The sequence below is a fragment of the Chlorocebus sabaeus genome, chromosome 14 (assembly GCF_047675955.1).
Source record: "Chlorocebus sabaeus isolate Y175 chromosome 14, mChlSab1.0.hap1, whole genome shotgun sequence".
NCBI classification, from domain to species: domain Eukaryota; kingdom Metazoa; phylum Chordata; class Mammalia; order Primates; family Cercopithecidae; genus Chlorocebus; species Chlorocebus sabaeus.
Genome location: NC_132917.1, coordinates 103,347,617 through 103,604,107, shown reverse-complemented (window position 1 = coordinate 103,604,107; position 256,491 = coordinate 103,347,617). Strand labels below are relative to the sequence as shown.

General features: G+C 40.3%; 3 protein-coding genes across 5 annotated transcripts; 1 reads left to right on the top strand and 2 right to left on the bottom strand.

Annotated features, from left to right (window-relative positions):
- Positions 1-27,484: 27,484 nt before the first annotated feature.
- TMEM182 (transmembrane protein 182) lies at positions 27,485-109,994 on the bottom strand. 3 transcript variants are annotated; one of them, XM_008008265.3, is made up of 5 exons: positions 109,897-109,994; positions 83,851-83,950; positions 82,115-82,213; positions 46,747-46,884; positions 27,485-30,419 (listed from the first exon to the last, which is right to left on the bottom strand). In XM_008008265.3, exons 1-5 carry the CDS (start codon positions 109,897-109,899, stop codon positions 30,199-30,201), a joined length of 561 nt encoding a protein of 186 aa, XP_008006456.1. In that variant the 5' UTR covers positions 109,900-109,994; the 3' UTR covers positions 27,485-30,198. The 3 variants fall into 3 exon arrangements, with proteins under 3 accessions (XP_008006456.1, XP_037860199.1, XP_037860200.1); XM_038004271.2 differs by lacking the exon at positions 109,897-109,994 and adding an exon at positions 87,984-88,083; XM_038004272.2 differs by lacking the exon at positions 46,747-46,884.
- A 29-nt stretch (positions 109,995-110,023) lies between these two features.
- Positions 110,024-130,753, top strand: MFSD9 (major facilitator superfamily domain containing 9). Its single transcript, XM_008008266.3, has 6 exons — positions 110,024-110,266; positions 114,493-114,580; positions 115,808-115,851; positions 119,881-120,010; positions 122,935-123,144; positions 127,689-130,753. Exons 1-6 carry the CDS (start codon positions 110,102-110,104, stop codon positions 128,474-128,476), a joined length of 1,425 nt encoding a protein of 474 aa, XP_008006457.3. The 5' UTR covers positions 110,024-110,101; the 3' UTR covers positions 128,477-130,753.
- A 4,215-nt stretch (positions 130,754-134,968) lies between these two features.
- On the bottom strand, positions 134,969-226,693 carry SLC9A2 (solute carrier family 9 member A2). The gene is made up of 12 exons (XM_008008268.3): positions 225,877-226,693; positions 190,551-191,014; positions 183,011-183,261; positions 165,118-165,335; positions 164,267-164,469; positions 154,164-154,253; positions 153,576-153,646; positions 148,405-148,566; positions 143,608-143,704; positions 141,431-141,562; positions 140,201-140,291; positions 134,969-138,592 (listed from the first exon to the last, which is right to left on the bottom strand). The coding sequence occupies exons 1-12, from the start codon at positions 226,163-226,165 to the stop codon at positions 138,219-138,221; spliced, it is 2,442 nt and encodes an 813-aa protein (XP_008006459.3). The 5' UTR covers positions 226,166-226,693; the 3' UTR covers positions 134,969-138,218.
- Between the last annotated feature and the right edge of the window lie 29,798 nt (positions 226,694-256,491).

Below are 256,491 nucleotides of genomic sequence, written 5' to 3'. Positions count from 1 at the left end.
TTTTCTTCTAACCTCTAATGCAAGCACCTGCTTTTCTGGCATTTCTTTTAGCCTGTAGAACAGGTCTACATGTTAACAGGTGGTCCAAAATGGTTGCTGAGTGATCAACTAGAAGTCTATTACCTAACCTCCTGCTAAGCATATAGTTTACCTGTATATATATATATATATATATATATATATATATATATGTATATGTATATATATCCTGAAATATAGCTGCAATGAGCAGTTGATAAGCAAGAGCATTTACAGGAGTGCTCATTATTCTTATATGAGAATAGGAGTGATGTGGCTTTAGACAAGTTATTTAACTTCTCTGTACCTCAGTTTCTGCCTCTTTACAGTGGGATTAATAGAAGTAGCTGCCTCATGCTGTTGCTGTGAGGGTTAAGTGAGAAAATCCACTAAATATGTGCAACACTGCCCAGGCCTCATTCGGCTCATATGCCCTGGTACACTAATACTTCCGCACTAGTGCTAGTATGCTGGTAGCTCCCGATGACCCGGCCTGTTGCCTGCAAGGGGAGAACAGAAACAATAACGAAGGCAGCCCTCTGGCCTTCCCAGGGGCAGTCTTTGAAGAGCACATTCAAAGCCTCATTTCCTTGCTCCCAGTACATGGACTTTCTTTGCACCTGTGGCTCCAGCCATTGCTGATTTTCTCCTCAAGAAGGAAACGCTGTTTTCTACCAGGTGAGCAGAGCAGTTATAGCCAGGCGTAACCCAGGAGTGTCAGAAAAAGAGAAACAAGGACACTCACAACAGCAGCGTGAAGAATGGAATGGTTAGGGTAGACATCCCTTTAACCTCAGTGACTGGGCAGGGAGCCAGTGCAGAAGGGGTGGGGAACCCCTACTTCCTATTGCCTCCTGACCCTCCAGAAACCTTTGGCCCTGCAAGGCCAGCAAAGAGATCCTCAGCCTGAGATGTCAGCAGAGGGCAAAACAGGCCCAGGCAGAAGACAGCCAGCCGAGAGGAAGAAAACACATTTGGCCCAAGGCACTGGCCCTGCTCCAGCCTGGAGTGACCATCCCACCTCCCAGTCAGGAGGGACTGCCGAGCAAATCAGTCCTCCCGCCTGGATGCAATTAGCTATCAACAGGCTCTGGGAATCTGCGGGCAAATGTGCCCATATTGCAACCTTAGTTCTTTCCCAAAGCCAAAATTTTTTTTAAAACCTTATACAGGGGCAGAAATATCTGAGACAAGGTGGCCTCTACTGACCACCAGGTCACCATGGAGGTTCCTGGTCATAAACTGCTATCCATTAATCACCCTGACAGGGGTAATTACAAAGCGGACATTCTACAAACGGAATGTTGCATTTCCATGCTACATGGGAACTGACACGGGAATGGGTAATTGGAAACATTTTTGGAAAAACAAATACTAGAATCCCAAATTGCCTTTAATTAGAAATATAAGCAGGTATGCATTTCATCCATTCATTCAATCAATATTTATAAGGCATGGGTATAGTAGGAGAGAGACTTTTAAACAGTAAGGATTTAGAAAGAGGAGTAGTACGGAAACATTTAGGCATTAAGCATTTACGAGAAAAACATGAAAAAACAAATGTAAATCTTGGTCTGTGCTTCCAAATGACTTGCAACTAAATGGGAAAATGAGTTATCTACAAGCGTAGAGGTAAAGAGCAATATAAACCCACTGGAATGCAGGTCCAGTGACTGGTCCATCCCAGCCATGGCATAAGAGCTTGAAGGGGTGAGATATCATTGATGGCTGAAGAAGTTTCACGCAGAGGCTGGGACAATAAAGACTTTAAGAAGCTTGGGTAACAGAGAGAAGAAATTCCATCTAGAAAAGAGTGAAATTTATTAGGAGAGTCACCTGGTTTTTGAGAAGAAATTATGACCGAGAATTATGGAGGATAACATGAGTTAGGTAGATTGGAACTGTATCATGAGCAGACGAAATCCCCAACAGTGTGTCAGATTATGCTCTGTCATTTGCTGGTAAGAGGGACTGACTCTAAGTGACTTGGATAAAAAGGGAGAAAAACAGACAACTTACTGGAGGTGTCATGGTATCTCCTGACAGGGTGGACCTGAGCAGCCAAGGCTCAGGACACACAAACCCTGCTACACATCGGGGAGCCGTGGTACCAGGAGACCTTAGCACAGGGCCTGCCATTCATGTTCACGTGACTACCTGTCCATGACACCTGATCTCAGGGTCTCTCCATTTTCTGTAAAGAGTATCTGTTTGTATACATTGTAATGTGACTATGTGTCCATGACACCTGATCTCAGGGTCTCTCCATTTTCTGTAAAGAGTATCTGTTTGTATACATTGTAATGTGACTATGTGTCCATGACATCTGATCTCAGGGTCTCTCCATTTTCTGTAAACAGTATCTGTTTGTATACATTGTATCAAAAGCCTGGCCTCTCTGTCAACAGCTATGGCCAAGGGGCGGTGCCAGGGGACCCTCCATGGATGTCAGGACCATCCTTGGAAGGGGCAATGGCTGTGATCCAGGCAACCGCCTAAAGCGAGCTACTGTCGGGTCTACGATGGACCAGGCACTTGGTTCTATGATGAGCAAGGTGCACACTGTTCCTTCCTTCACGGCACCGAGAATGGAGTGACATCATCTCACTCTGAAGTTAAGTCCATCTTCCAGGAAGTGGGAAATTGCAAAGATGTGCAGCAAGAAAGGAACAAAATTAAAAAGTGGCTTCGAGAGGAGCTTTCTGAGAGTGACATGCCCTCTGGTTTGGAAGGTCAATCTAACTTGAGGTCAGAGAAGTATGTGACAGGGGTTCCCAACAAAATCCCAAGCATATGGTAGTGCCATGCCATCCTGGGCCCCTCTACAATTCTGACCCTGTGGATCTAGGTGGAGCCCTGGAATTGGGATCTGGGGAAAGCTCCCCAGAAGCCAATGAGGTAGGAAACTGAACTAGTAATCCTGACAAGGAGCTATATGGGGACAGCAGACAGACACAGGAGGCAGGGCAACACTGGAAACAGCACTGCGAGTTCAAGGATCTGTTTAGATAGGGAAGACAGTGATGAAGGAGAAATTGAGGGGATCCCAGCAATTCAAGGTTCGGGAAAAGGGGACAGCACCATCAACTGGAATAAATAATGCAGAGAGGGAGGTGGGAGCATACAGATAATAATTCTGCATTTGAGTTCTAGCAGGACATCTGAGCAGACACGGCAAGTGGTCATTGCGGGGAGGGGGAGCGGAAGAAGGGAGTACAAGACTTAGCCCAAAGGAGACAAGTGAATTATCCTCCTAGAGGTTATACTTTATATATGGGTAATACTATAAGAACAGAACTTATTCAAAATGAAATTAAAATATTAGAACGATAATGAAATCTAAACAGCATTTCAGTGATGCATCTGGATTCAGCTGTAACTAACCATACTAGATACTTTCCTGAATACATTTCATTTAACCTTCGCAATTACCCTGTCATGGAACGGAGTCTCAGAGCTCTAAATTATGTAAATGGTCCAAAGTAGCATACACATAGGGATGTCAAAGCAAGAATCTGAATCCGGATTTTTAGATTCAGCATTCTTTCCATGTCATCAAGTCACCTACCACAATTAAAAAACAAACAAAACTACCTGTCCAAACAGTCAGAAAACAGGACAAAAATGGATATAGCTATGGCAATAGCTATCTTTTTAACGTCCATATGGACAATTGTTCTGCTTTAGCTCCCATTTTAAAACTTGGAAGATCTGGTGAACTTAGTTCAAAGATAACAGACACCGCATGCTCACAGCGTTGGACTCAGCGGCGGAGGGAGTTTTTAAAGCTGCTGTGTATCATTGCTGCGGAGCCTGTGTGCAATTTTGGTTCAAGATCCTTTACTGGGTTTCAGCTTGCTAAAGCACAGTTCTTTTCTTCTCGCTGTTTGAATGACTCCACAGTGACACCTGCTGGGAAGAAAGAACTGCTCAAGTCCGGGTCCTCTGCAGGAGACTCACAGGGCCATGCTGAGGGTCTGCAAAACCATAGATCATCGGCTATCCCCTGTGCTTCTGCAGGGGGCGCTTCTGCACGGTTGGTGTATCACATGGAGACTGGAGATCTGCCACGCGATGAATACTCAGACCCTGGTGCCCCTCGGAGCTGGGCCGGAGTCCCAGCCTGGCCCCGGATCAGAAGAGCTCCGTGGGACTGTCACGTGCAGGGCACACAGACATCACCTCAGTTGCCCTGTTTCCACTCCAGCTCCCCATCCGCCCCCGCCTGCAGCTGTTAGTTCCTCCACCCCAGGCCACTCTTGTTGCCACTATTTGTTTCCCCGTGGATCTCTGTGATCCTGCACTTAGTAACAAAGTAACATTGAAAAAACAGGTCCCCTGGCATCACTGAGAAGACGACGACTTCCGCGGAAAGTGCCAAAATGTTTTAGAAATAAACGGCAGACAACAGAGTCGTTGCATATTTCACTAGGCAGGATAGTAATTTATGTAATGTATTTTTAACTGTGAGAAGTGATGGGGGAAACCACTTAAATATAATGTGAATTGAAGATTTGTCAGTTATGTAGTTCATGCAGTGGCAGATCTAGAAAACGTTATAAAAACTGAAGGATTACCAACAGAGAATGCCTAAAATCAGAACTCTTATTCGAGTTCTAACTCCCCCTATCTCAGGGAATTCTCTGCTTTCTGGGAATATTTTGCTTTCTGTGAAAAGAGCTGGAGTTATACATTGTCTGTCAAATGTTCTTTTTTAATCGGCCTTCCTCATTTTTGTTTTACTTCCTTGGCTCTTTATTGCAGCCTCTATATGAGCCTGATGCTAACTCACGCTCCCTCCACCTGCTATGCCTCGGGATCCCTTACCTGACCCACCAACGCGGGTGTTTACATTGGTTCCTGCCCCCTTTTAGGTGGAGGGGCCCTTTGGAGAACAATGGTGCATTCACTAAGTCTAGATTCCTCTGTAGAACAGTTATATGGGAAGACGTAGTCTACTTTTTTCCTGGAACATGTGCTGCAGCTACCCAGGTTACAATAAGGAAAATGCAGCCTCCACAATATATGGCGATTTCGCACTTAAGCACACACCTTTCCCCAGAGTTAAGCACGTCAATAACTCTCTATCTCATGTTCCCTTTTGCCCCTCCACCTCCCACTGCCTCACCCCTCCCCAAGGCCTCCATCCTTTGAGATGTGCTCAAAAGTCTTTTGGAAAGTTCCTGGGTTTTCAATGGAAAGGTTTCTTTATAGACGAAATGCGCCCTCCAGTGGCAGAAGTAAAAGTTGCAGTCTCTATTTTTAGGAGTTGGGGGATGTTGGTTCCTTCTCCCCGTGAGGCACTCAGAGCTGCTTCTCACTAAGAACAGATGCAAATCCCATGCTTTGTTGCTGCTTTTTCTCAAAACAATTCTACACTCTTTCCCAAAGTTTGCAGCATCCCTGTGAATATGTCTTTTGCCAATTATAACCTTATGATTCATTCTCCTGTATTGGCTGCCAGAAAATCAATCAGGGATCCTCCAACCTTCTGTGCTTCCCTTGTAGAATTGCTGGGCTTCTGACCTCAAAAGTCGTACGCTGAGAGTGATAGCACCACCTTGGCAATTCATCAGGTGGTTAACAAACACGCATTTCTGCACTCTTCTCACAGAGGACTAGTTTCACAGTGTGGCTAGGAACTAGAGCTACGTTGCATTTGAGTTTTGTGGTGTTTCAATTTTTACCTAAAAAGTCATATCATCCATTATGTTGGTCACATGTAATACCTACACTCTTGTTTTTATGCTCCAAACAAACAAAAAAGACCAATTTTGAAAATTTAGGATAGGTGCTGGGATCTAAAGTTCAGATGTTTAAAATCTACTCTTTTAGCATCTTGATTTAATAATTTCACTATAAATAGAGGAATTATTTTGTGTATACATATATATAGCAAAACATCACAATGTACCCCATGAATATATATAATTATTATTTGTCAATTAAAAGTAAATGGTTTAGACCTTCACAATAGGTAAGATGTGAAGCCGCCAAAAGCAATAGGAGATCAGTGCTAATCCAGATGTGCAAATTATTCTATCTCCTTCTTTTCCAAGCATTTCAATCAACAGAGGAAATCCAAGTGGCCACTTAGACAGCTTTGATGTCTCTGTCAGAAAAAATGGCATGTATTTAGCACCCACTGTTTATGCCATGTGAAACAAAGATAATTACAAAGGCAAAAAGAAGAATCCTGGTCACCTAGTGCTCCTGCAGGAGGCAATAAGACAAACAGATAAAAATCAATTGAGAACTTCTTTATCAGAAACATAAACACACAAGCACAATTACTACTAGTGATGTGATGCTATAGGGCGTATTACTAATCATGAATGCATGCTATTCACTCAGATGAAATACAGGACTCTGTACAACCTTGGCAAAGATGGCAGTTCTTGAACCGTCCTTGACTTCTCTCTCATTCCTTTATTTTTCACAGCGTCAATGTATCTCAGATTCATTCTCTTGCCACCTTTCCTCTGCCAATGGCTTGGTTGAGGTCTCCTGGTCTCTCTGCCTAAACATCTGTGAAACTTTATGGACTCAAACCTTCTACATTAATTTCACCACAGGTCATTCCACCAATTCCCCACAGAGCCCCAGAACACACGTCTGAACTGATTTCTACTTTTAAAATGGTCATCCAGCCCCTGTTGTCCACTTCAACATTTGCCCCAAGTGTTTTCAGGATTTTGATTCTTCAGGATGTTACTACTGACAAATGAAAGGGGCACCCCATTAGGAAAATAGCCGACGCACACTGTGAATTACCAACAGGCAGAGAGGACAGATGCAGGCAGTGCCTAGGTCCTTCCATCCTGGAGCCCTCTAAAAAGCCTTCCCTGACCACAAACAGCTGAATTTTCAGCCCTTCCCTCTCTTCACACCGGTACCATTTTATGCATGCATTCTATACACACCACATTGCATTACACTCATTTAGTTATGTGCTTCACACATTGTGAGAATAGGAGCCCTCAAGAGGAGGAACAACATGTAGCCATCTCAGTAGTCTACTGCACCAAGCAGTGAAGCTAGGAAAACCAAAATCACAACTTCTAGAATCAACTAAGTTAGACCTTAAGTTAACACTATAGCTATCCCTCTGGAGCTTCACAGTTTCCTGTTTTGAAATTGAAGACTTGCAAAACCTACTTCCGTGCAGCATTAGAGAATTAGGTTTATGAAGTAAAAGGGAATAAGACTTCATGAATTTGTAAGCAGTCATCCACTGATGCCGGGGCAGGGCCAGCTTCTGGGGTAGGGTTGACTTGGGCAGTCACACAGGACCTGACGCTTAGAAGGGCTCTGCACTTTGTTTAGTGCTTTGCTGCCACCATCTTGAAATTCTCAGTAATTTTTCAACAAGGGGCCCTATGTTTACATTTTGCCCTAAGCCCCATGAATGATGTAGCTAGCCCTGAAGGTGAGGAACTCTCAGAAGCCACTTCTGCCTCCCTCAACAGGTAACTTCTCTGGAAGTCTCCTGCCCAGAGCAGAGAGAGAACAAAAACAGCCTGCATGGTTGGTTGGGTCTGGGGAAAGCAAGAGAGTGCAGCTTGACCCAAAGCCACTTGAGGCACTCAGGGCCCATCAGCCCCATTCTGCTCTATGTGGTCAATGTGAAATGAACCAAGTGATCCTGCAGCAGCTCCTTTTGCTCTTCTGCTCTGATATCCACCATTGTTTTATTAACCACATTTCACACAGGAGCCTTGGCACCATCAAGGTGACACCACAACAGCCCCTAAACCCCCTGAGCCCCCCACAGCATCGACACACACTAAGATCCTACAAGGCCCGCACTGGCCTCCTACACCCTCAACTCTGCCATCAGTTTCAAGAGTTCCCATATTTAATTTCTTACAGAATCTCCACCCTATTAACAACAGCAAATCATTCTTCAGGACATCAGTAGAATCTAGTCAATGCTTTGCTGTTCGTGCTTTTCTTCTCTCTAGTTTAAGTTAAAAACAAATAATGTTTTTCTTATTTATCTTAATGAACAACTTTATAATTCTTGACTTTTTAGGGATTATAGCCCCCTAAATTGGAAAAACAAAAAAAGCCCCACAAACTTCACCTTCTTATGTCTAACATTTGCTTTTCAAATAGAATTGGGTTGGAACTAATGTTCTAAGAATTATCTATGACATATGAAAAAATTAGAAACACCACAGGGTATCAGAGAACTGGGAATGGAAACTACCTAAGAAAACAATTAAGGTTGGAGGGAGGTACCGTAATAACACGGAGCTCTCATCTGCAGCTGGTGTTCAGGCACAGAGCGGGCAACATATTTCAACCCGTCGTGAGGCGATGCTAAGTTTTATGTGTTGCACTCAAGAGAGGTCCTGTCTCTCATCAGAGCATTAAATGCATTCAGAAATAAGCAATGGATTGGAGAAACTTGGAAGAGCCATCGGGATTCCTAGTATAAGGCCAAGGACTGAACGTGTTGGCCAACCCTGCTATGACTGACGGCTGAGAAGTTGTCTGTGGGCAGCACAGCCGACAGAGACCAAGTTCTCTTTCTGTGTCGTGCTCTGTGCGGCACTCTGGGTGAGTCCTTTAACAGGTCTAGAATCAAGGCCCTCCTTTGTAAAAGCAGGGAGTGGACAAGCAAACCAGCACTGAGAACGCCTCTGAACACTTGGCTTTGTGCCTGCTGTTCATGGAACCTTGGGCAAGTTATGCAGCCTCTTTAAACCTCCCTTTACTAATCTGGAAACCGGGAAGACAAAAGCATAGCACTCACCTCATAGCATTCTTGTAAGGATTCAATGAGATCACTGTTTGAAGTGCTTAGTCCAGCATCTGGCACTTAAAATGCTTCAGCAAAATGAGATACCATTATCTACCTATTAGAATGGTCAATATCCAAAAAACAAACAGCATTAAATGCTGGTGAGGATGTGGAACAACAGGCGTTCTCATTTATCACTGGTGGGAATGCAAAATTGTGCAGCTACTTTGGAAGACCATTTGGAGGTTTCCTATAAACCTAAACATATTCTTATCATATGATCCAGCAATTATGCTCTTTGTATTTACCCAAAGAAGTTAAAAATGTGTGTCCCCACAAAAATCTGCATATGAATGTCTATTGCAGCTTTACTTATAATTGCCAAAACTTAGAAACAGCCAAGATATCCTTCTCTAGGCAAATAGAACTGTGGTACATCCAAACGATGGAATATTATTCAGTGCTAAAAAGACATGAGCTATCAAGCCATGACAAGGAATGGAGGAACCTTCGATGCATACTGCCAAGTGAAATAACCCAATCTGAATGGACCACATACTGTACGATTCCAACTATAGAAAATTCTGAAAGGCACAAAGCTATGAAAATGGTAAAAGCTCTGTGGTTTTCAGGGGTTGGGTGAGATAAAGAGATGGAACACAGAGGATTTTTAGGGCAGTGAAACAATCCCATTTGTACTATAATGGTGGATACATTTGTCTAAACCCAACACCGCGACTGTGCAGCACCAAGAGTAAACCCTAAGTAAACTATGGACCTTGGGTGGCTGCGATGTGTTATGAAGGCTCATAAATATTAACAAGTGCTCCATTGTGGTGGAGGATGATGGTAACACAGGAGGCTGTGCCTGTGTGTGGACAGGGAGCACATGAGAAATTTCTGTACCTTCTACTCGATATTGCTGTGAACCTAAAACTACTGTAAAAAATGTCAGTTTTAAAAATCGAGTCACGATTATTGTTATCTAAAACCCCTTCTCCCTTTGGATTCCAACGTGACATGCAGCCAATATATACATTTGTTGAATGAAGTTACCATTTGCCAAGCGTTTGTATTAGCCTGGCCTCTGGTGGTGAATTTGAAGAGATGTCATAATTCTTCCTACTGCATTTAGCATTTCTACAGCACTTCTCCCTGATCTTGGTTTTTCTGTGAGCTGTTACAATCACTGAGCCTTTCCCACCCCCGCCCCCCACAATTGCTTTGTGTGCAGCTGATTACTATTATTATCCTTAATTTCCAAAGGAGGAAACAGGCACAATAAGTCCTCATCTAGGAGGTGTTATTTGGGCATAAATAACACCTCAGGTGAAACAGGTGAGGCACAATTTGCATCTTGGCATTAAATTAGAAATAGACCCCAGGAATATTTTATTCCTAAGATAACAACCGGCAAGTGGAAAACCCAGAGTGATTTACGAAGGATCCTTGGCCTCTGTAACAGCTTGGTACTAAATTGAGAGTTCGAGTCACCTGCTTATATGTTGGACTGCTCTGGACCTGCGGGAGCCCTGAGTCTGTTTTGCTGGTGTGAAATGAGTGGTGAGCCTGACCAGTAGTCTCCGTATTCCTACTACCTACTCTGCACTGTCACAGTCATATGACCTTGGTAAGTCCTTGAAAGCTGTTAAGCATCAGTTTTGTTTCATTTTTCTGTTTGTAGAAATAACGCTCTCACTGATCTGTACACCTCACCTACATCTGTTGAAATGAGACGGTGCATCTGAAAGTGGGTTGGTGACCATGGGGCACTAGCAGACATTTTTACACTCCACTTCACTTCCATCCCCCCATCTTCTAGATTACTGTTAACAGCAGAGGATCCCAAGAGAAGCTCAGAAGAAAGAAAAAGGGAAATGTTACATATACAGAAAAAAATAGACAAGTCCTAAGATGGTAAATGGATGAGGGTTTTTTTCTTTACGGAGACTGTTGTGCGTGAAGTTCATCAATGGATAATCCTTCAGCCTTAGAGTTAGGTCCACGTAAAGTAGGGATGGCTATAGGCAGCCGTGGTATTGCCAGAGGTATATTTAGACCTATACACCTTTGTGGTCACACGTCATAGAGCAGGGAAATTAAAAATGCAAGTCCACCTAATGATTGGAAACATTGAATCCTTGCTCAAGATACATATATACAATTTAACTTATATATTTATTAAACTAATAATTAACATAATTATTATCTAGGTTCCATGGCTGACCCAGGTCCCATTTACATGAATGGGATAAGTTATTGACTTAGCAGACCCCATCGTAATCAATAGAATCAATAGTGCCATCACCAGGAATAGGATATGTTAATATTGTATGCATATTACTGTATATTAATATAATACTGATACAATGTGTTGGGAAGGGCACATGGCCTCTAGTGGTATTCTTTCCCAAAATGTATGGCTCCAATCTATCAAAACATCAGACAAATCTAAATGAGACACACTAGACAAGGTCCTTGACCAATACTCTTCAAATGTTTCAAGGTCATGAGAGACAAGGAAAAACTGAGACATTGTCACAGATGAGAGGAGAATAAGGAGCCATTGCAACTAAATGGATGGTGGGATCCCGGACCCAATTCTGGAATAGAGAAAGGATATTGGAGGAAAGACTCGTGGATTCCTAATGAGGTGTGTAGTTTAATTCTTGGTATTGTACCAAGGTTAACTTAGTTTTGAAAGTTGAACCATGGTTTCCTGGGATGTTAACCTTGGGGAAAATAAGTCAGGGTCTGTGTGTGGGAGCACTCCATTCTTTTTGCAACTCTTCTATATGTCTAAATGTTTTCAAAATTAAAAGTTTAAAAAATAAGCACGATGTTTGACCTGATTTTCTAGTCCCCATGCACAATTCCAGGGAGAAATTAGAGCTGCAATTGGATCTGGTGATGGGAGGGGGATGATATCTAAGTTGTCTAAATTGATGCAAAGGCTCAAAATTAACATGGTTGTTTATTCCTGCAAAAAGTCTCTTTATGACTGATTTATACCAGACTGTGAACAAATAACTGAGAATTAGTTCAATAAGCCCCTGCCAGCAACCCTCTTCTCCCTAACCCACCACTCCTCCTCCAACCTCCCACCTGCCTGAGAAAGGGGAGCTCCTCCCTGAAATCATAGCATGTTCCAATTTTTGTGTAAACCACGGCAAAGGCACTGACTCTTTTCTTTTTGCATTGTTCCCATGAAGTGTGCCATTAGGGGCTCAGAATAATAAAGACTGCTGTCATAATTAAGCTCCGGGATGTATTTCAAAGACTCATAGACATTAGAGATGAGACAGACCCGGCAGGTCATCCAAGCCTGTCTCCCTGCCAGTGCAGGATGGCTGTGTGCAATTTGGAAGATCTGTTATCAGGCTATCAAAATTCTAAACTATTCAAAAAATTACCACATTGTATAAATTATAATACAAAGTTTACCTTATTCCTGGGCAATTCTTGAGTGTGTGTGTGTGTGTGTGTGTGTGTGGTGGGGGAGAAAGTAAGTCACTGAATAGCTTTCTAAAAACAATTACTGTCCTATTTAGAATATATTTTCCAAGGTGAAAGTGTGGTTATTTTCTGCTCAATGTGACAGCCTGCGCTTATTGTTATGCAAGAGTTGTCTCCCTGCATCTGATAATTTAAAATTTAGCACTGACCCCAGCCGTCCCTCAAATGATATTATAAATGTGCTTGCAATAGTTCCAACTTCTTCTGGCTTTTATTTAAGTGCTGGACTTGAGCTCAGTTGCATAGGATTCTGCCTCTGGCTCAGACATCCTAGCCCCAGTATCTTCGTTCTTTAAGAATAAAGGCCGGAAGGAAACACTTCAAAGGCCTTCAAAGAATGCTACTCAAGGCACTGCACTTTATTAAGCTGAGTGAGGCCTTTTTCGATGAGAATTGTGAAATGACTGTGATGTATGTGTTGATTTACAATCCCAGTAGAAATGAACAAAACAACTATAGCAATACCAAAAATAGGATGTAATTTCAAGGGGAAGGATTTAGAGGAATATTGAGGAAAATGACTTAAATGAAAGAGTTAATTTATAGTCCAGAAATACATCCCTGGAATATATTTGAATTCTGAACACAATGGCATAGTGGAATAAAGAACGTAGGTGGATAGAATCCAGTGAAATACATGACCACTGTATCCATCAGAATCGATATCTGTCTGTCAATCTGTCATGCCAGGCATGGGGATATGAGAGCATGGCAATATGAAACATGTCAACATTTCCCATTGTCTCCTTAAATTTTCTCTACTTGACATACACAATTCACCTTTACATAATACATATGAAACTGGAAGTCTTGTCCTATGAAAAGATTGTCCTATGAAAAGAAGGAACATTGTCACAAGAAGAATGCCTAGCTCTTCTTTGCAATTGGTTGGTGGTTGGGTGCCTCATGTTTGCAATATGTCATGGTGAAGACTCCCATTAAGAAGCATATCCCAAGACCCAGAAGTTCTGCATTTGACATCCTTCATCACACTTCTTTTTCTTTTTTAATTTTTTGTAGACAGAATCTAGCTCTACTGCCCAAGCTGGAGTACAGTGGTGTGATTTCAGCTCACTGCAACCTCCGCTTCCCAGGTTTGAGCAATTCTCGTGCCTCAGCCTCCTACGTGGCTAGGACTACAGGCATGCACCACCATGCCCAGCTAATTTTTGTATTTTTAGTAGAGACTGGGTTTCACCATGTTGGCCAGCCTTGTCTTGAACTCCTAATCTCAGGACATCTGCCCCCCTCGGCCTCACAAAGTGCTGGGATTACAGGCATGAGCCACCATGCCCGGCCCACCACTCTTCTTCTTTTAAGATGACTGCATGTTAACATATCGGTCGTGTATGCAGGGTGGATCCTGTTTACCTTCGTGTATCAAAATTTCATTTGTTAGTTGGTTAAAATGTATAATACATAACAAATGCTGGCAAGGATTGTGGAGAAAAGGGAACCCTTGTCCACTGTCAGTGGGAATGCAAATTAGTGCAATGACTAGGGAGAACAGTTTGGAGATTCAGCTACCATATGATCCAGCAATCCCACTGCTGGGTATATACCCAAATGAAAGGAAATCAGTGTATTGAAGAGAAATCTGCACTCCTATGTTTGTTGCAGCACTGTTCACAGTAACTAAGATTTAGAAGCAACCTAAGTGTCCATCAACAGATGAACAGATAAAGAAAAGGTGGTACATATACACAATGGAGTACTATTCAGCCATAAAAAAAAAGAATAAGATCCAGTAATTTCCAATGACATGGATGGAACTGGATCATTATGTTACATGAAATAAGCCAGGCACAGAAAGACAAACATCACGTGTTCTCACTTATTTGTGGGATTTAAATACCAAATCAGTTGAACTCATGGACACAGAGAGTAGAAGGATGATTACCAGAGGCTGGGAAGAGTAGCGGAAGGGTAGTGGGAGGGTGGAGGTGGGGATGGTTAATGGGTATGAAAAAAATAGTTATAAAGAATGAATAAGACCTACTATATGATAGCATAATAGGGTGACTATAATCAATAATAACTTAAGTGTATATTTTTCAATAACTTAAACAGTGTAACTGGATTGTTTGTAACTCACGGGATAAAATGCTTGAAGGGATGGATATGCCATTCTCCATGATGTTCTCTTTTCACATTGCACACCAGTATCAGAACATCTCATGTACCCCCTATATCTATATACCTACTATGTACCCACAAAAATTAAAAATAAATAAATAAAATCCAGAGCCAAAAAAAAAAAGCACTTGGAATTCAGTTTTTCAAAGTCCCAGTGTTGTAAATAAAGCTTACTTCCCATGTTATCCCACAAAATTCATGATTAGAGCTAGGATCATGGCCTTGACCATATCTATACACAGAACCCTTAAAACCCAAGTGCTGAAAGCCCCATGAGTTCACACAGCCATCAATGCCTGATGCCAGCAATTCAACCCTTCACTCGAGTGTTAAGTTTCCACTCCATAGAGAAATCACAGTCATTTACATAAAGTGGTTGTCAAAACTTGATTCTTTATTAAGTCTGAGTATTGTAGTTCTGAAAATAATAGGTAAAGATTTAGACACATGAAAACAGCAAAAGCAATAAGACATCTCTGGGACCATAACAAGGAACGGCGGGCCGATGAGAAATCACATAGACTGCAGAAGACAAAAACTCTTTGACAACTAGGTGAACACCAACATCTCAACAACCACAGCTTTCTCCATTCCCTTAATGGTATACAAGCAATATGAACACATTTCCCCTTACCCTTCAACTCTCACTCTTACCAGTAATATGAACAGTAACCTACTGTGGGAAAACTGCTCCTAAATTTTCCTTTTCTGTTTTGGTTTGGATCTTTGGTTTCCAAATATGGGGAAACCTTCAATCCAGTTTAATTGGGGGAGGAGAGTGGTCAAGCAAAATACGTGATGCAAGAAGGGAAAGTTTCACAAAAAGCCAAGAATAGGAATCGTAAAGCCCCAGGCTGCCTGGATCCTGGCACTGGAGGCAGGAAGCTCCAATGGCAAAAAAAACTCTAGACCTCTCAAGGGCCCTCTGCTATCCAACGGACTCCTCTACACTCTCTGTGTGGGCGGCTTTCTGACCTGCTGGCAAAAGCTCCTATACTTTTTCATGGTCTCTGTCTCCTCAGCCTCGTGCCCATACATAGCTCATCACTGTCTCTACTCTTTCCATGATGACTCTTGGTGCATCCTTCAGGCTTCTGTCTACTTCTAACACCTTCTGATATGTCCCCAGTATAAATTTCTGTTAGGGTAGAGATGGGGATGAAAAGAGAAAGAAAGGTGGGAGAGGGAGAAGAACCTGACTGCCCAACCCACCTTTCTTTAGCCATTGGCTATGGGTCATAATTTGTAAGTCGTTGGACAGGTTATGGATTGGCTGCCCTCCAGTCAGGTGTCCCAACCTGATGCAGTTGGCATACGGATCCTGTGGCATAAACCTAGAAACTAGACCAAGAGCCAGGTCTGTGACATTACTGTCCCCTAAGCCTTCTGCCCATGTATAGCCCATCACTGTCAAAATACATGATGCAAAAAGGTGCTGATAAGCACCTTTCCTTATGAAGTGTATTTCAGTGGAGTGCTCTAAGTCCATAAAAAATGCTTAATCCGGTAACGTTCAGTGTAGATAAAGGGACCGGTGCTACCTGATGGGGAATGCCAGCTACTCCATAACCTCAGCCTTCCACTTAAACTTCTCATGCTGAGAACTGAAGGAATAACTTTCTCATCAGTATGCATTAAAAGAGAAAGATGGAACCCAGAATATTTACTAACTTCTGCTCTTTTCCAACCATTTAAATGAACAACTTTTATTTTTCTAAATAACCATAAACGGACGACAGAATATTTGCTCAATATACATATTCACAGGCTGTTCTTCATACCCCTTATTTGCTGGAAATCAATTCTCAGGCAATTTCAGGTTAAATGTTTAGCCTTACAGTCTTTTTAGATGTTACTCCTTCATTTTTCATTCTCCAGTTTCTTCTAAGGCATCAATACAAGTGGCCTTGCCCTGGGCAAAAACTTCACAGCAGCCTGACCCACTCACTCCATGCAGTCATTCATCCAGTCGACATCTACTGAGCTCCTACTGTGGTGCAGCCTAGTGTGGAGACTTGGTCAGAGAAGGTTCAGCTAGAAAAGTGAGGAGGAAAGCCCAGGGCCCCAGAAATCTTGGGCAAACCGTCAGAGACACTTCCCTCACCTTGGCCATCACTTGGAAGTGTTAACTGTCATGGAAACCTTGAGCAACAGGTTATCTCCTACCAGAATCAGAAGAGATATCGACACCATGAACAGTTTTCCTAATGACTTTTTTGCAAAGATATCATGTGGCAACCTGGGACTTGAGCTGGCTACCTTGCTCTTCAAAGTCTCTATTTCACTATTTCAATTACACAGGCAGAAAAAAGTAATTAATAGTTTTCCAAAGATTAAGACACGTATCAGTCCTGGGTAGAGACAGTGTCTCCAGGCCCACTTTCCCTTACGTGCTAGCAATTCTATCAGTTTGCTCCGACAGGGGTTAACTCTGTTACACATGATCTCCTGAGACACAGTTCACATCCTTTGACTACTCATTGGGTGGGGATTTGTTTTCTCTTCCCTGGTTAATAACTACAGAGAGCCATGTCTCCAAACCAAGCCACATTTTGAAACATTTTTATTGGTCTACACTTAAAGCCACAAGTCACTATTTATTTATTATTAATTTATTTATTTATTTATTTATGAGATGGAGTCTCTGTTGCCCAGGCTGGAGCGCAGTGGCATGATCTCGGCTCACTGCAACCTTCACCTCCCAGGTTTAGATGATTCTCCTGCCTTAGCCTCCTGAGCAGCTGGGATTACAGGCGCTTGCAACCACACCTGGCAAATTCTTGTATTTTTAGTAGAGACGGGGTTTCACCATGTTGGCCAGGCAGGCCTTGAACTCCTGACCTCAGGTGATCCCAAAGTGCTGGGATTACAGGCGTGAGCCACCATGCCCGGCCTAAGCCACAAGTCATGTTTATCCAGTGTAGGTATTAGCCAAATCTTTGTGGAAGTTGCCTGTTTGTTTTTCTCAAATATTCTGGGAAATTCCAGTCTGGTGCAGGGTAACGAAGGCGAGGTTAACAGCTGCTTTTCTAACACTCAGCACTCAGCCGCACCTCCAAATCTTGTCACAGGCTGCTTAGGCAGGGGCAAAATGGTTTCTTTTCAAGAAACAGGCTTCCAAGATCAGTGATGCACGAAGTACTTCGATGTGAAAGGAGTGAGAGAAAGGAGAAGACAGCAAAGGAAAAGGAAGCTTCGAGATAGCACAGAAACCCAGACTGGAGGGCCGTGAAGTTGAGAATATTTTTGAAGTTGTTCGCAAATGCTGCATCTACCCTTGACAGGTCATTTCATTCCACTTAGCACTTTTTATTCACTGTGGTTTATAAGCTCTTAAGCAAATGTAGAAGGAAGGAAAAGCTAACATATCTGGTAGGATAGTATATCAGACTGACAATCCAACTGAATTTCCCCTGCATTGTAAGCAAGACACTTCCAAAAAGAAATGATACAGAAAGAAAAGCGAAGGAGGGTTCCAGAGATCATGGCTTCACATTGAATTTCAGAGACGACCTGAGTTGATTTCTGTTTAGCTCAGTGGTACACCAGTTGGAACACGGTGCCTGGCGCTGCAGCACTGTAACATGATCTGTGCTATAAATAGCTGCCAAATAGCCACGTGGCGGCTGGCAGCATGCTACGTGTTGTGATAAGAGCGACCTGTTTCAAAGGGAAGCCACAAAATACAAGGGCAAGTAAAGCTGAGGTGCAGGGGAGCAGTTTTTCATTATCTTGCTGTGTTTTCCTTTTTATATGTATTAAAGTGTATTCCTCATTTTAAAAGGGCACTAATTCAATGAGGAATTTTTTTTTTTTTTTTTTTTTTTTTTTCCTGATTGGCCAACCAACCACATGTGGAAACGCATCCAAGTCATTTGTGGGATGATTTATCTTCTTTGGTGGTCTGTTTTCTCCAAAAGGGACATGATATTACTCTTGCCACCCCCTCCCTCAAGTTTTCCCAGCTCTGATCACACTCCTGGGCAATCTTCGACATGTAGGAGCAGTGAGATGTAAGAAGTCCCTAAGATGAGTGTGGGAATGAGGAAAAAATAATTAGTACTGAAGAAACGCTATCCAGTGACTTCTGAATAGTAAGGTCAGAAATCTTGGATCAGAAACCCTAAAAACATGGTACCGTAATTCAAAACTAGAATAATAACAATAGTTGATAACATTTATTGAGCACTTACTTTGTGTCAGATACTTTTGCAAACACGTTGCATGAACATTTTCACTGTCCCTGCTTCACGGATGAGGAGACTGAGGCACAGGAAGTTTGCACAATTGCTCAACGCCACACTGCCAATTGCTCAACGCCACACTGCCAATGGTGGAAGTCAGATCCCAGCCCTGGCTCTCTCTCTCTCTCTCCAGGGACCTCTCTCTAAACCATAATAGCCCCCACTGCAGCTCTAATGAACACCAATTAGGAACTTTGCTAAAAATAATAATAACAATAGTAATAATAAACCAGCTGCACACACTGCACCCTGCACTGGGGCTTTGCCCACTTATTTTGCTTGGAGGAAAATGAAGAGGCTCAGTGACTTGCCTGAGGCCATCTGGGTAGGCTTCAGATGCAGAAGTTTTCTCCCTACCACACACCTGGATGCCCTCATGAATGTTGTGAGTCGTTGCACCATGACATACTCCATGGTCCCATTTAATGTTTCAAACCCAAGCACTAAATCACAGTGAGTGGCCAGTGAAGTTAAAAGTGGCTGATTTTATGCAATTCAGTTGTTCATTCACGCAACTAACCCAACATGTAGCCCCAAGCAATTGTTTCGTTTTCATTCAAAAGTGTTCAAAACATCTTCTCTCTGCTATTAGGAAGAAACCAGTTGGTATCATGGAGAGAGAACATGGAGACTCAAACACCTGGAAATCCACCTCCAGTGCTTTTTGGCTGTGTGACCTTGGGCGAGTTACCTATTCTTTTAGTTTCGGTTCTCTCAACTCTCCAATGGGACGGACACCACCAGACAAGGTAAGCAAAGCTACTGGCATGTAGAAGTGCCCGAACATCACAATTACTGCCACCGTGAACCTTCTCTTGACTTTCAGTCAGTGGCGGTTTAGAGAGCACGTTTTATTTTTCTTACAGGATTTCAATTGTCCACAGTTATTTAACTCACAGTAACTTCAGATGGGTAATCAGTATTATTCCTCTGTGTTTAAATATGGTCACCTGGAAAACAGCAAAGTGACTCCAAAACTCAATGGGCTTCCTAAGGCCAAAGACTCAAACCGTGTCAGTGTGTGTCTGAGTTATGTGAGCTTGGCTGTGATTCAAAGAGTCTCGATAATACTGGAAATATTTAAAGGCACAAAAAATGTTAAAACGATACCATTAAGTAAAAAACTAAGTTTAGGAAACTTTGCTCTGTATTACCCGCTTCTTGTTACCTATTAGAACTATTAACACCACTTGAGTCTGAGGGCAGAATTATAGGTAAAAGCTGTTTCTTCCTTTCTGTTCCTTTGTCCTTTTTGAATTGTCTAATGAATATGTATTACTTTTAGAAAGAAAAACAGCTTGGAAAATTAAAATATTTCTTTAACATCTTCTTTTTCTGTCCTGTCGTGTCTTCCAATAGGCCATAACAGACCTTAGATACCATGTGTTTTTCTAAAAGTTTGATAGGTACTGAAATTTTTGCCTTTGAGGCTCATCATTTCATGATTAAAACAACATAAAATAATACGTTATAAAGCAACAATGTTATGAAAGCAATTCGGAATATGTTTGTATTAGTCCCTCATCACACTCCTATAAGGAAATACCTAAGACTGGGACATTGATAAAGAACAGAGGATTCGCTGGCTCACGGTTCCTCACGCCACACAGGAAGCATGGCTAAGGAAGCCTCAGGAAACTTTCAACCATGGCAGAAGGCAAAGGGGAAGTAGATACAACTTTTTTTGTGTGTTTTTTTTTTTTTTGAGACAGAGTCTCGCTCTGTCGCCAGGCTGGAGTGCAGTGGTGTGATCTCAGCTCACTGCAACCTCCACCTCCCAGGTTCAAGTGATTCTCCTGCCTCAGCCTCCTGAATAGCTGGGACTACAAATGCACGCTACCACCATGCCCCGCTAATATCTTTAATTTTTTTTTTTTTAATTTTAGTAGAGACAGGGTTTAACTATGTTGGCCAGGATGGTCTCGCTCTCCTGACCTCGTGATCCATCCACCTCGGCCTCCCAAAGTGCTGGGATTACTGGCGTGAGCCACCACGACTGGCCAGCAGGTACATCTTACATGGTCAGAGAAGAAGAGAGAGAAGGGGAAGGTGCTTCACAGTTTTAAACAACCAGATCTTGGGAGAACTCACTATCATGAGAACAGCAAAGAGGAAGTCCACTCCCATGGTCCAAACACCTCCCACCAGACTTCTCCTCCAATGCTGGGGATTAGGAATCGACATGAGATTTGGGCAGGGACACAAATCCAAACCATGTCAAAATGTTGCTCTCCACAAACAACCACTGAGGACAGGTAAAAGTATTAAATATTATCAACTAGTGAAGATGCTGAAGATCAGTCAAAAACCACAGTATCTGTCAGCATAAGACACAGTCACTTACTGTGATGTAGTCAACTGAGCCAGGTGTAGAGAGTGGTAAAAACAACTCTTAAGAATCAAATCTCCTGCTTTTATTAAGAAAAAATTCAGTACAAGAATTGTTCAGAAACCAAATGGAGTCCATTTGTAAAACCTTCTTTCTGAATCTTTTATTTCATCACCCCTCTTTCATAAGCTGCACTTTCCTTTTATCTGAAAGTATTTTTCTTGCTCAAGAATGGACAACTTCAATGATGTGGAACAAGTCCGATGTTCTAGTGCAATAATCTGATACACCTTTTGATTGGCCTTAGACAGAAAGCTGAGTATTCCCATGAAACCGGTGGATGGCTTTTGGCCAGTCGCTGGGATTTTTCTAGGTAGGAACAAATCTAAACTAATGTTGAGAATGTGCTACTGAGTGACATTTCTTCACTTTCTGAGGCCTCATTTGAATGGGTTTACATATCTCGTTTAAAAGTTAACCTAAGCATATCTCCTTGAGTGCTATTTTCTCTCAGTGAATGGAACTGTTTAAGAAGGAGAAAACTGGCTGGGTGCAGTGGCTCACGCCTGTAATCCCAGCACTTTGGGAGGCCAAGGTGAGCAGATCACGAGGTCAGGAGTTTGAGACCAGCCTGGCCAACACAGTGAAACCCCGTCTCTACTAAAAACACAAAAAATTAGTTGGGCTTGGTGGCAGGCACCTGTAATCCCAGCTACTTGGGAGGCTGAGGCAGCAGAATCGCTTGAACCCAGAAGGCAGAGGTTGCAGTCAGCCGAGATAACGCCATAGCACTCCAGCCTGGTCGACAGAGCAAGACTCTGTCTCAAAAAAAAAAAAAAAAAAAAAAAGGAAGAACTCTGTAATCTAGTGTTGAAAACATGCTATTGAAATACACTTCACATTTTTTCTAAGATACTAAAAACCACATGCCATCAGAAATCAGTAAGAAATTAAATTTCCTTCTCAAATACTTATCTAGAGAATTAAGTCAGGGGAACATTCAACTTCACTAGCAAGATGGAACCTTCCAGATATACACTAACATCCTGACAGACTGAGATGCTGTCATTTTCTATTACTGCTCATGGTGCTAAAAGACCTAACTTTCAACTGTGTTGACTCTCGGGGATCTTATTATTGCGCTTTGAGGATGAGCAGTGAATACTATTACACTTGGCTTGTAAAAGGCGAAAAGGCGACCCTAACACCTGATGCTGGAACTAGTACATAATAAATGAACAACAGGGATTTTGTTTGGTTGGTTGGTTTTGCTCCTCCTTCTTCTTCTTTTTTTTTTTCTTCATCAAATTGAACGTACTGAGTGCTTTCTACATTCTGGGTGTTTACTTTGAGGAGAGGCAGACATCACCATCCCTCCACACATACGCTGGCAGGCTCCACACTCCACTTTTTTCATGGTCCTCTTCACACCATCAACTTCTTTGTACAAAATAATTTTCAAAGTACACACACTTGCCCTTGTTTTCCCGGATCTTCAGAATGCTTTCTTTTGATCCCACATTCTCTTCCACCCATTTCCATGGCTCTGCTCCACTTCAAGGACAGTCAGCTTTTAGAAGTTGCACAACAGCCTTTTCCACTCTCTTACCTCCTGTTAACTCTTTAAATCAATCACATTTGGCTTTCATTCCCACCCCATACCAAAACTTCTGCAGTCACCATCACCAACCACCTCCACGCTTCCATCTCCAAAGGTCACCTTTTTCCCTTGTCCTACTCATCCCCTCAGCACCACTGGGAAAGATAAAAACTCAGTCACTTCTCGAAACATCCTCCTTCTGGGTTTCCTCAATATCACATTTCCCATTAATTCTTCATTGTCTATTTCTGGCCTCTCCGCAGGCTCCATCTTCCACTTATCCTCCCCTGTTTGGTTCTCCAGTGCACAGAGGATCAACCTCTCTAGCTCTCCTCCTCAGGGGTCTCATCTTTGCCATGGCTTTACATGTTGTGACTCCCCAGTGTGCACCTCCAGGCCCACATTGCTCCTCTGAGCTAACTGCCTAACCTGTTTTTAAAAATTTATTGACATATAATAGTTACACATATTTTTGGTGTATACGTGATGTTTTGATGCCTGTATACAATGTGCAATTATCATATCAGGGCAATAGGGACATCCATCTCCTCAAACATTTATCTTAAGTGTTTTTTGTTTTATTTTGTTTTTTTGTTTTTTTTGTTTTGAGACGGAGTCTGCTTCTGTTACCCAGGCTGGAGTGCAGTGGAGCAATCTCGGTTCACTGCAAGCTCTGCCTCCTGGGTTCAGGCCATTCTCTTGCCTCAGCCTCCTGAGTAGCTAGGCCTACAGGCACCCGTCACCACCCCCAGCTAATTTTTGGTATTTTGAGTAGAGACGGGGTTTCACTGTGTTAGCCAGGATGGTCTCGATCTCCTGACCTTGTGATCCGCCTGCCTCGGCCTCTATTTTTAAATAGGATGGTCAGGGGATGTTTTCCTGAGAAGGTAACTTTTGAACAAAGACCTAAAGGAGATGAGAGACTGAGTAGGGACCACTATATTAAGCTACTCTTGCCCTGCTATAAAGAAATACCTGATACTGTGTAATTTATAAAGAAAAGAGATTTAATTAGCCCACGGTTCTGTAAGCTGCAAAGGAAGCATGGCACTGGCATCTGCTCAGCTTCTAGGGAAGACTCAGGGGAACTTTTACTAATGGCAGAAGGCAAAGAGGGAGCAGGCATGTTACATGACTGAGCGGGAGCAAGAGAAAGTGGGGGAGGAAGTGTCATACACTTAATCAATTACAACTCGTGAGAACTCAGTATGGCAAGGATAGCACCAAGCTATCCACCCTCACGACCCAAACACCTCCCACAAAGCCCCACCTCCAACATTGGGGATTATAATTCAACATGAGATGTGGGGACAAATACTCAAACTGTATCAATCACTGTGTGCAATTAGGCAGGTCATAGTTGCCTAATGTTAAAGATTTCGATCATGACAACATAATGCGGACTACACATTATGTTCAAGGACGATGAGTCAGGAGTGCACCTTGGCATATCTGAGGCACAGAGTGAGTGTGGGGAAAACTAGTAAATGAGGTTGGAGAAGTAAGCAAAGGGGTCAGCTTCTACAGCGTCCTGTGGCCACTGCAGGACTTTGAGAAATCCAACTCTTTACCAGGGTTGAAACGTGGACATGTCACAGGCATCTCAAACAGGACACCATGAATATGAACCATGGATTCCTCTCTCCCTCAAGCCTGTTCTCCTCCTGCCTTCTCCATCCAACCATTTGCTTAAGCTAGAAATCTGAAGTCATTCTTGGTTCTTCCCTGTCCTCAACCGCTACCTAATTCACAGCAAGTCCTTTCAACTTTACCCTCAAAATATACTATAACAACGCAAGGGCTTGGAATGATCGGGCCCTTCCTGCTTCTCCAACTTCACCACAAAGCTCCCTGCTTCAATGGCCAGCCACACAAGCTGCCCTGCCATTTCTAGAACATGTCAAGTTCTTTTCAATTTTCAGGCCTTTTCTTCCACTTGCTCCCCTCTCCCCGAAATCTTTTTGTTTCCACTTTTTACCCAGTTAGCCCCTCTATGTATTTTGTGTGTTGGAATAGTCAAAATTCTTGCCTTAGAAAGAATTTCTCTTACTATCCAACAAGCACGGTTCCATCTCTCATTAGTCTGTTATGCATTTTTCCCTAGAGGATTTATCACAATTGATAAAGTCAAAGTTATTTTTCTCACCTGTCTCTTCTCTGTATCCCTTGCTTGAATCTTAGTTCGAAGAATAAAAAGACATTGTCTGTTTTGTTCAGTAATATGTATCTAACATCGAGTGCCATTTGTGACAAGTAGCATGTATGCAATTACTGTTTGTTGAATAAACTAGTGAGCATCTCAGATGAAGAAACTGAGTCAAAGTGAAGTAGAATGATTTGGCAAATGGCAAGTTTAAAATCAAGGATTTGAAATCAGCTCTCCAAACACAGGCTCATCACCTTCCACACCACACCCCAGGAGCCTCCCTTCAGGGGACTCAAATAAGGAGTTGACAGGGAACCAATCAGTATAATCTTCTGCAAGGGGATTAAAAGAATAAGCCAACCAAGACATGTGGCTTTAGAAAGAAATCATTTTGCCCAAAAAGGTTTATAACTATTAAATAAATACTTATTGACAGCTATCGATTGCCAGGTGCTGTGCAGAACATGTTCAAAGACACAATCATGGCCACTGGCATTTACAAGGAAAACATGACTAGCTCATTGCATATGCACCACCACATATGCTCTGGATCCAAGCAAGAGAAGGCCATGGTAGCACTTACTGTTTGCCCCCATCCTCACTCACCACTGCAACAAGCATGCAATAGCAGAAAGATAAAATATGCCCTCCTTTCCAGCAAAACTTAAGAGTTTGGGAATGCCTGAGACAAATATTTGGATATGTGTATGTGCACATATAATATTATGTAAGCATTTCTTCTATGCATTCATGTATACACTATAGCATATAAACTATTTTTCCATACATACACATACATTATGTGTATATATGTGTGCATGCATGTGTAATCAGATATATAGGCATGTGTGTATATAGTTCTATATGCATACACACAAACATATGTATACAGTTGTATCCAAATCCATATATACATATACATGCATACCACAGACATATATATACATAAACATGCCTAGGTATGTGGTTATAGGTAACCACAGACATGTTAATCCAACTTTATACTTCACATATCTTTCAGATAGTTACATATACCCACAAAATTTTTGGAGAAAAATTTCCCTTGAATTTTCGGGGGATGAAAACAACACATCAATATTTCTTATAATGCCTTTATATATGCTAGACCAAAATATGAGGCAATAAGCATTATTCTTTACACATCACTCTTTTGTAGTCTATGTTGTTTAAATATCTATTCATTCAGGTAGTTTTTAACATCAATACTATGTGCAAGCATTGGTGAATTTTTTAACAGTGGCAGTCTCTCTTTAGAATTAATGGGAAAAAATGCTAAGAGAAGAAAAAATGAATTGTCATATAAAAAGAGAACTATCCTATATTTTCAGTGAATTATGTCACTATAATTCCTAGACATCCAGAAGAATGAGAATATTAAAATCTTTGCTGCATGTGCACTTATTTTATCCCAGTGAGTCCTCTCCTTCCCTAAATTATCTACAAAATATGCAGAATCTGTGCAGGATACCAATTACTTCAACCATGCTTATTTCATAAACCCAAGGTAAACTATCCTGTCATTTGAGTGAACTATGAAAACCATCATCATTTGAAGAATCCAATTGTTCTAATTTAGTTACTTATATAGACAATGTATAGACATAGTATCTATCTATATAGAGATCAATTTAACTGTATAATTTATATATAGATAGATGATAGATAGGATTAAATAGAATTATTAGATATATCACATGATTCCTTACATCTAGAAGTGGATCATTTATAAAGTTCAACTGTCCAATTGCCCCTTCAATTTTTCAGTCATAGCTGAACCCTATGGGCAGGAGGGATGATCTTTCAAAAAGCTGAGTGGGTCTCTTAGGGTGTCTCCATTGTTGTTCCAGACTTGCTGTCTCTGATACATCCCACTCTCACAGGCTAGTCCAGGTTTGTCTCACTGATCTGCAGACAGAGCCCCTAACGCTTGCTCTGGGGAGTTAGTTCAGAAAGTATAATCTGTAACTGGATGTTTTCCTTTCTTTCTTTCCTAGCTTCCCTGCTAACCACATTAAATGTCCCTTTGCTAACTTTATGCTTATTATAAATATGAAAAATAGTATATCCCTAACCTCCTTGGTTTTTAACATATCAAAGGTATTGTCATCCTACATTCTGATTGGAATTTCTCCAGCTACCATGGAGGAAATGTCTCCATATATTTAACTCCTTCATACAATCAATAAAAATTTAGTTTTCTGTTTCATCTATTGCTCATGAGTTTCCATTTCTGGTGGAGTCCCACAAAAATCAAATCTGGTTTTGATTTAGCTCATCTTATATTTTCTTCAATATAACCCCATCACCATTGGTCTTTCTCACAATTCCACCAACCTTCAGACTTACATTCAGCTAATTTTACTGGTATCCAATATTTGCCTAACACCTCTGACATTCTAAGTCTCTTTGTAAGTCCAACGTGGTTACTTTTAAGAAAACAGAAATCAAATTACATGTTGAACGAATAAACCACCATCCGTTGAGTGAAACAGTTAAAGTGGCACTCAGGGAAACAACAATAATAGATTGCTGTTCCCCAAAGAAAACTGATTTTTTAAAATTTGCTTAGCGCAAATGTATGGATTTATATCATTCAATTTATCTCTTTCTACCCAAACGTATAATACACGTGCACACTTACATACACACAAATATACACAGACATGCACCCATATATATTGACGATAGACAAAATTAATAGATGAAGAATTACCAACAGTGACACTTCCTCCAATATATTCCTTTATAATTCCATTTAATCTTCAAATTTAATAAATATATTTATAGATTAGTAATAAAAATGACCAAAGGAACACTAACAACACACTTGATATTGCTTTTTTGGAAAGCCCTACCATCAACCCTCAAATTGTACACAACCATTAAACTTCTCTGTACAGTCTCTCCAGCCAGTTCCAATGTATATGCAATCATCCACCTGAGTGAATTAAACCAGCTGAACAAATACAATATGGAGAGATGATAGCTTTCACCAAGTCCAAGAGCATGACTTGCTGCCCTTTTTATTCTCCCTTTCTAAAAGTGTAACTGAAAAGAGATCCTATTTGTTACAGTGAAACTTTATGATGCAAAATCAACACTTTTCAAAAAGATTCTAACACAGTAAAGGCTTCTAAAAATTAATAAATACAATCAATAGAGAAATAAACGTAACACGGACGTTTGGCAACACAGTATCTCAAATCAGATATAAGGTTGCTACAATAATGTACTATATAGCTCTGCCATTTTAAAGTATATTTCACTCATTGACATAGCAATCACAACTCACGTTCATTCCTTCAGAGGGTTACCGGTAAATTGATCAAGAAATGTGCTTGAAATTTATTTGATTGATGCATTACAACTATAAAATACTTACAAAGTGCAAATCTGTGTAAGTGTCATACACATCAGCTATTCAGCCAATTGTCATATGAAAAATATATGGTAGCCACATCAGTGTACTATAAAGTGAGGATAACCATCTGAAATTTATAAATATTCAAGCCTTTGCTGAAAGCAGCTTGTATGTGAAACTTAAATGGCATACAGTACACCAGAAGAAGGCTCCATTCCAAAGTACTACAAAAAAGAATTGTATTTACAGATGACATGAACTAATCAGATACATCCAGCATCGTCTGGAAAACTTAATGGCATGCCATAACTTAATATCACAGTCAACGTGCAGAACAGACCTCATAATTATTTTTTCTAATAACCAAGCCAAAAGCAAAGCAGCAAATGAAGCAATATAAAAATGAAACAGTGAAAGACAAAGGAAAGTACCACAAAAACGTTTATGATAGTATTGAAATGACTTGAGAAACCAGTTAGACCCCTGGAGCTTTATTATTATTATTATTATTATTATTATTATTATTATTGGCAAGTCCTGTCATGAAAATGCCCTCATGATGCAGGCCTTTGCAACTTTTCCAAAGCTCCTTCCCACTGGAACAAGTCTTAATGGAAAAGCACAAGATGTACAGAGAAGACTGGAATCACCTCTCCTATGGCACTGGAAGAGCTGCTAAAAAGGGGCAGTTCCTCTATCCCAGAGCATCTTCTAGATGGTGACTTTTTTGCCTGTAGGCCATGCCTGTCTGTCCTCACAACAGCTGCAGAATGAAACACCACACCTCCAACAAAGCTCGCATACCCTGCCGAGCTCCCCTGCGATGGAAGCTTCCAGAATGCAAATACAAGCTAGGCATCTCAGATGGATCTGATTTCAATCAACATTAGTGCCAAATGAACATCTTTGATATACAAAAAGTCTATGCTACTGAAAAATACAGAATTATCTTTCCCTACATAAAGTTTCTTCTAGGAGGTGAAAGGAAACAGTCGATCTGTAAATGTTAATATACCTATTGTAAAGATGAAGAAATTGAGGGATAGGAAGTAAAGGAATCAAATGATCAGAAGAACTGGAACCCATAACATCTCGGGGAAAGTTAATATTTTATGGTCTTTAATAAAGCAGGGCTATTATAACCCTCATAGGGAAGTATCTTGAAAGTTTATAGCTAAAGAATATTAAAATCACATTTTATCAATAAATTTTCACATGCTGAACGTTAGCAATATAATTTTTAAATGAGAATTTTAAAATATCAAATAGAATTATGGACCAAGCTGACATGCTTGGTTTTTATGTATTTTAAACAATATTACATTACACAATTAACTCACTTTAAGTTCATAAAAAATCAATCTAGATTATATATAATTTGGTATGCAGACTAGTTAGTTTTAAATGTAGTTTAAAGTTTATGTAAGCATGCACAATTAAGTGAATAAAACTAGGTAACCAAACCACTGTTGGTGAAAAAGCAAGATAAGTACATGCTCTCAGTCTTGTTTGTTGTGGCCCATTTTAACTGGTGAGTACATGGCTCCCACTAATGAGAACAACTGCTGTCTATTTTTAAATTCATTTGCTCACAAGAGCCAGTGAATGTGAATGTGGATGTTATGTGTGTGGAGAAGAAACGAAATAAATTCTCTGACAACCTTGCCCATTCTTAATTATTCTTCAAGGATTTTTTTTTTTTAATTAGCAGAAGTGAATGCCAAGGAGGCTTTACGCCAAATCTATCTAGATTCTCCCCATGTCACGGTATTAAGCTATTATCAGGCCTTTGCGACCTGCATGAGCTCTAACATGTTCAATGAAAGGGAGACCAGTTTACCTATTCCCTAAAGACCTGGGTCCTTGACAGCACTTAAACAAGATGGAGGCTTGTTGGTATCTGGAGAGATTCTAGGACCTTCTTAGTGAAGAAAATCTTAGTAAAATGATTAGTTTGAATAGCAACTAAAAAGTTATATCTACTAATTGTATGCTGGGATCAACTAAACAAAATGGAAAAAAAAAAAGTATTCCCTGTTTTAAAATCTCTCAAGAAAATACTTGTGGCAACGGTTGATTTAGTGATGTATCTGAATGTGCCGTCCAACAACGAGAAATAGTAATCCAGCCAGCAAAGAAAAAAATATCCCAGCTGGGGCTAGGAAAAATGACCAGCCATACAGAACAGAAGGGGTGAAGTCCAGGCAGTCCTTCATTTTCATGTTTCGGTAGCTTTCCATGTCAGCCACTGCCTGGACCCAGATGACATACAGCATCACCACCAATGAAAATAGGATGCCTGAGAAGGATGAAACAAAACACTGTTAGCCTTTCTGATGATGTGTTCTCAAGAACACTATCTAAACCAATCACTGACCAGAATGGCAAGCTCCTGCAAATATATTTCTAGCAAAATCAAATACTCTATGTCAGGTCTTTTATTATGTACTTTATAGATATTTCTTTTATCTTTCATCTTCAAAGCATTGAGGGGAGGGCTATAGTAGCCTAAGAACAGCAACCGCTGAGGTATTTATTGAGTGCTTCCTGTGTGCCAGGGACTGTAGTAAGTGCTTGTGGACATTAGTGAAAATCTTAGCACTTCTAGAATTTATATTCTAACTTTTTTTTTTTAACTGTACAACTGGTTTGGGATGAGCACTATACTATGTTATTTCTTTCAATACATAGAATAAACCATTGAAATAGGTGCTTTTATCACCTGGTTTTAGATATACAGAGACACAGACAGTGGTTTTTGGAGCTGATTTTCAGCCCAGGTCTTTCTGACTCTTATTACACTATGACAACCCAGCTAACTAATGCTGGAATTAAATACGGTTATAAAAATAGAAACCAAAGTAAGCACCAGACAAGAGCGGAGATGAAAACACTGAACAAACATAAAAGAATATACGTGATTCTTCAGAATATATATATATATACACACACACACACATATACATACACACACACACACAAAAGATTGATTACAGCATAAAGAAAACATTGTCTTGAATAAATGAGGGAGGAAGATTGATGATAAAGGATTCTTTGGAATATAAAATCATAGATTAGAGATCAACAGCCATATTAAATAAAAAAAAAAAGAAAGAGAGAGAAGGAAGGAAGGAAAGAAGGAAGGAAGGAAGGGAGGGAGGGAGGGAGGAAGGGAGGGAGGGAAATAACAAATCCCTAACCACTAACTAGAAGGCAACATCCCAATTTAGCAACAATTACAATGTAACTATAATCCACTGGTTCCAAACACTGTTGGAATTAGATGAAGTGTTACAGTTTTGGACCACTGACCTTAACAAGTGACAGAAAAGCTCTGTGAATTCTGAAACTTGAGAATACACTAAGCATGTCCTTTCCCATGTAACTGTTACCGTAATTACCGGAAGCAAACAATGCCACTACGCTGAGCAGCAGGCTCCAGGGTCCGCTGGGCAGACTCACCAGTAAGCAACAGGCTCCACACACAAACCACACACACAGCCTGATGGATTCAAATTTGTCCTAAAGCAAAATCTACTTGAGAGCACTTGCTATCTGTCCAAAATTTCAATCCAAACATGCCAAGGATCTATTACACTCGTTGAATTAATGAGTTGAACTGTTAGGTATATAAAATCTCCATGGTCTAATCGCTAGAATGTCTGAAAGCTAAATGCAAGTCTGGGACTAGGAGCAGAGACTGAGGCATATCGGCAGAGAGTAGCTTTTAAGAGTCCAGTCATCAATTACATTTCTCACATTAATTGTGGTCCTACAGCATTTAGGATGCCCTCTCTCTCCCGGGCCATCGATTTCATAAAGAATTTTGAAAAGTAAACACAAAAGAAGAAGGGCTCATAAATACGTTGTGGTGTATCAGTAGTGGAGCTTCAACTTCCTTGTAATCATGATACAAGCTACAGAGCAATGAAGAATCAAATAGATGCTTCGCTAATAAGAAACATCCTTCACACCGTGGTCTGTAATGTAAATGCAAATATTGGCTCACAGAGTAGAGCAATGTAGGCACTGAGAAACAACTACTCACAGAGAAATAGTAAAGCCATAGCCTGCAAGCAAACTCCTTACAACGCCGTACCTCAGATTTTGACAACAATATGGCAATTCCATGTGTTGTCTAGCAACTCTGTGCATTTCAATACATTTTCCAGCAAATATATACACAGCGTTCTCTGCTGATGTAAAGGTTTGGCTTAGGCATTTGCATAATATCATTTGCCTTATGCAAACACCTTGCAAAACTTTGTATTATTTGTTGATAGGGTTTTTATCTTCCTTGCATCATGTGAATCTCTTGTGCTTTCAGATATTTTAATGGAAAAAGGAAATTGCCTTTGTGAAAACCAGTAGCTTTAAATTTATCTTTTTAAAAATTGAAAAACCCACCAATGAATTTTCAGTATTAGGAAAACGTGTTGCAGGTAATCAGGTAGATGACTTTTAATAAGAAAGAATTAACTTATATTTAAATATTGTCATTATTTGAAGAGGAATTCCATCTTAAAAGAAGGAAGAATAGTCATTTTTATCGCTATAGTCTTTAACTTGTTCACTAATTGAAGATACTGTCCATTTAATTTGTATCAGATTCATTTATGATTATATCTCACCCATGGGGTAAGCCAGTGTGTGTGTGTGTGTGGGGGGGGGGGGGTGGGTGGGTGGGTGAGTGTGGGTGTGCAGGTATGTAGACAGAGAGACAGACAGACAGACAGATAATGAGAAGGAATTTACACCAAAGGCCAATGGTTTAGTGGATATGGAAGCAAGAATTAATCATGGTGGCCTGCATGAGACATGTGGCCAAGAGAGGGAACAGAAGGATACTGTACTCAGGTAGACTGATCAAATAAATGATTGGATTAAGGCCAATGGGAGCCATGTATTTCACTGCCTGGAAACAGAGTTACAAATCTGAAAAGGAGGAAAGCTAAAATAAGCCCTACAGTGCTTAGAATTTGATTAGAATTGCATATATCAGTGTGACTTTATGGTTTTTCATTGATAGATAATACAGAAATAAATATAGAAGTAATTGTGTGTGTGTGCATGTTTTAAAATACACGTGTGTCTATACCTAGATATATTTCGTGGCTCTGTTTCTTGAGAGCATCTGGCAGCACCAACATCCAGTCTCACAGAACATACCAGGTGTCCAGATCTTGACTCCTAAACTCCATGAAACAGGGCTTCTCAAAGAAATTGTTGAATCCAGGCTAAGGCATAAAATACAAGATGAACCTGGAAAATCTTGTTACCCCAGAAAGTGAAGATATGTTCAAAGAATGACAGGGGTGTTTGGAAGCCAGCTAGCTGGGGCCTCCCATAACTTAAACTGAAACAATCTGATCACCAAATGAATAATGATAGTGGTACATTTTTCTGATTTAATAAAATAGGAACTCACAGTGATATAAATAAATGAGCGAATAAATGAATAGGAAGAAGGGGAGCTTTTCCTTACAACAGAAAACTAACTTATAAGTGTAGAGGGATGGCAGAATTAGAAATCGCCATTTGACAATCACTTAAAAATAATTCAGAGAAGAAACAAAAATGAATGCTAAAACTAGTGGATAAAATTGAATGAAACAGAGTATATTTATGTAAGTTCAAAATCTCTTCCAATAAAATGCTTATTAATTTTGAAGGAGAAAATAGTAACCTTATACTGCAGAAACCCAGCAAATATTGCCTTATTCAAGTAATCAAAGTTAACATCACCAGTGACATGACAAATTAATGTCACTCGTCACCTGATGGGATGCAGTGAGAATCACACAGCATCAATGCTATAATCTTAGAGCCAAAAATATAGAGCCTGGATTCAATCATTAAAGAAAAAATCAAACTCAAATTCAAGACCTTTCTACAAAATCACAGGCCTGTACTTTTTTCAAAAGTGTCAAGGTTATGAGGCACAAAAATGGGACTTCCTCTGGTTTAATGGAGACTCAAGCAACAACTAAATACAAAGTATGATTCAGAATTGGGTTTTTTTGCTACAGAAGACATGAATAGAATAGTTAGAAAAACATGAATGGAGTCTTTAGGTAAAAGGATTTACAACATCTATATTTTGATATCTTAGGACTTTTAAAAACATAAACAATAAATGGCTTGAATAACAATGAGTTACAAACTTACCACAGTAACTTTAGCAAGAATAGAAAATAGCACAATATATAGGTAGTGAATTGTTTTGAAATAAAATTACATTTAAATGTGGTCATACATTTGGAAAGCACAAATTTATTTCCAATTGAATTTTCTAATATCTACTTTTTGAAGTCCAGAAAATTTATAAAATATTTCACTGGAGGCAGAATCAAAAAACAGCCCCGAACCCATGAAGATGTGTGACCACAGTGAAACTGCAGACAGATAACCGAGTCACACCAAGACCATGTTGAATCTCCTGTTATTGGTAGTATGTGAAACAATGATGGAAACTTATCGTTTTGCATGGGTTCTCTTAAAAAATTAAAAACTTCACCCTTTAAATGCCATGAATTCAATTCGGAAAGCATGTTTTCTCTTTCTGAAACAAAGGGCATGTAAAATTTAGTGACAAACGGCCATTGGGAATGCAATTGCTGATGATAACAATATGGAAACAATCACAGTATGGAAACAAAACAGATTTCCCCAAGACCAAGTCAAAAACTGAGACATAAAATTGTATATCCTCACTGTTTCACAAACACAAGAATGAAAAATGGAGGCATAATCTAAAGATCTTCTCACTATAGTGTAAGAACCAGATATAAAAACACATCCATAGAAGAAAAAAGTTTAGCACCAGAAATGAAAACTTTTTTCCTAAAAAAGTTGGGCAAATTATCAAACTGCTTTATTATTGTATAGAAGTACATACACTCTTACACTTTTTTTTTTTTTTTTTTTTTTTTTTAAAGAGAGTGTTTTGGAGTTACTTAAAAATGACAGATGTGATCTTTCACTGATTAGATGCAACTCGACTGCTTTTAAATGAGCTTTCACAACTGGAATCACGAGCAGTTATAGGTTACCTGGGGAAGAATCATAAATTCAAAATGATTCACTGGCCTTTTTTAGTCATGCTTCCACACAAATGCAGTGGCAACTCATTTCAGTTTTCTACGGGCATAAGAAAAGCCATAGAACTGCACATTCATTATGAAGTTGAGGTGAAAAGTAAACTCGAATCAGAAAACAAAATCGTCCTTTTTCTACATAAAGGCTGCACACACTCTAAAGGTAGGGCGATATTTAGCATGGCATCTACATAGAATTAGAAAGTAAGCATCATAAAATGTAAGGGATGACAGCATCGGCTTTCTCATTGTGGCTATTTTCGACAGGGGATGGAAAGGAGGTTTCCAGCCACTTATTTGTCCACCAAGGTCAAACATTGAAGCCTGTGGAATAACTCAGACTGAACCCTGAGAGCAGGAGTCTCATACGTTAGTCTGAAAACATTCCCAAACCCATTCTGCAACAGGGAAAATGTTTCCAGGAAGCACTGGGGGACTAGGTTACTTTTCTAGGTGGAGCTGCCTGGAAGGCAGCAGGGCACGCTTGTGCTAAGTATAGAATCAAAGAAAAAATCTGGGGCCTGGGTAAGTGTGCTAAGGATAGCAGCATTCATGAAATGGTGAATTTAGAGCAGACGTGTCCAGAAGAAAGCACAAAAAAGAAATTTGATAAACTGTGCATTTACTATCATTTTTGAAGAAGAAACATAGCAATTCATCAAGGGAGATACTGGAAATGCCTTCTGCAGATCTGCACAGGGACACTGAATACCATGACTCACAATACCCCTGCAAAAGGCTCTTGCAGAAAATACATAAATCATCTTCATACAAACGTTTCTTAAATCAGCCCATACCTAATGTTTGAAGATATGATATAACTATCATAGTCTGAAGGTTTTCCTAATGGGTAAAAACACTCCAGGTTTATTGTTCCTCTTTCTCATTCTTTTAATTGACATATACTTTACATCGAGTAAAATGTACAGATTTCAAGTGTATGATTTGATAGGTTTTGACAAATGGAAACATCAATGTAGCCACAAACAATTAAAAATAGAATGTATGCATCACTCAAAGAGGTTTTTTATACCTCTTCACTCTCCTACCCAAAGCATCTATCCCTATAGCTTAGTTTTGCCCTTAGAACGTCATTATAAATGGAATCATAACAGTATATGGTCTTTTGTTTGGGAATGCTTTTACTCAACATAATGCCTGAGAATGCATGCAAGCTCTTAAGATGTGTTCACAGTTCATTCCTTTTTATTGCTGAGCATTACCCATCGTATGAGTATACCACAATTTGTTTATCTGTTTATCCACTGATAAACATTTCTGTTGTTCTGACTATCATGAATTAAACTATGAGGAATATACTGTTCTGTGATGTTCTAACTCATACATGAAGCTTTGAAAGGATGGATAACATTTCCTTAGACAAATGATTTTAGAAAAATATGGTCATGAAATTTGTGTATGGAGCACAGTCTTAGGCCAAACTGATAAAATGGCACTGGAACTTGTTGGTGCTACGGCCGGCACCTAAAGTGCACCTGCTGAAGCTTCCTCCCTTTTCCCCACCCCCAAGCAGCTCTGCTAAATCCAACTGAGAACACGGTTCTTAATAAAACACTGACTTAACTGTCTTCCTCAAACATTAATTCCTCAGCAAAACTTTTAACAATTATTCCATAGTGCTCAGTTATTCTAGGAGCTTGGAAAGCTGAATGGCTCATTCGGCTTTCATTGTTCAGCCACCTAGAACACAACCCACCCTTATAGCATTCTTTCTGGAACTCCTTTGGAAAGAGGTTTCCCCCTGCAATATTTAAGGAGCATCTCTAGGCTTTAATTTAGGCGGTCAAAAATTACAACCAAGGGGAAAGAGCTAGACTTTTAAGCTGGCTGTGGGAGAACAGGCAGCTGATTAACCTCTTAGGATGGAATCTCAATGCTCCCTCATGCTATGAATGCCATTGGGGTCCATTAGGATGATTTGACTTTAGCCCTGCATTCATAAAAGACTCCCAATTAGCCTTTGCATGATATCTACAAATCATGTTATATATAGGGTTACAATTCATTTATGGATGAATTGTAAAAGCATAGAGCCTTACTATATTAAACATAAACACTTAAAATGCCACAATATTTGCAAACTTGTTCTCATATGTATTAACTTTGACAATGAGGAACCTTAAAAATCGCAGTGTCTGAGGGCTTTCTCTACTTCCGTGAAGTCCTCTGTGTCTTGCTAAAGGACAAAATATGAGGATTAGCGCAGCGTAATCGGGGATCACAGGTGCATTCCAGAGTCCAACATATACTCTTAACTTTCACCATATTACATTCTGGGAAAAGGGAAATTTGCCACTTCTGCATTTGCTACAGAGTAATATTTGTCATAGTATTGTAATGTACTTTCAAAGTAGTCTCATAAATATTATTGCATTCATTAAAATATTTAGACAGTCTTTCTGAGAAAAGCTAGACGTTATTTTAAATGATTTAAACTTGTGTTTTTGAAAAACTAGTTTGCTCTTCTTTACATTAGTATGCTATTGTTTTCTCATAAAATCATGCTTCAGATTATAGAATAACGAATGCATAATCGTGCACATTCTTTATCCCCATTCTTCATTTTCTCAGACTTGTTTTCCATTTTTTCTTCAATTCTCTGAGACAGCCTTAATTCTTTCTGCTGTTATATCATGATTACACCTTTCTGATTTCCAAACGCTCATTGCTGCACACACTTCAGCATTCTACTTTCCAAACACATTAATTGCCTCTTCCCTTTCATTTTCTGGACTCATAGTTTGATTTAGTCAACTACATATATAAAATTCTGATTGAGTTTCTCAAACACTTATGACTTTCTTAGATTGTCATATAATTTTTATCATTAAACATCCTGCATACCCAGTGCTCTGTACTCCACTGAGAAGCAATTATTAACAGAGAATGATCATGGGGGTTTATCTATTTCTACAAGTAATTAGGGGTTTAATCTGAAAAGGAGAATTTTATCTAATGCCAAGGAAATATTTATTCACAAGAATTGAGTTTCAGGAAGTAGGATGTGATTGAGGGCACACCCTTGGATTCTGACTGTCCTGGTTCAAATCCTGCCTTGAAGATTCACACTTTACACTTTATTGAATAACCCTGAGCAATGTTCGCACTGTTCTGTCTCAGTTTCTTCATTGGTAAAAGAGACAGGATGCAAGTGTCTACCTCAGAAAGTAGTCATGAGGACCGAACAGAGGAAAAGCACTGAAAACTGTGCCTGGAACATGACAAACACCTAATAAGCATTGGCTAATTTTGTTATTATTATTATTAAACTTTGGCACGAGCTCCTGCTAATGGTTAGCAAATATTACTCTCTCAAATCTTCTAAAGCATCAGAGATTCTCATGTGTCTGGACTATTTCAGGACAGGCCAAGAGGCAAAAGAATAAACTCGCTGTGGTGTCTTCCAGTCCTGAGATTTCAGAGGAGTAAGGGAATGATGACCCCCAATGCATCTCCCAGTGTCTTTCTGGAACTTTCCACGAGGTGGCACCAGTCACCCCATAGTCCCATGACAAAACGTTTTGCCAAAAACAGAAGGTGAATCCAGGCTCAAGCTCGTTTGTATTGAGGACAACTTCTTCTTTGAGAGTCCAGTCAAGCCAACCGCCTTCCCCTGCCCATCAGCCCTTTACTTCTAGGAAGTAAAAATTCTTTCCAGGACAGACTCTTAGCCTAGGTCAAGCACATTAGGCTTGTCTTTCCGTACACAAAAATGCAAAGAAAACAAAAGTCTCAGAAAAAAAAAAAAATTATAAAACTTAGCGAAAAAAACAATACAATATTTTTTGGCCACTCACTGCTAGTTAGTTCTGAGCAAAGTAACCATTTGGGGGACAGGATGGTTTTCAATGAAAGGAAATATTTGCAAAGAAATTAAATCCCTTAGTACTGAGTAAATAGTAGATAGTAACGAGACACATCTTTTGAAAAAGGAGAATAAAGCTTATGGAAACTTGGTCTGCCTTTCCACTGTGACAAAACCTAATTCCAGACCAGAGACAGTATGTTTTTTTGTTTTGTTTTGTTTTGTTTAGAGACAGGGTCTCCCTCTGCCAGGCTGAAGTACAGTGGTGTGGTCATAGCTCACTGCAGCCTCGAACTCCTAGACTCAAGCAATCCGCCTGTATCAGCCTCCCAAGTAGCTGGGACTGCAGGCACCACCACCACACTCAGTTCAGAGAAATAATCTTGTCACTTTGCACATCTGAAAACCCTCTTTCAGGATAAAGATTAATTATGCCTCACTATGTCATATGAGTAAAAACGTTTGTTTGCCAGGCCTGTCACCTTACTTCTTAGAAAAACAGCACTTACTTTTATTTTGAGGGGATGACAGGAGTGTGGGGACGCATTTATTCAAGTTTGAAGTTTAAGGCTGTACAGAAAAGCTCCACCAAAGGTATTCCTGAGACGGCGATTTATCTGGGCAGGAGTTAGACCGTGACCCAGAATATCTCCAACAAGGTTGGAAGTTGGGTGGACAACAAGGTCCGTCAGGTTGGGTGGACACTTACAGGGAAGCAATTTCTCTCTCCAGAGAAATGGCTCTGTGTCTCCTCTCTTCACATTCTCATTCCCATTCACGGCCTTCACCCAACTAAGATGTTCCAGACTTAAGGAGCAGGCTTTGGGATTTGATTTCCTCATTTTCTCCCATATTACTGCCACATTTAAAACAGATTCTAACAACCAGTTAGACACATTTCCACTGAAGAGGGATGCAGGGTAAATAAACTTGCAAGGAAGAATCAGAGAAAGAAAAGTAATAACATTTAAAATATTTGTGTAAATAAAAGCCGTCACATCTCTTTTCTATATAATATTAAGCAAGGCTGACTAACGCTGGCATTTGACATTTATGGAAAATGTCAGACCAAGGATGTTGGCAAATCCACATTAAAATCTGAAGGAAGGTGTTCTCACATTATAATAGGATCAGTAACTGGATGACAGGTTTTTCTTTTTGACATATCCCAACAGTGCCAATGGAAGGCACAAAGCGAGTCTACCAAGCAAGTACTTTTCGAAATATGAGTGTTACTAGTCTACGCTCCTGTTTAGAAGGCAGATCTAGTGTACCTGGGCCTTTTATCATCAAAACTGAAGACACTAATTCTACTACAAGAGGTGCATCTGGCTGGCATATCAGTAACAAATAGTTTGTATTAACTACTTTTTTTTTCCCCACCTACCTCCCACACACCAGAGCTCTGAATATGTTAAGTTCTGAACTCGGGTGAAATATTTGGTTTCCTATTGGGAAGCTATGCTTTTGATTTTCTCCTGAAAGCCTACTTGTCACATACCAGGGAAAGTCAGAGAAGCTTAAAAACAAACAAACAACAACAACAACAAAAACGTGTAGTGGATCCAACCCAAATGCCCATCAATCAACAAGTGGATAAAGAAACTGTGGTACATATATACAATGGAATACTACTCAGTCATTAAAAAGAATGAATTAAAGGCATTCACAGCGACCTGGATGAGGTTAGAGACTATTATTCTAGGTGTAACTTGGGACCAGAAAACCAAACATTGTATGTTCTCACTGGTATGTGTGAGCTCAGCTATGAGGACACAAAGGCCTAAGAATGCTCCAATGGACTTTGGGGACTTGGGGGGAAGGGTATAAGGGGACAAGGGATAAAAGACTACAAATAGGGTGCAATGTATACTGCTCAGGTGATGGGTGCACCGAAATCTCACAAACCACTGCTAAAGAATTTACTCATGTAGCCAAACACCACCAGTACCCCCAATAACCTATGGAAAAATTGTTTTAAAAAATAAAATAATTTTAAAAAACTAAAATGTGAAGGAGAAAAAAGAAAAAAGAAAAGCCACTGTAGCCACGCCTTGGCCAGCCCCTCCCAGGGAGTTCCCTGGGCTTGTCCACAGTGGGCAGCTGTTTATAGCCCAGATCTTTCACTGGATGGATGTGGAGACAGCAGGTGTAGACAGCAGGGCTAGGTGTGCCTGCAGGTGTGGATGGCAGGGCTGCACCTGCATGCAGGTATAGACAGCCTGCCTCCAGGCTGTTGACAGTTCTTCCTAAGCTGTCCTGCTCTTGCCTTGCCCCACACACTCTTCTGCTCTGATGGCTGCCACATCCTTCTTTACCTGGAGGAAAACACGAGGAGCCTCTGTGAGCCACATGCTCAGTCTCAGCCAAAGGAAAATGAGCACCTGAACTACGTCCCTTGGTTTCTGTGAGCTGTTTTTTCTAGGATTAAGGAGAAAAACTCCTGAGTTATGTATTATGTATCCATCATATCTCTCTTATCTTAGTTGCAAATAAATGCGGTTTACTGATGGGCTATTGCCATTTCTCTTGATCTTTTGAAAAGAAAAAAGGAAAACAAACCACAAATCCCACTTCCTTTTAAGTCAGTCTAACTTGCTAGAGATGGGGACTTTCTATTCCCTTTCTATCTATTGACCTTTCCTACACTAAGTGTTTCCAACCCTACACTTACAGAAAGCACTGCCTCCAGAGCAGGAAAGATGGGTGAGCTGCAGACAGCTGTGCTTCAGGCTTTTTGCCACACATGGCAGAGGATTCACACAATTCATCCCAACCAGCCCTGCTCATCTCCCTGGTGAGAGGCAGTAGCCTGTGAAGCAGCTGTCTGGGACAAAGAGCTCACCTTGTCCTCACGGAATGGTGCAGAGCAAGCAGGCACATGCAGGAATCAAGATGTAACTTGGCCTCTGTGGTGTTTCAAGGGACTAAGGTACACTGCAAAGACACCCTTTGCTTCCATGAGCACACCCTGGACCTGGAATAGGGGCTGCTTGAATCCTCCTACTCTCGAGATGTCCAGGTAGTCTCACCAGCCTGAGAGTCTAACAAGGGATTTAGCCCAAGGTTCAGAGCTCTGCAGTCTCCTCCACCCAGAGAGACTCTGTTTCTACTTTCTGCAGCAAAATTCCGCACACATCCCACTTTGCCATTTAAGAAAAGGCTACTTCAATTATGGCAGAAAAATGTTTCTACCTTGATGTGCTGGTAAGATAGTGAATTTTATGGTTGATCTCCCAATGCCAGTGTCCTGAATGTCCAACCCACATCCTTACTCATTTCACACACATAGATGTCCCGCTCATGTACAGAAATTGCTGTGTTGATGTTACTTTGCCCAGGGATTACGACTATTCAGCTTTACGGTAATTTTCTTAATACAAGCCAATGTTGAGAATGCCATGCCTATGTATCCTAACACTTCCTGCATCTTTCCTATCACATTCAATGCCATGGGGCAGGAGGAGATGTGTGACAACCCATTTGTATCTAAGAGTTCTCTGTGAGTCCACATTAAAACAAACGGGGGCAGTTGAGATCTTGCAGAGGTGCGTGATCACTCGCTGAAACAGTTATGGCTGAGGGTCAATGTCCTGACAATGACTACACTTTGCCCAGAACTGACTCCCCTGGAAACAGGTGGCCTGGCCTGCCTGAGGAAGTCTCCGTCCAAGTGTAGGGAGAAGCAATATCCACCTTCCAAGCCTTCTGAGCCTTGCTCTGAGCCTGTTGACCCAGCAAAGGGAATACCATGGGCCCCATCCCTCCTATCCCACAGCCCTGATATAAGCATCCCTCTGCCATGCATGGAATGTCTAAACACAGTGCTGCTGATGCCAAAGAGTCTTCCTATGTGCACACACCCAGCAATGGCCATAGAAAATTTAGCTCTGCCCTTCCCTAACACCATCTGCCCAAAAATACAGGGAGCATCCAATTCTGTTTGTGGCATTGAAAAAGCAGCCACCACAAGCCTGAGCCCAGGCTGCACCTGCTCTTAGCTGTGGGCAAAGCTCAATGTGCTGGCCCAGGGCTGGCATGGGAGCCTCTGGAACGAGTGACCAGTCACATTCCATCCCACACGACAGGGTAGCTCTCCCTGCTCTTGGTAAACAAATGGCCATACACAAACAATGTAGAATTGTACTGAGGCGGAAATTAAAGAAAGAAAAATAAAATTAAGTAGAAAAATAAATAAGCTTTCCTGTATTAGGGCAGCAACAGGCATAGCCCAGACCCAGGAAAAGCCTCAATAAACACTATCTGAGAAGCCAGGACACAAAGAACATGCTCTGGAGACTCTCCCAGCACTCCCTCAGCAAAGGGAGAAGAAAAATAAATTTTCCTTTCTCTTTTTAGTATGAGTTTATAGATTCCTGTTCTCTGTAACTAGTAACTTCAAGTATTTTGTTTTATCTAAGTGGCATGATGAAGGTCATGAGAAGCCTGAGCAGGCCCAAACGACAGCCATCTGGGCGCCATAGCGAAGGTTATGAGATAAGCCCATGCTAGACACTAGAGCAAACCTAGATAACAGCCATTCGGGCTGCATAGCAACCATCATATGTAATCCTGAGTTACTCACCTGCTACAATTTGATTAACTGTCTCTGTTCTGCCTCTGTTTCATTGCTTTCATGCCACCAAAAGCCTGCTTCAAGCTAGCCCACCCCCTTTTTGAAGTGTGTATAAAGTTCAAGAGCTGTCTTTGTTCTGGGCTCAGTCTCAGGATGTTAATCCACTGGATCTGAGTGCACTCAATAAAATCCTCCTCCTTTACCCTGAGGTCTCTCTGGTCCTCCTGATTCCCACAACAGTGCCACAAAGGAAATTATAATAAAAGTCAAATGTAAAGTAAATGTCCTCTGAATCATCCAGTTTCATGGCTTTGAAAATGGGCTCCCTCAACACCTTGGACACCTCAGAACTGCTCGGGGCTTTTGCATGAAGTGCTGAGCAAGGAAACACTTGGCCCTTTACCATAAGCAACACAAGGTTCATTTTTTAAAAATCTGACATGTACAATTATTAAGTGTCAATTAAAAATAATAATAAAGGCAAAAAGAAAAAATCTACCAGTTACAGGTGTATGGATATATGAGTACATTAAATGCTTTATCCTCCTACACAGTTCTCAGCCAAACATAATTCTTCGCATATATTGCTTTCTTGCACAAATTGCAAAATGGAAAAAGACCAACAATTTTTTTCAAAGCTACTAAACACACAAACGCAAACACACACACACACACACACACACACACAAATTGTCCAAAATCCGGGACCAAAACCAGGATCAAAGCAGTTCTGAGTTTAAAACAATTGTGCTGCCCATAATACATTATCACTAAACTATGGTTATTACATGTTCCCTCTATTGAAAAAATGTGGTTACAAAAAAAAAAAGGCAAGGAAAAAAAGAAACAAATATTTACACATGTAAATAGAGCACTGTTATTTCTGGGAAGACCATAGAAAAATATGTACCCTCATTAGAACTTTGAAAAGGAAAAGGGTAAAGTGCAGTTTGAGTGAGAAAAACATATTTGGCAAAGAAGATGCTCAGTTTTAAGGGATATATGGATATGGGATCTGGTCCTAGGAATTATGAATTCAAGCAGCAGGGATTATAATTTCTCAGATCTAAGTGAAAAAAGCCAGACACAAAAGTCCACATATTGTGTGATTTCATTCATAGGAAATATTCAGAATAGGCAAATTCATATGGATAGAAAGTAGATTAGAGGTTTCTTAGAGCTGGTCAGGAGAGAAGGAGAACAAAAAACGGGGTTTCTCGGTGGAGTAATAAAAATATTCTGAAATCAGATAGTGGTGATTCTTGCACAACTCTGTGAACATCCTAAAACCCTACGCTGCATTATACACATCAAAATGGTAGGTTGTATGCTGATTACATTTCAATACAAAAGGCTTTTGTAATGAAGAGCTTTAATGGCTAAATCCAGTGAAAGAAAACAGTTGAAATAAAAGACAAAAGAATGGTTTAAACAGGGTTCTTCTTCTCAGAGTGAGATTTTTCTGAGCTCTTTAAACTGTTGGGGCTCAGGGAACAAAACCCCAAAATGAAGCCCCAGGAGCAGCCTCAGAAGCAAAAGTTTTCCTTTGACCTTCTCCTGCCCTCCTGCCTCCCAGCCCTGTTCTCTCCCGAGGCTGGCCTTATAAACCACAAAGGTACCCCTCTCCACAAAGGTGAATCATAGAAACCAGAACTCCTTTCCCCAAAGCCAGCCATGAAACCTGAACATATTACTCTAACTCTCCCTCCACCTCTCTGGGTAAAAACTGGCCTCAAAGGAATGACCTGACCTACGTTGTTTGCCAATAGGTCGTAAGATCCCTATTCCAGAGAGGGTCCTGCCCCACACCCAGAAGGAAGGCGTGCTGCTCAGAGGCCAAAAAGAAGCTAAAGAGACAGGCTTCGCTGGGTTCCCCACTTAGTCTATGACCATTAGATCCCACCCTTTTTGTCAAATCATTTCTACACAGCTGCCTATCCTTTGTGGAACCTAAGCATAAAACTAGACAATTTGCCCATATCTTTTTAGGTCTTCAATCTGAAAGCTGCCGTGTATACATGTTAAATAAATATGTATGCCTTTTCTTCAATTAATCTGCCTTTTGCAAGTCGATTTTTCAGAGAAACTTCTGTTCCTCTTGGCCCCTATAAAACACAGGATCTAGATCTGATTATTCTTTTTATTCCCTCTACAGAATTAAGCACCATCTTATGCAGAAAGTATTGTTACCTGAGCACTGATAAAGTGACACTGTGCAGCGTCACAAGCTATCTTTCCAAAGATTAGGAGGACAACAATCCTTTCCATTCTGTTCCTTTCCTTCAACTGTCACTACGGTGCCACCTCTTCAAATTACTTTTCTATTTGTAGTGTGATCATTTTAGCAGGAATCGAATAAGTTAGAAACCTAACTAAAATAAATGCAAGCTTCACACAGAAAATAATATATTCAGATAATTCATGTGAACCACAATTAACTAATTAATTGTTCTCAAACTCCTAACCTCAAGTGATGCATCCACCTCAGTCTCCCAAAGTGCGGGGACTACAGGTGTGAGCCACCACACCTGGCATGAACAAACAATTAAGAAAATGAATGGTGATGATGTAGAAAAATATTTTTGTACCTATGATAAATAAAGAGTGTGTGTTTGTCATAAATATCATCACAGGGCTATCTTTGAAGAGCTCAGAAAATACCTGCCCATATCATAACCTGACATGTTACAGAGACATACGTTACAATCCCCATTTACAGATGGCAAATTAATAGGGTAAGAGGTTAACAGTGTCTTGCGCACCTTGGAGTGAGTCAGTGACAGAGTTTTCTCCTCTAAGCCTCAGTGTTCTCCTCTTTATAATAATGGGCTTACAGTGAGCAGAGACTACCATGATGGCTAAATGTGTCAGCATGTGGAAAATGGAAAGTCCCTGGAAAGTGTCTGACACATAGTTAGTGTTCAGGAAATATTGTATACAAATATTATTAGTTTGTGTTCAAGAAGTGTTGTATACAAATATTATTAGTTAGTGTTCAAGAAGTATTGTATATAAATATTATTGTGTTACTGTTACTAGAAGGCTGTTGCCTGAATATAGAAATAAAAAATCAAAAGACATGAAGAAAAACCATGGCTGAAAGTCATACCCACTTAACTGTACGTACCTGCAGCAATATAGGAGCCTCCCCCAGCTTTGTAGAGAAAGTGGCTGGCGAAGGGGGCTGCACAGATGATCAGAAAGCTTGCGATGACTACAGCAACTACCCCCAGGAGCATCAGGACTGCCCAGAAACCGCGATAAACTGGAGCCCCCCCAGGAGGAAAAGAGAAAAGAAAGAAAAATACGCTCAGATTATGGATACAGCAGATTGTCACACAGTCAGTTGCTTTCATCTTCATTTTTCTAATTTCAGCCATGGGCACTGCTAGATAGAATGCCAGGGATGGGTCTGAACAAACAGGAGATCTTATCAGATGACCTTGGAATCAGTGATTTCCGTGCTGGTGACTTTCAATCAACTCCTCTTGCTCAATGTTTGTACCACACACAAGCTTAATATACTGTGGGAGCTCTTTTTTTCCATCAAGATTTTCCACTTTAGAAGCAAGAAGACCTAAGGTTCTTGCTTCTAAAGAGTTCCCCCATTTAAGTACTCACTCGGATAGCATAGAAGTGTTTCACACCGAAGGTCCAAACACATGTAAAGGCATTCACATTATTTACAAACACTGCCTCATATCTTCTGCTAAGATATATTTGCACCATGATGATCTCTGAGAGCTGCTAACAGTCACCCCAAGCCCCTAACCACAACAAAAATATCCGCTTCTATTTAGATTGTTGGCTCTATAGAAAATAGTCTAAGGCAATAAAAAATGACAAGCAAAACCATAAAAGAAGTTTGTTTAGCTATGCTTTCCCAGCAAATCTGATAATTTAAATCAGATTTATTTAAGGCCTACCTCTTTCTATTAATATTTTCACTCAGAAAGATTCAAAATGAGAGGTGTAGAAGTCTATAGGCATCAAGGACAAGCAAGGCTAAGTTAATGGTACAGCTGGTGAAAAATAGATAGCAGGTTTGGTGACATATGGTAATCAAACAAAAAGGAATTCCACAATCATTTTTGAGTTGGGTAATTACCAACCTTAACCAAATTCATCGTTTCCAAAAGGCTAACATGCTAAAATAAATTCTTGATGGTATAGATGGGGGAACACTTAGTGAAACATATTAGTCAAGTTATATTTTAAGAAAATATAAAACTTGATAAGAAGGCAAAGAATGTTTTTCCTCAACACACCTTCCTGGCAAAGAAGAAATCTATCAACCAACTGGAGTCTTAGAGGAAAGAAGATGAGACGATGGAAATTTGAGAAGAGGAGTCACCTTGGTTAAATGGAAAAGGAAGGCTCGGATTTTTATTTGAATAACCAAGTCCTGAAGACAGGAATACCTGATAGGTTTTCACTTCCCATACCAATGCTGGCCACTTGGCATGGTTTCCAGGGCTGCTGTGTTAGACAACATTCTGCAGTTGTATTCAGATGCAGCAGGGAACAGGGCAGTGAAGAGATACTAATGTCAACTTTGAGTATGGAAATCAAGAATTGCAGAGTGTGGGCCAAATATTTGCTGTCCTTGTCCTTCTACAGTTTATTAGGCAATTGGTGAGTCTCACATTTTACATTTTCATTTACTTCATTTAGAAATAGGTTGAGGTTATCTTTCACAGGACAGCTTCCATGCCAAGTGCTAGGGGTATAATCACTACTAACAAGAAGCAGCTCAGAGAGTAAGAAATCCGTTCCACGGCTGCACTGATCACAACTAAAACTAGGTAAGTATGACAAGCAACCATACAAGGAGTGAAAGTAAATAACAGCAAGTGGAGTGAGAAGGAAAGTCAAGTCTTAACAAAAGATGAAGTTGCAAAGAGTTATCTGATTTTCTTCTTTTTTTCCCCTCATGGATTTGGCCTGAAGGCAAGCCAATTGGGAACTGTGTAAAAGGTGTGAATAACAAACATCTTTAGTTGAATTCATTTCCTAGAAATCTAGGAAAATAGGCCCCTGAAAGCCAGAGTAAATCTCCATGTTTATTTTTTCCTCTTTTTATTCCCTTAGTCCTGCCTCCAGATCAGCTTTAAATACAGGTCTGCACTGCTGCCCCAGTGGAGGCGTGGGCACTTAAGATCCCAAATGATGACCCAACCCTCTAGATAGAGGAACCACAAAAAGGAACCCTCATTGTGCAAAGAGGAGGGAGGAATCATGGTCATGCTTTTTCCCTTTTCTCTTGCTGCTTGCTGTGTGTCCCGGCTGCATGGAAATGTGCCACAGCACAGGAGGCCAGAACTCAGAATTCAACCTTTCTGGCCAGAGAAACTGGGAAGCGGTCCGAGGACCTAGAGGGTGTAAACAAAATCTCACAGAGAAAACAGCTAAAGAAAAGGCTCTAAAATTCTATGTTTGAACCTACACAAGGACCAAGTGTACCCCCAAGTTGCACATGCACAGGAAATAGACCAAGAAGCATAGCAAAGTCTTTGAGAACCAAATTACAGTTTGAAGACCATCCAGGTTCCAGAGCAAGCCCTGAGTGATGTGCGCCCCAGGGTGCAGGGCACAAAGAGCATCACACAGACTTTGAAAACCGAATTGACATTGAAACTGCCACCACAGAAGAAAGGGACAGATTGGGTTGATTGATTGCCTGCTGGAAAAAAACAATAAAATTTTAAAAATCCACATTATCCAGAGAATTTTAACACTGAATTCTCCAGCGAATTTAACACGTTGAATTTTGACAACATAAAATTGAAGGTGTCCAGGATACAACCTGAAATTACTTGACATACCAACAATAACGAAAATCTGATCAATTATCAAAGAGACAGCCAACCCAAAGATGATTTAGATATACTTTCCAAATGTGATGAAACACAAATTTATAGATACAGGACACTCAGCAAACTCCAAAAGATAATAAACTCCCCCAATAAATTAGTCAAGACACATAGTAAAAAAATTACCAAAAGCCCGTAACAAAGAAAAAGTCTTGAAAGCAGCCAGTGGAAAAAATGACATAAAACATATGGGGAAAAAATCCCAAGACTCTAACTTTCTCGTCAAGAATGACGGAGGCCAAAAGACAGTAGGAAAACATTTTTAAGGTGCTGAAAGAAAAGACCTTCAACTAAAATTCTGCATGTGGTGAAAATATCTTCTAGAAATAAGGGTAAAATAAAGCCATTTGTGAAGAAGGAAAGCATAGAATGTGTTACCAGCAGTCCTGTTCTACAGGAAATGCTAAGGGAAGTTCTTTGGGCTGAAGAGAAATGACACCAGAGCGCACATGAAACTTTAGAAATGGAGGAAGAGCAGCAGAACTGGCTAATATCCGTGTAAATAAAGTAGACTCTATTTCTTGTCTTAGTTCCTTTAAAAGATATTTGTTAGAATTTTTAAAATCAGATTAATACAGTAGAAAAACATAGGTGTTGGAATCAGAGTGACCTGAGTATTTACCACTTTCCTTCAAGGTAACTTTGGACCAGTTACTGAAGCTCCCAGAAGTCTCTTTTCCTGTAAAATAGGGATGTTTGTATCTATCCTTTAGAACTATTAGAAGAATGACTTAGAAAGTATGTAAAGTCTATGGCATATAATAAGAAACCAGTAAAAGGCGTTTCTTTTCTTTTTTTCTTTTTGAGACAGAGTCTTGCTTTGTCATACAGGCTCGAATGCAGTTGTGCAATCATAGCTCATTGCAGCTTCAAGCTCCTGGGTTCAAAGCATCCTCCTGCTTCCTCCACCCAAAGTGCAGGGATTACAGTCATGAGCCACCACGTGTGGTGGCTTTTACTGCTGTTACTATCAAGATTGCATTATCACTGCACAGCAGGGGGTCTTGTGTTCAGCAATAGAAACATGCATTCTTTCCCTTAGCTTGTATGGTTAGCCCTCTGTATCTGGGTTTTGCATCTGTGGATTCAACCAACCATGGATCAAAAATATTTAGGAAAAACACCACAAAAAATGTCAACACAACAATAAAAATCATACAAATGTTAAAACAGTACAATATAACAACGATTTACCTAGTACATACATTGTAGTAGATATTAGAAGCAATTTAGAGATGATTTAAAGTATACAGGAGGATGTGCATAGGTTATATGCAAACACTATGCCATTTTATATCAGGGACTTGAGTGTTCACAGATTCTAATATCCTCAGGGGGATAGGTCCGGGAAACAATTATCCATGGATGCTGTGGGACAACTGGATGGCTGTACACTGTTTCTGATGTGTCACTGAGGTTGGAACATCTCTTTAAATGATAGCTTAGAGTGTAGTAGTCATGTTCGGGCAAAGTAAACTACTGATACAGAAAGTTCTATGAAGTTCTCATACCATCTCCCATGGGAATGTTTTCTGTCCATTTACCTCCTAAAAAGGCAGTAACCATGTTCCATATCACATGACTCTACTCCCACAAACCTAAAACATCAGTAAATGGGAGCAGACACCTGACACAAAGCCAGGTGACCTCTGACCCATGCATTCTGAAGAACAGTTTGAAAAGATGAGTTGGAATCATCCCTGTGATCCCCTAGGAACCGGAATACTGAGAAAGCAAGGTGATGAGCAGCAGAGCAGAAGCTCACAGGAGGCACTGATAGCCCGGTCCAGGTCCAGATGAGCCAGGGAAGCCAAGGGCTCAGCGATCCTGAACCAGGTCGCACAGAGGGCAGAGGAAGCAGCAGGAGCCTCAAGGCAGTGGGCAGCGGAGGGGATGTAAGAAAAGGAGGAGACACACGATGAGGGAGAGGAAGAAACAGAGAGCAAGACAGAAGTGGGGAACAAATGCGCCCCAGAGCTGCTGTCATTCCTGACCACTGCGAGTCCCTGCCCTTTCAATTGCTCTAGCAAAGGAGCCCAGCTTTTGATTCTGAATCCCCCGCACAAGGCAGGAACCACAGATTGGCATTTAAAGGAAGGGAGGGCCTTGGCTGCCTGGAGAGCTTTGATCACATAGAAATAGCCTCCAAGTCAGATGCCTGAGTGCCGTCACCATGTGCTTTGTTTCCTGCCTATGCCTGTAACATTCAAAAGTGTATAACATCAAGCATATTACAAAATTTGTTGGAATTTCCTATTTTCTAGCTAATTATATTCATAGGTACCACACTTCGATTGCAGAATTAAAATCCTCAGTCATAATAAAGAATTGTCTTGTAGACTTGCGTAGAGTTCATGCACTCTCTGAAGCAAAACTGAGCCAATCAGAGAATCTTCAACACAGAGTGAATTAAGTGCATGCATTTGGGAACTGAAACATGATATGGGAGCTTGTCTGCTTATTAGTTGTGTGACAATGATAGACTTTAGTTTTCTAATACAGAAAGCAGTATTCTTTTCGTAGGCTTATAGTGAGGATTCATTGATATAATATATGAAAAGTGGCTGTATGCAGTAAGCACTCAAGTATATTTGCTATGACTATTATTAATTATGACACCTTGTAATAAAATGTTCTTGTCAACAATGTGGCTGATACTAACAAATATCATCTAATCTCATGGATCCAGGGTGGAGATAGGCTTTAAGTTATCTATATATATAAAAGAACATACACAAATGCACACACACACATATATTAACACTGAAAACTGAAAGACTGTCCTTAGAGGCTATAAATGTGGTGTGTATGTATGTGTGTGTATACACACATACATAATGATATATATTTTAGATAAATATATATGTAATTTTATATACCTATACAATTTTTGGAGGATATTTTTGTTTGGTTAGTGATTTATATCGTTTCAATCTCTTAGATCTTGACTGTATCTCAGAGAAAACTGAGTTGGTTTTCTTGTTGTTTATTTGAGCTTGTAAAACTACACAGCCTTGTCTTTCAAGGTTTAGGACTGTGCCTAGCAGAAGCATCTCTAAAATCCATTTGTCTCATTAAATACAGTTCAATGCTTAACTTACATAATATTGAACTTCTATTAGTGCCTATTAGAACACGAAGCAAGATTTACAATGGAAATGCATTTACATGTAATCTATACAATCACAATGTGGATAATTAAAGGAAAGCATGTGTGAATCTGTGAAAGGATTAAAGACTGGTTTTAAAGAGACTAAGTTCTGTTGATTTTTCAATCAATTGGTCAACTGGCCTACAAAGAGCTCCTTGGGCAGGTGCTGAACGGAGGATGGCGGCCAATCAGTCCAACAACAGATGTTGTATAAATAGTTCTGGGGAATTCAGTTTATTTTCCCAAACTGATTAAACTTTTACAGAATTACATTTTCTAGCAACTTATTTCATAACCTTATTCTAGTAGATCTAGACTGAAAATCATCGGCCAAAAGTGTACTGAAATATGATATCAACATATTCTGTGTAACTATATCATTTCATATTTTTCTAACATTTCCCTTTAATCATGGTATTTTCTAGTAATTATTCGAGAAATATTCTGTTGTTTATTTATAAATAAAACAGGCTGGGCACGGTGGCTCACGCCTGTAATCCCAGCACTTTGGGAGGCCGAGGTGGGTGGATCATTTGAGGTCAGGAGTTCAACACATGATGAAACCCCATCTCTACAAAAAACACAAAAATTAGCCAGGCATGGTGGCATATGCCTGTAATCCCAGCTACTCGGGAGGCTGAGGCAGGAGAATAGCTTGAACCCAGGAGGTGGAATTTGCAGTGAGCCAAGATGGTGCTACTGCACTCCAGCCTAGGCAACAGAGCAAGATTTCATCTCAAAAAAAAAAAAAAAAAAATTCAATAAATAAATTAATAAAATAAAACAGTCACTGAATCATTAGAGATTGTCTACTTTGTTAAACAGAGCATATAGGGAATGCAAATCTATGTTCCTGATGTCTCAATTTTATCCATAAAAATACATAATAGAAAGAGTATTAACTGCATACAAATTCAAATTTCAGATTCAAGCATAGGTCAAAGGAGCTCATGTCTTGCGTATACCTGAAAGGTCAAATTCAAAGTGATGTGAGTAGGCAGTATAGGGAAACGTCTGTTAAAAATCCTTCAGGAAGGAAATTTAAAAATAACCAAAAACTACAGGACCATGAAGGCTATGAAGTAAAGTTGACTTAATGATGCACACTAACGTGTGTGTGTCTGCATGAGTGTGCTTACCCGGTATCTACGTGCCTTTTTGTGCATGTGTGAAGATTACCACAGGCAAGAGGCTAGTGGCAGAATGGGAATCTGTTCTGAATTCAATGGAAAAAGTTAGGAAAGTAAAGCCCCATAGTATTTCTTTTTCCAGAGAAAAAGAGTAAAATATGCACTAAAACCTCATTAATTTAGATGACAGGCAAAAGCAGCCTGACGTTTTAACTGTGACTGATTTTAGAATAAGTTCCATTCCAAGCCATCCACAGCCATCCAACAACTCAAACTGGTGTCTCATCAGGGGCCTCTAAGAGGGGCCTTGCCAGGCTTGCTTAGCAAATGGGCACAGTGCTGGCAACCAGAAGCCACTTTATTTAGCAAACATATGCTGAGGGCTTTCTATGTGCAAGGCACCAAAAACTGCCAGAGTCAGACATAATCCTTGCCCTCGCAAGTTCTCTTCCCCAGAAGGAAAAGCATATTTGCTTTTCTTAACGCTGGGTACTAAACATACCTAGTAGAGGTATGCTTGAATATGACGGTGTTGAATGGCATGGAAAGGCCATGATTTCAGGGCTGAGTAGCAGTGAGAAAGGGCATATGGTGCTGGGTCTCAGCGTTTGCCTACAATTCATGGGGCAGAAGGCAGGAGCCAGGCCATGCCAATCAGAGAGGGAAAGAGTTCCATGGAATGTGGGGTAGGAAGCTGCTCCCTGCGGCTGCCACCAGGTGGATGAGGGGAAGAGAAAATGGGGAACCTGGAAAAGTGGTTGAGGCTTTGTTTTCCCTTCCAAGGAGCTGGTGCCCTAGCACATGGGTGTCAGGGGGTGCTCAAGACCATTAATCAGAGATACCAATCCAATTGGTATCAGAGTATCCCTGTTGCAAGTATACAGAGAATGAACTGCCAGGAAGAAGTATAGAACAAGGAAAAGGTAATTCCTAGTTAAGGCAGCTATTGTAGCAAGCCCAAGTGGGAGCTCATAAAAGACTGACCCAGAGCTGAGCAGCTGGGATGGAGATGATATAAGCTTTGCTGTTACTGTTGTTACAGGTGGTGAGAAACCAGGAAGAATCAAGAGTGTCTCTACGGGTTTTCATTTGCAAGCAAAACCAGTTTGTTCTGTTAAGATATTTAAACATTTCCTCTCGATTTTGCATAATATAATTTGCAGAACAAACCTTCTTTCATAGAGGGTATAGAGAGAAAAGTCAACCCAAATGATCACAATTCCAAATTTGTAGTGTTTTGATAAGTGATTTTGTTGTACATACAAAACTGTAAATATTTTATTTGCAGCTTAAAGACAAACTTAAGTGTTATTCATTTTTCAAAACTTGCTATATTGCCTCAGACACCCACAAAGCTAGTTCATAAAGCTAATCCTGTGTTTCGACACATCCTCAAGCACACGCAGTGTGAAGTGCTATAAAATGTTCCAAATGAAGCCAAAACAAAACACGCCACTCCCCCCCACCTCCCTCGCAGCAAATGAGGGCCGCCAGCATATGTCGCCTCGCTTTAGGCAATGTGCTTCTGTTGTGCAGGCCAGCAAGCCTGGCCTTCATCTCCATACACTGCTTGTCTTGGCAGTGTCGGGCAGGTCTAAAAATACAGTAGTGCCTGCACCAAAGCAGAAGGACAGGCTGTACAGTATCTCCGCATCTGAACCCCACAATCGTGAACATGCCAAGCAAAGTCCAGTGCTCAGCGTGGCCCACTGATTTGTTTTCTGGACGCTAAGAACTCTGAGATCAGATGGAGTTTATTAACCTCCCACCCTTAAACATTGCCTGATTCAGGAGATGCTTCAGGGAGGAAGCACACTGGGCACAAGGGAGAGGGATTCTACCTTCCACTCCGGCAGTGACCTTGGGAAAGTCCTTGAAGCAGGAGATACTTGGGTTTCTTCACACAGGGTTGAGAGCACGTCCATGTTCATTATCTCACTTGCTCCTTCTAAGGAGCCTGGGGATTAGGAGGGAGGCTTCCTGGGTGCTGGGAAGGGTGGTTTTGCAGTATTAGTGGTCCTATGGGTGATGGCTGCAGTAACAGGAGTAATAGTCCAATGCAACTTGGAAACAGCCACCACCAGCATCCTCAAAGTCACAGAGCTGAGGGGACTGAGGTCCTGTGTACAAAGCCACTCAGTGACCACCCCAGGGGACCAGGTGAGCACACAGGGCCTAATCTCCAGCTCCAAGGTCCTCACCTGCCCCTGTCTCCCTCAGTAGGGAAGGGAGGCAGGTCAGTGACCTCCATCGCTGCCACACATCAGAACCACTTGGAGAACCAAAACATAACACCCATGTTAAGATTCCAAACCAGACCAGCTGAATGGGGATCCCTAAGGGTAGGCACAGGCATCAGTCTTTTCAAAAGCCGAATAAAGCTGGGTGCCGTGGCACACTGTGTAATCCCTGTTACACAGGAGGATCACTTGAGCCCAGGAGTTCAAATCCAGCCTGGGCAACATAACTAGACATCCTCCACCGCCACCCTTGTCTCTCAAAAATAAACAAATATTTTTAATAATAAATTTTAAAAAATAAAGCCCACTGGGACACTGTGATTCGCAGCCAGATTACGAAAGGTAAGACTCCTGGTCCCGCTAAGCAGCTACTTTTAACGAGCAGGTTCTGCAAGTCAGGCAATGGCTTAGCCCTCACACGCGTTCTTTCCTCTGTCTTCCCAGCAGTCTCTATGTTGTATTTTACAGATGAGGCTCAGAGAGGTCAAGGCACAATCCAGAAATTAAACAGCCAGTAAAGGGTAGGGTCAAGATTTTAATTCACAGCTGTCTGGAGAGTCCACTATCACTAGTCTTAGGTTTGCTGTGTTTTTCAAAGTCGGTTGGCACTGATCCCTCTGTATCTTCTAGGTTCAAATCTTCCCATTCTGGCTTCTCCTACTCTATCTACTAGAAATTTTGAAAAAAAATGCTGAAGTCCTCTAAAGGAAAAGTTATTACCATCCCTCAAGGCCCTTCTTTGCAATCCCGTTTCCTCTAACTAGAATAAATAGCCTTCCTACTTACCATGAACTGAATGTGCTCACTCACTCAAATTCATATGTTGAACGCCTAACCCCCAAAGTGTGAGAGAATTTGAAGATGGAGACTTGAGGAAGTACATAAATTTAGATGAGGTCATGACAGTAGGGTCCCCATGATGGGATTAGTGACTTTATGAGAAGAGGAGGAGAGAGTTCATTGTATTTCTGCCAGCAAGAGTACAAAATACAAAGCTATCTGCAACCCTGAAGAGAGCCCTCTTCAAACCCAGCCACGCTGGCACCCTGATCTTGGACTTCACGCTTTCAGAGTGATGAGAAACAAATGTCTTGTTTAAGCCACCAGACTGTGGTATTTTGTTACAGCAGTCCAAGTTGATGAAAACACTTCTTCCCCTTCATCTGAGAAAGCATTCTCCCCTCCTTAAAGGGACATCACAGAAAGAGTTACGTCCTTACCTCCACTAAAGAATCAGTCAGAATAGAGGTACATTCAAGATTTGGAATACCCTTTACCAAGTGTGCAACCCTGGCCAAATTACTTGGCTTCTCCATGCCTCAGTTTCCTTCTCTAAAATGTGATGATAATACCTATTTTATAATTAGGATGATTGGGATGAAGGTCCGCGGTAACCGAATGCCGGTCACTGGACTGAGCACTGACTGCCATTCCCTGTACAATCCCCTTCCCCTTCCTGATTGTGAGTGTCCTGGACTCAGTCTTGCTCATCTCTCTAAACCCGGTGGAAGTTTTATGGCTTGCATGTAATAGGTGCTCAATAAAATACCAGTAAGTAGAGAATCAAGAATTTACCACTCAATACCCCCTGTAATCCCAAGGTTAATGAGATATTCAATGGCCATGGAACAGAGTGAAGCAAACTCATTCAAAGTGGAAATGAATTCAGGATCTTGACCTCATTGTCACAATGACTGGGGAGTCTTTATCATGTAAATCCCTATGAAAGAGAAGCAGACCTTGGAAAAAGAAGAGCTGAGGCATCAAGGGATTGAACGTTAACACCTGAGTACTAAGTATGAGCGCTGAGGCTGGGCGGGCGAGGAGGCTCACGCCTGTAATGCCAACACTGTGGGAGGCCAAGGTGGGTGGATCACGAGGTCAGGAGTTCAAGACTAGCCTGACCAAGATGGTGAAACCTGGTCTCTACTAAAAATACAAAACTTAGCCGGGCGCGGTGGCAGGCGCCTGTAATCCCAGGTACTCAGGAGGCTGAGGCAGGAGAATCGCTTGAACCTGGGTGGCAGAGGTTACTGTGAGCTGAGATCCCGCCACTGCACTCCAGCCTGGGTGACAGAGTAAAACTCTGTCTCAAAACACACACACACACACACACACACACACACACACACACAAAACAGCGAGAACAGAGAGCTGAGTGCTATGTAATCTTCCTCTCCATGAGCCTCAATTCCAGTGCTTCAAATGAATCAAGAACATCAGGGACCTCTGTAAATGCTCCTGCCCAATTCTAAAACTGCCAGAAAAGACAAATTTCCTCAGTCACTGATTTCCTTAAAAAAAAAAAATTTTTTTTGATCTATACCTGAAAAGACCTGTGATCTTTTACACTAAGCCATGATAGGAACATTTTAAGACCACTTTATTCTTCTACTTTTTTAAACACTGAATTGGAATCTGCTGGTTTTGGCTTTTGTATAGACAGTAGAAAATAATTATAGCAAAGGCTTATTTACTTAGCTGTAAGTATTCTAGGACCCCCAAGTCTTCATTTTCATAATTTTTAGATGATTTGCCTCATAAACATCTAACATCCAAGAAATCGCATTTCCCCAGGAAAACTTACAGTCTTTTATTATATTGTTATTATACATCTTGAAATCTTTCTCTTAGGTATATGAATTAAAAGTAGTTTCTACGATTTCTGTATCAGAAAAGTTAGTTCAGAAATTTCCTAGTACTAAAACGATTTGATATTTTCCCCTCTATTTGTATTATAAGACACCCAGCAAAAGGAGTGGTTAACAACTGTATTGAGTTCCACACTCTCATGTACATGCTTGAGCACTGATTGAAAATCTACCTTGTATCAGCTACTGTGCTAGGCTAGGTGAGCATTTATTGGTGATACAGTATGCAAAAGTACAATATGTACCACCAAGCAGTTTAAGAGGAAAGAAATATACAATTAGATGGCTATTGGCTATGTCAAGTGCAAGGAAAGACTATGGATGGTTTATTATGCAAGAATAGAGAAAGGGTGCTTGTTGCAATCTTAGTATATTGCATAAAGGCTCTTTGGGGGAGGTGATGCTTAAAGAGGAGAGTGGGAATGGCCTGAAAATAGAAGCAGCAGAGCAGGCAGCAAGAAGAAAGGGGACTGAGGGGGAGTGGGGAGTGGTGCTTGGAGGAGCTCAGCTTGCAGGTGCAGAACAGTGAAAAGCTTTGGCTTCAGGGAAGTAGCTGGAGGGAGAAAGTAAGGAACACATCATAATGGTCCTTTCATGATGTGCTCATTTTTCAGCGGAACATTTTGGCCCAAGTTGCATGAACTTTTCATACAAATGATATTGTCAGAGGTGTTGGAACCAGACCAACTCCATCTTGAGTTGGGTGAGATGAGGCCGAAACCTACTGGGCTGCATTCCTAGATGATTAAGGCATTCTAAGTCACAGGATAAGATAGAAGGTCAGCACAAAATACAAGTCATAAAGACCTTGCTGGTAAAACAGGTTGCAGTAAAGACGCTGGCTAAAACCCACCAAAACCAAGTTGGCAATGAGAGTAACTTCTGGTTGTCCTCACTGCTACACTCCCACCAGCGCCATGACGGTTTACAAATGCCATGGCAACGTCAGGAAGTTACTGGTCTAAAAAGGGGAGGCATGAATAATCCATCCTTTGTTTAGCATATAAACAAGAAATAACCATAAAAATGGACAACCAGCAGCCCTAGGGGCTGCTCTGTCTATGGAGTAGCCATTCTTTTATTCCTCAACTTTCCTAATAAACTTGCTTTCACTTTACTCTATGGACTTTCTTGCACAAGATCCAAGAACCCTCTCTTAGGGTCTGGATCTGGATGCCTTTCCTATAACAATATTTTTAAAAATCACTGATTAACTTAACATTGGCTGTTTGTCCATATGGAGCTTCCATCCATCAATATCAAAACCAATAATAAAAGGCTGGTTTTGCATGGGAGGGTTTTCAGTAAGAAAACTAGACCACAGACAGGTAGAAAAGCACATACTTTCATTTCTTTCTTATAGATCCTTATATTTTCCTGATGCTTTTTTCTTAAGTGGTAAAATACTGTGAGACAAAGGCATGGAAAACTCCGACAATACTTTCTATAAACTAATCTACCCAGTGGGGAAACTGACATGATCAAGGGACCTTATAGAGAAATTTGAATAAAAAGGAAGAGGTACGACTAATATCCAGAGTCTACAAAGAAGTCAAACAAATTCATAAGAAAAAAACAACCCCATCAAAAAGTAGGCAAAGGATATCAACAGACACTTCTCAAAAGAAGACATTTATGCAGACAACAGACACATGAAAAAATGCTCATCATCACTGGCCATCAGAGAATTGCAAATCAAAACCAATATGAGATACCATCTCACACCAGTTAGAATGGCAATCATTAAAAAGTCAGGAAACAACAGGTGCTGGAGAGGATGTGGAGAAATAGGAACACTTCTACACTGTTGGTGGAACTGTAAATTGGTTCAACCATTGTGGAAGACAGTGTGGTGATTCCTCAAGGATCTTGAACTAGAAATACCATTTGACCCAGCCATCCCATTACTAGGTATATACCCAAAGGATTATAAATCATGCTGCTATAAAGACACATGCACACGTATGTTTATTGCGGCATTATTCACAATAGCAAAGACTTGGAATCAACCCAAATGTCCATCAATGATAGACTGGATTAAGAAAATGTGGCACATATACACCATGGAATACCATGCAGCCATAAAAAAAGGATGAGCTCATGTCCTTTGTAGGGACATGGATGAAGCTGAAAACCATCATTCTCAGCAAACTATCACAAGAACAGAAAACCAAACACTGCATTTTCTCACTCATAGGTGGGAACTGAACAATGAGAACACTTGGACACAAGAAGGGGAATATCACACACCGGGACCTGTTGTGGGGTGGGGAGAGAGGGAAGGGATAGCATTAGGAGATATACCTAATGTAAATGACAAGTTAATAGGTGCAGCACACCAACATGGCACATGTATACATATGTAACAAACATGCACGCTGTGCACATGTACCCTAGAACTTAAAGTATAATTTAAAAAAAGAGAGGTACGAAAAGTTTCTAAGAAGAAAACAAAGATACAGAGAGTAGCTATCAGCTGATAGGCTGAGAGGGTTGTGCCGCAAGTAGTGCCCTGTGCCTGCCAGCAGATGCCTTGGAAAAATACTTGGCCAGTTCAGAATCAGGTCCTGCGTAGTTTGGGATGTGAACCACATACGCACAGCCAGGGTAAGATCAGTGTCTCGTTGGAACAGACAAGATAGCTGAGACATAGCTAGCATCTCTGGCAGGGCAGGCATACCTCCTTATCCTTGAACAAATGTGTGCAGTTTATTTATTCACAGGCTGAGAGTCGCATTTTCTTTACTTATCAAGAAACATGATCACTGGTGTTTTTTGGTTTGTTTTTTTAGAGACAGCTTCTCACTATGTTGCTTAGGCTAGAGTGCGGGGCTGGACACAGGCATGATCATAGCTCACTATAGCCTCAAACTCCTGTGCTCAAGAGATCCTCCCACTTCAGCCTCCTGAGTTGCTGAAACTAAAAGAGTACACCACTGCACCCAACAGATCGTTGGTGTTTAATGTCAGCATTCACTGAGGGCAGTACCTCCCTGGGCATCTTTTACGGACTTGGCTCTTCTAGGGATGGAGCTAAAGGAATGTTGTGGAAATGTCTGCTGGTAATCTTGAGTTGTCCTCACTGACCTGACAACTATTTGCTGTCTTCTTTAGAAGCAAGTCACTTAACCAGACCCCTTAGTTTTCTGTTTGCTTCTCCATGAAAAAGAGAATCAACAGCATCAGAAGTCACTTCTGACTCTTCTGCTTAGAGTCCCAGCATGTAGATTGTCAATATTTCTTTTTGATAATGAACTGCATACATTGAACTTTCAAGTTTCTATTTGAAAAAACCAGCCATCTAAAATTGCCCATTTTACGCAAGAAATCATTGCAAAAATCAAACATAGTGTTCCCATAGCTACTCTGTACACAGTTTAGGAGGGGGTTACATTTTCCTTATTTATTTGCAGTGATAGGATATATCTTTGGAAGACTTCCTCTTTAGCTACTCAACATAGCAAGCTGTTACAGCAAATACCCTCCATAGTGCATAACAACAGCTGTTGCTCTGGAAACAAGTTAACACTTTGCCTTCCATGAGACATTTCACTTTCCTTAACAATATTAAACCTATCGTTTATTGGCGTAAATAACAGCCTTGGCCTTGGCTATGTACAGACTTGAAGCCACGAATTTGGGTACTAGGAAAAGCACCTGATAAAAATCAGTTATATTTAAAAATATTTACGTTTAAAAGTCGCTGTAATTTTATCTCCACGTCCCCAAACGTGTTTCTCAATAGAAAATAAAAGATTATATTGACGTGCTATACCGAAGCTAAAAAGTAAAATAATACAACTTACCAAATCTTCCCTGATTAACAAATCGATCTTGTTTTAAAGTGACTCTTGCTCATGAGGAACACGAAACATAAATATTTTTTAAATGTTACTAGAGTTGATTATAAAGAAAGTTATGGAAATGGAGGCAGCTCGCCGATCTTTGGGGGAGAGACCTAACTTCTTTGTTTCCTTGGCTTCAGATGAAATCCTTGGCTTTCAAGCGGGTCTTGGTGTACTATGAGGTCGTGTATTAAGATCCAAGGGGGCAATATATCAAAAGTAAAGTATGATTGCATATAATATGAGCCCCACATATGTTTCCATCATTCCATTTAATTTGAAACAAAAATGAAATAAAGTCATTTACTGTGATATTAATAATTTTTATAAAATAGCCAATAAAAATTACTTTTCTATTTTATACATGATCAATATGTTAGTAGTTTTATTTTTATTATTATTATCTTTTTTTTCTATGGAGTTTTACTCTCGTCGCCCAGGCTGGAGTGCAATGGCGCTATCTCGGCTCACTGTAACCTCTGCCTCCCGGGTTCAAGCGATTCTCCTGCCTCTCAGGTGATTCTCCTGTCTCAGCCTATCCTGTGGCTCAGATTATATGCACCAGCCACTATGCCTGCCTAATTTTTGTGTTGTTAGTAGAGATGGGGTTTCACCACGTTGGCCATGCTGGTCTCAAACTCCCGACATCAGGTGATCCACCTGCCTTGGCCTCCCAAAGTGTTGGGATTACAGGTGTGAGCCACCACGCCTGGCCAATATGTTAGTAGGTTTCAATAACTAGACAGAAGAAACGAGAAATAAATAAATAGCTTTGATGAAATTACTATGGTGCCTTTGAGCAGTTTATGGCTGTAATTGTTGATAATTTCACTGGGTCAAATTCCTCATCCCAGCACTGGAGTTCAAGCAGTACTAACGTTTACTTTTTATGAACGATATAAAATGTGATGGTGAGCTTGATAAGTAAAAATCCTATGAAGCAAAACTTTAGGTCAAACGTTTTTCTACATTGCTCTGGATAACCTACTAAATCCAAAGATCAGATTTCAGTTGCGCGTTCCTCTACTTCTCAGCAGTATTGGGTCCATCTCATCATTCCCTGCCCTGAGAACACATTCATCATGATTCCTACCTCCCAAGCTGCCATCCTTAGTCTCCTTTGCTGGTCCTGACTCTTATTCCTGACTTCGTAACAACGGAGCATCCTAGGGCTCAGCCCTTAGACTGATCCCCCTTCTCTCTGCACTGACTCTCAGGTGGTTTAGTCTTATCCCATAGCTTTATAACTTCCATGCCATGACCCTTAAATGCACAGTTCCTGCCCAGATCTCCAGCTTTAACTCCAGACTCTGCAAACCGAAAGCCTACAAAACTCCACTACGTATCTTACATGTAACATGTTCAAAAACTGCAAATCATCCTCTTAAAAATCAGCTCAAGCCCAGTCTTCCTTCCCCATCTCTACTAATAGCAACTCCATTCCTCCAGCTGCTAAGGACAAAAAAGAGTCATTAATGACTGCTCTTTCCCTATACCCTTACCCAGCCTATCAGTTAATCCAGTCAGTTGTTTCTTCAGAAAACAACCAGATAAAGTTAACTTCTGCTTCCAGAAAGATGAAGTAGACACACTTGTCCCTATTCCTTCTGGTAAGTACAACTAGTATCTCTGGACATTGTCTATGAAACAAGCATAAGAAGTCTCTAGAAGGAGGACAGCAGAAGACAGGCCAGCAAGGGACTTTGGGACCCTAGGAATAGCACTGTGCCTGGTGAATTTCCTGGGTTTTCTTATTGCACATGTATTCTAGACTTAGTGATGGAAAAGCCAGCAAGCCAGAATCAACAATGGACACAGATTAAAAACCAAACAAAATGCCCATCCAAAGGACCAGGTAAAGGATAGCATCCCAAGGCAAAAAAAAACTTTTAGAAAATAACCCCTCTACTTTGCCCACACACTACAAAGTACTGCAGTCCCACCGCCACAAGCAAAAACTCAGAGTGTACACTCTCCCCTCCACAGTTTGCAACAAGGTGTCTCAACCCCATCCCCTTCAACCCCACAAGCCCAGGTAATATCAGAGAAAGCTGAATAAGGAGCCTGGACTTTCATCCCTGCAGGATGGCAACAAGGCCACCCTCCACAGTGATAGTAGAGACCATATAGGGTGCTAAGACTTCTACTCCTAAGAGGTAGAAATGAGGTAGCCCCTCCTCATCAGAGTGGTATCACAGCAGGCCTAGTGGAGGGTCAGAACCCTCACCACCCGCACTGCATAATGCCCTCCACCACCTTTGTCAGTGGAAGCTATGGTTAGAGCTGTAATGAGGTCTTGCCCATCTAGTGTAGTATCAGAGGAAGCATCATGGGAGGCCAGAACCCTCACTAGCACTCATCAGCAACAGGGAGCCTCAGAGGCTTAGGGGGTACCTGGAATTAATGAGGAAATGCCTACTCCTCCTTCACTGGAGTGGTATCAAAGGAAGCCAACTAAAACAAAAGATTTAAATAAGATCCATAGTCTTATAATATAATATTCAGAAAGTTCAGGCTTCAATAAAAAATCATTAGTAATACCAAGAACCAGGAAACTCAACACTTCAGTGAAAAAGAATAATCATTAGACGTTAATGCGGAGATGTCAGAGATGATGAAATTATCTGATGAAGATTTTAAAACAGCCATGATACAAAAAAAGAAAGAAAGAAAGAAAGAAAGAAAGAAAGAAAGAAAGAAAGAAAGAAAGAAAGAAAGAAAGAAAGAAAGAAAGAAAAGGCTTCAATGGCAAATGTGAAAATGCTTGAACCAATTTTTTGCCCCCGCCGAGACAGTTTCACTCTTATTGCCCAGGCTGGAGTGCAATGGCACGATTTCGGCTCACTGCAGCCTCTGACTCCTGGGTTCGGGTGATTCTCCTGCCTCAGTCTCCCGAGTAGCTGGGATTACAGGCACGGCCCCCCACCCTCAACACCCAGCTAATTTTTTTGTATTTTTAGTAGAGACGGGGTTTCATCATGTTGGCCAGGCTGGTCTCGAATCCACTTGCCTCGGCCTCCCAAAGTGCTGGGAGTACAGGCATAAGTCACCACACCTGGTCTTGAACCACGTTTAAAAAAAAATAGAAAGTATGAAGAACCAAATGGAAATTTTAGAATTGGAAGACATAATTACTAAAATGAAAAACTTAACATATGTGTTTTATAACAGAATGAAGAGGACAGAGAAAACAGTAAGTTAACTTCAAGATTGAGTAATGAGAATTATCCAATCTAAAAAGCAAACAGAAAATAGACTTAAAATATGAACAAGAACTGATAAATCTCTAGAATTACAACAAAAGGTCTAGCATTCATTTCTCCTACATCTCAGAAGAGCAGAAGAAATAGGACAGGGCTGAAAAAGTATTCAAGGAAATAATGACTGAAAATTTCCAAAGTCATCAAAAGACATAAATCTAAAGTTTTGAGGAGCTAAGCAAAGTCCAAACAGGATAAACCCAAATAAATACACACCAAAACATGTGATAATTAAACTTCTCAAAATTAAAGGCAAATAAAACTCCAAAACATGTGATAATTAAACTTCTGAAAACTAAAGGCAAAGAAAACTCCTGAAAGCAGGGATGGAGGAACAACATCTTATATAGAAGGAAAAACCACTTGAATGACAGTGGATATTTTATCAGAAACCAGGAAGGTCAGGAAAAAGTGGCATAACATTTTTCAAGCACTAAAAGAAAAAAAAAATTGCTAACCTCAAACTTTAGACCTAGCAAAAAATATAATTCAGGAATGAAAGAGAAATCAAGACATCCTTAGATGAATGAAAACTAAGATTTGTCACCAACAGAATTACTAAGAAGATAAAAGGAGTTTTCTACACAAAAGCTAAATAATAGAAAAACACCAGAAAGGAGGCAAAAACAATGGAAAGAGTAAAACTACGGGTAAATATAATATATATTCCTCCTCCTCTTAAGTTTTCTAAAGGATATTTGATGATTGAAGCAAAAAGAGTAACATGTTGCATGCAGTTCTCAACATATATGGAAGAAATATGTGAGAATTATAATTGCTAGAAGGTAAAGGAACATAAAGAAGGTAAAGTTTTGCACTTCACTTGCATTGGTAAATGTCAACACCGATAGACCATAACAACATATATTTATGATGTAATAGCTGAACCGATGATTATAGAAGTTACACAAAGAGATACACTCAAGACCACTATAGATAAAACAAAATAGAATTCTAAAAATATTTCAAGTAACCCCTAGGAAGACAGGAAAAGAAGGCAGAGAAATACAGAAGACAAAAATCAATATGATAGAATTAAGCCGTAACATATCAATAATAATGTTAAATATAAATCATCTAAATACATCAACTAAAGGCACAGCTTCCCAGACCAGATTTTTATAAAAAAATCACCCAACTATACATTGTGTATAAGACACTCACTTCAAATTTGGTGATACAGGTAAGTTGAAGGTAAAGAATGAAAAAGTGTTATATCATTCATATATTAATTAAAATAATATAGGAGTCACTATATTAATATAAGATCAAGTAGACTTCACCACAAAGAAAACTACTAAAAACATCACATATTGATAAAAAGCTCAATCTACTTAGAGGACATAGAAGACATAGCAATACTAAATATGTATGTATAAAAAAGAACAGAGCTATAAAATATGTGAAGCAAAAACTGATGGAACTGAAAAGGGAAATAGACAAATCCACAATTTTAGTTGGAGACTTTGACACCTCTCTTACTAGTTGATGGAACAACTACACAGAAAATTAGAAAATATATAGAAAAACTAGACAACATCATCAACCAACAGGATCTAACTAATGAACATTTATAGAACACAATAAAACTATAGAATATGCATTATTTTCAAGTACCAAGGAACATATACCAATACTGATCGTATCCCAAGCTGTAAAACAAATCTCAACCATTTTAAAAGAATTGAAATTACATGGATTGTGTTATTTGCCCACAATTGAATGAACCAGAAATCAATGACAGAAACATAGTACTGGAAGTCATGGTCTGTGCAATAAGGCAAAAAAAAAAAAAAAAAAAGAAAAAAAGAAAAAAAAAGGAAATAAAAGACATTTAAATAAGAAAGAAATAAAATTATCCCTATTTGCAAATGACATGATTATCTACGTAGGAAATATCCAAAAATCTTCAGAAATTTCCTAGAACTAATAAGTAAATTCAGCATATTTGCAGGAAAGCAAGCTAAACATTTAAAAATCTATCGTAGTAGAAAAATAAAGACAGAAGGCTGACACAATCCAACTTCAATACTTACTATCAAGCTAGAATAACAAAGGAATTGTAGTATTGGTAAAACAATAAATAGATCAATGGAACAGAAAAGAGAGCCCAGAAAGAGACCTACACAAATATAATCAACTAATCTGACAAAGAGGCAAATGGAATTCAATGGAGAAAGTAGTTTTTTCCATAAATGGTGCTGAAACAATTGAAAATTCATATGCAAAATAATGAACCTAGACACAGCTCTTATACCTTTCACAAAATTTGACTCAAAATAAGTCATAGATCTAAATGTAAAATGCTAAATCATAAAACTCCTTGAAAATAAGGGAAACTCTAAGGACTTTTGGTTGGGTAATGATTTTTTTTAGATGCAATACGAAAAGCATCACCCAAGAAAAAAAAAAAAACAAAGACAAATTGAGCTTTATCAAAATTTGAAATTTCTGCTCTGTGAAAGACACTGTTAAGAAAATGAAAAGAAAAGCCACAAACTGGGAGAATTTTTTTTTTTTTTTTTGTAAAACATGTATCCAATAAAGTACTGGTACTGAAAATATGTGAAGAAATCTTAAAATTCAAGAATAAAAAACCAAACAATCCAATTTGAAACTGGGAGAATTTGAACAGAAGCCTCACAAAAGAAGAAATACAGATAGTAAATAAGCATGAGAAAAGATGTTCAACATCATATGTCATTAGAGAACTGCAGATTAAAACAATGAGATGCTACTACACACCTATTTGAATGCCTAAGTCCAAAAGCACTGATAACACCAAATGCTGACAAGGATATAGAACAACAGTAACTCTCATTCATTACTGCTGGGAATGCAAAATGGTATGGTCTCTTTGGAAGACCGCTTGGCAGCTTCTTTAGGCATGCTCTTACCATATGATCCAGAAATTGCACTCGTTGGTATTTACCCTAGAGGTGAAAATTTATGTCCACATAAAAACCTGCAAACAAATGCGGATTTAATAATAATTGCCAAAGTTTACAGGCAACCAAGACGTGTTTCAGTAGATGAATGCACAAATAATGATACACCTACTGATGAGACATTATTTATCACAATAAAGAAATGAGCTATCACGCCATGGAAAGACATGGAGGAACCTTAAATGCATATTCCTAAGTGAAAGGAGCCTATCTGAAAAGCCTACATATGGTGTGACTTTAACTATATGACATTCTAAAAAAGGTCAAACTATGGAGCAAAAAGATCAGTGGTTGCCATGGTTTGGGGGCAGAAAGGAATAAATAAACAGTACGCTGAGGATTTTTAGGGTAATGAAACTAATCTGCATGATACTGGATACATGGCATTATACACTTGTCAAAACGCATTCAATGCCTGACACAAGGAGTGAATCCTCTACTGACTTTAGTCAATAATAATGGATCAGTGTTGGCTCACCAAGTGTAACAAATGTACCAAGATAAAGCAAGACGTTAATAATAGGAGAAACTGTGTAGGTGGTGGGATGGGAACCCTCTGTACTTTCTACTCAATTTTTCTGTAAATATAAAACTGCTGTTAAAAGTCTTATTCTTTTTTAAAAAAAAAAACTGAATTTCATTCTATATACTAGCAATAAACACATGGGGAATGAAATGTAAAATACAATATTATTTACAATTGCTCCAGAAATGGATTCATTGGATGGAAATGTAACAAAACATATAGTATTTGTGTGCTAAAACCTGCAAAACACTGATGAAAGAAATCAAAGAAGACCTAAATCAACAGAGGGATAAACCATGTTCATGGATTAGACGATTGAACGTAATGAAGATACCAATTCTCCCCAAGTGGGTTTAATATGACTCATGCCAAAGTGTCAGCAAGATGTTCTGTAGATATGTAGACAAGATTATTCTCAAATTTACACAGAAAGCCAAATAATCTAGACTAAATAAAACAATCTAGACTAGATAAAACAATTTTTTTGAAAAAAGAAGAAAGAGGAATCACTCTAATTTCAACATTTACTAGACAGATAAATAATTAAATTGCTGTGGTACTAGCAGAAGAATAAAGATGCAGATCAATTAAACAGAATCCAGAATCTAAAAATTAGTCCCATACAAGTAGGATCAACTATTTTTTGACAAACATGCAAAAGCAACTCAATGCAGGAAGGACAGTCTTTTTAACAAAGGGTGGTGGAACAACTGGACATACAACTTCAAAAAAGAGTGAGACTCACATCTTATACAAAAATTAGCTCAAAATGTATCAGAAATTTAAGTGTAATTCATAAAACTTTTAGAAGGAAATGTGCGAGAAAAATATTTAAGATCTAAGGAATGGCTGTAATCCCAGCACTTTGGGAGGCCGAGGCAGGCGGATTACGAGCTCAGGAGATCGAGACCATCCTGGCTAACACAAAGTGAAACCCCATCTCTACTAAAAAATACAAAAAAAAAAAAAAATAGCCAGGTGTGGTGGGGGGCACCTGTAGTCCCAGCTACTCGGGAGGCTGAGGCTGGAGAATGGCATGAACCTGGGAGGCAGAGCTTGCAGTGAGCCGAGATTGCGCCACTGCACTCCAGCCTGGGTGACAGAGTGAGACTCCATCTCAAAAAAAAGAAAAGAAAAAGACCTAAGAAATGGTGAACAGCCCTTAAACGTGACACTGAAAGCATGCACTATTTTTAAAAATCATTAAACTGAATTTTACCAACATTCACCACTTTTATTCTGCAAAAGTTCCTGTTAAGGTGATGAAGAGCCATGCTATATAATGATATAACGAGAGAAAATTGCAAACCACATAACTGAAAAGAATGCATATCTAGAATATATAAAGCACTCTCAAAACTCTATGTAAAAGTAAACTAATCCAATGAGAAAATGAGTAAAAGATATGAAATTTCACTGATGAGGATATACAGATGGCAGCTAAGAACACAAAAAGATGTTTCACATCACTAGACATTAAGGAAATGTAAGTTAAAACCAAATTGAGATATCACTACATAGCTATAAAAATGGCTAAAGTAAAAAACCTTGGGACAAAAAAATAAAAATTTTAATTAAAAAAAATAAAGTGAAAAACTAGCATCAACTGGAAAACCTGGTGAGGATACAGAGAACCTAAATCTCTCATACAGTGTCAGTGGGGATGTAAAGTGGTACAGCTACTCTGGAAAATAGTTTGGCAGTTTTTTAAAAACCTATACATTTACTTACCGTATGACTCAGCAATTGTACTTCTGGGCATTCATCCTGGGTAAATGTAAAATTATGTCCATACAAAAGCCGTACACAATCTTTGTAATAGTCCCAACTGGAAATAACCAAAATGCCCTACAACAGGTGAATGGTTAAACAAACTACTTAGCAATAAATAGAAATGACTATTGATGCATGCCACAACTTGGATGGATCTCAAGGGTATAAGTTTAGAAAAAAGCCAGTCTCAAAAGGTCACACACTGTACGATTTCATTTCTATAACATTCTCAAATGACAAAATGATAGACATGGATAACAGATTAGTGGTTGCAGAAGGTGAGAAATGGCCGGGGAAGTGACTATGAGAGGTAACATGAGGGAGATCTTTGTGTGGATGAAATAGTTCTGCATCATTTTAGGGGTAGCAATCTCACATGAATCTACACATGAGATAAATGACACAGAACTACACACATGCATGGTACCCATGTCAGTTTCCTGGTGTGGATATTGCATTATAGCGATGTAACTGATGAAGGAAACCGGGAGAGTGGGGCATGGGGTCCTCTGTACTATTTTTGCAACCACCTGTAAATGTGTATTATTTCAAAATGGCCGGGCATGGTGGCACACGCTTGCAATCCCAGCACTTTAGAAGGCCGAAGTAGGTGGATCACCTGAGGTCAGGAGTTTGAGACCAGGCTGGTGAACATGGCAAAATCCCATCTCTACTGAAAATACAAACAAAACAACAACAAAAATTAGCCAGCCGTCATGGTGGCATGCACCTGTAATCCCAGCTACTTGGGAGGCTGAAGCAGGAGAATTGCTTGAACCCAGGAGGTGGAGGTGCAGTGAGCCAAGATAGCGCCATTGCACTCCAGCCTGGGCTACAGAGCGAGACTCTGTCAAAGAGAAGAGAAGAGAAGAGAAGAGAAGAGAAGAGAAGAGAAGAGAAGAGAAGAGAAGAGAAGAGAGAAGAGAAGAGAAAGAGAAGAGAAGAGAGAAGGAAAGAAAGAAGGAAAGAAGGAAGGAAGGAAGGAAGGAAGGAAGGAAGGAAGGAAGGAAGGAAGGAAGGAAGGAAGGAAGGAAGGAAGGAAGGAGAAAGAAAGAAAGAAAGAGAGAGAGAGAAAGAAAGAAAGAAAGAAAGAAAGAAAGAAAGAAAGAAAGAAAGAAAGAAAGAAAAGAAAGAAAGAAAAGAAAGAAAGAAAGGAAAGAAAGAAAGAAGGAAAGAAAGAGAGAGAGAGAGAAAGAAAGAAAGAAAGAAAGAAAGAAAGAAAGAAAGAAAGAAAGAAAGAAAGAAAGAAAGAAAGAGAAAGAAAGAAAGTAAGTTTAAAAAACATCAGAGAGTGCAGAATCTGTAAAGATACATATGGACATAATTATGGTAGAGAGTATATGATGTTTGGAATTTGCTTTAAAATAATTCAGTGTGGATTTATTTACAGAGATTTATATAGATGTATAAATATGTTGATAATTATTAAATTTGTGTGATGGTAACATATAAGTTCCTTATACTCTTTACTTCTGTGAAAATTTAAAAATTTCTAAAATGAAATAGTTTTTTAAAAAGTCTAAAATTTAAAAAAATTCCAGAATTGATATTTTAAAGTACACAGCAGTCCATACATACACAGTTTTTTTGGTGTTTTATTTTGTTTTGTTTTTTACGGGTGATGTCCATTTGATAGATTCCCTTATGGTGGTTAAATAATTTTAATAGGACTATGTTAGAATGAGACACATTTTTTACCTCCTAATATCCTGGTCCTAGTCGTCTGGAATACATCAAGTCTCCTAACTGGACTCTCTGATTCCTCCCTTGCCTTTCCATAGGCTGTTAATGATACAACAAGCTGGAGAGGTTATGTTATAACATGTCACATTGGAAGCACTCGTTAGTTCCCCCTCTCACTCAGCCTCCCCAGTTGCCTCTTCGATGCTCTCTTCACTTGCTCTTCGCCAGCTGTCCACCTTCTCCTCTGTTGTTGTCACCCATCAAGTATGCCCTGACCTCTGAGCCTTCGCATCTGATGTTCCCTCTGTCTTGAACACCCTTCTTCTCACCGCATGGCTCACTCCTTTGCTTTCTTCTGGTTTCCACTCCAATGTCAGAGATGTGCTTTCCTCTGGCCACATTACGGAGTTCTTATTTATGTCCACCCCCTTCGTCTCCAGCCCGGTCCATGTCTTAGGTTTCTCCAGAGCACGTGTCATCTTGTAACTACTGTGTAATCGGCCAAGCTATGTTGCTTCCTCTGACTCCCCTCGCCCAAATGTCAGCCCCATGAGAGCAGGAACTTTTATCCCTTTTTTTTTTTTTTTTTTTGACTACTGTTCCCCAGAACCTACAATAAGTGTCTGGCATATATAGTATGTGCTCAAAAAATATCTGTTGAGTAAACGTTAATCACAATTACCAGCTAAAGAGTGGCATATCTTGGTCAGTACAGACGACATATTAACTACCATGTACTAGAATGACAGTGATAATGACCAATAATGAACATGTGTCTATGAAGCACTAGCTCTTGGCTGGGAAGTCTGCCAAATGCCTTATGTGGCCACACACACACACACACACACACACACACACACACACACCCTTCAGACAGCAGAAAGTGTTTGGAGAAGCTATGATGAATTTATGTGCCCTAATGATGTCTTATTTTTGTGCTCTAAATTGGTGTATCATCATAAGAATAGCTGGCATTTATTGAATACCAACTACATGGCAACGACTCTGCCAAGCATTTGTATTATGATATCTTTTCATTTTGAAAACAACTGTGTGAGGTTGAAACTATTCTTATCTCCCTTTTACACACCAGTTTGTGGAGATTAAGAAGCCTGCCCGAGTGCTCTTAGCCAAAGTGATGGCACCAGGTGAGGAACGCAGACCGGAAGCCCAGCTTGTACCCCCATAGAACCCTTACCATGAGCCAGTCCCGGTGCTAAACACTCTGCAGCACCTATCTAGTCTCCAAAAGAAGGACTAGAGGAGCTTCCAAAACAGCTTATCGGATGGCAGGACCCACATTCAACCTAGGGATGTCTATCTCAAAACAAACCTCACCTGTTGATGAGGCTGCCCTGGTCACCCTACTTAGCGTGGAATTCCCCTCCACACACACACACCCCTCGCATCTTTTACTTTCTTCCATGTGCTTGACTGACTGTTTATTTTAGCCTCCCCACTATAATTAAAGTCCCATGAGGGCAAGAATTTAGGGCTGATTCTGAAGCATCCAGAACAGTGCTTAGTATACAGCAGGCACTCAAAAATTGCTTTTCCCTGGTTCTAGCTAATGTTTTCTCCTACGGAAAGGTCCCAAGTTTCAGGCAGAAGCAATAACGCTTCAAGTTAAGAGAGGCCCAGACAGCTCCCTGGTCCTTTGGGGTTTGTATACCCTGCATGAAAGAAGGCAGTGGAAGGAAGCTATTCTTGTGTGGTGTTCGGGCCCAGACCTGGAGCTCAGCACAAAGTATAAGCAGTATAAGTATAATTTCAAAGAAGATCCTGGGCCTGGGTTAGAAGTTTTGGGACTAAATGTCTAGATCGCCTCAGGGATTCTCATTAGAGGGTGATTTTGTGCCCACCCGCACCCAGGACGCCTCGCAATGTCTGGAGGCATTTTTAGTTATCATAACCGGGATCTACTGGGTAGAGGCAAAGGGTGCAACTAAATATCCCACAATACACAGGACAGTCCCACAACAAAGAATTATCTGGCCCACAATGTCCATAGTGCCATGGATGAGAAATCCTGTTGTCCGCATCAGGAGTTCCTAGCGTGAGAGGAGGTTTCTGCTTCTGAGTGTGGCAGGCATTTCAGGGATCACTGAAGCCTCTGTGGAGGTGGAAGCCTGTCCTTGGCGAAGCGAACCCAGGCCATGCTGCTGGGATAATCACAGGTCTTGTTTTCAGGAAGCAATTGCCTCCCATTATTGCAGGGATATTACATAAATTGCCAACCAATTCTGAGAAGCCCACAAATAAATTGTACAGAACACGAAATGGCACCCTCTGAAAAAAAAGTGAGTTTTAAGTACAGCCTTGATGTTGTGCCCTAGAACTTTCAAGCCAACTCTACCCTCAAGAGCTAGAGCATGTGGAAGCCCAGTGAGCCACCCTGGGAGCAGCCCCAAGCCTGCATGCAATGGAGCCTGGGCTGGGGTCCCAGATGAAAGTCAGCTGTTATTCGGGAACTGCAGCCACTCCTGTAATGTGATACTGTGTCTGTGGTCATGGCTGTGTGATCCCAAATGTCTGAACCAATACCGGGAAATTAAGTTGATGTTAGGCATTTCCAAATATCTAAGTACTTGACGCTTACGGGAAAAGGAGACTAAATTGCATTTTCCATTAACTTTTGTGGTGTGTAGTTTTTTCTAGCTAACTAAAATAGAGTGGAAGTATCTGGAATGATTTGCTGTATTTAGGACAATGTCCAGAATCACCACATACGAACACCCAAAAAACTGATAAATAAGACCCAGCTACAACAGAGTGATCGATCTGTAAGCCAGGGTGGCGGCTGAGGTGGGGGTATCTCGATGAGATTAGGTACCTACAACAGGTTGATGTGCCTCCTAAATTATTTAAGAATTTACATTTATATAAACTCTAGACTCAAATCTTAATTCTTCCTGGGCTGTTTCAAACTGTCAAATGTCAGGACATTCATGTTTGTATTTTATTTTGCCTTGTATGGTAAAGCAAGTAGTTGTGTGTGGATGTGGCTGTCTGTATAAGGACGCTGTATCCTCCACCATGCTGTGCTCTGTTGGGGGCTATTCCAAGCCGCCGTGTTGGCTGACTGAAAAGGTCTCTGCTTCCTCACTGCTCACTCCCCAAGCATCCCAGCGTGTGGTTTCACATTCTCATCATTCTGATACCACCTCTTTGTGAGATCACTGCTGTCTGACCTCTCTTCCTGTGAGAAGAGAAGAAAGGAGGAAGCCTGAGGTAGGGTTTGGCTCTCAGGAGGATCCTCAGGTGACAAAATGTGCAGGAAAATGGAATGGGATCCCTGATGGAGGAAGGGCATTGTAGAGTAAAGAGGAAAGAGTCCTCAGGTCCCACCTAAGAGAATGGGCAGTGAACCGAGGTGGGATACACAGCAGATGATCTGGAAGCCTTAGGTGGATTTAGGATAGAAGTAGGTGCCTGGAACAAGGAGCCTTTAATGGGTGTCTGTAGCTGAGCCCTTGGAGAAGACGGAGCTACTAGGCCCCAAGAACTTTTACATCATTGGCTTATGACCCAATTCCTTCCTGCCTGCTTCTCATGTCCATTCATTCTGCGTTTGACATTGCTGACCACTGCCTCCTTCCCAAGAAAATGCACCAGACTGCTCACTGACTCGTTACTTAATGCTTCTTTCTCTCCCTCATTTGTGGGCTGTCTTTCTTCTTCCCTTCTTCCCCTAAGAATAATTGATATTTTACTGTCTTCTTTCCTATGATTGTTTTCCTTAAAGATTATATTTGATATCAAAAATCACCTCTGCAATTTCTCATCGATATCAACTATGATAATTAATGACTTTCAGGAAAACCAGTTTTGCATATCAAGTTACTTGCTGAATTATTACAAACTGTTACTCCACCATCAACTCAAATTTAATACGTCCAAACCAAAGTAAATCGCCATGCTCAACTTCGAAATATGCCCCCTCTTAACCCTCAGATTTCTGTCCACCTTACCACATTTTCTTAGTTGAAGGTAATTCACAGTTTAGTACCAGTTGGCAAGCAATTTTATAGTATGGCACAATAACAATGTCAAAGAAAACTTATTCCTGTTTTGATTCACTATTCATACTTCTGGAAATATAACCCAAAGAATAAATACAAATTATTTTTTAAAATGCTACATACATAGAATTATTTTCAATGTAGAGGTAGCAACTAACACGTTTAAAATTTGAGAAAGCAAAGTAAATGCATGGGGAAATGTGTGCTAACATAAAAATAGAAAAGCAAGATGGACATGTATTTATGACAATTAAAACATAATATAATATGCATATAAAAGGATTAAAAACCCACTAAAATAATACTTATTGTTTGAAGGTACATGTCCATATTACTTTTTTACTGTATGTTATTTAAATTGAATTACACCTATTTGAAAAGGAAACTTCTTCATCATCCTTGATCCCTCCAGCTCTTTTTTGTTTGGCTACCTATTTTACATGTGAACTCCTCACATATCAATTATATTCTTTATATCCTTTCCATTTTTATGATCCCACTTTTGTTCAACCCCTGATGATATTGATTCACTGAATGATTTTGATTTTCATTCACTCCCAGGCTTTCTCCATTTCCCTTCTATGTTGCTAGACAGCCCAAACCAATGTGTACCAACCAGAGGGATACATGACATTGTTCTGATAAATAAAACATGGGCAGAAACTGATTGTTAAATTCTAGGAGCACTTCCACTTTCCTTAGAATGAAAGAGCATGAAGGTAACTATCCAACTCCAAGGATGGTGGAAGAAATAGTTGACAGAGCCTGGGTTCCTGGCAGCATCATTGTGGAAGGTGCTTCTGACCCTCTTGTTACAGGAGAAAAATAACCTTTTGAGCTACAGTTTGTTTTTTGTTACTTGCAGCCTAATGCATTGCCAACTAACATCTTGCCTCGCTTGTAGCCTCCCTGTTTGTAGCCTCACATCATTCACTTCAGCTTACACTTTTATAAGGGTGAAAGAAGACCAGAAAATAGTACTAGATAAATAAACATTGACAATAAAAGCAAAAGACAGCTGGCAGGCAAAAACTACATGGAAGACCAAAAATTACAGAAAGCATGCAAAAAAAAAAATTTTTTTCTGAGCTGAAGTCTTGCTCTGTTGCCGAGGCTGGAGTGCAGGGGCATGATCTCAGCTCATTGCAACCTCTGCCTCCCAGGTTGAAGCAATTCTCATGCCTCAGCCTCCCGAGCAGTAGGGATTGCAGGTGTGCACCACCCCGCCTGGCTAATTTTGTGTGTATGTGTGATTTTTTTTTTTTTTTTTTTTTTTTTTTTAGTAGAGATAGGATTTCACCATGTTGGCCAGGTTGGTCTCTAACTGACCTCAAGTGATCTGCCCATCTCAGCCTTCCAAAGTGCTGCGATCACAGGCGTGAGCCACCACGTCTGGCCAAATTTTTTTTTTTTTAATTTTAAATTTTTAAAGTGTAGGTCAATTTAGTAAAGGGCTAAAGAAATTCTGCACATCAAGAGCGACTTAGGGCATCAGTATTCATACCACAGTACAGTGTAATAATGAATCTCCCCAAAACGTGCATTCAGCTTTTGGTCCACAGTGGATACAATAGAGAGCCAAACATACAAGACCCCCACTCTCATGGAGCTTAGGATTGAACTGGAAAGAAAGTACATGAACAAGATAAGTACATGAGTAAATAGTTTAAAACTGTGCTACGAATTATCAGATTAAAGACTGGGTTTTATAAAGGAGAGCATGGCCCAGCGCAGGAACCAGCAGGGTAGAGGGCAAGTAAGGAAGCCTTCCTTGGGAAACTGAAGCTTGAACTGGCTGGAGGGATAAACGTGCTCTGTTAGAAAAATGAACAGAGGAGGAAGGAAGAGAGGAACAGCGTTTGGGGAAGTTTAGGGCATATACACAGGACCTGGGGCAAGGGGACAGATACTGAGACAGACGACCTTAAAGGAGGTCAGATAGCTCACCCCTGTAAGTACGTATTTGTTCCCACTCACCAAGAAAAGCTGAAACTGTGTTCATTGCATTCTGCTTCAGAAGAAATGAAAAGTATGCAATTGAGTTTATAAACATTTCCACTTGGAAAAATAAAATCAAACTAGTTTATTGCTGAAAACAGTAACTGTAATTTTGCATAAAGTCATTCTAGACATATTTTTAAGCATCTCGTAATTACCAGGAACTATGCTTTGGAGAGCTCGAATACATAATGTAGGAAGTGAGGTAAACAAAAAATTGCAGTTAAGCATAATGAGCACTGATAGAGGGGTCATCAAAGGCTATGGGGACACTGAGAAAGCAAAAAATTAATTCACTCGGGGTGGAATTGTCTTGAAAATTCATTTCTGTTCAGTACATTATTGCCAAATGATGCCAAGCAAGTGAACTGTGACTGAATGTAAACATGAAACAAAGCAGAAAATCTAGACTCTGACAAGTCTCCAAAGGTAACAGAATTGTTCAATGGACTCAGTACACAAGCCTACCTCAAAAGCAATTCTGCGAATTAGGCCACCCTCACTAGGCTTGGCCAGTCATTCAAATAACTAGATTTGAGGATAACTGAATTTCAGAATATGTAGTTGAGATTCTTTTAAATGAAAGAAAACACTGAATTAGGCCTGATTATACACACAAGTCAGCTTCGAATATAAAGGTAGAAAGAGCCAATGGAAGTTTAATTTGTTATTTTGTAAAGATACAAATAAAAGACTTATATTTTTTAATAGTATGCACTACAATTAGCCTTTTCATTCGTTGTAGTTTGTTAGATTATCAATAAAACAAAAGCCAGACTTAGTTCTTTGCACTGGTTCTGCCAATAAGCAGCTGTATGAAGACGGAATCACATGATTTCTCTAATTCCCAGTCTCCTTATTATAAAAGGATAATTTCATTGGTAGTATCCTATAATTCTAAAATTGTTACTCCAGAAAAATCATACACCCACTATATTATTTTCACTGAATTCAACGTTGGCTAACTGCAATTGTAAAAGCTCAGGACACTACAAAGCCATTTCACCAATACTTTGCCAGGCCACAACACATCAGAATTTATAAATGATACTTTCAATTTACCAAAGGTGACCTGGCAAGTATCTGATGTTGGGTAATTGTGAAGCTACATGAAACTTAATAGTGATTCTCAAGCGTAGTGAAGGATATGTAGTCTCATTAACTAGGAAACCATACTGAAAAGTCAGATATAAAGCTTCCGATGAAATCTATAACTTTCTCTTGGATACAGGAAAGAAACAAACAAAAAAACCCCACAAATTTAACAAACGTAATATCAAATTTCCTTGTACATTATTATGATGATGAATGAAACTTGGGTATAGCATTTCTGTTGTAGAACACATCTTTGTACATCTCAATCATTTTTACCTAAAGTGATTGACAAAGTTTCTGAAAGTGAATGAGTTCCAGTATGTGTGCCAATGAGGAATTTGATAATTTAAAAAAATTGGATTTGGTTTTGTCACTAGATCAAAAAAGTGACACACTAATTAAATGCAGTGCTACATAATAATTCTAAGTGTAATTGCAGTATAATTTTTCTGACACGTATTTACAATCCATCTCCATCATAATTATTATGCACAGATTACGTTACTTTGTTTTTCAAGTTCTCCACTATCTCCCTGAAGCAAAGGCTTTTCAAATATGTGATCATTTTAAAATATACGGTGCCTACAATACATATCTTATCACAGGACCTCATTATATGCATAACAACAATACTAATATTTATGCTAATACTAAATGTTCTGGAAAGCCAATCTTGTACTACTTTTCAGTTCATTTCATAAAAGGAAGAATGTTGGGGAAGGAGCATCGTTTTGTAACTTGTCTGTAAAACAAAAGAGTTTCTCCTATTCTTTCCTATGCCATCCATCTCTTCTCTTACTAGTGACAGGTAGGCTTGTATACTTCTAAGTCCACTCCACATGACACCAAGGTTTTGACAAATGTGAGGGAGGTGTCTTCTGTAGCTTTTAATGGGAAGGAGCATCCATACTACACATGTTTTCAAGGAAAGTGGCTCCAGTCCTTCCAACCCAAGGAACCCTGGTGGACAAGCACAGCTGCGGGTCAGCTCACCTCTTTCCCTATCCAGATCTCACACTCTCTTTATAAGTGTCCTATTCGTGATGTAATACAAGCAAATGCTACATTCTTTGACAAAACTAAAACAAAATTACAATGTATAGAATTACATATTTAACAGAAAGATGAAAAATAGTTACATGTAAAAATGTGTTGAGTTCTGTGATGGTTATTGTCATATATCCACTAGGTTGGATTATGGTGCCACGTTGTTGGGTAAAATAATAGCTTGATATTGCTGTAAACGTATTTTTAGATGCAATTAACATTTATAATTTCTTGACTTTGAGTAGAGTAGATTACCCCCTACCCCATGCTATGAGTGGGCCTCATCCAATCAGTTGAAGATCTAAAGAGAAAAAACAGGTTTCTTGAGGAAGAAGAAAGTCAGCTTCCAGACTGCGGAAGAAAAATTCTACTGGAGTCTCCAGACTGGAGACTGCAGCATCAGCTCTGACCTGAATCTCCAGCCTGCCAATTGCCCTGTAGACTTCAGACTTACCAGGCCTCATAATCACTCTCTCTCACTCTAAGTGTGTGTGTGTATGTGTACATGCATATGTATATACCTATATGTGTATATAATATATATTTATGTGTTCTATTGTTTCTCTTTTTTCTGGAGAATCTTGACTCATATTAATTTATTGACAACATTAAATATAATAGCTACGCTTTTTGAAAAACATTTTTCTGTTCTATATATGACATTGATAGTCTGTACCAACCCTGAGCAAGTTATTACAAATTTCATGTTCTTACTGTGATTTTAAGGTAATGATATCTGTCTGGCTTTCTCCTACGGGATATTACACACACAGAGTTCAGTCATTTTGTATGAATATAGTAGCGTAACTATATATTTATATCATATATATGTGTTATATACATATTATATATATTTATCTGTTATATTCTCATGTGTAATGATTACAAAAAAGTTTTAGAAGTATGATGTATATTACAACAGTTTCAACTGTAGGACTCATTTTAGGTCTGTTAAAACCTTAAGAAGCAGTTCTTCTTAATAAATATTACTATCTTCATATGGGAAAGCACATTTAAAAATACTTTAATAGGCAGCTAGTAAATTACAATGACTTTACTTTTAGATCAAAGTTATGTTCTTTAAAATTATAAACGGCACATTAAAAATAACATTTTTTAATCTAACAGATATCAAAAAAATTGAAATTATAGGTCTTAAATTGTTCTTTAATTGCTCTCAACAATTTTGATCTGTGCATCCTTCAGAAAGATAAAACCCTTTCAGAGGCAGGCTGAGGACAGAAAGTACTTACTGACTGCAGAGTCATAGGAGGTCGAGTTGTGCTCGCCTCTCATGAAGGGGTATGGAGACAGGTAAGCATGCGTGCAGTTCTTGGATGCTGGCTGATTGGCTAGGAAGGAGAGCAAAAAAATGGCACCTGTTATTGAAAAACTCAGTGATGACTCATCCTTAATGGAACAGAAATACAGAGCACAAGGGTTACACAAGCAAAATAAAACTACCGGTTCCATCAGCAAATTCAGAGAATTGTTGTGAGGAGGGCCTTCTAGGAAACTCATATCAAGATGCACATGAGACTTGGAAGGTGGATTCATCCAGAACATCTAGCTACATGACATAATTCAATGGAATAAATGCAAATGCCCTTTATATCACCTTGTGATTTAAGGTACCACATTTCATCTATTTTCATGTACTCTTCAGTACCTAATAGTGTCTAGCACACAGTAGGGATTAAAAAATAATTGTTTTAAAAATCTAATAAACTTAAGTTTAACTTTGATTAGTTCAAATTAATAAAAAAATTTCTTCTATATCCATTTTATTTTAGGGAAGAATGCAAATGATAAGTTAGACCATAATTCAAATAAATTTTTAATATTTGAAAACATCACAAGAAGTTACTTTTAAGTTGTCTGAAAACTTAAAATTTTTGTATGTACACTTTAAGGCGGACTGAAATATTGAAATATTCTTTCTTTCTCAAAGTCTTTGGCAAAATCTTCCTCTTGCACAGTCTGACTGACTTTCCTTTACCAAAGTCTAAATCATTTCCACTGGCAAGTTGTATGCTTATTCTCCTGCCCCTAAATCCACTGTAAGATAGTCTATCACGTACTTGCCTCAAAAGGCGGCTTCATCACTACTTTGTTCCTTATATATGCCAACTTACCACCAGCTTGCTTAAGTTTTCAGGGACCTCCTATTTTTATTAAATGTTCCATAATCCTGACTATTATGTATATACCATACTTTGATTTTTGATAAGAAGACTAATAATTTCAATTCTCAATAAGCTTTAGGCTAATAAACAGCTCTTTCATTGTTGAATACAATGAAATAAGTGCTAGCTATTTTCAATAAATGGATTTTCAAAGAATAATTCAATATAAAAAATACAATTGAAGGAATGCATTATAGTTTTTAAAAGTTACGCTACCTTAAAAAGTGACTTTAAAGTTTCAATGAGAACACAAACATCAAAAGCAAGGCATTTCTTGATAGTGCCAACAAACTTGGTTAAACCTCAAATAATATAAGCTTTCATCTGCCATTGCTGGTAATTATCATTTTTTTAAAAAAAGATACTGTTAACTTTGACGCTATGAATATAAAATAATACATCTCTATTTATGGATTTTTACATTTGAGATTTCAAGGGCTGATAGCAAAAACATCTCATTTATTTGCAACATAGTATTCACAGACACTTGAAAAAATGCTATAGACAATACCTGTTCTGTTTGTTCGAGTTAGTGTATTCTAAATAGGAGCAGAGAAACACTGGCTAATTCAGTTTTGCCATAAATAATCAGACTCCTGTTTTATGCTAAAAGATAAAATCATTATTCCTGTAGCCATGTCTACTTACTGAAAAGGAATCTCGACATGATGAACCTTTTAAAGACATCTAATTGAGATTTTGTAACTCATAATCCAGTCCTCTCAAAGTGACATATACTATGTAAGAAATTGTTCATTTTTATTTTAAAGACAAGGGGGAAAATGAAGCTGAATTGTACTTACTGTACCAGAACTTCCAAATACTGGAGTCATTCTCCTCCACAATCCCATGAAACCAACACCTCCAGAAGAATCCTTCATGGTGAAAAGTGACATTCTCTATCTGAACAGAACAAGATGAAGTAACTTGCCATCAGTACGAGAAATAGAATCAAAATCATTACAGCCAGGAAGTTTTTAAGGACATGTATTTTATCCCAAATAACAAAGCTCTGTAGCTTTCTATGTATCTCTTCTATGAAGAAACACACACTCCACTACTACTCTCTGGTTTCCAGAGCATACATAAGACTGTCTTCATAAATAACTACCATGTGTATCACTATTTTGAAGAAGAGACTCACATTCTGTTCACCTGAACATCTCCCCACTTCAGTTGCAAGAAGCCAATAATCCGATCCAAAAGCCACCAAAAAGAGTAACACCCCCAAAGCACCAAAGAGAGCTCCAAAGAAGATAGCGATATTTAGCCTCATTTTCAATTCACTGGTTTCCTTTTAAATAAAATATGAAATTTTAAAATGGTAAGACCCCTAGTTCCTCAGAAACAACAGTAAAAAAAAAAATAATATTTTTGAGTCGGCAGAATCTTCTTGAGAAGGCTGTCCTAGCTCGTGTGTTGGTGGCTTCTCGCTCACGCCCCGCCGGCAGATTCATATTCCCTTTGCTGTCCCCTGGAGGGACTCCAGCCCAGCAGCTGAGAATTGCAGGCTATTTTAAGATAGTGATTGAGGAGCTGTCTTTCTCCCATGGGGATCAAAAAATAGCTGACCTTCTCCTGACTATAGAGAGAAGTATCAGGAGCTGGCTCAGATTATCATTATTGCTGTTGGGTCATCCACAGAAGTAGAAAGAAGATGGAATGGCTATGAAGTCATTGAAAGCATTGGTCCCAAATCTTAAGTGTCTGAACAAGCTCCTCTTAGTCTAGAATGCCCATTACAGTCCCAAAGACACTGAAGACGCTCTTTGAAGATACGTAAATCACAGATGTAAAGAACCACTAAGACCGATCTTGAATACAATTGAAGTTGGAATTAACTTAATTCCTTTTGGACTTTTCTTGTGGTAGAAAATACGTTTTTGGTCAAATAGTCTAACATTACACAGTACACTTCAGGTTTATAATCTAAACATTCAGATGTATACTTAAAAGGTCAAGAATGTTCATGTTAAAGTAATTCTTGAAAAAGTATAAAGAAGAGCTTTTATGCAGCATACACTAGTGACAAAAACAACAACATTTTCTGCAGCAGTTTCATGAATCTTAAACAAGTTATTCCAAATAATCATCCCCAAAGTGGATTGATGAAAAGAGTCTCAAAAATGTATTATTTCCTGAATCAAGACGAAATAACCCTTATCTACTTCTTTTTCCTTCATTTTAAAATATCTAACTTCCTCAAAAGATGAATCATACTTAATACTCACACAGACCACCTAATAGCAATGAATCTACACTTTCTTCAAGCCTTGACTCTTTAAAGCTTATTTGTTTGTTTTGTTTTTACGTCTGATATGCCAGAGGAGAGCATTTTTCTAAGTATTTGTGTGCATTTAAAATCTTGCACCGTTCCTTTGGTCATTGTTTTTATATTCTCAACAATAATCTGGACCACTTCACCTTCCAAGGGGGCATCTCAACTCTACCAGCTTTCTTCACCCCTTCCTTTTTGTGGCATGGGATAGATCCTTACAATGGATTTTGTGAGAACGAAACGATCCTCAATAAAGATGAAAGGCCCTGTTAGACTGTAGCTATATGCAATCAGAGGTATTCAAAAGCTGTGAATAAGGCTGGGCATGGTGGCTTACGCCTGTAATCCCAGCACTTTCGGAGGCCGAGGCGGGTGGAGGTCAGGAGCCTGGCCAACATGGTGAAACCCCATGTCTACTAAAAATACAAAATATTAGCTAGGTGTGGTGGCGGGCCCCTGTAATCCCAGTAATCGTAGCTACTCAGGAGGCTGAGACAGAAGAAACGCTTGAACCCAGGAGGTTGAGGCTGCAGTGAGCCGAGATCGTGCCATTGCACTCCAGCCTGGGCAACAAGAGCTAAACTCTCAGAAAAAAAAAAAGAATTCTAAGCCATACAGAATGTTACACAATCATTAACTACGAGATTAACTACAAGGATTAGATTTAGGTTAAGGGTTCATCTGAGATGATCCTTCATCTAATACTTAAATGTTTTTTATAAGACTTCCCACACCATCAAGCTACGACATTTCTAGCCTGCGGCACTTAAGGACATCAGTAACAGCCATAACAGCTCTGCCTGATTTTCTGCCAAAGGCTGCACTCTAGGAGTTTCCAGATATTTATTCTATTCTGTTCTTTGAGATTGTGAAGCATAAGTTTCAATCCTCTGTCTGTGACAGAACTTTCTGATATTTTGAAGACAGACGTCATCTCAGGCCTCATCAATCACAGTCTGCCCCTACCCCTAAATAGAGGTCTAAGCTATATTTTTCTAAGCCAAACACTCTATTCCTTTAAACGCCCTTGAGATTGGTACAACTCCAAACCTCCTCCTCCCTGTTCTGGTTCTTTCCTACAATTTTCAAGTGCTCAATTGAAGTGAGACATAGTAAAAATATTCTGGGCATATTCTAATAGCTTAACACTACTGCCGTTCTTATCTGGATGCTGTGCTAAGAGTAATAATGGCCTCACAACAACGTTCATGCCCTAATTCTAATCTATGAATATGTTATTTTACATGGCAATATCCTGGATTACACAAGTGGTCCCAAACTTATTATAGGAAACCTTACATGAAAACCTGGGAACCTGTCCTAGCCGAGTGGCCAGACACAGAAACGTGACCACAGCAAAAGGGTCAGACAATTGCTGGTTTGAAGACGGAGGAATGGGACCAAAAGCCAAGGAATATAGAGAGCATTTGGAATTAGGAAGAGGAAGGAAAACAGATTCTCCCCTTGAGCCTTCAGGAAGGAATGCAGTCCTGTCCCCAAATTTGAGCTCAGTGAGATCCCTGTGGAATTTCTGACCTCTGCAACTGTGGGATAGCAAATCTGTGTTGTTTTAAGCCATTAATTTTGGGACAATTTGTTATAGTAGCAATATAAACTCGATACAGATGCTATTCTATAATTAATGCAATATTAGAGCAAATTAAGTTTTCTGCAGGGGCGGGGAATACATCTTCAAGAAGTGTTTATTGTGGACTTTCGAGCATCCAGGCATTTTATCAGACATTGAGGCTACAATATATAGGCCCTGACTTTGAGGAGTTCATGAGCTAGTGGGAAAAAAAAAAAAAAAAAGATTTGTTAGAACAAATTTTGTTAGAACAAAGATTGGTTGTTTGGAAAGAAGGAGAAATCTGTTGGATAGGAAGATTTTAATTATCTTATTTATATTTCAATGGTTTATGGTTAAAATTCTATGCACTAATACTAAATCTTTAACACACACGCAAACACAAAAGTAGATGTTTTTTTTTAACTAGTAGAAAAGAGTATAAGACTTTGTGGTTACTATTTATCACAATTTTGGTCTTTGTCAGAGAAAAGGATCATCTTTCTGGACTAGTTTCATCAATGAATAACGTTTTTCTCACCATTTTTGGTTTATCCAAAAATATATAAACATCACCATAAAAATGTTGGTAGAGCATTTACAAGGCAGGGCAGAGCCCGGATAAATGCCATGAAAGACCACTCTCTAGGGGTGCACTGCCTCAGGAACTAGGTTTATTCAATATATTAAATCTGCCATTAATTTTATTAACTTCCAAATTTCCAACCATTCATATGTGTGCATCTATTGAGAAAAATAGAATACTTCTGCTATCATAAAACTGAGCCATTTTAGCTTGATAATTCTCAATGCTTAGCATAGGGCTTGGCACACAACAGGCACTGACATAAAATAGAAATCAATTTGTGTTAGGAGTCTTGGCTGAGATGCAAATACATGACCTCCTGAGCCATCCAACTGGCAATCTACCCCCAAAAGAAACAGTGCTGCTCTGGCTCAGCTTGGTCCTTGTTAAGCTCTGGAGAGCCGGATTTTAGCAGGGTGCATGTTTCCTGCACAGATGTTTTCAAACCATCTTTTAACAAATCCTTATTAGACCTCTGCTAATGAAGACATGAAATGGGGCTTACCATCGAGGAGGCAAAACGTGTCTTTCTTCTTCAGAAAATTGGACATTTGCCTGTCACTTCAAAGTCTCCTAGTTTTCCATGATTCCTAAGGAATTTTAACAGCCATTCAGTGTTGCTTTCCCAAGGAATCTTAGAAGCCTAAGAAAATGTCCATGCACTGGGAAGACTGTTAAGCAGCTGTGGTGTTCTTTACAAATTTACAACTTGAGATATAGGTTCTCTCTTCCCTTTCTCTCTCTTTTCTAATGAAAGGCCAGGAAAAGGGGCCTTTCAATAGAAAGGCTGGCTAAGCCTCAACTTCAACTCCTAATAATCCTATCATAAAACGGCTCCATTGCTAGTCTATGTATCTATTCCTTATGGGAATATTGACTCTATCTTTACATTGATAAGGTTGTCACACTGAGTGATATGGTTTGGATGTGTGTCCCCACCCAAATCTCACGTCAAATTGGAAGAGGAACCTGGTGGGAGGTGATTGGATTATGGGGTTGGATTTCCCTCTTGCTGTTCTCATGATAGTGAGTGAGTTCTCATGAGATCTGATGGTTTAAAAGTATGCAGCGCTTCCCACTTCACTCTCTTTTTCCTGCCACCTTGTGAAGAAGATGCCTGCTTCCTCTTTGCCTTCCGCCATGATTGTAAGTTTCCTGAGGCTTCCCAGTCATGTTTCCTGTTAGGCCTGCAGAACTGTGAGTCAATTAAACCTTTTCTCTTCATAAATTACCCAGTCTCTGGTAGTTCAGTTCTTCATAGCAGCGTGAGAACAGAATAAAATACTGAGTCATCAGGGCCACAAGAATAAGCGTGGTGTCTCAGGATCAATCCTGTAGGAGAAGTTGATTGTCAAAAATGTAAACTGAGGTACATAATAGTAGCTAATACGCATAAGCCTCTACCAAGTGGCAGGCACCATGACGAGTACTCCAATACCTTGAATACAGATAAGTCTTTAATAGGCAGAATATGAAACAACCAGTGTCTCTATGGGCATCCACTCTCTTGGGCAGGAATTTCATCTTCTGAAGGTCTTCATGGTTGTAGGAGTTAAAGATCTTCTCTGTGACACGAAGAAGGATAGAGGTAAGCAAAGAGGGATCTCCACGGGGTCTCACAACTAAAGGCAGCTCACAATAATTTATGGGTAATGACTATGTTTATTTCCTAAACGTTAAATGTTTGTTTGAGACTTCCAGCCTGTCCTCCCTGTGCTCCTAAGTCTAAATGAGGAGGCAATGTGGCTGAGTGGGGACTGCAGAGTGATCGTCCAAGAGAAGATGAGTCTGGGGAACAGAATAGGAACTGCCGGTACCAGGTCTGCTCCCCATGTAGATACTCTACTCTCCCTCCTTGCAAATCTTAAGAATAGGATTTTGGCCAGGCCTGGTGGCTCACGCCTGTAATCCCAGGACTTTGGGAGGCCGAGGTGGGTGGATCATGAGGTCAGGAGTTCAGGACCAGCCTGGCCAAGACGATGAAACTCCATCTCTACTAAAAATACAAAAATTAGCAGGCGTGGTGGCAGGCACCTAAAATCCCAGCTACCTAGGAGGCTGAGGCAGCGAACTGCTTGAACCCCGGAGGCAGAGGTTGCAGTGAGCTGAGATCACGTCCCTGCACTCCAGCCTGGGCTACAGAGTGAGACTCCATCTCAAAAACAAAAAGGAAAAAAGAATGGGATTTTGCTTAATTAAGAAGAGCTGGAGTTTCCTTTCATTAATGAGTGATCTTGAGCCAATGGCTCAACTCTCTGAGTTTCCATTTGTTTGTTTCTTCTTGAGACAGAGTCTCGCTCCGTTGTGCAGACTGGAGTGCAGTGGCAAGATCTCAGCTCACTGCAACCTCTGCCTCCCGGGTTCAAGTGATTCTCCCACCACAGCCTCCCAAGTAGCTGACACTACAGGCACGCACCACCACACCTGGCTAATTTTTTGTGTTTTTAGTAGAGATGGGGCTTCACCATATTGGCCAGACCAGTCTCCAACTCCTGACATCAAGTGATCCGACCACCTCGGCCTCCCAAAGTGCTGGGATTACAGTCGTGAGCCACCGCACCCAGCAGGTTTCTGTTTTCTAATATGGAAAATGGGAACACTGCTTCAGAGGATTATTAGGGGTACTTGGTAAGATGACGTGTGTCAAATGAGCTGGTGTTTCTGCACATTAGCCTTCTATCTCACTTTAGCTGGAGATCACATTTCTGACAAAGAAATGAAAAAACAAATAATAAAACAAAATTTAAAAGCAAAAAACACAATAAAATAAAACTCTCTTTGCTAGCACTGCAAATCTGATTTAAATCTATTTCACCAAACCAGACTAATTTCTCACCAGGTGTTGCCAGTGCTCCCACACCAATACACATACATCATCCTTCCTCCTGGAGCACCAGTAGCTCCTCAAATCTTTGCTTGTTCCCCATCTGATTAGAATGCCTTTCTCTGTCATCTACCTGATGACCTCTTCATTAGTTCCTTCAACAAATATTTACCAAGTGCCTACGATGAACTACATGTTCTTTAAGTGTTAACGGCAAGGCTCTGCAAGGTCACTCACATAACTCATACAAGTTTTCGTATGTATTTAGTTACACTCTCCCTTTCCTAGACAGTTTTTAGAATCCACATGTTGTGGAATAAATTGAGTCAATAAATGTTTGTTCAACAATCAAATCAGTTTAATAATGAATGAGCCAATGAGGAAAAGTCCATATACAATTTGCCCTCTTATTCTTAACGACGTTACTGGGGACAGTGGTCCCTACAAACAGCATCCCCTTATGAAGGCCAGAGGGAAATGTCTGAAAGCTAAATAAATACAAGCTGAATTTCTACAGAGCACTACAGTCATTTTTCATCATAAAGACACTATAAATCTTGATTTATTTGACAAATACTTGTAATATCAAGCATATATCACTGGCCTACTCCAAGACATACCATGCTGTGCCCCGGGTGGATACAGTGACTAGAATGTGCTCTCTGGCCTCAGTGAGGTAATACTCTCATGTAACTGAGAGTGCTTCTCTCTTCACTTTGGTACCTGGTGAGATCAGAGGCTAAGTACAAACGATGATGTGCTAGCTTTCATCCTGCCTTCCCTAATTTCCTTCCTATACTCCTCACATTTTTGTATGTGTTTATATACACTGCTTGGAATACTTTTGAGAACAAGGAAAAGACTCAACAATAAAACAAACCAACGAAGGCAATTTGTAAAATCAGGTAACTGAAGGAATAACACGCCTGGCTAAGAACACTGGTATGGTTCTTCCATTCGAAAAGCTCTGTGACCTCACTGGTTATCCTTCCCTTTTTTCCCTCATATGCTGTTTATTTCGGTCATAACTTCATTTGGAGATTCTTCTGGCTTCCTGAAAATAATATTTCTTTTAGGGTCTCTATTCACTTAGAGAAATTGCAGTGAAAATGTTCTAAGTTTGTTTCTTAAATTACAAAATTAAAAAGCAATCTGTTAAAATCTGGAGTCAACTAAGATCAATAACATTCCAAGATATTATGGTAAATTCTACCCTTGGTTTTCACAAGTTAAATAAAACTGGATAAGCAACAGCTGGATGACTATAAGCAACAGAAGGCTCTGCCTGCTTTGATGCAGTATCTTTTTTATGTAACTTTTTAGTTAACTTGTTTTTATTATCAGTAGGTACACTGAAACTCAGCAGAAACCTCAAGTCACATTTTTAAGTGATCATGAGCAAAAGATTCTTTTTTCTGTAGTCAAAATTTCTAATCCTAATGTTACAATATTCTTTATTAGCTCAAAATATCTAATGAAATGATTTAAACATTCCCCAAACAAAATTAATTCTAGTCTACTTTAACACAAGCATGCCATTGCTCAACACCCAACAATGCTGAACAAATGTTTAAACAAATGCAGAAATCAAACTGCCATAGCTTCTACACACTGCGAATCCACATTCTAGAAAATTGGAATGGTTTACCAAAGAGAGTTCTGACATCTTTTCTGGAGATTTTAGGGTAGATTCTTTTTCCTGGGATAGTATGTTATAGGTCTACAATACCTCATCTGCCACCCTAAGATCCAAAAGTCCCTGAAAACCCAAAGCTTTTGGCAAAGCAGATCTGACCAACATGAGGCCATATAGAGTGGACTCTCATATATTTTATGGCATAAATATGAATGTGTTTGATTTATTTCAAGGTTCCCCAGGTTCCACGAGTGGGTGTTAGGTAATGCACAGTATATGTATCGTGCTACTTTTCTAAAATCACCAAAATCCTGAGTTCTAAACACGTCTGGCCCAAAGGATTACACATAAGGGATTGTGGCCCATCATCCTAGACACAGGACAGTAAAGTGAGAGACGACTTGAAGAACAATTGCTTCCCTATGATCATTATTGAAACAGATTTTTACTGCTTATGAGCAGTAAAAGTGTGATTTTTTTTCTGTGATTCTAATGACCCTTTACTCTTAGTTTTGTATTATAGTTCGTGATTCTTGTGTGACATCCTCTCCACTACCTCCCTTACCCATCGATATAAAACACGGTCATTTTGTAAGCATTTTGAGGGATTATTCCCAGGTTTTCTAGTCTTACACATAGTACAAGAACAAAAAATAAACTATATGGGGCAATAAGTGGTTCAGTTTTTGTTTAGTGTTGCATCTCTTACACCCAGCACAATGCTGTAAGGTAGGTAGGTGCTCAGTAAAAATGTAGCTATTCATCTTACTGAGCTTAATTAAATTGGTTTGAACACTGCCACCTGCTGGCCATAGGCACAAGTTGCATTCCACGGTACATAACGGTCAGTTGTTGGGAATTTTTATCTATCAAAAATGCAGAACTGGCTGAGCATGGTGGCTTATGTCTGCAATCCAAGCACTTTGGGAGGCTGTAGAAGGAGGATCTTTTGAGCCCAGGAGTTCTAGACCAGCCTGGGCAACACAGCAAGAACCCATCTCAAGTTTTTTTAAAAAATAAAAATATATATAGAACAATGATTTAGTTTCATATTATTTGATGCTGAATAGCCTTAACTAAGATGGTTTCATCTAAGCATCTAGACCCCAATGAATAGTTTACACTGAACATGACTACAGCAAGATCCATAAGCTCATTCACTTCATTAGTTTGGTAGTTTATACTCATTTAAATTGAGAGTTACCTATACAAGTAATTCACACCAAGGGAGTTATATGACAAAAATACCCTTCCCTCTGCAAAAGGGTTTGCTACCTAGCTCCAGGCTCTATCTCATAAAGAATTCTATTGCTGCATTTAAGTACAGTAACTCTTGAAAGGGTGGGGGGGAAGCTTAAAACGCATTTGTTAAAATCCTGCCTTCAAATGCAGTAAGTACACAGTGAAATATTTCATCAACAAAACTGAGGACAAAACAGTGAAATCATTTAACATAGAATTTGGGGGATTTCAGAAATCAAAATGATGTGACTTACAGGGTTTAGATTTATTTTACAAACAAATTACATTTTCAACTATTGTAATTTCAATTTAATTTCCTCATTCATTTGTTTAGAGTTAAAATAACTCTTTCTAAGGTTGCATTTTATACTTCATAAGCTAGAAGCTGTGTGAATGAAAAGGTTCTCCTCTTCTGTCCTTCAGTAATAAAGTGCTCTGCCCATTTCTTATGGGGAATGACTTGAGTCTTAATTTAGAGAAAGAAATTCTGGTTTATCCTTGTCTCTGGGATATGTCACTAGTTCCTTCTTTATCAGGAAACATGGAATGGACTTGTAAACTCCTTTCCAACTGACTTTCCAGAGGAGGTGCTTTTAAGAGGCTCTAATGACTCAGCAAGTTCAGGTCATATGGTCCAAAGGAAAGACCACCTAATCCGTGAGAAAGAGAGTGAAATGCAAGGAGACACGCTGGTGTCACCAGAGTGCCACCATGTCTCCAAGAGGAAACAGCCATTGGTGTTGCATCACCGTAAAATAGTCAGAAGTGGTCCAGGCAGAGGTCATTGTCCCAGGCCTGCTGAAGGTGCTACCACAGGTTCTACACAGACCGCTCCACAGCCCTCTCCTCATGTTCTGCTCAGCCAGGTCCCTTAAATTCTGCTTAATTATTATATACACACGGTATGGGGTAAGCACTTAAAAATTAGAGTATATCAGGATACCCAAGGGACACAACAGCTAAATAACAAAAATGTCAAAATAACAAAGTAACAATGCCCAACGCTTAGCAAGCTCTCACACTGTCTCCAGCCCTGTTCTAAGTGCCTGATGTTTGTCAGCTCTTTTGCTCTCCACAATCATCCACTGCAATAAGCATCAGGATTGCCCTCATTTTATTGATGAGGAAACTGAGACAACTCTGAATCTCTTTATGGCAGGGTTTTTTTGGCCTAAGCACTGTCTATGGACTAAATCCTGTCCCTCTAAAATTCGTATGTGGCCCTAATCCCCGTGGGACTATATTTGGAGATAGAACCTATAAGTGGGCAATTATGGTTAAATGAGGTCAAAAGGGTGGGCCCTGATATGGCAAGACTAGTATCCTCATAAGAAGAGGCTGGGCACAGTGGTTCACATCTGTCATCCCAGCACTTTGGGAAGCCAGGGTAGAAGGATCTCTTGAGGCCAGGAGTTCAAGACCAGCTTGGGCAACATAATGAAACTCCCATCTCTACAAAAAATTTAAAACTTAGCCAGGCATGGTGGCATGCACCTCTAGTCCTAGATACGTGGAATGCTAAGGCAGGAGGATCGCTTGAGCCCTCAGGGGTTCAAGGTGACAGTGAGTGCCAGCCTGGGCAACAGAGCGAGACCCTGTCTGTAAAAAGAAAGAAAGAAAAAGAACATAATGACACAGGAGTTAAGAAGAAGTTATGTAGGCAGATAGTGAGGGCAGGAAGGTCCTTGGTAAGGTTTTCCTTTTAATGAAAAGCAGCCCCAAAATCATTTTCTTTGCTAACAAAGAGTAGCCTGTAAAATTGAGCTGCAGACATAGAAAGGCAGGCTACAAGTTTGTACGGGTGAAGGCCAGGCAGCTGTGAAGGCCAGGCAATAGGAAAGGGCCACCTGGGACTATGCATGTTCAAAATGGCGGCTCCGTCTTTCCTTCTCCTTTCCAACCACATTTGCAGTAGGCAGCAGATGACACAGCCCAGGTCAAGTGGAAAGTTCATTTGCATAATAAGATTAGGGTAGGGTGGCCAGCTTCCCCATGCACTATGTAAACATCATACCTGGTCCAATCAATCTGTGTGCCCTGTGTAAATCAGACACTGCCTCCTCAAGCCTGTCTATAAAATCCGGTGCACTCCGCAGTGGGCCGGAAGACCTACTCTTGTGACCCTCTCTCTCACAAGAGCTATTCTCCTTTCTCTTTCTTGCGCCTGTTAAACCTCTGCTCCTAAACTCACTCCTTGTGTGTGCCCATGTCCTCAATTTTCTTGGCATGAGGCAATGAACCTCAGGTATTACCCCAGACAACAACGTGGCTTCAATACCAGAGAAATCTCTGAGCATGCACAGAGAAGCAGCTAAATGAGGCCACAGCAAGAAGGCAGCTATATGCAAGCCAGGAGGGGAGGCCTGACCAGAAACCAACCCTCCTTGCACCTTGATCTGGACTTCCAGTTTTCAGAACTATGAGAAAATGTCTGTTTTTAAGCCACCTAGTCTGTGGTATTTTGTTGTGGCAGCCCTAGCGGACTCATACAGCCCTGTGAACACACTGGGTGGGTAAAAGGCCAATCACACCTCACCCAGGTTGGGACAATAAAAAATATATGCAGAGGTTACCGAATGTCCCCTTGGAAACCACTGTTCTAAGGAATCATCACAAAACTGGTATCTGCAGAGTCTGAGAGAGAATGAGCTGAAGTGACACTCCTCCCAGTAGCAGACTCCCAATGTGTTCAAGTCCTTATTCATTCACCCACTGAATACCCGGAAAGACCGTCATAAGGTTTTGACTGTCTGACATTTGGGAGAATGCCCTATTACGGCAAATCAGGGAGATGGACAAAAGGAGGGAATAAAAGATGATTCTGGGAAGGTGTATGTTTGCTTCAAGGAAGACTCAGATGGCAGAATTTCCTTACGACAGAAGCAACATTGGCAAAAAGCAGGTATAGGAATAATCGTCCCACTTACAGCCATGGGAGGCACATACAAGTTGGTCTATTTCCGTTTCCAAATCTCGTACATTATACAATGATACAGTTCTGGAAAGGTCTAGCAAAGCTTCTATTATGCCACGTTTTTTAAACACTGAATTTTTAAAATTTGATAGCAGAAATGCTTAATCTGCTTTCACTAGCAGACCAATACGCAGAAAGCAACTGCATCAGAGTTCAAACCAGAAAATGAAACGTTGCGGAAGCAAAAGTGAATCTGTGCAAGCAGCATACTAATTAAGCAAAAAAATGATTTTTTTTCGTTATTGAGGTATTAGGCAGCTATCTTTTCGTGCTTCACTTTTTTTAAAAAAACCATTTATTTATTTATTATAAATTAGTTAACATGATTTCCAGATAGAAAACTGAAAAATATGCAAAGAAAGAAAACAAAGGGTAATCTCACCACCTAATGTAATCACTGGAAACACTTTGAAGTATGTTTCTCATTCCTTGTATTATTCATATAAACATACATCTAATTTTTTTGTATAGGATGGAAGCAAATATTTGTATTTTTTACATAAAAATTAGAGTTAATTTTGAAATTTTACAGAGGTAGTTTGTGTTTGAAACCTTATATTGTCATGCAAAGGGAAAATGATCTTTTCTTGAACAGGATGAAATTAATTCTATGTGAAATATGTACAGGTATATATATTATAAATGCTCTTTTCTACATAATTATGTACTTTTACGTTTCCAAATTGTTTCACAACAAATGATTGGTTCAAAGTTTTCTCTAAGGCACCTTTATTAAGATATAACTAATATACCATAAAATTATCCTGATCAAAGTATAGAAGTCAATGATTTTTAGTATATTTAAAGAGTTTTGTGGCCATCACTATAATTTCAGAACATTTTCATCTTTCCCAGTAAGAAATTGCCTATTTGCAGTCACTCCTCATTCCCAATTCACCCTCAGCCCTGGGCAACCACTAATCTACCTTCTGTTTCTATGTATTTGCCTATTCCATGTATTTCATCTAAATGGAACATATAGAGGACATTCAGTATGTGGTCTTTTATGATGAGCTTCTTTCAATTAGCATAATGCTTTCTAGTTCATTCATGTTGTAGAATGTGTCAATACTTCATTACTTATTACTATGTAATATTTTACTGTTTTATATGCTCTTAATATTATTAGAAATAATATTATATTTTTAAAGCTAAAGTGTTCTTCTTCTACTTTTTAGAAAATAGGTTCAAGATTTTACATTGTAAACCAAAGTGAAGTAAGTAAGAATATAAAGTTTTAATTCTTGGAAATATGTCCAATTTTAGGGTACTACATTTATCTCTTTAAAGTGCATAAATCCAAGAATCTGGTCCATTTATTGTGATAAACTCCTCCAGTAATCTTGGATCTGTGTCATACATTATTTATTTTAGAGCTATCCTTGAACATGCAGACTGCTTGAAATTACATTCTTCCTTTCCAGAGCTCTAACAGTGGTGGAGAATCAAAGCTTTGATAACTGGAGAAATAATTTAAGATGAATCTTAATGAAAGAGCAAAAAGAAGCCTGGGTTAGAATTAATGTAAATTTTTCTCAGATAATGTCATTTTTATGTTATCAGCTTAATTTGAGAACTCAGAATAAAAAAGAAAAGAAAAAACGGAAAAAGACAAAAAGAAAATACCCTTTTAACTTAGGGGGTCACAGCACTTAAAATAGTAATGCTTCTTTCTTGACATTGCTAATATCTTACATCAGAAAAACTGAGGTGACATGCAATTAAGGACTCTGCTTTCTTTGTTTTAGTCATAGTTAAATCCAGCCTAGACTAACAAATAGAATTCAAGCAATTAACAAAAGATAACTTTGGTAAAGTGCCTACCATAAGACCCACCACATTGCAGACAATCTATTTAAAGAAGTTATTTTGTGCCCTTTCTCATTCTAACCTGAGTATGTCTAAATTCTCTTTAGATCAAAACATATGCTTTATCAAATTGACTTAGAATTATACATAGCACAGAGCAACAGGTTAGGAGCAGTGGGACCAATGACAGCAGCAGTGAAAGGGCCACTTACAGGACTAGATAGACCCAGAGTCAAGAGAACCAGCTGATCAAGGGCATTTTATTGAGGGGCGGATGAACTGTCTGTGGCAGACTATCAGTGTCCATGGATTTCCCATTTTCCTTGTCATTAGATTGGAGCTGCACTTCTGGATTTTGGTTGGTTGTGCATACACGGAAAGTTACTTCCAAACCAAGGATTTTAAGAATGAATGGGGCTTATTCATCTCTCACTTTGCCTCTGAAGGCAACCTCGAAGATAGGAGAGCTACGAAATGGAAGAGGTATGGGTCTCTAAGTCGCCACAGGGACAAAAGCTACCTGGGGCAGTTGCCTGACCTTCGTAGCGTTATATGAGAAAGAAAACAAACAAACAAACAAAAACTTTCTGTCTTAAATCACTGAGATTTTAGGGTTTGATTTGTAAAGACATCAGAAGAGCTAGCCTATTCTGACAAATGCATTTTCCATCTCAAAAGCTCTTGAAGATTCATATTATTCGAACAAAGAATAGTTACTGAAATTCCTAATAATGGCAGTGTCAGATATTTAAGATGTTTAAAACCACCAGGACTCTGTCACAGCCAAATCTGTCTATACAAGACCCTCTGGACTCACTTAGCAGCCTATCTAGTTCTCTCTCATCTTTTTCTTTCAAGGATCCTGTTTTGTTTTTTTTTTTAGTTTTCCCATAGGCTCTACATTTCATGGTTACATGGCATTCTCAACTAAACATGGGAAGACCACTTTTCTACCTACTGTATAACTGCCTGACTAATTACTGTGCAGAAGCTCTTGTTGTCATGACCTCTGCCACCATATTCAGCAATTTGGATGTCAGTATCATCCTGGACTAGACATGAGTTTAATATGCATGTTCCTTGCTCATTAATATTTAGATAGTGATCTTCCCTATATTTAAAACAATACTCAAAGGCATAGAATTAGTGGGGTCTGTATTATCTTCACCTGTCATGACTGAGACTATACAGATTATGACACTTTCCCTGGCAAAGACAATGTCCAAGGAGACTCAATAAACACACATCCTTACACTGAAGAACCAGCAGAAAGGAAGGACTCATCTCCAACCAAAAATATATATACATCTCACTATGTATTGTCCTATGCAGCATGTTAAGCTTTCAACAAAATACTACAGAATATACCAAAAAAGGAAAAAATAAAAAGAATCTGAGTTCCACTTCCAAGGTGACAGCGTGAGGCGGTCCATGACCCACTCCCCAGTGGAAAAAGTATAACTGATGAAAACCATTTAAGATATCCAACCATTTAAAGTCTAAGTAATTTGTCCTAAAGGCATAAAGCAAATTATAAAACATTTATTAAAGAAAATCTTTTAAAATTCAGTAAGAACAGCAAGAGTTTGTGATATTTGACCTAAGGCCCAACCCCTTCTTCCTTCCATCAAAAAATATACAAAAATTAACACTAGGCATGGTGGCTCACACCTGTAATCCCAGCACTTTGGAAGGCTGAGGCGTACAGATCATGAAGTCAGGAGTTCGAGACCAGCCTGGCCAACATGGTGAAACCCCATCTCTACTAAAAATACAAAAATTAGCCGTGTATGGCAGCGGGTGCCTATAATCCCAGCTACTCGGGAGGCTGAGGCAAGAAATGGCCTGAACCCGGGAGGCAGAGGCTGCAGTGAGCCAAGATCGCGCCACTGCACTCCAGCCTGGGTGACAGAGCAAGACTCGGTCTCAAAAAAAAAAAAAAAAAAAATTAAACTCAGAAAGGATCAGAGTCTTAAATTTAAGTGCTAAAAGTATAACACTCTTAGGAAAAAATAGGAACAAATCTTCATTGTCATTGGTTAGGCAGTGTTTCCTTAGATATCACAGCAAAAGCATAAGCAACAAAATATAGATAAACTGGACATTATCAAAATTAAAAACATATGTGCATCAAACGACATTGATATCAATAAAAGATAACTCACAAAAATGAAGAAAATATTTTAAAATTATATATCTGATAAGGGACTTGTATTTAGACCATATAAATAACTCTTACAACTCAATAATTTAAAAAATAACAATTACAAAACAGGAAAATTATCTACACTGGTATTTCTACCAACAAGATATACAAATGACCAATAAACACACGAGAAATGCTTAATATCATTAGCCGTCAGAGAAATGTAAATCAAAACCATAATGAGATACTACCTCACATCCACTAGAATGTGCTATAATTCAATTACAGAAAGTGAAAAGTATTGGTGAAATGTGGAGTCCTTTCTCATACTGCTAATAAAGACATATCCAAGACTGGGTAATTTTTAAAGAAAAGAGGTTTAATTGACTCACGGTTCAGCATTTCTGAGGAGGTCTCAGGAAACTTAAATCACGGTGGAAGGGGAAGCAAACATGTCCTTCTTCACGGGGTACAGCAGTAAGGAGAAGTACTGAGCAAAAGGGGGAAAAGCCCCTTATAAAACCATCAGTTCTCTTGAGAACTCACTCACTATCACGAGAACAGCATGGAGGTAACCACCTCCATGATTCAATTACATCCCACTGGGTCCCTCCCACCACACATGGGGATTATGGGAGCTGCAGTTGAAGATGAGATTTACATGGGGACACAAAGCCAAAACGTATCAGTTCATATTCCCACCAATTCTTGCCACAGTATTTTACTCTTTAGCAAATAAAATGACACATAGTTACATGCAGTATACCATAAATGAGAATGGTTATCTTAATAATATCTAGTCTCCTGGTTCACAATCATGTTATATTTCTTCATTTATTTTGAATTTCTTTCTTATTTCTGAACAATGTTTTTCAGTGTATAGGTCTCTATTAGGTCTTTGATTTTATCTCACCCCATTCACCCCATATAAGAACTAAGTTAGCTTATTACAATTTCATGAATGCCAGCAGAAGACATAAGACTACTGGATCAGAGACAAAGGATTTTATTACTCATGACACAGCAAGCAGCATAAACATCAGCATATATGCATGAGTTTTCCATGCCTCTACATCCCATGGAGGTTGTATTAGTCCATTCTTGCATTGCTATAAGGAAATACCTGAGACTGGATAATTCATAAAGAAAAGAGGTTTAATTGGCTCACAGTTCCACAGACTGTAGAGGAAGCACAATGCTGGCATCTGCTTGGCTTCTTGAGAGGCCTCAGAAAACTTACAATCATGGTGGAAGGCAAAGGAGGAGCTAGGCATCTCACATGAAAGAAGCAGGAGCAAGAGAGTGAAGGTGAGGTGCTGCACACTTTTAAACAACCAGATCTCACAAGAACTCCCTTACTAACTCACTATCACGAGAACAGCACCAAGAGGACGGGGCTAAACCATTCACGAGAAACCACTCCCATGATCCAATAACCTCCTACCAGGCCCCACCTCCAAAACTGGGGACTATAATTCGACATGAGATTTGCTGGGGACGCAGATCCAAACCATGTCAGCAGTGGACCCACATGAATGCCATACATCACAATTGAGGAACACTGAGCTTGGGGTATTCATCCCTTTTGTAAGCAGTAAGTAACCATTTTCCTTGACCAGAAAGGAGATACTACCTCATCTTTCCAAGTTAACAGCTGGAAAATTATCTCTGATAAATGATGAAAATAATCGTCAGAACTTTACCACCTTGAGGCATACACCATGAAGTGCAGGAGTTCAAAAGAAGGACTGTCTCTGGAAATTTTTTGGTCATATTTATTTCTATTAATATTCATATTTAGTGTATTCAAAATGGTTTTGTTTTTAAACTTCAATGTCTAATAGCATATATAAATAATCTTATATCTTGATCTCATACTTTACAACCTTACCCAACTCACTTTATTAGATTTTACAGATGTTTTTGCTGGATTCCTTAGAATTTCCTACATAGATGACCAGGTGGTCTGTGAATAAGGCCATTTTACTTCTTTCTTTCAAACATAAATGTCTTTCATATCTTTCTCTTGCCCCCTATTGCACTCAGCTGGGGCACTGATGAAACTCACTGGGAAGCCACTAGCAGAGATGCCCAAGGAAATGGCTTTGGAAGTCACTTGCTGGCGCACTTGGGAGGTTCACTTGGAAACCAGCTGGGTTGCCAATGGAACTTGGCTGCCTGGATGGGCACCACCAAAAAGTGCTGAGGACTAGGGGCCACTAAGTATCCTGCACTCTACTGGCTGCCACTGTTCACAAGAGCAAAAAGAGAGAAAGACAAACAAAGCTGGAAGAGGAGCCCCTTCCTCATGCAGTGTCCCTCAGCACCATCTGCTGACAAAGCTTAACATCATGTGATCTAGTAAAAGAGAAATGTTTACAGAATCCGGCTCCAGTATCACAAAGGAGTACAATGTTGGCTATATGTGGAGCTGAGAGCAATACATTGATAACTGGCATAGTACACACTTCAGCTACTCAGCTTCCAAATACATCCTTCTACTCACTTTTCAACTTCCTTAAAACAACTTAACAACTCTGTTTCCACCCAACAACAACAAATAAAACAACTCTGTTTCCACCAAACAAGAACAACAAATAAAACCTAAATAAAACAACAACAAATACAAGACATCTCAACATCGCTGGCTATATCAATGACTCCTCGAATTTAGTTACAGTCTCACTGAATATTCTATTAACTAAAGACCCAATTGTAAAGTTAAGCTCCCACACTTGTATATAAAATTATACTTGAAAAGAGACAGAAGAAGAAAACTGTTAGCATATACAAATAAGCATGTATGTATAATAAGCAAAGAGGAAATATGCAAAGCTTTTACAGTCTTCACTTCTGTAATTGGGCATGACATCTTATTTGACACCTATAGCTTTTTTCTTTTGCTGTGTATTTCATATGCCACTTGTTCTCAGTCAAAATATTAGCTGGTCAGCATTTTTTATGGCATACAATGATTTTAAAAAAAAACCTTTGTTTATGAAGTATATTATTCTTTAATCATTCTGCCCTTTTTGTTTGTATGTTTTTGCAGATTTCCAGTTATAGTCTTTCTTGCTCTTGTTATGTTGCATTAAACTTAATTTATCCTTGGTAATCAGAATCAATTACTCCATCCAGAAGATGAACCCCCCTTTCTTCCTGATGGTTTAGTGGCACGAAGAAGCCAAAATCTCCAGGTGGTTGTCTCATCTTCTTACTTGATAGAACCTTTGCTACACCTCCTGGTAGAAAAATTGCCAGCCACCCTGTGGTCTAAGATCTCAGAACTGGTAGAACTGAACATTGTCAAGTTGGGAAGCAATTATTCTGTCAGTAAACTATTAGGCGTAACAGTGAAAGCAGCCACAACCACTTCTACCCCTTAATTCCCAAACCTATATATTCTAGCTTTGGGGGTGGCAGCACTACAAATGGGTCTCTGATTTGAAACTTTTACTATATACTTTACATCAAAGCTCCATCTTTTTAGGGTGTTATATCCAACTGGCACTGTACTAACACTTATGTAAGCCATTTCTCCATTCAATTAGGCCAGTCTCTTCTAGGTAATGAGGAATGTAATAATCCAATAAGTATGAGCCCACTGACCTTCTCTGCAGTAAAATGAGTGCATTGACCAGACACAATGCTGTGTAAATTCCCATAGTGAGTCCATAGATGGTGGTGATGCTACAAGCATTATGAACGGAGTAGGCAAATCCAAACCTGGAATATCTGTTTATTCCACTGAGAGTGGCTCTCTGCACCTTCTACAACAGAAGAGGTCTAATATAATCAACTTTCCATCAGGTTGCTAATTCATCTCCTCCAGGAAATAGTAGCATAGCAGGGAGTCAGTGTCGGTCTTTGTGGTTGGCAGATTAAATATCCAGAAATGGAATTGGTAAGGGTAAGGCCATGTCATTAAGCCCACGGACAGCCTCTATTTCTGCTACCACAGCTACTTTATTCATGGGCCTATTGAAGAAGCACTGTGAGGATGGTAACCAAAGAGCACATCGTTTTGTTCACCTGATCATTACGTCTCCTCTGCAGTGGAAACCTGTTGGTGGGCGTTTACATAAGACAAAAATATCTTCTCCATTCTGTGTTCCTTTTGAGACATCCATCCACATCTTATCCAAACTTCCTTGCCACTATTCTGTTCCACCCAATCTATAAGAAACCGCCCGTGAATAGTGTACTTTATTTTCGGCTATCTCTCACTACAGGCAAAGTGGACAACACAGTGCCACTGGAAGTTTCAACCAATGGGAATATTTTCCTTTACCACCATCCTTTAGAGCCACCCAGTGGAGTGCTATAGTACTATAGCTGTCCGCTCTCAGGTGGCACCAGGATATCATGCTGACCTATTCGTAAATCAGCTCACTTTTTTTCTTTCTCAGTCAGCTCGTCATAAGGAACTTCCCAGGAGGCCAGGGATATGAATGAAGAGGAGACAATGCAACAGGTGTTATTGTTGAAGGACTCTGAGTCAAGCCACAGGGTTCTGCAACTTACTTATACATTCTGAAATGGCCCCAATTTGAACTTCCATTTGATGATGCACACATACAACCTTACGTATAGGTGGGTGTGAAAGGCTGAAAACTGGCCTCTCAAAAAATGTTTATGTTCTAATCCCTAGAACCTATGAGTGTTTGATTGTATGGCAAACACTAAAGATTATTTTCAGATGTGATTAAGGATCAAGAAATGGGGAGATTATTTTGGATAATCCAGATGGGCCCTAAATGCAATTACATGTATCCCTAAAAGAGAGAGACAGAGGGAGATTTGGCACATATACAAAGAGAAGGCAATGGGAAGGTAAAGCAGAGAGAGATTTTAAAATGTTAGCCCTAAAGATTAAATTGATGGGGTTTTAAGCCAAGGAATGCCGACAGTCACAAGAAGACAGACAAGACAAGAAGTAGATTCTCTCCTAGAGCCCCCAGAACAGCATGGCCCTACTGACACCTTAATTTTCTTCGAGTAATACTGATTTCAGGCTCCTGGCTGCCAATACTGTGAGAGAATAAATTGCTATTGTTTTCAACCAAGAAGTTTGTGGTAATTTGTTACAGCAGCTATAGGAAACTAACACAGTGGGTTAGAGAACACACAGTTCGTGATGGAAAACTCAGGCTGCATGGCCACCCCATGCCTTACAGTTAGTTGTGCAGTCTCCCCCAGGGCCCAGGAACATTCTAGAAGCTTCAAAAGAAGAATATACTTCCACAAAAGCGAGAATATATTTGTTCCAATGTCTTAGAGATCTGTGCTGTAATTATACTACTGGAGCTTGTCAAAAGCACCAGGCAGCATCCCTACTTGCCACAGATATCACGAGAATCACTGAATATGTAGAATTACAAAGCCCTATCAACAGAGAATCTTGTACTGTCACCTGAACTTGTTGCAGAGCCTTCTCTTTGTTCACCATTTGAAAAGGGCAGACTTATAGGTGATAAATCTAGTTTGCTTGAAGTAGCACACTCCTATGTGATATACGTTGCCCCCAACACCCAAAAGGGCCTGCCAAACATGGTGCCTCTTCTTTCATGGTAGGTGGTAAGAGATGCAGTAATCTGTCTTTCTCCTTGCAGAAAATATTTGTATGTGCTTCAGACCTTTAAACCATCAGAAGCTTCAACGTAGAGAGCCCAGAATTTTTGTGGGGTTTATCTCCCATCCTCTAGTTTGCATATAACTTACTCAGTTTCTTAAAGTACTATATCCTGCATATCTGATTCAATCAGTATCAAGTTGTAAATGTACTGGATATATAGGATGTTATATAGAATGCCAAGATAATGAAAGTTTCTGTGAACTATTTTATTACAGCAAAAGGCAGAAGAACTGACATATCCCTGAGGCAATACTGTGAGCGTGTACTGTTGATACTGTACACTAAAAGCAAATTGCTTTTATTTAATCTGTCCTTACAAATTAGTATGGACCAAAAACAAACAAGCAAAAATCATTAGCCAGGATGGTAGCTGTTTATCATGTACCAGGGACGATGCTGGTTTCTTCCAGCAAAGGTACATCTGGGATACCAGCCACAGTTGGTGTCACACCTGATCATGTTTATGATGGTGCACAGTTACTCTCCATGATCCACCCTCCTCACAGGCCAAGCAGATTAGGGTTAAATGGCGATGTGACAGAAGTGACCATCTTTACTTCCTTTAAGTCTTTTACAGTGACTTAATCTCTTCAATCCTCCCGGGAATTAACTATTTCTTCTGTTTTACTATCTTGGTAAGAAAGTTCTAGGTATTTCCACTCAGTCTTTTCTACCATAAAGGAGATCACCCATAGGTCAGAGAGCTAATTGATGAATACTGTCAGTTGTCAAATATTCTATTTCAATTATACATTCAGGAATTCAGGAAACACATTGATCAACTAGGCCCACTATGAATCAGACTTAAGATTTCATCTATCACCTGACTACTCTAAGCTTCTGTGCAAGAAAGAGTTAACATAGTAGGCCTCTTATTCTTTGCAAGTTTTGCTTAAAGTATTATCGCTTGGCTGGCATCTGGGAACTCAGATTTTGGTAGGGTTCTCACTATCCTAACTTGTAAGAGTGGTACACTGTGTCTAAACTGTTTGTACAAACAATATGGTTTAAACTAAACACGTGCTTTCCTCCAGGGAGTCTGGAGTTTTGATAGGTGCTAAGTAGAGAAGGACCTATATAACCATGCCACAATTAAAACCCCAGGCACTAAGTCTCTAAGCTTCTCTGGTAGACAATATTTCACAACTTATTGCTGGAGGAATTAGTGTCTCATGTGAGTCCATTTGGGAGAAGACTCTTGGTGTCTTGTGCCTATTTTCCTTCAGATTTCACACCATGCAAATCACTTCGCGGATTTTTCTTTGTATCTTTTAACCATAATAAATCTTAGCCACAAGTATGACTATACGCTGAGTTCTATCTCCTCACGATTCATTGAATCTGAAAGGAATGGTCTCAGGGACTCCCAAAACAGCTCTACTTTGACTGGTGTGGCAAAGTGACATTTTGAGTCCCCAAGAATTAGTGTAAATTCAGAGCCAGAGTTTAGTAATGCCCCCAAAGAACTGGTTATTCCTTTTCTTCCCAATGCACAGTCACTCTGCTAAATGGCTGAAGGTCCCTTAGGGGAAAGCTAAAAGGAAGATTTATGGAATGTACTCATGTGAATGCCACAATATCCTTCCTCGAAGTTACCTGGACTCCCCTTGAATCAAGGGACTGTTTTTGAATTGAATTATTCTAGTAATTGTGTAAGAGGCTATGATTCTTTTGTGGCAAGTCAAATTAGGTGCGTTTGCAACAGACACCAGATGTAATATGTCAGCTTGTGCAGCTGGAGGCAGCTCTAATAGTTTACTCAGTTGGTTGAAATTTAGACCAACTAAATTTGTGGTACCAGATCTAGAGTTTATTCTGTTATGTAATGTAATCAATTCTCTGGTAGGCTTTCTGTTTATTTCATTCCTACAATACTATAGTCAATTAGCCATAGTCAAAGATCCCTGCAGGTCAAGGCATTCTGGTGACTGGTACATTCCTGCTGACCTTAAAAGTACATGTGTCCACCTTGTCTTTTAAGTGCTGTGACCTGGCCTCTGATAATCTGGACATCTTATCCTCATATAATAAGGGAGCTTATCTTAATGGTGGTATCCTCCATGGCTACACCTGGCCTATAAAAGACAGCAATAGCAAATCTTATTTTTCAGCAAAACTGCAAGTGCATCTCTCACTAACACATTCCTCAGTGCCTTAGTGCAGGAAGTGCCTTCTTGGCCTCTTCGTGGAATAGATTTGAGTATTAGGCTTGTAGGTCATACACGATAAATCCACTCTGACATTGTCATTATCCCAAAACTTTTGGAGTCCTTTATCCACATTTTGCCAGGAAAACTGTGGCATCTAAAAAACATTAAATGTAGGCCATCATTGAGTCTAAATTTCAGCCAACTGAGTAAACTATTAGAGCTGCCACCAGCTGCAAAAGCTAATATATTACATCTGGTATCTGATGCAAATGCACCTATACTAGTGAGTTCTGCCTAATTTAGTGTTATATTTTTCCCTTTTTTTTTGTCTAACACCCTTAGAAATCTCTCCCCCACGTTTCTAAAGTTTACATTGGTTATATATTAGCAGAGACTTCCAAATCTTTTTTTTAATTATCATTATTTTTAGACAGAGTCTCGCTCTGTTGCCAGGCTGGAGTGCAGTGGGGCGATCTCAGCTCACTGCAACCTCTGCCTCTCGGGTTCAAGCAATTCTGCCTCAGCCTCCCAAGCAGCTGTGACTACAGGCGCCCACCACCACGCCCAGCTAATTTTTGTATTTTTAGTAGACATGGGGTTTCACCATGTTGGCCAGGATGGTCTCAATCTCTTGACCTCGTGATCTGCCCACCTTGGCCTACCAAAGTGCTGGGATTACAGGTGTGAGCCACCGTGCCTGGCCGAGACTTCCAATTATTTTGGTGTGTATGAGATGTCCTCCTAGGTTATAATGTGTACCTGTCACCAGAGCTTGCTAAAATTTCACCCTAGCTATGTATTTAGTAGCCATAGTGAGTGGTTTTAATGGGTTAACATGAGCAGCCCCTTCAAGGCGCCTTTCCCAGATGAGTTAATCACAAAATTTCAAGCACAAAAAGACTAGTTTCCTCAGCTATAGGAGAGCAAACTAGTTCTCCTGCAAAGGAGTCTCAGAATAACTTGGGGGTTCAAGATAGACAGTTTCACCTGGATTCAATTATATGTCTTAATTCTAAGTATCAGTATTCCATTCCTCCCTATTCAGTGCCCCCTCCCATGAGAAACTTTGCAACACTGAATTTAACAGATCTCAGAATTTAGCAACCTACACAAGTAAATTGAGATTTTGAGCAAAATCTCAGTAAAATGTCAGACTCTTCTCGATCCCATAGTAAAAGAGGAATAACAAGTTCTAAAGAAAAGAGGGGCTGGTCACTATTGTTAATATTTATTACTTACCATGTGTCGTGGGCTTTGCTAAGTAATTCAAAGGCACCTTTTGGTGCCGTTCACTCACTTAATTCCTTTCGTGGCACTCAGAATAAACCCCAAATCTCTGTTATGGCCTTCTGGGTCCTAAATGGTCTGCACTCCTGCTGACCTCTCAGTTTGATGAGGAAGTTTCAGCCACACCTATCTTCTTTCCACTCTTCTCAGCTTACATGTCACCTCCTCCAAACTGCTTTTCTAATGTAGCTCACTCCCCCACTTCATTACTTTCCACATCAAGACCGTGCTTCTTCATATTAATCACTATATTATTTTACTTATTGTATGCTTTTTTATTGCATGTTTAGTATTTTTATTTATGTTTATTTACTGCGTGCTTATTATTTTTACTCCATGAGACTGTAACCTCAACTCAGGCATAGACCATCTATGGTTTGTTCACATTGCAGTGCACCAGAGAAAGACCTTAAGAAGCATATGTAGACTTCTCACACCTCTAGAAGTTGGCCTACATTATTTCCTACTGCTTTTTAAATAGGCAAACGAAAGCTTGGAGAGCCACGTTAACGTATTCCAGGTCTGTCACAATCAACTGGTAGCCACGGTCTGTGGTTCTTCAAGCTGGAGTTTGTCACCTCCTAGGATAACTCCGTAGCAGGAAGTGAAGCTCATTACAATTCCCTGCTGTCCTCCAACCATAGGGGCAGCAGGGTCTGTACCCAGAGGAAACAAAGAGCATCACCATTATCATCACAAACTGGTCTGTGCTTACCATGTTGATAACGTGCCCAGTCCCCACCTTGCCTGGGACCAGAACTCCCAGGAACACCACCAGTCACGCACCCGCGGAGCTGCCAGGCAGCACCCGCCCCCTCTCTCTGCGCAGGCGCGCTCCTCCTGCTTCCGCTGGGGGCGGGGCTGGGCTCCCGGGGCCGGTGGGAGGCTGCTGCTGCTTCCGACCCCCGGCAGGCGCCGGTATGGAGCTTGGGGGTCACTGGGACATGAGCTCGGCCCCTAGGCTGGTCTCGGAGAACGCAGAGCCGCAACAGGAGCGGAAGACAGGAACCGAGGCGGGGGCTACCGACTCCGGTGCGGTCCGAACCCGCCGCTTCCTGCTCTGTCTCTACTTGGTAGGCTTCTTGGTGAGTGCGAGTGTGGGGCTGGGACCCAGTGCTGACTGTGTTCGGGCCTCGGGACCCAGGCGGTTCTTGGAGCTCCCGGGGAGCCCCCAGGGAGTGGGAACCCGCAGTTCGCCTGGCGAGTGCCTCACTACCTATCAAGCTCCACTCTTGCCGCATCACCCACTTCAGTCTGCATCTGGCCACACTGCTTTATTGCCGCTCTCGCGTTCGCTTGCTCCCGGTTCGCGGAGCCTCTTCCCTTCCCTGCCTTTAAAGAAGCCCTGGTACCAGCCTCAGGTGTGACCAGGTGTTAAATGCTGTGGCAGGTGCAGCTTTTGCAGGGCGGAGAACAGGGGCTTGGGCAAGCTTGGAAAAGCCCAGCTGCTGCGCGGCTGCTAGTGAGGTAGGGACACGCAAGCCGTCTTTTCCACCACAGGCAGGGGAGCCCGCTGTTGATGACCCCGCTTGGACAGATTTAGGCACATTTTCACTAGGGTTCTTGGTTGACTTGAATATTAAAAAACGCAGATCAGAGTGAATTTTACCGATCTGCCTTTCGACAAACTGCGCATTGCACAGCGTAGGTTTGGTTTCATCGTGACGTGTGTGCGTGTGGTTTGCTTTTTTACCAGAACAGGCTGGGGAAGCCGCTGTTGATGACCCCACTTGTACAGAATTGGGTGCATTTTCACTAGAGCTCTTGGTTGACTTGAATGTTTAAACACGCAGATCAGAGTGAATTGTATCCATCTACCTTTGGACAGTAGGTGTGCATTGCACAATGTAGGTTTGGTTTCATCATGGTGAGAGTGTGTGTGTGCGTGTGTGCACGCGCGTGTCCTGGTTTGCTCCCTGAGTGCTAATTTCCTACGTAGAATGGAAAGTTCAGTAAGCTGATTCATGGCATTTCTGAACACCTGCCATGTGGTAGGTGCTGTGGAGCTCCACTGTTGTAATCCACAGTTCTGCCACCGAAGAATTTAGTCTTACAAGTAAGCTGATGTTGGTAGTTTCTGGGCCATTATCTGCAAGAACCCTAGATCCACCTTTACACTCCTCCCTTTCCAAGGCTAGGCCTAATTCAGTAACCCTGGGTGTGAGCTAATCCAGTATCTTGAGGACAAGGGAGCTAAGTGTCAATGGAAGAAGGCTACCTTTGAGGCCTTGAAGATAGTATCTGATGGCACTGGGCCCTGGCAAGGAGGAGTCGTTTTCTGCCCAGATGCAGGTCAAGACCACCACTTCTCCCAGTCTCCTGCACTCTCCATGCCCCCCACCTCCATGCAACGTGTTCAACAGTTGGTAAGAACTGTATGTTGAGTTAATAGTTAAGACCACCATGAAAGCATGTTCACCAAATTGCTGCAAGCCCCGAAGCACAAGGCCTTCAGGGAGGGTGGCTTTTTAGAGAAGATTTCTCTGCCTCTAGGGCCATTGCAGGACCCACCCACCAGCTCCTTGCCTTTAACCTCAGAGACTGGCACTCCTTCTGTCCACTATCCTTTAATCTATTAGTTCATTCTCGGTATGGGGATGCTTAATTCCACTTTTCAGTCTAGGCACCTAGAATTCACAACCAGTGAGTATGGGTGGTTCTTGGAGAGGAGTTGGCTGACATCCAGCCTTTTTAGATGTGGGTCCCAAGCTACTGCTGTCCTATCTCAGAAGGGACTTGGGCTGGTTCAGCCAGATGAAAACATTCGAGCCCTTACCTGGAAAGTCCAGACTAGGGTTCAGAGAATTTGGAAACGAACGTGACTTAGAATTCAAAATGGTTTTAGTATTAGAATAAACAAAGCAATTCACAGATCATCTGTTAAGGTCCACTTTCCAATACAGATTTGAATATTCACAGTTTCTCAAATGTTTTCTTTATGCTGTGCACTTGGCAAGTCTAATCTAGCAAGCCTGATACAGAGTTTTAATAACTTTAATAATATATTCAAGGGAAGCGTTAGATGTCTCATATCTTACGGGAAAAGTTTATGGTTTCCCAAAAGTTGAGAGAGTAGGGATTTTTTTAATGGAAAATATTGTAAACCATTAAAATATATGAAGCTTTATATGAAAGTCACGTAAAGCTACCTAACAGGTGATTGTTAGGTAACATCTAAGGAATATTATACATAATTTAGTTGTTTTTTTTTTGACATATTTAGGGATGTAGAGACCTCTAAGATTCTTGGACAAATGGGTTCCGAATGGGAAAGGAAGGGAACAAGATTAGAGAAGTCATTTGCCAAATTGTTCTGTTTTAGCAGTGTGTGTCCTTCCAGGCTTTAATTTGTTTAGGAGGGAAGACCAAGATGACCCTTGAGGCCCATTTTGTTTAGGATGCTTCGATGGTGATGAGATCTATTATTTCAACCACTTTTTTTCCTCCAGATACTTGGTGAGATTTGTTTTCCATCCCATCAGCTTCATTCAGGTGATAATTCATTTTTGTTGAGATAGTCCAATCATCAATAATTGCTGGGGTTCCTACCCTGAAAAGAGTCCTGAAACTTTTGAGTGTACATGTTCATCAATTTTTACTGAAAAATGTTGATGAAGTGGTGACATGCACATGACGAGCTGCCAAATGCAGTGATTTTGAAGAAGCTATGGATTCAGAAGCAGAAAGGAGTGGCCTTTTATAGTAAGGGAGAAAAAAATTTTAGAGCAGAACTTCCTGAGAGGAAAGATTCAGTGGGAAGTCTCCTTGGAAGAATATAGTATTTTTCAGACTTACCAAGTGCTAAAGTAATACCAATTATCAGTTATTGCTTTTGTGTCTGTATTTTCATACTTACCTTCCATAGATCTCAGCCTCCTGACCTAAATATTTCTCTCCATCTCTTATTTAGGATAACCATTTTATTAAATGATATGTTGTACTGGGACTTTTTTTTTTTTTTTTTGGAAAAAAAATGTTATTGGACAATCGAGTTTCCTTTTCTGAAAGATCCAGAAGATTCTGGCTGCTACATTTTGAGTCTTTTAAGTGTATAAACATCAGTGGGCTGATGAGATGCAACTGACAGCAAAGCCCAAAAGAAACTGGCTCAGACCCAAAGGAAATTTTAAGTAATCACAATATTGAAATAATAAACCATCACTCTGGTAATGTAATTTTAAGAGCTAATCACAGTCACTTGATATTAGATAACAGGGTCATCTAAAGATGTAACCGTGGAAAAGGCCCACTGAAAAGAGTATGTGGAAATTTATGTATCTATAGTTATATGAATGCACAGCTACCAGGACAGGAAAGGGGGAACAAAAGATTAACTCTGAGCTCAAGGAAAATACACATTTGATGTGAGTTCTTTCTTTCCAACTAACCAGGTTTACGAAAGAAGGAATTCAGGTCAAGTGTAATGAAAACTGTGTGTGTGCAATGTTTTTTCTCGCACTAAACCAACCGTAGCAGGGAACCTAGTGAAGTGAAAATAGGAACAAAATTAAAGGAAAAGTTAATAGTCTGTCTATTAACTCAGAATACCTAGCAAAAAGGACCTGTGCTTATCACCAGAACTGAAGAAGGCAGAAGACGTGTTTGAGCTTACATTGTTTTATCAGGCCTTTCTCAAGCATTATGCCACTTAATGCTCATCATACTTCTACCAGGCAGGTATTACTGTTCTACCCTTTGCAGATGACAACACGGAAGCTCGATAACTTTAAGTAACTTTCCAAAGACAGATGTTTAGTAAGTGATGGAGCTGGAATTGAGAACTGTCTGCCTGATCCCAAAGCCCATTCACTTTCTATGACTTAGCTGCAAAACGCTGGCCTTTCCCCAGTGCACCAGCTTTTTCCTTCCTGCTTTACTGAGCCTTTCTTCTCAGGTATTCTTTTATAAGCTTATAAACCACAGGTCCTAGGACATTAGCCACTTTCGCCAACTCCAGAACGAAACATATTTTTAAGGAAGTACTAGTTCACCAATAAAGACAAATTGTGACTGCATTTTTTCTTAGGACTTATCCACAGAAAATATGGGTTTTATTTTTTTTTTTTAATCTGTTTTGTTTGAGGAACTTCTGTAGCATATCCTCCTTGATTGTCAAGTTAAAATGGATCCCAGGTCAGACGAATCCAGGCATTTGCAGGTGGCAGCGGATTCGTATGGCATGCTATGGTGTCCAATTATGATTTCTTTAACATTTTAGATACTGGTTTTAATTTTTAAATTAGTTTAAAATTTTAGGTTTCCTAGTTTGAAAAATGCTAATGTGAGTCCATCAGCATTTATTTTGTTTTAGGATTTGTTTGGTGTCAGCATGGTTGTGCCTATATTGAGCCTTCATGTCAAGTCCCTTGGAGCAAGTCCAACCGTTGCCGGAATAGTAGGTGAGTGGTCAATACTGCTCATTTTTAGAGCACTGAATTTTAAATCCTCTGAACCAAGTACCTGAAAACAGTTCAGTCGTGTAGCCAAATTTTATCCAAAGGTAATTGGGAAATGAGATAAAACAAATTTCCAGAATATTTTAAAATAGTTCCCTATAGCAAATGCAATTCCTTTTCTTCTAGACGACCTATGTTCAGAGAGATTTTGAGGTTTGAGCACTATAACCAAGTCCCATGCCACTAGTGGCAACAGGTACTTATGGAGCCTCTGCAAGGAACTGGCTGTGTATGTAGAAGAGTAGGTATATGTGGACTCCTGCCTACAGGAACCCTTAACCTAATGTGAAAGACCAGGAAAACATAATCTGCAGGAATTATATCCTGTGGGAAAGGGTTTGGGTGAACATTAGCCAATTAGTTGCAAGCTTCTCACACCATCACCAACACATCATAGAGGCTGTAGGGTTTCTCTGCCTGTGCAGCATAAAAATTCTATGCAGAAGTCATTGATCTACCAAAAAGGCAAGAGATAGCAGGGCTTCGGACTTTGCTAACTAATGGGAAATTGTTGAGACTAACAGCTCTTGATCATTCACAAGCCACATGAGCAAGTGTTTGTAGATGGTCTTGTACATAATATTTGTTAAATCGTGGTCCAAGGCATGATTTGTATTTCCCTTGACAAATGTACTTGGGATTACACTGGACCACCCAGCAGTGTGAAGGTTTTTGGGAAAAGCAGATGGGGCATGTTGCATGATAATGGGGGTAAAAGAACTCTGTAAAAAAAAATGTAAGTTCTTTATAAAATTAAATCATTTTATAAAACCATTAAACATTAGAAACATAAGAGGCAATATTAAGATTTTAAGGCTTAGTAGGATTTTTCCAGAATTTACATTTCTATTCCCCTGAGTACTCTCTATGCTATTTCATAAGTTGAAGCTACACAATCTCATATGATGGAAGGACAATCATACAGCGTCCATAAGGTCACCTTCTGCCTTTGTTCTCTCTTCTATTTACCCTCAGTTTTTTGAAAACCTTTTATTAGAAATTGTATTACTTCCATTTTTCCATGTAGAAAAAAAAAGACGTGAGATAATTTAACACAAAAAGGTCTCTTATCATAATGTTCTTCTATTGGTTTCTGTGTAATTGTTATCACATAAATCCATTTTTGTGATAGGTCTAGCTGATTTTATTGTTATCGATTTGTTTTTACAGGCTCCTCCTATGGCGTTTTGCAACTCTTTTCCAGCACGTTCGTGGTAAGTTATCTTCCATTTGGTGAAACATAATCACATGTCTCATCTATCACAGATGTAGTAAAATTGGGGACTTGAAGTTTAGCAAAAAGTGATAGATTTGGGATGAGAACACCTTTAAATTGTAGTATGTTCTTCCTATAATTCCTTACATTTTACGGGCAAAAAGAACATAAAAGTTGTTAACAATTTTAGGCTAGGTGCGGTGGCTCACTCCTGTAACCCCAGCACTTCGGGAGGCCGAGGTGGGTGGATCACAAGGTCAGGAGACTGAGACCATCCTGGCTAACACGGTGAAACCCCGTCTCTACTAAAAAAAAATACAAAAAAATTAGCCGGGCGTGGTGGCGGGCACCTGTACTCCCAGCTACTTAGGAGGCCGAGGCAGGAGAATGGCCTAAACCCAGGAGATCGCACCACTGCGTTTCAGTCTGGCCGACAGAGCAAGACTCCATCTCAAAAAAAAAAGTTAATATCAATTTTATTATTTCACTTCATTGACAGTAATCAAATCCATTTATATTTCTGCTATTCTATTTAAAGTTGTGTATTTTGAACTAAATAAAAGCTTTTGTATAAGACTTAAGTGTATAGACAGAAGGGGACATTTGGATTGGCTGATTGTATATCTGCAGCATGGAGTAGAAAGATCCAGAGGTGGCCAGGCATGGTGGCTGGCACCTGCAGTCCCAGCTACTCGGGAGGCTAAGGTCAGAGGATCGCTTGAGCCCAGGAATTCAAGTCTAGCCTGGGCAACATAGCAAGACCTTGTTTCTAAGAAATTTAAAAAAAAAAGAAACATAGATTCAGTGGTGACCTTGTCACTGCCCTACTTCTGACCACTCAGTTGTTTGAATTTCAGAGACCTTACCTGATCGTCCCCTTCCCTCTCCCTGTGCAGTCTACTGTGATCCCTCTAGTCTGGAGACCTCAGTGTCCAGTGGTTCAGGAGGTTCAGTAGAATAGTCTGTTTAGTCTCACAATTGTTCAGTAGTGACATTGGTCTCAATAGCTGACCTGGGGGACTCATATTTAAAGAACACAAAGTGTACTTACATTTCCCAAGAGTTGCTTCCTTGTAAAATACATTTTTAAAAGAAATTCAGTCAGATTCCATAATAAATTCTTAAATAAGTAAATAACTACTTCTTAATTTATCTTTTATTGAAGTCTTTCTTATATCAGATTTCTATGACAATAATAGTTTTAGCCTCATTTACACTTTATAGTAACCCAGCAAAGTAGTTTGGTATCTTCCTTTTATGTAGGAGGAAATTAAGACCAATTAAGACCCACATAGGTTAATTTGACTAAGCCACCTAATCTCAGCATGTAGACTCTAAGCCCATATTATTTTTTTTCTAGGAGTCATCTGTCATTGCCTTAATGGTAATAAAATGGTAAATAGGTAACTAGAGTTATCAGGTTGTACAGGAGAGCAGTATACTTGCTTGCCAAGCAGAATGTCCTATTTCATGTTCTTTCTTGTGAGAGAAAAGTTTGAGTTACATCCTAGTAAACACCTTTTCCCTTTATTTGTAAACTCGCTCCCAAAAAACCTGATGTGTGTGTGTTAGCGCTATTAGGCCATAGCGTATGTTAATTCTTTAAATGTTTTCTCCTTCTGGACTCTGGTCTTTCTGAGATATAGACCAGGCTTACTTGCTCAATTTTTTTTGTACTCTTATCAGAGCACCTGGCAATAGTTAGCACTTTATGAATGTGAATTTTTATTGCTAACTATGACTCTACCCTTTTTTTCAGATTTTCCTTTGTTGTTTTATGTTTGTACTTACATGGAACATTTCATATGTCTTTTAGTTGAAATTCAATGAATACCTTTCTTAGAAAACCTTAAGATACAGAAATGCCCAGTTAAAATTTCCTTTTTAACCCATACTTTTGTAAGCACATATTTTAATTATAAATTTTACCAAAAACATTTTAATTTTGAGAACAAATCTCTATAAAGAAAAAGTATGTTCTGTCAGATTTGTCTAATGTTTTTAAATAAATGTATTTTAATAAAAAATGATCCATTTATTAAGTACCTATGTGTCAGGTCCTGTTTTGAGAACTTTATTTCCTCTAATCCTTATAATAACCAGCCTCCGAGGGTGGTTGTGGTTCTTTAATGACTCATTTTATATTAAGCACATAGAAAGTGTTGAGTGGAGAAGGTAATCTCTGAGGCAGATATTATTATTATTCTTGTTTTACAGGTAGAGAGACTGAGGCATAGAGAGGTTAGCTCCTGTGTCCGAGGTCATGGTGGAAGGAATGATGAGTTTAGCGTTGAGCCCAGGCAGCCAGGCTCGGGGCCCAGGGTGTAACTCCCAGATTATCCCACTGCCCTGTAAATACAAGGAGGCCGGTGACCCCTTCCCCAGATCAAAGGAGTGTGGGGAATTTCTAAAATTCGTTGAAATGAAAATTGGGGATTAGGATTGAAGACACCTGTAGGAGGATGACAGTATTTTGGAAGATTTACCTTAAAAATATTTTATAGAGGAAGTTTACATTCTTATGTAAAGGAATCTTTCGAGTCCTTAAGAAAAAGATGAACTTATCAATAAAAATGGGGAGAGGGCATGAACAGCTACACTTGGCAATTAGCATGGAGGAGTGGCCTGCTGAGATTCCTTCCACAGTTAGTGGAGAGGGTGAGGAATGGTTGTGGAACATCGCCGAGGAAGGAGGGACGCAGGAGCCAGCCTCAGTCGCCTCCCAGCCGGGACTAATGGAGACCAGCCCGTTGTACTGGAACTGGGGGTCATCCAGGGTTTCATACAGCTAGAGGGACCCTGTTCTTAACCCTTTTACACAGTGCTCCATTGATAGTATGCTGTTTGGTAATTGTTGTTTTAAGGCAGTGACTTTTTTTCAAACACAGCTTCACTCAGAACGTCAGTATGTGAAATGGCAGGCGTCCTCCTGGGCCACCTCTGTGGCCTTGCTCAACATCCTTGCTTGCATAGAGTGTTCAGAAGGGAGCTCTGCCGGGCAAGTTTCTGAGGCTTCCCAAATGTGGGAATTCTAAGGAGCGGAAATGCTGCCTTTTGTGCTGCTCTCGAGAGAAAATGCAAATAGTACACAACCTTTTAAAAAATTACCAAGAAAATAGGCAAACATAATTTAAAAGATGCTGCTTAACCAATCTGTAGATTTTAAACATTGACAGTAACAGTGCTGGTTGAAATAAGGGGGATTGGAGACTGTTACTGTTCTAATTACCGTATATATGGGATTACAAATGTTTCCAGAGAGTAATTGGTCAGTATATGGCAAATGCCTAAAAAAAAAGGCCTGCATAGAATTGGAGCAACTCTAATTCTAGGGATTTCTTCCAAGGGAATTTTTAAAGGTATCTGTGGAGAGTTTGCTATGAAGATGCTTATTGTAGCATTATTTATATTTTTGACCAATTTTTAAAGAGCAAAAATCTAACAAAACAGTTTGTTAAATAAATATTGGTATGTAGTGGAATAAGGAATATAATTAGAATGGTAACAAAGGCAAAGTTTTAATAACATGGAATGATGCTTAAGTCATATTAAGTGAAAAAGCACGTTACAAAATAGAGCATATTGTATGACCATTTTGTTAAAATATAGATGCATTTGGGATTATGAGGTATTTTTATATTCTTCATTTTGTTTTTCATTTTCTAAATTTTTTAAAAATGTACATGGTATCTGGAGAGTATAGTTGCATAAAGTAATGAGAATGAAGAGAACGAGGCTTTATAAATTATACTTTATCATCTCTCCTGCCTTTCTTAGCTACCAGATCATCAGACTTGTTTGTTTGTTTGTTTTTGGACAAAGAAAAATACGTTGTGTTTTTCCATTCACTGTGTGTGAAGATCAGAGAAAATAACTTACTCTGACAAATGGCATCTTGGAACTGAGCATTTGAGGATCTGACACTGAATCTTCTAATGGTTTCCCCTGGTCACTTTGTTTTGGTCATTTGCATGGTAGTAGTTGTTACTGCAGATGGGGTCAAAGGGCTTTTTCTTGCTTTCCTCAGGGCTGCTGGAGCGATGTGGTGGGAAAACGGTTTTCCTTGCTGGCATGCATTCTACTCAGTGCCCTGGGCTATCTCCTTCTCGGAGCAGCCACCAACGTGTTCCTGTTTGTCCTGGCTAGAGTCCCGGCAGGTGAGTGAATTTTTTTTTTTTTTTTTCCAAACATAGCTTCCCCCAGAACCTCAATATGTGAAATGTCAGGCTTCCTCCTGGGCCACCTCTGTGGTCTTGCTCAACATCCTTACTTGCATAAAGAGTGTTGAGAAGGGAGCCGTGCCCGGCAAGTCTTTGAGGCTTCCCAAATGTGGGAATTCTAACAGGCAGAAACGCTGGCCGTGTGTGTGTGTGTGTGTGTGTGTGTGTGTGTGTGTATGTGTGTGTGTCTGTCTGTCTAAAGCCTGTTCCTGCTGGACATTGCCTCTTTGATTAGCACTTACATAAAGTGCTCATTACAATGGCAATTGTGGCTATAAGTGACACCAGCAGCTGCTGGCCATTGAACATTTAGGATGGACCAGGCACTCCGCTATCTTGACCAAACCTGGAGTTGTACTTGACGGAGCCCCTTGCCCCTCAGAGCCTGTCAACATGAATGATCACACTACTGTACTGGGACTTGTCTCCTTCCTGTTGATCTTGCTTTACATCAAGTCAGTAAGAATTTGTGAAGTGTCTTTGGCCAGCACTGAGGTTCCCGTTCTTTCCCTTGGTGAGCCTGTAGTTTTGTAACTGGGCTTCCTCACATCAAATTGGGATTCACCTCTTTAGGTTTCCTGTGGCCTCCTTCTGTCTGACTGTCAATTACGGGGGACACTGGGATGATGATACAGCAGCTCGTGGGTGAGTTTGCTACTTCTAGACTGGTCTGGGCTGTTTTTAACATTTCGAACTAGCTTTTATTTTGTCCATTTTTTGAAACACCTCCTGTGAATGCCGGGTAGTGCTTGGCGGGTAGATTATTCCCGTAGAAGCTCTTTGTTCTCTCTTTGCCACTCTTAGCAATTAGAGGAATTTCAATGTCTCTCTTACTGTGCCTATCAGAGCACTGGCAGGCTTTGCTACCCTGCTCGACAAGTCAGGGGCACCGGGCACCATCCCGAGTTTTGTTAAACTGCTTGCTTTTAATTGACTCCCCAAATAAATAGAGCATCAGATAACTCATTTTAACATAGACGTGATGGTCAGCTGGCTCACCTGGGATTTCCACACCATTTCTGTGGAATGTATACTTTTTTCATTTACTCTGAAAGTCTGCAGAGTTCAGCCCCCAAAGTTCTTAACCATGCCTTTTTGTTGACTGGATAAATGCTTTATGAAGGTCTTTGCTTGAATGTGGTCAGTTGTCTTTACAAACCCCAGTACCACACACAAAATCCAAGTGATAGCCATTGTACGTGCATCTGGTGTTGAGTTTATTGTTCTTGGTGGGCAGCGTGCTTTCTGCAGTGTAACACACTCCACCATTACGTGGTACATACTGTCCATAATTCTAAAGAAGCAGATGGGGAAGATGAAGAAGAACCTAGAGTTGTTACAAAATGCATTGAGATTTATGGGGAGGATTAAAATGTTTTATTTAATAGGAAATGAGCCTGGGCTTAAGTAGTGAGGGTTCTCTTATATGAACTGTCACTATAATCTTCACTAATGAGAGCTATCCATAAAAACTCCTCCTTGCCCATGTAACCTCCACAGTGTTTAGTGGTCTGTGAATAGGAGCAAGCCATGGGGGGCTTCACAGGGTTCTGCTTCACAAAGTCAGTCGTGGATTCAGATCCTCGTGTCCTAAAAATGAGCCACTGACCTCGAGTCAGTGCCTGAGTTTTAAGTGCCTGAGTGGGACGCCTCATTTTCCATTCCACTCTGTCCACTACCCCAACCTCTGAAAGACAAAAGAAGCTGAGGCTGGGTTGTTTGTGGGAGACTCTTACCGCAGTCCTCGTCCCTCATGTATGTAAAGTGAACCTGACATCAATACAATTTCAAAAAGAATCATGGAATTCCTGCAAGACCTATCAAAATCACGTTCTGGCCCAGTCCTCTCTGATGTTTATGAAAACAGGTCTAGGGAGAGTCCATCTACCTAATTCCAAAAGAGATTTACACATTTGCTTTCCAAAGAGTCTGGCTATCAGGCACACAACCACACCACTTTTGAGGCAGAGCTGGGACTAGATTAGTAGGACGAGTGTGCTGGCAGTACAGTGATGTACAGCGTGGGACCGCCCACGGGAGATCACGGAGAAACGCTGTGTCACATCGCACTTGAGTGATTCACGCAGATCCGCCAGCCGCATTTATTCAGTTTCTACTATGTGTTGATCAAAATAGTGGGCCGCTGGTTACCAGAGTCTGTCAGCGTGTTTGCAAGTATGGTTGTTCTGAACATGGGGGTCTGGGGACATAGGAGTCAAATCCCATCTGCAGAGATATGAGGAGTATAGTTGTCAGTCACTTTTATTTCTTATTAAAAGTTATATCACAGCATTCAGTTTGTTCAACAAATTCACAGGCCTCTTACTGGTAGAAAATCCATTGGTATTAGTTCAATGATGGTGCTGTCAGATTTCTACTCACTCCTTGTCCTCTCCCCAGCTCCGTTTCTCTGTTCCTTGGTTTATCCTCAGGGTCAAGATTAGGGCTGGCCATAGAGTAGGCATGCAGTAAATATTGGCTCAATGAGTTAATGTGTAAAGAAGGAAAACTCGCTTTACAGAAGCCACTGTGAAATGCAATTGGGTAACTGGGAGACACCTGGGAGGTCATGACAGGAGGTGGGCAAGCTGAGGGCTAAGGGACTTGGTTGCCAGAGATAAGGTGACCGACTAGGATCAGAGTGCTAGGCCAGGAGTCCAATTATGGTGGGATGGAACCAGCGGACCTCAGAGGTTCAAAGGAAAGATCAGATGCCTTGGTTGTAAAGTGGTGAGCATAGCTGCCTTCCAAAGAAACCGGAGATCAGAACTCCATCAGGGATAGAGGTTAAGCACAGGATCATAAGTGAGATACTTGTGGTCTGGACAAAGTTACAGAGACTGTTTCTCATCCCCTTGCAGGTATTTTTAAACACACACTGTCCATCTCGAGGGCTCTACTTTCTGATGTGGTTCCAGAGAAGGAACGGCCGCTTGTAATCGGACACTTCAACACAGCCTCCGGTGTGGGCTTCATCTTGGGCCCCGTGGTCGGTGGTTATCTCACTGAATTAGAGGATGGGTTTTATCTCACAGCCTTCATCTGCTTTTTGGTCTTCATTCTCAATGCCGGTAAGTTGACATTCATGAGAAGATTGTTTTGTGTATTCATACTGACCCATCTACTTCCTTTTCTCTTATTTCTTTGCAATTAGTTTTTATCAGAATGGACAGACACACTGTCTAAAAGCGAAAGTCATTTTGAGGAACCCTCCTAGTGTTTTCTGTAGCGGCCGGTACCAGTTTACATTCCCAAGTGTGCCAGTGTTCTCTTTTCTTTCTTTTTTTTTCTTTTTTGAGATGGAGTTTTGCTCTTGTTGCCCAGGCTGGAGTGCAATGGCATGATCTCAGCTCACCGCAACCTCCCCCTCCCGGGTTCAAGCGATTCTCCTGCCTCAGCCTCCTGAGTAGCTGGGATTACAGCCATGCGCCACCACGCCTGGTTAATTTTATCTTTTTAGTAGAGACGGGGCTTATCCATGTTGATCAGGTTGGTCTCAAACTCCCGACCTCATGTGATCTGCCGCCTCAGCCTCCCAAAGTGCTGGGATTACAGGCATGAGCCACTGCACCCAGCCCAAGAGTTCTCTTTTCTCCACATCCTCATTAACATTTATCTTTTAAAAATGTGTCTGTATTCGCCCTCCTAACATGTGCGAGGTGATTTTTCATTGTGGTTTAGATTTGAATTTCCCTGATGATCAGCGACATTGAACACCTTTTATTTTCCCATTGGCCACGTCTTGGAGAAATGTCTATTCAGATTTTTTGCCCATTTTTAAACTGAGTTTTTTTTTTTTTTCCTTTCCTGTTGAGTCGAAGAAGTACCTTGCGTAGTTTGGGTATTAACTCATTATCAGTTGTATGATTTGCAAATCATGTCCACGGTGCAGGTTACTTTTGGCTTTACAGATTGTTTCTAGGTTGTCTTTTCACTTTGCTGATTTGTTTCCATTGCTGTGCAGAAGCGTTTTAGTTTCAGGTAGTTCCATTTGTCTATTTTTGGATTGGTTTTGTTGTTATATCTAAGAAATTATTGCCAAGTCTAATTTCAAGAAGCTTCTACCTTCTGTTTTACAGTTTTAGGTCTTATGTTTGTCTTTAATCCATTTTGAGTTGATTTTTATCTTTAATCCATTTAAGTTGATTTTTGTAATGTGTGAGGAAGGGATTGATTTTATTCTTCTGCATGATACATGTTTTAATTGCAATTTAAAAGGGAAATCTTTTATTTTTAATGCATTTAATGTAAATTTAAATATAATTATGGAAATAAGAAAGAAAGACTATGCCGTCTCCTGCTACAGACCCCCAGTGACTTCCGTCACAATAATGCACATGCCTCACAGGTAGCACAGTGGTAGGTGATGGGCAGACCCTGCCCCTCTCTCTGCCTCCCTCCATACGTTCTGGCCACGCTGGCTTTCTGATCAACCATATGCATGCCAGGCTCATTCCCATAGGAGGGCCTTGTACCAGGCCAGTCCTCTACCTGCCACATTCATCCCACATCTGTTATCGACTCTCTCTTTTCATCATTCAAGATGGAAATATCTGCTCCCTTAGGCCTTCTCTGACCATTCTGCCTAAAATAGCTTAATTTTCTTCACAGCATTCCTGAAATTATGTTATTAATTTGTTTTACTGCTTACATTCTGTTTGTCCCCCCAAATCAGTAGGCAGACTCCATGAAGGAAGAGATGTTGTCCTATTTACTCACTGTTATCACCCCTGTGCAGAATACACTTTGGGCCGGGTTCAGTGGCTCATGTCTGTAATCCTAGCACTCTGGGAGGCTGAAGTGGGAGGATTGCTTGAGCCCAGGAGTTCAAGACCAGCCTGGGAAAGATAGTGAGAGTCTACAAAAATTTTTTTTTAATTAGCTAGGCATGGTGGCACATACCTGTAGTCCCAAATCTTTGAGAAACTGAGGCAGGAGGATTGTTTGAGTCCAGGAGGTCAAAACTACAGTGAGCCGTGATCACACCACAGCATTCCTGCCTGGGTGACAGAGTGAGATCCTGTCTCAGATAAATACATACATATATGGATGCATATTGGATGCAGGGCTAGTTGCTTAAAATGTCTTTTATCTTTTTCACTTAGAGAGTGGTGCGTGGCTAGCCCTTGGATAAATGACTTCATAAACGAGAATTCATGCTAGGCAGTTTTCCCTACATTTAATGATATCGTACTTTACTGCAGCTTTTTGAATCTTCATATTCAGGGTTCTGTTTTGCATGATGACTTCCATGTTGGGTGAGGATGTCAGACTCAGGAAGCAAAGTTCATAAGCTTATTCTCAATCCTCACAGAAATACATTAGATTTTTTGCCAGGAATTTACTTAACCTGTAACTTGAATCAGGAGGGGAGGCCTGATGGATTCACATAAACCTAGATAAAACAGTCTCAAACACGTGCTTCATTGATGTGACCAGGTATCTTCACATATGAAGGAAGGTGCCTGAATGTGGTATCACTCAAAATTGAAAGTCCGCATATAACAAAGAAATTGGTTATGGATTTCTGTTTTGGATCCTTCAACAATAGTGCCATTTAATACGTTGCCCTATCTTAAGCCTGTAAATGACTCTAAGCAGTTAGGAAAAGGTTCCGCTGCAAGTGTTCCCAACTACAGTGGCTTCAAGGAGGAGGAACTTGTTTTTCCCAAATAAGAAACTTGAGGATAGGCAGGCTGGGGCCAATAGAATAGCAGAGGAGGAGAGGGAGGAGGACCTGGCTAGACAGCACACAGTGTCCCACTTAGGGCTTTGGCCATTCAGTGCAGTGAACATAATATTGTGCTGCTTTCTCATCCCAGTCTTGCCATCCTTTACCTCCCAGTGACTATAGCTGTTTTCCTCAACGCTTTTACTCGGTTTGCTTCTTTTTTTTTTTTTAATTAATTATTTTTTATTATATAAGTTCTAGGGTACATGTGCACAATGTGCAGGTTTGTTACGTATGTATACGTGTGCCATGTTGGTGTGCTGCACCCGTTAGCTTCTTATATCCTCTCCTGGTCTGCCACTTTGCCTGAAAAAGCCTTTTCATCGTGATTTCTGTTCTTATGGTTAAGAACTCAAAACTCTGGAATCCGACAGACTCAGGTTCAAATCCCTGCTTTGCCAGCTTTTAGTGTGACCCTTGGGCCAATTGTCTCCCACTTTTTCATCTATAAAATGGGGTAACAAAACACATAGCCTTGTTATGAGAACTGTAAGAGGTTCTGAATACAAGCAGCTTACCCCAGTGCCTGAGACAGGATTTCATAGACCTTGTCTTGTTAATATTTTCTTAGCGTTTCACACATAAGAACTCCATGAATATTGGAAGATTGGACAGATGGATGGGTAGGTGGGTGGATTGCTTATAGTAAGCACTCAACAGAAGTTAGTTGCCGTCATCATCATCATTTTTATTATTTTAATTCTACTTTTTTAGTCCATCAGCAATAATTCTTTCACATGTTTATCAATATTCTGTGTAATGTTCAAGGGCCCTTTTAAGATTGAATTATCAAAAGTCCACATCCACATTCTCATGTGTTTGGATTTCCGTCGTAAATTTGTCTGTGGCTGAAGCACTTTCACGATATTTGGAGAAATGACACACAAATGAAGTTGCTGGAAACAACATGAAGGGGCTCTGAATAACCACTGGTCTGAGTGGAACTTTTAAGTGCTAAAGAACGGAAAAAACAGTAGGGTAGAGTTTGGAAGGATGTCCTAGAGTGGCAAGTTTGAATTCAGTTTTAAGAACACTTTTAGACATGGATTGGCTAGAGATCAACAGGCAAGAATGTGCTAGTCCCATGAGGACAGAGGTGGGATCATCCGAGTGGTGGTTAGAGCCGCTGCGTAAGGTTGTGTATGTTGTGGTCTGTGAGAATGGTGCCCCCTGAGGTTTTGCAGGTGTGACCTGCACAAGCACTAGGTGACCCTGACTTGGGGCAGATCCAAGCAGGTGCTTCCCAGGGAGAGTTGGCCAAGCTGTCCCTGCCCATTGGTCAAGCCAAGGCAGGCCGTCACATATGTAGCAGCCTGCACTTGCCCCAGCATGGCCCTTATATCGCAGTCTGGTTGCCTCTTTTCTTATCTGAACCCCTTTTTAAGTTTTAGTGTCTTGAGTACTGTGTTTTCAGAGGTCTTGTCTGTGTTAATACATTTCTGTGTTTAGCACTTAAGAAGCACTGCAAGAATATTGGATGTCTAGATGGTTGGATAGATGGATGGATGTTAGGCGGACAGACAAACAATGAATAGGCAGATCATTAGAAAGTTAATAAGGGAAGAATTTAAATTTATAACAATTTAGATATGAAATGATGAAATGTGGAAAACTATCATAGGCTTTTGAGCTGGGAGAAAGCAGTGAGTATTTTGTAGGTATCGTGGTGTTCTTCTTTAAAGGTGAAGAGTCTTTTGCCAGAATCCTGACGTCAGAATAAAGCCATAGGAATGGTGAAAGACTAGATACAAAAATACAGACTAGTAAATTTAGTATCAAAATACAGATTAGTAATCTAACACAAATAATTGTCCCTTCCCCAAGGAGGTAGTGTGTGGATTCAGTGCATTCAGTGCTTTAACGGGTCTCGTGCCGTTTTAACAGGTCTCGTTTGGTTCTTTCCATGGAGGGAAGCAAAACCGGGCAGTACAGAGAAGGGCTTGCCAATGCGAAAGACCCACGTGCTGTTGGGAAGGAGCCGTGACGCAGTGCAGGAGGCAGCCACCAACCGCGGAGCCAGGGCCAGCGAGAAGGCTGCCCGGCCCTGGGTCGAAGTGGGGTTGGCCTTGCGGAACATGAAGAACCTGCTGTTTTCCAAAATGTGGGACATATTTCTGGTGCGCTTGCTGATGGCCGTGGCAGTCATGCTGTACTACAGTAACTTTGTCCTGGCCCTGGAGGAGCGCTTTGGGGTGCGGCCCAAGGTGACAGGCTACCTCATCAGTTACAGCAGCATGCTGGGGGCCGTGGCCAGCCTTGCCCTGGGGCCGATCCTGCGGCTGTACAAGCACAACTCGCAGGCACTGCTGCTGCATTCCAGCATGCTCACCTGCGCACTGCTGCTGCTCTACTCCTTGGCCCCCACCATGGGTGCAGTTGTCCTCTCCTCCACTCTCCTGTCCTTCTCCACGGCCATCGGCAGGACGTGCATCACGGACCTGCAGCTGACCGTGGGCGGGGCCCAGGCCAGCGGCACCCTCATCGGCGTGGGGCAGTCTGTGACTGCGGTGGGCCGCATCATTGCCCCTCTCCTCTCGGGGGTCGCCCAGGAGGTCAGCCCCTGCGGCCCCCCAAGTCTGGGTGCTGCGTTAGCCTTAGTGGCCATTTTCATAATGTCTCTAAACAAACCACACTCTAGTGGTGATAGGAATGGTAAATTAAAAAGTGAGTAGATGGATTTGGACAACATAAAGCAACAAAATTTGAGGTGGTTGAATGAGGGCCAGCGGCCATGATGAGAAGGTCACTTTGGGAAGGGTTGGAGTGGAAGGGAAGTATTTCCGGGTGGGTGTGAGCTGTTGGGCTTCCAGGTCAGCCCTTGGCCATGCAGCTAGGCCTGCAGGATGATCAGTAGTCACGGCAACTCATGGGAAAGTTAAGACTGGAGCGAAGCTTTTCCAAGGCGAGCATATGTTCAACGTTTACCTGAAAGTCTCTTCTTCCCACCTGGGCTAATGAGGTTACACTTTTCAAGGGTAAAAAAAACTACCAGCTATAGGGTAGGGAAGTGGTGGTGGAATAAGAGAACATGATACATGGAGGAAGGGAAGAAACCACAAGCATTTCCCTACTAAAAAACAGGGTGACATGTCAGTCAAATTCTGATCAACTGGAACTGGAGTTTCCAGTTAAATTCCATACACTAGGAGGGAGTTTTCTATCAAAATCCTGCAGATTGAAGAAGCTGGTTTATTAGAACCAGGCTTTCGCTTTTCAAAGCTGCTTAAAAATCAGATACTGACCTCCCCCCTAGTGATGATTCAGTGGGCCTGGGTGGGGCCAAGAAATCCGTGGTGTTTCGTAAGCACCACTGTCGATTTCTCATGGCAGTAAAAAGGACCACACTGAGACTGCACTGATTTTGATTAAAGTACATAGGCTTGGCTGTTTTTACACAGCTAACTAAATTTGAACTCTTAAAATTTTGTTTGTAATCACAGTGTGTTACCCCTTCCCCAGTTCTCAGCAGTTGTACTGCATGATGGAGCAGCAGGCCCTTGGGGCCTGTTCCCTGTGCTCCCGGCCTCTGCCAGCTTGCTCTGAAGTTGGACTAAACCACCTGGATGCTGGGCATGCCAGCCTGCTCCTGGAAGCCTGCATTCCAGTCGGGTTGCATCCTTCTGGTGCTGACAGAACCCAGTGGTGAAGCCAAAGCACAGGAATGCTTTTAAAATGAACAGTTTATGCAGAATAAGGGTCAGGTGGCATGCCAGACCAGAAGAACTTGATGCTACTGTATCTTGTGTTAAGAATCATTTCCTTTATTTTATTTTCAGTTTTATGCTTGCAAACACAAGCACTCTGTTGATCAACAGGGAAATATTTGGATGTGCCATTTCTCGTCTAAACTGGAGTTTCATATACAGCGCCCAGGGGGCCACGAGAGGCAGAGGCCCAGAGAGAAGGTGAACACAGCCTTGCAGGCAGACATGCGCCAGGCAGGACGACCACTGGGATTACATCAAGTATTAATCAGAGTTACTTAAGGGCTTCCTCTCAGACAGTTGAAGTTCACATTACTTTTCTCAATTAGTCCACCAGGATGTTATGCCTGCTTTCAACTTGACACATGCATAATGTCAATATTTTAGTATACTACAGTAATTTGTCGTACCTTTAATATTTATTGTTTTTGTAAAGCAGTAAACATTTCTATATTTTAGAAGTCATGGAGTAAAATCAAATATTTATGATAAATAATTGGAAGTATGTTTTAGTTTGAAGATTGTCCTTTTACCGATCTTACTTCAAGGAAAAATGGACTTCTGATTAGGTTTTACAATTGTGAACTTTTATGTAAATGTTAGGTGCTTTTGAGGCGACCAAACTATTATTAATATATAAAATGGCCTTGCCCTTAAGGAGCAAACTAAATGTCATGGAGATTAGACTTAAAAGGCAATGAATGGTCAAGGGTTTATGCAATGAAATAGAATTTCAGAAGAGTTTGGATCTCAAAGATTGTCCCTCACTCTTAGAAATAGGCAAGTTTCTTAAAAGCCCTTATAGCCGTGTTTGTATTTTAAAAATCGTAGCCCTTTATTTCTGAAGTTTAAAAAGCCCATAAGCGTAATGAGTCTTTATAATCAGACACATGGAAATATTGAAAACCGAAGACTGATCTTAGAATATAGAATAGAGGGACATGTTTGTCATTCTCCACTAGTGACTTCGGTATTTTGTCAGGTGCTGTTTTTCAGATACACCTTTTCTCATGACTCCTTTTACTTTAAAGTGTGGACCCAGAGGCCAGGAGCATCAGCGTCACTTGGGAGCTAGTGAGACCTGTGAACACTGAAGCTCCAGCTCAGACGTGTTGGGGACCGTTTTAATAAGATACCTAGCTAATTTTTTGCACAGTAAACTTTGAAAACCCCTGGCCTAATGGGTAGCATTTGTATCACTTATGGAATATTTATCTCAGGGAAATTAAATCTGCTCAATTAACATTTGTGGTGTTTCGTTTTTTAAATTCTCTTCAATCACTTCTGTAGCCCTTTCCAAAGTGTCAGGTTGAGCCACCTGAAGTCGCTATTTTTGTAAGTCAAAAATATCTTCATAGGGTTCAACTTACTATTCTATGGGATCTTGTGTTAGAAGTATTGAACTTTCCTGAAATGTCTGTGAAGGAAATGGCACCCTTTCCAACATTCTGCGAGCCATAACTACTTGGGAACAGGTCTCTGGGATCCATAGAGCGGAAGGTATGCCTCTGCCCTCATGTCCAGAGGGATGAATAAAATTCTGAAAAGGTACAGGGTGTGCCTGGTCACAGGAGTCACCTGCAAGGCTCCAAACTCAGGCTGGATGGCCCCTTGGGGAGTGAATTTTGCAAGAGTTGCACCTGGGGCCAACAGAAGGAGCTGGGATCACTAGTTCTGATCCTGGCTGCATGCCTTAGACCACGGGAACCAGACTCTGAAGCACCCCAGGTGTTTCTGTGAACATCTGGAGTTGGAAATCACTGAGTTCAGAATGAATTCGGCTGCCATGCTCAGGGGTTGAGATTGTATTGACGGATGAAGGGGAACGACCGAAGAATTCCTGCGGTAGAGTGCTCTGAAGACACTCCTGTTTTAGAAAGAGCTCTCCAGCCACAGCAAGGTGGATTCACTGGAGGCCCAAGGGGCAGGCTGGACTGGGGTCCCTGAGGGAGAGCTGGTTGTGAGGACAGGGACAGCAGGCAGAGGTTGTGGCCCTCAGGGAAATTGCAGGAGAGGCTTTGAGTGATTCCCAGGTGCTGAGTGTGCAGCTTTGAGGAATTTCATTGCTTGGCATCTTTTCTGAAGACACTTCTGTAAGATATTTAGAAATCTATCAGGAGTGAGAATCAGCCAAGTCAGAAAATTGTAGGCATTTGGGCAACTGTATTCAGAAAACCATTTTTTTGGAATAAAAGCCATGAGACTGAATCTCCATGCCTCTTTGCCCCCAAAACCTAACTTCATAATAGCCTTCATGAAGTCTGTAAAACAGAGTTACCACAGATTTAGCCAGGATGATGTGTAACGCAGCTTTTCTTGGGACGGGTTGGTGAATTAAAATAACTTTTTTTTTCAGCCCTAATTATTTGTTCTTGAATTTGCCAGTCACATGATAATTCTCTTCAAAAAAAAAAAAAAAAAACTCCTTTATAATTGTAATGAGGTACTATCATTTATTCTTATAAGTTGTATTTTTAGAAGTTACTGATGTATCTTGCCACGTATTTCAATTCCGGATCCAGAAGTGCTTTGAAAAATGTAATCTCCAGTATGCTAGAACACATCATAATAGTAAAAACAAGACTTTGGCTTTTAAAACCATTATGCAGATACCAAATATACACGTAATCTGACATTTATACTGAGGGCCAGTAAATAGAGGACAGTTGATCCTTGAACATCGCAGGAGTTAGGAGTGCCAAGCCCCCAAAACAGTAGAAAATTTGAGTGTAACTTTTGACTCTCTAAAAATTTACTACTAATAGCTTACTGTTGACATGAAGCCCTACCAACAACATTAATAGTCAGTTGACATGTATTCTTATGTTATATGTATTATATACTATATTTTTACAATAAAGTAAGCTAGAGACAAAGTGTTAAGAAAAAGAGAAAGAATATTATTAAGTGGAAGTGGAATCATAAGGGTCTTCATCCTTGTCACCTTCATTTTGAGTAGGCTGAAGGGGAGGAGGAGAAGAAGGGGTTGATCTTGTTGTGTTAGGGGTGGCAGAGGTGGAAGAAAATCCCCATTTAAGTGGATCTGTATAGTTCAAATCTGTTGTTGAAGGGTTAACTGTAGTTTTAAGGTAACATCTCACAATAGGATTTATTTCTAGTTAAGCAGATGCACAAATACTTAGGTCTCTTATTTTTGCCAAACAGGTATCTAAACACCATTTTATAGATAGCTGTCTACTAAAACAATAAAAGCAAAACTTCTGTTTTCCTGATTCAATATGAAGAACATTACTGATTCTTATTTATTTATGAGATGGAGTCTCACTCTGTTGCTTAGGCGGGAGTGCAATGGCACGATCTTGGCTCACTGCAACCTCTGCTTCTGGGTTCAAGCAATTCTCCTGCCTCAGCCTCCCGAGTTGCTGGAACTACAGGCACCTGCCACCACGCCCGGGTAATTTTTGTATTTTAAGTGGAGATGGTTTCACTATCTTGGCAAGGCTAGTCTCAAACTCCTGACCTCAGGCGATCTACCTACCTCTGCCTGCCTCCCAGAGTGCTAGGGTTACAGGCGTGAGCAACGGTTCCTGGCCACTGATTCTTATTTTTAAAAGTGACTTCACACAGCTTGTATTTTTCCTTCCAGGGAGAAGATAATTAATTATAAACATTAAGGAAGGAGTGTTAATTATTGCTGATAACTCACACAGCATAAGAATGAACTGTAAGGATCTTGTTTGAACAAAGCATTGTATTTTGATCAGTTCTACATCTTGATACAGTTCTTTTTTCAAAGCATCCACTGTAGGGGAAGAAAGTGGTTAAAATACCTATTAATGATTGCAACTGATAACATGGATAGAAGACAGTCTTCCTTCAGGCTTACCAAAGAATCCCCATGCCATTTTGAGTAGTTGAGATGCAGCCTCTTGTCCAGACAGAACTAGTTTTTGGTGTGAGAGCTTACCTACCTACACCTGTCCCAAGTTTGCTTAATGAAATTGGAACCACATAAAATATCCAAGGCAAACCTAATAAAGGTGTTCCGCCGCTGACTCTGGGGCTGGACCCTTGTGGGTCTGTATGTACGTGACTAGGTAGGCGTTTGCCTTAAGTTGTCTCTTCTGTGGGGCTGAAGCACAGGCCTGGCCATCACAAAGCCTAACATCTGTCAGGCCCAGTCTGTGACGTCGCTGACAGGGGTGAGCGTTTTCCTTGGGTCACCTTCAAAGTACCTTCACTGTGTATCTCTTTGGAATGAATAACACTGAAATGACCTGGAACACTGAAATGAATGAGCTGTAACTGCCATTCAAAATAACTTTCTAGCTAAAAATCCTCCCCTTCAGCCTACTCAAAATGAAGGTGACAAGGATGAAGACCCTTATGATTCCATTTCCACTTCATAATATTCTTTCTCTTTTTCTTAACACTTTTTCTCTAGCTTACTTTATTGTAAAAAAGGACTTAAACTAAAGGTTCAATAGTGAGACATGCTTATGGTAGGAAATCCATTGTTTATTAATCAGATGCCAAACTGTATTCATGGAAACGTAAAATTTGATGTATTAATACATGTCTTTTGCATAATCTTTAAAAATTATTTGGTAAGGCAATAATTGGAATTAACTTTTTTCTTTACATTTGCATGGGAAGGCTGTATTTAATATTTAAAAGCATACACCATCTTCGAGCCCTATTGTAGAGCCTTTTTAGATATAACAATTAATGAATCAATTAAAATGTTTATTCCTCTAATCAGGTTCTGTTACACTGTAATAGAGTTAGCCTAGTCTGAGATATATGTATTTGGAATTAAAAGAATTGAAATTTTCAATACTCTGAAGCTCTTACCTTTCAAGAATTTGAGCCATCACAATCCCATTCAACACAAATGAGAGTGGTTTCATACACAAATATAAAAACTGGGACGGTTCTGTTTTCCCGTATGTACCATTTTCTCCATAAGTGATTAAAGGTTTACATGTGATTTAATATTTAAACTTTGGTAAGATTTTTCATAGAAACAAGGAAAAATTTCCTTTGTCCGTGTACCTATACAAAATTCGTTTGGTAAGCAGGGTTATCCTAACTGGATACAAAGAGCTTCATCTAAATTAGAAATTTAGTCTCCAGTCATACTTATGATTCAACAGGAGCCAATAACATAAAAAAGGATAAAAATGTTTGAATTTTTAATTCAAGATGTTTTGTTCCAGAAATCAGAAAAATCACAGCCTCTGTGTCGGTATTCTGTCTGCCGGGCATCTCATGCAGTGACATTTCTGTACCCTCCAGTAGAAGAACAACAGATTCCCATACAAGCTCTGCACGTACTGAAAGGTCTTAGAATACATTCTGAGTCATCAACATAATCCATATGCTGTGTAGACTGAAAAGTTGATAATAATCCATTCACAGTAGATAGGTTCACTCTACACCTAGAAAAACTCATTTCTTGACCATGCCATTAAGAGAACAAAGCTACAGTTTATTAGCTACACTTAGTAAGATATGATTTTATCTGAAAAGGTGCGGCAAGTTTACAAAGAAAAAGGATCAAAAAATGATGTGCCAGCGTGACACTGAAGTGGTCTGCAAAGTCCCCATCTGCATGTTTGACCTGCACACCCCCAGGGTGGCCGACCCCTGTCTGAGGGTGTCAGCTAGACACAGAGTGGATGACGCTGGGGGGATTCTAAAGGAAGGTGTCATCTGTCAGGGACGAGGAACCATGGTTATACCACGAAGCTGGTAACCAAACGGGGCTTCTGCTTTCCTTAGAAGGGGGTTGAAGAAAGGGTTGGTTAAAAAGTGGGATAAAAAGTAGCAGCGAGCCACACACTTTAACCTCGTGTGTGCCAGAGTGTTCTTTTTCAGATTGGTGAGAGAATCAGCACGTGGTGGTCAAGCCTCAGCAGATAATGCCAACAGCTGCTTCATCCGGGCAAAGTGATCTCTTTAATCACATTTTTAAGAAGAAAGTACAGCGCGCACTTTGACAAAAATATTGCAGATTATGAAACACGACTTTTAACATCAACACAATTTGGGCCATACAATAAATGCAAAACGTGCTGAGACTTGTACTAACCGTGTTTCTCTACAGTTTTTACATAAATCAATACCCTCACTGCCCAGGTAAAACAATATACCCCACCATAAAACTGAGCAAACGCTGAGAGAAATCTCTTCACAGACACTTTGTGAGCATACGCACCAAACACATGCTTTTAAAAGTATCAGACTTTGAAGCCAATTTCTAGTTTGCTCATTGACATAACTGTTCCCAACAGTCTCCCCTTAGCATTACATATAAAGTAATAAACCCCGACTTTTCACTTATAGGTAGTTCAAATCAAATTTTGTTACAACCAACACCGAAGACCTATCAAAAATCTACAGTCACATTGGAACTTTGGTTGGATCAAGTGTTGTCTGGACGAAGGAAGGCCTTTACAAAGGACTAGGGCTCTCTCTAGTACAGAAATTTAGATTGTGACAGTATTTAGATTATGAAAATATTTAGTCAATACTCTCCTTCATAATGACTAGTGACTAGAATTTAAGAGTTATAAAAAGAAGAAAGTATAGAGAAAAAGCCAAAGTCAAATTTATTTTTATTGCCTTTGTCATTCAACAAACAAGAAAAAAACTGATAATAATTAAGATTTAAGTTTTCCTTTATACATGGTCATCCAAATTCTATATGGATGAATTACTGAAAGCTGAATTTGGTCTACCTGTTTAACAAGAAGTGATATAAACATTTTCATGTTTTCTCCTTCAGTTCCAGAAAGTTAAACTCTTTAACATAGTTATAAACATAGGAAACCAGGAAAAATGAGGAAATTTATTCTTTAAGGTCACTTTCAATTTCTGTATTTCTTTTCAGATTTCATACTGTAGCTATTCTGAAAATTGATTTTTGGCATTCGCAAAAATCTACATCACATATCTTGATGAATCATGTTATAAAATGTTATGTCAGTTTTCATTTGTGTTAAGCAGAATAAATGTATTTATATATAAATATTTTCATTTAAAATAGAGATTTTGGCACAAAGTCCTAAGCCTATAGTTTTCAAATTGCATTCTATGCTACTTTCCCTGGATCAAGGAATTGTGCTCCTATGAACTTGTACCTTGTGTACGTAACCTTTGCTGTGTCTCATGCAGTATTCTAAGACTTTAGAACATGAAAAAAAGGTGTAGATTTACTTCTTCTTGTTGGTGGAGGTGGAGAAGGGGTGGAAAACCACTTCTGAGGATTTTTGTCTTAATATTTTCATGTTCCCCTCCTGATAATACAGTAGGCACTTGCATCCTTTGGGGTATCTTCAGTGGGAAATCAAAGGACTGTGTGAGTGACTTCATTTACTTTCTACACTCAGAAATGCAGAGGTGTGTTCCAGTCAAGTTTTAAAGAATTATTTAGAAGAAAGACAGGCCAATAAAATCTACAGTTAAGAGATAGAGAATCAAATACTAATCTTTAATGCTTATATTCCACTTCTTTTCTTTCTGCTGTACTTTTAAAAAGTACTCCAATGAGTATAATTCAATTTTATATGAAAATTCTGAGTTACTATATTATCGAATGCGGAGAGGTAACAAATTACAGACTAGTGCAAAACAGTAGGACTCCCACATTCTCCAAAGTGCTTCCTGAATAGAATTCAAAACTTGATATCTCACCAACTTGTTAAACTTTAGAATATTGTATCTATAAACTTTCTTCCTTGTCTGCTTGGAGCCTCTAACCTGGAGGCTCAAAATTCAAGCATCACTCTACAGAAAAATTCTGCTGAAGCAGGTGATCATAGATCGGCATAGATCACCTGCCTCCTCCTACTACTATTGCACAACATAAAACCCACCAGCAAGTTGTAACCAGGTGCTGCCCTGTGCCCCCACTTGCCACATGGACCCTCATGGGTGGAACTTCATCAAAAGCTGCTCCCAAATCTGTCAACACAATAAGCTGGTGGATACTTGGGCATCCTTTCTCTCTGCCCCATTTAAACAAGAAGAAGAAATGGAATTTTGATGTCACCCCCAAACACACAGTAGACAGAGGAACAAGTTAAAAAACAGACTCTCAGTAGTTCATAGGAGTCCTGGAACCTCCAATCTGCGCTCTGGGAGTCAGGCCATTCCTTCAGGATGACGTTCCGATTGTTTGCCCAGTTTGAGTCATAAGGTGTCTCTGCTTCCAGCTGTGCTCTTCACTTACCAGCTGCTCCATCGGGTCAGGACAGGGAAAAGCTTCCACCCTGAGCTTAGGAGTCACCCCCAAGCGCCATCCTTCTCCCCTGGGAAAGAAAGCTGTTCTCGATACTTTTAGTGCCATTCACGTAACGACTGATTACAGATATACATATTTTTTCATAAATAAAATCTGAAGCACATACGTAATATATTAAAATCTTCACCAACAAGGGTGTGTTAAAAATTTCAAGTTCTGTCATTCAAGTTCAATAAAGGCACACATTACCATTTTTTTTTTTCAGGCCTGCAAATAATACAATTGCCACCCGTAAGTCACAAAAGGCATTTTGTGGGACTATTTTTTATTGGATTTTCCTTTTCTTCAGATTTGCCTCATTTATCCGTGGCATGAATCTATCGCCCCCCAGGAGTATTTAGATGCACAGAGAGTTTTCATGGATTCCACTGTTTTGTCGGGTTTCAGAGTAACAAACCACAGCTGTGCTGGGTCAGACACTCACATCTGCTTTGGCTGCTTCTATGAAGGCTTCTCACTCCCGAATCTGGCTTTCCGGCTTCCAGGTTCCGATGCCCTCCAGACCAACCGTGGTGGCGGCTTGGGCGGGATGCATTCAGTCAAACTGTCTTCCCTCTCTGGGTCAAACTGGTCTTTAGAGAGAAGGGGCTGCTGTAGTAAGCCTGGCGTCTGGGTGCCCTTTTCTCTGCTGTGGGGTGTTGGGGGGGTGCTGGGCTTCTCTCGGCCAGATTCCACATCTACCTCGTTCTTCCATTCCATTTTATAGGCCTGGGAGGATTTCTTGGAGAACTGTTCTGGTAAGAAGCGCCTGGCTCTGGGCTGCAAATTGAGCACGGTGGTCCCGGCATCTGTGTCTGAGTCGCTGCTATTGCCATCTATCACGGAGCAAAAGACAAGGTGGGCACGCATTTTAGAGAGAAGGCATTGCAAGAAACTTCAGTACCTTAGTGGGTCAGGCAACTGATACGTCCTGGGGCTCTGGGGAGAGGGGAGGTTAGCGGGCTTGTGCTAATTTTAGGTGAGTGGCCTTGTGCATCTCACATAACCCCTGCGAGCACCCATGCCCACAAGTATATATTCATGCTAACTTTGAAGAGCTTACTGTGTGCCAGGCATTGTCCTAAGTCCTTTCAAATGCGTTAGCCCATTTTGTCTTCACAATCACCTACTTTACAGATGAGGTAACTAGGTTCAAGAGGTTTCTGTAGGTGGTGGAGCTGGGATTCCAACCGAGCCCCTCTGGTAGTAGCAGCTGTGCTCATCTGCCCCAGAGGGATGATCCCAGGAGGGCTCAGCCTGGCATCTGGCACACAGTAGGCGGTCTGATAATCACATGCTATGGAGAAGATTCTTGCCTTGATCTGGAACCTCAAACACGGCTTTGCTGATTTCCTTTACATGTCCACAAAAGGGCCAAAACCCTTTGCAAACAAAGGGAGGAGACACCTTTGGAACCAGATTCAGGTGCTGGAGCGCTGTAGGTAGGGCAGTGAACAAAATGCTTGTCCAGGAGTTGACATTCTTGGGAACTGAGAGCATGTTTGCTGGTGGGACCAAGGGCCACTGTTCTAAATATTCAGTGCTGCCTTGTCTTCCCCCGATTATTCTCGCCTCACCCTCCTTTACCACCAGCCATCATTTAGACTTCCCTCTTCACAGTTAATTAAGCAAGCCCCCCCCAAAAAAAAGAGGGGTAATGATTGTTCCATCCCACATTTAAAGAAAATTTTATTTTAGATTCTAGGGGTACATGTGCAGATTTGTTACATGGGTATATTGCATAGTGCTGAGGTTTGGGCTTCTAAAAATCCCATCACCCAAGTAGTGAACATAGTACCAACAGGTAATTTTTCAACCCTTGCCCCTTGCCCGGCTCCCTACCTCCCACCTTTTGAAATCCCTAGTGTTTATTGTTCCCGCCTTTGTGTCCTGTGTATCTAATGTTTAGCTCCCACTTGTAAGTGAAAATATATGGTATTTGGTTTTCTATTTCTGCATTAAGTCCCTTAGACATCCCACATTTTAATAACATGAAATCCTAATATACTTCTTCTGGGGTTCACAGACGATGTCTTCGGTGTCTACATAAAGACAACTATCACATTAAAAAGATATTAGACATTATAACAAAGCTTTATAGTTATGGCCAGAATAAATATAAGGCTGCTTTCATGAAAATATATTGGAATTACTGTAAAATTTTAATTACTTAAACATTTGCAGAATTACAACTTTCTGTTTACCTGCCCTTGAACCCCATGGTGACAATATTTGCTGGAAAATAACTGATTGGATTCTTTAGAAGCTGCACAGAATGCCTTTCCAAAAGGTTGCAATGCGGAGTAACATTCACCCAGTGATTATTTTAGATTTGCAAACTCTTGAACTCATGCTTAATGAAGAAAAATAATAGGAAAATTTGTCTAGTTTATAAACATGGGCAAATAAATTTAAAATTTTTCTGCTCCAACTATATTCATTACCTGCATTAAAAATAGTCTTCCTCTTTTGTAGCTTTTCTGGAAGCTTTGTATTTTTAGGTAAGGATAAATATCGGGAGGTTGAAGTGGAAGCCTGTAAAATATAAAATCATACTTAAATGATAAAAGTGGCACTTATTGTATAAGATTAAAAATTGTATGGCAAAACTTCATGTTAAAAACTAGAATTTTAATTCCTGATTCCAAAATTACTTTGTGGAGGGCTGTAACTATTATAACTTGAAATAATTAAATCCCTTCCAAAATAGAATGGAGATCCCTACAAAGGGAAATAGAAATAAGTGGGAAATAAATTAGAAACACATATGAAAACCACTGGCTCTTCTCAAAGAAAAGCTACTGAAACATCTATGTATAAAGTACTGCCAGAAAGACGTTTAGAACCTACATGTATGGGGAAGAAGATATGTTTACAAATATATATATGTAAGGTTTTTTTTTACTTTAATAAATCTTTAAAATGATATTAATAGAACAAAAAGTATTACTACAGCTAATTTACTGGCATTTCAAGTACCGCAGTCACTAGTGTTTTAAATTAACTTTTAATTGACACTGCTACATTTTACACATAAAGTAACTCCTTGTTCACATATAACCATTTTGATTTCTGACAACCCAATATAGGATATTATTAAAAATAAGCCTGAATTCTTGCTATGTGAAGCCAATATATCATATTATTATTATTATTAAGACAGAGTCTCGCTCTGTCATCCAGGCTGGAGTGCAGTGGCACGATCTCGGCTCACTGCAATCTCCACTTCGGTTCAAGCTATTCTTCTGTCTCAGTCTCCCAAGAAGCTGGGATTACAGGTGCATGCCACCATACCCAGCTAATGTTTTTTTTTATTTTAGTAGAGATGGGGTTTCACCATGTTGCCCAGGCTGGTCTCGAACTCCTGAGCTCAGGCAATCCACCGACCTCGGCTTACCAAAGTGCTGCCATTACAGGCGTGAGCCACCACACCAGGTCCAGAATATTGTTTTTAAATGGCTTTCCTCATTTATTGACAGTTCCCTAAACCAACTGCAATGCTGGCCACACTACCTGTGAACACTAACATCCCCCAGCCACCTGGCCTTCCTGCAGCTTCTCAGAGAACTGTCAACAGCCACTTGATTGGCAGAGCTGATGATACCATCAGCTGATCAATGGAAGGGCTGTTGGCTCCACCCCTGGAAGTCTCCCAGAGGCACACACTCAGTTACCCTGTGTTCTCGTTTCAAGCTGCTGTCCTTCCTAATGCTTTCTCGCAAACTGTGCCGCCGGCGAATCAGAATCTCCTTGGCTTGTCTCTCATTTGTGTCGGCAGTCAGACTGTGTCTGTTGTAGGATAAAGTCTGAAATGAAAACACATAGAGGACATTAAAAAAAAAAAAAAAACCTGATCATTTCCCCAGAAATTCCAAGACTTTACCACATTTCTTTGGATCTGCACCTCAGCTAAGCACTTACAACTTCTGTGCAGAGCAAAAAATTAAGAGTATAAAAATTAACAGTCTTCAGATCTTCAAAGAATTTATATTTTCTTTTCATTTTGTGTTTTTTTTTTTCTTTTTCTTTTTTAGAGTTGAGGTCTTGCTCTGTCACTCAGGCTGGAATGCAGTGGCGCTGATAGCTCACTGCAGCCTCCAACTCCTGGGCTCAGGCAACTCTCCCACCTCAGCCTTCCAAGTCAGTATTACAGGTATGTGCCACATAGTTCATCCTTCAATAAAAGTCAGATCATAAGGTTTGTCTTTCATTGAAAAGTGTGATTTTCATAAATGAGAAAAATGATTGATTTCATCAAGTGCCGTGTCTACCTTGACGTCTCTTGTAGGTATTTAGCCATCATTAACATCTGGAAATAAAGTACAAGTCACCATGCTCCAGCCTCTTTTGAATAGGAATTACTGACTTTAAAAACAAACCACTTTGAGCCACTTGGTGGTGCCATGCCCTTCTGATTAACTTCAGAACGTTCCCTTTTTTCAACTGGGTTGTCACATGAAGAGAGCTGGTGACACTCCTCACAATGATTACATTCCAGTGTTTGAAAACTAAAATTCCTAAACAAGGGCTGTACATGGCATCCGCTTTTAGTTTTATAGGCTATATAAAAATGTGGTTCCTAAAATAAATCATAAATAATAATTAAATTCATTTCTGATAGAATAAACATGTACTTCTTGGGAATATCCCCATGTCCAGAAATATAGTAGGTTCTATTGAGAGATGCAAACATAACACAGAACAAGGCTTCATTCCTGCCTTGAGGAGTTTACCATCTCATTGAGCATCTAAGGCTAATACAATTATACAAAATCATGGAAATAAGTGCTGCAACTACATGGTACAGTATAAGCTCCAAGTGCGATTCCATTTAACCACAGGATGGGAATAATATGGTGGCTATTGGGGGAGCCTTAAAAACTGGAGGCTTTGGACCAGCTGACAGGAAGGTGTGAGATGCTCCCGGGGGATAGTGAGAAATCCACTTGGGCCAAAGTACAAAAACAGAACCTCTCACTCCCTGGGTGTTTCAGGGAGCAGATGGGTGAGGGAGATGTGGACATATGGTTGGATAAAGTGGAACTTGGAAACAGAGTCCAAATTTTCAATGAATAGTTTAGCTTGGGAGCCACAACTGTTGTTTTGTTTCGTTTTAAATTAAAAGGTACTGTAGGAAAAAGGGTCAGGTAAGAGTCATGTGGATGGAATGGGGACACCCATTCCTGTGGGGAGACCAGCTAAGAAGCTGCTGAAACACCCCCACGTGAGTGAGGAGGACTCCTGACAAGCTGTGTGGCCCGAGCGCCACTTCACCTCCCTGTGCCTCAATTTCTTCATCTGTGAAATGGTGACAACAGTAACACCTACCACTCATTGGAGAATTAAATGAGTTAACACATGCAACACACTGAAACGGGGCTTGGAAAATTGAGGGCACTCTCTATTCCTTAGCTGTGTTGTTAGCAAAGTATTAGAATAAGGTGCTAACAATGGAAACGAAGTGAAAGAAGTGACTCAGGAGAGAAGAAACTATAGCACTTTATAAACAACAAGAAGGGTGAGCTCCATTTTAAAAGTCTAAGCTATAAAACTATTTCTTTAAAACAAACAGCAATCAATTCATTTCTGTAAAATTAGTCTACATGTGTATTTCTTTATATCCAAGACCACAACAGCAGAACTCCCAGGGGACCCCAAGGCTTCAGCCATGGTGTCCAGGAGGATAGTAAGACCCTGAGGCGGGGTGGAGAGAAGCAGAAGAAGAGAAGATGCCCAGCATGGGACCTGCTGAGCCCAGTGTCATGGTGCAGTCTCCAATTACAGCGCAAAACCAGAAGGCATCCTGTTAGCCAACGGTAAGTAAATATTTTGCTACATAAATTATTCTCACTCGCTGACGGATGTGATAGAGATTTCTTGATAGGAGTTCTCGAATTTCATCAGTTTCGGCAGATGTGGCCCTCCTTATTTTTTCTTCACGACAATCACTGTGAAAGTTTAGAAAAAGAGTATTTTACCTTTCAACAAATATTAGAATCATTGATTTTCTTCCTTAGAGCGATAAGTATTTAATACGAGTCTTCAGTTTTAAAAATAGCCCTTGGGGATTATTCAGTAACTTAAAATAATTCCAAATTCTGTAACTCTTATTTCAGTTTCAAAATCATTCATGGCACGTTTAACAGTTCACAAGTTTTCAGAGTCTATTCATGTCATTATATTTTCAAGGAAGAAAAACTACAATGGCTTATAATGCTACATCACTTTATTATTTCTAACACTCCATAAATAAAGTAAAATAGAATAGTTTTCTCCAACAGAAACCTAATTGACTTCAATTTACCCTTAAGTTTTCATATTTTAAAAACCTTATCATAAATATTTGCAAACACACTGTTTATAACATGTATGTATATCCAGTCAGTCCTCATTTGTGGGTTCCATAATCATGAACTCACCTACTTGCTAGTATTGATTTATAAACCCAATATCAGAATTTCAGTATTTTTGCAGTTATTCACAGACATATGCAGAGTGACAAAAAATTTGAGTCATTTTACACACTTTCCCTGAAGATGTTGAACAAGGAGACATCTGCTTTCTTGTTTCCACTCTCGTACTATAAATAATGTCCTTCTCACAGTCTATTTAGCGTTATGATTATTTATATTTTTACGTTATTTATTGGTGATTCTACTGCTTTAAATGGCCCCCAGGCATTGCTGAAGTGCTGTCTAGAGTTCCCAAGCACAAGAAGCCTGTGATATGCCTTACAGAGAAAATATGTTAAGTAAGCTTGGTCATACATGAGTTTATAGTGTTCTTGACCATGAATTCAATGTCAATGAATTAGTGATGTATATTAAATAAGGTGTCTGTAAACATAAACATACATAAAATAGGTTACATATTGATTGGCTGATGAAAATTTTGTGACCAAAGGCTCAAAGGAACCTAACCTCGTATGTCCCCATAGAAAAACGTTTCAGTATTTGCAGCTGGGTGCAGTGGCTCATGCCTGTAATCCCAGCACTTTGGGAGACCGATGAGGTGGGTGGATCACCTGAGGTTGGGAGTTCGAGACCAACCTGACCAACATGGAGAAACTCAGTCTCTACTAAAAATACAAAAATTAACCGGGCGTAGTGGTGGGCGCCTGTAATCCCAACTATTGAGGAGACTGAGGCAGGAGAACCTCTTGAACCCGGGAGGCGGAGGTTGCAGTGAGCTGAGATCACACCATTGTACTCTAGCCTGGGTGACAGAGCAAGACTCTGCCTCAAAAAAAGAAAAAAAAAAAGCTTTCAGTATTTGCATATCAGTATTTGAGGCTACTTTATGGAATGTAACCACCGCAAAGAATGACCATTGGGACTGCATTTATATGTTTTTATACTAACTCCTCCCAAAAAGGGTTTGAGGCAGGCTACAAAAATATGTAGTACGAGAAAATAAAGAGAAAAGAAAAATCAAGAAAAAAATTAAAGCCAGGAAGGTTAATATGCATAAATGCAAGTCTTCTAGAAGAGGCACTGAGGACACAGAAATTAAAGAGCATAGTTTTCTTGTATTTTTCAATGCAAATTTAGCATTGCTGTGAACCAATCATGAAAGTAATTACTTGGGTACAAAACCTGGCGCACAGTGGGTAATGGATACATGGAGAGGAGCAAACAGAACTGATGCTTCAGCGGGACAGACTTCTCTAGAGTTGGATGATTCATTTTTGCCTCCTCTCAATTGCTCAGATGGTTTATGAGAAGCATTTTTTCAGGGAAAGGTGTTGTTGTTTAGACGGCTGTCCCATTTTCTAGTCAGGTTTTTTTTTTTTTTGATCATCAAAGTTAATTCACAGATTTTCAGAGTCGGAAGGAATATAAGAGCTCATTAAGTAATGATCTATCTTTTTGATATCTCATTTTCTTCTATAATGTGCACACCAAATTCCTACCAAAATATTTTTGCATACATCTAGTGACAAGTGTACGACTACATCCCTGTTTATACTTAAACAATTTTTTATAAAATGTAATATAAACTACACGAATCTTATATGTTCAGGGAAGTGAACATACTTAGGCAACCACTGCTCAAGTCAAGAAACAGAACATTCACTAGAATCCCAGAAACTACTTCATGTTCCTCCTACCAATCACTAATTCTCTCCCTCTTTGCCAACAGCAATAACTATTCTGACTTCTAATGTCATAGATTCACTGTGCCTGAACTTAAACCTTATATGCATGAAACAGTATAATATGTAGTCTTTTGCATTTAGCTTCTGTTCCTGAGCATTATGCTGAAGATTCATTTATGTTATTGCATATGGCTATAATGCATTCAGTTTCACTGCTGTATAATATTCCATGGTATAAGTATGCCACAGTTCATCTGTTTTGTTGTTGATGTATAGTTGGCGAAATTCCAATTTTTGGATATTGCAAACAATGCTTCTATGAATATTCACATGCATGTTTTTTAGAACACACATGATTATTTGCCATTTGTATATCCTGTTTTATCAAGTGTCTGAACAAGTTCCTTGTCCATTGTTCTATAGGATTGTCTTTTTTCCCGTAGCCCTTTGTCAGTTATGTGAGGCAAGTATCTTCTCTCAGTCTGTGATTTGCCTTTTCACCTCTTTAAGGATGTATTGGGCTAAACAAAATCTCATGATTTTAATACAGTTCAGTACATCAATCTTTTCCTTATAGCTTGTGCTTTTTGGAGCTTGTTTAAAAAAAGTAATTTCCTATCACAACATTAAGGTATGTTCCTACAGAATCTTCAAAAGCTTTTTTGTTTCACTTGTCACATTCATATCTACAGTATACCTTGACTTGATAGTGTGAGGCAGTGGTTAATTTCATTTTATTTTCATATGAATACCTCATTGATCAGAACCATTTATTCAAGGCATCTTTTCTCCCCCACTGCTTATTCTATAAACTTTGTCATTAATCAGATTTCCATATATTGGTGGGTCTGTTCTGAACTATTTTGTTCCACTGGCTTGCTTATCTGTCCTGTTCCAATATCATATTGTCTTAATCATGTAACTTTATATGAAGTCCTGTTATCTAATAGTGTAAACCTTCCAAGTCTGTACATCTTCAAAATTGTCTTGACTTTTTGTATTTCCATTAAAACTTTAGGACCAACTGATCTAAACATACACACACACACACACACACACACACACACACACCCCCTGGGATTTTGAACGACATGTCATTGAATCCAAATATCAGCTTGAGGAAAATTTAAAATTGAACAATATTGAGTATTTCTTTTCTTCTAGTAATATTGTCTTTAATTTATCTGTTTTGCATTCAATATGTAGCTTTCTGTATTTTTCTCTTTTTCTTTATTTTGGTTATTTCCCTCTTACCTGTTTTCTAATTAAGCATTTCTCTCATTAACTCGGTCTAATCTGCTGCTACACACATCAAATAAGATCATAAAGTCAGTTACTTTATTTGTAGCTCAAGAATTTCCATTTAATAATCTCCATGATATTGCCAAACCTTTCAATGTAATTTTCTTTCCTTAAACATACACAGACACAGACACAGACACACACACACATACACACACACACACACACACACATTTTATACTTTAAAAGTCTGTCTGATAATTCAGTTATCTGAATTCCTGTTATGCTTGTTACAACTATTTTGTTTCTTTTTCTTAATGTTTTAAATCACATTTTCTTTTTTTGTTTTTGTTTTTTTTTTGAGACGGAGTCTTGCTCATCACCCAGGCTGGAGTGCAGTGGCACTATCTCGGCTTACTGCAAGCTCCGCCTCCCGGGTTCACACCATTCTCCTGCTTCAGCCTCCTGAGTAGCTGGGACTACAAGCGCCCGCCACCACGCCCAGCTAATTTTTTTATTTTTAGCAGAGACAGGGTTTCACTGTGTTAGCCAGGATGGTCTTGATCTCCTGACCTCATGATCCTCCCGCCTCGGCCTCCCAAAGTGCTGGGATTACAGGCATGAGCCACTGCGCCTGGCCTAAATCACATTTTCTTGTCTACTCATACATTTGGTTATTTTTTTATCAGTTGGATATTGTTTAGGAAAATTCACAGAAGCAGTTTAAGGCTCTTTATAATCCTTGTTTTCCTCCCTGGGTAATTTAATCTTGTTTCTCTCAAGGGTCTAAAATAACATAACATAAAACATATAAAATAACATAACATACACATGTCTAAGGTTTCATATTTTAACCAGAATCTCATTCTGCTGTGAGATCTTAAGACATCTTTCTAGGGCACAGGTCAGTTTTTTTTTTTTTTTTTTTTTTTGAGACAGAGTCTTACCCTGTCACCCAGGCTGGAGTGCAGTGCTACGATCTCGGTTCACTGCAACCTCTGCCTTCCGGGTTCAAGTGATTCTCACGCCTTAGCCTCCTGAGTAGCCGGTATTACAGGTGCACACCATCATGCCCAGCTAATTTTTGTATTTTCAGTAGAGACAGTGTTTCACCATGTTGGCCAGGCTGGTCTTGAACTCCTGGCCTCAAGTGATCTGCCTGCCTCGGCCTCCCAAAGTGCTGGGATTACAGAAATGAGCCACTGCACCTGGCCTGGGTCAATTTTTCAAAATTATTATTACTAGTTTCAAAATACTATCAATGCATATTTAGCAATACTAACTTTTATTTTGCAAGACCATACTTACTTTAGAGATGGATATGTAGGGACAGTACTTATCATCCCAGTCTCTGCCATCTCAATGGCATGTTTTATTTCAAGCTTTTTATATAAAGATACAATGCTTGACTTTGGTTGGTTTTCCCGAATCAAAAGCTTCCGCAGATATTTATCATCAAACTTTTTAAACCTGTAAATAAAGAAACTTTCAATAAATTAGTACTGGATTGACTAAGAAAATTGTCGTTGTTTTTACCAATAAAGTCATTTCCACCATTCCCAGGAGAATACTTAGTAGCAGCATTTAGCTAATCTGGTCATTTTATATATTTAGTAGGTGCCTACCTATATAAATGTGTATGTGTATATATACATATGTACGTGTATGTGTATATATACACACACACATACACATATGCATGTATGTGTGTGTATTATACATATATATGCATGTATGTGTATGCACATATACATATAGATATGTATACATACACAGATATGTATATATACACATACACATATATGTATATATGACACATACTGCTACATTTTTATATATGACCCTGATGCACATAAATCTAGTATTCACTAATTATAGATTAAAATATATATGTTTCTCTCTTTACCATTTCTCTACTTCTGCTTTTAGCAAAATTGCTCAGAAACGTTATCACTGTTTGTTTTCTCTAATTCCTCTCCTCTGATTCTCTCTTGAATATTCACATTGCTTCAATACTGCATTAAAGCTACTCTTATCAAAGTGGTCAGTGAACCACATGATATAATTGCAGTGGGCAATTATGAACCCTCATCTTTCCTGCCCTCACTTGTTTAAACTATTGTCTTCATTTGGCTTCCAGGATACCACCCTGGGGTACCCCAACCTCTTTCTCACCCTCTCTCTCAGTTTTGTTTTTTTCTTTTGACCTCCTAATGTGGGAGTGCTCTGGGCCTCAGTTCTTGGTTCTCTTTCATACCGCCACTCACTCCCATCACCATCTTGCCCAGTCTGAATCTGGGTCTGCCCCTTTTGGTACTGTGCCCCTCTTCCTTAGCTGCAGCCTCACTGATGTCCTTCCTGTATTAAAGACTTACCAGCAGTGCTCCCATTTCTGAGTCTTTATACTTACTATTCCTTCTACTAGGAATCCTTTTCCCCAGATACCTGCAGGGCTCACTTTTTACACTTCTTTTAAGTCTTTCCTTGACAATCATTTTCTCAAAAGTGCCCTTCCTATCCATCCTGTTAGAATTGCACACAGCCTTCCTCTCCCAGCAGTCCCCATCTCACTGCCCAGATGTATTTTTCTCCATAGTAGTTACCACTTTCTAGCATGACATACAATTTACTTGTCTTACTTTCTGTCTCCTGGCACAAGAATGTAAGGTCTACATGGGCAGAGATTTTTTTTTCCCCCCATATCACGAGTGCCTGGCACACTATAAGCACATGTGGTAGAATGAATGATTTGGTCCCAAGTCCTCCCTGTATCCACATCCTCTGCCATATTACTTGGCAATGGCCTTCCACCATGGCCTAGATGACTTGCTTTGCCCTGTTCCTTGCCAGCATGCTCAATAATGTTCCTTGCTTTGGTCAGTGGGCTATTAGCAGACACAATGAAAGAAGCAGTGGCTTAACCTGGGCTTGCGCATGGAGGCTTACATCTTGTGCTTCAACAATCACTATTAGAAAAATATGCAGAGTGGCTCCTTAGTCCCAGGACAAAGGTGACTGTCACATGGAGCAGAGTCACCTCACCCCAGTCACACCAGATAGGTCCAGCCAGAATCAGCTGGCAGCCAGCCAACCCACTGGAGCACGTGAACAAGCCCGGCCCCAACTTGGCCAAGCCCAACCCCAATCAGCCTCTTGCCTCATGCACTTTAATAATAATGACGTGTTCTGAGCCGCTGAGTTTTGGGGATGGTTTGTTACACAACATTATAATGCCAATACATAAGTGAAGCAGCATGCAATAAATATTTGTTGAGAAAGAATTAAGTGTACTACATGGTCACCACAAGTCCAAGGAGGTTTATAGACACACCTGTGCCGTGAAAGAAATCAGTGTTAACCCACATTCTTGTTGATAGTCCTTTGTTCTAAATACTAGAGGGCTCTGAATAATTAAAGAAGAGCCATCCTGAATGTGCTTTGTTTTTGGCTGGCCACTAAAGACTGGGTCTACTTTTTTCTACTTTTAATTGGAGTTTTATGTTAGGCCCATTGGGCCAGGACTCCTGGCAGCAACACACCTTTTAAAACTTTTATTATTGTTGTTGTTTGAGCTTTTCACTAGAGAGAAGTAAAAGGAAGAACAAGCACCAAGGACAATGGCATCTGCTCTATTTCGTGTAGTGATAGTGTGTTTTCCTTGCTTCAGTTCCACACCTTTCATTTCTCTGCTAAGCTACACATAGATGTTCTATTTCACCATCATTAGCATCGCTTGTGCCAAGACTGAGAAGGGTCCCTACCGTATCCCCCTTCGTTCTCAAAGGATCAAATACCTCAAGAATTCTCTGGCAGAACCACTGGAAATCCACAGCGTAAGGATTCCAGAGAAAAGGGAAAGACACTCAACATGCCTGAAACAATAGCTTCTTTTTGATGCTGATTTTTAGTAACATTAACAATCACCAAGGATGTGATCTCAGCAGAACTCATTTTAAAAATGTCCTGTGTCCACACCACATCCCGCTGCACCCACTTCCCTGCTTTACCTATGTGCCTTTGACAATCCTGGAAACTTTGAAATTTTCCTGGGAAAAAATTGTGCACGGAAATACATCAGTGCTTTCAAAGTTATTAAAAGAAGTGTATCCACTGCAGTGGCAAATGCTAGCCACGTAACATTCCCTTTCAGGCATGGGGCAAGGTTGGCTCTCTCATCTTTAGCACTTACAGCCAATTAGTCTGGCAGCCTTTGGATGTGTGCCTAGGGCAGACTCATGGGGACCCCAGAGATAATGTCTCTGCCTGAAAGACAGACGTAGCCAGACTTTCTCTGACATTTCTTCTCCTGAGTTCCAGACCAAACCCACATGAGCACAGCATCTACCTCTTCCTTCTGACAGTGCCCCAGGACCAGGTGGCCTCATTACTGTGCGAGGCCAATCTCTATTCCCCCGTGTGGGAGGCAGAGCAGCAGTAGACATTTTGAACCTAATACTCACTTTGGAAAGGGAGCCAGCTGTTCTGGGTTACGCCTCTCATATGTCATTTCAGGAAAATACTGAGGGGATGCTAGGGAAAGGGAGGAAAGTGATTGGGTTGAAAGGAACAAGGTAGGCAGAAAATAGGCATTGCTATGAAAACAGTGGAGAAGAGAGGCTAAAAGGTCTGTTCCACTGACTTGGCACAGACAGGGACTCCTCCATGCTAGGAAGGTCCCACAGTCATAGGGCAGATGTATAGGATCTCTGGTCTACCACCTGCCTCCAGAAAAGGGCGTACTTCCCATGAGAAATGGCCATTTAAAAATTGTTTTATAATAGAGAATATAATTTGCTTAATTTTATTACCTTGTGTTCCCAGGTAGCTAATTGGGCATGCTCTCCATACAAACAAAATCTTTTTCCTTTCATTATATAGTAAGGCTGAGTCCCACGGCCCTGTCTACATTAGTAAACAGTGTTGTAAAGCTTGTAAAGGCTGTTCTAGCACTGAAAGTCTCTGTCACTCATTATATTACCTAATGGTCTCTCTCACACACACATATATATACACACACACAGGAGTCTGCTTGCTGTGTGATTGTTTTGTTGTGTCTATAATATTACAGAATTTCAGGCCTGAGTCTATGGCTTGTACTTCTTATGTAGCCCAATATTATGCCAGCATATATGAGCAAACAGGAAACACTAAAAAATTCCCTTGTGTTAAGTTGCAGACATTGGTAGGTTGGTCAATTTAATATAAATTAGCAGTGGAGGGAAAAAATCCTGTTAGCAAGTTAGGAAAAATAAAACAAGATTGATCTACCAAATATAGTTTAAAACGTGTTCTTCTGTCTTCAGGGATTAGCTTAAATGCTGCCTTCAAAAGTCTCGCCTAGCCAGTGATGTGCTAATAAATGTTTAACAAATTGCTCTGTGAAAACAAAGGGCCTTGATTTGTAGCGTTTGTCAGTTTCATGATGTAAGCCCTGATTCAAGCAAGCACTCTGGACAGTGCCAAATGTGCAGTCAGGAAGAGAGGTACGTGATGAGCTCCCACTAGCAGGTGGGGGCTGGCTGCTCTACCCCACTGCTCCTAGCTCTGCTGTCAGAGTTGGCCCTAACTTCTCAACCCATAACACTGTTTCTCAGTTTATATTAAAGCATGCATCTAATTCTGCCTGTCTAGTCTACCTTCTCCACTTCAACTTTAAGATCCTTGAAGACCAGTACTGAACTGTATTTATCCAACACAGAGCCTTTTACAGAGTGGTAAACTCTGTGTGTGTGTTTGTGTGTGTGCATGTATGTGTGTGTGCGCCTGTGTGTATATGCATTTATATAAACGTATGTAATTTTTCAGATAATTTTAGATATATATATACAGATAGATAGATATATTTCTGCTCATCTGTTTACATCCTTAGATGATCTGAATCTCTGCATTTGACAAAGTCCTGCACCACGTGTGGCAAAATGGATAGTAATGGAAGCCCTAGTTTTCAGCCAAATACATTGCAGTCCTCAGTCCTCTTTGCAGAGAGGAATGGCCACATGACTGAGTCCAAGCCAATCATCAGAAGAATCATATGGCAGCTTCTGATGGTTTCAGTTAGAAGGCAGCTCTTAATAGCACATATGCTTTGTCTCCTCATCATCTTTCATCCTTCTTGCTGCCTCTAATGGCTAATATTGATGCAGCCCTTGTGGTTCAAGAGGCAGTCTTGGAAATGAAGGCTACTCTTAGTGGATCGACTAGACAGAGGGTCCTCAGACCCTGGGGAGTCTTGGAGTAAAACTCATCTATTAAATGTAAATTGCCTATCTCTGGCTATTTACAGAAGAGGGAAATAAGCTTTTACCTTGTTTAAGCTACTATTTTTCTACATCTCTATTATAGCTGAACTTTATCTTAGAGGACATACTATGGTACAACACAGGAAAGATTTCCAATTAAAAAATAATACAAATCGGTAAGTCCTGCTTTCAGAGTAATCCTGGGCCACTTAATAACCCAATGGCATAAGACCTTCTTACTTGTCTCTCCAAAAGTTGTGACCCCAATGTCCACAAACATCTTCAATTCCAGTTTTCACATGATCAAACAACTAAAACAGAAAAAGCAGGCAAATTGATTAGTCTTTACCTGAAATCAATAATCATTTCTAAACTCCAAAGACCTTCATGGCTTTTGCTTCTTATTTAATATTTATTACCAAAAGCAATAAAACAGTTCATTTTCAAACAAATTGATGAAATGTTTGTCATGTCAGTATTAGATAAGTCTTCGATTATTTTGCTCACCTATAACAGTTTGTTAATAATTTTGAAAAGTATGAAATATGGTAATAATTTCCCAGTAGGAACATTTCCAGGCTGAGGGAAGTAAAAAGAAGGGTCTTCTTGTCTCTCTACTCATGCAGGAGTTTAGCAAGCTAACCTGGAGAAGTTACCGTGGGCCATATCTATTCTGTACTCCCTCAGCACATTCCCTTTTCAGGGTCTCCTCCCTGTCACCCTGCCCTTCCTTTCTTCTTCAGGAAATGGACAACTTGGTACCAAGCTGTCTGTAATTCAAATATTTTTCCTTTATCATTAAAGGTATTACACTTTCTTAACACCTACCCGACAGTAGATTTCTTCACTGACAGCTTGTTGTTTCGTATTGGACCTCTTGACATCAAGAAACTCCACCAGTGGTCGAATAGTTATTCCCTGAACAGGAAACACAATTTAAGCATTTAATATATATTTATACAATTTAAAAATTGTTTAATATAAACATTTTAATATAAATTTTTTATAAACTATGTTTTAATATTCAAGGGTAACCTCTCCTAGGCTTTGATAAGCAATGACAAAAGATATTCGGCTACCAAGATTTAACACAGTAAATGTAGCTTTTTGTTAATTTTTCCTTCTTTTCAAATAGCTGGCATATTTTCAAAGGACCATGTCCTCACAAAAACAAAGACCAAAATGGAAGAAGCAGAGAAAGTAATTACAAAAAATAATAAAGCAGGCCAGGTACAGTGGCTCATGTCTGTAATCCCAGCACTTTGGGAGGCTGAGGTGGACAGATCATTTGGGGCCATGAGTTCAAGATCAGCCTGGGCAACATGGTGAAACTCCGTCTCTATCAAAATAATAATAATAGTAATAATAATAAAGTATTATCCAGTTCAGAGGAACCACCTACTTGTTATATTATCCATAGAAAACTTATCAATGACTCCTTCATTTGTTCATTTATAAAATCAATTTTCACTGAGTTTCTACTACACAAGTATCAGGGTCTTGGGCATTTGGAACCCAATGATGAATAGTTAAGGACCTGGGTTCTAGGACTTTGTAGTCTCATACAAAGTCAGATACTTCCGAAAACAGTTACGAAATAAGCAGAAGAGGGATGACTGGACTAGCACAGGAAGCAGGTCAAGGAAAGCTTGGAGCAGAGGAGGCACTGGCAGGCAGTGGTGGAGATGCTGGAAGCATATCCCAGTGGAGACCACAGCACAGCAACGTGAGAGGGGGCTTGCGGCCAGTCTGGCCATGTTCATGGGTGAACTCAGGAAACGTGGAGAACTATCAGCTCTTCAGTAAACTAGGAGGAGAAAAATTCCTGAATGCTACAAAGACATATGCCAGAAATCAATAGTGAACATATCACTTAAAAATGAAACATTACAAGCATTTCTATTAGAGCCAGAAATAACACAAGGATGCTCTGTCTCTGTCTCTGTTCAGCACCGTTCTGTATGTCCCAGTCAACTGAGAAGAACAGACAGATGAAGAGCTAGATGAATAACTACTGAAAATGAAGTGACAAAGTTTTTGTTGCTCCTGGATGATTGACTTTTTGTCCTAAAAAACCTGAAATAATATCTTTTCATTTAAAAATAACAAGAAAATGTAGTACAGTGACTAACACAAATTCAAAATGCCCAATCCATCCCAGATGTTAATTTTTAAATGTAACAGAATAAATGCCTACACAATAGCAATGAAAAAACATATAAAAAGAGAGTGTGTGGGTATATATATATATAATGCTAGTATATACATATACTATCCATTATCTCTGTGTATGACACCCTATCATAAATGTACAAAACCTTTACAAGGAGAACTATACAATTTAACTGAAGAAGATTATGAACATTTTGAGATATCAGAAAAAAAACACAGTTCTCTAGACGGGATAACAATATTGTAATGACAGTTTTCTCTCAACTAACATGTATTGACAATACAATTCCAGTGACATATTCCTGAAGATTTTTACCGTAACATAAATCAGAGGCTGATTTTAAATTAACGTGGAAAAGTAGATGTAACCAGAAGATTTTAGAAAAAGGAGACTGAAAGGGAACTTACAGACATCAAAATGAGCTGTCAGTGAATATACTTAAAAGTAATGCAATACTGGCACAAAATAGGGCAGGTGAGGAGGGGTGAGGGTCAAGATTCCCAAGTTTCTTGCTTGGTGGGCAGATGGCCACTACTTCCTGGCAGGAAGGATATATGGATAGGAAGAGTTGTTAGGATTTCAGGGACAGAGGGTAGCTATATAGGGGGATGTTCCCTGCCATGCATTTGACTTTCATCTCATCTTTCCTCATGTCTTTCAGTCTCTAGGAATGCTTCTGATAATACAAACTGACTGAGACACACACACACACACACACACACACACACACACACCCATCCATTTTTTTTAAAGGAGGTGATTGGTTTTTTTCCATCAGTCTAGCTCTGGGCATTTTTCAGCTTAATTTTCATTTAACTTTCTGAAGTGTGAACTGATTTTGACCAAATTTGGTATAAAACACATCTTGGGTTCTTTTGTATTTCAGTCTACCACTTTGAGATAACATAAAAGGTAACAGCAGTTTTCCAGTCAACACATGTTCTGTAATCTCTAACTTATGTAAATGAAAACGGGTGTAAACATGTGGTTCTCAGAGATGGAAGATTTCACCAAGTTCCAGATTCCATGAAGCCACTAGTTTAATAATAGCTCAAGGAAAAGTTGACAAAATCAATGTAATTTTAAAAACTCTATAATGTGTTCTAAAGATACAAGCTGCTGTTTCACACACTCTTGTCCTATCAGTGTTCATTTAGTAAATAATAAGTGAGTGACCAGTGTTTGTAAATACAGGACATAAAATAAAGATAGGACACAGGGCTTACCCCAGTCCGTATGTTGATTCCTTCCACCCTATAGATGATCTGGAAGTGAAGGCACTACCATAAATAAATCACAACTGATCAACTCCAGGAAGAAGGTGTGGCCTACCACCCCATCAACTCAAGTTTTTGAAAGCATAATATATTTATGTTTATGATCATAAAGCTTATAACAACATGTGTTTGTATATACATTCTGTTTTAATAGGCGCCCTTTTTCTCTTTGAATTGACCGCAGTGGTCATGTCATGCTCAATAACAATTATTTGATGAAGGCTGCCTTACTTCCTCTCCCTCCCTTCTTACTTTCCTTCCTTCTTCAATCCATCTATTTCGCAGGCCGAGTATGTGACATCTGTGTATGCCACATTAAGCCCCCAACATTGGATGTTATATTCTAGGAGCCTGGGTGTCTGGTTGGGAGGGAGAAATAAACACAAAAGTCCGAGAAAGTACCTTATTTTATTTTACCCACATTAGAAAATTTCTAATTTAGATCACCCAGGGAGTAACCTGAGAAGGCTTAGAAAAATAAAATAGCTTGCTACCATCCATACAGGATAAAAAAAAAATAAAACCCTTAGTTTTTCATCAAACTACCAACAGAAATATTTGCAAATATAAGTTAAATTTTCACCCGTTCATTCACTTTGGCATACATACTAAACACCACCTCTGAGGGTCAGGCCTGCCTGGGAGAATCATGTAACAGCAGGAACAGGGAGAGTAACACGGAGAATGATTTGTTTTGCATCTTGTTCCATCTCTGCTTTCCTCCTACCCAGCATCCCCCAGCTCCCATTTATACCAGAGGGGAAAACAAACAAACAAAAAATAATACAACTGCGATGTGAGTGTCATAAGCATTCTTTTCATCTTTTTTTTTTTTTTTTTGAAGAAAATGAGTTCTTGTTTTGTGTTTTTTTTTTTTTTTTTTGAATTAATATTTGCAAAATAGAAAGGACGGGGGAGAGAGAAACTGCCTTATATTTCCTTGCTGATTTAGCAGGTAATTTCCAGAAAAACTTGCAGAAACAATTTTCATGTATTAAAAAATATCACTATCGCTGCTATGCTGTCTTATGGAAGATCTTTCTCACATCACACACTTGGTCACAGAGATCGTAAATTCTGTTGTACAAACAGTGTTTATCTTAGAACGGGATAGGTGGAGTGAGAAGCATTAAAGCGTGGCAGTAGCTGTTCACAGTCCCCATCTGTGTGTCTCTCATTTAGCACTTTCCATGCCGCACATTGATTTCCCCTTCTATGTCTGTCCGTCTCTCCCCTAAACTCCAGCTTTCTCTTTGCTGATCAGGATCTCCCTCTCTCCTGTACCATCAGTCTCCAAACGTGCTCCCATCTTTGAAAATCAGAAACAAAAGGCATCCTATGACAGATACCCACCTCTGGCCACTACCTCCTTTCTCTAAGAAACCTCAAGAGAGTTGCCCATATCTTCTGCCCCCCCATTTCTCTCTTCTCCTCCCCTCTCGAATCCAGCCAGTCGGGGTGTTGTTCTCCTGACTGACCCCAAGTGCTCTTGTGCAGAGGCCACTCATCAAAGCGTCACTACATCCAAGGCTGCGCTCTCCACTCACACTTGGTCTGACCTTGCAGCTGCATTTGTCACAGTTGCTAGACGCCTCTCCTCTCCTTCCTGCGTAGCCCCTTCTGATGTTTCTCCTCCTTTAGTGGTCCCCCTTTCCAGTCTCCTGGGCTGATTCCTCAACCTTTTCTTGATTTCTAAATATTACTGTGTTTCAGGGTTCGGTTGTCAGATGCCTTCTTTTCTATATTCTTTCTATGCTTACACCCTCAATCATTTGTTCCAGACTTATGTATGTTAAAAACTATATATTGAGGAATCCCAAATTTACATCTCCCACTCTGGCTTCTCCCCCAAATTTCAGACTCATATATATAACTGCCTATCCAACATATCCACTTAGATGTCTAATAGGCAAATATATATGTCCAAAATGTGCACATCCAAAACTAAGCACGTGATGTCCCTTCCTTCAAACCCAATACTCTCCAGGTAGTCTCCACCAAATTAAATGTCACCTTCATTCACCTGGCTATGCAGCCACAAACACACGGAACTGTCCTTTACTGCTCTTCCTCTCACATCCTAAACTTGTCACGTACATTGTTCCATCTTAAAAAAGCCTGATCATCTTGCTCGTGTTATTGTGGGATTGTTGTACAGTATTCTAAACTCTATGGAACCCCACCTAATAATGGCATATGTTAATGAAATAGAAAGATGGTGTCCTTTTTAAACAGTACACATATAAAAAATATGACCATTTCTTTGACAAATGAAGGCACATTTAAGGGTCTTCACGAGGTCTATAAAATAGTGAGCAGCATCATTCCAGTTGGAGAGGCTAAATTAGCAAAGGTTCATGTAATTGCTGGGGAAGGCCACCCTACTGTGGCCCCTGAGCACCCCCACATGTTCTTTCAGAGGATGCCAAGACTGTCAGGCCTTGATTACGTTTTTACCTAGGCCATTTCTCAGGGTTGCAAGCAATGAGCACTCTTGAGAAATAAAGTAAGATCACCCTTCTGAGAGAGCAGTATATCGCCAAACTCCGTGTCCCGCTCCTGCAGTACAGACCATGACATGTGCAGACATCCATCACGGGTGCCTTGTGTCACCCCCATGGGACAACGAGGTATGGAAAACTGACACAAACCAACACAAGGCGGTGGCTACAGCTTTTGTCATGGACAAAAAAGTGCTTTGTCTTTGACTCAGGAGTCTTCTGCAGCATTCATGAAATAGTAACAGGCGAACTTGTTAGCTTACAAGTACAATAAAACCCCAGATGCTTCATAATTCTGCACAGTGACTTAACATAAGTTACATCACTCATGTGCAAAAGAGGCTGCTATCTATTGAATTTTGGGTAACCTTCCCGCTTGACGGACTTCTAGATAACCACTTAATACGGAATTCTTGAGATCTGCCACAGGGGGATTAACTACATAATCATTATTGTACTCTAATCATTTTTCCGTCCAAAGAAAAGTATATTGAAAGAGCTCACCTTTTTCTTTCTTCTGTTACAAGTTTTCTTTCACTTTTTTTGTGTTTGTTTGTTTGTTTTGAGAAGGAGTCTTGCTCTGTCGCCAGGCTGGAGAGTAGTGGCAAAATCTCGGCTCACTGCAACCTCCAACTCCCTGGTTCAAGCAATTCTCCTGCCTCAGCCTCCCAAGTAGCTGGGATTATAGGCACACGCCACCGTACCCAGCTAATTTTTGTATTTTTAGTAGAGACAGGGTTTCCCCATGTTGGCCAGAATGGTTTCCATCTCCTGACCTCGTGATCCGCCTGCCTTGGCCTCCCAAAGTGCTGGGATTACAGACGTGAGCCACCGCGCCCGGCCTCGTTACAACTTTTCTTAATGTAGTATATTAAACATGGCAACTCGTGAGGTGAAAACCCCGTGTCAGGTGTCATACTCTATACATATATTTCCCCTGCACTGCCTGGACCATTGTCTAGATTTTACAGCTAAGTAAACCAAGGCCCACAGAGGCTGCAAAAAGCAGGCCTAGAATATCAACCCACAACAGCCTTACTCTAAAACTGTGCTTTATATAACTGTCCTCCACCTTCCCCAATTTTGAATATCATTTAAATACATGAGACATAGCTTATATTTGATATAAATAAAATTACCAATCATATTGGAAAAAAACAAACTCAAATGTCCAAGGAATCAGAATTGTTTCCTCATTTAGTATTCCACGGCTGGGCATGGTGGTGGCTCACACTTGTAACCCCAGCACTTTGGGAGGCCAAGGCAGGTGCATTACTTGAGGCCAGGAGTTTAAGACCAACCTGGCAAACATGGCGAAACCCCATCTCTACGAAAAATATAAAAATTAGCTGGGCGTGGTGGTGCATTTCTGTAATCCCAGCTCCTCAGGGAGGCTGAGGCGGGAGAATCGCTGGAACCCAGGAGGCAGAGGTTGCAGTGAGCCAAGATCGTGCAACTGCACTCCGGCCTAGGTGACAGAGTGAGACTCTGTCTCAAGAAAAAAAGAACAAAAAAATTCCCCAAACAGGACCATATTCTACTAACATGATCGTGTGCCTCATAAAGGGACTATATCGCTTGCTAATGAGCAACACGATTCAAACAATGTGAAAATTCTCCTGATAAACTGTGATATCAAATAATGCATCATACATCGTGTAAAATCCTATTTTTGAAAATAGTTATAACTCAGTAGCACCAGGTTGGAAGAGCTTATCGTATAAAGTATTAAAATAAGGGGAGAAAAACATATTTAAAGTTTAGTAATCGGTCCATCAACATAAAAGCTGTCGTTTGAAAAAGAATACATAATACTTACTTGAAAGGCAACATTTTATGCATGGATTTATAATTAGTTATTCCTGCTATATTTGTATCTCATCAAGTATTTCCCTCCAGGCTTCCTTCACTGAATTCCTTAATTATTGATGTATTCTGGAAAAGACATCTTTCCTAAAGGGAGTATGTGTGTATTTATGTGTGTGTGCATGCACGCTTGTGCACGTGCATGTGTTCAGAGTCTCTTAAGAACCAGTGGTAGGTAGGAGAATAGGAGGAAGGGGACGTGGTCAGAGTCAAGGAACCAAGCAATATGCATGCAGTCTCCAATCTGTGCACACAGAAGGGTAGGCAGAGAACAGGAAAAGGAAGATATCAACACAAGTGGAACCGCAGCAATTTCTCTTCTCTGTGGATATCCAAGTGAACTTGGCCAGACTCTCCTTAAACCTCTGCCTTAAACCTCATCAGAGGAAAGACTGACATCTGTACACCTGCAGGCTCTAGACAATGATCCCCAGATGTCTCCCTTAGTGGAGGATTAGCTTGATGTGTTCACAATACCAAATGTGGCTAATACATCTCAACTGTGCTGTTTGTTGCTTCAGGCTTTCTCTTTTTCTATCGCAGCCTTTACCCACCTTCATCTCTCTCCTCCCATCTATCCTCCTCCTGTCCTCTTCACACTCAGGGAAAGCCAGGCCCCTACATCACTGAGAACAGGTGATCCATCTCACATGAACTTCCTGACTTCCAGCCTCCCCTGTCCCCACAAGCTCTCTGACATTCCACACAATACAAGAGTTGGCAGTCATCCTTCCGCTGATCCTCTGCCCTGCTTTGGCTCACTTCTCACATAAAGTCTCATTGAAGAGTCTTCCAAAATAAAGAGGACTGCGTCTACTTTTTCTCAGCTCTGCCACTACTTCCCAAGGGCAAGTCGTCACCATTTCTGGCCCATATTACTGTGCAAAAGCAGAAAGGTGTTGATAATAAAGACAGTAACAGAAGGTGGTCATCTTAACTCAGGAAAGGGTCTTCTCCAGCATTCCAGAGGACTCGCTGTCCCCAGTGTTGGAAGGCATGAATGAATGAAGGATGAACTGTCTTTTGAAGAAATGACTAGAAGGAAGGAGGAAAATCATGATGCATTACAATACTAAGCACTTGCTACACACCAGGCTCTCTCCTGGACACCTTATTCAGGGTCAAAAGCAAATAGGTTTTGACTCTGCTCTACATTTTTATATCTGTGCAAACTTGGTAAACTGACTTAACCTCAGTTTCAGTACCCCACTTTCCTCATCCACAAAATAGGGATAATAAACCATGATTCCTAGAGTTATGTTCCATGGAGTTGTTATGAGGGTTAAATGAATTAACATGTAAGATGCTTAGATTTGCATCAGGCACCCAGAAAGCATTCGGTGACAAACTGTTAAATAAATATGAATACATTTTTAAAACACAGGCACACCTCCTGATCTTCCTCCTTTTTTACCAGTCGCTCGTTCTCAGTTCTTCTTGGCTGCTCCCTTCTTTCCACGATGTCATAAGGTTGGGCTGCCCCAAGGCCTAATCCTTAATCCTCTATTGTGGTCTCTTCATTTTATATTTTCACTCTTTTGACAATCACGTCCAGCTTCATGGCTTCTAATACCAATTCTCTGCTAGTGGCCAGAGAGCCCCTTTCCTGAGCTCCGGATTCATGATATCTGCCTCATCCGTATCTCCACTGTAGGTCTAATGGACACGCCTAATGCAGCATGCCCATCATTGAACTGACAGTCTCCCCACCCCCACCTCTGCCATGCACCGACTTCCCCTTCTCAGTTGAGGGCAAGTGCATCCTTCTAGCTGCTCAGGCCAAAACCCCGGGAGTCCTGAGTGACGCCTCGTTCCCTCACAACATGTCTAACCCATCAGGGAATCCCATAGGTTGCTCCATCAGAAAGTATTCTAGGATCTTACCACTTCTCACCAACTGAACTTCCACCAGCCTGGTCCTGCCTGATAACTGCAGGGCTTCCATGCTGGATTCCCACATCCACCCTTTCCTCGCCACAGTCTATTCGCAACACAGTAGCCAGCATGATCCTTTTACAAAGGAAGTCAGAACATACCAGGGATCTGCATGACACTTTCCAGTGGCTCCCATTTCACTTGGAGAAGAGCCAAGCTTCATACACTGGCCTGCACGGACCTGCATGATGTTGGACTCCAGACCTGCCTCACCTCATTCTCCTACACTCCACACCACACTCTGTGCCACGCCGCCACACTGGCCAAGAGCACACTGCCTTCAGAACACACTTGATCCCTCAGCCCATTTGCCTGAGATGTTCTTGGACTTAGCTAATTCCTCCACCTTCTGCATGCCTTTGCTCAAATCTCATTTTTCTTGCTGTTCCCTTTAATGACCATTTGATGTTGGAATTGTAGCATTTCCCCCACCACTTTACCCTCATCATGCTTGACTCCTTACTCTATCCTTCTGATATAACAATTTTCACCTTCTAACATGCTCTATGATTTACTTGTGTTTCTTGTCTCGTGCTACCAACCCCTCTGAAATGTAAGCTCTGCAGCAGGGACAGGGATCTTTATATGTTCTGGCTCCTAGAGCACTGCCTGGCCCTTAGCAGGAGTCCAGTAAATATTTAATAAATGAATATCTGCAAAATATAATCTTCTAAGAGTTGGCATCTTAACTTAAAGAGATTGATTAACTTGGAAAGTAGGGATCTGGACACAGGCCCGCCATACTTTCTGCCTCCCAATATTAAATGTGCATTCATCCTTTCCTCATTTCAGGGGAGTCACCGCTAGGCAGTCAACTCATGGGGGTCAAATAGCTGTTGGAAGGTCATATGCACAACTAGCATTTAGCAAGTGCATTCGCTAAGTCAGAAAAATAATAAGCATTAGCAAGTGCAGTTCCTAAGTTTCCAGTCATAAGATTAGAGCACTTAGTTTAGTTTCCTTAAATAATAATTTCTCTGTGTAGGCCAAGTGACCAAATTGGACTCTCTAAGGCCCCTCAACAATCTAGTGACATGAACCCAGACAGGAAATATCATTTTCCCTAGTAACTAACTACCAAAGTTTCAACACACCTTTGCTACTTTGCATCCTGTAAACAGAATCCAATATTCTGAACAATATTTTTTGCCCTCCTGGTAAAAGGATTACTGTACTTACCAGAATGAAGACAGTAAAGAATATGACAACAATGGCAGCTGTAATAAACAGCTTTTTCCGAGGAAACACAGCAGCAGGAAGGAGAAACACTAGTGCAAAACAGATGGCACCTCGCAGTCCTCCATAGGCAATGATGAACTGATCCTTGAAGGTCAGGGGAATGGTCCGGAACCTATTAATGACCTGAGTCAGGACAAAGACACCTGCAAAGAAAGAAAACCCAAGAGGAAACAGACTGGGTGATGCCAGAATGTGAAAACACACAGACTCATTTTCTGTGCTTCTGCGACAGGGACAAAGGATTTAAGAATAGGCCCCGAAGTCTTTCCCCTTTTTCTCTGTCTCGCTAGTAATACCAGGTTCTGGGTCTTTGATGTTGTTCCAGGATCGTGGGTGAAAATGTGAAATCAGAGAAGACAAGACAAACTCATCTGACTTATAACAAAGGCATGAAGATACTCAGAGAAAAAAAGAATATATCAGGAAGAGGTGAGAAGAGCAAGAGAGAGAGAACATGAAGAGGCCAGTGAGGAAGGAAAGGGGAAGAGGAAGAGGCAGAGGAAGGTGAGAAGGAAGAGGAGGAAAAAGAAAAACAGGAGGACAAGGAAGAAGATAATAGGAAAGAGGAGGAAGGAAATGAGAAAGGAGAAGAAAAGGAGGAAGAGGAGGATGTAGGAGAGAAAAAAGTAAAGGAGGAAGAGGAAGAAGAGGAGGAAGAAGTAGGTAAGAAAGAAGAAGAAATTAAGCAGATAAAAAAGAAGCCTCAACAGCAGAAAGGGAGTGACAAAAGGAAAGCCCCATTCAATGAGTGAGTGTCACATATGTCCATTTAGCAAACAAGAACTCATTACCTAGGGCTCGCCAGATGAGGCAGAAGGCCAGGGTGAAGCAGACGAAGGCCCAGTTCCACTCATGATTCTTGCCCACAGTGGACACGCCCATGAAGATGAAGATCAAGGTCTCGCTGACGCTGCTCAGCATCTTCATGAAGTACTTGATGGTCGTGTAGGATTTCTGAGATACATTTTCTTCCACGTACTTATTCATAGTCATTGCACAAGCAGTGATTCTGAAAGACAAGATTCAGCTTCTCTTGAAACCTAACAATGATCCTAATCAGAATGCAAGAGATAGCACTTAAGAGCTAAATTATGGCTCTACTCTTCTGCCCAAGACTACAACATCATCGAATGATTTTTAGAGGTGAATGTGATTTGCATGTAAACCTTGGAAATCCTACAATCTCCGGAGGTCTTCTTTAGCAACCCTGGCTGAACTACTCTGCTCCGCCCAGCATTCTGGTCCCTCAATTCCTTTACCCCAGATTCATGCTTAAAGGTCTATGGACATCGACACCATCAGCTCTCCTTTCTGTATCTCAGATAAAACAAGTCCAAAATAAATTTGAAACTCATTATCTTTCTGTAAACTGATGTATTTTTCCACATATGCCCTGTTCCTCTATTATGTAAAAGGATTCTATTGTATAAAATCCTAAGCTTGAAAATGGGCTTGTATTAGTCTTCTCTCCCTGTCACACCTCAGTAGCCGCCCGCCATATTATTGGTCCACAGCTGTTTTCGATTCTTCATTCTGAATATCTCTTAGACCCGCTCACTTCTTTTTGTCCTTAATTCTGAGTCTCATTTCTGTGTATCTGTTATATCCACTTCTGGGAAATTCAAAAGGTTTTAACAGGCTCTGAGAATTCCTAAAGCAAAGTAAGTCTTTTGCTTGTTCTCCCCAGTATTTCCAAAACTTTGAGACCACAGAGCCCTTTATTCCCACTCTCATGATATCTACTGGAATATGGCACCTGTAGAAAAGGAAGGGCGCCAGGATCAGGTCCACACTCCTGAAGCTCTTCACACACTTCCCTCAGTGGAGAATTCCAGTTTCACATCTGCCCTCTCTCCACCTGGGCACACACCATGTGCCTCCGCTGTATGGAATTGCCCAACCTCAACTTGTTCTTTACTGTCTTCTTGCCTTACTACACAAGTGGGTCCCTCTGTGTCGAGGACGCTACCCCTGATCAACTCAGATGCCACCCACAGAGGGGAATTTAGGATGAGCTTGGTGACAGCTCATGGTAGGTCCGGTCTAAGGAGACACAGTTACTATAAAGTACCAAAAGAATTTCATTACACAGGTCCTATAGAATGAAACAGGAGGATGGGATTAGAGGGAGCCACCCTGCCTTCCACTAAGTGGTAGCCATGCCATAAGCTAAATACTGGTCATGATCTGCAAAGTTTCCAGCATTCTCATAACTCCAGCACGACAGTGACCCTAGTTCAGCTCCCGCTACTCCCATCATGTGGTCCTCCTCACTCTGAGAAGACTTCTGCTGTCTTAAAGAAATCCCCGTACTGTGAGCATAAGAATAGGTAGAAGAACGCAAACCTAAGCATCCTCTAAAACCTAAACAGATAACCACAAAGACCTCTCATTGCAAAGAACACATCTGTTGTTCACATAGAAAACAAATGCAGGTATATTTATTTTTGTTCCCCTTATTAAAACAAAGACTCCATCAATCTAAGGACCACGCATTGAGCCACCATGTCACTGTCCCCAGAATAAGTGGGTATCTCTTTTAGATTTCTGTAAGTGAAGAATGCATAATTTATGTGGTTTCCCAAAAGAAGGAATGGCCTTATTAAATGTGGTAATAAAATTCAACAGCTATAAAACAGCTATAAACACATGGCAAAGCCTCGGAATAGTTGAGGACTCATATAAAAACAGTCAATCTTCAGAGAACCTTTACTTTATGCCAGGTACTATGCAAACATATTGAATGGATTATGTCTGTTAAACCTTATAACAAGTTTATGAGCAAGTTCTATTATCATTCCTATGCTTGTAAATGGGAGAACAAAGACAGACAGAGGTTCAATTATGTAAGATTCCAGTACTAATAAATGGTGGTGCCAGGGTATGAATCTGGGCAATCTGATTTAAAGACAGTACTGGGTCAGGCATGGTGGCTCACAACTGTCATCTCAGCACTTTGGGAGGCCGAGGCAAGAGGATCGCTTGGGCTCAGGAGTTTCAGTCCAGCCTACACAAAATGAGACCTCGTCTCTACAGAAACAAAGCCAGCACTGTGGAGGACTTAATCCTCACCCTTTCCACATTCTCATTGAGCCCCACAATCTCTGATGGGAAGGTCTTCCCTGCCCACCAAGCTGTGGCTTATCCTTTCTCAAGCACAAGACTGTTTGTATCCATCTCCAATGGCTGTTATAAGAAATAACCACAAACTGAGTGGCTTCGAGCAATGCACATTTACTATCTTGCACTTCCAGAGGTCAGAAGTCCAAAATCACATGAGTGGGCTAACATCACAGAGGTGACAAAGCTTTTTCCTTCTGGAGGCTCTAGGTGAGAATCTGTCCCCTGCCTTCACTAGTTTCTAGAGGCCACCTGCATTCCTTGGCTCTTGCCACATCCCTCTGATCTCTGCTTCCCTAGCCACATCTTCTGAGTCTGACTCTCCTACTTCCTCTCATAAGGGTTCTTATGATTATATCAAGGCCACCCAGATATTCCAATGGAATCTCCCCATCTCAGGATTCTCACCTAATCACATCCACAAAGTCGCATTGGCCATAGAAGGTAACATATTAGCAGGTTCCAGGGATTAGGATGTGGACATCTTTGGGGACATCTTTGAGGCCATTATTCAACCCTTCCAGGTTGCATTCTCCTCCCCTAAACTGTATCCTGAACCAAGTGCATGGCCCAGATGAACATGGCCTCTGCTGCTTGCATGCAGTTAATTGGGTGACAGAAACTAATGGGAGCTCTGTCACACTGGCTTGACGTGAAATCCTGGAACCTCCTCCAGCAGGCAATAGGAACTGGGAGAACAAGCTGGAAAGTGGCATCTGTCCAATAAGCCAATATCAGGCATCTCGCCAGCGCTCCCCCAGATATAAATCAATGGTTACCCACATTTCTGAAAATCCTCATCTTTCATATTTTGGCTTAATTTTTCTTTAACTAGACTTTAAAAAGTAAGATTTCTCCAATACAAAGTAATGAGGGCAATAGATTAGATTAAGAATCTGAATTATAACATGTTTTATATATATATATAAAAGACATGTATACAGAAACACACACGAATGAGCCTTTCAAAAATGTTGCTTTTTTAGGTACTTCATGTAGTGGAAAAAATGTTGTCAGGTAGAAAATTTATAGTAAAAGTAATTTATAACGGACATATTGTTTTTTTAAATTCTCTAATCCTATACAAAAGATACTTCAAAAGGATTTATTATAAAGCACTTTAACTTATAGACAAATATGAAAATAAATGAACACCAAAGTAGCCACTACCTAGCCTTCTCCAGTCACTTGTATTTTTTAAAACAAAATGTCATCTATAGAGTGGAAACATCAGCGGTAGAGTTGATTCCTCATATTAACCCCATCCCCTTCTCTCCCTCTTGAGTTGATTGTTTTGAATCATTCAAAAATGTAACTTTAAAAGGCTGATGAATAGTGTTTTTCTAAACGTTCTAAACATTTCCCTCTGAAATTATGTTCGTATCATTCATTGGGCAAAAAGTAAACCATGCAGGCAAAAAGTAATCTCCAGTTTATTACATGAGCAATTTAACAATTTCTGTTTAGAAACAATTAAAATATAGCTTTGGTGGCCGGGCACGGTGGCTCATGCCTGTAGTCCCAGCACTTTGGGAGGCCCAGGCAGGCGGATCACAAGGTCAGGAGATCGAATCCATCCTGGCTAACATGGTGAAAACCCATCTCTACTAAATATAAAAAATATTAGCCAGGTGTGGTGGCAGGCACCTGTAGTCCCAGCTACTTGGGAGGCTGAGGCAGGAGAATGGCGTGAACCCAGGAGGCAGAGCTTGCAGTGAGCTGAGATCACACCACTGCACCCCAGCCTGGGCGACAGAGCAAGACTCTGTCTCAAAAAAATATGTATAGCTTTGGTGTAGGAATAAAACATGAATTAATTTAACATGAAAGTCCATGGGATCATTTTCCATTGCTTTGTATCCTTAACATGATATCAAGAGTGATGCTCAAGAGTAGCCAGACACCTTACTGTAACTCAATGAAATTTCCTACCAGCCTCAGTGAGACACTGAACAGGAAGAAAGAATGCCCTGGGTGGGTACCACAGGCCCTAGCATCTGGTAGTGTCCTGTTCAGGAAGTCTGTGCATGTCTGTGGCACTGAGGCACCTGAGGGGCTGGGGGAAATACTCCTAAAGTTCCCATTCTGGTCTGCCATGTACAACTTGAGTCACCTGGCCTCTCACGCAAAGGTCTGGAGGTGTTTTTATTGCAAAGATATTTTTTTTTGTTGCAGTGTACTCTGACCTAAAGTAAAACCACCTCACCTTCAAAAACATCAGAAGTAAACAAACTACAAATGAGTTAGTCTGCCTTCCACTAGAGAGGTACAGGCAAAATGGCCTCTTACGGATAGAAAGAATGAAACCATCTCTGCCCACTCCACCAGGTCATCTTCTAGAGCTGATAGTCATCACCATCACAGTATATACATATGAGTCTCTATTTCTCTAAAAGAATCACAAGAAACTTACAGAGGTGGCGAATGATGCAGGTTAGAATCGGACTGCCCTTGGCCTTACTGGGTTTGAAGTATGTGGCCAGGAGAGTCCTTGGGTACGATATCACATCACAGCATTATCACAGTGCCACCACACTATCGAGAGAAGAGATTTCTTCCTTCATCACATGAACGCATGAGGATTTCATGTCTGAAGCCCACAGCCTCATATCCTCATTCTGTGTCATCAGTATGACATTGTCCTCAACAAAATAGTAGCCTAAATAGATTCTTAATATTATAGAAAATTCTGGTTAAGTTTCTTAATTTTAAAGCTTCAAAATAAAACTATTGGCCTTCAATATTCCTAGTACGCCCTTACTTTTATTAGCTCGTGTCACTGAATCATCTTCCCCCCTCCTTTTCATGCATGTCTCTCTCTCTCTCTTTGTTTTAATTTCCATACCTAGTTAATATGATTGAGAAGTGCAATTTAACGTCAACCAACATTTTCTGAGCATCCATTCTGAGCCAAATTCTGTGCTGGGATCTAGGAAGGTGAAAGCAATAAGACTCAATTTCTGCCTTCAAGAGTTCACAGTCTAAGGGAAGAAACAGACACAAAGAGATCATCGGAACACAACACTGTACATGCTAAAATGAGGAAAGGGAAGATGCTGTGGAAGTGCAGGACAGCAAAGTGTGACTTCTGCCACAAAAGAGGACATTTGAGCAACATCTTCATGGACAATCTCACCTATCAGGAAAAGAGGAAGTGAGTAATTCGGGGAAAAGCAGCAGCCATATGCAAAGGCATAAAAGAAATAAACAGGGTTGTGCGTTCAAGAAACTGCCAAATGATTCTGTTAGCTGGAGGAGGGGAAGATGAAAATGTTAAGAGATGAGGAAGCAAGAAGTTAGGGCTCAGTAACACTGTTATGCTGAATGCTTAGGAGTTTTAACTTTATAGGCTGGAGAGAAAAATGAGAAATTAGGATTTCAATCACATAATTATTGTCTATCTCCCCAACCAAACTGGACGCTCCATGAGGAAAAAGAAAAGTGTTGCCAACGCTTAGCATAGTGTCTGGCATGTATTTTGCATCAATGACTGCATGGATGAATCATTCATTGGAATGGTGGTGCAATATGAATGTATTTGCTCTATATCCATTGCCCATTTTGCATTCCAAAGCATGCCCAGATTTCGATAGGTCTTAGGCTCCATTCTGTAGGACAGTGTGGAGACGAGGCATGCACAGAATTCGCAGATGTACCCTGCTATGTTATTATCCTGTACCACTTTAACATAAATGTGTGGTGATTATCACCAATTGAGAGACAGAGAAGGGAGAGCACTGTAATTAGTGGTTTTCTCCTACACCAGCAATTGAGGTTTTCTTTATCAGTTTATCAATCAAAATACAGTGTAGGACAATTCAGGCCAGCTATAGACACTACCTCAAAAGAGTTTGTTTTTTGTTTTTTGTTTTTTTCCTGGAGAGGGTGGGGTGGAAATAGACTTTCCTTTCTACTTAAATGATTTGTCATTTGACTATTTTCTGAGTAGAAAATTCAAACAGATACTTTTTTTCTGTATTACTCCATGACTCCATTATTAACCTGCTTTCTACAGATATTTATTTCTTTTCTACCAGAATGTGTGCTTTGAGACTATGGACTAATGTTTAGCATGGTCTGTGCCTATAGTGGTACCAAATACAAGTTCAATTAATGCTTGCTAAGTCTAGTTTAATGAAGATCCAGAGTGCTTTATCTACAATCTGAACTGTGTAGAATTAACCAATTAAGCAAAATTCTTTTGCTCCCATTCCATATGATTTTAAAAAGTATGAATTCAATTGCAAGAAAATATCACCCAAATAATATTTGTATATTCTCAATTAAGGCTTTGCCAAATATGAAAGCATATTCCACTAATCAGTGCCAAGCATATGCAACGATGAAGATCAATTAAAAAGTTTTTTCTGTATTGATTAAAGCCAGGTCTTGTGGTGACTCAGGGCACATTGCATGCTCTCAGAATAAAGTACTCACTCAAGTGAGGTAAATTAAATTATTCCAGGGCATGAATGTACTATACAGTGAATTGCTTCTTCCAGAAAACCTGACAACCAAGAGAAACAGAGTTTGACATATGAGAAAATGCAAACAACAATTGTTTTTAAAACAGGATCCAAGCATAAAAACTGAACTATCTTTTTTTTAAAACATCAAAAATGAAATACATTGAAACTGTCATAAATATTGGATTAATCATGAAGCCTTGTCCATTGCATAAATTCTCTGCAACTTTTTTCTCCCGAAAAACTGCTTTCAATTCAATTCCACTAACGTTTAGAGACCACTTATTGGCACCTAAAGCAACTCTGGTTACCTGGAGAGAGAACCTCAAAGGATCACAACTCAATGTCAACAGCGTCATGAAGCACAGGTGTCAAGTGTCCCATGGAGTCTACCCAGTCTAGCTGGGGAGTGTTAAGAAAAGCCTCAGAGAGGCGGGAAGATTTGACCAACATTTTGATGATGGAATTAAGGTTTTCCAGGTGGAGGACTCCTGGTCAATGTTGGAGGTGGGCTGCAGGTGGGGCCTGGGTATGTGAAACCCACATGCAACAATCCTGCACCAGATACATACACAGAATACTTTGTGGTTCTACATGAGTCCTAGAAACATCAGCATGAGTTGCTGCTTTCTGGAAGTTCTTACAGCTGCTAGCAGGTATATTAGAGCAGTATGGTCTGTGGACCATGTGTAAATGTTGGAAAACTACAAATGCCTGTGCCCCATCCAAGGCCTATATCAGAATCTCTGACTGAGGCCTGGGATTCTGTCCATGTAATGACATTTCCAGGTGATTCCTAAACACATTAACATTTAAGGACAGGAAATGGGAGTATAGGCAGAGGGTTCCAAAGAGGAAGGAGAAATGAGAAAAAAGAGCTGAAATTTGGGTCATTTTATTTAAAGTTGTATTGGAGGGTGAGCATAAGGATTAACATGGCATTTGAGGAGTAATGTGGATTTAACTACATTTGCCAACTATTCTTCCTTTCCTGTCTGTCAGTTTTTATGACTTGGATCTAGGTGCAGGTCCCTGTGTTCTCTTGCCTAGACTGGTTAGTGTGCAGATATCTTCACATATTTTTTTTTCCTGCCTGAGTTGCTACTTAGGTACCTTATCCCTGCTGACAGCAGCATTTCCTGATCCTCCTCTTTAATCAAGGATTCCTCAGCCCTAGTGCAGCCGGTCAGACTGGGGCCATAACCTACAGCTTTCACCCACAGTATCATGAAAACTTTAATAGTTGTAAGTGTCATGGTGTAAAAAAGTTTTGGAAGCACTCTGATCATGTATTTATCATAAAACAGAAATACAATTGTGTCACTTCTCCTTAAAGATTCCAAAGGCTCTCACCTGCCTATAGCACACAACAGGTCAGGCAAGACCAGGGGCCCCTCCTTCTCACCAACCTAGAGTTCAGTTCACCTTGGAGCCTTCAATCACACCTCTGCCTCTACCCAAAATATCCCTCTTTTCATCACTGAGGCTTCAACCCAAGCATTACCAACATTACCATCCCAGTATACTTTACTATAAAGGATTGAGCTTTCCTTGCTAACTTGTAGTCAACACAGATTGGGATGGCAGTCTGACTCAAAGTGAGTTTAAGGTCACTGCCTTATTCTGGCAACAGATCCTACTTCTCATGCCACAGGGCTGGTCATGTGACACAGTCTGATCCCATGACAGTTCTCCAAACCCCAGGGCCAATCGCAGTGCTTGCTCTGAAATGTTTTCTAACAGGACCTGGCAGAGTAGATCTCGCTTTACTCTTCAGTGACAGAGTTGCAGAGATATAAAACTTGATTTGTCTGTGACCCTGGTTTCATGCTTTGGAGATGACTAACCAACTAAAAGGAAGCCTTCTCACGAAGGGACAGAAAGTTAACAGAGAGAAATACTTAGGCAGACATAGGAGTCCCTCGTCCTATCACCCTAAGGCCAAATCCCACCGGTCCTCTCAAAAATGTACTTATTTGCATGAGCCAGGAAATCCCTCCTTTCTGACTTAAACTGGTTTGAGTTTGGCTCCCTTCATTAACACAGAGCTTCACTCTATTGTTTCAGCCAGGCTCCTGACTACAAAGATGCCTGGTGACTCAAGTTACGTCAAATAACGGGGGATTAACTGTGAGGGCACAAGTGGAAAGACAGAATGGGGGCCACTTGGCCAGGTCCCCTGGGAATACTGACAAAGTCAGACCTCATGTTTGATTGAGGTAGGGAAATGGCAGCAGCAGGAGCAAGTACATAAGAGAAATGCTACAGCATCAAGAGGAGCTGCAGGCAGCCCCTCCTCGCCCAAGAAGCCAACACAGGAGGTCCTGGGGTTTACACCAGGCCAGTGTCCTCCCCTGTCCAGAGAATTGCTGAGAAGTAAACTGAGGTTTGTTCAAGCAAGGAGAAAGAATAATGGGTTCTCCTTGGGACACATGTCAAGGAAGAGCCAACCTTAACCTCCATAGCTATATTCCTGGCTCTAACCTCCTCACGCAGGGGCTGAAACACTAATTTAATCCATGTGTCCAAGCGTGTCATATTCAGAAGTACTAGCTGGGTGCTAAGTATACATTTCATTTCAGTTTTTCTGAAAAAAATTTTATTAAAAGAGAAAAAGTATTTATGTCTCAGCAATTATACATTTCTGACTTATTATCTTGTTTTATATTTTGGCCTACACATTACCACAAAGTAATATGATTTCCTACAATATTCTTGAAATACAGGCCAGAAGGGATATCATCATTTTTAAAAAATAAACCTAAAGAACAGTCAAGAAACAGTCCAAAAAGCAAAGTGATGGCAGCATTTTCAGTTACACAAAAATATCCACTCTTCAAATAGATTTGGAAGAATCCATTCTTAATTTGGGAGCGAATTGTTAAAGTTTTGTGTAATTTAAAGTTGGCAAGGAAATAGCAACTTTTTTCTTGTCTAAAGGATACCTCTAAAATCTACCCTGTTATCTGCACTGAAGGAGAAAAGCAATGGTATGATTCATCCTAATAACCAAAAAAGCAATATCAATATCCTATCTTTTTAGCTAAATATTCTAAGAATGCAGTGAATTGATTTTCATAAGCCAGTCAAGTACAGCATCTATTGGATTTATTATGCATTGTACCAATTTTTCCTAGAAAATAAGTTTTTTCTGCTTGCGTTTCACTTAAACTTATATTGCTATTCCTTGAGTACCCGATATATTAATTATTCCTTTAGTACCCTGACCACTTGATAAACACCAGACGACACTGAGACACAGGTGACAAGTTGAGGGAAGACTGATTGGCTTCATAATGTATTCCTGATAATCTTCAAGAATGGAATACATAATCTTACTTAGCATGAGTTTTGTATGTTTGATTTTTTTTCCCTCCATCAAAAATCAATATCTTTTGACATTAGCTAGAATAAAGACCTATAGACCTTAATATAGAGGCTCTATTGATCTTCAGTCTGCATAGTAAATACAGATAAAAACAGAGATGAAAATAATGTCTTTAATGTTGTTTTACCTCTAAGAAGATGAGGCAAGTCCCAGCACTTTGGGAGGCCGAGACGGGCGGATCACGAGGTCAGGAGATCGAGACCATCCTGGCTAACCCGGTGAAACCCCGTCTCTACTAAAAAAAATACAAAAAACTAGCCGGGCGAGGTGGCGGGCGCCTGTAGTCCCAGCTACTCGGGAGGCTGAGGCAGGAGAATGGCGTGAACCCGGGAGGCGGAGCTTGCAGTGAGCAGAGATCCGGCCACTGCACTCCAGCCTGGGCGACAGAGCGAGACTCCGTCTCAAAAAAAAATAAAATAAAATAAAAAAAAATAGAAAATATAACGTTTCGAATACTGACGATTGTCTAAGTTTACAAATTCAATTTGCAAAACATATACAGTATCTCAACCCAGGGAATCTGTTTTAAAGTACGTTGCTCATTCCTGCAGGAGCCACAGCTTTCCCTCCCACTTTAGATTTTGAGGATGTTTATATCAAAACCCCCAAACGTGGACCTAGGGAAACATTTTTCATTTTCACAAGGTGGCTTTAATTTGACATCTTAATTATCATAAGCCACTTCAGAAGGACCTCCAACTTCCCTTCAGTCTCTCCTTCCTTATTTTCTTTCTAAACTTCCCCATTCTCAAAGAAATATTCTTTATAAAGAGCACAGTTATCTTCAGAGCGGGGAGAGCATTTATCTGTCATTCCTCCCATCTTTTCATGACCTATTTTTTTACCTTATCAAAAGGAATAAAACATATGTCACCAAGTCTTCAGATATCCAAGTAGAAAACACTAGTGGTGAGCACCACAGAACAGCAGTGTCTAGTAGGAATCATCGGAGCTGTATATGTAATCTGCAGTTTCCTAGTATTCACAGCGAAAGACAGAAACTGAACGTAATTTTCAGAACATATTTATGTAACTCAACATGTCTAGTACGTTGTCATTTCAACATCAAATCAGTATAGAAATTACTAATGAGATATTCTAGAATCCGTTTTTTCCTACTCAGTCTTAAAAATCTGCTGTGTATTTATTTATTTGTTTATTTTATTTATTTATTTATTGAGATGGAGTCTTGCTCTGTTGCCCACGCTGTAGAGCAGTGGCGCAATCTTGGCTCACTGCAACCTCCACCTCCCGGATTCAAGCGATTCTCCTACCTCAGCCTCCCGAGTAGCAGCTGGGATTACAGCCATCCACCACCATGCCCGGCTAATTTTTGCATTTTTAGTAGAGACGGGATTTCAGCATGTTTTCCAGGCTGGTCTCAAACTCCTGACCTCGAGTTATCCACCTGCCCCGGCCTCCCAAAGTGCTGGGATTGCAAGCGTGAGCCACCGCACCCAGCCTCTGCTGTGTATTTTAAAGTTACAACACAACTCAGTTCTACTTTCAAGTGCTCAGAAGCCACATGAGGCTGGTGGCCACCCTATTGGGCAAGACCGAGGAAAGAAGTGACAGCTTACTATTTTTGTTCCTCCTTCAAAGAACCAAGCAAACGCTGGGGTTCATCTATTGAATCTACTAAATTAAACAGCTGAAACCATAAACATAAATACAAATAATTTCATGAATTGTTTACATGTCTCTAGGTTAAGGTTTATAATTTTCAATTCCTTTCTGTCTTTACTCGTCTTACACTACAGTTCAGGCAAAGTTATACAATAGAAAATAAAAGATAATCATAAGCTTTTTGTTGCTTTCTTTGTTTTTCCTTTTTCCTGAATATGTCCAAGAAATTAAGGGGTATATGCTTTGTTTTTGTATCACTTAATTTCTGGCATCATTTTCCTACCTTTCCTCCTCCCACCCCAGCCTTATTTATGTTTGGGGTGGTCATACCAGATTTTGAAGTGGTCAGTCTTGGCCAGTCAGAGCTATCAGTGAAAGCGTACACTATAATTAAAAGTAAAACTATTATTTGTCAAGGAGGTGTAAGGTACAATGACCCAGTGAGAAGAGAGGAAACAGGGAGCCAGAGATCTAAGGCTCTACTCTTGATTCCCCGCTTCCTTCTTTGTAAACTCTCTTCCTGCTCTTCTTCACACTTGAGGACATTGAGATGAGGGTCAGTTGGCATCATGTGTTTGAAAGCATGTTATAAACACGATACATCATATAATGTTTTATGAATGTCCTACAATGTCATGTGTTTATTATTTTTAATCTTTGTGAACACAAGTAAACATGTTGAACTGGTTATTCTGGTATCTAGGGCTATGGTTTAACACTCTTGGATCTTGAAGAGATGGTCTCCTAAATGCTACAAAGTGTGGGTAAACCAAGAGCAACTAGGATAGGCCAAAAAAAAAAAAAAAAGGCATGCTTTCCTATTTTTTCTCAAAATGTTAAACAGATGACAATTATCAGCTCCTACAAAGAAAAAGGATGAAGAGAGCGTATGATCTTCACACCTTTACCAGTGACTACTTCAGTCCAGCAAGCTGGAGCTACTCCTGGATTTCATTCCTAAACCTATCATTCTGGAAATTCCTGTTACAAATTTACTTATTTACAAATTTGCATGGGATGTGCTGGGGATTTTTTTTTGGTGGGGGGAGGGGATGTTGCACATAAACAGGACTGACCTGGTAACTGGGGACGCAGGGTCAGGTCTCATTCTCCACTGAGTCATCTGACAGCCATGTTTTGTCCATCTGGACCTCGATTTATTTATTCATAAGAATGAAACTAATCACCATATTCTACTTTCTTTGCAATAATGCTACTGGAATAATTAGCAATAAATAGAAAATACTTAGGAAGTACCCTTAAGGAAAGAAATACTAAGGAATTATTAATCCATCACAGCAGAACTAAAAAATACTGGGCACGGCCAGGGGCAGTGGCTCACACCTGTAATCCCAGCACTTGGGGAGGCTGAGGTGGGTGGGTCACGAAATCAGGAGATCGAAACCATCCTGGCTAACATGGTGAAATCCCATCTCTATGAAAGTACAAAAAAAAAAAAAAATTAGCCGGGTGTGGTTGCGGGGGCCTGTATTCCCAGCTACTTGGGAGGCTGAGGTGGGAGAATGGCGTGAACCCAGGAGGCAGAGGTTGCAGTGAGCTGAGATCATGCCACTGCACTCCAGCCTGGGTGACAGAGCGAGACTCCATTTCAAAAAATAAAATATAAAAAAATGGGCGCTTACTCTCCTATCTGAAGGAGGAGTTAGCCATTTTCAAAATTTGCTGCTGTGGAGGCCAAGTACACCCTTCCCGCTTCAGGTCAGTGTGTTTCCAATGTCCCACTTATTAGAGCCCAGGGAACTGTGTAGGGTAGAAGGGGAGGATCAGAAAGGAGTCTGAAGTCCAAAAGGGGATAACAAACTTTGGCTTAAGTTGATTTCTGTAATGGCTCTGAATTTTAGTGATCAGTTTATCCAGCCATTAGCGTCCTTAGGTAAAGAAAGTAAAATGAGGTCAAATACACCATTGTCCATAGGAATCGTCAGTGCTTTGACTCTGAGCGTTTTTCTGAATATAAAGTTCAAAACACATGAGTCAAGGCAGGAATTTCTAAAAATCAATAACTATTAGTCACCTCTCATGCCCTGCTATAGTGCTTTGATACTCAAAAGTGTCCAGCGCTATTGATATGTGAAGCTTCTGGTTTAAAGGATGATGGAAACTTTCCCTTAACTCTATTTCTGGTGCTGTGGAAACTGAAACACACACATATGCACACACAGGCATATGCGCGCACACACACACACACATTTCCCTATTGCCACAATTTATTCCAGGATAGAAATGAGTAGAAGAATGTTAGAAAACAGGGAATTGCATTTACCCTATTAGTGTTTGAGTCTAAAACCGTTCTGAATATACAATAAAACATAAGCGTAAATCATTCCTTAACATTAAATTAGGTTTTGGAGTATTAGGAAGGACCACAAAGGGGAAACCAAATTTAAGACTGCTCAGAAGACATCTCTCCAAATATTTTGTAAGACAGAAGAAGATTTCACCTCATTATTTAATTTACTTGTCAGTCAAAAGCCTATAAAACCACAGTCTTATGATAAAGTTAAATAGCAGGAACAGTAGACAGTCAAAAGCCTATAAAACCACAGTCTTATGATAAAGTTAAATAGCAGGAACAGTAGACAGTCAAAAGCCTATAAAACCACAGTCTTATGATAAAGTTAAATAGCAGGAACAGTAGACTTTCACCATCTTTCCAAAGAAATCAAGATACTGAAATCCTGTCCAGCGCTTTCCTCTAAAAGCTTCCTTGCATTTTTAACCCAAACCAAAATCTTCTGTTACTCAGAAGATTGTTTCTTTTTCGTTAGATTCATCTAGTCACTACCTGCTCATTAAGTAAGTGACATCCTTCTAGAACAGGCTGCTCAAGAGTCAACAAAGCTAATGTAGAGGGTTACAGGCTCTGAAAGGCAACATGAAGAGGACAGGAGAAGGAAGGATGGATGGAAGAAGGTGGAGGAGGGAGAGATGGAGGAGAACAGGCAAAACTCAGGAAAGCCAAGTTTCACAACTGGGCTACAAATCATTACAGAGGCAGTTTAACATTTCTACCCACCCAGCAGCTGCCTGTCCTATCGGCCTAGTTTCCTTTCTCAGGAGCTGCCCATTTCTCTTAAGAAAACCAGGGAAAGTCCTGAGCATTCTCCGTATGTCAGGTGCCTTCACTCCCATTAACCTTAAAAGTGGTTTATAAATGGTAGAAGAGAGAGTGCAATTAGTACAAAGTATGATAGGAATTTCTAAACTCGGTACAATTTAAGCCCAGAAAAAATGACTAGTTCTGTAAAAGAGGTGTGTGTAGATATGCATTTTAATTGCATCATTATGCTGTATCCCCTGGACCGAAGTAAATACAGTAATTACACATAAAGTGCACATAATGCACTTTAGAGAGGGGCAGGGCATGCACATCTGTGATCTACAGCATAAGGAAGCAACACACACGGTCAGGTTTTGAATGGCATACTAATTACCCCACACTAGAAAAGAGGGTATCACTTCTGAGAACAAACATACCCCAGTGTGAATGTGTACCTGCATTTGTCATGACAGAATAATGGGTGCACATGGTAATTTTGATGCAAAAATGCTTATATCACTGGTAATATCTTATTTAAGGACCCATTTATTATTTCGGTATACTTTGAGCAATGATAATATTAGTTTATTTTTTATTTTTTATTTTTTTGAGACCAAGTCTCAATCTGTTGTCTGGGGTGGAGTGCAGTGGTGTGATCTCGGCTCACTGCAGTCTCCACCTCCCAGTTCAAGTGATTCTCCTGCTTCAGCCTCCTGATTGGCTGGGATTACAGACACGCACCACCATGCCGGGCTAATTTTTGTATTTTTTTAGTAGAGACAGGGTTTCGCCATGCTGGTCAGGCTGGTCTCAAACTCCTGACCTCGAGTAATCCACCCACCTCATCCTCCCAAAGTGCTGGGATTACAGGCGTGAGCCACTGCACCTGGCCAATGACAATATTAGTTTAAATGTAATAAAAACATTTCCTCTACACTAAGTTGTCAAGAAAATCTTCAGTTTGAAGTTAGAAACAAAGGCCCACAAACCACAGCAGAGAATTACCTGTGCTACTTACCAAGAGTATGTGGCGCTATTTGTCTCTTACTTCTGAATTCCTAGCATAAGTAAACCTGTGATCCCATCTTCACAAGAGGCCAGTGACTTGATATAGCATAGGTCTTCCAAACCTTCCATCACCAACATCAGGGATGCACCAGGATTCCCACCCCATCCAGTTCTTCAACTTTCTCCCCATATGCTGGATCTTTAAGAACCCCAATTCCTGCCTGCAAACATCTGGCAAACTGACAAATTTACATAGCTCCTTTGTGAGTTCTAGAACTTTTACATATACTCAGACTTGCAATGCAGTTCAAGGTTCTCATACCCTGACTCTTGCTAGAAGAACACTGCTGGAAACTAGATACCAAGTCCCTCCCCTACAGTCTTTTTAGAGACCTTGTAACTAGTTGGTCATACGTTTTCAATGACACTGGCCAAAGAACAGTGAGGAAACTGGAAGTCATACAAATGATATGAATAGCAACCAGGAAGACATGGAACATTACTGGGTCAAACTAGATTAATGCGTTGCTTTATTTAGGTTTCTCTATGAAATAGAAAACCACCCAACCTGTAACTCAGGGCTTTCATGACCCCAGGTTCCACTCTCTTCGTGTAGGGGGTCTTTAACTTCCTCTACCACCAATCTCATTTGCTTCTGATACAGACGTGCTGATAAATGGCAAAAGTCAAACTAGTCCCCAGTCAAACGATCATCTTAATCAGACCGGAAGAGAAAATTTCAAGGACGATCTAGGCTTATGCTTATAGCTGCAAAATTCTAAATATGTACGGCAGGTCCTAGCATTTAACCTAGTGCATATGGAGCTGTAAATGCATATTTGTCAAAGTAAAAAAAAAAAAAAAAAAGTAAAAGCATTCCATTACTAAGTACTTCTCAATGATCGTATACAGGGTCTTACCATAATAGAATAGAAGCTTGTTTTTGGAAGCTACAAAAACATCCACAGCCAATGAGCAGCCTCCTTCAAAGTGATCCTCCAAATGCTAAAACAGGATTCAGACTCCATCATTCATCAGCCTACTTGTCTAACTTCTCAAACACTTCCTTCAGAACCAGTTAGTGCATGAGACACTAACTATATCTTTAGTAAATAAAAAATTCCTGGCTTTAAACATTTCCTGCTTGATAATCCTGCATCTTTGTTTAAACAGCTAAACTGAAATTGCGTGGTCACAACTCTTATTTTGCTTTGAATGACTAAGCTATTATCCCAAATCAAATCTACCATTCAAAATATTTCTATGACTAAGGTTATGCCAGTGAATATCCATAAGCCATTCCAGAGCTCCAAGAGCAGCTTGGGATGTGACTTTGTTGGAATAAGCTTATAGGTTCCCACGTGGACTACCCTGATTGGGCATCAAACTCATACAATTCTTGGTGCCTGACCAAGATCCACCCCAACAGTTTACTGTCATATTTCATGAGACCCAGAAGAATGTTTAAGCAGCTTTCTATCTGAGCAACAAATCATGGTAGCGTAAGTTTTGCTGATATGTATTTCCATTTCTTTGTAACAAAATGCAAGAAAATCATTTTTGGGTTTTTTTTGTCTTTTTTGGTTTTTTTTTGAGACGGAGTCTCACTGTATCATCCAGGCTGGAGTGCAGTGGCACAATCTCAGCTCACTGCAAGCTCCGCCTCCCGGATTCATGCCACCTCCTGCCTCAGCCTCCCGAGTAGCTGGGACTACAGGTGCCCACCACCACACCCGACTAACTTTTTGTACTTTTAGTAGAGACAGGGTTTCACCGTGTTAGCCAGGATGGTCTCGATCTCCTGACCTTGTGATCCACCCGCCTCGGCATCCCAAAGTGCTGGGATTACAGGCGTGAGCCACCGCATCTGACCGAAAAATCTATTTTTAATTGTTCTTAAAAGAATAAGAAAACCTAGTGTTAAATATAACTTCTTCAACTTTAATATCTTAGCTGAGAATGCATGCATTCAATGCAGTGTCATCATCGAGCACTTTTAACAAAGAATTACTTACGCCATGATGCCCGAGAGGTGAAACATTTCGGCTGTGATGTAGGACAAATAACTGTACAGGAAAACGAAGAGTGGCTCAATCACTCGGATATTATGGGTGAATCGAGTAGTAAATGCCGCTATAAAGCCCAGGAAGATGCCAATCAGCACCCCACCGATTCCCACAACAAAGAAGTTCGCGATTCCTGCAAACACATCAATGGTCTCAATGGTTTTCATCTGGCAAAACGACTTGAACAAGTTGTACAGGACCTGCAGGAAAAAGAAAACACCTTGTCAAGACCCTTTCCAATTTCCCCATTATCACTCTGGGCACAAACGCATCTACCTGGCCTTCTAATAAGGACATTTCTTCTGTGTACCCAAGTAGGAAAGTGACAATCATTGTGTATTCGTTTGTCTCATATTTTAATACCGTAGCTTTAAACTAACCAAAAAAACCTTTCAATAAAAGTGAGTTGTCAGGGAATTTATTTCTAAAAGTAAGGGAGAGGCAATTTCAAAGGCATTGCATAACTTATTCCAAAAACATTATTTTTTCCAGATATCATCTGAAAGATTATTTTAAAATATTTGTTTGCCATCCAGCACACCCAGCTCATGTTACCATTGCTTGGTAAGTAATATGACAGCAAGAAAGCTTATCAGTGCTGCTGTGAACACATTTACCTTATAAGGTCCTATTGTGGAACCACATGACAGAAGGGACTCACGCATCAGGACAGGTACCCAGGATGAGTCAGTCATCCTCCCAGGTCACCAGTTCCTCACTCCACACTCCACCTCCTCTCCCCACCCACACATACATGTCTGGTGTAACTGAGACACACCCAAAGGAATTTTCTTCAAGCAAAGTGGCAGCAAACTCGTGTGTGTGTGTGTGTGTGTGCGCGCGCATCTGCCTAGGTTTTCTTATTCCTTAAGAATAATTTAAAATAGATTTATCTTATATTTTGTTACAAAGAAATAGAAATGCATATCAGCAAAACTTCATGCTATAATGAGACTGCTCTGTTGTTCTTTTTTTTTTTTTTTTTTTTTTTTTGAGTCTTACTCTGTCACTTAGGCTGGAGTGCAGTGGCGTGATCTTGATGTCAGCTCACTGCAACCTCTGCCTCCCGGATTCAAGCCATTCTCCTGCATCAGCCTCCAAAGTAGCTGAGATTACAGGCAGACACCACCACCCCCGGCTAATTTTTATATTTTTAGTAGAGATGGGAGTCTCACCATGTTGGCCAGGCTGGTCTCGAACTCCTGACCTCAAGAGGTCCACCTGCCTTGGCCTCCTAAAGTGCTAGGATTACAGGCGTGAGCCACCACGCCCAGCCTGTTGTTTCGTTCTTTACATAGTCTTGGTTTAGTGAAGCCTTCAAAAGTGCCAGGCACTTCATGTCTGCTGGACCATATGCTTTCAACTTGTGCCTGGGGCCACTGACCAAACTGAAATGGAAAAGTCATGGCTGCAGACCCACCACTTTCTTTTCACAAAATAAGCGAGTCAAACACCAGCCAACCAGGTGGCCTGCTTCTTTTTCACTGTGATATTTACAACTCTGGGAGCACCTGTAATCTCCAGGAAAACCGACTGATAAGGACGTTAGGGAGAAAGGCCATGCTACACCCTCATTTGGAGTCTGAGAAACTCAAAACTGGTCCCATTTGTTCAAGGTCAAATGACACAAACTGTCAGAGGCAATATTAGCATCCAGGCCTCCTGACCTCCTGATTAAGTGGTTCAAGATTCAATCATGGGAGAATGAAGTCACACTGCCTGGTAAGCCGTGTGCGGCCTGGCCAATGCCATCTCACTTTTTCTGCTTCACTTTATGGTCATAGCCTACCACAATATGGGTTTAATACGTTATTCTTCCCTCCTTTCTACTTGATTATAAGTTCCTTGTGATCGGTCAACACCTTATTACAATTTACATCTTCTATGCTGCCTAGTAGATGACAATAAATGTCTGTTGGCTTTGAAAAATAGTGGATTATTCCCTAGGAAACAGTGAACTTTTCCTTTTCCCTAATTGTTGATGTAACACTCGAGATCATTTGCTATGCTCCCCACCAAGAAATGACTTCAGAGAAGAACAAAAGAGACTCATTCTCCTGAAAACTTAAATATTTCAAAGACATCATTGTTTGTCAGACAGAGAAGAAAATGGCTCCACGTAGCACCCACTTCTACTTTGAACCTGCTGTCAGCATCGGTTTTCATCAGCATCAACACGCCACAGTTACTTCCTGAGACAGGATCACAGATGTGCTATATATACTCCTTGCCTCCAAACAGCCAAAGGCAAAAGGGACGATCACCGGCATCCCAGAGGAGAGGCGGGTTTCCCAGCCATCTGCTTCTGCAGTGACAGCCTCTCTCCAGGGCCACTCGGGCACCACATTCTGTCTCCAGCCTCCAGCCTGCACCTGGGAGGCTCCTCTCTTCTTTGCTCTAATCCCACTGCAGCCACCACAAGACCTACTTCCTTGGGACAGGCACGGTGGCTCAAGCTTGTAATCCCAGCACTTTGGGAGGCCGAGACGGGCGGATCACGAGGTCAGGAGATCAAGACCATCCTGGCTAACACGGTGAAACCCCGTCTCTACTAAAAAATACAAAAAAAAAAAAAAAAAAAAAAAAACTAGTGAGCCGAGATCCAGCCACTGCACTCCAGTCTGGGCAACAGAGTGAGATTCCGTCTCAAAAAAAAAAAAAAAAAAAAAAAAAAAAAAAAAAAAAAAGACCTACTTCCTTCAAAGGCTGCCATTCCATTTTCACATCAGGAAGGCCTCATAGTCTCAAAACACCTGGTACACTTTTTTTTTTTTTTTTTTTTAACTGCTTTCTAATGCACGTCAGATGGTAAAGGATTTCATCACTGTTCCATAAAACACACCGTCTTTATTAACTCCTGCTCCTGGTTTTCTTTCTTTGTCCTTTCTCTTGCCAGTAACCCACCCCTAAACCTTTACCTATCTTCCAAGGCACAGCTGAACCTACTGTTGCCCCCAGGAGCCCTCCTGGACCCCTCCAGCCTTTGCAAATACCCGGCCCTCTGACCTCCTGCACCACGGATGATCTCCCAGAACATTCAGCATCTTGTGCTGTCGGTGCTGAGTTTTGAGTGAGTGCCTCATGTCCCCAACAAAACTAGAAATTCCTTTAGCACAGAGCTGAGTCTTCTCCTCTCTCATCTCTGCACCCCAGTCCATCCAGTGCACTGAAGAGTTCTCTGAGGGAAGTCCAGGTACTGCTTCCACAGATTAACGGGCATCTGCAACTGGGTCACACATTCCTAATCCTTACAAAACTATTTTGCTGGCAACTTAATGCATCAAATCTATCAAAGGTACAGCCTGTCTTAAATCCCCGCTTAGACTCCGCAAAGAATTAAGATGGGTCACAGGCACTGTACTCTCGGCACATTGGGCCAAAGCTCCATTTTTGATCCTTCTCCTGCCTGAGATGCCACTGCAGTGTCAGAGCTAATGTCTCAGGTAGAAGCGTTACCTTAACAACCAGAAAGCTTTCCACAACCTCCCACCTGTTTTACACTGAACCTGATACCTAGTTAGTGATCAGCACGAGATAAAATTCTTCTGGTTACAACTGGCCGAAACCACATACTTAGTTCATTCCAGTTAAATCCTTTAATTGTATGACAAGGGAATCTAAGTGTTTTAGAATTTTAATTTATATAGGTCTATGTATTATGTGTATATATTATGCATGTGGGCTGCCAGTGTCTCTAGTGAGTTGGTGCAAAGTTGATCTCCCCTTGACACTTGTATTCTTAGATTAAAATGTCAGTGATGCCTGTGTACTAAATTCTGTCATGGGCTAATTTGACAGCTTTGAAACTATACTGCTTATGATTTTTTTTAATTGCAAACTTATATATTAAAATTAGGAGTTACGAACTTTGAACTTTGATTTTAAAAGCATACTAATTCTGTGAAATCACATAAAGCAAGGGTGCAAATTATGCAAATACAGTCGTCTATCAGAATGGCTCTGTTCCAGAAAAAAAGAATGTTCAGGTGATTTCTTCCTGCATGAAACATACAGGATAATCATTTTGCATATGACATTTTAGATCTATTATGCTGTTTGCAAAATCAAAATTAACATCCAAGTGGTCACTGCTTACCCTCCATCTTCCTAAGGTTACTTTCCACTCCACAGCACACAGTGACTGGGCCTCTGGGGCCCATTACTGGCTTCTCTCTACAGAACCAGCTCTCCTTAACTAAGCCTGGTTATGAGCAGGTGGAGGAAACTTTAAGTCTTCTTGCAAAATTTATTAGAATATTCAGTGGCTGCATTAACATGTTCTAGAAATAACCTGAAAAATCTTTGCCTAACAAGGGAAATTTGGGGAAGTTTTCATACAACATTTATTCTAAGGGATAGCAGAAAAGTCCTATTTAAAAATCACACCTTTATTTTTTTCAATTGCCCTGTCTCTAGTTACTTCTAATCTACTACAGTCCTGTACAATAGCATGAAGTGTTTGATCTGCAATTTATACGATCCATTTCTCTTACTTTGAGACATTTTCATGCTAAGTTTTCTTCGATTCAGCTTTTCTAGCTCAATGTTGAATTTATCATAATTTGGGAAAGGAGTTAATGGTACTAACCTACAATGTTACCCATCCTCGAGGTTATATACTGTGTCAGTGAATTTTCTCTGATTACCCCTGATTCTTCTATCTGCAACTCCCAGTGACTCATCGTTTTTGCTGTAGGCATCATGGTCCGTATTTTTAATACCTTTCCAAAGTCCATGAGTTCCTTAAACTAACCCTTATTCTTCTATCTGCAACTCCTAGTGACTCATAGTTTTTGCCATATGTATCATGGTCCATATTTTTAATAACTTTCCAAAGTCTGTGCGTTCCTTAAACCTCTCCTAGGGATAAGATGGAATGAATGAATCAAAGAATCTTCCACAAAACATCTCCACCTCTATTCTTTGAAGATACCTGACTAGGAGATAAAATTAAAATTTTTGATACCATTGTTCTAATTATTCTTAACACGTGCTCAATTCAGTACTCAGCCAATTCAGTGAGAGAAACGTCTAGTAGTTTATTATTTGGCAAACCTGTGGGCATGCCCTGATATCTTGTGGGTCTGACTTTGAGGGTCTGTGAACTCTCAGCCAGGGCAAGTAAGTTACCAAAGGAAGCTCTTAAATATGAAACCATAACAGTGGTTCTGACTGAAAGGCTCTGGCCATTCCTTGATAAGAGCTTCCACCTCAAAGCACCAGTCAGGACCTTGCTCTGTCTGTGCCCTCCTTCTGAATGGAGTGACAAGCTCTCACTTTGGCTGCCTGCCTTCCCTGGGTCAGCCCTCCCTTTCTTTCTATAAAACGACAGTTGTGCCTCCGTACCTCCTGGGAGGAAGCACAGGGTGTGCGTCTGGATGGCCTGCTACCTTTGCATACTCTACACAGTGACTTAGCCAGACCCTATCCTGAGATCTGATTCGGGACGAACTCAAAGAACGGACCACTGAGATATCTGAATAACATTTTGATAGAGGTGGGAAAGCAGTGTGGAGGCCTGGCGTGTCATTCTGAAACTAATTTAACTCTACGGAGCTGCCCTAGAAGGACTGCGACAGGCACTCTTATTTCTTTGTAAAATTCCCTTTGCACTAAATAGATTCACTCCAGGAATTCCCATTCAAATGTCCGCAGTCTCCTTCAACAAGGTAAAATTTACATATGGAGCTACATCAGAATGGAAAACTTTATGCCTTCTGCCTCTGGAAATTAGAATGAGTTATAAAATGTCTCTACTATTATGGCAGTTTCCCAGTTAAAATTTAATATCAGTAAGTTAATGACTACTCAGTTAATGAATAATGGAATATATGAAGTGGATTTTGTTACTTAAGTGAGGTAACTTAGCAGTCTTAAAATATCTATACTACACATTGTAATCGATAAATTATCTTCTGTATAATAATGTTCACATGAAGTTAATGGATGTCCTTAGAGATTATATTGTATTCATTCTGAGGATTTCCTTTTGCAGTAGAATACAGGCTAATGGAGAATACATTGGTTTCTATGTAGACTTTTATTTTATTATTATTATTATTATTATTGAGATGGAGTCTCACTCTGTTACCCATGCTGGAATGTAGTGGCGTAATCTCGGCTCACTGCAACCTCTGCCTGCCTGGCCCAGGCGATCCTCTCACTTCAGCCTCCCAAATAGCTGGGATAACAGGAGCTCACCACCACGCCCAGCTAATTTTTTTTTTTTTTTTTTTTTTTTTTTTTTTTTTGTATTTTTAGTAGAGACAGGGTTTCACCATGTTGGCCAGGCTTGTCTCGAACTCCTGACTTTCAAGTGATCCGCCTGCCTCAGCCTCCCAAAGTGCTGGGATTATAGGCATGAGCCTCTGCACCCAGCCTACTCTGTAGACTTTTAAATGAGTCAGGAATGACATTGTAATGATAAGAGCAAATGGAGAGGGAATTAAAAATTAAGTCCTTTAAACACAATCTTTTTCTGCCTCAATTTTCGTATCTGAATAATGGGAGGAATGCCCGTTTCATAATTTGTCATACAGACCTGAGCACAAAGGGAGCATTCACGAGTTAGTGGCTATCATTACTGTCACCTTTACTACTACCGAGCTGTGGCTAACAGAAAACAGCATCATCAGTGCTCCCTAACTGATTCATCAATCGCACATCACCTGAGTGTCTTTAACTGGGGGACGCTGAGCTCTTTGCAGGTCTGTGGGTAAAAGGAGGGACTTTCTCATCCCTTCTCTCAACCCTTGCCTGTGTTCAAAAGGCAGGGTAGAAGTAAATTCTGCTAACTTTAAGATCATAACAGCCCCTGACTCTAATTCTATGTAATCCAAGACAGAATTACAAATAATTTGTGCCTTCTGAATAAATACTCATTTATGAGAAGGGCATGAAGGCCAGAAATGTGCTGGTTGAGTAGTAACAGAAAGTGAGCAGTGAGCGTGTGACAAAAACTTTCCGTAAAATCATGAACATGATAACTAAAGCATCCCCAGATGGAGAATGGCACTTAGTAGGTACTAACATTTCACCTGTATTATATACATTGGATACTGACAGCATTACTTCTCACAAGAACGCTGGGATCTGAAGTCTTTTAAATTATGATCGAAGACCTTCATTTTTGAAAATGCCAAATTGATAAATCATCAGAGTTGCAAAGGCCAAAATCATATGTTCCTCTGGCATGAACGGGGGCCTTGTCAGCACAGACCAGCTACATATTTTGCAGGGCCCCGTGCAAAACGAAAATGAGGAGACAGTTTTATGATAATAAATAAATTATAAATAATGAGTTTAAAAGTATTAAGAATTAAAAGACAGTGACGTCAGAGCATGAAACCAAGTGAAGGGCCCTGGGCAACTGCTCATGAAACCACCCTGTGTGCAGGGTCCCGCCCCTGCCAGTTGAGGGGCAGAGAGCCACTGCAGGTGGCTGGGCAGCCCCCACCTGTTGGAGTCATGCAGTGTGACTGTGACTCACCACTGTTACTGCATCATTCAGCAGGGACTCTCCAAAGACCAGAATGTAGAGTTGCTCATTGACGTGAATGTTCTCAAAGACAGCAAGCACAGCCACAGGATCCACAGCTGAGATTAAGCTGCCAAATAGCAGGTTCTGGAGCAAAGTGATGTCGCTGAGGCCGAATGCTTCGATCTGGCAGATACCAAACAAAGACACACCAATGCCAATGGAATTCCAAAGGGTCCCTACCACAGCATACAAGAAAATGGCGCCAATGTTCTCAAAAAATGGGCGAGTGGGCATGAAATAGCCGGCATCCAGCACGATGGGTGGGAGGAGGTACAAGAAAAACACATCAGTCTTCATTGCAGGGGGCGACTTCTCATCAACACCAAAAATAATCCCGCCTAGTAGAAGTCCAACCATTATAAGAAGGCAGCTCTCAGGCACTATTGTGGGCAACTTGTGATACAGATGGAAGCCTGGTAAGGAAAACATAAAGACACAAAACTTGGGTTATGGAGGAATTTTGGAGATAGGAAATTGGTTCCCTTTGATAGAACCAGTGGGTCCTATTTCACCATCTCCCAAGTCAGTATCACGGTCTTTACACTGGCTTCCCAGATTACAGTGCAAACCAAAGGTTTCCCTTAAAACTATTCATGAAGCACATGTAGACAAAAACTTAATGTTACATTAAAATTGGAGTGTTATAGATACACATTATCTACACTGTACAGTTTTCATTTTTCTAAACCCCTATTAAGTTTTTCTTCAATATTGTGACTGTGGAAATGGAGTAACACATTTTTATTTTTATTTTTTTTGAGATGGAGTCTTCCTCTGTCACCCAGGCTGGAGTGCAGTAGCACAATCTCAGCTTACTGCAACCTCTGCCTCCTGGGTTCAAGCAATTCTCCCTGTCTCAGCCTCCTGAGTAGCTGGGATTACAGGCACGCACCAGCATGCCTGGCTAATTTTTGTATTTTTAGTAGAGACAGGGTTTTGCCATGTTGGCCAGGCTGCTCTCAAACTCCTGACCTCAGGTGATCCGCCAGCCTCAGCCTCTCAAAGTTCTGGGATTACAGGCATGAGTAACTGCGCCCGGTGCAATTTTATATTTGAAACAATTCAGTGATTTCTAAAACATTTTCAGATGTAACATCTCATTTCATCCTCATAAAAACCCTAATGAGTAGGCAAGGTAGTTATTTTCATGCTTTGTAAAAATTTAAGTGGGAATTGAAGCTGAAAGAGATCCAGGGTCTTACTACCAAGGTAGTGGGGTCACAGCCCATTTTTACATCACTCCTCTCATCTGCAGCATTCAGAAACATTGGCAATGTATTTATTTTCAGTGTCTGATTCTTGCATTTGGAACACTGAATAGGTTTAATATTTGAGACGTTGGGTCCTTCAGAGACAACCCAATGAATTTGTCAGGATGCCTCAAGTAACTACTCTATGAGGGATATACACGTGCCATGATCTCTAACCTCAAAGAGTTCCCAATACAGCTCCCAACATATATTTATGACTTACTCTAATACAAGGCAAAGTGCGGTCAAGCCCCAGCCAAGTGCTGTGGGAACAAGGGAAGAGGAAGTCTGCTTAGGAAGACCCAGAGTAGGACAATATCTGGGCAAGGCTTAAAAGACAGGCATTAAACAGAGCCATGAAGGGGCTTCTCCAGTACATGGAAAAATGGTGGGAAATATCCACCTCTTAACTCGTGGTAGAGCCCATTGTGGCTTTAAAACAGAGAACGTGTTAGGAGGAGGCCTGTAGGGAAAGAGGAGAGAGATGTGGGTTGGGCCAGCACATGGAGAACACGTGGAAAGTGACTTAACACACGAAGGTCACTGGACGGAGCTTAAGTTTGGAGAGCACTTACTTGCAGGACAATAGCAGTCATCCTGCAGACATTCAGTACATTTTAGAACTAAAGCAGAATATGAGAATGCTATGCTTTGGCGGTCCCCTCTCTAAAACTCAGGTGTTGCCAACGTGATAGCCTTAAGAGGTGGAGCCTTTAAGGTGTGATTAGGCCATGAGGGCTCCGTCCTCATTCGTGGGATGAAAGTCCTTACACAGAGGCTTCTCACAGCGTTGCTGGTTGGTGAGCTTGCTCTTCTGCTCTCACATGCCCTCTGCCTTCTGCCATGTGAGGCTGAAACAGGAAGGCACTCACCAGACACCAAATGCCAGTGCCCTAAGCTTAGACTGCCCAGCCTCTGGAACTGTGAAAAGATCAATGTTCTTTACAAATTATCCAACTGTGGTGTTCTGTTATATAGCAACAGAAACAGAGTAGGACAGAAATTTTTATCTGAATTATAGAAAGATAATACAGCCATCTACCACATTCAGTGTTTCAGTGAACAATGGACCACATATAGGATGGTGGTTCCATAAAATTATCATGGAGCTGAAAAATTCCTGTTGCCTGGTGACACCTTTATGATCATGACCCTGTGTAGACACAGGCTGATGTGTATGTGTATGTCTTGTTTTTAACAAAAACGTTTAAATATCAACACACTATTTTTTCACATACAAAGCTTATAGAATAAGGATATAGGCCAGGCGCGGTGACTTACACCTGTAATCCCAGCACTTTGGGAGGCCAAGGTGAGTGGATCATCTGAGGTCAGGAGTTCGAGACCAGCTTGGCCAACATGATGAAACCCTGTCTCTAGTAAAAATACAAAAATTAGCCAGGTGTGGTGGCGGGTGCCTGTAATACCAGCTACTTGGGAGGCTAAGGCAGAAGAATTGCTTGAATTCAGGAGATGGAAGTTGCACTCAAAAAAAAAAATAGAAGAAGGGTATAATGAAAGAAAACACTTTTGTGCTACTGTACAATGTGTGTTTCAAGCTAAGAGTTATTACAAAAAAATTTTTTTAAATAAGTTTAGCATAGACTAATGTACAGTGTCTATGAAGTCTTCAGTAGTGTACAGTAATGTCCTAGGCCTTCACATTCACTCACCACTCACTCACTGGCTCACCCAGAGCAACCTCCAGTCCTGCAAACTCCATTTACAGTAAGTGCCTTATACAGGTGGACCACTTTTTATCTTTTATACTACATTTTTTACAATGCCTTGTGTATGTCTAGATATGTTTAAACACATCAATACTTCTCATTGTGTTACAAATACCTACAGTGTTCAGTACAGTAACAGGCTGCACAGGTTTGTAGATGAGGAGCAATAGGCTGGTAGACGACATTATATAGCCTAGGTGTGTGGTAAGCTGTACCACCTAGGTTTGTGTAAGCACACCCTATGATGTTCAAACAATGACAAAATTGCCTAAGGATGCATTTCGCAGAACGTATCCCCTTTGTTAAGTGATAAATGACTATTAAAGTGATAGAATAAGTCTTTAGGTACTTACAGTCACAGAACTTTTAGTAAGTAAATCCTTAAGAACTTACAGACAGGACTAAAACTATACCATTAAACATTTTGTGAGCCAAATCAATATAGCTGTAAAAATTTGAAAAGGTTTAAAGAACTGTGAAATAATACAGTGATCATCTGTATGTTCAGCGTTCAAATCTAGCTCTATGTTAATATTTATACTACAGAAGGCTCCAATAATTTGTGGGGACTAAATGTATTCAATGGGTGCAGCTGCTCTTTACCTATGACCTCTGGCAAGCTCCCTGACCTCACTGATAAATGAGGAAATAAAAAAAGTTCCCTGAAAACCATGCCTCTGTTCCCCCAAGCTGACTCCTGCTTCTGTGTGCACCTGCTACTGTGTGAGAAGAGTCAGCCAACAGCAGCATCTCCAGTCCCTTAATATCCAAATGAAATCACCTCCTTTCCTTAATGCGGTACAACCTGGAGGTTCCTGCCATGGGCCTGCAGCGTGCCATCAGAGGACTGCCCCCTGATTTGAAACCCAGCCCTCCTGCTCTCTGCCTGTGATTGTGGAAAGGTTCCTAACATGCGCAGGCCCCACCTACTCATCTGTGAAACAGACACAAATGCACCTGCTGGGTAAAGAACCGTGCCTATAACCCGGCAGTCAACTGCACAGTACTTAACCACTGTGCCTCTAACATCACAAATGCCTCCAAATTTTAGTTGCCTTCCCCTCCTATGTGTAAGAAGGCAAGAGAAAACAGTTTTAAAGAAATGCGCAGAAGCCATAGGATCCACGGAGACCAACAGGAAAATGGATGAGGACTGGTTTTGGAGGCTCCCATTTCCTCTTTCACCTTTTTCTTTCCTTTCACTGACCCAACAGCCTCAGAGACCCATGCTTTCACATGGGGTGCTGCTCTTCTTGCTGTATCAAAAGGATATTCTCATTCCTAAGGTTAGAGAATGGAAAGCCAGGGAAAAGAGGAAGGAACAGGCACTGCTGAAATGCACCAACGTGCCTGCCATGCTCAGGCAATGAGACTGATCCTGACCACAAACTCGGGCAAGCAGAAACAACCGAGAAGCAGCCAATAAAACACAGCAAAATAAATGCAGGATGCAGTTAGAATGAAGACCCACCTGGACAGCGGCCGAAGGTGGCATGAAGAAAGCGAGGCAGAGGAAAATCCAGGAGTAACAAAATCAGAAAGGAACAGCAAGAAACCCAGGGACACTTGTTGAAAAAAAATCAGACGGTTTCATGTTTTAAAATCTGCACTCCTTTAATGAGTACTTGGGTCATTCAGAACTGACCTGAATGACCCCTTCTTAAAGTAGGACAGCAGTTACTGAGTTTGCCAAATTGTTTCTTTGGCAAGAAGAGATTAAATGAAGGGCGGTCACACAAGATCTTATTTCAGTGCTTTTTGGTGAACATAAGCAGAGAAACTGTGTTGTGTAACATGCTGTCTGTATGTTGAGCATTCAATTCTAGCTTTATTTTAGTATTTATACTACAGAAAGCTCCAATAATTTGTGGGGACTAAATGTATTCAATGGGTGCAGCTGCTCTTTACCTGTGACCTCTGGCAAGCCTACTGACCTCATGAGGTGCTTGGGCTGCAGGTATCTGTGCTTTTATGAACTACCAAAGTAAAAACTCATCAGCTAAGTAATTAGTGAGAACAAACAAAAGAAGGCTTCTTAGACTTCATTGTTCACAGAATAAATCAAAAATTACAAACGTGCATGCATTTATGGCTTTTCCTCCCTCAAGTATTTCTTGAAGAAGAAATGAACTTGAATAGAGAAAATTTGCTTTCTTGGAATCATCAAGGTGCTGGGATGTAGCAATGTGTTAAACAAAACCTCTGCACTGGAGAGCTGCAGGCTAGTGTGGGAAACAGAAAATAAGTCAGTCGGCCAATAAAGACACAGTAGCAGGCAGTGATGAGCAGTGCAGACAAAAGCAGAGAGCTGTGAGAGAATCCTTTTGATTGAGGAGAGAATCCTCTTGATGGATATTTTGTATCAGTGTGCCGAGGGAAGCCTCATGGGTGAGTGACACCTGAAGGAAGCCCTGAATGAAGTGAAGGTGTGAAACATAGTGGAAGAACTTTCCAGAGCCGGGAAGAAAAGAACAAGGGGACAAGCCCTGAGTTGGGAGCACCTTGAGCAAAGAGGCTACTCTGGCTGGAGCTTGAAGAATGAAGGAGAACAAGGTAAGAAATGAGGACAGAGGGACAGAAAAATGCTGGAGCCTGCAGAGCCTGTGTGTGGCCCTGGGACAGATGCTGGATATTTCCTGAGAGGCTTTTGAGCAGAGGAATGTCATGACCAGGTCCCCACTGTTGAAAAACACTGCTGCTGTTGAAAAACAGAAGCAGGCGGGCCAGTGAGGAGTCCTTTTCAGCAAACCAGGAGAGGGCTGAGAGTGGCTTCCAACCATTAAAGTGGGGGTGAGTATGACAGGAGGGGGATGGGGGGTGTATTGTAACAGGTGCTCCAACAGAGTGTGCTGCTGGCCTGGATGAAGGATGTGAGACAGATGATGAGGGATGAATCCATAGTCTGGGGTTCAAACAAATGTGTAGAATGCGACTATTTACTGAGATGGAAAGCAATAGGAAGGCAGATAATTTTAGGAGAGAAACTCAAGATGGTAAACACCAATCAGAAATCCTTTTAAAATACCATGGAGCTTAACAAATTGATAGCATGATTTAGCCAGAAGAAATGGCAGACAATTTCTAGGGAGCATTAGAGAAGAGCCATCACTTCTCAGAGTACGATGCCACACTCCCCCACACCACTGCTAAACACATCACCGTATGTTCTTATTAACCCCATAATGGACGTCGGGGATGAAATGGTAAATCCACACAATGATGTACAGAGGTACATGAATGTCATATAAAGTAAGAAGCTGTACAACAACAAGGAAAGAAAGCATAATTTAACCAGTGTTATAGGAACAGGCAGATAGAAATAGCAAACACATACCTACAGGTTTCTTTTTAACTTCCACAACTGTGGAAAATTCCATGAAGGTCAAAGAGTTTAACATTAAACAAAAATAATCTACAAAAACAGAAAATAATTCTTTTTTTACTATGTTTTATTTTACTTTAATTTCCGGGATGCATGTGCAGAAGGTACAGGTTTGTTACATAGGTATACATGTGTCATGGTAGTTTGCTGCACCCATCAACCCATCATCTAGGTTTTAAGCTCTACTTAGGACTTAATGCTCTCCTTCTTCCTGCCCCCCATCCCCCAGATAGGCCCTAGTGTGTAATGTTCCCTCCCTGTGTCCATGTGTTCTCATTGTTCAACTCCCACTTATGAACAAAAACATGCAGTGTTTTGTTTTCTGTTCCTGTGTTAGTTTGCTGAGAATCATGGTTGCCAGCTTCATCCATGTCCCTGCAAAGGACATGAACTCATTCTTTTTTATGGCTGCATGGTATTCCATGGTGTGTATGTGCCACATTTTCTTTATCCAGTCTATCATTGATGGGCATTTGGGTTGGTTAGAAGTCTTTGCTATTGTGAATAGCACTGCAAGAAACACACCTGTGCATGTGTCTTTATAGTACAATGATTTATAATCCTTTGGGTATATACCCAGTAATGGGATTGCTGGGTCAAATGGTATTTCTGGTTCTAGATCCTTGAGGAATCACCACATTGTCTTCCACAATAGTTGAACTAATTTACACTCCCACTGACAATGTAAAAGCTTTCCTATTTCTCCACATCCTCTCCAGCATCTGTTGTTTCCTGACTTTTTAATGATTACCATTCTAACTGGTGTGAGATGGTATCTCGTGGTTTTGATTTGCATTTCTGTAATGACCAGTGATGATGAGCTTTTTTTCATGTTTGTTGGCTGCATAAATGTCTTCTTTTGAGAAGCACTTGTTAGATATCCTTTGCCCACTTTTTGATGGGGTTGTTTGTTTTTGTCTTGTAAATTTGTTTAAATTCCTTACAGATTCTGGAAAATACACCTTTGTCAGATGGAGAGATTGCAAAAATTTTCTCCTATTCTGTAGGTTCCCTGTTCACACTGATGATAATTTTTGCTGTGCAGAAGCAGATTCCATTTGTCAATTTTGGCTTTTGTTACAATTGTTTTTGGTGTTTTAGTCATGAAGTCTTTGCCCATGCCTGTGTCCTGAATGGTATTGCCTAGGTTTTCTTCTAGAGTTTTTATGGTTTTAGGTTTTACACTTAAGCCTTTAATCCATCTTGAGTTAATTTTTGTATAAGGTGTAAGAAAGGGGTCCAGTTTCAGTGTTCTGCATATGGCTAGCCAGTTTTCCCAGCACCATTTATTAAATAGGGAATCCTTTCCCCATTACTTTTTTTGTCAGGGTTGTAGAAGATGAGATGGTTGTAGATGTGTGATGTTATTTCTGAGGCCTTTGTTCTGTTCCATTGGTTTATATATCTGTTTTGGTATCAGTACCGTTTCGCTGTTTTGGTTACTGTAGCCTTGTAGTATAGTTTGAAGTCAGGTAGCGTAATGCCTCCAGCTTTGTTCTTTTTGCTTAGGATTGTCTTGGCTATACAGGCTCTTTTTTGTTTTCATATGAAATTTAAAGTAGTTTTTTCCAGTTCTCTGAAGAAAGTCAGTGGTAGCTTGATGTGGATAGCATTGAATCTATAAATTACTTTGGGCAGTATAGACATTTTCATGATATTGATGCTTCTTATACATGAGCATGGAATGTTTTTCCATTTATTTATGTCCTCTCTTGTTTCCTTGAGCAGCAGTTTGTAGTTCTCTTGAAGAGGTCCTTCATGTCCCTTGTAAGTTGTATTCCTAGGTATTTTATTTTCTTTGTAGCAATTGTGAATGGGAGTTCACTCATGATTTGGTTCTATGTCTATTAGTGGTGTATGGGAATGCTTGTGATTTTTGGACATTGATTTTGCATCCTGAGACTTTGCTGAAGTTGCTTATTAGGAGTTTTTGGGCTGAGATGATGGGGATTTCGAAATATACAATCGTGTCATCTGCAAACAGAGACAATTTGAGTTACTCTTTTCCTATTTGAATACCCTTTATTTCTTTCTCTTGCCTGATTACCCTGGCCAGAACTTCCAATTCTACATTGAATGCGAGTGGTGAGAGAGGGCATCCTTGTCCTGTGCCAGTTTTAAAAGCTTTTGATCATTCAGTATGATATTGGCTATGGGTTTGTCATAAATAGCTTTTATTATTTTGAAATATGTTCCATCAATACCTAGTTTATTGAGTATTTTTAGCATGAAGGGGTGTTGAATTTTATAGAAGGTTTTTTCTGCATCTACTTAGATAATCATGTGGTTTTTGTCATTGGTTCTGTTTATGTGATGGATTATGTTTATTGATTTGCATATGTTGAAACAACCTTGCATCCCAGGGATGAAGCCACCTTGATTGTGGTGGATAAGCTTTTTGATGTGCTGCTGGATTCGGATTGCAAGTAGTTTATTGAGGATTTTTGCATCAATGTTCTTCAGGGATATTGGCCTGAAATTTTCTTTTTTTGTTGTATCTCTGTCAGGTTTTGGTATCAGAGTGATGCTGGCCTCATAACATTAGTTATGGAGGAGTCCCTCTTTGTCTGTTGTTTGGAATAGTTTCAGAAGGAATGGTACCAGCTCCTTATTGTACCTCTGATAGAGTTCACTGTGAGTCCAACTGGTCCTGGGCTTTTCTTGTTGGTAGGCTATTAAATACTGCCTCAATTTCAGAACATTTTTGTCTGCTGAGGGGTTTGACTTCTTCCTGGTTTAGTCTTCTTCCTGGTTTAGTCTTGGGAGGGTGTGTGAGAACAGGAATTTATCCATTTCTTCTAGATTTTCTATTTTATTTGCATAGAGGTGTTTACAGTATTCTCTGATGGTATTTTGTATTTCTGTGGGATCAGTGGTGATATTCCCTTTATCATTTTTTATTGTGTCTATTTGATTCTTCTCTATTCTTCTTTAGTATTCTGGCTAGAGGCCTATCTATTTCGTTAATCTTTTCAAAAAACCAGCTCCTGGATTCATTGATTGTTTTGAAGAGTTTTTGGTGTCCCTATCTCCTTCAGTTCTGCTCTGATATTAGTTATTTCTTTTCTTCTGCTAGCTTTTAAATTTGTTTGCCCTTGCTTCTCTAGTTCTTTTAATTGTGGTGTTAGGGTGCCAGTTTTAGATATTTCTAACTTTCTGATGTGGGCATTTAGTGCTATAAATTTCCCTCTTAACACTGCTTTAACTGTGTCCCAGAGATTCTGGTACCTTGTGTCTTTATTCTCATTGGTTTCAAAGGACTTATTTATTTCTGCCTTAATTTATTTACCCAGTAGTCATTTGGGAGCAAGTTGTTCAGTTTCCATGTAGTTCTATGGTTTTGAGTGAGTTTCTTAATCCTGAGTTATAATTTGATTGCAGTGTGGTCTGAGAGATGGTTTGTTATGATTCCCATTCTTTTGCATTTGCTGAGGAGTGTTTTGCTTCCAATTATGAGATCAATTTTAGAATAAGTGCTATGTGGTGCTGAGAAGAATGTATATTCTATTGATTTGGGGTGGAGAGTTCTATAAATATCTATTAGGTCTCCTTGGTCCAGAGCTGAGTTCACGTCCTAACTATCCTTGTTAACCTTCTGTCTTGTTTATCTGTCTAATATTGACAGTAGGGTATTAAAGTCTCCTACTATTATTTTATGGGAGTCTAAGTCTCTGTGTAGGTCTCTAAGAACTTGCTTTATAAATCTGGGTGTTCCTGTATTGGGTGTATATATATAGGATAGTTAGCTCTTCTTGTTGCATTGATCCCTTTACCATTATGTAATGCCCTTCTTTGTCTTTTTTGATCTTAGTGGGTTTAAAGTCTGTTTTATCAGAGACTAGGATTGCAACCTCTGCTTTTTTCTTTCTTTCTTTCCATTTGCTTGGTAAATATTCCTCCATCCCTTTACTTTGAGCCTATGTGTGTCTTTGCACATGAGATGGGTCTCCTGAATACAGCACACTGATGGGTCTTGGCTCTTTATCCAATTTTCCAGTCTATGTCTTTTAATTGGGGCATTTAGCCCATTTACATTTAAGTTTAATGTTGTTATGTGTGAATTTGATCCTGTCATCATGATGCTAGTTGTTTATTTTGTACATTAGTTGATGCAGTTTCTTTACAGTATCATTGGTCTTTTTATTTTGGTATGTTTTTGCAGTGGCTGGTACTGGTTTTTCCTTTCCATATTTAGTGCTTCCTTCAGGAACTCTTGTAAGGCAGGCCTGGTGATGACAAAATCTCACAGTATTTGCTTGTCTATAAAGGATTTTATTTCTCCTTCACTTATGAAGCTTAGTTTGGCTGGATATGAAATTCTGGGTTGAAAAATTATTTTCTTGAAGAATGTTAAATATCAATCCCCACTCTCTTCTGGCTTGTAGAGTTTTTGCAGGGAGATCTGCTGTTAGTCTGATGGGCTTCCCTTTGTAGGTAACCTGACCTTTCTCTCTGGATGACCTTAACATTTTTTCTTTCATTTCAACCTGGGTGAATCTGATGATTATGTGTCATGTGGTTGCTCTTCTTGAGGAGTATCTTAGTGGTGTTCTCTGTATTTCCTGAATTTGAATGCTGGCCTGTCTCGCTAGGTTGGGGAAGTTCTCCTGAATAATATCCTGAAGGGTGTTTTCCAACTTGGTTCCGTTCTCCCTGTCACTTTCAGGTACACCAATCAATCATAGATTTGGTCATTTCACATAGTACCATATTTCTTGGAGGCTTTGTTTGCTCTTTTTCATTCTTTTTTCTCTAATCTTGTCTTCAGGCTTTATTTCATTAAGTTGATCTTCAATCTCTGATATCCTTTCTTCTGCTTGATCGATTCAGCTATTGATACTTGTGTATACTTCATGAAGTTCTCATGCTGTGATTTTCAGCTCCATCAGGTCATTTATGTTCTTCTCTAAACTGGTTATTCTAGTTAGCAGTTGCTGTAACCTTTTATCAACGTTCTTAGCTTCCTTGCATTGAGTTAGAACATGCTCCTTTAGCTGAGAGGAGTTTGTTATTACCCACCTTCTGAAGCCTACATCTGTCAATTTGTCAAATTCATCCTCCATCCAGTTTTGTGCCCTTGCTGGAGAGGAGTTGTTATCATTTGGAAGAGAAGAGGCATTCTGGTTTTTGGAATTTTCAGCACTTTTGCACTGGTTTTTCCTCATTTTCATGGATTTATCTACCTTTGATCTTTGATGCTGATGGCCTTTGGATGGGGTTTTTCTGTGGGCATCCTTTTTGTTGATGTTAATGTTATTGTTTTCTGTTAGTTTTCCTTCTAACAGTCAGGTCCCTGTGCTGCAGGTCTGCTAGAGTTTGCTGGAGGTTCACTCCAGACCCTGTTTGCCTGAGTATTACCAGCGGAGGCTGCAGAACAGCAAAGATTGGTGCCTGCTCCTTCCTCTGGAAGCTTTGTCCCAGAGAGGCACCCACCTGATGTCAACCAGAGCTTCCCTGTGTCTGTCAACCCCTGCTGGGAGGTGTCTCCCAGTCAGGAGCCATGGGGGTCAGGGACTCACTTGAGGAGGCAGTCTATCCCTTCACAGAGTTTGAGCACTGTGATGGGAGATCTGCTGCTCTCCTGAGGTGTCTGTCAACCCTACTGGGAGGTGTCTCCCAGTCAGGAGCCATGGGAGTCAGGGACTCACTTGAGAAGGCAGTCTGTCCCTTCACAGAGTTTGAGCACTGTGCTGGGAGATCTGCTGCTCTCTTCAGTGCTGGCAGGCAGAAAGGTTTCAGTCTGCTGAAGCTGTGCCCACAGCTGCCCCTTCCCCCAGGTTCTCTGTCCCAGGGAATTGGAAGTTTTATCTATAAGCCCCTGACAGGGGCTACCCCCTTTCTTTCAGAGATGCCCTGCCCAGTGAGGAGGAATCTGGAGAGGCAGTCTGACCTCAGGCACTTTGCCACACTGCCATGAGTTCTGCACAGTCAGAGTTAGCACTATAAGGGGAAAACCACCTACTCAACCCTCAGTAATGGTAGGCACCCCTCCCCGCACCAAGCTCGAGTATCCCAGGTCAACTTCAGACTCCTGTGCTGGCAGCAAGAATTTCAAGCCAGTGGATCTTAGCCTGCTGGTCTCTGTAGGAGTGGGATCCGCTGAGCTAGACCACTTGGCTTCCTAGCTTCATCCCCCTTTCCAGGGGAGTGAACAGTTCTGTCTTGCTGGCATTCCAGGTGCCACTGGGGGAAAAAAACAAAACAAAACAAAACAAAAAACCTCCTGCAGCTAGCGCAGTGTCTGCCCAAACAGCCACCCAGTTTTGTGTTTGAAACCCAGGGCCCTGGTAGTGTAGGCACCCAAGGGAATCTCCTGGTCTGTGGGTTGCAAAAACCAAGGGAAAAGTGTAGTATCTGGGCCAGAATGCACCGTTCCTCATGGCACAGCCCCTCACGGTGTCCCTTGGGTAGGGGAGGGAGTTCCCTGACCCTTTATGCTTCCCGGGTGAGGCGACGCCCCATCCTGCTTCTGCTTGCCTTCCGTGGACCACACCCACTGTCTAACCAGTCCCAGTGAGATGACCTGGGTACCTCAGTTGGAAATGCAGATATCACCCACCTTCTGCATTGGTCTTGCTGGGAGCTGTTCCTATTCAGCCATCTTCAACAGAAAGTAATTATTTGCTGTAATCATCTCTCTTACTAAGTTAGAAGTGATATAATCAGTGACAAAAGTAATGGCCATTAAGTTAGGAGACAGGTATATCTGAATTCATCTTTTTATTTATTTTTTATTATTATTATACTTTGAGTTCTAGGGTACATGTGCATAACGTGCAGGTTTGTTACATATGTATACTTGTGCCATGTTGGTGTGCTGCACCCATCAACTCGTCATTTACATCAGGTATAACTTTCATCTTTTTAAATGTCTGTTCAAAAAAAAAAAAAAAAGTAAGAAAACGAAAATTTGAAAAGATATAACAGGTCAAACTCCCATGCTGATCATTAGTGGGATCACGCCTGTGAATAGTCACCGTACTCCAGCCTGGGAAACATAGTAAGACCCCCATCTCTTTAACAAAAATAAAAGTGAAAAATGAAAAATAATTTAAAAAAAGAACAGATTGCTGTTTCTGGGAAGATGGAGTAGATGCATTGTTCTCTATGCCACTCTATACACCTAAAGAGCCTAGATATTATATGTAAAGCAAATATAACTCTAAAAGATAGAGAGCAGAAGAAATGCTGGCCAGAGACCCCCAGACCATGGCATTCAGTTCTCTGGGTCTTCTTTTTGTCTCTCATATCTCAGACTTGGAGTTGAAGAAGCCAGCAATGCAGAAATGCCAATGGACACAGGCAACAAAAACCCAACAATAGCCTGCTTTATCTAGACAAGAGAATAGGGAAGAGTCAACCTCGCAAGGCACAGAAGTTTTAGACAATAACTGCTCCTCTCCAGCCAAACACCACAGAAGAAACTGTGGTCCCAACGGCAGCAACATCTGAGTGGGCGGTTTAGATTCCATCCTCACCAGTGTAAGGAGCACCCTGGCTTCCCTATTGGGGTGGTGTCAGAGAAGGAATAGGGTAGAAGAGGGTCTTTCTTCTCTACTGGGTGGTAATGAGCACTCCCCTCCTGATGGAGCCAGCAAAGACGACGTAAAGAACGCAGAGAACATGGACGTCACCATCGTCCAGCCACAAAGCAACCCACTTTTGACCCCTTACTGGCAAAAAGACAGAAACCACAGATTATCAGTTTGAGAATGAAACGAAGGTATCACAACAGACCATGTAGAAATAAAAAAAAAATTAATAAGGGAATATTTGAACAACCATACACACACGTGACATCTTAGCTGAAATGGACCAATTCCTCAAAAAACACCAATGGCAACAACTCAACCAATATGAAAAAAATAATTGAATAGCCCTACAACTGGCAAAAACAGTTAAAATTTGAAGTTGTAATTTTAAAACTCTTCCCCCCCAAAATCTCCAGGTCCATATAGTTTCTCTACTGAATTCTACAAAATAAAAGCAATTCTATACAACTTCTTCCAAAAAATAGAAGAGGAGGGAACACTTCTCAATTCATTTTATGAAGCTAATATTGCCCTGACAGTTACCAAACCAGACAACTGCAGTACCAAAAAGAAAACAACAGACCAATATCCTTTAGCAAGGAGTATTGATGCAAAAATATCAGCAAATAATTCAACAATGTATAAAAAGAATTGTGCACCATGACCAAGTGAGGTTTATTCCAGGGATGCAAGACTGGCTCAATATTCAAAAATTCACCAGTGTAATCCTTCATATCAATAAGCTAAAGAAGAAAAACCACAGGATTATATCAATTGGTGCAGAAAAAGTATGTGACAAAGTTCAACATCTATTCATGATTAACATTCTCAGCAAATTAGGAATAGAAATGAACTTCCTCAGCTTGTCAAAGATCATCTTCAAAAAGCCTGACTGGTTCTAAATGCCAAATTTTAACTACACAGAAAGGTAGCCAGCTCATCTTTAAAAGTCCAAGGAGGTGCTGGAGACAGCACGTTGAAGAAATGATTGCATAGCCTGTAAATCATTGGACCATGTACATTATGAGAAAATCATTACAAGGATTATTCCTTCCTAGAAATTGATAAATAACTTACATGATTTCTTTTCATTCATTAGCTCACAAGTATTTCTTTATTATTATTATACTTTAATAATTATTAATATACTTTAAGTTATATAATAAATATTCATACACTTTAAGTTCTAGGGTATAAACAACGTGCAGGTTTCTTACATAGATATACATGTGCCATGTTGGTTTGCTGCACCTACCAACTCATCATTTACGTTAGGTATTTCTCCGAATGCTATCCCTCCCCTAGTCCCCCCATCCCCAACAGGCCCCGGTGTGTGATGTTCCTTACCCTGTGTTCAAGTATTCTCATTGTTCAATTCCCACCTATGAGTGAGAATATGCGGTGTTTGGTTTTCTGTCCTAACTCACAAGTATTTCCAAGCACTTACCATCATGAAATGTGTCAGGCACTAAGGACACAGCAATATCCTAGACAGACACGACTTCTGTCCTCATGGAGTTTACAGTTTACAGGGAAGAAGGATGTTGAGCAGGTGATCACACACAGCATGCTTGTTATGGAACAGGAAGTGTAAGTTTCAACACAATTACATGGCAGGGTCTCAGATCTTGTCTTCCCTGTGGGGGAGGGGCTTTTTAAGGAAATCATTTTTCACCTGAGAAGTGAACAGGAGTTGGAATTCTCAAAACCAAGAAGGGTCTGAGGGTCTTCTCAAGCAGAACAGCACATGCAAAACTCACTAGAGTGGGGACAAAGGTGGCCCACAAGAGACGCTGCATGAAATCCAAAAAGAGGGAAAGGGTGAGGTGTTCTGGGAACTGTCATTCACAGTTTGGATTTACCATAAGGCCATGGGAAGTAACACCCAATATGGAAAGGAGGTGAGGAAAGAGCTATGCTTTTTGTCTGAGATGTTTACAGAGCATTTGGGCGGGACTGTGCATGAGCTCTGTGTGGCTCTCTGTCCTTCATGACCCTTCTGACGCCCCTGACAAAGTGCCCACCACCCTGAGTTCACAAATCCATTTGAGAGTCTGTCGCACCCGCTGGAGCACACGGTCACAGGGCTGGCGCAAGTTTTATTCACTTGGGTGCTCCTATTGTCTCATACAATATGTAGTAAGTTGTGTCAGCAAGAAGTATATATATTTGGTCTCTGCTCCCAGTTCCTGGCACAGAGCTCCTAAAACCCTTGTAATCTCCTGAGCAATAAGGGTAATAGGAGCATCTGTTATAATATTCAGTCTTAGTGTCTGGTTCTAGAGACATAAGAGCTTCCAAGACTTTCAGAATCCCTGGAGTGATAAGTGTCTTTTGTATGCTGATGAGATGACTGGTGGCTGGGGTCCCCTAGATAGCTTCAAGATGGGGGCTGGTTGCCAGAAAGACCAAGGCAGGATTAGAGGCTTGGGACTTCCAACTCCACCACCCAAATTCTGGGGAGTGGAGAAGGGCAGGAGGTTGAGTTCCATCACCTATCTAATGGACCCTCCATGAAGACCCTAAGTGATGAGGTTGGGAGCTTCTTTGTTGGTGGGCACGTGGTGGAGCTGGGAGGGTGCTGCATGCTGAGAGGAAATAGAAGCTCGGCACCCTCCCCATGCCTGCCCTGTGCACCTCTTCACCTGGATGCTCATCTGTATACTTTATAACAACCAGTAAACCAGTGTTGCCCTGAGTTCTGTGAGTTCTGTGAGCAAATGATCGAATCTGAGCAGGTCATGGGACTCCCCAGTTTATAGCCAGCTGGTCAAAAGTATCGGGAGGCCCAGGACTTTCGATGGTCATCTGAATCATGGGCAGTTTTGTGGGACAGGGCCCTTAACTATGGATTCTGTCCCGACTCTGGGTAGTTAGGGTCAGAATAGAATTGAATATTAGGATACCAGGCTGCTGTCTGGAGAGTAGGAGAATTGGTTGTTGATGTCAAGGAAAAACCTACACATTTGGTGTGAGAAGTGCTGAGAACAGCAGAGAAACACACGTTTTTTCCTAGTATGGTACCAAAGAAAAAGGCTCTTAACCTGTCCTCTGAGCTGGCTAGTTTCCTTAGCGATTATACACCAAGCCTCAGATACAGTGAAAATGTGCGTGTTGTAACTGTAGACTCTAATGCCAGAAAGTTACAGAGTTTGTATCTCACTTTTTGTCTCACACGCCTCACAATCCTCGTTCCAACCTTTCCGTTTTCTCTGATCTTTAATTTTGTTATTTTATTTCCCAAGAAAATGAACAGCCCACTGGTCTATATCTGATTGCACTGGAGGTTTATGCTTTTATCACTACTGGTCGTTCCTACATTTGTCTCAATTTCATTAAAGTTGTAAGAGCTATATTGTTCCTCCTTAAAACGTTCACTTTTGCCAGACATAGAAGAACAAATACTGTTACGATTCCACTTACATGAGGTACCTAGAATGGACCAATTCACAGAGATAGAAAGCAGAGTAGAGTTTACCAGGGGCTCCAGGGAGGAGGTGATGGGGAGTAAGTGTTTAACGGGCACAAATTTTCAGTCTGTGAAGATGAAAATGTCGTGAAGATGGATGGAGGTAATGGCTGCAAAACACTGAGAATGTATTCAGTGCCACTGAATTGTACACTTACAAATATTGCTATGACTGCATAAGCACTGCTAAACCAACTGGGAGAAAAGGTAATGCTGCTAAATGGATCTCCGCTGGTAGGCACGGTCACCATGCAGTGTTCTGAAATTCTGATTGATCCCCTGATAGAGTCTGAAGTAAACCTTCAAAAGGCAACTCTACAAATGTTGATATAAAATGTGCAAAGCAGGGGCTGTTCAAAAACAAGAAGCAAAGCAACAGAATTTTTTGGCAGCTCAAAAGGTAAAACAGGTAGTTTCTCACAAAAACACTCATAGCACAATGTCAAAGAATAGAAAAATGGTTGAGTGAATGATAGCATATTAACATGATATAACAATCTACCACAGCATGTATGTTTATCATGTCAGTTTTTCTTTAGGTTTCTATTTTTTTAGACAGGGTTTCATTCTGTCACCCAGGCTGGAGTGCAGTAGTGCAATCATAACTCACTGAAGCCTCGAGCTCCTAGGCTCAAGAAATCCTCTCACCTCAGCCTCCTGTGTATCTAGGACTACAGGTGCACACCAGAACACCTGGCTGATTTTTAATTTTTTGTATAGACAAGGTTGACCCTGCTGGTCTCAAACTCCTGCTCTCAAGGGATCCTCCCACTTCAGCCTCCCAAAGCGTTGGGATTGTGGGCATGAGCCATCACTCCTGGATTTATTTGAAATAATGTTCAGTGAAAAAAGAGCACAGAATAGTTTTAAAAGTTTTTATTTTCTTTTAAGACTATTAAATTCATTGATTTTACTCACAGATACATTTTCTCAAACTCCTGGCCTCAAGCAATTCTCCTGCCTTGGCCTCCCAAAGCGTTGGGATTACAGGCAGAAGCCACTGCGTCTAGACTCACAGACACATTTTTAAAGAAAGTACCTCTCCACACTTGATCAAAAGGCTGAGAAGCAGTGGAAAGTGCCTCTCTTTAGTGAGCACAAGGAACATTTTCATTCAAGAGATCAGTAATTGCCAGGACCACAACTGATGTACCCATAGAGTTTACCTTTCACAGACGACGAACTCATTGTGTGTCTTAACACAGTGCCTCCTGAGTGCAATCCCAGCTCAGCTTCCCTTTGGCTTGTGCTTCCTATTCAAGGTGGGAAACATGAACCCTTTTCCCTTAGATATTCCATAGCGCCCTTCCCACATTTGTCAATGGTCAGAGTACGTCAGCCATTTGTATTTGTCTTTTTGTAACATGATCACTTTCTGAGAATCATACTCATTTTGATCAGTGTTAACTTGACTATAAAACATATTCCAACTGATCCTGAGCGCCTAAGCGTCCCACATAATCAGCTCAGCCCTTTTAAATATACCCAGGTATAAATACAAGAAGTAAAATTTTACGTAACATGAAAAAGTCTGAAGCAGAGTTTGCAAGCTTGCAGGCCATGAGCCACCAAGGCCTGCACGCTTGTTTTGTTCGGCCTATCTAGTGGGTTCAACGATTGAGCTCATATTGAGAAACTGAGAGGATCCACATGTAAATTCTTCTGTCCTAGTTATCTTGGAAAATCACCAAAACCGGGCTTTTTGTCACTCATGCCAATTTCTTCAAAGTGACCATCAGCTGGAGTTTGGGCAGGGCAAGAGCTGGCTGTCCAACTTGCTCCCCGTAACCCCTTCCATCTCTCAGGGCATGAAGAGGCACCAACAAAGGCCCACACTGACAGCTACATGTCTATCTTTTTAGGCTCCTTCCTTCTAGTCTCAACCACAGCAATGACAACACAACTTAGGCAGAGATTCCAGGAATTAAGTAACACGTTTCCCATCCTTTAAGCAGATGAATGAGGGACCATCTCCTCAGGGGCCAGGGGTGTCTCCCTATCCCAGCTGGGACACTGCAGTTGGTTTTTATCAATGGGGTAAGATCTCTGGTGGGTCCAGGACAACACACAGAGTGGGTGAAGTTCACTTCTGCAGGCAGGTGGCTCTGCCACCCTGGGAGTCTCTTTTTCACTGGAGGCAGCTGAATCCTACTCTGATACCCGAGCTGGGTTGGGCACAGGATTTAACTCATGCCCTGGCCACCTCACTGCCTGCGTTATATTCTTTCTTCAACCCACACCACACCCACTGGACAGCTCGGAAATGATCACTGGCTCAGTTGTGCTGGCGCCGCAACTCTGCCCAAGGAAATAATAACGATGACGCTGGCCAGTTTTCAAAGTATTTCAGCATGTATTCTATCTGGGTGTGAAATGTGTGTCTCCCCAAGCTGAGAAAAGGACTCTACAGATGGCAAGGGAATTTCTAATACAGCCAGGTGGGAAACAAGATACTCACTATTAAATACTGAGAGCTGCCCTTGAACACGCGGAGTATTCTTATTTAGAAAACTCTGGGACTCAAGTTTCCTGTGAGGAACGGTGGGTGAAGCAGCCACAGAGCTTGCTCTCAGTCTGTTAGGACTGCAGGTATAGGTCTTACAGCTATGAAACAGATTCAATGGGTCTTCTGTGATTCCACACATCTTTAACTTTTTCATTTCCTCAAGGCTCTAGGCCCTCCACTTTTTCTTTTTCTTTTCTTCCTTTCTTCCCACCCTCCCATTTTAGAAACACAATCTGATGAAGGGGTTTGACCAAGAAAGGATTCAATTTGAAGAGATCATTCTGAAGGTGAAACTTGCCAGTGCCTAGGCAGTGTGTAGGAGGAGTTACAGAGTCCAAGTGGTTGACAAGTTCTAGTGACTATTTCTGAACAGATCCTTTGCACAGCTTAGTTAAGCTGGGAGAGGGGCCACTCGGGTGTGCCAGTGGTGATAAAGACTCTGGTATACTATAACCTAGATTCAAAGCTTTCCATGCCAGCCAACAGTTGAAAGCAATTTTTATTCTACTGCCCCAGGCTAGATGTTAAATCTTAGGATTTATCATTCTCTCAACTCATGTGTTAGTAAATGATTTATGCCAATTTTGGCTTTGCTGTTTGCACACTGCTATCACTAAGCCATATAAAGTTTTCCAGGGACGCTACCCCACCCACCCAACCACCTTGTGTGGGAACCGTATTTTCTGTTTTCTGGTTTCTATTCCTTCAAGAGCTTGCCTTCTAAGCAAATTTACCACTTGCTCAAAATACATAGATCAAAGTATAGTGAAGGAACCCACAATTGCCAGTAATTGCTACCTGATTTCATTTTTCAGTTAAGTGGTTGCTAACACTTAACTGCAGTCACCAGTTATTTACACGGCAGGGAAATATTTGCACACTGTTAGCTCATGCTAAACTAAGAAACCATCCCATTTGGAAAATGACTGTATTTTCCAAGCTTGCTAGAATCCTATCCCTTTCATTCCCTTTCCCTCCTCCCTGACTTCTGTTACCAAGTTGGTGGTCTTTGTACATCCAGGTGTCTTCCCATTTGCTTATGGTTGCAAAAATCAAAGGGGTTTCAATGAGTTTTGGGATGCGTATTTTAAGGATTCTTGGAGATTCACAGTTCCATAGAGTTCTACAGTCATCATAATTATTACGTTCATTAAAATAATGGTCAAACCTACTAACACATTCAGTGGGCAAACAGAGGACTAGAGTCTTGCCAATTATACTCATTTGTTACAAGATTTAGGAACAGTAACAGCTCCCTGGTTTTAGTGGCTTCAAAACAGAAAATTGAAATAAGAACAAAGAAAAAGACAAAGATAAAAAAAAAAAAAAAAGAAAGGAAGAAACCCACTGCAGATGGAGCCAACCATTAAGTAAACAGATTAGCTATCTTATCAACCAAATCCCTTTAGCTAACCATCACCTCTCATGTGTGGTGCTTAGAATGTGAGCAGTTGAATGAACGAATGAATGTCAGCTGTGACACAAAACAAAATAAAATACAGACTCTTGTGAGGTTCAGAGCAGATGACAAATTCCAGTTGTGAAATGATTGAAAATATAAAACAGTGTTACTTGGTTTTAACTGTATACATTGTAAGGGACAACATTTGTAAAAAGACACCCATGCCCTTGGAACCTCTCTTGAAGAGGGATGAACTGCGAGTGAACAGCCAACTCACACATAAATAATCAGATGTCAGAGAGTGATAGACAGCTTAGAAGAAAGCAAACCTGGGCAACAGAATCCAGAGAAACTGGGGCCAGAGCTATTGCACACAAGCATGCATGTATTCTTATTTCCCTTTAAAGCTCCTCGAGCCAGAGTCAGCATCTTCCATACTCATCCAGAAACTTTACCAGCAAACACACAAAGAATGCTGCCATTCTCCTAAGTAAGCAGACCAGGCGTGTTGACACTAACAATGTATCCTTCCCAACCTTGAACACCAAGACTTTCAATCAGATAGAAAAGAGGAAGCTGCAATTTTTCAGTATCGTTTCTCCTCACCATTCCAGTGTTCTGTAAGAGAAAATGTACAGTCAGCCGATGCATGCTTCTGCCTTAGAATACTGGTGATGAAAAGCACGGGTTGACATTTCTAAAATAGCAATAATTACTTTAGGCAGCACTTTGCTTTAACATTCTTTCCAATCTAGATTCTCAAAGAAACACTTTTTGTACAAAAAGCACAAAAGGCCTAGGAAAGCAACTGCTGAACAACGTGCTTACCACAAGTGTGTGAGCTGATGCATCTGTGGACCCTAATGACACAGAAGAGACCCAGAAGCTCTGGGCTTTCCAGGAAGTGTCCGGAGGAGGGTCAACGAGAGAGTCTGCTCCTATAGGGAGTCACAGCTGCCTGTGAGCCCTCCATGCCTAGTCTTTCACCTAGCCCTCCACCAATTATGCCTGACTGCTCACCTTTCGTTTTCCAAGACAAGAACCTGGGATTTAAAAAAAAAAAAAAAAAAAAAAATGTGCATTGCCTTTCTTTTCCGTTGCACACTAACTTAGCAAAAGCAGAAAGAAATGATTTTTTAAGCTTATGTCACATATTTCAGAGGCTGACATATGTATGATTTAGAAAGAAACCTTTTCATAACAACAACGGCAAACGATCAGGACATCTAACAACTTGCTGTGGAGCAAATGGACGAAACAGATTTTCATGGTATAATGCTATTATACATTGGGGGAGAAAGAAAGAAATCTGTTCTCCTTCAAGGCTATCCACATTTCCGAGGTCTATAAAGTAGCACGTGTTGTAAATGTGTTAACTCTATCCTCACAACACCCTAATGAAGAAGTTACTACTGTGAGCTCATTTTACTGATGAAATAACAGAGGTTAGAGAAGGTAATTGACTCACCCAGATCCACAGCTAGTAAGTAGCAGGGCTGGGATTTTGGACTGCAGAGATTAAATTACCATTAAAAGTATATCCAATAATAGTATATGCACTATGGTAGAGTGATCAAATCAATTACCATCCAAATGAGGATATTTGAGAGTGAAATGACACAATAATAATATATGTGACAGGTCATTTGTAACAAATGTAAACCAGAAATATCATGGACAACCAGGGAGTGTGGTAACTTTAATTATATCATTAAAGTGTGGTGAAGAAAAAGAGTTTCTCCAAATGTTATTGAGTTACTCATTTACTCAGTAATTATTTATTGAGTTTGTACTATGTACCAGGCCTTGTTCCAGACAATGAGTCAAACACAAAGTCCTTTCCCTCATTGAGCACGCATTCTAATGAATGTCATTTATCTGTACGTGTGTTTCTATATGTGCCTGTTTGCATGTGTCATACCTGTGTATGTGTGTGCAGCAATGAAACATATTTAACATCTTTTCTCCTGTAAATCTGTTGAAGTTGAACTTATTAAAATCTAATATGACAGCTTAAGTTATATGGGTTGAACCTTTTCTTAACCTATGAATACTTAACATGTTAAATATATATGTCAAAAGCATTAAAATTTTGTATTCTGTGTGTCATGGATGATGGAAAAGACCAGGCCAAGATTCTGAAGTTCTAGACTCATGGTCCGGCTCTGGTACTACTGAGTTCCGCTACCTTACCTTTTCCTTAGCTCTTTGTGTCCTGCCCAGTTTAGAGTTGTTGTGAGGTCATACTACTCCTAACTTTTTGGTTGCAATGTACTTTTTCCATGTATTACTTCGATTCGTCCTCACAGAATCACACTGAGGAGGCCAGGTGCTATTATTATTGCGTGATTTTACAATGGCAATCTGAGACTGTCATAACAAGGCCTATGGGTCAAGCATGAGCCTCAAATGCAGGCCTCTGGCTCCAGGTTAAGAGTGGGTAAAGTGCGCTGGAGACCACACCTGAAGTGTGGTACTTTAATATTATTTCCCGTGAGAAACAGGGGGGCCGGGTGAGACACATCCAAGTGATGAACAACTAGCTGTGGCCCCACCTCTGCCACTTGATAGCTGACACCTTGGACAAGTTACCTAAGCTCCTTAAACTCTTATCCTCATCTATTTTTTAAAACTAGGAATAACAATGGTGCCTACCTCCCAGAATTACCGTGAAGATTAAATAAGACAAAGAATATAAAGCGCTTGGCTCAAATACCTGGCAGAGAATAATATTCTGTCCTTGTTGGCTATTATTATTTTATTAAAGAAACTGTGATAGAGGGATGACAGAGTCTCACCCATCTCCTCCCTTCTGTGCTACAAGAAAATGCGCCACTGGTTGCATTACACTGCTCAGGTTTCCTGGCCAGTGGGTCTCCAGGAAACAGGCCCAGGAATTGGGAAAAGCAACCAGAGGCAGAGTCACAGAACTATGGCTATGGAGTTGTTTCACTGCCCTGTGATTTTCCAAACAACTTTCTATGGATAGCAAAACCTTTATACTTCTTTAGAGTGCTTCCCAGACAGAGCAGGCCGGTGTAATCTGATTCATTTCTAGGTGAAATTTCTAAATGTATTGTGAATTTGATTTTTCTTATCTGTCTTTCCCCTGTGAGCCTTTGTATGCCAACACAAACTAATAACGTGAAACTCACCTGGAAAGTATGCTCGTCACAGTCATAACAGAGATCTTTTGGTGGAATTTCCCTGCCCTACCCACCGGAATTATCAGAGAGGAAGAGGAATACAAGTCGTCTTCAAACAAGGGATGAATTTGACAAATCAAGACGAGAAAACCCTTGTACAGTGATAAACAATGCACAGGACGGTTGCAGGAAGCACATCAATTATGACTCACACATTTAAAAGATGTAATTGCGAGAGAATAACCTATAATTGCGCTTGTATCATTTAAAATGACAATACGCCCATGTCTACACATCACTTTAATATAATATTAATATAATAAACACATGCTTCTCTTGGATTAAGTCTCTTTTGCTGTAAAAGTAACAGCTTTGTTATAAATGATGAAATGATGTCCTCCCCTGCAGACAATCTTAAACAGATAGGGTAAGTGTGTGTATACATATATATATATTTATATGTGTGTGTGTATGTGTATATGTGTGTGTGTGTATGTGTGTATATATATGTGTGTGTGTATGTGTGTGTGTGTGTGTGTGTGTGTGTGTGTATGTATATATCTCCCAATGGAAGAACCAAGTAGATGAATACTTGTCAGGGTCATAAGACCAAGTTAATGGCAGAAGTGGAATTACAACAGGGTCTTCCTCCTTCTAATCTGGGGTTGTCCTTCCCAAAACTTAGGTCAAACACTTCCATCAACTGCTAAGCTATTCCTCTTCTACACAAGCATGAAAATACACCAAATAAAACAGAAGCAGTACAGTGACACCCCCACGTCCTTCAGATTGAAAACTAGGAAAGTACACATTATTTTCACCTTACATTAAAGAGAAGCCATTATGATATCATAACCATGAGAATTAAACCTTCTATAGAAAGTATGTCCTTAAAACGTACTGTGTAAAATGTCACAGAGATATCCAACAATATGGACACAAATGGTGTCTCCTCATACCACTACATAAGATATTAATATCTAGCCGAGTTCAAAATAGAGGAAAAGGTCTAGGAGGCAAAAAATGAGAAGAAAATCAAAATTAGATATGCCAGTAGGATTTGAAGTCACAGTGAACCAGGGGAATTCCTGACACAGAAGCGTGACTTATGTGCTAGGATCTGGCATTTTAACACCTATATGAGGATGAGAAATTTGACTTCAGACCACTAAAGAAAGGGCTCCGGAAGAAATTCCTGAATTTCCAAGAGCTACATTGTCCTAAATAAATAAATACTAGAAAAAGAAAAGATGCTTTTAGCCAAGGAAAAAAGGAAGGAAAAGAAATGCTTGAACTCCTTATGGCTTTGAGCCAGGGGAAATACGCCCACAAAGTATAAAATTCCAGGTCTAAACCACATACAGGTATTAAGTCTATATCTATAGTACTTGAATCATGTTGTAAAGCCAAGCTAAGAAATGAATAGTAAAAACAAATCATTAAAACCCTAGGTCCCAGCAAGAAGCACACTCCAAACCATTTTGTAAGAACATTTTACAACTTAAAGAAAACAGATGTTTACCAAATAAACATCCCCTGCTGAAGTTAAGCTCATAATTAAAACTACAATCTACATAAGGAAATAAATATTGAAAAGAGAAATTCAGTAAATGGATAAATGTAAGAATTAGCACCCCAAGTATTATAAATAACAGAACAATCCAAAAGAGATTATAAAATGAATGTAGTTTAAAGGAATAAAAGAGGAATAAAACCAATAATTAATATACTTATGTAATGCAACAGCATGAACAAAACACAGATAGACTTGGAAAAGGGCCCACACAGCTTAAATGAAAATATAATTAAAACTAAAAATCCAATGAGTAGGTTAACCACAGATTAGAAATGCACTGAGAGTAAAATATGGTAAGCTGGAAAAAAGATAAGATAAAATCTCCAAGAAATACCACAGCAATGAAGAGACGAAAAACATGAAACAGCTGTTAAGAAGCATGGAAGTATAACAAGTTCTGAGCAAGAAAAATAAAGTAAATCTATACTTAGATACATTAAGAAAATAGCAGAATATCAAAAACAACTAAAAAACTTAAAACCAGAGACATAAGTCAAATTAATATCAAAAGGCAGTGTAACAACATAATTCTATTTACCAACAAAAGAGGACAAAAAGTATTGAAGTAATATATTCTGAGTGATAAATAACACCAAACCCTACACTCAGTTATATTATCATTTAAGAGTATAATAAAAATAAAGATGTTTCCATGCAAGACTAAAGCCTTCCCTGAAGTATCCACTAAAGAATATATATCAGTAAAAACAAAAACAAACAAAAAAGAACCCGGAAGGCAGAAAGAGATAAAAAGTAACAATGAAGAAAAACTGGAAAACGTGTTTACAAATCTATGTAACTATTTCTTATACAAAGCAAAAACTAATTTGGAGGAAGTTAAATACAGTCCAAACATGAATTATGACAAAATATTATGATTCTGAAACATGCAGTTAGAATTTATTTAAGTTCAAGTATTAGGAAGAAGATAATAAAAATAGCAAATACTTTTATGTTCTGGGAACCTATTTGATACCATTATGTTCCATGAAATTATTTTAACACTTTATGTGTATTAGCTAATTTACTTTACACAACAGCCTATGACATTGCTATGTTTATTGTCACCACTTTACTTTACCACCAGGACTACAGAGCCCTGAGAGTTTAAGTTATATTGTGAAAATCACATAACCACAAAATAGGTAGGAAAATGTATCTGAGATGTGAGCCATGGTAGTCTGGTTGTCTCCTGTTACATCAGATAATCACACAAAACTATAAAGTAACCTTAAAAAGAATAGAAATAGAATACATAATTCTGTATAAAAAATAAGAAAGAGAAATCAACCAAGCCAAAATATGGCAAGAAAGAAAGATTAGGACACCAAGTAAAAGCATAGTAAACAGAGAGCAAAATAAGTCAAAATATATCATTATTCACAATAAGTGCAATTACATTTCTCTTTTTAAGCTACGGTGTTTTAAAATGTGAAATTAAAGATGCAAAATCCAGATCTATGTGGTTTAATGAGGTCTATCCAAATGAAAATGACACAACTCATTTGATAGCATAGGTATAAAAATATAAATCTGGAAAATGTAGATATAGAAAACAGATATGGAAAAAAGTACATGTGCAAAATCAAGTTTTCTTTTAAATGGTAATAGTTTTATATGAAAAAAATACACTTTGAGCCACAAGTACTGGAAATAAGGAAGTTAAAAACTTAATAATTAAAGGAAGAACTCACTCTGAAGATGTAACAATATTGAATGAGTATATAATAACATAGCATCAAAACAAAGCAAAAATTGCAACAATTACAAAAAGTAATTGACATCACAATCTTAGAAGTGACTTTAATGTACCCCAGGAACTGATAAAGTAGCCAAAAAACTGGTAATGCTATTGAAGATTTTAACACCGTAATTAGAAATTTGATCTAGTCTCTGTGTCTGTATATGTATACATCTAAGTATATAAAATCCTGTATACAATAAATAGAGAATACACATTCTTTTTCAAGTGTAAGTGGAAAATATAGTTTTAAAATGTCCATAAAATAAGCCATAAAGGATATCACAATCAACACTAAAAATCAGCATTATACCTATCTAGCCAAAATGCAATAAAATGTGAATAAAATAAAAAACAACTGGGCATGGTGGTGCATGCCTATAGTTACAGCTACTTAGAAGGCTTAAGCAGGAGAATCATTTGAGCTAAGTAGTTTGAGAGCAGCCAAGGCAACATAGTGAGAACCTATCTCTAAAACTGACAACGACAACAAAAAAACAACCCAAATCTCCATAAGTTTATTAACTGAGAAGTAAAATTCTGACTAATTATTGAGTTAGCATTAAATATCACAAGGGGGTTTAAAAATACTGAGAGCTGAGTGACAGTGAAAACCGTGCATATCAAAACTATGCAATGCAACTAAAGTAGGAAAAAGGGGTATATTTCTAGCCTTAAATAACATATATTGCCATTCTTCCAAAATTTACCCATTTGGATCATGAGAATTCATCTTTAAGAAGAGTTTCATTGACTAATCCTATTTTAGTTCATGAAGCATACCTTTGGCTCCATGAAAATCAAACTGATTTTGTAGACTCTGAGCATCCTGAGATGAGATCCATCAAAAGCAGTCACCATTCCAGTTTTATCATTGGTATGCCGTGTTAAGTAATCCTTTCAGAACACCCATGGTTTCCTACTTAACAGCGGTAAAGCGATCATGCAATTTATTCAGAAACTGATATGTCATTTGCATAATTTCCCTTAAATCTTTTGTCTTTACCATTATCTTTATTGGTATTACTTATATCAAAGATGGATTTACATAAACTTTGAGTATGATGAATACGTTTAGTTTGTGACAGAGTCTTAAGTATACAGTATATCATAGATTTGAATTTAATGAAGACAAGCAAATATCCATATTTTGGATAAATTGATTAGAGAATTGGCTTATTAGGAGTTTCAATAAGTAAGTAAGCTACTGAAGTGATTTTGTTCATGTTAATAAGACTGATGTCATTTTAGCATAACTGTGTGTCAGTTTTGGAGCTCAGGGATTCATAAAAATACCTACCAGAGAAACTATTGAAAATAATATTAATTATGTTTTTAAATATTGGTGTTTCTTACTCTTGTAAGGTGTGAATTAACAATATTAATAGAACATAAGTAAACTAAACAATGAATGGGTTAAGCTTTCAATTCAAGGATTAATTAAATAAATAAACCCAAAGGAAGCTGAAGTAAGTAAATCATAATGTAAGAGTAGAAGCAGATAACTTAGAAGCTAACCAAAAGCTAATTCTTTGATAAAGCATCAAATAGACAAACTCCTGCATACCTGATCGAGGTGAAAAAAAGAAAAACATAACAATATTCGAAACAGAAAGGAGAACATATATGCATATAAAGTGGAGATCTTTTAAATCATAAAACAACTTCCAATAAATTTTTTAAAACTCAAAATAATAATTTTATAAAAAATACAGATGACCAACATTGACCCCGGAAGACACAGATAAACCAAATAAAACTATAAACATTAAAGCAATGGACTCAACGGATTAAAATCTATCCATATACCAAAACCATCAATTCACTTTGTTTTACAGGTGAGTTTTTATACCATCCAAGGAACAGTTTAGTTTTTTGTTTCTAAGAGAGCGGGTCTCCATCTGTCTGTTGCCCACCCACACTGGAGTGCAGGGGCGTCATCACAGGTCACTGTAATCTAGAACTCCTGAGCTCAAGTGATCCTCCTGCCTAACTCCTGAGTCGCTGGGACTAAAAGCACAGGCCTCCAAACCTGGCTTTCTGTTGTTGTTGTTGTTGTTGTTGTTGTTAACGTTTTGAAGAGATTGGGTCTCACTATGTTGCTCAGGCTGGTCTCAAACTTCTGGCCTCAAGTGATCCTCCCACGTCAGCCCCCCAAAGTGCTGAGATCACAATTGTGAGCTACCATACCCAGCCAGAACAAACAGTTTATGCGAATAGTTCATTGTATACTTCTTAGGGCTTCAATCTAGGTGAAATAATTCTATAAGAAAGAAAGCTGAGTATTGTTATCATTGTTAAAGTGGGTATAATGTAACACTTTCATTTGGTGATAAAAAATATCTATTATTTTAAAGGGTACAAAACCACTTCAGAGGTAAGGTGTAGTGGCGAAATTCTAGAAGACACCCAAATTGGTTTTCAGAGAGAAGATGAGAAAGCTGTTGAAGTCCTCCTTCAGACAGAGAACAGAAACTGTGTGAGCAGCCCACTGGGAGAAGATGGAGGCTTTGAGAAGGAAAGGAATCAGTGGTCTCCTTTTAACTTTACGAGGAACCAATACCTGCCACCAGAAACTCCTGAATTTAGAAGTGTATTCAAAGTGAGATGTGGTTCAGACAGCAGGTGAAGACCCTGAGCTCCATCCACTGACCATCCAGTTGATGAATATGCCTCAGGAAAACCAGAGGACAAAGAAAAACAGGCTAAGTGCAAGGATAAGTTTTTTTCAGAGATCAAAGTCTCTGTAATTCAGACAGATATGAAACTCTTAGGTTTCAGATTTCAATTTCAGCATAGCCTGGATCCCAGAGGAGACGTCTTCATGAGCCAAACTGCTATCTTTCCCTTAAAATTATGAGAATATAATTTATTTAATTTCATGACAGCAGGATGGAGGGAGGTGGAAAATTCTGCATCCCACTCCAACTAAGGGGCAGAGAAAATAAAAAAGAGCAGAGTGACCAGTGACACTTGAAAGGAGATGGAAATAGGCCAGCCTCACAAGACCTCAAGATATGGGAAGGTATGTTAGGGGAACCCCAGGACAAAGAAGGAGGCTCTGTTACTTTAGACAGCAAGGTGCTCAGTGCTTTGTCCTTAAACCTTGAGAAGAAATACAGTCCACGTCCAAGTTCTCCCAAATTAGCAAAAACCCCACTGGGCCATTTCACAGGCAAAGAAATCAGAGGAGTCAATCTTAAAACACACCAGAAAATTTTATCTTAATTCTTTGGCTACCCATTATTCCAGGCTGTAGAACCCGATCCCTCTGTACAAGATTTATCAAGCAAAGTGTGTATTTATAACTGTAAAAATAATCAACAGTTGCTCAAAATATAAATATTCAAAGTGAAAGAATAATGTGAATTCACAGGTGCGAGGACCTAAGTAAAAATCAAATGAGGAAACATTTCTTGACAAAACTTTTAAAGCTTTTCCGAGGTATACTAAATTTGCTGTGCTTTAAAAAAAATATTTTGACCTACTTCATAAGCATATACTCATCATCATCTTTATCATCATTATCATTGTTTTGGTAAATTTTATAATTACAAAACTACTTTTTCTGGACCAAGTAATTAGGATGTTGATTTTGATAATGAAGTGATAATGAAGTGTAACTGATAATGATAATGAAGTGTAACAATTAAGAGTTAAGCTGAATCATTCATTACTTTGCCAAAAATGGATTTTCTCACTTCTGATTGTAATATTTCTCAGATTATATTGGCTTATAATATATAATATAATATATATTAGAAAACTATTCTGAATTCACCATCAGGCATTATTTAAATGCCCTACAAATGTTATTTGGAGCTTCCAATTTGGACAACCTGTTAATTTAACCATGTTTAGATTCTTCACTAGCAAGGTTTCTCCATGTTCTCTCTGAGGCAGGTAAGGTTAGGTACACTACACAAATGGCATAAAAGTGCCCTAAATAGAAACCATGGCATTTTGCAGGGGTTAGCATTTGCATTATCCCACAGTTTCACAACCATCTGCACACCTCAATTCCTCTTCATTCCCAAATATGAGCAACTTAAGTCATATAAGCCACCCCAAAACGGCTTTTTCAGAGCAAAAGTTGAAAGATAAATGACTAGATGACTGTTTAGTGGGGTACAAGAGTGTCCCACAGCACCAAGACCATCCTGCTTAAAACCAAACAAAAAGTTCAGGACCCTGGGAGCAAGAGGAGGGGTGGGGATTTCTGGGCATTTCCTGGCTCCTCTAGGAACACAGGGGAAGCTGCAGGACAAGGCTGGGCTCTGTGCAGGAGAATCTAGAGAAAATACCTCAGGCACCAGCATTTTGGACTCTAAAACTCCACATTCTGTCCTGAGAAATATACCCTTCACTCTACCTGTGGCAGTCTCCATTTGGCTGTTCGGACCCCTCTCTGGGTGGAAATTATCATCTCTGTGACACTCAGATGCAGAAAGGAAAGATAAAGTAGTAGCCAGAGACGTTCCAAATTTGGGGGAAAACAGGAGGTGCAATATGTGATGATTTCCATAGCAAAGCATGATGCAGGGGAAAGCAGAAACTGGCAACTAGAACAGAGGGGCCCCAGGGAATGTAAACACATCTGGGCTAAGAAGATGCTAGTGGAGAGACAAATGCACCTGTTTCCCAAGAAACCATGAATGCCTTTAACAAAGTATCACACAGTGAGAGTGAGCTGGTCCAGTCAAATGAATGGAACAGGACAGCAAGAGAATAAGTGCAGAAAGGCAGCCCACAGAATAATAACTGAGGCCAAAATAGAAGTAAAGAGAGACAAGAGGCAGCCCAGGACAGTGAATAGTGGAAAAGGTTCTGTAGTGCCAGAAACTGTACAGTTACTACTGCTACTCTGACTACACCACTGTCCTCACTGCTACTAATGATGACAGTATGGATGGAGTGATGGAGTACTTACAGTATGCCCAGCTTTATTCTAAAGGTGTTACACATTCATTCTCATTTAATCCTCACAAAAGAACATGCCTTCTGGAAATGCACAAAGATGAGAAATGAGACAGACCTGGCTGGAATTCTGGCTCACCACCCACCACCAAGTTAATCTCCCCATTTTTTCATTTTCTCCTATATGAAACCAGGAAATCAACACCTACCTGGCATAGTGACTGTAAAAATTAGAGATAATGCCCTTAAGTGCCTCCTAGCGGCTGTTATTATTGTCATTAATCTGATTAAAACAATCAGAAGTGATGAACAAAGGAGAGAGTTGGAATAGAAATGGCAACAGAGAAGCTGTAATGGAAACAGGCACAGAAGCAGCCCTCCAGTGATGGAGCCTTGAGGCTCAGAGGGAGTGATAGGGAACAGGTCATTCATTTTGGCTCGCCACTTTGTGTGCTTCTGGGTGCAAACTCACTCAGAGTTTCCACCTCAACTAGTGGGAGTATTAATATTGCCACTCCCTACAGGGCGGGCTTGTGGCATCTGAGTTTATTATTAGAGGCAATGAATTTACACAAATGTGCCTATCTGGTTGATAGATGGGGAAGTCCCCCTCCCTTATACCATTTATCAGTGGAATTAAGACACTCAACTAGTAGAACCACGTCAAAGCCAGTCAATTACAGACTTCAGAGTCATTAAATAATATGTGTCTCTCTTAGTCACCACTAATAGAATCTAATTAATCTTATCTGGCATGAAGATTTGCTTCCGGTTTACCTACCACAACTTCCACCCTCCTGTAAAGCATCCCTTCTACCTGTTTTGCACTCCCCTCCCAATTTATGTCTTTGTTCATTCCTCTCTGGAATGTTGCTCTCTTTTCTCTCTAACTGACCAGATCCTGGTCATCCTGGAAAATCCAGTTTAAAAGTTTTATCTGCACGAGGAAGTGCTCTCTGCTCAATGGCATACTATCTTTTCTGAGTTTGTCACCCTACTTAGCAGTGTCCTGGGCAATAATCACATAGTGTGTACACCTCTCTCTACTCATCAATAAGCTCCCTGAGGATGGCAGACAATGTGTCTTTTCATTCTTTATGGAAATCTGCCTCATCTCACAGGGTAAAGACATAAAATATATGTAATGCCTACATTCTTTGGACCTAATAACTTATTTGATTCATTATAACAGTAGTTAATATATTTCAGGATTTTTATGAAGTCTTTAAAATATAAAGTAAAAATAATATAAAGCACCATGCTCATAACATAAAAGTTTCTGGGGCATGGGTAATGAAGATGAGATAATATATTCTGAGGTTTCTGCTTTCAAAATGAGAGTTAAAGGTAGTGTGAAAGTGGGTAGTTTTTTTTTGTTTTGTTTTGTTTTTCCTGAGACAAGGTATCTCTCTGTGGCCCAGGCTGGAGTGCAGCGGTGTCATTCATGGCTCACTGCAACCGCAACCTCCTGAGTTTAAGCGATCCTCCTCCCTCAGGCTCCCGCCTCAGCCTCCAAGTAACTGAGAATACACACGTGCACCACAACACCAGGCTACTTTTTATTTATTTATTTATTTTTGAGACAGAGTCTCGCTTTGTCACACAGGCTGGAGTGCAGTGGCAATCTCGGCTCACTGCAACCTCTGCCTCCTGGGTTCAAGCAATTCCCTCCCTCAGCCTCCCTAGTAGCTGGGAATACAGGTTCCTGCCACCACGTATGGCTAATTTTTTTTGTATTTTTACTAGAGACAGAGTTTCACCATGCTGACCAGTCTGGTCTTGAACTTCTGACCTCGTGATCCACCTGCCTCAGCCTCCCAAAGTGCTGATATCGCAGGTGTGAGCCACCGCACCCAGCCGATTTTTTATTTTTGTATTGTAGGGTCTTGCTATGTTGCCCATGTTGATCTTGAACTCCTGGCCTCAAGGGATCCTCACGTTTGGGCCTCCCAGTATGCTGGGATTACAGGCTGGGCCATTGTCCTGGGCTCAGAGTTAATTATTTTTAAATACGCATCTCACCTCACTGGCCTCAGCCACCCTTGAAGCAAAAGCTTCCTGGAGAGTGACAGCCTCAACCCAATAGAGGGAGAAGACAGGGCGTTTCTATTGCAGCTGCAAGCACTCAGGTGTCCCTGGTCCCCTTCCATGCACCTCATTAGTCAGGCGCACAGCAGGGTCTGTGTCACTGCCAAGGCGCCTCTCTCCTGTAGCATCCCGGTAAGTTTTAACCACATTATGAATAGCTCCGGGTTTCATCTGCACCTCTCTCCCTGCAGGTGAGACTGGTACACTTCAAGAAACAGGTCTCACTCAACTTAAGCAGAGGGCTGACAAACTTGGCGTTCCGTGCGGCAGAAGTAAGCAGCAATCGCTAAGTTTGTAGACCTTACACTTTGGGGCCATTTCAAGGCCAATGTTCACTTAAGAACCAAAACGCGAAACTGCTCTTCCTAGAGTCCTTTTCAAGCAGAAGAAACTGCTCCATCTGTCGCCCCTGCCCTGACTCGAGATGAGGCGGTCACTATCTTGAGTGACCAGAGGTCAGCTGGCTGACCCAGTCACCCTCCAGGTGTCCCCCCGAGACCGCCCCCTCCCATTCCCCACGAGTCTAGCTCGCTCACCAATCTTGGCCAGGGAGGCCAGCAGGATCCATAGAGTGATCTCGAAGGGGATCTGCACGTGGGGGTAATCCAGGGTAAACACAGGCAGCCGGCTCTCCTCGAACAGTGTCGTTCCGGGAGCCACCACGCTCGCAGGGCTGGGCGGGCTGGAGCTGGTGCCCATGGCCCTCGGCGCGTTCAGCAAGGTCTCCGCCAGGGCGCCCACGGGCCCCGCCACCTGCAGGAGCAGCAGCGACAGCATCGAAGGCGGTGGCGCCCGCAGGCTCCTCCAGTTGCCCAGTGGTTCCATGGGTGCCGCCGGTTGCCGCCGAGAGGCGCGGCGGTTGGCCCTGCGAGCGCTCAACGCATCGCGCCCGGGCTGCGCAGCCCGCTCCGCCCTGCCCCGTGCAGAGCAGGGCAGCGAGAGCCACCCGCAGCTGCTGCGGGACCGGGTCTCTGCAACCAGAGGGCTAGGTCCTCGCTGTGAGCAGGCGCACTGCCTGGCAAGGCACGTGCTGGGCGACAAGAGGCCACTGCGCGGACCCTCAGCAGCCCTCAGCCGCCCTCCGCCGCCGGCCGCCGGCCCATGCCCGTGAGCTGCTCCCCAGCCGCAGCTGCAGGCCCTGCCCAGGGCGGCCCGCGGGCGGGGGCGGGGCGGGCGCAGCGCCCAAGCCGCGGGGCAGGAGGACAAGGGGACCCGGCCGGCACACCGCGCACCTGCTCGAGCCCGCGGGGTACGCAGGGCCCCAGTGACCGCGGGGGCGATGGCTGCCCTCCCTTGGCGCAGGCACCGCGCGCCACGACCCGCCACCCCCAGAGCCGGCGAACTGTGGGTGGAATCGCAGCACCGGGCGCATGGTGGCCGGAGCTGTCTCCGCCCCGGAGGCAGCGTCGGACGTCCATCCAGTGAAGGGACCGGCGCGACCCACGCGTCGCGCCCTTCCCTCCTCCCCCGCCCCCGCAGGCTCCTGCAAGGGGACACCCGGTGCGCTGGGCGCGCGGGGAGCCGCCACAGGCTCGCGGTCCGGAGGAGAAGCCCGGGCCGGTGGAGGAGGGGTGCTGTCACCCCAGTCGGGCGCTGCGGAGGCCAAGACACGGCATGGGGTTCTCTGAACATACAGAAAGTTTAGGAAAGCCAAATTTTGTTTCCTTTGCGAGAGTTTATCAACTCGCGCACAAGGTGCTCTGCGCAGGGGAACTCCCTGTGCGGAACTCAGTGTTCCCACGCCCCCACGGAGTCGGAATCCTGTTCTCTCCTCTGCCACGCTGTGCTGCTTTCACCCATTTGCTACACTGTCGCTGCCACTTTTCTTCTCCCTCCCCCAGCTCACGTAAAACCAAAACATCTTTCTCCGCTTTTAGGCTTAGAGGTGTACATGTCCAAGAGCATAAGGAATACAATTATTTCATGGAAAACCAGTGATTTGCCTCGCTCAGATTGACTTGCTCCGCTAATTACAGGACAGGCTGTGGTTAGGGAAAGAAAGGAAGCGCGATTCTCCTTCTGGATCTGAAAGGGCTTTCTCATGCAGAGCCAACCTTTCCTCTCCTTCAGAGCGCAGCCTTCTTCAGTGGTTGCGATCTCACTGTTCGAGCATCTTTATCGCCAGAAACTGCATCTTTATCGCCAGAAACTGAAATGAGCACAAAGGGGACTAGTTGCCATTCAATTAACTGAAAGTTTTCCCTTTGATAGTTATGAAATAAAAATCCTCCTCTTTTCTTAATCTTTGATGTGTCAAAACACGTGGCTTCTACTATTAAACAAACACCAGGCAGTTCGACCTTCAAAGCAGTTTTTTTTTTTTTTTCTTCTAAGTTTTAACATAGAAAATCAATGAGATGTCAGCAGAGGGTACAAGAAAAAAAAAAAATCCTCCACCTACAGAGAAGAAAATAAGGAACAGTCCTCTTTGGACCTTCAAAGTAATGGAGGGACAGGTCCAGGTTAAAAAGAGAGAAGAATTCTGAGAGATGTTACAGAGCACTACTTCATTTGCTATTTCACAAAGCACCAGTTTTTCAAAAGTGCTACAGAATTGAAACTAAAGATATTATCTTAAAAAGAATCACTGCGCATCCCAAACTCAGCCTCCCCTTCTCCTTTCACTGGAAACTTTTATTAAAGGTATGTGCCTAACATACCCCCGTGAAAAGGCAGCAAATAAGAGCTTTTTAAAATTTTTGAGTACCTATCTCTACATGGGAAGCTCAATACAAGGCACTTTACTTGCATTTTTCTGTTAATCATAAAAATCCAAAGAGGCAGATATTTTTTACCCATTTTATAAGTGAAGAAATATAGTGTAAAAATGTTTTAAAATAAACAAATAGACTTAAGTTTAACACATTAAGTAAGTGTCTGGAAGGAATTCACACCCAGGCCAACACTGGTTTCATCTCACCCTTTACCCCATGACTAGTTGCCCATAAACAGCAGGCTATATTCTCAGCTACTGTAAAATAAGCAGTGGAGAATATTTCAGGGATTGTTCCAAAAAGTTATCGCAGGATACAGTTTTAGTAAGTGAATCAGGCAGGTCTACACACTTAGTGACATAGTAATAGGAAGAGGGCACATTTAGACAATAATTTCTAGGAGTTTGTCACACAACACTTTTAAGAATGATTGTGCATCATGAACAAGAAAATGAATGACAAATCTGTTTCTGGGCCCTCACTGCCCGTAGACCCTGTATCAATTTAACTTTATACATCTATGCTACTGAAGTCAAAGGCTATCCACTTTTTTTTTTTTACATTTGAAAAACAAAAAGTCCTTTTACTTATTCTTGGAAATGGGAGGTAAATAAGTTAGTTTTAAAAAGACACTCTTTTCATCTTTCCCTTCAAGCAAATCTTAAAAGAGTTCAATTATGTCCCTATGCCGAGAGCGACTTGGCCTGGCTCTTTCCTCAAAATGCCCTCTGACTAGGAGCTCAGCCGTGAACGTGGTAACACCAACCCATGGAATGACTGAAGCAAGAAGCGAAACGTGGGCACACATTTTAAACCCTTTAGTGGTTTCTTCGTGACCTTTAGACATCTTACCTGGTAGCTGAATTTCTAGACTAATTGGGGGTCCTCTTTTTTGCCCTTTGATTTCCCTTAACTTTTCAGCACTTAATCATTTTGCTTTTCTCCTACTGAAAATCGCTGTGAAGGTATTGGTCTGTTTGACTCGTTCTTTTATCTTTAGCTCCTAGCATAGTACCTGGAGACAGTGAGTACCCGCTAAATATGTGTTGGACGAAGAAACGTATGAATTGACGATGAAATGAACAGCTCTCACACACTAGGGATCTGAACTGCAGGCCTTTCTCACAGTTAGGTCAGTTGCAGGATGGACATGAATTCTCCTAGTTTCACATGAAATGTTTTCCTCCAGTGATCCCTGGTTCACATTTTGGGATCTCTCATGTCTTTTTCCCCCCTTCTATCCAAATGATGTATGAATTTAATCACATTACAAAATTTCTAAATATTTTTAGAAATTATAGTTACCTGATTTGAGACTGACTTTCACATAGCATGGAAATATTTACTAGGAATGTATGAATCTTCTAAGGCAAACACGTACTTTTTTTTTGTCTGCACTTTGCTCTAGAGTGGTCTGTTAGAATATTACTGTATTTAATGGAGTACTTTAGTAGGAATAACTCCTGAATTATACAGCCATCAAGCAAGACACTAGATCTGGCATCACTAGGAATCACAAAGAATTTTGGAATACTTTCTGGTCCAAGGGAAAGAAATTAGTAAAATAAAACAGAGTTAGCTTAAGAGGACACGCACCTTAAAATATAAAAATACGAGCTATGCAGAGGAGATTAGGATCCGGACCTAACCCAGGACTGATCTTAAATCTCCTGCTCCTGCACTGGAAACTTCAGGAGGCACTGAGGTTTAACTTTGTGTCTCTTGCCGTACAGAGCTTAGAGCTTACTGAAGAGTTGTTGAATGTTGAAACCTCAGGAACTTCTGTATGAAGGAGCAGGCAGAGATCTCTGCATGCCAGCAAACATATTCTTCACAGCTCCAAAAGTTTTAATGTGCTATCCATCTTTTTCAGATGTAGAGTGGAGGCTGACAGAGAGGAAGGGAACAGCTCATTAGTGGCAGTAGCTCTTCTGGACCACAGTGCGGCGCCAGAGGTTAGCACCTCCCTTAGAAGCTAGTATGCGGAAGCAATGTATGTTCAATCAAGAGACAGAGACCAGGGAACGGCTCCATCCTCAGATACCAGTGTAACAATCGCAATAGTTACTAATAATAGTTAGATACTAATATGTCACGCTATTCTTTGCACATTTTTATAATATTCATATTTTATATTCCTCTTTCTTTAAACTCTACGTTGCACAACCTCTAGCCATTAGTTGGGTAATATATCAATTGAGAATCTTTGCCTATAAAAAGTTGACACTCATAATATTGTTGAATTGGTTATTTTATTATTATATTTGAAAGTTCTCAATGTTTAAACTACTTTCTTTTTTTAAGAGACTTAATTCTCAGCAAAAATCTAAGGACTTCTTCCCAGAGAGCAGTCATGCAGTGGTGTGAACATTTTACTGATGCCCACAGAATTAATGTTTTTCTCTGTTTCTTTTTGGCCACATATATTTGTTTCAGCAGAGAAATGTTTTGCTTTATGAAAAGGTACTTTCTGCAAATTCAAACCTGTAAATAATAGTGGAACTTTTTTGTTGTTGTTTGGTTTTGTAGAGATGGAGTCTCACTGTGTTGCCCAGGCTGGCCTCAAACTCCTAATAACTGCTGGACTCAAGTGATCCTCCCTTCTCAGCCTCCTAAGTAGTTGGGACTACAGGCGCACCACCACACCCAGCTTACAATGGTACTTTTAATGTTGAATTCTCTTCATATATTTAAGCTAAGAGTCAGTTTCAGATATCCAACCACCAAATTTTTCAGTGCTTTGGTTTTCCTCCATAAAATAAGGGACTTGGGACAAGTAATTTTATGTTTCTTTATAAAAAGTTTTAAAAATTTAAGATATGAATTTAAAACATCTGTGTAGAATGGTCACATGCCTCCATCCTGGCTCATCCTGCTCCAGATACTGTGATGTCGCATGTGGGAAGAGAGACTCCCTGTCCTTTCAACTTTATCATGTATCATCTGAACTCTGACATGCAAGGCAGTCAGAAAGCAAAAACTGAACTTACCTTGCAGGGAGAAAAACTAAAGTCTGTCTTGGTTACTGATGCTTATATACCCTGCTTCTTAGGGGGAAGAGAGATACGGAAATATGGATGATTTTAGAGGGATAGTAAATGACTTTTACAGTTCCCATAGGAACTTCTAAATAGAATCCTGTTGTTACATATAAGGCACACTCACTCATCAATTCAACAAATATTTGTAGAGTATATATAGTTGCTAGGTACCTGCAACTAAGCCTCTTTGTACCTTTGGGGACCCAATAAATGAGAATGCTTCAAGGGATCATGGCAAAGATGTTTCTAGAAACAGAAGTGGAAAACAAGGAGTACCTTTGCAAATGTACATTTTGTTTACTGTTCTAGAACATACTTAACTGCTAAAATACTGGAAATAGAAATCTGACCATTTCCAATCTTGGAAATAGAGAAAGCAGAGTCAAAAATGCCTATCTTCAAAAAATGCCAGTCTTCACTCAAGCACCGTTCTCCACTTTCCACTGCTCTATGATCTTCAGTAATTTCCCAAAGCTTTTTGAGTTTCCATTTATCCAAAGTTCACTCTAAAAAACACGTTTGTGCAGATCTTAACTAACGAGAGTTTACCTCAGAAAATCTCATCAGCTGCTTCCAATCTGAATGAGGTCCAGATTGTTCACAGAGGACTGTTTCTGTGGTTTCTTAGTAATTTCTTTATGGGGAAGAAATCTAGTGAGTATACCTCTGAAGCTCCATACTCCCTGCAGTCCCTGAGCTCATCTTGTTCTGTTATCAGCCTTAAAGCTTGAAAATATCTAAAAGGGACAACATCAGCTTAAAACTTAGTGGGTATTACATTATGCCTTACCTATGTTTACTTATGTTTTTTATCCATCTATCCATCCATCCATTCATTTCTTTATTTCTACAACCAAAAATTAAGTATTTTTTGGCTTTTTGAAAATGAACTATGTGCAAAGCATTCATTCATGCAGGGGATACAGAGATGGATCACATAAATCTTGCCCTCAAGAACTATAGAACATGGCAGAAGAAATATAGTAATACTGTTGGGGCTAAGGTAAGTTTCTGTTTACCCTCAGCAGTTTTGCAGAAAAACCAACTCATAATAAGGCAGATTAATAAGAGAAGAGGTTTTACAAATTTATTACTGCCATGAGCATGGGGAGAATCAGAGTGGTTGACCAATATCCCAGTGGGGTACCGATGCTATTATACTCTATTTTTTAGGGGAAACGGAGATAGGGCAGTGTGGATGATTTTAGGGGGATAGTAAATTATGTTTACAGGAATTCAATGGGCTTGAAGAGCATACAGTGGTCTGGGGCAATGTCTATTAAGCCCATAGAGCAGAAAATGGTTTGTAACAAAAGTCTGTCCAGGTATGTTGACAGACTTCAGTCTCTTCCTGCAAGATAAGTTCAGTTAATGAAAAGCTAAAGAAGGGACTGGAGGTAATTTTTTTTTCTTTGTTAAGTCCAGACTTTAGGCAGATAAGGGAACTTCACAGAACAACTTTATCCTGTACTTAGGGGGAGATGGTGGGGAACAGGAACGCCAGAGAGAACTTGGGGCCTCTTCTTCAGTTCAGCATGTAAAAAGCACTGTATTTTGAGGTATCAGTTTTTAAGCCCCAATATTAGCAGTGGCTAATATTTGCTGAGCACACACAATGAGATAGGCTCTTTTTCAAACACTGTATCCACCATCTCATTAATTATTTATAATACCTTAAAACTGTAGATATCATTAGGGTATCTATTTTACAAATAAGGAAGCTAAAGACAGAAAAATTATGTAACTTGCCCAAGGTCACATAGCGAGTCAAGACTTGAATATAGGCAATTTGACCCCAGAAGTTACACTCTTAAACACTATGCTACAGAATAATGATGATAAATACAATGATGGTAATAAAGATGGTGATGATGGTGATGGCGAGGATGGTGATCATGGTGGTGGTGGTGGTGGTGGTGGTGATGATGATAGCGATGGTAATTATGTTACCATGAATTTAGTGGTTCTAGTATTTTTTTTACTTACTAGTAACCAACAATTTTTTGTGGTCAATATTATTATGTACCCTAGTTTAGGAAATAAGAAATGTAGGACTAAGAAAAGTAAAGAAAGTTTATCAAAAGCTATTCAGTCTAAGTGAGAAAACTGATACTAAAACACAAGTCTCTTTCCTGTCTTCTACTCCATGCATACATAGCTACAAGAGTGCTTAGAATGTGAGAAGCAACAAGAGAAATGAATATCAAAGGTTTTGGGAATTAGGGAAGGAACAGAGGCCTTAGCATATACGGTCCTGGATGCCCTGGCAAGAACATCATTATTTACACTAAGATGGGAAATCTTTGGAAGCTCTGGGCAGAATCAAGTGAGATTATCTGACTTTTATTTTAACAGGGTTTCTTCAGTTCTTGCATTGAGAATAGATTTTAAGGGAGCAAAGGGAAAAGCAGAGATGAAGGTAGAAGGCTTCTAGAATAATCCAGGCAAGAGATGATGCTAGTTCGACTCAATTTGGTGACAGTAGGAGTTATAAGAAGTGGTCAGATTCTAGAGATGTTTGAATTCTGAATATATATTTGAAGGTAGGTCTGAGATTATTACTAAAAGATCAGCTTTGGAGGGTGAGAGAAAGAGAGGAACCTTTTAAGTTAACCGTAGGCCGTTTTGCTCTGAGGACTGGAAGAATGGAGTTGCTTTTAACAGAGACAGGGAAGGTTGTGGAAGAGGTAGGTGAAGGAGATATTTGTCAGGAATTCTGGAGATGGTAAATTTAAGGTATCTGTCAGACCTCTAAGTGGAAATGTCAAAGGCAGTTGAATATTCAGGTTTGGAGTTTAGGGGATCAGAATGGATATATCATCAACCAATCAATTGGTGTATTATTAACAGTTATGAAAATACTGTGCTATTACACAGAAACTCAGCCCCTAAATGATGGAGCTGAAATTCAAGCCCCAAGCCTTAGTGACTGAAATGAATAGAAATCTCTCACTCAGTTAAAGTCCAATTCACAATAGCGAAAAGGAGTTGGTTTGTAGGAGGGGTTCTGCTCCACAGAGTCATTCAGGAATCTAGGCTAACAGAGGCTTGCCAATTGGCATCTTCACTCTGCTGGTATGGAGGACAAAGAAATGATGCACACAGGAAAGTCTGGGGAGTACAGATCACTTCTGTTCATACACCATTGACAAGAAGTAGACTAGTGGTCACAGTTAGATGTGAGAAGAACTTGGAAATATAGTCTCTGGCTGAGCAGTTGTTTTTTTTTTTTTTTTTTTCCAAGCAACCATTCTACACTAAGGAACGGAAGTACTGGTCTTTAGCAGTTACCTGGCCACCTGTTCCATAGCTAGCACTGAGATCACCTATGAAGTGAGTGTAGGAGGAGAAAAGAAGAGGCCCAGTGACTGAACCATAGGGTATACCCACATTTGGAGGCCAAGGAGCTGATTAAGAACCTGTGAAGAGATTGAGACATTAAGAAAATAAGAAGAAATTCGTATGAGTGCTATGTCCAGGAAGCCAAACAAAAAGAGTATTCTATAGATGAGAGTAAAAAACAGTATGAAATGCCACTGATGGGTTAAGTAAGATGAGGGCTAACACATGGCCTTTGATTTAAAATCACTGAAGTTTGGGGACCTTGAGAAGAACAACTTTTGTGGAGTGGTAGATGTAAAATCCTGACAGGAGTGGATTCAAGAAAGCTATGCAGGAGAGAAGTTGAAAATAGTGAGGATCAACATCTAGTTCAAGGAGCTGTACTGCATGGGGAAGGAAACAAATAGAATTTTAGGTGGAGAGAAACACACATCTAAAGAATGAAAATTTTTGTCTGGGCATGGTGGCTCACAGCTGTAATCCCAGCACTTTGGGAGGCCAAGACAGGTGGATCACCTGAGGTCAGGAATTTGAGACCAGCCTGGGCAACATGACGAAACCTCATCTCTATGAAAAATACAAAAATTAGCCGGGCGTGGTGGCACGTGCCTGTGATCCCAGCTACTCGGGAGGCTGAGGCAGGAGGATTGCTTAAACCTGGGAGGCGGAGGTTGCAGTGAGTTGAGCTTGCACCACTGCACTCCAGTCTGGGTGACAAAGCAAGACCTTGCCTCAAAGGAAAAAAAGGAAATGTTTAAAAGTTGGAGAAATAACAGCATATTTGCAAAGTGGTGAAAATGAACCAATGAAAATACAAACATGGATGACTTAGAAGAGAAAAAAGGAAATCTCTGAAGCATTGTTCTATTAAGATGACAGGGGTGGTATCTAGATGCTCATTGAGGGATTACGCTTGGCTGAGAGCGAGTTAGCCACAGCAACAGGCAAAGGAGGGTACATGTAAAGGTGGTGAGCAGACGCGATAAGGAGAGCTTGGTAAAGTTCTGGTGTCATTGCTGTAATATTCCATTAACAGTGAGGATGAAGAAAGACATTGGAATTTTGAGGAGAAAGATGAAAATATAAAATGTTTATTAAAGAAAATAGAAGAGGAAATGTAGGAAAATAAATTCTGGACTCCTAACAGAATTAAAGACCCACTTGAGGTTAATAACCATGAATTTAAAATGGGACCAGTTAGCTCAATTGTGTGTTTTCTGCATCCTGTATTCACTTGCACAGGTGTAAACATGGAATGAGCAGAGATCAGACTTAACCTACATTATGGTTTATCAGGCATATAGGAAGGGGCAAGTGCTTCTGCAAAGGAGTGGTATATGGTGGAACATGGAATTTATGCTGGGTATGAAGGAAGAGCAGACCTGGTTGAGATAGGAGGTGGGGATCCCCTGCTAGGATAGATGGCTTTCAGCTGCCTCGGTGGAGGCAGGTAATAATGTAGTCGGAGTATTAGGAGGAATGAACTGGAAAAAAGGAGGACTCAAGAGTAGAATGTTTTAACTTTGAACTTTGAATATATATATTTGTTTCTTTTAATGTATACTTTGGGTTTTGAGAAAAGGGCTGCAAAAAGTTAGCCATTGATTTATTTATTCAACAAGTCTTTCAACTGATTTTTTTAGACTTGTAATAGACACTCATAATTAACTACTGAAGTTAATTTTCTAATAGATTACCATAAAACTTACATGGAAGCTCAAGCCTCAAGTCAAACTCTGAAGAAAATTCTGACTCTAGCAGCAAATCTACAGGAAATCTACAAATACTGACTTTGCAAGCTCAAATCTATCAACTGAAGATGTAACTCACAAGTGGTTTTTGCACAGGGCCACAGTCTGGGATTTCTTCCAATTTCCATGCCTAAGTAAAACATGCTATTTGTATTAAAAAGTAACACCCCTAATCTAAGCATATACATTTAAAGAACTATAAAAATTTAGGGCAAGATTTAAATATCATAAAGTGCTGAATTCAGTGAAGTATTTCCAAATAATTTCCAGTGCTTAATCTGAGCTAGAATTCACTTGGTAAAAAAGATACACCACCCTGATATGGTTTGGATCTGTGTCCCCACTCAAATCTCATGTCGAATTCTAGTCCCCAGTGTGAGAGGTGGGTCCTGGTGGGAGGTGATTGGATCATGGGGGCGACGTTTTCATGAATGGTTTAGCACCATCCCCCTTTAGTACTGAAGAGTGAGTGACTTGTCATGAGATCTGGTTGTTTAAAAGTGTGTAGCAACTCGCCTCTCATCCTCCTGCTCCTGCCATGTAAGATGTCTGCTCCCACGTTGCCTTCTGCGATGAGTAAAAGCTCCCCGAGGCCTCCCCAGAAGCAGATGCTTTACCATGCTTCTTGTACTGGGTGTAAATTACCCAGTCTCTGTATTTACAGCAGTACAAGAACAGACTGCTACACACCTTGATCTTGCGCTAAAAACCGATATCCTTCTGGGTCACAGATATTGCTTAGAGATAGTTTTGTCAATTCTGGAATTCTGAGGAATACCCTAAGCAGAAAAATCCTTGCCGAGATGGCTTCATGTGGCCCTCCATTTGTTTCTTACAAGATAATCCCTGAGTCTCCTCCCTGTGTTCCTTCATGACATGTGCCAGTAACTGTCCCCATCTGTTTATATGTGTGCCTCCCCACTATACTCAAACTCCTATAGAGAAGATCCACGGCTGCGTCAAGGGGTTTGGTAGAAGAGTAGCAACTGGCAAACGCTCAGTCAGTGTTTGAATGAGTGAAAAACATCAGCGAATGGCATCCATTGGCTTTCTGGTCATTTCCTACTTCATTCTCAAAGTGTTCTTTTTCATTCTGTTTGCCATTCTGTCAAATGTGTGTTCTCGGCAGTTTTTCCTAAACTCTCCTTTCATCTTTTATACATGCTTTCCTCATTCTTGAAAAGTATTCATATACAGAAGAGGAACTTGAACCACCTGATATGTATGAGCTAGCTTAGAGCTGTCTTTTTCTAGGCAGGAGTGCTGGGAGCTTCCTCACAAATTGTAACTTTGTCTCATTCATGGCTTCCTCTTTAGATGGAAGTGACCGTGTTGTACACCAAAGACAGTTAATCCCAGGGGTTTCTTTCTGAAGTTAGGGAACCAGGCTTCTTCAAGCAATTGATGATTTTTCCAGAATATCTCCATTTTCTTTTTGCATATAATAAGCAGAATAATACAATTTTTCTGCATCACATACAGTGGATTTTCCAAAGCAGTACTTCTTGGTATGTTATGAAATTTGCCCAGGATCCAAATATACAGTTAGGCAAATGAGCGAAGCCACTTGAGCAAGGCTGGATTTGAGCATAGATGCAGGCAGGGTCACCACAGTCTTAATCTTCTGAATATGCCACTGTGGGTCCCAGAGCCACTGGCTCAACAGAGCGCCACTCCACTTACACCCCAGTGGGAGGGTTCCCCTCTCTCTCTTCCCATCCCTAGGAAGGGTGATATGGAAGCTGAAATATAAGAAATCATTTGGCTGAATTAAAAGGAAAGAGTCCATGTTTGTGAAAACTTCAATGAAGAGTATGAAGGCAAGTACACACAACTGTTCAGGTAAGGACCAATGCCTTCACTCTTCCTTATGTTACCCTTTACCACAGAGTAATTGCAAAGCTTCCTTCACAAAATGAGACGTTTTTCATTCGAAATGTAACCTCCCCCATCTTTCTAGAATGAAACTTCAATTGCAATCAACTCCATGTCGGCTGCCTGATTTCCAGGGCTGCGCATTGTCATTCTCGGTGACCAGGACTGTCCCTCTAGCATGGCAGGTCCTCATTAAATGTTTCCAGATGAGTTATACCCTTTTATTTTACATCATAAATATATTAAAATTAGATCTCAAATATATTCTGGCAGTGGGATATACAAAATGGATGAACCTGATAAATATGAAATCAGGATCACAGGAAACCAGGACAAAGACATTTTCTACACTCTCACCTGTTCTGTATGTTATCTTTTGAAATAAAAAGTGGAAATTAATGCAGAACAATTCTATACATTACTTCTAATTCAGTAAATCTACTATTTACATTTTCAATTTTTTGATGTTTGGAAAATAGTACATACATCCTGTTTATACCATAGTCCCAGGTAGAGAACATTTTGCTTATTCTGGGCTTAGAGATTTGAGATAATTTGGGTATGCTCTTTGCAAAGATACCTGACTTGGCTTCCATACAAATTATGTTTCAAATAACAGGAAAGTTTTACTCCTTAAGACTAATTGTAAATGCATATTTTCTGATATACATTTAATATATTCCATGCTCTTCTGGAATATAGATTTAACTTTATGAAAAGTAGTATAGTAGTTTTGAAGAGAAAACCATTAACTCAGGCCAACGAACCAATATGGGATATATTTTCCTATATTAAAAATAATGATAATAATAATTATAATGCTCTCCTATTGCAAAAGTATGTGTTCAGTAAAATGGACAGACTATAAACATCCAAAAATAGATTCATTTATGAAGACAGTATGGCATCATCAAGATAAATGACCAAACATGTAAAATCAATGGCCCTGGAAATGAAATTTCATATTACAGTGAGACTCACTGAGAATTCCATTGAAGAGTAAAATTGTCCTTCTATAAATATCCTCTTTTCTGGCATAATTGACCAAATATTAGACTTGATTATTTATCAGTGCATATTATATTTACCATTCTTTGACAATTAAATATAAATTGAAACTTATCACATTGTTATCTTGAATTAGTCTTTGATTTTTATATTTGAATATCTTCTTTTTCCTCCTGGAATTAGTAGAGGAAAAAAGTGAACGAATGTTACAAATGAATGAATGGTAAACAAAATATAGTAGTTATCATGAATAACTTATAATATGGCCATTTTCTATAGCTTCTCAGACTTTAATTTCTTTATTTTTTCATTTATGAAATCACAGTAATAAGGCCTACTTTAGACAGCCCTGTCAGGATTGACTGTGGAAATGTATGTATAAGCACCTAACACAAGTTTGCAGAGAGTAGACACTGAATGAATATTAACTGTCCACCCTATATGGTACCAGGTGGTCCCTGCCAGACCTGAGACTTTCTGTATCACATAATATGATGCATAATGGCCAACAATATCGGTCAATAACACTTGCATCCTATATAAATCTCAGGGAATCATAAAAATACATATTTGGACTAGGCCTCAGTTTTCTTACACAAAGGGTGGACTGATAGTAATGTAACTTCTTCACAAGTGTAATTAGGAATGGATTGAAGGGACTTACATTGTTGTATTTGTCTGTTTTCACACTGCTGTAAAGATACTACCCGCGACTGGGTACTTTATAACCAAAATAGGTTTAACTGACTCATAGTTCCATAGACTTAACAGGAAGCATGGCTAGGAGGCCTCAGGAAACTTACAATCATGGCAGAAGGTGAAGGGGATGCAAGCGGGTCTTACATAGTGGAGAGAGAGAGAAAGACAGACAGAGAGAGAGAGAGGGAGAGAGCAGGGGAAACTGCCAGACATTTATCAAACAATCACATCTTGTGAGAACTCACTCATTACCATGAAAACAGCATGGGGAAAACCACCCCCATGATCCAATCACGTCCCACCTGGTCCCTCCCCCAATATGTGGGGATTACAACTCAAGACGAAATTTGGGTGGGGACACAGAGCCAAACCATATCAATTGTTGGTGATTCAAAAGTAACTTGTGATCTTACTTTTATTTTTATAACTTCTTGTAAGTACTTATGAAAACAACCAAAAGGATATTTAAAAATGGATGAGGAAAGGTAATTTTCCAGAATACCGGTCTATACTGTGCACTCAATTCACTATTTCCCTTTGCTTTTTTTTTTTTTTTTTTTTTTTTTTTGAAATGGAGTCTCTCTATGGCCCAGGCTGGAATGCAGTGGCGCGATCTTAGCTCACTGCAAACTTTGCCTCCCGGGTTCAAGCGATTATCCTACCTCAGCCTCCTGAGTAGCTGGAATTACAGGCATGTACCACCACTCCCAGCTAATTTTTGTATTTTTAGTAGAGACGGGGTTTCACCATGTTGGTCAGGCTGGTCTAGAACTCCTGACCTCGTGATCCGCCTGCCTCGGCATCCCAAAGTGATGGGATTATAGGTGTGAGCCACCGCACTCAGTCTCCTTTGCTTTTTTTTAAAAAAAATGTTTTTTTCAGTGTCAACATTCAGAGGAACCACTATATTCCTTTAGATCTTTAAGTATGATGAACATCAAGAATGGCTAAATCATATCAGATATGAAAATAAGAAACTAATTTCAATTCCACTGGACTTAATTTCATATCTACTCGGGTTTAAATTCAGGCCTATCTAGGTTTTAAGTTTTAGATTAAATTCACTCAGATTCATTTCCAACTACTGAAAAACTTTGGCAAAGTTGCCAAGCTCAGAAGTTAGTAGGTCAAATTTGCCAAGAATTCCCTGCAGTCCTTGAAGTTAAAGGTTAGCAGAAAAGAGTTGCAACAGCACTTTATTAGGAACACACACACTAGAACCATCAAAGAGACTGCCTGTGAGAAGTTTCACTGGGCCTGAGGCACTGTTTTCCCAGATGTTCATGTTTAGTAGTTACATCACAAGTGTAAACCAGGTGATCCAAGCTCATGAACTGGAGCCAAATGAATCACTGAATGGAAAGCATTCAGAAGCATTTTTAGTAGTACTTACAGGGGAGGTGACAGTCTCCACAGTGCCAGCAAGAAAAGACAACATCCACATCCCAGTCCTAACTAATGGTATCTTCAACTCCTATCCTTTCCTATGCTAAACTCTGGATATCTGACTGGAAGAAGAAAAAGCTGGGTCTTCAGGATTATACAAGCACACAAAAAAAGTGCACATACACATACACATACACTCCCAATCTTTTCCATTGCAATATCCGTGTTTACATCTGTAGAGAATGAGGTCCTTAAGAATGCACTGACTTGCCTGTCACAGTGACTCACGCCTGTAATTCCAGCCCTTTTGGAGGTCGAGGCAGGTGGATCACCTGAGGTCAGGAGTTCAAGACCAGCTGGCCAACATGGTGAAACCCTGTCTCTACTAAAAATACAAAAATTAGCTGGGCATGGTGGCACATGCCTCTAATCCCAGCTGCTTGGGAGGCTGAGGCAGGGGAATCATTGGAACTTGGGAGGTGGAGGTGGCAGTGAGCCAAGATTGCCACTGCACTCTAGCCTGGGCAACAGAGAGAGACGCTGTCGCCAAAAAAAAAAAAAAAAAAAAAAAAAAAAAAAAGGCACTGATTTGCTCAAAGGTCAGTGCCAACCCCAAGTAAAGAATCTTGCCGTCTGACTCACAGCTTGGTCTCTTCCATTTGGCTAAATGACAACAGGCACTTTGATCATTCAAACAGGTTAGTGTGCCCTAAATATTTATTTTCACCCGAGATTGATTGGGAAGTTTTTCACATGAATGTACGGCCTCAATAAAAGATGCTTTGTGAAGGGCCAGACGCAGTGGTTCACGCCTGTAATCCCAGTACTTTGGGAGGCCAAGGTGGGCAGATCACCTGAGCTGAGGAGTTCGAGACCAGCCTGGCCAACATGGTGAAACCTCATCTCCACTAAAAATACAAAAAAAAAAAAAAATAGCTGGTGATGGTGGCGGACACCTGTAATCCCAGCTACTAGGAAGGCTGAGGCAGAAGAATCTCTTGAACCTGGGAGGCGGAGGTGGAGGTTGCAGTGAGCCAAGATTGAGCCATTGCACTCCAGCTTGGGCAAAAACAGTGAAACTCCATCTCAAAAAAAAATACTATGTGAATAAAACAGAATTTCAGATGTTCAGAATTTCAGACATGAAGAGATTACACACTATTGGACTGTCATCAAAAAATATTACATTTACATCAGTGTAAATGAGATTTAGGAGGAAAGAGTCAGATAAGGACAGAAGACAAATGAAAATTATTTTTCTGGTTGCAAATAATGCAGGAACAGCCTCCTGACCTATGGAAAAGAAAGAATTGTCCATTTTCCATGGAAAATACAAGCTCACTCAGAAGGTAAAATGAAATCTAGCTAAGCCCAAGAAACTTTGTTTTGCAACACACACACACACAAACACAGTCACACACTCACACACACACCCTAGCTCAGGCATGGCCTGGATTCTCAGCAAGGGAGCCAGGCAGGGCCTTTACTGACACTGGCACCTGCTGCCTTGCATGCCCTATTTTCTAAAGATGCCACAACCCTGCCTGCCCCTTGTAGAGAAAACAGCTGCAGACAGGAGGCTACAGTGACTAAGCACAAAAGCAGATGAAAGAGTCCCATGCAGTAAGGCCTGCAACAAAGGTCGTTGGCTGTGATAAGAGTCTCCATAGTTGTTGATAAAGAAGAAACAAAATCAGAAAAGAAATCTCAGCACAGTTTTCTCCCCTGTTCTATATTTACTCACACAGTGATGTTCTTACTATTTTTCCAACTTCAGTTACTTGTGTACTGACAAGTGAAAAAAGGATTCCACCTGATGTTAACATATACCTAGCTCTACCCATCTTTTTATCTCAGATATTGATATAAACATTTGCACTCCCATAATTTTCCCCATCTAAACAAGGACGCATGCTTCCTTTTCTTTATAATCCAATCCAAATCTAATTCCAGGGTTTTACTGTATTTTTATCTTTTCTGAAAATTCTCTCTGATTATTCTCTTCTTCATATCATTATACCATTAGCTTTGGTTCCAAAGAGAAGATATTACAAGATTTATGCTTACAATGATGACAAGGAAAACTTGGAGTTAGACTACAAGGGAAAAATGAAAATGTCCCTTTACCTGAAATTAGTAGCTAGGTTGTGTTCACAAGAACAAATTATTTGACTATATTTAAATCATTTTTAACAACTGATAGGGCTCACTGCCTGACAGAGTCATGGTTAGATTGTGAAGACAATCAAAATGTATAAAATATTCTGGCTGTCTTGCCATGTGTACATCCAATGGAAAGTACTTGTTTTTGACTTTTGACAAACGTGACTGCAGTGCAATCCAGTCCTTACTATTTAAGAACCAGTTCTTAAAACCTGTTGCATAATTCACTGACATCAAACAAAGCCGTGGAACCAGTTCCTCTATTGGACTGTAACAAGAAGACAAGAGCCCACTTCTTTCAATCTTTTTATTAGATTATGTCATTGTCTCAGTAAGTAGGCCTACATTCATCTACTTATATCTGGGTTCCACCTGGTACACTAAATCCCATTTAAACAACTCATGATTTACTATTCACAGGATGCTTTGTCATAATGTATAAATCTAATAGCATACTTATGTCTTTCACCCACATCTCCATGTTTTTCTGTCTTGAGATGTACTTACATTCTGGGAAGCGGGAAACTGCTTCCTCAGGCACAGTTGTACCTTCATCCAAAAGGCTATGTCAGGCAGGATGCCCGTTTAGAGATGTGTTTCCTTCTTAGATGTAGTGACATATAAAATCTTAATCGATGCAAAATTTTCAAACATTGTGGAAATATGGTGAATTAGCACATCATTATATAAATATGTCCTAGCGATTTGGATATAGGGAATAAGAAAAACCACTATATGCACTACTTCCATTGAAGTCACATCAAAACAAACATAAGAATGTCAACAAGACATTCAGCAATTAAACGTGAAATCCTAAGGGAAAACTCATTTTTCTTTCATTAACATTGACCAAGGAATTAATTGATTTGGAAAAGCCTAAAAAATAACTAAATTCTGAATTTTTCAATCAGTTCTGAGAAAATGTTACGATTGCAGAATAAGGAGCTGGTTTTGAGCAAAAACTAGAATCCAGTATCCTCAGACCTCTTCTTTCATTGTTCTTCTCGCTCCACACTTGGGGAAACACTTACCTGAATCAGGTCAAATGTCTGGTTTCTCTGCACATACACCCAAACACTGCTGGCAAATAGCACAGCCATTCAGATTTGGAACAGGATAAATTCATGATATCCCACCATTCCTGGGTGCTCAATGCTGCAAAAAAACAAAAGCAAAAACAAAAACAAAACAACACACACACAAAAAAAAACAGGTTTTCTTAGTTTCTTCTCTCAATTTTTGGGGGGTATTTTCTAATTTTATCTAGTTTCCTTAAACATAATACTTCACCTCTTCCTTGACACTACTCTACCCTCTATTTTCCAAAAAAGAGAAACTATCAACGAGAATTTTCTCCCATACACCAGTTTAACTATTTATTTTGTTTCATACTGATATTTTTCTCTTTCCCTTTAGCTACAATAGAAGGGGTACCTCATTTCCTGTCCAAACAGGACAGGAATTTTGTTCTTCCATATGAGCTGCAAATCTGCCTCTCTTGGATAGTGTTAAGAACCACACTACACTAATTACTCCCTTACTCTTTGCTATTCAATTTCTTCCTGCATACAGACATCCATACTTCCTCCAAAGCATTCCTAGTATGGCTTTGACTGTATCTTCTTAGGCTCCATGGCAGGGTCCCTTCATCTGTCCCACCTTTAATTGTTGAGCTATTGGTTGATGTTCCTCACCATTCTGACCTCTTCTTGTATTCTCCATGAATGTTTCCTCTTTCTTCCCTGACATTCAGATCCAGTCATGCTCGGGATGTACAGATCTACCACTAGCTTTAAACTCTCCACTGAACCTCAGATTCATGTTTATGGCTAACTTCAAGACAGTGCCTCCTGGATATGTAACATGTAACTCAATATGTTTAGAATATAAAGTTGAATTTGTATCTCACACCATACACACAAATCAACTGAAAAAGGATTAAAGACCTAAGGAATAAGGCCTGAAACTATAAAACTGCTAGAAGAAATCACAGGAAAAAAAAGGTTCACAACATTGGTCCTGGAAATAATATCATGGATATGATGCCAAAAGCATACGCAACCAAAGTAAAAATAGACAAGTGGAACTACATCTTATGAAAAAGCTTCTACACAGTAAAGGATACAAGCAATAGAGTAAAAAGGTAACCTACAGAATGAGAAAATATTTGCAAACCTTGTATCAGATAAGGGGTTAATTTTCAAAATATTCTGTATAAAGAAACTCATGCAACTCAATAGCGAAAGAAATAATAACTTGATTTTAAAAATAAGCTCAACACTTAACTAGACATTTCTCCAGTGAAGACATACAAATTGTCAACAAGTTTATGAAAAGATGCTTAAGGTCACTAATGACCAGAGAAATGCAAATCAAAACCACAATGAGATCTCACCTTGCAGCTATTAGCCTGTTATTTAAAAAAAAAAGAAAGAAAGAAAGAAAGTAAGTATTGGTGAGGGTGTGGAGAAATTGAAATACTTGTAGGCTGTTGGTGAGAATGCAAAATGGTACAGCCACTGTGGAAAAAAAGTATGAAGAATCCTCAAAAAGTTAAAAATTCAACTACCATATGATTCAGAATATCGCTTCCGGGTATTTATCCAAAAGAATTGAAATCAGGACCCTGAAGCGATATTAGCATTATCATGTTCATCACAGCACTGTTCACAATGGTCAAGATGTGGAAACAACCTAAATGTTCACTGATGGATGAACAGATAAAGAAAATGTGGGGTATACCTCTGACATGCTTTGGCTGTGTTCCCACCCAAGTCTCATCTCGAATTGTAATCCCCACATGTCAAGGGAGGGACCTGAGGGAGGTGATTGGATCATGGGGGTGGTTTCCCTCATGCTGTTCTTGTGATCTCATGAGTTCTCATGAGATCTGGTTGTTTGATAAGTCTCTGGCACTCCTCTCTCTCCCTCCGTCTCTCTCTCTCACCTATCACCATGTAAGACATGCCTTGCTTCCCCTTTGTCTTCTGCTATGATTGTAAGTTTCCTGAGGCCTCCCCAGCCACGAGGAACTGTGAGTCAATTAAACTTCTTTTCCTTATAAATTGCTTAGTCCCAGGTAGTGTCTTTATAGCATTGTGAAAACAGACTAATACAACCTACAGTAGAATATTATTTACCCTTAAAAATGAAATTCTGAAATATGCAGCAACATGAATAAATCCTAAGGACGTTATGCTAAGTAAAATAAGCCTGCCACAGAAGAACGAGTATCGCATGATTTTACTTACATGAGGCATCTAAAATAGTCAAACAGAATCCAAGAATAGAATGTTACTTGCTAGGGGGTAGGGGTAGGGGAAAATGGGGAACTGCTCATCAAAGGGGCATAAAGTCTCAATTATGCAAGGTGAATCCTTCTAGAGGTCTACTGTACCACATCATTTCTATAGTTAACAATACTGTATTGTACACTTAGAAAGTGGTTAAGAGGGTAACTTCATGTTAAGTGTTCTTGCCAGAATGAAATAATTTATTTTCAAAAAAGAAACAAATGCATTATGTGTCCCTTCCTAAATCCAATGTGACCCTTGCCTCAAATCCTCATTTTATTAAATGCAAGACTGTCTATTTGGCTGCTTAAGAAACTTTGGCATTATACTTGGTTTATCTCTCTTCTTCATATGCCACATCAAGTCAAACTCCAAGTCTTCTTACTATGACTTCCAAATATCACTGGAATCCATTCACATCTCTTCATCCCATTTGCTCCACCAGCACCTGGAGCCTAGGATACCTCAATAGCCTCTCTGCCTCCTGTTTCTCTAATTCTGTGATCCATTGTGTGGCGACAATAATCTTTCCACTCAAACTCTGTGCTACATCAAACTGCTTTAACTTCTTAGCCATCATGCCCTCCATAACTCTTACTCATACTAACACACCTCTTCTCTACCTCTGCCTTTTCAATTTATATTTATTTGCTTTTTTAACTCACAGCTTAGATGTCATTTTCTTTGTAAAACCTTGCTTTGTACCATGACTCTATCTAGGCAATGCGCTCCTGTAGCATTTTTCTTTGTAAAACCTTGCTTTGCACCATGAGTGTGCCTTTCTAATTGGCTCCCATAACATCCCACTGAAATGAAAGTTTCTACTTAGTTGTCTGGATCCACTTCTGACTTACAGAAACTCTGGTTGTCTTGACCACTGCTGTTGTGATAGAACCTAGTGTGGCACCTGGAATATAAGAAATATTCTAAATAATTGTTGAATGAATTAATTCTTAAATTAGTAAATTGTTTTAAGACTAGTTGAAGACTAAACGGAAGTAAGAAATTAGATTGAGAGAATTAAGGTGCAAATTATCTAAATTATTCATAATGTCTATTTTGTGTCATACATTCCTGAAAAATGCACTTGTAAACATGACTTTTACATGTCCGTGATATATTTCATTAATTACTGTCCATTCTCCATTTCTTTCTGATGCTATGACATTTTTCAAGTAAGTTAGCAAAGCTCTCTCACCGGGGGCAGGGTATGTTTCTCTACGTCTTAGCCCTGGTTTCAACCATGAGGGATGCTTGAGGCAGTAGATTAACGTGAAAGTAACACTGTGTCATTCTGAGTCTAGGACTCAAGGGGCCTTGCATGTTTCTGCTAGCTGTCTTGTGCCTCAGCCATGCCATGAGAAGACTATGCCTATGCTAACCTGCTTACCCCAGGAGGAGAGTGAGACCATGTTCCACAGCTATACTAGCCAAGATGCTGTGGCTGAGCCCAACCAAGCCATGCTCTTGGTGGCTAAATAAACGCTTATTGTTTTAAGCCACTGAAGATGGGGGTAGTTTGTTATACAGAAAGCTTGTATCAATCAATGCCTGATATATAGGTCAGTCACTTTAATTATTTGGGCCTAGCTACCCTAGAAAATAGTTATGACATTTACTTGCCATTTTTCTTTAGGAGATAATGACATTTTGAAAAATAAAAATTTTGCAGTACACATATCTGGCTAAAGATTTGAATCCAAAATATATAACTCAGAGAAAACAATAATCAAAACACAAAAACCCAGTTAAGAATGGCCACCCTATTAGACTTGGATAAATATTCCCCAAAAGAAGATATGCACATGAAAAGATGCTTAATATCATTAACCATCAGGAAATGCCAATTAAAATCTCAATGAGATACTGTTTTACGTACAGTAGGGTGACTCTTATAGAAAAATCTGACAAAGCTAAATGTTAGTAAGTGAAGCAACTGGGACTCTCATCTATTGCTGGTAGGAGGATAACAATGTCCAACCACATTGGAGAAGCCTTTTGCAATTTCCTATAAAGTTAAACTTACTCCATGACCCAGAGATTTCACTCCTAGGTATTACTCAAGAGAAGGAAAGACTCTATGTCCACAAAAAGACTTAGAGAAAAACGTCATGGTAGCCTCATCCATAATTGTCTCAAACTGGAGACAACTCAAATGCTCATCAACAGGAGAGTGGATCAATGAATTGTGGTGTGTTCATTCACACACACTGAGTCAAAGTAAAATACTCCTCAGTGAAAAGGAACAATCTGCTGACACACACACCAATTTGGATAAACTTCAGAAACATAACAGAAAAGTCACGTGATTCAATTCACATGAAGGTCAGTATAGCCAGAACACAACTATGTGACAGAAATTAAAATAGTGTTTTTCTCTTGGGGGAAGGTTGCAGAACTGACTAGAAAGGAGCATGAGAGGATTTTCTGGGGTTTGGGAAATGCTCACTATTTGCTTATGGGTGGTGATTAAATGAGTGTCTACAATTGACAAAACGAATCAGGCTAAATACTCAAAATCTTAACATCTATGCATTAAGGTAAATTATATATCAATAAAAGATTGCTTTGGCCAAAGGGAGGGGTGTATATATAGAGACAGATAGATGAGAAAGAGAGAGAGAAAGACAGAAAGAGAGAGAGAAAGAGAGACATAGAGAGAGAAGGGAAGAAATAATCAAAATTCAAAACTACACTTCAACATAATACATCAACTGCTGTATTATGTATGCAACCATGTGATAAGGGAAGGTTATTAAGTTTTGCATAGGTTTTCCCTATACAAAACTTAATAACAAACAGAAATAGTACCTTATATAGCATACATAAGGGATTTGTGCAATGAATGCTACAAATGTTCCTGAGGTAGACACAGTGAGATCTTCCAAAGACCTGGGGCTACTTTATGAAGAATACTGAAGTGCACGTAGAACCCAAGAGGCTACAACTGCGACCTAACAAGATGCTGCTCTACGTGGTCCGCTGTAGTTGGGAGCCTCTAGAGGCTGACAGGGTGCTCCCCTGGCTAATGGCACAAGAGCAGCACTCATGGGACTCCAGGTTTGCTTGAACTGAATGACGCCTGCCTGGGCTCTACACCTGGCAGAACAGCAGACCATAGGTATTGGTATTTGGTACAGTCCAAATACAAATGAAGCAAATACTTTGCTTTTTGCTAGCTGATTACTAAATTGAAATGAAAGTATTTTTACTTTTTTTTTTTGAGACACTCTGTCACCCAGGCTGGAGTACAGTGGTATGATCTCAACTCACTGCAACCTCGGCCCCCTGGATTCAAGCGATTCTCCTGCCTCAGCCTCCCGAGTAGCTGGGATTATAGGCGCCTGCCACCATGCCCGGCTAACTTTTGTGTTTTTAGTAGAGACGGGGATTCACCATCTTAGCCAGGCTGGTCTTCAACTCCTGACCTCGTGATCCACCCACCTTGGCCTCCCAAAGCGCTAGGATTACAGGCATAAGCCACTGCACCCAGCCATCTTTATTTTTTCTAATCTTGGACGCCAGAGATCAACAAATGTTAGTTCTCATGACCTTGTCCTGTATTTGAAATCTTGAACACCGTTTGTGTATTGTGTGTGTCCCTCCCAATTTATGTCATGGTGTAACCTTTTTTGTTAAAAAATGCCCAGTCCTGCTGAGAGCTGATATGACTGTTCTCTAGTTGCATTCACTCTAACAGTTCTTTTAAAATTTAGATTCACTTTGCTCATTAGCATAGATGAATTCCTGGGAATTTGATAAGCCAATTAGCAAATCATCTTCATGCACTGGAAGGATTCACTATTTAAAGGTTTTGCAATTTAAAGGAATATTATGATGAACCTCTATATAATCGTGGCAGCATTTGTGGTTGCAAGGAGAAGGAATGCATTGATTATCTTAAAGAGGAAATGAATGCATTGGAAAAGTATCCAGGACTCAGAGCATACCAGCTTATGTTCCAGACTAGACCAGTGCCACAGATCTCTGGAGCACTGTACTGCAAGGATCACAGACAACATCACACCGTAGCCTCCACACACGCATGCCGCAGCCATCACACACTCACACAGCAGCTGCCACTGCAGCAGCTGTGGCTCCAACCTGCACCATCGCCCTTGGGTCCCTCTCTAAAGAATCAGTGTCCACAAGAGAGTCATATTGTCCAAGGGTAAGCCACATTGTATCCACTATCTTGCTGGACTCTACCACCTACCACTGACACACAATGGAGCCATCCTCAAAAGATGATCCCATAGCAGTGGGAAGTGTGAGAGGGAGCTGAGCATGGGGGATGAATGCCAGGAGCTGAAAATTGACAGATATCAACTACAACTGCATTTATAACTGATGCATTCCAAATTGATATAAGATGGAGAAGGCCGGGCACAGTGGCTCGCACCTGTAATCCCAGCACTTTGGGAGGCGGAGGCAGAGAGATCACTTGAGGTTCAGAGTTCGAGACCAGGCTGGCCAACATGGCGAAACCCTGACTCTGCCACAAATGTAAAAAATTAGCTGGGAGTGGTGGAGTGCGCCTGTCATCCCAGCTACTTGGGAGGCTGAGGCAGGAGACTCACTTGAACTGGGATGCAGAGGTTGCAGTGAGCCAAGATTGTGCCATTGCACTCCAGCCTGGGTGACAAAGAGAAAGTGTATTTCAAAAAAAAAGATGGAGTTATTGTTTCTTTTACCTATAAAACTGGAAAAAGTTAAAACCTGCAGTTACTAACCATGTTGTTACTAAGGATGCTGGACAACATTCTCTTATTCTGTGGCTAGACAGAAAATTGATCTAATTTATTTAGGGGCAATTTGGCAATTTCTATTAAATGTAAAACTGGGGAATCTATTTGAGCCCACGACTGACCTTCTAGGACTCCGTGTACAGCTATACTAATACACATGTGCAAAATAGATTTGCAGGGATATTCTGGGCTGCATTGTTTATAAAACAAAAGGTGAGAAACAAAATAAGTGTGTTCATCAATAGGGACATTGTCAAGTAAATTATGGCCAGGATTTATGTTCTGTGAGGAATGTTCAAATATTTTGTTTTCTTCAGTAAATTCCATAAAATTCTTGAATATCAGATCAGGAATAATTTTGAATTCGAATGTATAGGGAATCAATTTTATTACAGATGCAACATTTTGGGATTCAGATTTTTAAAACTATCTTTAGAATATGTATTGAGTTGGATGTGAGGAAAGAGAAAATTAAGTCCTACATCTTGATTTGTGTTTAAGTAACTACATTGAGAAAATGCAGTTTAACTGCTTCATACTAAAATTAACAGAATAAGTTATTAGATGATCTAAGTAGCTATATTTTTCTTCCTAATATTAACAACCATAATAGGAGCAATTCATCTACAAAGAGGAAGGAAATTAATTGGCTTTGATAATATGTTTTGTAAGTATCTACATGTAGTTTTAAAATGTTTTGCTAAATAGTTTAGTCATCTAATATTAATGTCTAATATTAGATAATTAGATCATTAATATTAGTAAATATAAATAATATTAACTAATTATTAGGTAGTTAAATCATTTAGAAATATTCATGAGCTTTGAGATATTGATTATTATATAGCCAGATCAAAAACATTCAAAGTAAAAATGCAAAAATTTTTGCAATGTCATTTTTGTCCATTTTTTTAATCAATAATTAATGCTGTAAAATGCATTTGGAATGTTTTGCTAGGTTCTCACAATCCATTATATAGGTTACAAGCTCTATTTTAAGATATTAACTATATATATAATTTAAGATATTAAACTATGTCAGTGCCCCATCATTTATATGGTACCAAAAAACAAAAGTAAACAAGCTAAAACACTAGTGTTCCACGAATTGTTTGTAGGTAAGCAGTAATGACCTGACAAAATAGTCAATTTCCATGTACTTTTAAATAGAACTTTCACCAGTCCTCAACTCCCCCAAAAGTGCTTTCTCATCAAATGTTTTAATTTTTGAGTGTGGTTGAATTTTTTTTTTTTTTACCCCGAGTACTTAAACTCACTAAGCTGTAGCACTGATCTGGGCTGGTCCCTGCATGGTGTTGTATACTTTCAACAGGGATATTATGTATGCACAGATGTAGGGATCTGCCTTTTGATACGAGGCTTTCATCCACGGGTGCCAGATTTAGCAAATATAATTACAAATGCACACTGAAATTTGAATCAGAGATAAACCAGGAGTAATTGTTTAGTATACGTATGTCTCCTTTGTTTATCTGAAACTCAGATTGAATGGGGCTCCCCCTCAAGAGGAGCAATTTCAGGAAAAGCCTTTATGCAACTTCGCATCACGATATTGTTAAGGACGTTGTTTATTGTACCACATAGTTTCTCTTTGCACAAAGAACCCAAGCATGTTTTTCTTTTTTCTAGTCTAATACCAGGAAGAGTTGGTTGTCTTCTGGGAAACGTATTTGTTTTTATGTTATGTGAAGGAGTTCTTGACCAGGTTATTCTGCAGTGTGGCTTTTAGTATATGTGGTCCGTTCGTGTGTAAGCATGCACATAGATACCATGGTTATGCATATTCTTAACGTCTTTACTGGCTCCATTTTATGGCCCCATCTTTGGTTTCCTTCCTTCTACTTTATTATTGTTATCTTCTTGGGTTTTGTATCATTTTTAGCACTCTTCAAAAGTTTTGGGGACAGGGTGTGTAAAGAAAAATAAACAGACTAAACCTGGAGTCTTACAAAAATAGTTGGATAATTTGATACGGAACTCTTTGTTTTGAATTCCACCAGGGTCTGATGGCCGACGGTTCATTTATTGCAATTTGGAGGCCTACAACACAGACTCACTGTGAAAGTGGTCACAGGACCAAAACCCCAAAGATGGCAATGAAGTGAGGATCCAGTGTATTTTCATTCTTCCTTCAAAGCAGATGATGTTTTAATGATTTAACTGGCATGTTATGTACTCTTTTCTTTCTTACCACCTCTAAAATCATCATTGTTTTGTTCAGGTAACATTTGTATCAATATGACATTTCTATTCAAATATATACCTCACCTCCCTTTTTTTCCTTTAAACCCTAAGTAATCAGTTGTATGCTGATAAGCAGTTTTGTATCTTCTGATTAGATGGGGAAGTAGGCCCACAGTCCATATGGGATGTTGTATGTATAATCCCATCTGAAGTTTGAGTTAATTAGGCAGAAAGTTAACTGATTCAGTCGGTGCAAAGGTTGAAACTGGGATACCCAGTTTAGTGCTAGAGTCTCAAAGTTAACTCTTAGCTGGCTGGTCCCCTATATTATCAGTGCTTATTATTTGGTGGCAATATTCCTCTTTTTACTTCTTTCATGGTATTAAATATTCTTGTACTTAATTTCTTAAGCAGTTATCAAAGTCTGCCTCTTTTATTTTCTCTTCCCCCTAAATTTTACACCAAGTACTAGGAGTATGAGAGGAAACAGGGAACTGGAGAGATGGGTACCAGTTCAATGGCTCCATGTATCACTATGCAAACAATAAGTATGAATAAAAATAAAAAGCAAGAACAGTTTTAAAAACCTACTCTAAAGCACGATGATTTTTTTTTTCAATGGAGTGAAGTTTTTTAGATACCTTAATTAGAATGTCTTGGGTAGTTTATTTTAAAAAAATAAAAAATCAATGCACGTTGGCCAGGTGCAGTGGCTCACCCTGTAACCCCAGCACTTTGGGAGGCCCAGGCAGGCAGACTGCTTGAGACCAGGAATTGAAGACCAGCCTGAGCAACATGGCAAAACTCAGGCTCTATAAAAAAATGAAATCAATGCATAGTATGAAATATTTAAGGTTTTAATGATGACAAACTAGTAAAATTATTTAGGAGAGCAAATTGAAGCTTATGCCCCTGGCATATGACCATGGAGAGAAAGAATCAGAAAAGCTGTTAAGAAAAATGCTGAGCTGGCCTACTCACTGGGACAGACCAGTGGTGCTGTTGCTCTCTCCATATGCTGTGAACACATTCGCATTTCGTACCATTTTCTCTTCAGTTCTGAGACTGGGCACAGCTCGCATTTCAACCTCAACTTGACTGTCATTAAAATAACTCCTTTCTTCCAGGAGTTTCTCTCTGCACTTCCTGGTTTCATCAACAGAGGTCACTGTGGCACTACTACTACTAACAGCCTATCCAGCTAGCAAAACAATAAAGAAAAATTCATTCATTCAGTCAATAACCATTTACTGAATGTTATCAGACACTACTGCCGGGCACTGGGGATAAGAAAGTGTATAAAGGAGGCAGTCTAGGCATCACTGAAAAGAACAGGAGTATAAAATGAGGATAGAATTAAACATGCTAAAATAATAAATATGGATCAGATGGTTGGCAAAAGCACCTAAATATCCGATTTAGATTTGGTATGCTGATAGGCACAAATAGAATTTAGTAGCATTTATGTAAAGTATCAAACATGAACTATTTTTCTCCCCTAAATCTCATCAACTTGCATCATTTGAATCTATTCTATATTTCTAGATATTTTTGCAGGCATTTCTTCAAACAAACAAATAGACAAGAACGTCCTCATGAATCTTTTCCTTTGAGAAATAAACTAATATGTGTTATCATTCATCTTTTATTATTGGAACTACCTGCAGCAGGTAGTAGTCAAACCCTATCCATTATCTTCCCCTAGAGCAATGAGAGTTTCTCAACCTAGCGTAGGGGGCCTTTTAAAAATCCCCATGCCTAGGCTTTATCCCAGGCCTATTACATCAGAGCCCTGAAGGATGTGGGGGTACAGGCAGCCATCACTATCTTCTAAAGCTCCCACAAGAGTCCAATATGCAGCTAAGATACAGAGCCATCGCTCTAGCATGTCTTCAGCTGTGGTCATCACTTAGGCTCCAAAACTGATATTTTATGAATGATTGTTTTTAAGTCTATTTCATGGAAACTGCCTGACAAATGAAAGGTCATTTAGTTCTTTAAAAAAAATTTGCATGGACTGAAAGTAGGGCTGCTACTGCAGTTGGATTTGAGGAAATGGTGGTGTTGCAGGAGCTTGTACCCTTTTGAAGGCTGCCAACGATTATCTGTGGGTCATGTGAAATGAGTTTTATGTCAACAGAATTGAAGCTGTTTTCTCTGAGTGGTTAACTACTTTTGCCTGGTTAAATAAGCAAACAAAAGTGAAATAGGGAAAAGAGCAGAGTTTGATTAGCCTTGTGTTCACCTCAGATAAGTGGCCTCCCTTTCTCTTCGGTTTGGTCTAGAACAGAAACTACCTGTCCAGCCACCCCGGCCCTGGATTGTAATTGATAGCAGGTGCTTATTGATACAGGGACATTAATATCCACGATATTCATCGGTTCTCATCACAACGAGTATAGGTCAATGATTTGAGTTTTACAACTTCCTTCTTAAATGAAATGGCTACTCCTTTAATTGACATGAGCTTTAAGCTAGGTAAACACTAGCTGCGTGACGAGAATTGGTATAATTAAAAACATTCTTATAAAAATTTAGTTTATTGAAATCTGGTGATTATTTTTAATGCCCCAAAATTGCTAAATTAGTTTACCACATTACAGACAAAGTATGTAAAAAAGATAATTTACCTAAAAGAAAATAAAAATGTATAAGCAAGATGAAAATTGTTCGACTTCATTTATAGTGAAAGGTTGCAAATGAAAGCAAAAATAAATGTTATTTCCTCTACTAAATTATTTTTAAAAGTATACTATGGTGCCTAATGTTGGGAAATACATAAATAAAACTAGTAAATCTACCCATTGCTGAGAAGCACATAAACTGGCAGATAATGTTTGAAAAATAATTTGACAACAGTTATAAGAGCTTTAAAAAATTCAAACTCTAAGTAATAGCAACCTAGCACTATTAATATAATACTCAG

Bases quoted from the DNA above. Each gene is read 5' to 3' on its own strand.
- MFSD9 (XM_008008266.3), top strand. From the start codon at position 110,102: ATGGAGCTTGGGGGTCACTGGGACATGAGCTCGGCCCCTAGGCTGGTC. The intron at 110,267-114,492 runs GTGAGTGCGAGT...ATTTTGTTTTAG, and splicing joins TCTACTTGGTAGGCTTCTTG to GATTTGTTTGGTGTCAGCAT. The intron at 114,581-115,807 runs GTGAGTGGTCAA...TTGTTTTTACAG, and splicing joins AACCGTTGCCGGAATAGTAG to GCTCCTCCTATGGCGTTTTG.
- TMEM182 (XM_008008265.3), bottom strand. The intron at 82,214-83,850 runs GTAAGTACAATT...TCTCCTTCCTAG, and splicing joins TATTTGGAAGTTCTGGTACA to CCAATCAGCCAGCATCCAAG. The intron at 46,885-82,114 runs GTAAGTACTTTC...GGGGGGCTCCAG, and splicing joins CTCCTATGACTCTGCAGTCA to TTTATCGCGGTTTCTGGGCA.
- SLC9A2 (XM_008008268.3), bottom strand. From the start codon at position 226,165: ATGGAACCACTGGGCAACTGGAGGAGCCTGCGGGCGCCACCGCCTTCG. The intron at 153,647-154,163 runs GTAGGTGTTAAG...TTTCTGTTTTAG, and splicing joins GTGAAGAAATCTACTGTCGG to TTGTTTGATCATGTGAAAAC. The intron at 140,292-141,430 runs GTAACTGAGTGT...TATATTTTACAG, and splicing joins GCTTGAAACGAGAACACAGG to GCTTCCACTTCAACCTCCCG.